Raw genomic sequence first — 266,964 nt, 5'->3', positions numbered from 1 at the left:
GGTGGCTCAGTCGGTTAAACGTCTGACTCTCGGTTTCAGCTCAGGTCACTATCTCACGGTCCATGAGATCGCGCCCCACGTGAGGCTCTGCGCTGGCAGCATGGAGCCTGCTTGGGATTCTTTCTCTCTCTCTCTGCCCCTACCCACTCACACTCACTTGCTCACTCTCAAAAAACAAACTGGCAAAATGCAGAAGCTTGCAGAGCAGTCACTGGAACCATAGGCGATCTCAACAGGATAATCAGTATTTGAAAAATTGCCACTCTTAACTCCTGGAAGTCTGTGGTGTTATTGAGATCGATGAATCCCATTCCTCCTCCATTTTTGTGGTCTGGATCCAAACTTTCTAAGGTTGCTTGTGTCTAGTATCCTGGTGTTCACAGGACATTGAGATAGTCCCTGCCTGCTGGATCAGTGGGTAGTCCAGAGTCACCTGGGTTTGAAGGGCCACAATGTCCTCAACTTTTTGGAGTGGTCCCCTATGAGTTCCCCTGCCCCAGGAGCTCTTACCCCTGCCCATGGGGCATGTTCATGGGACTAGAAATAACCTTCCTGTCTTCTTTTTCTTTCCTTCTTGAATCATGTATTCCAGAAGGCAACCTGAAAGGGTTTTTCTGTTCCCTTTGGCCCAGACCTCCAGTCTTTTCCCAAAACTGATAAGGGATGCTGCTGCAATGCTACCAAGTTTTCCTTTCCCACTCTTGAGGGTCGATGCTCCACTAGACAGGGTCCTGGCTAAAGTATTTGGCCTCTCTGATCCATTTTAACCTTGGGCACTGTAAACACAATGCCCCAGGCCTCCAAGCCCTGAAAACATGTACAACCTGAAAAAATATTACAGAGCTAAAAGATTTAAAAAATTGCAAAAATGAAAATAGTTTTAAAAATAATTATTAAAATTATCTCAAAGTTGCATAGCAAAATAAAATTACTCTTTAATGTGGAATTTGAGCTCTTTTTAATATATTTCATTTTTTTTGTTTTGGTTTTTGTGAAGATTTTACTTTTAAGTAATCTCTATACCCAACGCGGGGTTTGAACCCACAACCCCAAGATCAAGAGTCTCATCCTCCACCAACTGAGCCAGCCAGGTGCCAGGTGTACATATATATATCAATGTATTTGTTATAATGGAGACTAGGTCTTCCAAAGGTCGTAAAACCATTCTGGGTTTCTTCAATTCCACAATCTTTTTACTTACCACTTTTTTCTTCTCTGTTTCTTGATTGTTTCCTTGGGAAGAAACAGAACACTGTCTTACCCTCTGGAGCAAGGTCCCTCTCTGTATGTCTGGAGATCTAACCTAGTGCCTAAGGCCATGAGGACCCCCAGGGACAGCACAGGTTTTTTAGAAGCTCTAAACAGACCCCTTTTCCCCTGATCTCAGGCAGGGTCCCTTGCAGCCCTATGAGGTATTTTGCTTTCTCCATTTCTCTGGACTTTAGCAGCTTTTTTTTTTTTTTTTTTTTTCTGCAAGGCAGTCTTTTCTAGACAGTTGGTCCTTCATGGGCCAATGTGGCAACTCCATGCTGGGAGCAGGCTGTGGCAGGGCCTCTGTTCAGCAAGCTGGAGGGACCACCTTGACCTGAAATATGACCCAGCTATTCGCCACGATGGTTTTTTTCCATCCTCTGAGTGCTCCCAGTGACCACCCTTGCAGCTCAGAGAAATTGGATAAAGTTTCAAACCAGCACAGTAATGAAGCTAGAACCCCTGTCTTGTAGGGCCTCGAGCATTCATTCGAAAGCCCTGCCTCGTGGGGGCCACCTCACACTCAAAAGGTGCAGGCTGGAAGATCCTCTTCGCTGACACCTCCATTCTGTCAGGCTGGGCCACCACACCTACTCATTCCAGGCCTCCCCTGGGCAATTCCACCTCATCCTCATTAAACCCTGTGCTGAAAGGGGCAGGGCTGTTTTTCAGACTCTCGGCAATGAGTTATTGATCAACGCTGATAGTGCAAGGAGCTTGATCTCACCCTGGGCTGGCAGAGATTAATTAGCTTGATTCCCAAACATAATTCCTAATTAGGCACAGGAAGAAAAGAAAGAAAACACAAAGGAACTACTCTTTCCCCAGAACCGCTGACCTTCTCTCTGTCCAAGGGTGGAGGGGGAGAAGCAGGAAACAGAGCAAGAAGCAGGTAAACATGTCCTAGCACCTGAGAGCTTCCTGCCTCCCCCAGGTCCAAACCTGGGGCCGCCAGCCCATGAACGCAAACAGTGCGGAGGAAGGATTGCCTTCCTGCAAAGGTCTCCTATGAAAATGTGTGTTTAATTGCTTTGCTTTGCTCCCTGCCTAATGATGCATAGGAAGGCACAATTAAGCAGGAGGCTTTGAACTACCTGCTCTAGGCTTGCTTATCCAGGGGGACCGAGGATGCCAGCAGAGGAAAATTCGGCTGCATTGCGCTGGAGGAGAAAGGTTGGGTGTGGACTGGATAATCGCCCTGAGACCTGAGTAGAAATAGGGGAAGAACCATTTCCTGCAAGAACCATTTCCTGCAGCTGGGAAATAGGAGACCTCTTGCTCTATTACTGGCATTTTCTAGAACTTTCCAGCCAGGACTGACAGCCCAAAAGGCTCTTCCCTGGTAGTGGGGAAAGTGATGTGAGGTACGAGGGATCTACGACTTAGCAGCCATGAGATCTGACTAAACAATCATTCAGAGCTTTAGTTTCCTCTTCTGTAAAATAGGGATAAATAATAATCATACTAACTCACATGATTGTGGGAATTAACTGAGGAATTTCAGAGGTGCATGGCACATAATAGACACTTCCAAATACCCCTAAATGAAAGCAACCCAAGGGAGCAGCAAATAAAAAATGAGAACTTGCACATGTATTATTTCTTCACTGGCACACATTTAATAGGCTTGACAATGTGTCAGATTGCTGAAATCTAAGCCATACGAGCGATGTGCCATTGCTGAGATCACAGTGGGAAGACAAATGGGTGGTGGGCGGGGGGCCAGGGTCGGGGGTGGGGGGGCGGTGGTTGAAGACAGTGTGACCAGGGAAAGGGAAAGATAGTAGAGTCAGTACAGAAAGACAAGGACTCTGGCCAGTGTTGACTGCCAGGGAGGGGATACAAAGAAGCTGTGCCACACTTGAGTTTGACCAGGAAAGAACAAGAGAGTTCAATGGCAAGCTAGTGATGAGCTCAAGAGGGTAACAAATGGGAGTCCCTGCCGTCAGTGGTAGGCATTGCAGGAATGGAGAGGATCCCCTGCCCCTCCCCACCAACCACCCACATCCATACCAAAATGTGGGCTCTATCAACCCCTTCACATCTCTCTACTCAACCTTTGTTTGGATCCTGATCCAAACCAACTAACTACAGAAAGCTATCAGACACTTGGGGAAATTTGAACACAGGCTGGACACTTGATGCTATTAAAATAATGGTTTATGTTTTTAGATGTGATACTGTGGTGCTTTTTCTAACAGTCCTTGTCTTTTAGAGATACATAGTGAAGTGTTTATCGAGGGAATGATACAATGTCTGGAATTAGCTAGTGTAATCCCGTGGTGGGGAGCAGGGGTAGCATGGAGTAAGGAAGTTTAGATGAAACAAGGTTGGCTTGAGTTGACAGCTGTTATGTGGGGTTGCATTATGTGCTTTTGTGATGTTTGAAATTTTTCGTAATAAAAAGTGGAAAGAAAGGAGAAAGACTGGAAGGCAGGAAGGAAGGGAGGGAGGGAGTGAAGGAAAGAAGGAAAAAGATTTTGCTCAAGTGTCCCTTCTGAGAGATCTTCCCTGATCCCCACATTGGCAGGGGAAAGCAGGCTGTTTTCTGCTCAGCTGGAGCAGTGAGGCTCATGAGACAGGAGAGACACCCTAGGAACATCCCTAGCTCAGGGACCAGCCACAGCATGGAGAGAGACAGCAGGACGGGCTGACGATGGAGGAACATGGCTCTGGAGGTACACATGACATTGGGTGGTGAAGGATCATAGAACCAGGAGGGAGGTATTAGAAGGGAGAATATTAAAAGCTGTCAAGGAGGAAGCAATGTGAGCCAACTTCCCTACCTAAGGAAGGGGGGCAGGGTGGAGGGGAGAGTGCTCCAGGATTAGAGTGATTTTTTTTCTGAAGGAGAAGGGGTCCTATTTTACCTCCAGGTACAAGCCAGGAGGCATCTGGAAAGACCCAGGCCACTCAAGGAAGCATCTGTTCCTCCACCAGCCAGCATATGGCCCTGGCCTAGGTGCTGGCCCGGTCACCGCCAAGGGCAAAGCCTCTCCCACAAGCCTTCTTCAGGAATGATAGGCCAGCCCTGAGTCCTTGGGTGATGAGAGCGTTCCCATTTCCCTGGGGCTTCTCCAGAGGTTTCCAGCAGGCTGAGAACCCTCCTGCGCTGACCCTCTCCCAGAGGGAGGCTCTATCCTAGCACATCCTCATGGGGGAAAGAATGTGTGTGGGGCGGGAGTAGGGGGGTGACATGTCCAGATTTGCCTAGAGAGGCTGGTAATGGAGAGTAAAGCATCTGCCAACCAGTTTGGGGAAAAGTGGATTTTGCAACAACCTGGATGATGTTAAGTGCTTGAGGGGCCTGAGAAGACCAAATGTTTAATATTTGGGAAAGAGACTGTCTAAACAAAGTAATTAGGAAGCTCCTTTGTAGTGATATGAAAGAGATGAATTGTGTTTATCCGACATCAAAGGACAGGAGCTACAATAGGGAATGAGGCTCATGGCAGCGTGGGCAGGGCAGGAGTAGAGACCTAGTGGTCCCTGGCGTGGGGGGAGGAGAGTTCCCAATAGTGTGTGTTTTGAGGATCTCTTTGAAGAGATAAAGATAAAACTGTCTCCCACTCATTTAATGCTCTTCCTAAAACCTACCTCCCAGATTTAATGCTTTTCCTAAAACCTCGCTCCCAAAGCCACCTTTTCAACAGCACCGTTTACCAGAAACCGGGAGAAACACAAGAACCTGCCCTCCACTATGTGCCATTGCGAAGGGAGTGCTCACAACTGCTCCCCTCTTAAGGATTAACTGAGAGGACAGCAGCCCAGCCCGTGGTGCAGTCAGGCAAGCTGGGCTTTGCAGTTCAAAAGAAGTGGCTGAGAATCTTGTGTCTGCGTCCACTGCCTGGATGACCCTGGGCAAATCCCTCAGCCTCTCTAAGCATAAACTGCCTTGCTCGTAAATGGAAATGACAGTCCCTAAATCACAAGGATGTGGTGTAGGAGGAGAGGGCAGCTGGAGAAAAGGAAGCAGAGTGCTGATAGCAGGATCTGCTGTGTAGGCCCCATCCTCTAGGGTTAGGGCTGGCCCAGGGCTGGCCTGCGGGAACACAGGATGACACCTGAGGTTCATTTAACCCGCAAATTCAGTGACTCTACCTTCAATCTCACATTTTTGAAGTGTTTACAGGTGAAATGAAAGGATATCTGGGATTTATTTTTAAAATATTCCAAAAGGGGCGCCTGTATGGCTCAGTCAGTTAAGCCTCTGGCTCTTGATCTCAGTCGGTTCGAGCCCTGCACTGACAGTGTGGAATCTGGCCGGGGTTCTCTCTCTCCCTCTCTCTCTCTGCCCCTACCCTGTGTGTGTGTGTGTATGTGTGTGTGCGTGCATACGCTCTCTCAAAATAAATAAATGTTTTAAAACTTTAAAAATAAAATAAAATATTCTAGCAAAAAGTACAGAGTAGGTAAGACAAGAATGCCAGAATATTGATCATTGTTGAAACCAGATGAATAGACATGAAGATTTATTATTTTATTTTCCACTACTTTTATGTGTGGTTGACATTGTTCATAATAAACAGTTAAAGTCACAAAAACAAATTTCTGTCCCCTGTAGCTCTAGTTCCCTCCTGGGGGAGCTGATGGGGTTCCCTGCCCTTCCCTCCCTCCTTCAAACATTCAGCATCTCTGAAGTTGGTGCTTTGAGAAATGAAGACAGTCACAGCACAGACCAGCAGGAGAGGCAAAGAGATGAATGAGAAATTACAAGGCGGCAAGGCGTGCACCCCTGCATATTGGGGATGCAAGGTTCTGGGACCTGAAGAGGGAGCAGCTAACTCAGGAGAGAAGGTGTCAGGCAAGACCAGTCACAGTCACAGTCACACTGAGCGTCAGGCCAGAAACAGTGGCCTGGGGGACTGCGGGCCTCATGCGGTTGGGGGAGTTTAGATCAGAAGCCCATCCACTGCACCACACAGATTCTTTTATTCTTTTACTTGCTGAATGGAGCTGAATTCTCTGGGTTTTTTTAAGTTAATTTATTTTGAGAGAGAGAGAGAGAAAGTGCAAGTAGGGGAGGAGCAGAGCGGGAAAGAGCAAGAATATCAAGCAGGCTCCACACTGTCAGCACAGAGCCTGACACAGGGCTCGAACCCACAAACCGTGAGATTATGACCTAAGCCCAAGTTAGAGGCTTAACCAACCGAGTCACCCAGGCATCAATGGAGCTGAATTCTAATCAAACCCATCTGGATTCTCCTGAGACAGGAGTTAGACATCTGTTGAACGAGCAGGACATAGTAAGTTTGTTCCAGCCACTGACTTCAGTCTTTGTAGTAGAAATAAATCAGGTTTCCTAGACAAGCCTCAGTCCCGTGTCCATTCCCTCATTCATTCAATTAGTTACAGATCATTTTTCATCTCTCCCAATTCAATGGGTCAGGAATTGAGGCAGGGCTCTGTGGGCAGTTCTTCCGCTGCACGTGGCATTAGCTGGGGTCATCCTACCTTCCAGGGGCTCACTGCCTCTTTGGGGAGGCAGGTAGGTCAACACAAAGTTACTACACTCCATGAGTACTACACTTCAGATCTTCAGTTCTCATGGTAGGAGTCCTTTCTAGAAGACGAAAGGTTCTTTGCTAAATAATATTACTGTTGTAGCCAGCCAAGCACACACAGTCTAAGAAACATACAATTTATTCTTACCTCCCGATTCAAGTCATATCTTCTAACACAGGTTGCACAGGGCAGGGCGAGGTCTGTGTCGAGGCAAACTCTGTGCCCGATTCCACTCACCCTCCACCACCACCCCCCCCCCCGCCCCCAGATCTCTAATGCCTGGGGTGCTGTGAACTCAGCCTGCAGGCCTGATCAGTGCCTCCTCTACTAGGGTGTCCCCTTCTCCTCCATGGTTATCTTTTCTCTAACTTCTCTTCCTCCCCTGGGTCCTACTTCTTCTTGCCAGACCAGGGCTTTGCCCGTCATGCAGCATCATTCCAGATGGACAGAGGCGAAGGGGCCACCAGATCCTGCAGATGGACCATGTGTAAGAGAACCAGACCCCGGCCACAACCCAGTCAAGCCGCCTGTGAGCACATCTCCTGCATGTTGTTCTGCTCAAAGACTTGACATTGTGTAACTAGGTACCCCTTTTTCCTAGCTCTGGGGTGTACACAGACCTGGAAAAAGGGTGCATATTTGTATACAGGGGGAGGAGACATCTGGAAGTTGGGGCTAGGGTGTGAGCCCTCCCCTCTGCTGGTTGTAAAAAGTGGGAGGCAGCAGGATAGTTCCCGCTGAATGAGCGAGAGCTCCTGGGCCAACCTCCCCTCCTAACTGCTCAGTGAGGCCCAGGGGATGGCCAAGTCTTTTTAGGAAATAGGTGGCTCAGACAGCAAGAGACCCCAAACAATTTAAAAGTGAAATTGCATTCCTTTTTTTTTTTTTTTTTTTAATGTTTATGTTTGAGAGAGACAGAGCACGAGCAGGGCAGGGGCAGAGAAAGAGAAGGAGACACAGAATCCAAAGCAGGCTCCAGGCTCTGAGCTGTCAGCACAGAGCCCGATGTGGGGCTCGAACTCACAAATGGTGAGATCATGACCTGAGCTGAAGTCAGACGCTTTACTGACTGAGCCCCAGGCACCCCTGAAATTGCCTTTCTTAGGATTCTCTGCATCAGGAATTCTTATCCTGCCCTATTTCTCCACACCTGGGAGGGGAGGGACCCAGAGCCCAGCAGAGACTCACAGGACTTAAGTGCCCCAGAGCATGGCCAAGTCATGCTGGTCTGCAAGCCAGCTGCAGCTATCAACACGGTAGGAGTCGGAGAGTGACATGCAACCAGATGACCTTTCATGGGGGCACCGCCCACACCCTGCTTTCAGTCCCGTCTCTGTTGCCTAGCACCCCCATCCCATGTATCCTGAAAGGAGAAATCCACCTTCCCAGGCTCCATGTTCCTTTCTGGAGCAATGAGGATGAACTGCTCAGTCCCCCCGGAGTTTGGCCCTGCTGTTTCAGTCCTGACTGCCCCCTGCCCCTGCTGACTCTCATGTCTGGCCCCCCTGTCTCATGGCCTTCTGACCTGCCACTCAATCCTTCCCGTGCCCAGCCTAGATGAACCTAAACCTGAGTGCATGCTGCTCTACTTCTTCCTGCTAAACATGGAAATCACTCTTTTTTTTGAGAGAGAGAGAGAGAGAGATAGAGAGATAGACAGTGCTAGCTGGAGAGGGGCAGAGAGACAGGGAGAGAGGAAGAATCCCAAGCAGCCTCCACACCGTCAGTGCAGAGCCCAGTGTGGCTTGAACCCATGAACCTTGAGATCATGACCTGAGCTGAAATCAAGAGTCAGACGCTTAACCGACTGAGCCACCCAGGCACCCCAGAAATCACTCTTCTTAGCTGGCTTAGAAAAGATCAATTAAGATGTGGATATGGATCGAGTCCATTCAATTGTCTCAATCATTGAATAAAGAATTTAGTTATTTAGACTAACTAAATATATTAGACTACTTACACTAACTAAATAAATCAGATTCATTTTTAAAAATTTTAAATAAGTCTCAACTTCATCCAGAGACCTAAAAGCCTGTGGAAGGCGAGACGGAGGAATCTCTGAACTTCAAGCTCTTCCCACACCCCTACCCATGTGCATCATAGCCCCTCACGCAGAGGACACACTGGAGGCACTCAGCCAACACCGCTGGCTGGTCCATTCCCTGGGGAAGGCGATGTGATCACGGACAACCTGCCTTTTCTGCCCACACAGGGCTCTAGGGAAGGCAAGTGCTCCTCCTTGGAAGGCAAACAAAGTAAGATGAGAGGAGGGAACTCAAAGCAATGGAGAGGGGATGGCACAGGGAGGGGGTGTTTCATTTTCCTTTACTGGGGAAGTTACCCACAAACCTTCTCTCCCCATGCGGGTCTCCATTCCAAGTCTCCTCCTCAGAGACCAAATCCTGGCCTTAGGCTTGATGTGCCCTCCAGCCAGCAGGCGATCATTCCTCCTGATGCATCTGATAACAACAAACGCAAAACTTCCAACAACCCAGTGGATTTAAACAGGAAGTGGGTCACTGCTCCCAAAGAGGGGGTCCCAGCTGGGGACAGGAGGCAACATGAAGGGCTCCTGGGGAATCCTTCTCTTACAGGCTTCCTGGGCCCTGCCTTCGACAGGAAGAGCGCCCTGGGGATGCTGTTGGCTGGAGCCAGCTGGATCCAAAATGGGATCATGCTTCCAAGGAACCGAAATTTCTGGGGGTAAATACGTCCCTTTTTGCATCTTTGACTGGGACGGTTCCCCAGTGTATCTTTTGACTGGGAAGCAGAATGATCCCCTCGCCACTAGAGAACAGGAAAGGGAAGATCTAACCATCCTAAGCATACATCTGGGTAAATGTTTGGCTGTGAAAGAGAGAGACACAGAGTGTACATGTGAGAGAGTGTGTGTGACAGAGAGTGTTGTGTGTGTGCATGTGTGTGTATGCGAGAGGGGGAGAGAGAGCGAGAGAGCACCTGTAAACAAGCTAGCATTTGGATTGATGTGAAGACTTTTACTCCTACTTTTGAAAAGTCCCCATCCCTTGAAGAATGCACCAGCCACAAGAGGAAAAACACAGAGAAAGTGTCTGTAAAACAAGGAATGACTTGTTTGGAGGATAATTTATGTAAAAGTGCCAGGAACACAACACACAATAAACACCAGGTAACATTATTTCAAGAAACCAAAGGCAGTCGTTAAGGTCAAAGGCCTTAGGGACCCAGGGGTCTGGATTTGAATCCTGACTTGGCTTGTGACCTTAGGCTTCATCTTTTTCTGTTTAACTTTTTCTTTTCAGTAATTTTAGATTTACAGAAGAGTTGCTACTATGGTACAGAAAGTTCCCTTGTATCCTTTACCTTGCTTTGTCTAGTGTTAATCACTTACATAACAGCATAGCCATGGTACATTTATTAAAACTAAGAAATTAACAATAGAACATTACTAGTAACTAAACGACAGATCTTATTCAGATTCCACCATTTTTTCCACTGTTCCGTGACCTCCAAACCATTTGTTCCGTGACCTCCAAACCATGATATGGCCTTGCATTTTACTATGTGTCCAGTCTGTGACCATTTCCCGATCTTTCCTTCTTTTCTCACGATTCTGACACTTTGAAGAGTACTGGGCAGGCATTTTGTAGACTATACCTCAGTTTGGATTTTTCTGGCATTTTCTTATGATTAGACTGGGGTTATGGGGGTGCCTGGGCGACTCAGTCGGTTAAGCATCTGACTCTTGGTTTCGGCTTGGGTCATGATCTCACACTTCCATGAGTTCAAGCCCCGCATAGGGCCCCATGCTGATGGTTCGGAGCCAGCTAGGGATTCTCTGTCTCCCTCTCTCTCTGCCCCTCCCCCACTCGCACTCTGTCTCAAAATAAATAAATAAACTTAAAAAAAAAAAAAAGACTGGGGTTATGGATTTGGGGGAGAATACCACAAAGGCCAAGTGCCCTCATCGTATCATGTGAGGGGGTACCTGCTGTCAATATGGCATCACTAGTGATGTTACCTTGATCACCTGGTGAAAGTGGTGTTTGCCTGGTTTCTCCACTGCAGAGTTACCATTTTCCCTTTCCATGGTCTATTACTTAGAAGCCAGTCACTAAATCCAGCCCACCTTCAAGGGCAGAGGAGTTAAGCCACACCTCTCAGAGGGAAGAGCATTCACCTTTATATTTGGAATTCTTCTGTGAGGAGGATGTGTCCCTTGTGCCTCATTCTACTTAATCTTTTTAAACCCCAGCTTCTCATCTGTGAAATGGGACAATAGCTGGACTCAACCAAGAGCGTTGTTGGAAGGTTTACATGGTGTGTGTGGAAAGCACTTAACACCAGCAAAGGCTAAATACGATGATCGGGAATGACCGAAAAACACATCAAAACACTTGCAGGCATCACTTACCTCGAAGTCCACTGTGCCTCTGTTGGTATTGGTCTCCCCAGACTAGGGAGTAAAGGTCCTGAGAGGGGGCCATTTGGGGCCTGGCTGGTGTCAGCCTGGTCTCTGTCCTACTGTGACCCCTGCAGGCAGAATGCCAAAAGTCCACCGGGGGCATAGCCTGGCAGGCAGAAGGGAGGCAGTCAGGGAGAGAGAACCACAGAGGAGCTCGGCTAAGTTGTGGTATGTGGATTGGATTTGCGGGGGAGCAGAGACGATAGAAAGGTGGTGGGAAGCAAACACTCAGAAGCCACTCTGGACACCGAGATCAGGGGAGAGCCCAACACAAGGCGAACTCTGAATGATTATTCATTTGGTTGAATGGCTCGATAATTTAAACAAAAAACATTAGAGTGGGAGTCCATTATTTGGGTCTTACATTCTAGATTTTTCTGCCAACCTGCTGTGTGACCCTGAGCATCAAATTACTTAACTTGTCTGGGCTTCATATTCCATATATGTGAACTGTGAGAAAGTTGAAGAAAGATGAGCACTAGGCCCAGGCCTTAGAGAAAAGGCATCGACCCCCCCTTCTCCCCCTGGCACCCCAGTTTTCTCATGACCCAGCCCAATTCCCTACCATGCTTTCAAAGCAAGTGCCGCAATCTTAGAGCTTATGAAAGAGCCGGGCCAATGCCCGATGTTTTTCTGAGTTATAATACTGGCTCGGCCTGTCTTTGCCCTGTACTTCCCACACACGCCCCTCTTTGCTTCTTTTCCTGCCCCTGATTGTTCACTCCTGGTTCCTCGAGGGGGGGGTGGGGACGGCCTTATGCAGTCCTCAGAGGTGGCCCGCCAGCCTCTCTCTGAAAGGTGGATCCCATCTTTCTTTTCCCTCTGTGTTTACTTTTTGACAAAGACAAGTGATCGGAAAGGTTCTCCAGATTCATAGTCTTCAGAAGGGGGGTTGGCTTCGGCTTTTCCCCCAATCATTCATGACCCTGACGCATGTGTTCCTGGACTGGTGTAGAGCTGTTCTTGGTGCTTCAGGGAGGAAGCAAGGAGTCATCACAGGGTGGAAAAGGGCTTTACAGAGATGGAGGTGCTTTGAAGGGGATGAGTTATTCTTAACATTAAGCTACTGAGCCACCCAGGTGCCCCACCCCTGATTTATTTTTTAAACTGGACCTCTCCTGCCCAGGAGGGCTTTCTAGACCAAAGCTGCCATTGTCGGCACCTGCCTTAGCGTTATGGAATGCCCCAGCTTCTGAACCCTCTGACTTTCTTCTCTGCCCCTAGTTTTCCTGGAGCCTCTGCCCTCCTCTGGCCACCCAAGCCCAGGGCTCACACACCTGACCCAGTCACCTTTAACTTCCAGCACCCGGGCGCCCCCTGCTGCCTGGAACTGTTGTAACCATTGGACAGAGGGCTCTATTTGCGGGTGGTCGAGTTTACAGTCACACGGACACAAACTTGGTGGCAATCAATAAAAATAACTTCCCAGCCGTCCACAGGCCAGAACTGTGCTGGGTATCGTGGAGGAAACACAGTAAGTTTCTGCTGGGTTACAGCCAGGGGGATGTCACTAGGCCACATCCCCTGTGTCCCTGCCCACCTCCTGCCCCAAGCTCCATTCCCCCACCCCCCGCCCCCGACCCACCTTTCAAAGCCAGCCCAAGGCTCTGGGCCAGGCTTGCCCCTCTGATGGGAAGATTCAAAGCCCCCTAGGCCAGGAGGGCCAGTGAGGGAGCATGATGGTGCCTCCCTGAACTAAGGTCCACTCCCACTTCTCTCTTGCCTTGGGGACCACACAGCAGCTGATGGCAGCATCCTGGTCTCATCCTCCTGTGCCTTACTCTCTGCCCCAGGCTCTGCCAAGAACCAAGTCTGGTTTTCCATTCTCCCCAACCCTCCTGCCCAGCTCGTCACCTCTGAGCTCCAGGGGCCCTCACACGAGGACCAGAGCCCGTTCACCCATGAGGCTGAGTAGCCCACTCTACTGTATGAGCCCCTGAGAATGTTTTAATTTATCTTCAAGTCAGAAGGAAGAGATAAACGTTTAGGTTTAAGAAAATATTTTGATATACAATGCTAGCATATTCATCTTTCTACCAACACAGTTGTAAAATATAACTCTAAATATTATTTTGATATAGAAAAGGGTCCATGAAGGCCAAAGTGTCCAGGGCCCATCTGAGCCCTAATGCACCCCTAAAGCGCCCCTGGACACGGCCATCTATCTACCTGGGCAGCCATCCTAGGACCCGCAGGGTGAAGAGTGCTGGGGAAGGCCAGACTCCTTGAATGTGGCCGTGATAGGATTCTCTCTTGAGAGTCTCATGTGGGTTCGTTGCTTTTTCTTTTCTCTCTTAATACAGATGTATAATGTTTTCATTGCCAGAGAACAAACAGAACCCTGGCTTGTGTTTCACGTCTTAGGAAATGGTTCTTATGTACTCTTGGCTGTTCCTTCATGTTCTGGGTAGTTACAGGCTCGACCCCCTTTGGAGTGGAGGGACAGTATATCAGGTCGTTCATTGGTGGGTGGGGCAAGCAAGGAAGCCCCTCCAGTGCCCCCTTCCTCAGTTGATCTCTCTGGAATCCTGGCTTCGGCATCCAGCTGGTCTTTCTCCAGAATCCAGACCTGCCCCAGATGGTGTCCCAGTCCAACCTGAAGTCCAACCTGTTTATCTTCTTTCTACAGGCCACCCTCCTAAGTATCCTTGTCAGGGGTGGCCTTGTCAGGGGTTCCAGAAGCTTCTTCCATATCTACTTTGTTACCTTCCCCACTCTTTTAGTCTATTTGGGCTGCCATAACAAAGTACCCCAGACTGGGTGGCTAAACAACAGAAATTTATTCCCCCACAACTCTGGAGGACAAAAGTCCAAAATCAAGGTGCTGACGGGATCATTTCTTCTGAGGCATCTTTCACTGGCTTGTTGCCGGCCCTCCTTCCTCTCTAACATCACATGGCCACCCCACTGTATATGTGTGTCCTGATCTCCTCTTCTTGGAAGGACGCTAATCATTGAATTCAGGCCCACCCCAGTGACCTCATTTTAACATAATTACCTCTTTAAGGGCCCTGTCTTCATATACAGTCACATTCTGTGATACTGGGGGGTTAGGCCTTCAACATCTGAATTGGGGGGGATGACATAATTCAGCTCATAACACCCACCACCACCTTCACCTCCATGCTCAGAAATGGTTGCTGGAACTACGGAATCCGAGCTTGTGAAGGGTGACAATGTGACAAGTGACAGGCAGGACACATACCTTTGGGGGCCATAGGCCAGGATGATGAGAACCGTGGTTCTTAACAGGCAAAGTGCTGCTGTGGCCTGCCTAACATGGAGACCAGGAGAGTAGATGCTTGCCTGGGGGAAAAGGAGGTTCTCCTCAGATGGGTCCCCTTGGCCAGCCCTTGAGAAGACTCCCTCGTGATGCTCATGAAATGATTATTATCAATGGGAGGGATTTAGTGCCCCTTGATCTAAACTGATGGATACTCTTTTTACTCCAGAGTAAAAACTACATTAGAAAGCAGCAGCCTCCCCCCACCCCGCAGGCCTACTCAGCCCATGCTGTCTCAAACCAGACATCACCCACCTTTTCAACCAAAAAGTCAGATCCTTGTTCCAATAATTATTCAACCACTGAAGCTCCAAATTCATGAACTGAATTTATGAAGAATCTCCTAGAGGATTATTTTCATGGAGGAATCTTGTACAAACCCAGTCTGTGTTTATCCAGTCCTTGGGTAGACCATTCTTGGAAAGATGCTAATGTTCAAGGGGCCTCCCCCCCATGCCACTGCTATGTCCATACCCCAGTTTTATTTGTGCCACTCAGCTGGCTGGTTCATGCTCAGGGCCAAGTTCATTCAAAAAGCTAAAGAGGAATAAAGTAGGGAAGCGTAATCTTTTCCAAAAAGAATTATTCCCAGTACTCCAAAGTCACATGCACATTTTTAAAAATGTCTATTTTAAGATCAAATACTATTTAGCATTTCCCAACTTGGTGCTCCCTCCATTACTACAGTTCCAGATCTCTGTTCTGAGCGTATCAATTCTGCTGGTAGAACAAGAAAGAACTGGAGGATCACTTTTTAATCCTAACCATTCTGGCAGGAATCTTTTCTGGCCTTCCCTTAACCCTGCCCACATCCCCCCACCTCCTCCACCCCCAGGGTGGATGCTGAGGGAACTGAGGGAAGGGGACACTATTGCAGCTGTGTCTTCTCCTTCAAAGCAAACCTCTCTGCTCAGGTCTTCAGATGCTGACCGGGGTTCGGAGGAACACTAACTCCCATGCTGATTGCCACTCAGCCCGGAGTCACTTGTACAGGATAACAATAGCCCCCGAGCTACCCTGGATGCAGTGTAAGCCCAGAGTGAACCAGGCTCTTGACTGCCTTGCCTTTGCCGACAAAATGGACCACAGCCTCCTCTGCAGCCCTGTTCTTTTCCAGGAAGCTCCCGGAACAGGCCCGAAGCCTTTCTGCGAACTTCTGCAAGAGGGTCTCGAGAGATCCTACATTTGTGTGTCACCTCTCTAAGCACCCACTGTGCTCCTATACTCCTCACCAAACCCAGAACAATTCAGGCAAATTCATACCTGTAAAGTTGCATTAACATAAATGCTCACAGTTCGCAGGCTCATCCCACTTTGTTCTGCATACCTCAGGTCCTCAGAAGCTCCCTGTAAATGTCTCCCAGGTCCCTCTGGGAGCCTCCAGATGTTGTCCTGCCCAGGCTCACCAACAGGCCAGGTGCCGCGTGTTGATGAAGAGACACTGAAAGTGTTGCCCCCCCGCCCCACAACCGTAGCCTCTGTGAGGTGCTGCCTCCAGGGGGCCTGTACCTCCTCAGAGCCGAAACCCTAGAGTAGCCAAGACAGTGCTGCACCCCCTGCAGGGCCCCAGGCCAGGGACCCCACTGTGCTTCCATGTGGCTAGGAAGGCCCCCCTCCGAGTCCCTGTCTTGTCCTCTAGCCCTGACCCGGGAGCCTATCCTTGTGCTCTGTGCCCCATAAAAACCCTTGTGAAAATCTTCACAGGAAACAGACTTAGTTATTGGGGGAGACGGGGAACAGGCCCCCACACTGTTCTTCCACTCCCCATTATTCCTGTCTCTGTTCTCTGGCACCTCCACCCAAAACACACTTCTTATTGCTTCCTTCCTTCCTCACACAGAACACCCAATGGTATTAAGTCGCGAAGGCTGCCGGCCCGCAGACGCATCAGATGTAGCTATGCCTGGAACCCAGGGTTAGGCTCAGCCGGGGCTCCCCTTACATGCAGTTCTGTCTGGAGACCCTTCCCATCTCTGGTGGTCCTGATGCCCAGTGCTACCACCGTGGCACCTAGCGGTAAGTTGATATCAGCCTGGGATCTTCATGGTTTTTGTAGGAGAAGTAGGGCAGGAATCACTGCCCCCGGAAATGTCCTCCATTAAACCAGAATGCAAACCCTTGCAATTTCAGTGAGCCACAGAATCTTGAAGTAGGAGGACCTTTGACGTTGCCAGCTCAGTTGTGACCCAGCACCCTCCACCAACGCCCACCCTGCCTCTGCTGGCCTGTGGCCGACCAGGGAGGCTCTGCTTGCAATATGGCCCAGCCTTCCTTCTGATCACCAGAGAGTGAGTGATACTGACAGTAATGAGCCATTATGGAGGCCTATCATGGGCCTGGCACAGAGATAGGCACTCAGGGATATGACAGGGGTGTTGCTCCTGCCTCATGTAACAGAACCAGAGTCCACCTGGCTCATGGTGTGTGGATGTTTGGCACCAGGAAGCAAAGTTCCTGAAAAGGCCAGCCCACTGTCAATTTAACCTTTCTGTGCCTCAGTTTCTCCATTCATAAACTGGGATAATAAAAGCACTTATTGCATTTAAGAGTTAACTGAGGGGTGCCTGGGTGGCTCAGTTGGTTAAGCATCCAACTTTGGCTCAGGTCATGATCTCATAGTTCATGGGTTTGAGTCCCACATCAGGCTCTGTGCTGACAGCTCAGAGCCTAGAGCCTGCTTCAGATTCTGTGTCTTCCTTTCTCTTTCTCTGCCCCTCCCCCACTTGTGTGCATGCTTTCTCTCTCTCTCCTTTCTCTCTCTCTCTCTCTCAAAAATAAACATTTATTTATTTTTAATCTAATTTTTATTTTTGAGAGAGAGACAGAGTGTGAGCGGGGGAGGAACAGAGAGAGAGGGAGACACAGAATCCAAAGCAGGCTCCAGGCTCCGAGCTGTCAGCACAGAGCCCAACGTGGGACTTGAACTCACCAACCATGAGATCATGACCTGAACCAAAGTCTGGTGCTTAACCGACTGAGCCACCCAGGCTCCCCCCAAAAATAAACATTTAAAGAGTTAAATGAATATATATCTTAAACATTTTATATATTGCTTAAAACTGTATGTGGTGCATAGTCGATGCTATACAAATGTTACTATGTTAGTCTGTGAGTCTGAGTCCAGTCTAGAGAGAAAAGCCCCACAGTGATTTGAATAGGAAAGGTTAACATAGGGGCGCCTGGGTGGCTCGGTCGGCTAAGCGCCTGACTTCAGCTCAGGTCATGATCTCGCAGTCCGTGAGTTCGAGCCCCGCGTCGGGCTCTGTGCTCACAGCTCAGAGCCTGGAGCCTGTTTCAGATTCTGTGTCTCCCTCTCTCTCTGCCCCTCCCCTGTTCATGCTCTGTCTCTCTCTGTCTCAAAAATAAATAAACGTTAAAAAAAAAAAATTAAAAAAAAAAAAAAAGGAAAGGTTAACATAAAGGCTTACCACCCATAACAGGGTTGGAGTAACACCAAGGAATAGAGGGATAGCAGACGAAAGAGTAGTTGCCGAGCTACAGGCTAAGAGAACACACCCGAGGAAGAGCCCCCACACCAGACTTGGTGGTAGAGGGCACACCACTGCGGTGTCACAGCTGTGGAACTTGCTGGAAACGTGCCCTCTAGGATGCTGAAGAAGGCTGTCCAGGAAGGTTTCGGTCAAGAGGGGATGGGGTAGCTGATGTTTCTGGGTGCTGTTGGCCTCCCTGCACCGCAGGAAGCCTGCAGTGGCCGGACCGCCAAGGCTATGGAGGCAGAAGCCGGACCTGATGGGGCCACTGACACCGGCTGCAGGGAGCCTGCGCGGTAATGCTTTCCTCCTCAGTGTCTCTCCAGTGCCCTCTACTCACAGAGCTTCGGTGCCAGCTGCCAGCGGGAAAAATATTTGAAGGGCCCATATTTAATTTCATGGAGCAGGCAAAAGGGGTAAGTTTGAATCTGAGAGGCAATAAGTCAATGACTGGCACAGTTAGCGATTATTATGTTTACTATTTGCAGTGTTTTGTTTACATAAGCTCTTTAGGAAGTCTGGGGTCAGAAAGACAGAGAAAACCAGGGGCGCCTGGATGGCTCAGTTTGTGATTTCAGCTCAGGTTGTGATCTCGCGGTTTGTGGGTTCGAACCCCACGTCGGTCTCTGTGCTGACAGCTCAGAGCCTGGAGCCTGCTTCGGATTCTGTGTCTCCCTCTCTCTCTGCCCCTCCCCTGTTCATGTTCTCTCTCTCTCTCTCTCAAAAATAAACATTAAAAAAAGAAAGAGAATACCTGGAAGAACTCTGAGCTTCCAGGGGGTTATGGGGCACACACAGTAAACTGTGCCAATCAGGTTCTCTAGGGAAACCCAGCACCCCGGGGTGGGGAGTCAATGCCCCAAAGACGGAAGGCAGTGTTTGAGTAGGACAACAGGCAAGTCCCAGCCAAGCCCTCAACAATGGATGTTTCCGAAGGCCTAATTAACGAGTTTGGGGGCTGCAAAAGATTAAAGAAAGGAACCGCAGGAGTTTGCTGAGGCAGAGCTGGCATGGGACATCTTTGGGGGCAGGTCCTTGTTTTGCCAGAGGCAGCAAAGAACTGGGTTTAAGAAGTGTGGTGGGGACAGCATTAACCAAGCTAGCAAAGGGGCCCCTGGGGACTGGAAGACCTGGTGAGTTCCCTGCTCAGTGAAGGGGGTGGGGTAGGGGGAAGAGCCAGGGGTTTGGCTCACATTTCAGCATATCCTGTGGCCACCAAAAGGACCTTGGAAGTCATGCCCTCCTCAAAACCAGCTAAGTTCCTTAGGATCTGTGCCCGGAACCTTCCTGGGCTCTGAACCAGATCACATTGCTCCACTCTCCTGCAAAGTGTGGCCCACAAACCATGACGTCAGCAACACTTGGGAGCTTATTAGAAACGCAGACTCTCCGGCCCCACCCCAGACAGTGACTCAAAACTCATTTCTTCTAACCCCTGAGTGAATGGTGTCCATTAAGGTTCCAGAAGCCCTATTCAGTTCCGGCTCCATAACTTCCCAGGGCAAAAAAAAAAAAATGACGGAAGCTTTGTTAAAAAATTGACATTTTCAAAACAGCAGTGGCAGAATTTTTTGTTTTTGTTTTTGTTTTTGTTTTTGTTTTTGTTTTTGTTGTGGTACAATATATACAACATAAAATTTGCTCTTTTAACCCTTTTTGGTGTATAATTCAGTGGCATTAACTATGTTCATTCTGTGCAATCACCATCTTCCATCTCCAGAACTTTTCCATCTTTCCAAACTGAAACTCTGTACTCGTTACATGATTACTCCCCATTGCCCAGCCCCACAGCCCCTACAGCCACTATTCTATTTTCTGTCTCTATGAACTTGACCACTCATACTAGTGGTCACCTAGGTACCATTTGTCCTTTTGCATCTGACTTAGTCCACTGAGTGTAATGTCTTCGAGGCTCATCCAGAGTGACAGCAGAGTGTTGAACCAAGTGTGGGGCCCTTCCGGGCACAGGGCTCTATGGCTGCACAGGTCATATGCCCTGATTCTACTCTACAGCAGTGAAAAGAGGCTATTTTTTTTTTTTTTTGAAAAGGCATCAAGAAAACTACTCAATGTTTCCTCAAATCAGAGGCTTTCTGATTTTATTTATTTATTTTTTTTTAATTTTTTTTTTTCAACGTTTTTTATTTATTTTTGGGACAGAGAGAGACAGAGCATGAACGGGGGAGGGGCAGAGAGAGAGGGAGACACAGAATCGGAAACAGGCTCCAGGCTCCGAGCCATCAGCCCAGAGCCTGACGCGGGGCTCGAACTCACGGACCGCGAGATCGTGACCTGGCTGAAGTCGGACGCCCAACCGACTGCGCCACCCAGGCGCCCCTCTGATTTTATTTTTAAGCAATTTTCAAAGCCAAGGATGAGAAACTAGAGAACATTTCCCTAATTAGAGCTATAGAGCAACAGGGAAGGCATTTTCAAGGTGTGAAAATGTCAGCTCAGCCTGGAGTTTTCAGGAGGGACCCTGAAGAGAAGAGGAGAGTCCAGAAAACATGCCTGCGGCAGCCGGCAAAAAAACCCCAAAATACAGATAGTTCCCAGTCCCAGCCCATACCCCCATGAGAGTCAGGACCGAGCCCCCAGAGGGACAGTGTCAGGAAGGCAAAGAGTTTCTTTGGTCTCCACAAACCTCCTGGAAGACACTGTGATTCATCCTTGACAAGGAGCTGGACACAATATCCGTGTATGCACGGACCGACAAGGGCAGTATCACAAAGCATGAGCCTCCGAATATAAGGCCAAGGGCACGGAGTCCAGTGTTGGGATTGCATTTCGCTGACAATATTGACCTAACCCATCTGAAAGAATGTCATTTATATCATTCAGTATGATTTTCCGTCACCAACATATTACTATTTTCAATAGCTGCTGTGGCTACTCTCACTTAAGAGGAGGAAGCCTCACCAAATTAGTAAAATGAAATCTGAATACATCTTTTGAACTGTGCTTTCTTGCTCTGAGTGCATGTAGTGTTTAGGAGAGAGAAATTTCAGGCAGGAAAACTCCTTTGGGATTTTTAATGAAGACAGAAAAATGGCTTATCATTAGCTTATCAGTTACCATTTTGAAATGGGAGATTTTTATAGTTCTGGAAAAGCCTGTTTATTCTCCACCACAGTGACATCTTGTTTACGCCATCATTTGCTCAGCTGACTCTGCCCTCATAATTTCCAGCAAAGTAAATGTCAACCCTGATTCTGCAAACTATCAAATTTGCTGCATTTAAGTAAATTCTTGATATGTTATCCGGCTTTATCCTAGGCTCTTAAAATGCTTTTTAAAGAACCTGTTGGACCCATGACAATAGGTGAGTCTGATGTTTTCTTTTTGAAGATAAGTTGCAGAAATGTTGAGGTTGTGGTTTTATTACTTGCCTGAGTTCCCCGGACCCCCACCTCCCATCTCCACCTCGTTTACTGGGCAATAACCCCCTCTGATTACAGCCCCTGGCTTGAAAGCAAGGCCAAGGGTTGTGGGGGCGGCGGGGGGGATGCTGATCCGGAAACCTCCACAGCCCCGTGTAATTATAGCACAAACACGGCCTGTACGGTGACTGCTGCCCAGCACGTGACTGCGCCTGGCACAAGATGATGTTCACCGAGTGTGTCTGCCCTGCCTGAGTCACAGGCAAGCGGGAAAAACAGGGACTTGTTTTCCTCATACATCTCCAAGGCTGCGTTCCAACCTGACCATGGCCGCAGAAGCACAGAACCCCACGGCTTCTTGGCAATTACATGGTTTTCACACTTCTATTTTTAAAAGCTTTGGACACAAGTAACCTGGGGATCAGGGATGTTGGGTGAATGCCTTTCTAAAGTTCTCCCGGCCAGAGGCCCTGTCCTGGCAGGGGTCCCAGAGCAACTGTGAAATCAAAATGCCACCACAGGTCCCTCTCTGCAAACCTGCACCTCAGGTGATAAAAACAGACACACCGGAGGCACCCTGGACCCTCACAGTCTGTTCTACATGATGACGAAGAGAACCTTCTGGCCTCAGGTCCCCAAGGGGTCCAGATTATCATCCCCCTACTTTGTGCGGACACATAACATTTTCCTATCCAAGACTCCACTGTGGCGGGTCCCCAGCAAGCCCACTCAGCTGGGAGATGGAGGTCACTAGGCAGGGAGTGTGGTGGGGGGGACTCTCGGGTTCAGCACCCAGGAGGGGAAGGGAAGGGCAGAGGTGGGAAGGGGGCAGGCGTGGGCAGAGGAAGGAGTTGCGCCGGGGTGCAGTCTCAGCAGATCTGGGGTCTGAGGCTGGGTGACCCCAGAGCTGCCAAGGGGCATATGGGTTCAGGCCTTCTGTAACCCCTCTTCCCACCCATCCATCAGGCATTGGGCCTGGCCACCTGGGGGTTGCTGTGACTGCCCTGCAAGGGACTGACAAGTCAGGCCAGACTATGGGCAGCACCCCAGCTTCGGGAGGAATAAGTTCTTCCTTCCGATGAGGGACCCGACTGCATCACGGCATCCGTGACAACATTTCATCCTTCCTTGTCCATCTGCAAATTAAAAAAAAATTTTTTTTTGAGGTGAAATTCACATACCATAAAATCATAAAATTAACCATTTTAAAATGCCAATTCAGTGGCGTTTACTACATTCACAATGTTGTACAACTACCACCTACATCAAGTTTCAAAATGTTTTCATCACCCCAGATGCAAACCCCCATCCATTAAGCAGTCATTCCCATGTCCCTCCTCCCCACCCCCAGGCAAACACGCATCTGTTTTGGGGGCTCCTTGCATTTACCTATTCTGGGCATTTCATGGGAATGGAAACATATAATATGTAACCTTTTGTGTTTGGTGTATTTCACGCAGCATAAGATTGTCAAGGTCCATCCCTGTTGTAGGCTGTGTCAGTCCATTCCGTTCGGCGGCTGAGTGATACTCCATCGCATAGACAAACCGCATCTCGTTTGTGCATTCATCCGCTGATGCATGTTTCAACCGTATCCTGTCATCTTTGTAAAAAGGAGCTTAGGGTCAATGTGGAAGTTCCTGGTCATCGACGATGTGACTTCACATCATTTGGAAGCAGGAAAAGCCCTCCAGGTTCACGTGTGGATGGGACATATCATGAATTTACATGCCAGAAGACGCTCTTGCTCAACTGAAAATCTGATGTCCATCAACCTTCCTGGGCCTGATGGTGGCACTTCAAGCTTGTCCCTTACCCTCCTGCCACCACGTGCATGCCAGGATGGCCTTGGCCCAGCCATGCCCTGCAAAGGCCACACTAAGCCCCTTCTGGGGGTGCTGTCTGCTGTCTGCTCCCAGGGACCAGCCTGGGACGTCTGATACCTTGCCAGCCCCAGCCCTTGGCTCAGGTGCCCTTCACGCCTCCCTGTGTTGCTGACAGGGAGTCTTTCCCCTCTAAGCCTTAGAGCCACCCTCCTTGGCTTGAAGTCAAAGCCACCATTCTGGCAAACAAGATGCACTAGCTGAACCCACATCCACCCAGGCTGAGCCCATTGGCGAATCTCTGCACGGCCCTTCCGCCTGACTCAGTCCCCACCTGAGGGCAGAGGAGATGGTGCCCTCTGTGTCTGTCCCTGGATCCGGGAAAATGCTGACTGAGCGCCCACAGCCCTGGCTCCTTGTCTGGCCCCTCAGTGTTGTCTGCCCTGCTCATGACCACTCACTTCTGCTCACCTTCCCTGCCCTTCAGTCTTGGTTCCCTTGTTCTCAGGTACCCCCAGGTGCCAGGGCACCTAGCACAGAGGTGGTCAAAAAATGTTTGTTGGCAGAAGAACCTCTTTCCTGGAAATTTCAACTCCATCCCAAAATGATTCTCTAGAAAACTCTTTACGAGAGGGCCCCTTGCCACTTGTTGTTTTGGTTTTACATTCAGTCTGTGATCCTCCCAGTGATCCCACGAGAAGGACATTATGATCTCTGATCTACGGATAAGGAAGTTTGGGAGAGAAGTGGCAGGGCCCCTGGGGGCCTGTGGGACCAGTGCTGCCTCTTCTCTCTGAGGGGCCTCTGCCTATCAGGTCGGCTATACTGTGAACCCACTCTGTGCCAGGCACGGGGCTCACCGCTGTGGTTCCTTGGGCACTGTGGGGCCTGAGGCGGGGAGAGAGCCTTCAAATGGTTTTTTCAGTCTAGTGGGGAGGCAGGCAGTCTACCACCAGGGCAAGAGAGAGCTGTACTCAGCCTTAGGGAAGAGCCCCGGTTCTGCGGAATTTTGAATAACATGTATATAAACACTATTTATATCCCAACCTGGAGCAGACTTCGCCCAAAGCGCATTCACCAGGTGAAAAACCTTACTGTTAAAGCTCAGTCTGGAAGCGCATTCACCAGGTGAAAAACCTTACTGTTAAAGCTCAGTCTGGAAAATAAAGGCCACAGGCAGCAGGAGGGGGAAGGAGGTGGCAGACACAACTGCCCCATCTGGACACTGATGACAGCTCCCGCCATAGTTGCTAGGACCTGTGGACAGGATCCTGTCTTCCCTCCTTCCTCCCAGCCGCAAACACAGGCCATGGCACAGAGGGGGCGCCCAGGAATTGTGCCATGAAAAAGTGCTCAGGGGGTGATGCTGAGGAAGGTGTGGGGGGAGACAGGCAGTGATCTTAGGGCTTGAAACCGAGGCATAGGTGAATCCTTCGCACAGTTGCTTTTTTTTTTTTTCCTTAAAATATGGATGGAAAGTGAAAGTGTTTAGTTCTCCTTTTCCTTTAGGTTCATGAGCAGTGAACTGTGTATGCCCCAAGGAACAGACTCCCAACAACCAAGCACTTAGAACAGAGCCCACCTGCCCTCTACTGACAGGTGCCCAGCCCCACCTGCCTGTGTGGCCACCAGCTGAGACTGGCCAGGATCTGCAGTCCCCAAGCTCTGGGGTCCCAGCAGGAATAGCTGTTGCGTTTTATCCCTCCCCTGGGGATGCTGGTGCTTCCCTCCCTCCTGCTCCCTTTCCCACCCTTCCTGGTGGACGTGTGGCTTGTGTTCTGGGGAGAGAGGAAGCAGCTGGCACTCGCCAGCCTGGCAGGTGGTGGCCCCTTGTGCCGTGGGAGGGAAGCCTGGACAAGGGTGGGAGTCGGGGCTGGAAGGCCCATGTCCCAGACGGCCTGCATTCCTAATGTGAAGGCTTAGAGCAAAGGGGTTTGACTGCTCCAGGAGGAGGAGAGAAAAGGTTGTGCAGTCCTAGACAGTGGTGAGCAGGGCAGGCCCGAACAGGACACTGAAGTGCATGGTGTGAACATGACAGGTGTTCAACGAGAGGGAGAGACAGAGACAGAGACAGAGAGAACACCATCCTGGGGCCTGGGAGGCAGGAAAGAGACTCCGACCACAGACGAGCACCGCGATGTCCGGGTAGGGGAAGCTCCGCCCTTCCACACCCCATTTCTTTTGCCTCTCTGTGCCTTGGGGGCCCAGAGTAGGGCTGAGGTGTGGGGAGGTGCCAACAGTCCGCAAGTCACGAGGTAAACCCCAGCTTGGCCACTTGCCTGGCAGGGGCCCCACAGAAGTCCCTGCATATGTAAATAGGTGCTTGTCCAAATTCATTCCAGCAGAAGCGCCTATGGACGGGAGGACAAGAGGAGCAGCCATGGGGTGTGTGAGGAAGACAGAGCCCCGTCTCCAGAGAGCTGGAAACTTCTCACAGGCACCACCATGTGGGACCAGTTCACTGCTGGGATCACCAGACCCCTATGTTCCTGCTCTGCTGGAAGGAGGGCGCCCTGCCCAGTTTCCTCCCTGTGAAGTGAGTGGTAGAGGCCCAGACTGACCTGAGTGGTTTTTCTAATTCTTTTCCCATTCTGTCAAGGACGGAAGGGGATGCTTCCCGACTCAAGGGGAAAAAAGGAAGAGAAAAAGGAGGAATGAGAAGGGAAAGAGTTCTCACCAGAGCAGCTTGGGAAAAGGCCCTGGCTGCAAGCCAAGGCCCAACCACTGCCTGATGAGACCAGATGGCCTGGGCTCTCCTGCCTTCGAACCTCCCGAACTGTGCAGCCCTCCTCCTCTGTGCTTCCCACGCGGTTCTTCAGAAGGCGCGTGAATTTGGCTCCAACACTGATATCCCTGGTTATTGTTTCCTTTTAGATGTTCCCTTTAGCTTCTGCCTTCTATCTTCAGCTGAAATCTGAAGATTAGGCCAATTGCTTTGTCTCTCAGACTTATGTAAACGAGAGGCCTCAGATCTCAGGAAGATGCAGAGAGCTCTCACTGTACTTCCTTCTTAAGGCTCCAAAGACATAAAATGGTTGCTATGGGGATTCCTTCATTTGCAAAGTAATAGTTTTCAGAAAAAAGGATGATTCACAAGTTCTTTCAGGATGAAGAGTCCGTCCTTGGGGATGATGTGATGTAATGTAATAGTGTTTAAAAGAGGAAGGATAACTGGCTTTAGTTTCTGCATGTTTCCTCTTCTTCCTCAACCCCTGTGTGTGCTTGGGGCCCACCAGCAGCTTCCCCAGAGCCTTATTCTGCACACAGGCTTCTGGCTGTTGCCTGATACCTCCCTTTGCCTCTTCGCAATATCTGAGGACAGGTTAAAAATGTTAGAAACCCCCTGGTGAGCCATTTCTGGACCCAGCTGGCTGGATGAAGTTGTTAGCTCAAGGGTGCCACAGGGTTTTTGCACATTCATTTGCATTATGACTGACTGGGTGGAGAGCTTTTCCTACATTGATTCTCTCCAGAAAGCCTGGGGTTCATAGTGCAGACTGGAAACTGAGGTCCACAGAGGAGGTTGGACTGACCCAAGTCCCCAGTAGTATGTAAGGCCCAAGTTAGGCCCAGAAGCCAGCCTTCTAAGCGTCTGTGGCCAGCAGAGCAGAAGCCAGGAGGAATACTTTTATGAACAAACCTCTTCTCTAATAACAGGCAAAGAAAAGGAGGTTGGCTGCTGGGAGCAGGAAAAAGAAGTAATGAGGGGTTAAAATGAGATTGAAATCCGATCGAAATGATCCTTCTTTTCTTTTGGAAGGAGCACTGCACTGGGAGTCAGCTATGTGACCCTGGGGAAATCACCCTTCCTCTCTGGGCCGCAACTTTCTCACCGGCCAATTGAAGGGGCAGGGCTAGAATGAGCATGTATCCTTCCAGTGATGACAGGTTTATATACTGCACCTGTGCTGGAAATGTTAGTGAAGCCTTTTCCATGCTAAAATTAGTGTTCAAGGATTCCCTGTGGCCCACAGCATGGAGCCCAAGCTCTTTTGCCTGGAGCTCAAGGCTCTATGTGATCTGGTCACAGCCCATCTTTTCAGTCTTCTCTCCTCCCATTTGCTACTTCCTGTGGAGTACTTACTGTTCCATCCACCCAGCCTTCACGCCTGTGTTAATACTCTCTACCTGCAGAGCATATCTCCTCCTACCCCAGTGCCCTGGCTTGAAAAAATCCAGTTAGTCTTTCCGCTCTCAGTTAAAATGCCACCTCCCTCAGGAAGTCTTCCTGGAATGCTGAGTTTGGGGTTGTATTCTTTTCCCTCCTGTATCCACCATCATTGCCTTCACCTGAACACATGTTGTAAATTATCTAGTCGTTCAATTCAACAAATATTCCTGACCGATTAGGACATGCTAGGACAGTGACAAATTCTGACATACTTCTGTGCTCATGGAGGGGGCGAGGAGGGAGGCATTCATCAAGTAATTGTGTTCATGAATGTGTAATTCCAGAGATGTGTGGAGGAGGAAAATGGTTCTCTGAGAGCTCATCTGATATCTGGGAAGGAGAGGGTGGGCAGAAAAGGAGGTGTTCCCAGGAGGGGAAGAGCATGTGCAGGAGGCCAGAGAAGGCCAGGGTGAGGGGAGGCCTCCCAGAAAAGGGGGCCAGGGGGAAGTGAGCTGCTGGGCAGGTGGGTGGGAGCCTCTGCAGGGGTTTTGAGAGAGAGTAGTGGCAGATCAGATCTGTGTTTAGAACAATGATATTGGCTGCTGTACAGAGAAAAGCCTAGAGCAGTGGTTTGCTGTTCCCGAAGTGAGGGATGCCCGAAGTGTGAGAAGGACCCAGACCTCTCCATTCAGTTGGTCTAGCGGGAGGCCAAAGTAAAGAGTCCTGGTAGGAGACCCCACAGTGGTGCATCCCAGAGGTGACAGTATCTTGGACGGGAATGGAGGGACTTGGAGGAGCTTGAGGGATGTTTTGGAGATAAAAGTGACCAGGTTATTGGTTAATTCCTATGGGAGTGAAGGAGAAGGAAGTGTCGGGGTTGAGCCCCGAGTTTCTGGCTTGTGCAAGTAGGTGGAGGGGTGGACATGCATTGAAACAGGGAGCATTGGAATGATGCCGTGTTAGGGGCAGGAAGCAGTTCCCAGCAGACAGGACCTGGGAGAGTCTTCGGAATCTCTGCGCCTACCTGGAGCTCGAGAGACCTTGCTTTCCTGGAATCCACTCCAAAGCTCCTTACCACTCTCACCTGCAGAGGCCAAGGTGGTGGCAAGCAGGGCCTGGCGGGTGGCCAGTGGTCCTCGCTGCCGGCCTGGAATAGAGATGTGAGGAGGCCAAGAGGCAAGGAGAACACAGGCCAGCTGAGACCAGCTGCTCGCCCAGGGCAGCCCAGCCCATGGCAAAGGCAAAAATTAGCAAAGGCTAATTTGCGAAGAGCCTTGTGTGGAGCACAGAGTAAGGAGAATTGCCTGATCCCCAGACCACAGCCCCGGTGTCAGCAGGGCTCTCCCCTCCCTCCGGATCAGGGGGGACCTCAGAGCAGGAAATGAACACTCCATTCAGGCAGTGAGCTTTGCTGTGAGGCCCCCTTCCCCCCCCCCCCCCCCCCCCCAGCCCGCTCCGCATTCTCGGAGGCACCTTCGCTTGTAGGAGACTCATGAAGGGGCAATCAGCTCGCTCAGATTCCCCTCTGCAGGGATTTCAGAGCGGTCAGAAAACCTGTCCACACTGATTTCTTCCAGCCACTTGATGCACGAGAGAAAAGACTCCTCTTGGAGGTGGGGGAACTGGGTCCCAGGCTGACAGATTTTGTGACCTTGGATATGTGGCTTATCTCACCAGGTCCTGGAGGGAGAGGGGGTAGAAGAGCCAGACCTGCTCCCTCCAGAGGCTCAGGGCCCTCGGGTCCACAGGCCCTGCAAGAAGAGCAGGCTGAGTCCTGGAGGAAGAGGAGGGAGAGGAGGAGGGGAGGAGCAGAGGGAAGAGGAGAAAGAGGAGGGGGGGAGGGGAAGAAGGTGCAGAGGGAGAGGAGAGGGGAAAGGAGGAGGCAGGGAGGAGTCTGGTGTGGAAGGGCCAGACAAGGGAGAGGGGAAGGGACTGTCTTTAACTGCCCCTCCTACCCAGGCCCCTGACCCTGCTCCTTCAACCAGAGTGCCTACCCCATATCCACCCACCCGTGCCTTCGTCTTTGGGCAAGAGGGGTGGACCACAACGTTTGTTTGTACCACAATAACTTGAACTAAAACCCTAAGGTTCAACTTGGAAGTCTTCTTATTTTTCATTTTACCCCTATGTGAGAACCTGTAATGGCTACCAATATTTGGGTTTTTGTGCTTGTTGTAAATCATTTCTTTAAAACACGTTCTCTTACATCCCTCCAGGCCCTTTACCTATTCGTATAACCCAAGGTAAAGGCTCCTGAAGTCTTGTGCTTTTCTCCTTGTGCATTCAAACATACTGACATGTAAAGGGTGTCACTGTTTAAGTCACTGTTTGTTTTACGAAAATGGGATTATACCCAATACAATTCCTTGCCACTGCTCGCTGAACAGCAAATGCATCATGAAAAGCCCTCTGCATGAGCAGATATGAATCTTATTCTTTCCAATGGTGTGGAATACTGCACAGTATGGACTTATAGAGCACTCCTACACACCTAAGAGATTGTTCTCCAATGGCAAAATAGAAATCCATTTTTTTTTAATTTTTTATTTATTTTTGAGAGAAAGAGAGCACAAGTGGGGGAGGGGCACAGAACGAGGGCAACACGGAATCCGAAGCAGGCTCCCCACTGTCAGCACAGAGCCTGAGGACGGGCTTGAACTCGGGAGCCGTGAGATCATGACCTGAGCCAAGCAGGTCGCATAAACCATGCTTCACTGATTGAGCCACCCAGGCATCCCTAGAAATAGATTTTTTTTTTTTTTTTTTTAATGCTTGAGACTGTAGCAAATTCTTTTTATCTGGCAAGGAAGTGAACTACCTGTATGGTTCAAGAGCCAAGATCAGCAACCTTGTGTGAGGTTGTGGGTGAAGACAAAGAGCTCTGTCCCAAGGAGTTTGCTCTCCTGCCACTAGACAGTGGTGCCACAGCTGTATGAGGAGGGCTGAATTGTGCGCCAGCAGGATGGAGGCCTGAGTGACACCAGAGACGGCAGGCCTGCTGGGGAGCATGGACTTCAGAAATTATCTGATGTGCTGTGTGGCCAAGACAGGAAGCTAAGTAGGAAAAAGTGGGGTTGTTCTAGGGATCGGTGAACAGCCACTTCCTGCCCACTGACTTTGCTCCCGGAATTTCAACAGCCCCAGATTATTTCTGGCTTTTAGTTCCCCTCACTGAAGGTTGTGCAACTCGTCTCTCGATTTTCTAACTGCAGAAGGGATGAAAGTCTGAGATTTCAATCAAAGCTTAAGAAAATAATAATCCTTGGTTGCCCTAATTCTTTCCTGAAAATACCTCACACTGACAGAAATTGTCTTTAAGCCCCTTTTCTCTTCGTTCATGCTTTAAATTTCTGCCTTAATTAAAAAGAATTGTTTACTTGATGTGGGCTCCAAAGTGCTTATTTATTTTAACAGATCTTCTTGTTTCTTCTTTCCTTATCTTAACCAGTGCCTTGATAACTCTATAACTCTCCATTGTGCTGTCTTAAAATGCCATTGTCTCTGTCACCAAGGTAACATAATAATGAACTTTATAATCAGCCCATTTCTATTCCCACAGAATGGAAGCTGTGTCAATAACAGGCAGAAAGCACAGCGCCCCTAAATTCAACTGCCCTGAACTGGCTGCCTGTCCCTAGCAGAGATTTCAGAATGGTCTTCTCAGAATAATATTTCAATTTCACTCAACCCTATGACATTCGATGACAACATTAACAGAAAATTAATGATGAATTCATGTCTGCATTCCAAAGTACCTGGCTGAATTTACTGTGTGAAAAAGAAAGAAAAGAAAAGAAAAGAAAAGAAAAAAAAAAAAAAAAAGGAAAAAAAGCAGCTGAACGGATACATCATTGAAAACCAGCAACTGTTGATTGACAGAATTTTTTCCCATTCCTTAAGGCGATCAAGTGCAGCGCCCAGTCTAAAAATGCCTCAGAGACGTGCCATCCAATGACTTGGACCTTTGAGCTCAGGGGATTGTGATAGAATTAAGTCTGACTCAACAAATGAGGTCACTGGGAAGAAGCGCTGGCGTTAAATTTACCGTTAATGCCAAGGTCAATTTACTAAACAGTCATCTGCTTGTGGTTCCAGAAGTCCTCTGGGTAAATTCCAGAGACTGCCGGGGCTGGAGATAGCTTGCTCATGAAGTCACCGATTCTTGGTCAATGCGACGTTTGGTGACCATCTTTTAGTCCCCCAGAAAGTATTTCCAGAGACAGGATGCCATTTTGGTATGTAAAGCCTTTGAAATCTGTGGAAGGCGACGGTTGATGTTAAGACTAGAAATGGGATGGCAGGAGGGGAAGAAATGGTGTCTCTGGTGCCAGGAGACTCGAATTCTCGCTCTGCCACAGGCTGAGCAATTCAAGTCACTGGATGGCTCTTCTTAGAGGTGTTGCTAGATTAGATATTGCACTATATCAAAAGTGTAGAAAAGTAAGGAATTCTGTCAATCACCAGTAGCCAACCATAAAGGATGCCTTTTCTCTTACTCCCTGAGCCACAGCGTCCTTATCTGTCAGGTGGAAACACTACTTACTTACTTCCCCAGCCCACCCTCCCAGAACAGGTGACATGAGTCAGATGATAATATACGTATGAAATTGCCATCCAGAGTTCAAAGTTCTAACAAACAGAAAGCACTAGCAGAAGTCATTTCTAGATTCTTTCTAATGAAGTTTTTCAGTCATTTCCAACTGAAGTTTTAGGAATTCATTAAACATGTCCCTGCTATGGATCCTGGGCTGGTTCTAAGGTCACATCCCACGTGGTCAGTGGTCTTTTCTCTGGCCAGACCCCTGGGGCTCAGCCCGAGCTGCGTGCTCACACTCTCCACCCGTGACACCCGGAAAGCAGGAACCACAGAAACGTCCTCTGAAACTACTCTCCTCACAGTTTCTCAGCTCTGAATTCTGAAGTCTCCACAGAGTTATTGGCTGGGCAACCACCCTCCTTAACCCAAGTCAGGTCTCCTCAATTCTTAGAAGCAGCATAGCATAGGGGCAGCCTGTGGGGCTCTGGGCCAGACGGATCACTTATTATCTGTGGACCTTGCTGAGCCCTGATTTTCTCATCTGCCAATACATATACTTTACTGGGTATCTAAGAGGTTGAAATAAGAGAGCTTATGGGAGGAGCTGAATATAGGGGTTTTTTTTTTCCTTTTACCTTCTTTCCCTGCTCCCCATTCTGGTGCCCGTAAGGCACCGTCTCCTCTCTCCTGATTGGGTGCTCCATTTTCTGTCTTTTCTGTCTGCAAAGGGGATCTGGAACACAAACTTGGCCACATGTCTGTGCAACCTCCTGGAAATGCCCTCACGAGGCTATATCTTCCCCTTCCATACTGGCCTGTTCTGCATTGTTCCAGATTCTTCCCATTTGGAGTTGTATGGGGGGAACGTCTGGATGTGTCACTTAATTTGTCATGTTGCATCTGGTGTGTCACATCTGTAATGGCACACTGAAAATCATGTCATTTGTGCTGCTGGCAAGCCGAGAGAAGGCTTTGTGTGGGTCTGCGTGTAGGTGCTGGGGTGGCCCCAGAAGAAGAAAGAGGGACTCCGGGGGCCTGACGTGAGGAGTCAGGTAAGATCCCACTAAGTGGGTTTCACTGAAGGCTGCTGACTCTCCATGAGTCCCCACTTCCTGCTGTCTTCACGGGAGACACTGAGGGCTGGAAATTGAATTAAGCTGGGTTTTCCAAGTCACCGGAGCTCTTCCTTTTGACCCAGGCCACTGGGGGAACAGGGCCTGCCAGCCACACCCATGTCACACCCGCCCCCATCTCCATTCTGCAGGGGGGCAGGGAAGTGTCATGCGGAAAGGCTGGCATGATTGGCATTCGGCCCCCCACCCCACCTCCACCCTGCAGCTGGCCTCCCCACCTCTGCCCCTCCACTATCTCTTCATCTTTCTCTTCATTTTTGTCTGTTCCTGTGGCTGCCATTGTGCCCTGGGGTCACTTCTTTCATCGTAAACTCGTGCTCTGTGGAACACTTTGTCACTTGAGAATGTGTCTTAAAAAACAGACTGTGTGTGCCCTACTGCAGACAATGCTGCACACTCCGTTTCCCTCCAGTGGGGTTCTTGATTCATATTATCTGTTAAGAGCCCTGGAAAAAAAAAATCCCATAATAAATGGTTTCACTTTGGTTTTTCCAAACTCTTTTTCCACAACTCTTTTGGTCATGAACCCTTCCCTGGGAGCTCCCAAGGAACATCTATGAACAGGGTCTGGTGAGTCCCACTTTGGGAAAAGCTGCCGTGAACAACGTATTGTTTGTAGGAACACTGTGAGGCCAAATTCACTAATGAGAAATCTGGCATCAAAGGCCTATGGAAAAATGTGTGTGCTTTGCTCTAAAGAAAACATGACATTTGTGCAGATCAGAGGTTCCCACCCTTTTCACCACGAAAGATCCTTTTTAGTTCTTTCCTCAAGGGATTCCATGTTTTGAAAGCTTTTATCTACCCAACAAACTACATTTATTGAATAATAATTTGTTTCTTTGCGTTTTATCCATCAAAGACGTATAACTGCCAATTAGTGCTTCTGATCAGTCAAGATAATCACTGTTACGACACTGAGTTGATATGACTCTAGCCAAAAGCAAATAAACTTAATGTTTTATTTAGTCTGGGAACCTCACTGAGGTAAATGTGGGATTTCCTTTGGGCTTTTTGAAATCTGGAAAATAGCTTGCAGACCCCCCTGGCTGCCTTCACAGAGTGCAGGGTGGGTGGGAAGCAGGGCCGTGTGTGGAAACCCAAAGAAGACACACATGGCTGGAGGAAGTCAGGAAGGTGCTGGTCATTGAGGATCCCGCAGACAGCACGGACAGCGAGGGGCTAGGGGCCACAGCCCCTGGGAAGCCTGACGAGCCATGGATTAAGGGGACCAGATCCTGGTGAACAGATGAGGCCAGGATAGAGCTCCTCAAACATGGGTAAGAACCTGGACAATGACATGTCCCCTCTGGGTGTCTCCTGCACTCAGTTGCCCAGAAGAGAGCTGGGGAAATGGACAGGGGAAGGGAAGCTATGGGCTCTTCTCCCCAGACCTCCATGATAGACTTGTCATTATGAGCTACGAGGAGGTGAGTGAACCCCGTTCTATGGCTATCTTGGATATTGGAGCTTTTGAGGGCTTGAGGGCCCTGGAGATACGGGCCTTCCACGTTGTGGCTGGCTCACCCTGAAAGACAAATATCTGCCCAAGGTGCTCCCTGGACCTGCAGCCCCCATCCCTGTTCCTATGGGAAAGTGGTGGGGTGTTGTGGAGCTGGGCCTCCGACAGCAGGTGAGGCTCCTCAGTAGAGACTTTCCCGGGACACTTGAGACAGGATTTTGTGTACTGTCTTTGTGTAAGAGCTGTTGGGGCCACTGGAGGTGCAGCTGGTGGCCTGTTACCTGAAGGGAGAGAGGAGGCCCCTCCGTGGGAGAACAGTGCTCAGGCCGTGCCCTTTAAGCCCTAATCAGCCCTCCTGGACTGGGTCCCCAGCCCTTTCTGGACCTCACGAGCCCTACCCATGCTTAGCAATGGCCGTGGACTTCAACATCCAGCCCACCTTCATGTTTCTTTTCCCTCATTAGCCAGGACCCAGCATTTTCCCAGAAGATACAATCTGTGTCTGGCAGAAGCCTACTTGCAAAAATAAATCTTTCCCTGAACATTTTCCAGGCCCGTTTTAGAAACAAATCTGGGTGATGCATTTTACTCATTTCCAAAGACAAACAACCAATGCCTGAGGTCTCTCTCTGTGGCATCAATGGTCTGAAAATGGAGGAAAGGGATCTGCCCCTCAGAAGAACCCCATTTTGAGTGAGGAGGGGGAGCAGCTCTCGAGACTGTCCCCTGCCACAAGCCACTGCTGCTCGGCCACAGGTGGGAAGCCCAGTCCCCAGTGCAGAGCGGCCCTGCGGGGCAGGCCCTTCCCTCTCACTTGCCCAGGTTCTCCCACAGGTGGGAGCCTTCCTGTGGCTTCCGGAAGCACCGATAGTGCAGAAGCTACAATCTTCCTGATCCCCATTCAGTCATTCATTCGTTCAACTCAATAAATATTTATGTTGAGCACCTGTTATATGTCAGTAGTGGCACCAGGCGAAGAGCTGGGGGAAACAGTGGTGAACACACACCCACAGGGCCTGGCACATAACGGGCGCAGTGTCCACAAGGCAGTGACTAAGTGCATGAGCAATGCGGCGGTCAGGCAGGCATGGCAGCAGTTTTCAGTGTTCTGTCATGGCCTGATCTCATTTGCTTTTCACAATAGCCCTGTGAGCCAGGCAGAAAAGGAGGGAGAGAGGGAGAAGGAAGGAAAGGAGGGAGGGAGGGAGAAAGAAAGAAAGAGAAGGAAGAAGGGAAGGAAGGAAGGAGGAAGGGAGGGAGGGAGAAGGAAGGGAGGGAGGAAGGAAGGAAGAAAAGGGAGGGAGAGAGGGAGGGAGAAGGAAGACAGAGAAGGGGAAGGAAGGAAGGAAGGAAGGAAGGAAGGAAGGAAGAAGGAAGGGAGGGAGAAGGAAGGGAGGGGGAAGGAAGGGAGGGAAGAAGGGGGTAAGGATGGGAGGAAGGAATGATGGGAGGGAGGGAGGAGGGGAGTGGAAGGAAAGGAGGAAGGGGAGAAGGATGGGAGGAAGGAAGGAAGGGAGGGAGAAAGGGAGGGAGAGAGAGAGGGAGGGAGGAGAGGAGAGGAAGGAAAGGAAGCTTCTATTCATTGGGCTAGTGCCCTGTGCTTTCACATCCACTATCTATTTAGTCTTCCCAACTATATATACTATGTGGTAAAAAGGTACCTCCATCCTCACTGTCACAGAAAAGAAAGCCAAGGCCCAAAGGAAGTGGCAGAGGAGGGATCCACACCAGGTTTTGGTCTGAGTCCAGAGCCCCAAACTCTCTCCCATACAGGCACTCTCACACTCACACACGCGTGCACACACGCACTTCTGCAGGTGCACACACACATCTGAACTGTGGGCCCCTGCTCCAGGGCCACCAGGGAAGGACCCACATGCTGACATTTTACCTTCCTTCATCAGTAGATATGTTCTGAGGATGTGCTCTGCGTTCTGCAGCTCTTCTCTGGGCCTGGGAGCCCCGCATAAGGAGAGACCAAGCCCTCCAGGTGTGTGCTGGCCAGGAGGGTGGCTACTGAGCCCCGAAAATGTCGTTAAATCCCAACTGGGATGTGCTGGGAGTGTAAGATATACCCTGAATTCCCAAGACTTAGGAAGGAAAAAAGTGCAAAATATCCTGTACTTTATGTTGATCACATGCTGAGATTATATATCTTTTGGGTATATTGAGTTAAAGAAAAAATGTTATTAAAATTGTATTTCTTGTCTCTTCTTATTTTTTTAGACATGGCCGCTAAAACGTGTAAAATCACATATGTGGCTCAGGTTTGTGACTCGCATTATATTTCTAAGGGTCCGCATAGCTCTAGATGGAAAGAGACTCTAGGGGTGCCTGGGTGGCTCAGTCAGTTAAGCGTCTGGCTTGGGCTCAGGTCGTGATCTTGCGGTTCGTGAGCTCGAGCCCCACATCCGGCTCTGTGCTGACAGCTTGGAGCCTGCTTGGGATCCTCTGTCACCCTCTCTCTCTGCACCTCCCCCACTCACTCTTTCTCAAAAATAAATAAATGTGAAAAAAAAATGTTTAATGGAAAGACAGACTGTAAACAAGTAAACAAAGAGGGGTAATCTCAAATAGAGAAAAGTGGTAAGGAGGGAGTAATACAGGGCAGTGCACTGAGCAGGGCCAGCAGGTGATCTCAGGGGGCAGTGATGCATGGGAGGGACAGACCTGCCTGACCACAGGAACAGGGGAGAGGTGCCAGGGCCTGCGTCATGAAGGAAGGAAGGAGTCATCATACACAGATCTGGGGAGCAGTACAGGCTTCCCCTGACAGAGCAGGAGTCCAGGAGCTGCAAGGACCCTCAAGGTCACCCCCTCTGCTTCTGGTGTTTGCCACGGCCCTGATATAAAACTGGATGGCTGTGCTGTGCCCGGCACCTAGAAGGAGGTTACTCCACAAAAGCTTGTCAGAGTGCCTGTGACTGTCAAGCTAGCTCTAAGCTCTGGGAGAAGCAGTAGGGATGAAATAAACCCAAAGCTCATAAATAGGAGTGGGGCGGCCAGCAACAGACAATAGGCAAAGAAACAAATGTATATATCAGGTGTGACCGGCTAAAAGAAAAATCAAGAAGGGATACAAGTACATAGGAGCTGTGTTAGACAGAAGGTGACATGTCGGGAGGGAGTCCTGACATCACCAAGAGGAAGAACATTCCAGAGAGCTGGAACAACATGTGCCAAGGTCCTGAGTTAAGAGTATACGTCTGGAATTCAAGGACAGCATCAATCCGGCACACTGGGCAGAGTGACCAAAGGAGAGGTCAAGGAGCCTCAGTGTTGGGGTGAGTCACATAGACGTTCTTCATAAATGGCAGTCATGGTTATCATCATTACTAGCATTCTAGGAGAACACAGGCTTCCTAGAAATATGGCAATTGCCACCACTCACGGGATCTTCCAAGATGAAGAGACACCTCTGACCTCAAGGCTCGGTGCAAAAGAAATGGGATGGCTTGAGGCTGGGTGGGTGCACACTGTCCGTGCTCAGCAGTTTATCTGTAAGAGAAATTATGCTGAGGAGCGTTTGGAATGGGGTTGTCTCTGGGGGTGGAAGTTTGCAGGTATTCGAGAGGCAGGAGGCCCAGGTGGCCACAGGCCTCAGGAGTTTCCTACAATTAGGGAGCCAGGGCCCCAGAGGCTAGCTCATTTTCTGCTTTATTGTCCTCTCCTATCCACCCCCCCAGGCCTGGGCTTCTCACGCCCCTTCCTTACTCAAGAACCCACAGTGGCTCCCTACTGCCTGTTGTCTTGTTCTTCAGCTGACCCTTTGCCACATGATCGCTCAAGCCCCTCAGGTCTCCTTGTCCAGTGGTTATCTGCCAAAAAACCTTGGCCAAGACTGCTGGAGGAAATTACTTGGTTTTTGCCAAGAGGGAAAGGCCTGTTTAATGAAATTTTTTTCCCCCAGGAAAATGATCCTTCTGCCCTTCTCTGAACCACAAAGCCAGCACTACATTGGCTTTCTGTCATTTTGAGAGTCCCTCAGGCTGAGGCCGGCTCAGAGAGCATCTGAAGTTCCTTGGGACAAACACGCCCACTAGACTCAACCATGGGAGGCTGGCTGTCAGGTGTGCACGGGCTTTCCAACACAGCCGGGTGCCTTCAGAGACAACTGGCTCCCATCCGGACTCTTCTCAGCCAACATTTATCGGGGGCCTACTGTGTGCTCGACACTGTGGCTGAACCACTTGAAAGTGGACCCTGTACGGGGGCTTTATTCCAAATACGATTCTGTTACAGAAAGGCCATCACTATTTTTTAAATAATTACTTATAGAAACAAAACCAGTCTTTTGAACCTGATAACCACAGAACGCCACGCTTATAAAAGTCTTTCCATAATCGACCATATCTCAGAATGCCTACTCTCTGATCTCTGGAAGGGGTCCAGGGTGCAGATCCTTCTGTTTGCTCTTTATCAGGAAGATGGGCATCATTACATAGCAATTTGCAAATGACACTCAGAAAGGTTAAGTGACTTTACTATAACCACACAGCCCCATGATCTGGAGGCAGAGTGGAACCTCTATGCCTGAATCTAGAGACATTCTCCAATCCGGCTGTTTAGGGTATCACTGGGGGAACTTTTGCAACTACCAACCCTCCAGTTGCAACCCCCAGAGGATCTGATTTAATTGATAGGGCCTGGAGGGGAAGTTAAATCTCCCTAAGTGATGTTAATAGGCTTCAGGAGCTGAGAACCATTGCTCCAAAGCCTGTAGCAGAAGCACACCGCCTGGGGACAGAGGAACTGTCTACTGTGTGATTTGGGGCAAATTCCATAACCTCTCTGTTCTTCAGTTTCTTCATTTGCCAAAAGGGAGATCTCCTTTAGGGTCTCTTTCACACACAGGGTCTGTGAGTCATAAGGTCATGGGAAGATGCTTGGGAAGCCAACAAGACAGGACACTGTGAGAAAGGGGTTTGCCCATCCTGCCCCCCCACCATTGGATCAGAGGGAGGAAGAACAAGGTCCCATATAGGAAACCAGGTCACCTGGCCCTGCCCTCTCCACCTTGCAGTCCCAGCAGTGCTCTTCCTGGGGTGGAGGTCAAGTGTTCCTTGGCAAAGGGAAGGCCTCTCAGAGGAGGGACAGGTGCACAGGTCCACGCCTTCCTTGTGTGTGCCCGGTCCTATGGGCCAGCATGGTCCTAAGTGACTGAGGCCACTGGGTCTGCAGGGCTGGCTTTGGGCTTACGGTGACTCCAGAGAAAGAAGAGAGGACACGAGGTCCTGTGGGTTCAGCAGCACCCTCAGGAGGGGTGACTTACCTGGGGTGGGAGCCCACAGACAGAGAGAGGCCCAGTCAGACCAAGATGACTGGGGGGAGGGGGGTCCTCTCCATAATGTGATTCTCAGAGAGTTTCTTTGTTCTCAGTTCCTGAGTGTGAACATGGCTGTTTATGTTTCCCAAATTATGAAGGTGATTTTGTGTCCTTTGGTGGCTTTTCAGTGTTTCCGAGATGGAATCTATTTTTCTTCTGAAACATTTTGGGGCTCACTGGGACATTTGGGTGAGACAATAGGGGGCCATGGGAGACTATCGCCCCTCTCTGTGCTGGGTTTATTATTATAGTGGAGGGGCTCAGAGAGCTCCAGACTGGGGACGCAGGGGGTTGGGGACTCAGAATGAAAGAGCAGGCGGGCAGACCTGAGCCACCAAGAACTAACCAAAGTCCCCTCCTGCGTGGAGAGAAACTGTGGCTGGACAGGCCATCCCCGCAATTCCCTGAGCCTGGTAGGGGCAGGTGTCGCTGCACTTGTCTAACTGGAGGTGGATGGAAGCAGCTTCCCGGGGGGAGTGACAGGCATGAGCTCAGCCACCAAAGGCAGCCCCGCTTTCCCTGTGACCTGGTCCACAGCGAGCCCAGAGGATGCACATGACTAACCACGTTCCCACTAAAAATGTGGGCTCCGGAGCCAGAATTTCTTGGTGTGACAAAGCACAATCTGCAGGCAGTGCCTCAGGAAGTGGGTCGTAAAATTCCTTTTCTGAGCCCTTTTCTGCTTGTGTGAGGCCTCTATACCCAGAGCCTATAAATATGAGCCAGCGATGGTCAGGAAAGAGGCCAGCGGTCACTGAGCAGTGTGGCAGGGCCATGGAGTCCTCCCAAAATCTCCCTGAGGCTAGTGTGTCAGATGCTGGCTGTGGATTTGTTCTGTGACACTCAGGCCAGAAGTCTTGAGCTTCCGTTAGTTTCCAGGCTCCCTCTACCAGGCTTGGAAGGAAATCCCATCTGTTGTGTTTGGGGACCTTTTCTGCTCCCTGGGGTCCTAGGGACCTGAGAAGTGGTGTCTGGGCCTCAAGACACCATGGGCACTGCTGAGAGATTGGCTCTTCTTCATCTTGGTCCTTGGAGGCAGTGGCACCACTGAGTCCAGGCTGAGACCCCAGGCATCCATGCCCTGCGTCCATGAGCTATCTTCGCACGATCCCAGCCCTGACTCCTCCCCATTTTCTGAGACCACCACCCCTGCCCCCCATCTCTCCTGGCACTATTAACCCCTCTCCTCAATTCAGGATGCCAGTATCCTCCCACCTTCCCCTCAAAGACCACTCAGCTACCCCCTCTCCTCCCTCCCCGTGGGTAAAACCTAACAGCTCTTTACTTGTGGAGCTGAGATAGGTGGGTGTGGGTGGGAGAGCTCAGCCCTTCAGAAACTCTGAGTAGGAATGAATGGGGAGGCAGGAAGTTGCTTTGTTCTTCTTTTGGGAATCCAGAGCAAAAGCATTATTAGCCAAATGACACCTTCTATCCCCCACTCCCTCACCCCTCCCCCGCCCCGACAAAACAAAACAAACAAAACCCCAAAGATCAATTTTTAAAATTTCACTAAATAGCTCAACTCGCCACATTAGCTTCATTTTACAGATGAAGAAGCCAAGACTTAGAGGGGTGCTTGGGGTACCACTTGGCCCTTCTAGGTTCACAACCCTCTAGGGAGCTTTTCTGGTGTAATCTGAAACCATCTCCTTCCCCAACCCTCTGGGCTTCCTTCCCCCCACTCTGTGAAGGTCAAGGAGGAACCTAAGAAAGAAGCAGGCCAGCCACCCTGGGTGGCTCAGTTGGTGAAGTGTCCAACTTCGGCCCAGGTCATGATCTCATGGTTTGTGAGTTCAAGTCCCACATCAGGTTCTGCACTGACAGTACGGAGCCTGCCTGGGATTCTCTCTCTCCCTCTCTCTGCCCCTCCACCACTTGCATGTGCATGTGTGTGCACACCCTCTCTCTCTCTCTTTCTCAAAATAAATAAATAAACTTAAAAAAAAGAAGCAGGCCATTCCAGATTGGTAGGTTGGCAACTTTAAGAATACCAAAGGGAACTGGGGTGCCTGAGTATCTCAGTCAGTTAAGCATCCGACTTTGGCTCAGGTCATGATCTCACAGCTCATGGGTTCAAGCCCCGTGTCAGATTCTGTACTGATAGCTCAGAGCCTGGAGTCTGATTCAGATTCTGTGTGTATGTGTGTGTCTCTCTCTGTTCCTCCCCTACTCATGCTCTGTCTCTCTCTGTCTCTCAAAAATAAATAAACATTAAAAATTAAAAAAAAAAAGAATAGCAAAGGGAACTTATATTTGAGACTCGTCTGGATGGCAACAAGATGAACGGATCCCCACACCCGCCCTCCAACTCTTAAGGAGACTATAAAAAGGCCCTAATTGGGCTCAGTCACAAATACTGTGCAGGTGTTTTCAACACCATATCACCATCTCAAGGCAATGTCCTTGGAGTAGCCTCTGGGAGCAGGGAAAGCAAGCAGAGCCCACGTTTCAAGGACAGGGGAGATGGTGAAGAGCCTCTGAATGCCCAGGTCCAGGTCATGGGTCAATTGGTGGTCACGACTTTTTGATGACTTTTCCCAACAACCCTGGCTTGAAATTTACCAAGATGTTGGCCCCAGTGTTTACCCACTCAGTCTGACCAGCGTCAGGCATGGTGGTGGGCACTTTCTTGGCCCTGTGGCCACAGAGCTGTTACCCACCTGTTGAGACATGGCCTTTATCATAACCTTGGCCACTGCTGGTGAACAGGTGGAACGTGACCAAATGACTATTACATTCCACCAATGAAGGTAGAACTGGCTAAGCCCTCCTTCAGAGAATGCATCACCACGGCTTTCTATAATGTGCATGCTTGAATTAAACAACTGTCCTGGACCAGGCACTGTGCTCACAATTGTGCGTGTATTATCTCATGTCATCCTCACAAGAATCCTACACTTATTTCCATTCTCCAGACAAGGAAATGGGTGCTAAGGGTGCTGAGTAACTTTCTCACATCCTATAACTAGTAGGTTGCCAAACTAGGATTTGAACCTGAATCTCCAATTTTTAATGCTTGTGTTCTTTCCATCATTTATCAGTGAATATAACTGAGAAATTCCATTTTTTGAGACAGACAAAAGCAAGAGAGGCGAATGCCCATATTCTCTTCTTTCACTTGTGGTGACACATGGGCAGACAGAAGACAACAGGAAAACAGAAATTTCAGTCTCAGGAATTTTAGGGATGGGATAGGAGCTACTACAGTGGTTATTCTATAAATGACCAGCAGATGGCACCATTGCACAACACCTGCACACCCAATTGACTCAACGGAGAACAGGATGGAAAATACTTCCCAGGGGAGTGGCCTGCTTTCCAAAAGTCGCCAAAGATCTGGTAAGTCCAGCAAGGCTGTCGCCTAGTCTGTTCATAGCTCATGTTCCCCCGATGACAAGAGCTGCTGTCTGAATAAGAAAGTCAGCTCATGTCCATTTACTAATTCATCTATTTAGCAAAGATATCCTTTGTACCCAGCAGCTATTTAAAAATATTTTGAGCTTCTTAGATCTTTTAATAGAATCTGGTCTGTCTCTGAAAACATTGTGCTTCCTTCTCTGGAGGTTCAGGGAGCAGGATGAACTCTGTAATGAGGGTTAGAAGGGACAGGTGTTCCCTGTGAATTGAAAGTGAAGAGGTCAGAGGTCATGTAAGAGCAGTGGTGGAGTTTGACCAGGCATTTGGGGGCCAAGCAGGCAGCTTTGCACAATCCACCCTTTGCCTCTGTGTGGGGTTGGGAACTTGGGGAGCCTTGGAGTCGGAGAGAGGGAAGGGGAGAGAAGTGGGGAATAAACACTTCTCATACTGTTCATAGACAGAGTCCTTTCCACTGCTAACTTAGTTCTTGGATTTGGAAGCTCCTAGGAATGGCATGGTGGGGCAGGAACCAAGAGCCCAGGGAAGTCACTGGACTAGCTCCACCATAGTCTCAAGGGTGTCAGTCACATGCTCTGCAAATGTGGGGAATGTTCACCCAGGAGAAGTAGGGAGTCAAAACGGAAACCCCAGCATTAAAATGTGAAGAGATGCATCTTTCCTGATGGAGGGAAATAATGGGCAGCCAGATTCCTGAGTTGTTGATGCCCACACTGGGAACACACAACTCCAGGTATGACATGCCCAGGACTACCTTCAAAGAGCAGGTGAAGTAGCAAGTAGAATTACCAGTCTTAACAGCCTCCAAAACACCTGCTTCCCATAACCCAGAGACAATCAGAAAGAGGGCAAGGGGTCAGGAAAGGAGCTGGGGAAGGGTGCTTTTGGGGACACAGACATGAACTGTATGGCAGTGTGGACAGCTTGTTTCCCCAGAGAAGGAGATCCGGAGGCAAGATGGAGAGTGACTTCCTCCTGAGGGGCAAGGCAGGACCTTGGGCCGTACCTCAGAGTGCTGGCTGCTGAGCTCTGACCTGTCTGGAGGGAACCACCTCAGTGAAGGAGGGTCCGAAGCTCTTCATCAGTGCTTTTACCTTTCAGTTTCTCTGAAGCCTTATCCCAGCCTTCACACAATAAATAGCCAGTAGTGGAGAATTTGCTGGAAGGAATGTGGAGTGCTAGAGACAGATTCTAAGCTGCGTTGGGAAAAATTATGTAAAGTACTGTGACAAACTTTGTGAATTACAACTTAAGAGATACCTTTTTAAATACTAACCTATTATCTTGAGATGACAGGTATCCACTTATTTTTATAACTACTGCACAGAATCTGTAAAAAAAATGAACAATGAGTTTTTTAAATGTCATATAAAAATGTCTATGATTTATTTAAACACAGTTATACACGATGTTCATAAAAGATTTAGTAGTCAAGTATCATTGCTGTGTAACTCGGACAGATTTTCCTTCTGTACAGCTTCTCACGTAGAAGTATAAAATTCCGTAAGTTCTGTAAACAGATATAAAAGCAGGTTATCAACAAATAAGATTCATAAATGTGGCATAACCTCTATACTCTATAATTTTATTTTATAAAAGGTTATAATTTTATAACCTCTATAATTTTAATAATAAGGGACTTCGAATATTTTTAGGTGTTTTGCATATCACCAACAACTTGAACATCCTTCAACCTATTACATCTAAACTCTAGTCTGTGTAGAGATAATGCCAGTTCCCAAGTGTTATGGGCTGAATTGTGCCCCCCCAAAATCGATATGTTGAAGTCCTAACCCCCAGTACTTCAGAATGTGTATATTCCGAAAATAGGTTCTTGGAGCGCCTGGGTGGCTCAGTCGGTTAAGCGTCCAACTTCAGCTCAGGTCATAATCTTGCGGTTTGTGAGTTCGAGGCCCACATCCAGCTCTGTGCTGACAGCTTGGAGCCTGGAGCCTGCTTTGGATTCTCTGTCTTCCTCACTCTGTCCCTCTCCCCAACTTGTTCTCTCTCTCTCTCAAAAATAAATAAAACATTAAAAAAAATAGATTCCTTAAAGAGGTAATTAAATTGAAGTCACTAAGGTAGATCCTAATCTAATATGACTGGTGTCTTTATAAGAGGAGGGAAGCTGGACACAGATACATGCGTAAAGGGAAGGCCGGGTGAAGACGTGTAGAGAAGATAGCCATCTCCAGAGAGGGGCCTCAGAAGAAAGCAACCCACCAACACCTTGATCACAAACCTATAGCCTCCAGAACTGTGAGAAAATAAATTTCTGTGCTTAAGCCTGTGGTCCTTTGTTATGTACAGCTCTAGTGAACGAATACACTGAGCTATACAGACTAATGGGGAAGAGGCCATAAGGATAGAAGAAGCCAAGATAGCTTCTTGCAATAATAAATCCCTTTTTCCAGAATAATTTGTACCTGTCTTCTTAAAGGAGCTATTTGCAGTGAAAGAGAGTAATAAATTTTCAGATTTCAAACGTGTTCATTTGTTTCTTTGCAACTGTATATGGCCTGAAAGTGACAGGAATCTTTCAAAGAGTCCCCTGTCTTCTAAAGACCGATGGCCTGTGCTAACCAAAGCTGTGCCCAGGCACAGACTCTAGTTTGGGAAGATAAATGAGCAGATACACTTAGTCCCTGTGTCACAGCTGAGCTCCGAGTCAGGCATCAGGAGCTGGAGCAGGTAGTCCTGGGGACTTGGGTAGGGTCAGCCAGATGGCAAAGTGACTTCTAGGGCCCCAAGGCCAGTGTGGCAATTTTGGCAAGGCCACTGAGCAGGGGCTGGGTGGGGGACCCCCGTGAGCAGGCACAAATGCCAAAGCTGGTCAGAGAGGACGGACCATGCAGGGGTGCTTGGTCCCCGTTGGGGTCTCCCACCCAGGACTGGACCAGGGGCCCGATGAGGTGGCATACTGGGCCATGCTCTGTTTTGGAGACCGTAGCTAACTACTGTTTTAAAACTAAATTGTCGGTGGACTGAAAAGTGCTTTTTCAAAAGTTGGTTTTGTATGGATGGGCTAGATTCTCCTAACACACCACGGCAATTTTCTGGGGGGAAAGCTCTAGAAACTATAGCTCTAGGTTGCCAGGCCAAGGAGAAAAATTATTTTAGAGCTATATTACTTGGCTGTCAGCATTCTGCTGGCATCGCTCTATACACGTATCTGAACTTTTTCTACAATAAAACCTTATTAATTTGAAATCCAAAGAACAAAAAGAAAAACTCTCCAAGCCCCCAATGGATTTTGTATTTACCAGCTTTGGCTTATCTCAGCATTTTTTTTTTTTAATTTTTTATTAAATAGCAATAAAAAGTGACGCGTTGGTTGAGGACTAGCCGTGGCTTTGAAATGGTCACTATTTTTAATAAAACAAATGGAAATGATGGTATTTTACTGCAATTTAGTGTGATTTAATTAACTCTCACTTGTGTTGGGCCTTAAACCTCCCTGCCCCAATCCAGGAAGTTCTCAGCAAACTGCTCGGATTAGGCATTTCTCAGGACAGTGGGGCCTCTGCTCGATGCACTCCCTTTTCAAACGACCCTGCCATTCTTCTCAAAAGCCTTCTGAAGCTCCCAGGCCCCCATCAGAGGTTGCCCTTGAGCCTCAGAGTTCAGGGAATCAGAGAGGGGCCTTGGAGAGGTGGAGGGGGCACCAGTCCTGGGCAAGCCACTTCATTGGCACCTCTGCTTTGGTCAGAGCGGCCCTGCTTCCCTCTGAGTCATGCTTGAAGCCTCTTGGTATTATTTGATATGGAAACAAAAGGTTTCTGTGGCTAAAAATAACTTAGAAAACCACTGATCTGTACGATAGGATCCATGTTCTTCAGCTTAACAGTCATGACCCAGAACAATGCAGCAAGGTCCACCTCTCTGTTTTTCTCCACTTTTCTCTCAGTCCAAAGCCACTCACCCAGCGGGCCCTGAGAACATCTCTATGCCTGGACTAGAAGGCTTCTTTTCTCTGTCTTTCTGATTCCCTGGGGTTGAAGGCCCGGTGCAGTTCCCACCCCTCGGAGGTGGCTGTGTGCTCCCTGACTGTCAGCGCTGGAAGGCTCTCTCTCCTTCCACGGGCCCCTGCTCCTCTCCCTGGCCACAGCTGGCCTGACCAGGGGACCCTTCACAGGCCTTCTGTGGCCTGCTGTAGAAGCACGTGGCTGCCAGAAGGGGTGGCAGGAAGAAAGGAGACAGGGCCACGGGGGGACTGTGGCTGGTGCTGGGGCAGAAAGGCCGTGTGTCGTCAACAGCCACTTGTCAGTCAACATTGTGAGGTGGTCAGGATGCAGAGGCCGTGTGTGACCTGATGAAAGTGTTAACAGATGCAGGAGAGTCAGGGGGGTGGACAGTGGCAGAGAGAGAGGGAGAGAGATTGGCCCTGCTCCTGAGAGCATCCTGGTTCTTGTTTGGGTCCTCATTTGTGAGACCTGCTGGGAGGTCTTGCAGCAAATCTTCCCTCCACTGAAGCCCATTGCAGGAGGGGGGGTGGGGGTGGAATCTGTTCCTGCCAACAAAAGAGCTAGTTCACATCTCCTTGGCTGGACTTTGAGCGTCTGGATGTCTCATTCAGCTTTTATTCCAGGCACCACACGCTGCAGGATCATGGCAGGAGTGTTGTGGGGAAGGATCCAGAACTACCAGCCTGCCTGCCTTGAAAACAGAGCACGTTTGAGCTTGACTGTTGAGTGAGCACAGCCCAAGCCTGGGCAGGGACTGGTGGGCATTTCACACCCACTACTAAGAGGGCTATGATTACAGAGATGACAATAATAAGGGTCAGGCAAGGATGTGGAGAATTGGAGCGCTCATACTTTGGTGGGAATTTAAGATGGTGCAGCCTCCGTGGAAAACACTCTGGCAGTTCCTCAAAAGATGAAACCTAGAGTTGTTACATGAACCAGCAATTCCCGTTTTTTTTTTTCCTTCAGAATTTGTTTATTCACACAACCAATGTCAATGTTTGTCCAATACAGTTTCCCTCAATCTGAATTACATCGCGTGGTGTCACTTAACATATTTCTCTGCCTGTGTGTTTCCTGTAAGTTTGTGCTGGAGCTACAGGCTTGAACAGATTCCTGTTCACTTTTTTGGCAAAGATCCCTTGTAGGTGGCTGAGTGTCCTCCCAACAGGAAGCTCATTGTGTCTGGTTGTCTTTCATTTTGCCTTATTAGCCATTGTTGCTGTTGTGCCTAGATCCTTAATTCATCAGGACTGCCTGTATTTCTTTTAATTGAGATATAATTCCCATACTATAAAATCCACTATTTTTTAAAGTTTGTTTGTTTATGTTTATTTATTTTGGAGAAAGAGAGAGAGAGAGACAGAGCACGAGCAGGGGAGGGGCAGAGAGAGAGAGAGAGGGAGACACAGAACCCAAAGCAGGCTCCAGGCTCCGAGCTGTCAGCACAGAGCCAGAAGCGGGGCTTGAATTCACTAACTTCGAGATCATGACCTGAGCTGAAGTCAGATGCTTAATTGACTGGGGTACCCAGACACCCCAGTTTATTTATTTATTTTGAGAGATAGAGAGGGGGAGCACAACAGCATGAGCAGGGGTGGGGCAGAGAGAGAAAGAGAGTCCCAAGCAGGCTCTGCACTGTCAGCGCAGAGCTTGATGTAGGGCTTGATCTCAGGAACTACGAGCTCATGATCTGAGCCCAAATCAAGAGTCAGATGTTTAACTGATTGAGTCACCCAAGTGCCCCTATAATTCACTATTTTAAAGTCTACAATTCAGTGGGGCTTCTATTTAGTATGTTCATAAGTGTATGCAACCATCATCCTTATCTAATTCCAGAACATTTTCATCACCCCGAAAAGAAACCCTGTTCCCCTTAGCAGTCACTCCCCATTCTCTCCCATTGCCTCCAGGCCCAGGCAACCACTAACTTCTGTCTCTATGGATTTTCCTCTTCTGCACCTTTCATATAAACAGTCTCATTGGAGGTCTGTTAGGTTGGGTTTTCAAGGTTCATTCATGGTGTAACTTGTATCAGTCCTTCATTTCTTTTTCTTCTCAAGTAATAAACCACCGTATAAACAGACCACATTTTGTTTGTCTAGTCATCAGTTGTTGGACATTTGGGTTGTTTCCATCCTTTGGCTTCTCTGAATAACAGTGCTGTGCATACTCATGCACAAGTTTTTTTGTGTTAAGCGTGTTTCCATTTTTCTTGGGTGTATGCTTAGCAGAAACTTTTTAGTTTGATGTAGTTCCACTTACTGGGTTTTGCCTTTATTGCTTGTGATATCCAAAAAGTCATGCCAAGACCAATGTCAAGGTGCTTTTTCCCTAAGTTTTCTTCTAGGAGTGTTATGGTTTCAGATCTTATGTTTAAGGCTTTAATCCATTTTGAGTTAATTTTTGTGAGTGGTGTAAGATAGGCATTCAATTTCATTTTTTCGCATGTGGTTATCCAGTTTCTAACACTATTTATTGAGGAGACTATCCTTTCCCCATTGGGTATTCTTGGCTCCCTTGTCAAATATTAGTTAGCCATCTATATATGAGTTTATTTCTGGGCTTGTAATTCTGTTCCATTGATCTATTTGTCTGTTTTTGTGCCGGTACCATACTGTTCTGTTTCTTTACTATAGCTTTACAATATACTTTGAAATCAGGAAGTGCAATGCCTCCAGCTTTGTTCTTTCTCAGGATTGCTTTGGTTGTTTGGGATCTTTTGTGGTCCCATACAAAATTCCATCCACTGGAATTTTTTTTTTTTTAATGTTTATTTATTTTTGAGACAGAGAGAGAGACAGAGCATGAACGGGGGAGGGGCAGAGAGAGAGGGAGACACAGAATCGGAAGCAGGCTCCAGGCTCCGAGCCATCAGCCCAGAGCCCGACGCGGGGCTCGAACCCACAGACTGCGAGATCGTGACCTGAGCTGAAAGTCGGACGCTTAACCGACTGAGCCACCCAGGCGCCCCCATCCACTGGAATTTTGATGGGGATTTTATTGGATCTTTTCAGGTTTAATAATAGCAATTTTTTTGGTTGTGTTTGTGTGTGTGTGTTTTTTAAAGAGTCCTTATCTTTTAGAATTACCGAAATATTTACCAAAAAAATAAAACAAAAAAGATGTGATGCTTGGGATTTATTTCCAAATAATCAGGAGAGAGGGAAATGAGTGGCAGTGTGGATAAAATGAGATTGGCCAGAAATAGACAATTGTGGAAACTGCGTGACAGGCATGGGGGTGGGGGTGGGGTCATTATGTATTCCTACTTCTGTGGGTTTGAAAATTTCCATATTTCCCTGTTTGTTATTTCAAAGGAAATAAGAAAGGGGGAAATGAAAGAGAAAAATCACAGGCAAACCAATTGCTGAGGTGGGCTGTCAGGCACATCTCTCAGCTGTGGACTGGACCTGACAGTCTTGCTTTGGCTGATCTGCTGTCTGCACTGAGGCTGACGCATTTCCACTCTCCCATACTGCCTCCCTCCCCCTTGTCCTATGACTCGTCCCAGGAGGTAGTGCTCTCAGTGGCTGTGGCCATCTAGGCCTGGCCTCACCGCTATTTCCACAGGAAGAAAGCTGGCTTCTGTGGACTAAGGTAAGAGCAGGCGATCAGGTGTGGCCTCCGCTGTTGTGGAGCAAGGATTCTAACCCATGGCCCTATGGTCACCAGAGCGCTTCAGAAAACAAAGAGCCGAGGTGTATGAGGAGGATGAGGAAAAGGTAGCTGCGAGCTCACTGCAGTGTAGGAAAGGGAGAGGTGATTTCTGAATCAACAGTTGGGGAAAATTGTGATGAAAGGAGTGACCTGAACCAGAGAACAGATCAATCGTGCAGGCCATCTTGAATGTGGAGCTTAACCAGAATCAAAGGGCCCCACAGCAAGGTGTGCTTCTCCTCTGCTCGGAGGTGATCCACCTGGGAAATGGCTTGTGCCCCAAGAAAAGATCATTTGTAGCCTGGCTGTTTAAGAATGGGGAACACATCTCCCACGGACAACGGACAATGTTAGACGAAGTATGGGGTTCCCAAGTTCCCCCTCCAAAGTTTATTTATTCAGTTTAAATGTTGAGCATTTGCACCTGAAGTAGCTAAGCCAATGTTAAAGGTTTGGCAAGTTGGATCACACTCAAGTTATACTTGAGGCCAGATGTGTGCCTGCAGCCCTCTGGTGTGTTAGAGGGATTAAGGGGTGGGGGAGCCCTTCTGGATAGGAGACAGAAGTGGTGAGATTCCAGGTGGGTTTGGAGTGGTAGATACATTTCAGGGGCAGGAGCAACCCCTGGGTCGTTCTTCCTCATTTTTGTTATGGAAATTTCTGAAGTGTGCATTGAGGCAATTCCCAAATTAGCCTCAAATGAGTCCCAATAAGGAGGGAGTGTGAGGAGCAAGGTGAACCTGCCCATCTGAGACAGAAATGAATGTGCTCAGAATGTGATGTGCTGAACTGGCATCACACCTCCAGGTCTCCATGATGCCTCCAGTCGACCATCCCTGCCCCATGTCCCTTCAGTCTCCAGGCCCCTGGCTCCCTGACTGAATTCTCACTTCCACTTTCATCAAAACTGCAGAGGCAGTTTTGCTTAACTTTGCTTTTATTTTTGATGTTCCAAACACAGCTTTCCTCAAGTGATCTTTTCCACCAGGCCTGTCACTTCTTCCTGAAACCAGCATGCAGAATGCTAATACCAGATCCATTAGGCAGGTTAAAAAAAATAGGCCTCTGATGGCTTCCTTATTTCAGGAAACATTGAACTAATTATTTCCACTCAGGAAAATACTGTGTTGGAGCCCATTCCTGGTTCTAGTCCCCAAGTGAACACAAGGAAGAAGCAAATGAAAAGCCATCTTAGTGCGGATAGATCAAAGGAGGAAAGGAACTCATTTTCCTTAGAATGAAACTTTAATAATTAAAACAATAAAGAAGATGGGTTTCCTTGACCCTCTTCTATCCATTCCACCACAGCCACACACTCATTTCTCATTTGCTTCTCAGTCATGAGCTGTCCTGTACCAGTTATCTATTGCCACAGTAATGCTGTGTAACAAAACGTCCCCAATTTTAACAGCTTAAAACAACGAACATTTATTATTGCTCATATGTCTACAGGTTGGATGGGTGGTTCTGGTGATTTGGGCCAGGTTTGGTTGAACTCAGCTGGGCGTACTCTGTGGCCAGCTGTTTCCGGAGCTGAGGCTAGTGGATTTGGGTAGGATGAGTTGCCTCTACTCCACAGACTAGCCCGTTGTTCTCTTTTCCTCTAGCAGATTGGTCCAGACTTGTTTTCATAATTGAGGTAGGGGTCCTAAGAAAACATTCAGGGCCTCCTGAGGCCTGGACTCTAAATGGCACACAACATTCAAGGGCACCTGGGTGGCTCAGTCAGTTGAGCGTCCAATTTCTGCTCAAGTCATGACCTCATGGTTCATGGGTTCAAGCCCTGCATCGTGCTCTGTGCTGACAGCTCAGAGCCTGGAGCCTGCTTGGGATTCTGTGTCTCCCTCTCTCTGTCCCTCCCCCACTCAAATACGCGCTCTCTCTTTCTCTCTCTCTCTCAAATAAACATTAAAAACCATATTTAAAACAATTTTTTTAAATGGCACATAACCACTTCTGTTACATTCTGTTGGCCAAAGAAAGTCATAAGGCTAGATCTGATTCAAGAGGAGAAAAAACATACCCCACCTCTTAATGGGAGGAGTTACAAAATTGTGAAGTCAAGGGGTGGATGCAGGGGGGCCGTTAATTGTGCTCATGAATTCCATCAATCTATCAGAAATGCCAACGTGATTTTTCTTTTAACTGCAGACTTAGTCCAATTTCACACATTAGTGAAACTCATTCAGGCTCTACTTCCAGATTTCTAATTCCTGGGGAACTGGGAAAGCAGAGCATGCCAACCTTCTATAATCCTTCTTCGTGTTACAAACATTTCGGGAGCACCAGCTGGGCCAGGTCCCTTGCTCAGTAGGCCCTGGGGAAATATAGGAAAATGACAACCCCTTGACCTTCAAGTGTTCAGCCCAGCAGGAAAATGGCACCGTGAACAGTGAGAGCAAGTGAGAGGCAGCCACTCAGCTCCTGCAGGAATCCCTGAGGAAGTGATATTTGGTCTTGAGAGGTGAATTAGAGTTTTCCAGAAAGAGAAGGAAGGCAGTTTGTTCCAGAGGCCTTGAAGTTGAAAAGATGGTTGTGTTTTTAGGAAGACGAGCTGCTTGCAGGGAAGTGCAGGTCCCATGCGGTGAGGGGACTTGACCGCCCTCCGATTCAATACAGCGTAGGCCTCTATTGTGAAGGATACGGAAAGCTTTTGGAGGGCGGAGGGTGTAAGCTGGACTCATGTGCTCAAGTGTGCCCTTTGGAAGGATCTCTGGGGCAGCAGGGAGGTCGGGGGTTGGGGGCAGCTGAAGACAGGGAGACCAGCTGGAAGATTATTTTCATTTTAAATATATCCTTTCAGGTGAAGTTTCTATGACTGTCCACCTGCAATGGGGACATTCTCTCCAGTGGCTAAACCTTCTCATCGCTTGCTCAGAATTATGCAAGGCAGTTTGCAGTGGGGGCAGGGTCAGGAGCTTTGTCCTTCTCTGCTCTTGGCCAACTTCGTAACAGGTTAGCTTTTAAACTTCTGGTTCATTCCAGACACAACGCCTCTGGCCCTGAGAGAGAATTTGGCCTCCCCGACCCCACATAACATTTCCACTTTCTGGGAAACACCCTGTGCTTGATTAGGTGAGGGAGGCATACACAGATCCTTTATGCTCAGGCCTCCCTTCCAAGGCCCCTTGTTTATGCATGAAAGTTCCAGCCTGTGACAAGCACCAAGTGCAGTTTTCTTCCGACACCTCATTCAACCCTCCTGAACTTTCTGAGTCCTAGCCCTTCTCTTGCCAACCAGGTTGTCACACAGTCTCATGGGAAGTGGGTCAGGCAGAATAAATGGTCTCCCAAAGATGTCCATGCCCTGATCCCTGGAACCTGTGAATGTGTTGTTACATGGCAAAGGGGATTTAAGGTTCTGAATCAACTGACCTTAAGATAGGGAAATTATCTTGGATTATCAAGTTGGGCTTGGTGTAATTACTAGGGTCCTAAAAGTGGAAGAGGGGGACAGAAGAGGAGGGCAGAGGAGGGCAGTGTGAGAAGATCTCTGCCTGACGTCACTGGCTTTGTGAGATGGGGAAAGAGGGCCATGAGCCAGGAATGTGGGTCGCCTCTAGAAGCTGAAAAAAGCAAGGAAATGGGTTATTCCCTGGATCTTCCAGAAAGGACCACAGCCCTGCCAAATCTTTGATCTTAGGCCAGTGAGACCCACATGGAATTTGTGAACCACAGAACTATAAAATGACGAGTTTGTGTTGTTTTAAGCCACCAAGTTTGTGGTAATTTGTTACAGTACAATAGGAAACCAACACAGATGTGTGAGTTGACCGAGGTCTCCTTGGTGACAGGGTTTCTGCTGTACCCCCATCATCTATGTGATATCATATGCCCAGGACTCAAGAAGTACTTTGAGAATCGACAGGACTGACTGAGATGAAGGAGTGGGCATCTGGTCCTTCCAGGCCCCAGCTGGCTGTGTGAGCATGGATGAGTCCCCTCACCTTCCAGTGGCTCAATTTCCATGCCTCTTAAGTAAGGATGTCAGGCTTGATGCCTCTAAAGTTTGGGTAACTTTTAGGTTGATTCATGAACACGTCCCTTGACTTCCTTTTCTCTCCCAACAGCCACCACTGGGTGAGTCTCCCCCTTACAACTGGTCACACCTGTAAAGACTAATACCATTAATCTCAAATGCCAAGGTCATTAGCTAGTCAGCACCTGAGGCCTTCATCAACTCTGTTTCACCACCCTTTCTGGGGCTCCCTTGTTTTTCATGAGTCCCCTGCCCACAGGCTCAATTGGGAAGTCATGGTAGACATTGTTGCCTAGACCCACCGCATCCTCCTCACCTTGGGAGGGCACCATGCCCGTTCTCAGCCATGAGGTATGTGGCAGGCACTCCTGCTTCACAATTTTGCTCAGGATCAGAGCAATCAGAGCAGGATATTCCCCCTGGCCCATGGTGATGTTTCTAGTAGAACTTTTAATCTGTATCTCGCATTTCCTCTGAGCAGGGTGTGTCCTCTGGGTCCAGCTTCTCCATTCGGTGTTAGGGGCAACTACTGAATCAGTGGGAAGAAAATAAAACGCTGTGTTATTACCTACTGTAAGAACAGTGTCACAAGTATTGGAAGATATTCATGGCACCATCTATTTTCCTGATCCTCTCACCTTTGTTTTCAGAGAGTCATCCTATATCTAAGTACAGATTCAACTTAGAGGAAATTTTCCGCTAGTAGTGAAGGACTGAACCAAATTGTGGCATGCAACCTCCATGTGATGGTAATACTTGTCATACTCACATGGTTTACGTTTGTTTCTTTATTTCTTTATTTTTAGATTACAGATGTTTTATCTTAGAGCAGGAGTTCTCTACTCTAGCCACCCGTTAGAATAACTCAGAGAGGGGCGCCTGGGTGGCTCAGTTGGTTGAGCATCTGACTTCGGCTCAGGTTATGATGTCACCATTTGTGGGTTCAAGCCCTATGTTGGGCTCTGTGCGGACAGCTCAGAGCCTGAAGCCTGCTTCACATTCTGTGTCCCCATCTTTCTCTGCCCCTCTGATGCTCATGCTCATGCTCTGTCTCTCTCAAAAATAAACTTAAAAAAAAAGAAAAAAAAAAACACTCAGAGAATGTTTAAAACCCAAGGCTAGACCCCAGAGCCATTGAAACATTGGGTTAAAATCATTTGGTTTAAAAAGTGACTCTACTTTTCCATGTTCTTCCGACGTGCAGTCAGGGTTGAGAACCACTGCCTTAGATGACAGTCATCACTCTTGTTCTTTGCTTTGTTATTTATAAAATCTAGTTTACTTAATAGTGACTCTAAAGAGCCACAACATCCGTGGGTGCTTGATTGTTATACTAGAAGATGCTTTGTCCTAACTGATGCTGAATTCCATCTTAGTGCCAAACGACACTTTCAGAAAGTCCTGGGATCTCAGCCGTGGGCATTCGGGCCAGCTCTGCATCCCAAATCCTCCAGAAGCGCACAGGTAAGACACTCACGAATTCCCTCCTCTGTCTCTCTTCTAGGAGCCCAAACGGACAAACCCAGGCCCTGGTGCAGGAAAGCTGCTCTCCTCACACATTTGCTGCTCTGACCCATCTCCCCACTTTCTCACTGACTCCTCGTGTTCTCACAACTTGTCGGCCCTGGTGCCTGTGTGAGGTATAATCCTCACCTGCCTCCTCCCTGGGTCCCCTCTTGCCCTGTGGCCCAGACCTCTGGAGCACATCCCTGGCCCAGCCACTGATGCAGCCTTTAATCTCACTGGGTGCTCTTCGCACACTCAGCCAGGGAGGCTGCTACCTGCGCAAGTGGCCATGACACCCATTGTGCAGGAGACAGCACCCCAGGGCTGGGATTTAGAGAGGCCTGATGATCCCAGGAACACAAGTCCCGGCTGAACTGGCATTGACCACATGGGCTTAGGCTCTTGGGGACAAGGGCTTCTGAGTCACACCTAGAACACAGGAACGTGCCATGCCAGCATCAGGCCGGCCAACAAATGCAACTCATCTGAAGGGACTGTTAATGACCTCAAGAGCACCTGGAGACAGGTATCTGGACTGTAGCCCAAGATTTTAGGCAGAAGAGTCAGCAATCTGGTCTTTGGTACCAGACCCTAGGCAGGGAGGGGATGCCAGCAGGCACCGTGGTGCCCAGTGTGGCTCTTGCTGCCTACACCTCCCCCTGCCCTTGCAACATTCGTACACCCTGCAGGCTACACGTGGCTTCCCTGCATCAAAGCAGAGACATTAGCCTTAGCTGGTGCGTCCCCTCCATGAGCAAGTCTGACCCCCCCCCACCCCCTCTAGACTGCCACAGCTGGGAGCGAGTCCAGTCACACAGTATCTCTTTCCTGAGTGAAACCCCCTTGGCTAATTGCTCACAACCCAAAGGAAAAAAAAAATGCTCCACTTTCAAAGAGTGAAACATGCCTCCTTCCAAAGAGTTGCTAACAGCCAGCTGCTAACTAGGTGGCACTTGAAATTCACAGACACCAGTTCCCATAGCAACCTCAGGGAACTATCACAGCCAGCTCCTGATGCAAACTGCTTTAGCAAGGGGTTTTGAGAGAATCCCATATTTTTAAAGTAAGTCTTAAACATAGTTTTTATGTAGACATCAAGAGGTTCCTCAACTGAGGTGCTTTGATGGGAAAGTCCTGTAATATTCTTTTTTTTTTTTTAATGTTTATTTTTGAGAGAGAGAGACAGACAGACAGAACATGAGCAGGGGAGGGGCAGAGAGAGGGAGACACAGAGCTGAAGCAGGCTCCAGGCTCTGAGCTGTCAGCACAGAGCCTGACGCGGGGCTCAAACTCACAGACTGGAAGATCATGACCTGAGCTGAATGAAGTCGAAGGCTTAACCACTGAGCCACCCAGGCGCCTCTCCTGTAACTATTCTAATGTGACTACCAATGGCTGGGAGCACAAGGACAGTGGCATAAAGGCAGCCAGACTGCATGCCATGATGAAGGGGGACTTCCTAGACTTAGCATTGCGTTTGAAAACCTTTGACAGACTTCCATGCATAATGCTGTTTTGGAAATCTTGCCAAGAATCACAGGAGCCATAGATGCACAATGTCAACACGGGTATGAGCCCTCCAACGGCCTGATTTGCATAGACAGCCCGCATCTTGACTCAGCTCCTCTATCCTGCCACCTCAGGGCCTTCTGATGAGAAGAATCCTCCGCTTCCCTTTCTCAGGCACTGCAGCGGATGAGTCAGTTTTCCCCAGGTCCTCTTCTGGGAGGACAGGATGTCTGGCCCTCTAGAGTGGATTCTCCAGGTACAAGGGCTTCTTGAAAAAGTGGGCTGGGATTTCCCTTGAAAAAGGGAAAATACAAAATAAACGAGGATCAGCTCGTGGTGCCAGGAAGGAAGGAAGTCCTCAAAGCATGATGGGGACATGTCAAAAGATCACAGGAGCCAACTTGAAAGGGCTCTCAATAGCCAAGTCTGGGGAATTTGAGCAACAAAATAAATAACTATAACAGTGGATCGTGACCCATTGAGTAAAATGAATGTATTTTGCTAAGTGAAAGAAGCCAGATCCCCAAAGCTAGCTATCCCCAAGCTATTACATGAGTTCACTCGTATGACATTCTTGAAAAGGCAAAACTATAGAGACAGAAAACAGATCAGTGGTTGCCAGAAATAGGGGGTGTGGGGAGGGGTTAATTACAAAGGGGCAGCATGAGGGAATTTTAGGGTGGGGTATGCAACTGTTCATTTCATGACTGTGGTGATAGCTATGACCCTGTGCCTTTGTCAGATCTCATAGGACTGCAAAGCACATAGAGTGAATTTTACTATATGTAAATTAAAAAAAAATTAAGCAGAATGTGTGTTCCCCAAATAGAACACAGATTGTTACAAATGAACCCCATATAAGTGAATTATATAACCCCACTGAAAGGGGTGGGGAAGAAAAGAACTAACCTAAAAACCTTTGGAAAATAGAATTTTGACTAGATACTAAACGGCTAAAGACAAAGAAACCGTACATCAATTCTGTACTCCTACTAAATTTCTCTAGGTTAACAATTCTGAAACTACTTTATGTGGAGACTAAGGCTGAACAAATAAGTAAATATATTGTAGATGCTGATAGCCAGATTTGTCACTGTCAGAGAAAGAAGTTACAAATAAGAGAAGAGGGGAGGCTGGAATGAACCCTGTGGTGTTGGATTGGGATCTGAGAGATCAGTATGAATGTATAAAGATAAGGAAAGACTGAGGATCCATCATAGAGCAGAGGAGGCCAAGGAAACACAACTAAATGCAATGGGGAATCCTAAAGGATCCTGCGGAAGAAAAAGGACATTAGATAATTAGACAATTGGTGTACATTTAGTAAGGTCTGTAGATTAGATAGGAGTGTTGTATCCATGTTAATTTCCTGATTTAGAAAAAATGTTTATGTATTTAGAGAGAGGGAGAGAGAGAGAGAGAGCGAGAGAGCGAGTGCATGCAGGGGAGGGGCAGGGAGAGAGGGAGAAAGAGAATTCCAAGCAGGCTCCACACTCAGTGCAGAGCCTGACTTGGGACTCAGTCTTACAAACTGTGAGATGATGGCCTGAGCAGAAATCAAGAGTCAGATGCTTAACTGACTGAGTCACCCAGGCGCCCCTCTATGTCTTTTGTTTCCTTTTCTTCTCTGATTGCTCTGACTAGAACTTCTAGTACAATGTTGACTAAGGGTTGTGAGAAGAGACATCCTAGCCTTGTTCTTGATCTTAGGGAGAAAGCATCCAGTTTCTCACCATTAAATATGATGATGTGAGCTGTAGGTTTTTTGTATATGTTCTTTACCAAGTTCAGGAAATTTCTATTTCTAGTTTGCTGAGAGTTTTTAATTATGAATGGATATTGGATTTCATCAAATGCTTTTTCCTAAACAATTGACTTGATTATATAATTTTCTTCTTTAACTTGTTGATGTGATAGTTCGATTGATTTTTAAATGTTGAATTAGGCTTGCATACCTGAAATAATTCCCACTTAGTTGTGATGTATAATTTTTTTTTAATGTTTATTTTTTAGAGGGAGAGACAGAGCGTGAGTAGGGGAGGGGCAGAGAGAGAAGGAGACACAGAATTCGGAACAGGCTTCGGGCTCTGAGCTGTCAGCACAGAGCCTGATGTGGGGCTAGAACTTGGAAACAGTGAGATCATGACCTGAGCCGAAGTCAGACACTTCGTTGACTGAGCCACCCAGGCGTCCCTGTGATGTATAATTCTTTTAATCCAATGCTATATTGATTTGCTAATACTTCGTTGAGGACTTTTCTTTTTTAAAATATTTTTTAAATGTTTATTTATTTTAGAGAGAGACAGAGTGTGAACAGGAGAGGGGCACAGAGAGAGAGAGACACACAGAATCTGAAGCAGGCTCCAGGCTCTGAGCTGTCAACACAAAACCCAGTGTGGAGCTCAAACCCACAGTTGGTGAGATCACGACCTGAGCTGAAGTTGGCTCAGAACCTGGAGCCTGCTTCTGATTCTGTGTCTCCTTCTCTCTCTGCCCCTCCCCCAATAGCGCCTCTGCCTCTGTCTCTCTCAAAGGAAAATAAACATTTTTTAAAAAATTAAAAAAAAAATAAAGTAAAACCCAGACTCAAATTTCCCCTCTTTCTTAGTGACTTTTACTAGTCTACAACATCCTAAACATGCACTGATGCTCATATTTGACATTTTCATCAGCCAGAAAACTCTTTTTAAATAAATGTAAATCATCTTTTCTTTTCCTTTTGTCATATATAAGTACACACACACACACACACACACAATCAAAACCACAAACAAAATGGTTTTGTGTTTTTCCCCCTACAATCTGGACTTAGGGTCCTATTATTATTACTATTATTATTATTATTATTAAAATTGTGGTGAAATCTATAAACATAAAAATCCCCATATACACCATTTTCAATGGCATCGAGTACATCACGCTGCTGTGCAGCCATAACCATCCATTCTCCAGAAAATTTTCACCAAAACACAATGTTCTGAAAACTATCGAGTTTATTAAGTACCTCTCATTCAAGCAGAACAGCTAAAGAAAGAAATATAGACTGAGCAATATGGACACTCGCAGCTGCTACATTTCAGAAGCAGTAAAGTATCCCCCTTTGAAAAATCTTTTCCCATTTTGTCATTCCTTGCAAGTCCTTGCAAATTCCTTGCTTTATGAAAACAAAATTTAAAATAGACAACAAATACTTTGTCCCTGCTGGCACATAACAACCAAAGTTTATAACAAGGTAACCGTTTTATAGCCCTCCAAGCTCGTTAAAACTTCATTCTTCCTCTTGTGTTCTATCTTTTGGACAGGTATATAATTAAGATAGATGGTGTGTGTGATCTTAAGAGCCCCCTTATCAGAGAATGTTCTGGCCCAATTCAGTTTGTTATATTATACTGTTTTTTTTTTTTTTTTAAAGTCCCTTAGTATTATACTTCTTAGCTGTCTACATAGTATCAAATGTAAGTCATTTTCCTTCCTATAATGTTTTCAACCTTTGTTGTATCCATTAAGGAAGTTATAATTCTGAGAGGTCTGAATTTTACTGCTGACTGGTTAGATCTTTATCTGGTATATATATATATATATATATATATATATATATATATATATATATATGAGTTTTAAGGCAGTGAAGCAGGACTTGAACTATGTTTGTGATAGTTATATTTCACTTCTATATATTTTTTTGAAGATTTTATATTATTTTTTAAAAAATTTAATGTTTATTTATTTTTGAGAGAAAGAGAGAGAGACAGCAGAGGAGGGGCAGAGGGAGAGGGGACAGAGGATCCAAAGCAGGCTCCGGGATGACAGTAGAGAGTCCAATGTGGGGCTCAAACTCACAAACTGTGAGATCACAGCCTGAGTCAAAGGCAAACGCTTATCACACTGAGCCACCCAGGTGCCCCATCACTTCTTCTATATTTTCTAAAAACTTTGTAATCCTTTGAAAATATACCAGGTCATCTTATTAGAGAATGGTATCTAGAGCTATACCTCCTTGGGGCTTAAGAGTGTTCTAGAATATTCTAAGTTTGGAAAGAAGCATCCAGGATCAGGAGAAGGGGAGTATGTGAAATATCTGGCATGAGTAGCCATCCCCTTCTTGAGTGGTCACCAGGCAAAGGGCTGACTGTGGAGGAAGGGAAGCCTTGCCCAGGAAGGGAGAGCTGGCATAGTCTGTGGGCCAGCATGGCAGCTCCCACAGTGCTCTTCAAGTCCCTTGAAGTGGCCCTTACGTCTATTTTTTTTCATTCTTGTTTGAATGGTTTCTTCACATCTGCTCCCCCACCCCCCAGTTCGTCTCCTCTCCTCTAGTCTAGAATAATATTTTCTATTCCTCCAGAGCAAATCCCACAGTTAAGCCCCGTATTTCCCAAACTTTTAGTCTGAGCCTAAAGACCCCCAAGTCCAAAGGCATTTGAAAACTACCACTCTGAATTCCTTTCTTGTCTGCCTCCCACCCTGTCACATCTCACCCTCAAGGCAATAGCCAAACAACAGGGGCTTGAAAAGGGGAGGTACAGCTACAGAGAACAAAAAGGAAAGGGCTTATTTTCATTAATATTTCAAACACATTGTCCCACTGTGATGAAATTTTGTTGGGGTACCTGGCTGGCTCAGTTGGTAGAGCAGGTGACTCTTGATCTCTGGGTCATGAGTTCAAGCCCCATGTTGGGCCTAGAGCTTACTTTAAAAAAAAAGAAAAAGGAAAAGAAGTAGATTTTGTCTGATAGAAATATAGTCAGTTTCTCTACTGGGAAAATTGATCTACAGAATAGTGGTCCCTCTCCAGCCTCAAAGGACAGTCTCTTAAAAAATTTTTTTAGAAAAAAAAAAAAAGAAAAGAATTTGCTAGTGAGAAACTTAAGGTCCTTACAGGGAAAATATTATTAGAACATAAAAAAATGTTTTTAATGTTTATTTTTGAGAGAGAGAGAGAGACACACACACACAACATGAGCAGGGAAGGGGCAGAGAGAGAGGGAGACACTGAATCTGAAGCAGGCTCCAGGCTCTGAGCTGTCAGCACAGAGCCGGAAGCGGGGCTCGAACGTGTGAACCAGGAGATCATGACCCAAGCCGAAGTCAGATGTTTAACCGACTAAGCCACCCAGGTGACCCTATTAGAACTTTTAAAAATGCCAAAAACAGGGTGCCTCGGCCCACCTCTAGAGACTGATTTAATTGGGCTGGCATGAAGTTCCAAAAAAAGCTAATTTTTAAAGTTCTCCATGTAGTCAGTGTAGGGCAGGGACCCTCTACATATAAACAGGCAGACTCATTCATTAGACAAAGAATGAACCCTGCCCAGGCCCACAATGCTTTCAGAAATCCACAAAAATGTTTAATTTCTTTTAAAATTAGAAGGAAAAAAAAATGTTTAGATGAAAGAACATGTTTCACTATGTGATATTAACATACTTTCCTTTATATCAATGCATTTGTAAAACATAATTTTTAATATTTTTTTGGAAGAAGGAACCCACAATACCAGTCTCCAGGGAACACAGAAGACCACGTAGTACTATAGTAAAGGAACCAGTGTGTCAGGATACATCTTTGAATATCCCTAAATATAATTATTCTGTTCACATTAAAATACATCAGTAATGTTTAGACCTTGCACTGGCAGTAGTGATATCTAAATTTCCTTTCTCATGACCTGTCCTCTACGGATGGTTCATGGTGGTCTCTACCCCATTTCAGTGAACCAGATGTCAATGTTGCTGCATTGCCAATGATACCCTAAGAGGCATTTTTGAGTGTCTAGTCTTTTATTCAACATCCAATGCCATGTTCAATTTGGAGCCACTGACCAGGTCCCTATAGATTTAGAGACGGAGTGGATTGGAGGCCTTGGAGAAAAAGAAGCTTTGGCCCTGAGTGACAGGCCCGAGGTGACTCTTGTCCCCACCAGTGTGGGGGCTCTCTACCCTGGCTGTGCTGGCCCCTGATGCCCAGCTCAGCTCTTGCCTGGCCTCTCCTGTGGGCAGAGCTTCCTAAGGCTGAGTTATAGCAACCTCTGCTGCCCCTTTCCCTTCTTTCCAAGCCCACATGCAAAACTTAAAAGTCATTTTCATTGTGTTGGCACAAATTCTGGAAATCTCATGGTGAGGGAAGGGCCTATGGATATCAATATCCATGTCCTTATATTTCATGGAAGGGACTCGGGGCTGGGAAGGACCGAGGTAGCAGGCATGTAGGGATAACTTCATGCTGGGTTCCATTGGCACAGGCCGGGCTCAGAGGACGTGGTCTCCTGTGAGGCCTGGGTATGAGACTAAAGCACACAGTGGGGAAACTGCCCCAAATCACCCATCTGGAAACTCCCTGTGGTTGCCCAGGCACTGAGGTCCCTTAGGCTTCCTGCAGGGAGCTGGAGATGCAAAAGCCAACCCTGCTCTGAAATGAGGGAAGGAAGGGGTGGGATGCTTCCTAGATGCCTTCCAGTTTGACTATCCTGTGCTTCTCCAGCAAAGCTCTGGTTCTGACAGACCCGGAGTCGTGGACACGCTCCTCCACCTGTTTATTAAGGACTTGGTCTTGGGCAAGTTGTGTAGCTTTTCTGAGCCCCAACTGCCTCATCTGGAAAATGAGGATAAGAGCATCTACCTCACCAGGTTGTTCGGACAATTAAATGTTACACTTACAGTTCCTCAGGCTGCTGCAGAATTCCAAGTTCCTGCTGCGGCCACCGTCTCCTTGACCACAGGACTGTATGCAGAGGGCATCGCCGGTCTGTGGACCACTCACAAGCCCTATGGTAATTCCTTACACCTACGTTCTAGGAAAAGAAATTGTATCTACTTTTGCAAGATAACCTAAATTCTAGTTTTCATTATTTCAGGACTAGCCACCAGATAGTCCTTTGTTATTTTTTCTTTAGACATATCCGGACACATGCATTCTGGAAGGAGAACTCCCTTGATTGAGAGCTTTGGCAATCCTAAATGAACAAAAACACAACATTTAAAAACATCTGATCTGCTGTCTCAGGTCTCATCTTTGCCCAGTTGGTCTGAGAATGTGACCCTCAAGGTGGCTTAGATGATCTATGATCAAGTAATTCAACACCCTGCAAATGATTAATTAGTTTGCTACAGAGAAAATATGGCCCACAGAGTCAAAATTAAAAAAAAAAAAAATTGGGAGGGGCTGAGCCTGGGTAGCTCAGTCAGTTAAGTCAGTTAAGGTGACTCTTGATATTGGCTCAGGTCATGATCTCTCTCGGTCGTGAGATCAAACCCTGTGTTGGGCTCTGTGCTGACAACATGGAGCCTGCTTGGGATTATCTCTCTCCCTCTCTCTCTTTGCCCTCTCCCACTCATTCTCTCTCTCTCTCTCTTTCTCTCTCTCTCTTTCTCCCTCAAAATAAGTAAACATTAAAAAAGACTTTGGCTGGGGCGCCTGGGTGGCTCAGTCGGTTAAGTGTCCAACTTCGGCTCAGGTCACGATCTCACTGTCCATGGGTTCGAGCCCCACGTCGGGCTCTGTGCTGACTGCTCAGAGCCTGGAGCCTGTTTCAGATTCTGTGTCTCCCTCTCTCTCTGACCCTCCCCCGTTCATGCTCTGTCTCTCTCTGTCTCAAAAATAAATAAATGTTAAAAAAAAAAATTGAAAAAAAAAAAAGACTTTGGCTAAAGTGTGGTGGAAAGGCAAACTTTTATATCCTAGAGTTGTTTCGACATAGCCAGGGACACTTTGGGGATAATATTTAACAATGCATCTTCACCGAATTAGCATCAGTGGAGTTGGAATAACCGAGGAGACAGGGATTGTGAACCTTTCCTGCTCCTTAATAATCCCTCCCTCATCTGATCTGCTGAGCTCTGTCACTCCCACTCTTGTTCTTCAGCTTCTAAGCAGGAATGACAAGCTTCTAGAAATTCCAGCCTACTTGGGGCCAACAGATCTACAAAATGTACATAAAATACTTTGGACTATGCTGGATCCCTCTAATCTTGCTATTTATTCCTTCTGGATTTTTAAAAAAATTTTTTTATTGGGCACATTGAAGCACCTGTGGGAAAAATTTGTGGTCCTCTTAGAGCAAGTCCTGAAGGGCAGCATGGAATCAACTTAACCATGTTTCATTTTTTTTTCTCCTCCTCTTTTGACATTTTCACCTGATAGGGATGTCCTACCTTTAAAGCGAATAAAAAACCAAGTGACTTTAGGGGCGCCTGGGTGGCTCAATTGGTTAAGCGTCTGACTTCAGCTCAGGTTATGATCTCATGGTTCACCAGTTCGAGCCCCACATTGGGCTCTGTGCTGACAGCTCAGGGCGTGGAGCCTGCATTGGATTTTGGGTTGTGTCTCCCTCTCTGTCTGCCCCTCCCCTGCCCAATCTCTGTCTGTCTGTCTCTCTCTCAAATAAATAAAACATTAAAAAATTAAAAAAAAAATAAAGTAACTTTCTTAATCCTCCTGTCTCCCACAGAATAAGAACGTGTTAATGGCACACTAGCTTCATTACCTTCCTCCACACTATACACAGACACATTTGTTTTTCTGAAGGCTAATTAGGATCTTTAAATAGTAATTAGACTCCACCTCTTCCCCGTGGGGTGCATGAATATCAACTCCCTTTAGAGACCTTGGGATCCAGGCCACAGAGATATTAAGTTACTAGTCCAAGGCCACAGGGCAAGTTTTGTTAGAATTCAGATGGGCTTGGCTATTCCCTGGTCTGGCCACAAATTGATGTACTCAGAACCTGTTTTCAGTGGCATTTCCTGATGGTTATGGCTGGGTGTAGTGACAAGCATGTGTTTATTAATTCATTCGTCAATCAGTTACTGAACACCTGTTGTGTGCTAGTGGCTGGAGACTCAATGAGGGATCTGGCCCTCTCCGTAAAGTTAAGGAGCTCTCCATGTATGGGGGGGGGGGGGATGGAGTGAATTATAATTAAATAGGTGCTGTGATAAAACTCTGCAAGGCAAGGGGAGAACAGAAGAGGAAGGGCTTGAGCTAAACCTTTAAAGATAAAGAGCCAGGGGGAAGGTCACTTGAGGTCAAGGAACCTTGAGAGCAGGCCCACGGTGTCGGGGGGGGGGGGGGGGGGGGGGGGGGGAGGGTGGTGGGCAGGGGCAAGATCCTCTTGTTGAGTTCTCTGGCAATGTGGGCCAGTGCATGTGGGGCTTTCCACACCTTGCCAAGGGGTTACATTTTTTTTTTCCTGTGGGCTGAAGGAGGACCTAGCAAGTTTGCCTGCCCAAGGGACTCTAGAACTTCAAACAGAAACTTGTTTGGTGTATTAAGTACCTTCCTCTTGCACCTGTAAGAATGAATACTTTGAAAAGTGAATAGTTTGAGGCAGACATTCTTAACCTCATGTGGGAAGGGTGGATGGTCTAGCAATGAGATAGGGCACCCAAGGAACAGCCTCTCCTCTGCTCTGGCTCAGAGCCAGGCCTTGCTGGAGAGGGCACAGTAGGTCTCACTGGATGGCAGAGAAGTCACTGTGGTGTCAGGCCAGTGGAATTCGCTAGAAGTCTGACCTTTAGGGTTCAAGGGGGAGTCTCTCCACTATGAGACAGCTTGGGGGTGATGAAGTGGGGGATAGTACCAAGAGAAGCTGCCATAGTTGTAGGAGGCAGGTCCTGAGGAGCCATGCACACTGTGAGAACTGTAACTGCTGGGATAGTTCTACGCAGACTCAGTGTCACTAAGTGCTGATAGCTGCCCACCTTGACGGAACGCTTTTGCCCCAGGGAGCTGGGGTGGGGAGTGTAGCCCCCTAGGGACAGCCCTTGCCAGACCTCTGGGAAAATACTCCAGCTCCTCCCATCCCCTCTGACCTTCAGGTTGTCAGTTCTGGGGGTGGGGGTGGGGAGAGACATCGAGCTGCTTCCTAAGAGGTGCCATTGCACATGGTGCCAGGCTCAACAACACACCCCAATGGGGGCTTCCTCCTTCCCTGTCTCACTCTTCTTTCTCCCTCACTCTGCTTCTAGGGATCCCCTCTGGAATAACCACTTGACCTATGTCCAGTCTCAGGCTCCATTTCCAGGGCCACCCAAACTATGGCAACCTCTTCCAGAGGCTCCAGCGGGAAGTCTCTCTCCTCCTCTCCTTTCCAACCTCGCTTTCTTCCCGAGCAGGGTTTCTCCACCTCAACCAAATAAACCGCTTCACTCTTTTCTGCTTTATTCATTTCCTCCTGTTCCCTGTCTTGTGTCTCATGTCACCTTCTACCAATGCCCTTTTGTGCTCCCTTTATTACTCACACTCACTATATCCTTCAAGTGAGAGCCACAGGAAGCGTTCCACAGAGAGCTTCCCTCCCGTGGCCCCTCCTGTGTTGCACATCACTACTATTATGTTGTTCATACCACAGCATTTCTCTGAATATTTCTGCATCATGTTTTCCTTGTACACAAAATTTGGTGGAGAAAAGAGGTGATGTTTCTTTACTCTTCCTCCTGAAAATTTCTCTTCTGGCAAGTTGCTGCAATTGACAAAAACCACAACAACAACAAAAACAAAAAACCTAAACAAAACCCTAAAAAAACCCACCACCGCCACCAACCAAAAACATCCTTTCTATAGGCTCAATAGCAACAGTCAAGGGAGAGAGAGACTTACATTGAATAAAAATAAAGGAAGGATGCTTTTCAAAATTTCTGAAGCTTTGCCTGGAGAGAAATGTTTGCTTTTGGTTGAGGCTGAAGAAGCTTGAGCACGCACCCTGATAACAGCGCATCAAAAGCAAATTCTCTGATAAACTAATCTCTACCCTGCCTCTCTCCTTGCCCCCAAAGGCTCCCCTTATTTTCCTTATCAGGAAAATATTTGCCTTGAAGTGGGGGGGGGGGGGTTGCAATTGCTGATTAATGCTTTTTAGACTCTTAACAAATATTTACTAAACACATGCTTTCTATAGTTCCTTGTGTAAGGATCTAGGGAAGAAGTAAGATTAGTGAGGTTGCGCACCACCACCCTTTCATTCGTGAACCACTCACCCATTGGTAGCCATCCAAGACTTCCCTGGGTCTTCCTGACAGCTCTCACTGCCTTAGCTGGTACCCTCCACTGCCCTAAGTGAGGGCACTTCACTCTTCTCTCCCTGCACCTGGTCTGGCCCTTACTCGGCTTCACCCTCCACCTGGACGCTGCTCACCTCTGGCCCTCCCATCCCCACCCCCTGCTGCCTGCAGGGCTATTTCTGTTGAAAAGCGCCATCATTACCCCACAGCCAAGGAACCTTTAACAGCTCTCATAGAAAACCATTCTTATTTCTAGTGCTCCAAGCCACAGGCATGGAAATCTCCATTTGTTGGAGCTTTGTCTTTGCCTTTTCCAGTCCCTCACTGCACGTACCTGGTTCCCAAGTCCTTTGGGTTCTTCTTGGGGAGTGTCTTTCTTCCCAGTCCTGTCCTGCTGCAAACCCTCCTCATTGTTTTGCTGGTTCCTCCCAGGCTGCAGGTTTCTGCCATTCGGGGTCTCCAGGACCATTTAAATGCCTTCCCTCCATAGGGTGCAAGTTCTCTTCTAACCATTTTGCAGTGTCCAAACACTGTTTGCTTAACTTGAGCCCCCTTACTTTGGTATTTGATGCCTTTTCAAAGGCATCTGTCTGGCCCCGTTCCCCTTTCTAATATGCATACAACATGATGATTCGATATTTGTATTGTGAGATGATCACCACAATATGTCTAGTTAACATCCAGTTTCAAAGACTTTTGTGTGTGTGGTGAGAACTTTTAAGATTTAGTCTTTTGGCAACTCTCAAATATGCAGTTCAGTATTAACTATAGTCACCATGCTGTATCTTACATCCCCATGACTTGTATAATAACTAGATGCTTGCACCTTTTGACTCCTTTCAATCATTTTACTACCCCCCACCCCCCATCTCTGGCAACCATCAATCTGTTCTCTGTGTCCATGAGCTCCTTTTGTTTTTTTTTAGATTCCACACATAAGTGAGATCATATGGTAGTGTCTTTCTCGGACTTATTTCACTTAGCATAATGCCCTCAAGCACTGTGCATGTCATTGCAAATGGCAAGGTTTCCTCCTTTTTTTATGGCTGAAATAAAATTCATGTATATATATATAATTTATTCATATATACATTTGTATATGTTATATATATGTCACATTGTCTTGATCTATTCATCCATTGATGGACACTTAGGTTGCTTCCATATCTTGGCTATTATAAATAATGCTACAATAAACATAGGGATGCATATATCTTTCGAGTTAGTGTTTTTCATTTTCTTCAGATAAATACCCAAAAGTGGAATTGCTGGATCACATGGTAATTCTTTTCATAAATTTTTGTAGAACTGCCATATTGTTTTTTTGTAATGGTTGCACCACTTTACATTCCCAACTGCACAAGGGTTCTCTTTTCACTACATCTGCACCAACACTTTGTTTCTTGTCTTTTTGAGAGTAGCCGTTCCCGACAGGTGTGAGGTGATATCTCATCATGGTTTTGATTTGCATTTCTCTGATGTTCTTTGCATAGTGATGTTGAGCATCTTTTCATGTATCTGTTGGCCATCTGTAAGTCTTCTTTGAAAAAATCAGAGCAGATCCTCTGCTCATTTTTAAATCAGCTTTTTTGTTTTTTTTTGTTATTGCATTGTAGGAGTTCTTTATATAGTTTGGATATGAATCCCTTATCAGGTACATAGTTGGCAAATACATTTTTTTCCATTCAGTATTACTATTTAATGCCTTTTTATATTGTTACTTGAAATTATTGAGTTTTCGAGTGTCTATTTCATTCAGTATGTCAGCAACTGTTCACTTATTAAGTACCAGTTGTGCGACATTTCCATGTTTTCTCAGGCAACCTTCCCAGACTGGCGGGCTAGGTATATCCCGCTCTTCATTTCACACTTGGTCTCAAGCCCTCACAGCTGGTCAGGGGCATCCTGACGTTTCCCCTGGAATGGGCCAAAACTCGATGCTAGAAATCTAGTTTCCAATCCCAGTCTTACTACCATCAGCTGTGTGACCTGGGTACCTCACCCCCCTGCCTCGCTTGGCAGGGACAGACTTTTATTATTGTTAGTTTGTAAGCGGCACCTATCTGATCCCCCTCCACCAGTGTCTAGACATACTAGGTGCTCAATTAATATTTGTTGAGTTGATTGTGATGGAAAAAAGGTTACACTGTAACGTTTCTGCTCAGTTGGGGTCGAAGGGCTGCAGGGAAGGGTAAAGCGAAAACTGGGCTCCAGGCCCCGAGTTAGAGACAGGCCGGGGTGGGGGCTGCGAAACCCGGAATTTGGGAAGCTGGAGGCTCAGAGAGAAAGACACCCGGCAGTGGTGGAGGGGAGGTGGGAGGACATTCCGATCCTGGGCAGGGTGAGGACAAAGCGTCGCAGGAGAGGGGTGTGAGGCGTGAGGTGCGGCGGGACGAGGTGCCGGCGCGGGACGGCTCGTGCGGCCAGCTGGATGAGGGTGCAGAAGGGCGGTGGGCGGCGCGAGGGGCCGAGGCGGGGCGGGCAGCAAGGGGCGAGCCCGCCCGCGGCCGCCCGGGCGGGTCTCGCCCCCGCGCGGCCCCCTGCCCCTCCTCCCCGGAGGGCGGGGCGGGCTCGCCCGGCCTCCTGGCGGCGCCGCGGCTCCTGCACTTGGGCCGGGCTCTGCTGGCTGCGGCGGGAGCAGGACCCCGGCGGTGGTGAGTGAGGCGGGTGCGGGCGCGGGCCCGGGGCAGAGGCGTCTCCCAGGCGGCGGGGCCGGAGGGGCTGGGGCTCCGCCAGGTGCTCGGGGGCGCGTCCGCCCTGCGGGCAGGGGGCCGTGCAGCGCCCGCCGCCAGGCGCGCGGGGGCCGGGGCTGGAAGGTGCGCTCGCGGCTCCAGCCCGCCGCGCGGCCGGCCGCCGTGCGGAACATATGGTGGGGACTCCTGGGGGGAGCGGCGTCGGGGCTGGGGCAGGGCCTCGGGGCCTCCCCGCAGAGGAAGAGGGGTCGGCAGCCTTCGCACCCTGCCTCGACCCCCGGGTTCCTGTGACAGCTGCGAGTGAGCCAGGGTGCCACACGGAGCCCTTCAGCCCCAGTCCCACCCTGTTTGACTTAATTTCTCGGCGTGCTCGTTCAGACCGGCCCTTGCGAAGAAAGGGCTGCGGCCGTGGCTGGCCCTCCCCGTCCCGACAGGTCTTCCCTCAAAGCCCCCGCCTCTCTTAGAGCACAGAGCCTCGCTTTCCAAGGGACTTTTCCAAGTTGCATCACTGTTTGGCCCCTAGACAGGTGCTTGGCTATCAGGTTGGAGTTACACAGGATTTTTAAAAACTTTGTATACATATTATACCCACGGAAGCACTGCCCTTCCAGCGCTGTTCACAATACGCTGTTCGAAGCACGGTGGGAATTCTTTTGGGGCATGGGTTCCCAAACTTGGCTGCACGTCTAGAGAGTTTTTTTTTTTTTTTTTTAATACTGATGCCTGTGTCCCACCTCTAGAGATCCTGATTCAGTGGGTCGGGTCGGAGGGCAGCCTGGATGATGGAATTAAAAAGCCAGGTGATTGCAGTGTACGGCCACACTTGAGGCTTGCCTCTTGTTGAACTAACTACTAAAGAATGATCGGTACTAACAGAACTCCTCTCAGGAACGCTTGATTCTGCCTTCTGTAGGCCACCTCTCTACCTGGAGAGCCTGTTTTTTGGTGCTTTCCAACCTTGGACTTCAGAGGGTGACTTTTTCTGGAGTATGCTTTGTTTCTGCCTGTTTACAGTAAATATTGCCTGGGCACTTTCTGCCAAGGAGGTGGGAGTGTAGGAATTAAAGCCACAAAGTCCTTGCAGGATCAAGGTTATAATACAGTGTTGTCCTATTCAGCAAAAACAAAGTGATAGTGTGACTTGTCCTATTTGGAAAGGATTTCAGATTAAAAACAGGAAAAATACTTCAGGAATCCATTAACTTTCGGAGCCCCTCTGCTACAGGTGTGATGATTTTGCTTTAGTGTGAGGATTTGTCTTTCAGGAAAGCAAGCTAACAAGATCCTTAAGGTTTTGTGGTTGATTTTGTCAAGTTAATGTGTGTGCATTTGTGAGTTAAGCTTTTTCCTATTGTGTGATTAAGCCCAGCAGATATAACGCAGTGTGTATTTCTTGCTGATAGAATATCTGAGTTACGGGGTTGGTGCCTTAACCATAGCAATGCACATCTGGGGTGAGTCCTTAGCCACTTTTGGATGGTCTTAAAAATGATAGGGGAATATGACTAAGGAAAAATTGAACATGGGTGTGTGTGTGTGTATATATATATATATATATATATATATATATTGAATGTGATTATATATATTTTATTTAAAAAGTGTGTTTACAGTGTCCATGTTATTTTGACAGTCTCCTGTCATCATCCAAGTATGATGTCTGTATTAGATTCCTACCTGGATGTTGCTATCTGGCCACAAACCAGGGGATTTTATTTTTTCTAAGGTCCTGACTGGCCCCCTTGAGTTTTTCTTATCAGTGATGTGACTTTTAAGAGAATGCTCTCTAGAGATGGAGACACATTTGCATTCATTTCTAGCCCCTAACAAAAGTTGAAAAGAACATTGAATTTAAAAAATAGAAAGTTGTATAGTTTTGCAAGTTGGGTTTTCTTTTTCCCACCTTCCACTACCATACCCTGTTCCTATGCCGGTGTTCAATTGCTGGAAATGGGGCCGCTGTGGGAGCGGTCTTAATTGTCTTGGCTTGAGAATGGAGGTTATGTGGAGTGCATGGTCTCACAGGGTGGCCCCTGACCTGAATCCTCAACCTTTGGGGAACAAGACCATATGGAAAATGTTTTCCTACTGTTGATTTTTTTTTTTCTTGTTCTTGGACCAGGCCAACAAAATGAAGGCTAGCTTATTTTGGTATTGTATGGATTGTAACCTTTCTAATCTTGTCACCATTTGGGGGGAAAATGTTTATTTGAGGATGCTAGTTGAACTCTTGGTGTCTGAAAAGTTGCACTTGAATAGCAATACTTACACTGTGAATATAATAGTACATTCTGGCCAAATTAAAAAAAAAAAAAGGAAAAGTGCTTGTAACTGTGGATCTAAACAGATTTATTGAAACATTTCTTACTTTGGGATAACAGCTAAGGTCCGATTTTTTTTTTTTTTTTTTTTTTTTTTTTTAATTTTTGAGAGAGAGAGAGAGAGAGAGACAGAGTATGAGCAGGGGACAAAGAGAGAGCTGGAAACACAGAATCTGAAGCAGGCTCCAGGCTCTGAGCTGTCAGCGTGGAGCCCAACGCTGGGCTGGAACTCATGAACCATGAGACTTGAGCCGAGTCGGTCGCTTAACCAACTGAACTACTGAGGCGCCCCTCTAAGCTCCGATATTCTAAAGTGATAGGGAGTGAAAAAAAACAAGAAAGCTAATAATGAGGGGCTTCTTCGTTTAGGGAAAGGGTATAAGGCCCTCAGCAGTGTGATCCTTGATTTGTGTTAAGAGTAGACTGCCCTATTGGTTTCCCCTTTTTTTCTGTCTTTAGGGACAGATAACCTGCTTGTAGTGTTGGGGAGTGGGGTGGTTAAAGAAATGTAATGCTTTCTTCACTCCCTTTCTCCCTGAAACCTGTTTATGTAAGAGGTGCCGTCGACCTTTAAAAAAACCAGCTGATTTTGTGGGGCATCTGGGTGGCTCAGTCGGTTAAGTGTCCGACTTCAACTCAGGTCATGATCTCGCGGTTCGTGGGTTCACGCCCCACGTCAGGCTCTGTGCTGACCGCTAGGAGCCTGGAGCCTACTTCAGATTCGGTGTCTCCCTCTCTCTGACCCTCCCCCGTTCATGCTCTGTCTCTGTCTCAAAAATAAATAAAACGTTAAAAAAAAATTAAAAAAAAAAACCAGCTGATTTTGAGCTTCTCCTTTCTTTTCCCCTCTGATCCTGGCACTAAAGGGCAGTGCAGTGGCTAAGAGGTTGGCATCAGCAGAGAAAAACCAAAGTTCAAGGGAATTGAAAATTGGGTAATTTTCCCTGAATGACCAAGTGCTTATTTTATTCTGTCACATGACATTCCTGTTATCACGAAACAAGTTATGGCATGACGACTTTGGAAATGGGAAAAAAAGGATGTGATGGGAATGTCACCACGGTTGATGGCCTTTGGCATAGGGGAAGCTTATTGAAGTTTGTAATCAAACACTCCGGTTCCAACCTGCCTTTACCTTCCTCTGTCAGGCAGTGTTGCCTGTCAGCCCCCCAACCAGTATCCCTGGGGGAGACGATGCTTCATCTTAAATTCACACCAAGTTTTGAAATGACACAATGTCATTTCATTTCTTTGTTCACTCATTTAACAAATACTTATACAGCCCCTCTTACTGGCAAAGCTCTGCATTCCTCATGAGTTCTTAGTGAACAGGGTACGGCCCCTGACTTGATGGAGCTTACATCTGGTGGAGGTGAAAACTGGGGGCTGCTAAGTTGGGAGGTCTTAGGATCACAGGAAGCGCAAGGAACTGGGGCGGGGGGGGGGGGGGGTGCGGCGAGGTAGCCCCTGGCTAGCCTCACCTGGATAAATGCCTTCTGGGTTCTTTGTCACAGCTTTGCTTGGGTTTAAATTAGAATTTATTAGGTTCTATATCAAGTTTTAAATGACTGGCTTCAGATACTTTTGCGACAGGGAGGGAAGGTCATGCTGAGAAAGTAGTGGGGAGTGAGGAAAGAGGAGGCCGGATTCTGCCAGATGCATTTGCTTAAAGGGGGTGCTTAACCAAGCAGTGTGAGGGTAGTACCTGCGGCTGGGAAGCGGGTAGAGAATGTGGCTGGGTGGTAACTGTGAGTATAACAGGAGTGGCTGCCTCTCCCGTGGCACTGGGACGGGAGCCCCATGGTGCCAAGTTTAAGAGGCAGCTGTTGGACTTGTAGACCCAGAGGTTTGGTTCCTGTCTGCAGCTCTAGCCAGCAGGCAACATTCATTCTTCATCATTCTGTCACTTCAGCTCATGTTTCCTTGGACAGACTGAAAACTGGACTTCACACTGTGGTCCCTCAGGAAGGTGGTTTCCAAAGAGCTGACCCATTGGGCTAATAACGCCAGGGCTGTAAGAGGAGTGACTGTTTCTGGACCGCCTTCCAAGTGCCAGGTAGTGTGCTCAACACTTGTCTGCCGCAGCTCTGAGTCTGTTCCTGCCTGAGAGGCAGGTGGCAGTGGCCTCACTTTACAGAGAGAAAACAGAGGCTGCTCTGGGCACCTCTTAAGCAGAGCTGATTGAGAAATTGTGTTTTCAGTGCCCTATTTTTCTAACATCCAGTCTTCTCAGGTCTGGATTGATTTGTCATTTTCCTTTACTAGATGACGTGAAATGTTAGACTGAAGAGCCCTGTGGGCTTGTCATCCCAAGGGAAATTTTATGGCATTGTATGGGGTTTTTGTTTGTTTCGCTTTTTATTTTTTAATTTTTATTAATTTTTTTTAATGTTTATTTTTGCAGGAGAGAGCGAGACAGAGTGTGAGTACTGGAGGGGCAGAGGGAAAGGGAGACACAGAATCTGAAGTGGGCTCCAGGCTCTTAGCTGTTAGCACAGAGCCCGATGCAGAGCTTGAACTCACAAACTGGGAGATCATGATCTGTGCTGAAGTCAGATGCTTAACCTACTGAGCTACTCAGGAGTCCTTTGTTTTGTTTTTTAATAGAGAGCATAGATTAGGCTGTTCACAAATGCTCTGAAAGGATCCCAAATCCTAGGTGAGAGAGACAGCTCTCCTTTCTTAAAGCTCTGCAAACTTCTGAGTTTCTGTAGGTAATTGGTTGTTGGGTAAGAAACTAAAAACAAAATTTAGTGTTGAACATTCTGGAGCAAAATCTGTGCACGTTCAATTCTTATTTATGTGGTACTTTCGGCAAAAACTAAAACTTTGCTGGGTAGTAATTATCTCCAGCTCCTAAAATTACAGGTAGTAAGGGCTTCAAGGCCCTATGCGGCTATAATTAGTAAAGATGCATTTAAAACAGGGTTAGTGAGTGTGGGTTCGTTACTGCATTGGATTCTAGCTCAGCATTTCAACTGAGAAGGATCAGCTCCAGAGAACATTTGCAGGGGACTCAGTGGAGGGTCGTCATGGAGTTAGCGTGTTTGGGATTAGAGTGCACAGGGTGTTCGTCATGAGCATGGATAATTTCTGCCAGCCTGGCTGGCAGCCTGTTTATAGGGAGGAGCTTGTTCCCTGCCACCCAATCACAGGCATTTCTGCTTGCCTTAGGTAGAGTACACAGTGGTTCAGGTTGTTAATATGTAGTGGTTTTTTTTTTTTTTTTTTTTTTTTTTCCCTAAAGAACTACAAAGCCCCCGTATTAATAATCTTTCACTGTTGCTTATCTTGCCTTAATCTCAGGATTGAGACAAGGTGGCCAAGATTTTCTAGTTTTGGCTTTAATAATTCTCTTGGTTTTTACCTCTGACTTTCCCTGGCTGTCTGTCCTTGTATTTTATGGTGTTTGAAACAGGCCTTCTGTTTTTCCTTGCAAATCTGTGTAGTCCATACAAAGGAGAGGACCTGCCTTGACCAGGATGCCTCTCTGGGACCCTGTGACATCAGTGTTTTTAGTCCTGTTTTTCCAGGTGAGGGACCTGGTGAGGTCTGGAGTCGAGTACCCCGTGGGAGTTTGGGGATTCCAGCTCAGAGGTTCAGACTCTAAACAGCTGACCTCTTTGGACTTCATTTGAAAGGAAAAATAAATGGCCCAGCTCTCAAAGCCGTGAAGAGTTCTAGTATATTCTATGAGTCAATATATATCCTTGATCACTTTTTTTAAAAAAAGATTTTTGCCTCTGAGATTTTTACCCTCCTTATTAAAAACAGTGACTTACTCAGAATTACACAGCAACAGCTGAAAAGTCGATTAGCCTCTCTCCTTGCCCTAATCTAATATCAAAAACCTGGAAAGTTTACTAAGCATGTGATTACAGTGGAAGCTTTAGGAGCTGGAGAGGAACTGATAGAGAAAGAATGGAGCGAGAGATAAGAGAGTAATTTGCAAAGAGACTGCAGGGTGGATTTTACCAAATTGGAGATTTCTTTTACTTGTAATTTTCTGGTTTGGGGGTCTATCTCCTTTGTTCCCGATGTAGGCAGATCAATTTAGCCTTGTCTATATTGCCCTGGGCCACCTGTGAATTTTTTTTGGGGGGGGGGGCGTTAGGTGGGGGTGGTGAGGGTATAGGGTGAGGAGGAGGAAGAGGGCAAATGGGGAGTGGGGAGGGATTAAAGCCACTGGTTCCCTGGTGTCTGGCCTGCTCAGGACATGACTGCCTCTCATTACAGGACTGGGTACCTGCAGTGAGTCCAGCTTCTTGGGTGAGAGGCAGCTGGGTGGTAGACAGAAGAGAGAGGGCAGGGCAGGCTTCAGATTTCTCCAGAGACCTGCCCTAGATGAGTTCATTCTCATGATTGCAGCAAATCATCCTAGAGTACTTACTGCCAGCCTTGTCTGAGAGGCTCTTAATATAACAACTCTAGGAAACAAGTGCTACCATAAACCCATTTTACAGGTGAGGGAAACAAGGCCATGAGAAACTGGGTAAGTTGTCAAAGTTGTGCACCTACCAGATAGTAGGATCCAGGGTTCAAACTAGTGTGGCCCTTTGCTGTGCTATTAATGACTGAGATGGCCTCTTCAGACCCAGACATCTGGTTTCCACACTGGCTCTTCATTTCTTTGACCAAAAAAGGCTTGCTTGCAGAGGCCTTTATCTCACAGAACACCATTGGAGCTCTTTGCGTACCTGCTCAACTCCCACAAACCTGTGAACAACCCTATAAAGAGGAGGGGGGCTCTCCACTGGCTTTGTATCCGTGGATCTAGTAGCAGGTGGGTGCTCGGTGAAGTTTCACGGAAGGAAGGATGGAAGTCGGTTGGCCTTTATAACTTGATGTCCCTGTGTTTCTTCTATCTGTAGCAGCTGCAGCGGTTTCTAAACAGAAAAGAAACATGAGTGAGCGTGGGGCAGTGTTTCATAAAAGTAATCAGAATTTCTGAAAACACATTTAAAAAACGTATTTCAAGTTCCCATGGCCAGGATCTTATGTTTATGCTTCAAGCATTTATTATTTGCAGGGCTTGCCTCCTCCTAACCCTAACCCTTGCGGGTTATTTTGTGAGTAAAGAGGTCCTTGAGACTCTCAGACATTGTTGGGACTGCTCTTCTCAGCAGAGGCAGCAGAGACTATTTTCTTTGGGGTCGAGCACCAAATATCAGGAGGGTTCAGGCCTACCATCCGTTTTCCAAGGGCAAGACGCAGGCTCACATTTAGATACACATAGCAAGTAGCTCTGTGCCTTGTATCCTCGTTCTGTCTCCACACCACGGGGTGAGAGTATTGGGGTTTCTCCTACTTGGGTTGGGAGCCACGGCTGCCCTTCGCTAGGAGTGTGGAGTTCTGGCAGCTTCCTTTTGGATTTTGGATTTGTTTCCTTGCCTATAAAATGGGGTCGTTACAAGTGCCTGCCTCGTAGAGTTGTTAGGGTCACATCTCTTTGACACTAGAGTTTTTTTTAACGTTTATTTATTTTTGAGAGAGAGCACAGGCAAGCATGAGCGGGGGAGGGGCAGGGAGAGAGAGGGAGACACAGAATCTGATGCAGGCTCCAGGCTCTGAGCTGTCAGCACAGAGCCTGATGTGGGGCTGGAACCCACGAACTGTGAGATCATGACCTGACAGGGTGAAGTTAGACACTTAACCACTTAACCTACTGAGCCACCCTATAGAGTGTTCTCAAATAGGGCCCTGCAGGGGATGTTTGGCAATCTCTGGGGACTTTCTGGGTTGTCATGACTGGGGGGTGGCGGTGGCTACTGGCGTCTAGTGGACAGAGTCCAGGGATGCTACTAAACACCCCAAAGCACATGGGACAGCCCCCACGACAAAGAATTACCCGGCCCGAAATGTCAGTCATGCCAAGCTAAGAACCTGGCAAGTTGGGACCTCTAACAGCGGTGGCTGTTTTTAAAAACATTCTTATCAAAGGGCTAAAGGGACACAGGACCAGTGACAAAGAGCCCTCCTTTCTTAAGTAGGGAGGAAGGAATGGAAATTAACCTTTTACTGATGTTTCTCTCTGACCCCACAGGTGCCCCTGAAGTAGGAGAAATAGCTACTTTCCTCTCTGCTAAGGGATTCCCAACTTCATTTGTAATTGCTTGCATCTATTTACATATAAATAATACATAACATTTACATACAAATAACTAATATGCTAAAACCCTTAACCTCTCTGGGTAGTTAAACCCCGGGCCCTGAAGGCAGACAGCAGAGTGGGGCCCTGGCGTAGAAGCCGGGCTCCTGCTACCTGTGTGTGGCCTAAGGTCAGCTACAGACCTGGGGAGGCTTGCTTTTCTTTTCCGTAAAAGAGGGCAGGTGACCCTCTTATCTTATGTTGCTCCAGGACTAACGAAAATAACTGTGCACATGTAGAAACAGCCCCACGTGCGTGAAGGTGTGGTATAGCTCCTCAGGCAGACCTTTTGGTCGCGTTTTTCAGAGAACTCTGCTCCTAAGTGGCCACTCAGTATGTGGCACCACAAAGGATTAGGGCTCAGTAGCCAAAGAATCCTGTGCTGCTGGCCAGGTGGTAAACTAGGCCCAGAAAACATTCCTGCGGCATAGCGTGTGATTCGTGGTTGTGAGTGTGTGTGTGGGTTTGAACTACTTGGTCGCCCCACCTGTGGCTTCACCCTTTGGCTTTCCCTTCTTTGTTCTGTGGCCCTAGGTAAGCTCCTTGACCTGCTCGCGCCTGGTTTCCTCGCCTGTGAAATGAGGCTGCCGGTACCACCACCATCCACCTGAGGGTAGGCGTAGGGGAAGTGACTTGGCCTTGAGTGTGCCGTGTGCATGGGAAGCTTAGCCCAGTAGATGCGTTCTTAATAAAATAATACTATGTATCATTTTGGCCTGCCGCATCTGTCATTTTTCTCAGGTGAGGAAGGGATTGCCCCTGGGTTAGGAGCTGAAGAAGGTTTTCTCTGGAGTTCCTGGTATCTTGTAACTTTTCATTGTAGTGAAATACACACAACATTAGCTCGGCCATTTTTACCAGTGTAACTTGAAGCAATTTAAATTTTAAGTGGCATCAAGTACCTTTCTAGCGTTGAGCAACCATGTCCACTAACTCCAGAACTTTTTCATCCGCCCAGAGGGAAGCTGTGTCCCATAGAGCAGTCACTTCACATGGTCCCTGCGACCATGGTCCCTCCCTCCTTCCCTCCCAGGCCCTGCGACCCTGGTTTCCTCTCTGTCTCTGTGGAGTTGCCTGTCCTGGACATTTTGTTTAAATGGAATGCTACCGTTTGTGGCCTTCGTGACTGACTTCTTGGACTCAACATTGTGCTTTCCAGGCGTATCCATGTGTCGCAGCAGTGGCCACCGCTTCATGCCTCTTGACCTGGTCTTTTTGGAGAGCAGCCCCAGCCTCAGTTTCACTGGCCTGTTCTCTTTACAAGTCATGTCCTGTTGGCAAGCTTTGAGATGTTTGTCTTCATTTATTTTGGCCCATTTTGGCCAGCCTTATTTTGTCCACTTTTCCAGTGATTATAATGGCCCTTGAAATGAATATTGGAATGAAGGGCCCAGCCGGGTCCTCGGTGCTGCTGGGGAGTAAGGTCTTAACGGGTATTTTGTTTGTGTTGAACAATTAGCAGCAGGAGTGTGCACCGGGGCCTTGAGTTGAGCTTCATTTTCCCGGGACAGGGTGGCAGGTTTTAAAAACAAGTGTCTGGAAAACACCTACCAGGCCCTTTTTATTCCTCTGTTTAAAAGCTTTCCACAATGAGAAGTGGCCCTCAATTAAGTTGGTTAATAAAAACCTCCCTCTGTTTTAAAGCATTCTTGGGAAGTGTTTACATTGAACAGCACTGTGGGTTTCTAAATGAGAAGCTGTGGAGTGAGTGATCCTTAACCTGTGACTTTAATAATATCCTTTGCTTTAGATTTCCAGGTGGAGGCCTGGGCCAGATTTGTAGCTTGTCATTGATCCAGACAATCTTGACTCTATCCTGTCCCTCCCTCCCCCTTCAGCCAGACCGGTAGAAGATTGGACAGACCTGAAGCAGCTCGGAGATGTAAACCAGCTCACCAGAGAGGACTGGGCTGAAAGGAGGTGGTGTATTCCCTTGTTCTGACCTTAGTAATAGGGTGGGGGGCTTCAGCAAGAAGAGATTAAAGCGTTGAGGAGAGCAGCTCAGAGCTTCTGAGGTCCTGGGTCCTTCAGGAGAGGCCTGAGCTTTCCACCGGGATTTGGAGCTTGCTTGGGCTAAGGAGGCCACAGGTGCTCCGTATAAATAGATGTTGAATGAATAAGTGAAAATTGATAGAACTGAGGAGTTCATTAAAAAATAAGTCGAGTTTTTTCTCTCTTTTAAAAAATAACTTCTCATTTCTGTCTTTTAATTAAATAGTACATTTGTAGAAGAAAGTAGATTGCACCATCAGTAAATGTACAAATAGGATCACTTAGATGCATTAATGTTGGATTTCATCCCTCCTGTGATTTAATCCAGGACAATAAATGAATGAAATGAATAGAAGCTTTGTTAACAGAGACCCCTCGACCCCAATAGGATTAGGAACCTTGGGGTTTTGCTAGACTAAAAAGGTACTTGTAGGAATGAGTTGCCTTTGTACTTTCTGATCTCAGCTCCCTGTGGAGTAGGATGATGCCACGTGTATAGAGCTGCTTTGTGTGTGTTTGGTTAATGAAGTAAGATCTCTTTAAGCACAAATCATTGTTTTTGGTGTTAACAGTGGTTATGTGAGTTTTGGCTGCATAATAGTGCTGGGTGACAACCCTGGATCTCAAGGTGTCACAACCACAAACATGTGTTTCCCACTTGCTCCTCTTGATTAGGTGTGGTTAGGTCGACCTAGGCTGGCCTTGACTGGGTCAGGCTTTCATTTGGCTTCAGGTCTGTCCCACATGTGCTTACTCTGGGGCCAGGGCTGAAGGGGGAGCAGTTACCTAGTACAGGTTCATCGCATGGCAGCTCACTCCAGCAGACGATGTCGAGTGGAAACGTGTGATGGCTCTTAAGACTTTGGCTCCTAACTGCCAAATGTTCTACCAACATTCCATTAGCCGACACATGGCCAAACCCAACATCAGTCTGGTGGGGAGGCATGCTTGGTCTGTTCTAGGGGGAGGTACTGCAAAGTCACATGGCAAGGATGGTGGACATATCACCCCATTACAGGGGAGTGAGGCACTGGAGGATCTGGAAGAACAGCCTTTTGGGAACTTGTGGAACCTAGGCCAGCTGGGTGAAGAATCATAGACAATTTGTCCAGGTACCAGCCGATGCCTTGGTAATTATCATAAATTAGCCTGACATGCACTGACTCTTGGCTAGCCAAACATCACTTCATGTTCATTCACAGTGATGGTGGTCCTGGGGGTTCTGCTTATCTGTGGGAGGGGCAGAAGTGATGAGCTGGGTTTCTGTTTGGTCAGTAGTTGTGACCTGACAGGTGCCCACTGTGGTGGCAGGAGAGTGACAGGTAGAGCAAAGAGGACAAAGGACCAAAGTATCCAGGGAGACTGGGGGTTTGACTTACCCTTTGCAAGGTCCCTCCTCAGCATTGGTCTTTGGGAGTGAGCCTAAATCCCACCTTTAATAGTCACTGACACTCTTTGTCATCAGGGCCTTCATGCATGCTGCCCCATGTTTATTTTTTTTAATGTTTATTTGGAGAGAGTGAGAGAGCACATGCGTGCAAATGGGGGTGGGGCAGAGAGGTTTAGGGGAGAGAATCTTTTTTTTTTTTTTTCTTACAGGCTCCAGGCTCTGAGCTGTCAGCAGAGAGCCCGATGCGGGGCTCGAACTCATGAACCGTGAGATCATGACCTGAGCCGAAGTCGGACACTTACCTGACTGAGCCTCCTAGGCGCCCCGGGGGGAGAGAATCTTAACCAGGCTGCACACTCAGGGCGGAGCCCGATGTGAGGCTCGATCTCACAGCTACGAGGTCACAACCTGAGCTGATATCAAGAATCAGAAGCTTAACTGACTAAGCTACTCAGGCGCCCCATGGTCCCTATTCTTATAAGGACCCTGGGCCTTAGTTTCCAGAGTCCTCCTTTTGTATGTGAAGAAACAGGCCTCAGGAAGGTTGGGTGACTTCTCTTCAAGTGGATCCAAACTAGGTCATCCAGTTCCAAGTCTAGGGTTTGTCCTTCCACACACCTATGACTGTCTTGGCCCAGAAAGAGAATGGTGACTGGCTTTAAGGCATTACAGCATATCCTGTATACCGTATGTGACAGTGGCTACTTTCCTGAAGGAGTCCGGTGAGCCTTGTGCCAAAGCGCAGTGCCTTGGGAGGCACAGAATGAAATGTTGGTTAAGAGTAGTCAGCCCTTGTGTTACTTGTTTGCAGTGTGTCTTTTTTCGTGAAGAGCTGTCAGGCTCTCCGAGGGAAAAAAGACTCTGGCCATTAAGTGAAAATGCACTGAGAACAGGTGGGGACTAAAACCCTGTGAAGCCAAGGGTGTGAGGAGACAAAGCACTCATATGTGCCATGGGTGGGATTATAAATCCAGTGGACTTCTTTTTGGAGAGCACTTTGGCAATGGGGATTCTTTCACCAGCTGGTAAATAAAACCCAATTAAAAGTGGTTGAAATAATAAAGATATGTATTATCTCATGTAAGCCAGAAGTTCAAAGCTAGGACATTTTGGGCATGAATTAATAGAAGACCCAGATGCATTTTCTCTCTTCTCTGTGCCAGCTTCAGTATTTGGCATTTGTCCTCAAGCTTGTCTCCCCATGGCCCTCATGTGGCTGCTGCTGCTGCTCCAGCCTGTATCCTCATATACAGTGATGTCCAGAGGCAGGAAAAGAGCAAAGCGGAGAATGCCTCTGCCAGAAGCCCCCTGCAGAACTTCCATAGCCCCTTTGGCCAGACTGGGTCAGATGCCCACACCTGAACCAATGACTTGCATGGGAGAGGTGGCTCCCATGTTTTGCTTAGACCAGTCTCTGGGTTAGAGGCCCAGCCTTCCCTGAAGCACATGGGTACTGGGAGGAGAGGGGACAAAACTGGAGCTTTGCTGGCCAGGAGGAAAGGGGCAGTTGTAGGTGACCTCTAGTGTTGGCCACAGCATTCTCTTTCAAAATTAAGAATGTGTATATTCTAACTCAGTCCTTCCACGGTTAAGAATGTATCTTATACCTGCATAAGTGTTCTGGCAAGCATACAAAGATATTCATTGTAGCATTATAATAACAAAACACTGGAAATAACCTAAATATCTTCCAGTCATTGGGCAGATCTGTAAATACTGATAAGGAAAAATTCACAAAATATACCATGAAGTTTTTTTTTTTTTTTTTTCCCCAAGCAAGGTACAAATTAGTATGTATCCTCAGATCCCATGTTTGTTTTTAAAAAGTCTTAATTCTTGGTTGGCAAAGATAAATTTCTGTAAACAGTCCCAAGAAACATGGTTATTTATTGGTTATGGGATTGGTATGGCTGGGAAGGAATGTTTCTTTGCCATTTCAACAGTCTTTCTTGACTGTTTGAATTTTATAAAAAATCGCTGTATGTATTACCTTTAAAATAGAAAAGAAAATGATAGGTATTTTCTTAGTGTGTACAGGAGCTTAAAGAGAGGAAACCAGGGTTCTAATGTGGGTGTTATGAGGAATGGGAGGGCCACTTGACTGTGTGTAATTGGCCTGAAGGGAAGTTGAGAAGGAAAAAAGTCCAGGAGTGAAACAGTCATTTTTTAAAAATCTTCCTTGGTATACTGCACATTGTCTTACACATAGTAGATTCAAATACACATTTGAAGAATGAATGAATATTTAGATCAAGACCCAGAGCAACTTTATGAGGTGCCAGAACCCAACTTAGCTCAAGTCAGCAAGAAAGTCGATTCTGCTGGAAATTTATTTTGCAAATAAAATATGGCTGCTGTTTCCTCTATTTCCTTGAGCTTCCAGAATCTAATTCATTGCTAAAAATCAGAGTATGCAACTTTCTGTTCATCATCCATCTTAAACTGAAACCTGCTGTGCCAAGTTCTGAATAATAAAGCTGAATAAGATTTTTACAACTAAGGTAAGGGCAAAGAGGGGAACCACCAGCATGTGTTAGCTGTGTTGATAGTTGTGGCTTCAGTGGAGAGATACCTAGATGGCCTAGATTGAGCAATTATTTTTTTAAAGCAAATTAAGGCCCTTTGGTACCCCACACTAACAAATCAAAAAATTAATTATGTCATTCTGATAATAGGAAGAAACTAGATAACAGTAGTGAAATAGAGTTTTTTATTTGGCCAGTATTGGTAGAAAAGTGTGAATATGCTTATCAGTGAAATGAAACAATGATATGTAATAGTATTTTCGAGTAGGATTCTCTTCCATGTGGAAAAGCAAAGGCATATGATCATTAAAAAGTCTTTGTATTAGGGTGGGGGGAGGGGCAGTAAGGTGACACCATTACTTACTTTGTGCTGATATTCTTCATAATTCCTTTGCTAGAGGGCGCTTTCTGAATTTGATTCTTGTAAATCAAAGAAAGAATGTTGTAACTGACATTTCCATTAAGTTGCTTTTAACTTTTATACCCTTGGGTTTTAGCATTTAGCTCTCTGTAATGGCCACCGGATGCCCACTTTATTCAGACAATAAAGATACCCATTGAGCTGTGGTAAGATCATTTCCTTTGGAACAAAATGAAAAGCTTTCTGCACTCACAATTGGAGGAAAATGTAAAATTTTAGTAGGCCTCTTCTGCTGAGATTGAAAAGAGTCCATGTTTGAACACCATAAACTTTGTGGTTCAAATGTGCTGTGGAAATTTCCAGGCTGCCTTTGAAATAAAAGAAGCAAATATACCTTTTCAGAGTGTTTTTGTAATGGGTCCTTAGAAATACTTGGAAGAAGAGTAGTATTTCACATCTTTGTTGGGATCGTTTTGGGATCAAAAGATCCTAAGATCGCTGGTACATTATGTTCTAGAGTGGACCTGATTTAAATTACTTATGAGAGAGAGAGGAAGGAAGGGAGGAAGGAGAATGAGGAGGTAGAGGGGAGGGAAGGAGGGTATAGGAGGAAAGAAGGGAGGAACGAGGGAAGGAGGAAAAGTTTGTGTGCATGTATATATACCTGTAAACCTAAATGTTTATGCTCACCTCACATAATTTTTGTATACATCTTCCTCCGGTTTTCAGACAGTCTAATATCTGTGAATTCTGTGATTAAATTTGATTATTTTATTATTTTTGAGTAATCTCTACACCCAATGTGGCGCTTGAACTTGTGACCCTGAGATCGAGAATCACATGCGGTAACCTACTGAGCCAGGCAAGGCCACCCCTAAATTTGATAATTTTATTTTTGAAATTTATTTTTATTTTTTTATTTACTTACTTTGTAATTTTTTTTAAGTTTTATTTATTTATTTTGTGAGAGAGAGAATGAGCACAAGGATGAGCATTGGGAGGGACAGAGAGAGAATCCCAAGCAGACTCTGCCCTCTGAGCACAGGGCCTGATGCAGGGCTTGAAGTCGGGAACTGTGAGATCATGACCTGGCCTGAGCTGAAATGAAGACTCGGATGCTCAGCCGACTGAGCCACCCAGGTGCCCCTAAATTTGATAATTTCAGGTGAAATCTGCATCTACATCAGGAAATATAAAAAATAATGATAGTGATAGCGCTTGGCACTGTTTTAAGCACATAATGCCTATGAATTCATTTAGTCCTTAGAGTAACCCTATTATTATCCCATTTTTACAGTTGAGGAAACAGGCAGAGAGAGATGGAGTAACTCATGCAAGGTGATGCAGTTAGTAAATAGTGGGGCTATGTTCAAAACTGGATCATCTGTCTTCGTTGAAAGCAAATTAAAAATTGAAGCAAAAATCATGAGATTTGAGTCATTCCTAAATCTACCAGTTCATCTTGTAAATCAGAGGCTTTTCTATTAGTGTTTACAGTGTTTCATTTAACTGGAATAATTTAATCTGAGCCCCATGTTTCACAATCCACGTTTTAAGTTCCTTTCCACAGTAAGCATATACTTTATAAATTATTTCAGTTGTAAATCTGACATACATTGAAGGACAGTAAATTTAGCTAATCAACATGAGAAACTTTAGAGAGCTACTTGTCTCCTCTTTTCTTAGGGAAGAAAGATGAGCTCTTTCAGTTCCCAAAGGAGTCCTCAATTTAAAATGAATGATTCCCCTGGAATAAAATATTCTTTCTCCTCCTGCAGAAAGCAGCTACTGCTTTCAGAAGCTGAAGTCATTTTTCTCTTCAGTGGTCTGTATTTAGTCCTGATGTGTGTCTCCTGCCAGCTTTCTTTCTTTCTTTGAAACTTCAGCAGCAGCATGACTAGTGATTCACCCTTCTTGAAATAAATGCTGAGGTTGGTGTTCTACACACATGACTTCTGAATGCCCAGGTCACAGCCTGCGCTCTGGCCCTGAGTTAGCGATAGGTAAGGAGCCCCTCCTGGGGGAGATGTGATCGCAAAGTGATGAAGAACTTAAAGCCAAGAGCAGTGCCTGGCACCTGGGAAGACCTCAGGAGACGTCTGCCCCTGCTATGGTTGTTGTGTGTTGGGCCCTTGCCTTGTGCATTGCCTAGTTGAATTCTCTTTGCATTCCCATCAAGGAGGTGATGGTCTGTCCCCATTTACAGTAGACACTGCAGCTTAGAGAGGTGAAGAGTTTGTCCCAGGCCATATGGGTGGTAAGTGGTTACAACTATGGTGCAAACTGGGTTTTTTGTTGTTGTTGTTGTTTTTTTTTTTTTTTTTTTTTTTTAAGTAGAAAACTGTAGCAATCATTAAGTGTATAGTTTTTTTTGTTTGTTACTTGATAGAGACAGCAAGAGAACACAAGTGGGGGCGGGGCAGAGAGAGAGAGAGAGAAAATGAGAGACAGAGAGACTCTTAAGCAGGCTCCACACCCAGTGCAGAGCTTCACTTGGGGCTTAATCTCAGGACCCTGGGATCAAGGCCTGAGCTGAAATCAAAAGTTGGACGCTCAACTGACTGAGCCACCCAGGAGCCCCATAAGTGTATAGTTTTTCTAGGTGTACAAGATGGTTTAGTGTTGATCTGACTGCATTCCTGGGATGAGAGATGCAAAAAAACCTTCCATGCTATTCCGCCATCTTGGTCCCTCTCCCATAAGTGTATAGTTTTTAATAGAAGTTTGCTCTTCCCTCCCACTTAGCATTCCTCAACAGAGATAACCACCGTCCTCTATCACTGTAGGTAAAATTTGACTGTTCTTGAACTTCATAGAAATGGAATCATATTCATGTAGTGTGTACTCAGTTGTGTCTGGCTTTTTTCATTCAACATTATGTTGACATTCATCCATGGATTTGCAGGTGGCAGTAATTTCTTCCTATGGTTTAATATATGGCTATATTTCTCCCTGTATGACTGTACCTCAGTAATTGATTTATCTACCCTACTGTTGATGGACTTCTGAGTTGTTTGCATTTCTTGGCTATAATTAAAAGTCTTAATCAGTATATGTATGCATGTTCGTTCACTCTTTCTTTCTTTCTTTCTTTCTTTCTTTCTTTCTTTCTTTCTTTCTTTCTTTGTTTCTTTCTTTCTTTCTCTTTTTTAAGTTATCTCTACACCCAATGTGGTGCTTGAACTCACAACTCGGTGAACAAGAGTCACACGCTCTACTGACTTAGGCAGGTGCCCCTCTGCTTGTAGATTCTTTGGGTATAAAGGAGCAGAATTGCTGGATCTTCCTATGTCTGGAACTGCGGTTGATACTGTGAAACAGTTTTCCAGAGTGGTTTTACCAGTTGATGTTTGTACCTAGCACAGTGGCTGCAGTATCCATGCTTGGTATTGTGTGTCATCTTCCCTTTAGTTGTTCTTGTGAGTGTGTAGTGGAACCGTGTTGTATCAAATTTGGTTTTTAATCAATAGATGCATATTGTAAAACATTTGGAAAATCACAGCAAAGTATGAGATGAAAAATAAAAACTTGAGTTCTGCCATCAAGATATATAGGTGTTAATATTTGGGTGTATTTTTTTTCTCACTGGGTATATGTATGTATATGCACGCTAAATACAAAATTGGAGTTGTTTTGTGCAAGCAAGATACTGTTAACGGGGATACTTTGGGTGCCTATATAATGAAATAAGAAAGCACAAATGGAATGCCCAAGAATAGAGGGCTAATGATAGTATAAATGTACCTCATATTTCCATTTTCCTGTTTTATTTGGAGGAAGAAGGAAAAAGGAAAGGAAGCCAGCATTTGTTATGTATTTGCCGCGCCCTGGACTCTGTGCTGATGGAAGTGATGATGTGTCCAGAGTGGACTTGAGTGCTGTGAGAAAGTGTAACCCACACAGCAGCCGTCTGACATACAGCATGTTTGAAAAATAAGTGTTACTTCACACCTTGTAACTGAGCGTGCTGGAAAGCTAGGCTCATGTCCCAGTGTAAATGGACTCTAATTACACTGGCAGGTTGTTTGTCCAGTCGCGAAAGTGCACATACTCCTATTGTTTTAACCCACGTGAATATTAACACATAGGGAGCACCACTTTGCATGGAGATTACTTCATTATTTGGTGCATAGGCTTCATATTTTAACAACTGTCCTGTTTCCTTCAAATGCATTAAAGCCAATGCCGTTGTTTTTCAACATTAAATCTAATCTCAAAATCCTAATTAAAATCTATATTTGAGTAATTTGCATTATTGGCTGAAGTTTTCATTGGTTAGTTTTTTTTTGCCAAATGGAACCTTGTTATTTGAAGCCATGCGTAATCTCCTGAATACCCAGGACTAATTTTTGTTACCAATAAAAATGCTTTGGTGGGGGTGGGGGGAGGATAGAAAAAAAGATAGACCGGAAATCTACAGTCTTATAATCCTGAATGTACTTTATATTTTCATGACAATCAGTAGAGACCTCTTGGTTTTCTTTCAAGAGCAGAGGGTATGGGATCTTTCCATTGAGGATGGCTGGCCTAGGGTAAAGTTCTCTCATGTGGGCCTAAATTAATTTTGGGTGTGTTGGGGAATAACTTTGAAGAACGATAAATATTTTGTATATACTTGTCAGATCACTAAGTTGTACATCTGAAACTAATGTAACATTGTGTCAACTGTACTCAAGTTAAAAAAAAATTTTTTTTTTAAGAATAGTGAATATCTACTCTCATGGTCTTTACAAACAAAAGCCAGAATTCATTAAACTTTATTCAGACAGTACAACCTAAATAAAAATAATAGCTTAATTTTGGACATGTTGGACAATTAGGTATTTCACATTAGTTCATTTTCCTGATTTCTGAAGCTTATTTATTTAAAGGGTAAGACTAAATATTTAGCTTTGTAATTGAAATTTCAACAGGGACACATTTCCCAGAATTACTAAAACCTAGATACTAATTAAAATTACCATTTGCATTCTTTTTTTTTTTTTAATGTTTTTTTATTTTCTGGGGGGTGGAGGGGAGAGACAGACAGAACACACGCAGGGGAGGGGCAGAGAGAGAGGGAGACACAGAATCTAAAGCAGGCTCCAGGCTCCAAGCTGTCAGCATAGAGCCTGAAGCAGGGCTCGAACTCATGAACTGCGAATCATGACCTGAGCCAAAGTCGGACGTTTAACCGACTGCGCCATCCACGTGTCCCTACTGTTCTTATTAGTCTCATTTATCATGTGGAGATATGTTTTTTAGACTTTAATTTTTTACTGAAGTATAATTACCATACAATGTTATTATTAATTTCAAGTGTATAATACAACGTAGCGATTCAACAGTTTTGTGCACTACTTGGTGTTCACCATGATAGATGTGGTCCCTATCTGTCACCATATGTTATTTCTGTATTATTGACTATATTCCCTGTGCTGTACTTTTCATCTCCATGATGTATTTTATAACTGGAAGTTTGTACTTCTTTATCACCTTTATCTATTTCATCTACCCCCTTCCACCTCTTCTCTGACAACCACCAGTTTGTTGTATTTAAGAATCCGGTTTTTTGTTTGTTTTTTAGATTCCACATAGGAGTGAAATCATGTGGTGTTTGTCTTTCTCTGACTGACTTATTTCACTTAGCATAATACTCACTAGATCTATCCATGTTGTTGCTAATAGCAAGATCTCATTCTTGTGTTTTTTTTTTTAATGTTTGTTTATTTAGAGTGCGTGAGCAGGACAGGGGCAGAGAAAGAGGGAGAGTGAGAGAATGCCAAGCAGGGTCCGCACTGTCAGCGCAGAGCCTGATGCAGGGCTCAGTCTCACTTACTGTGAGATCAAGAGTCAGGCGCTTAATCGACTGAGCCACCCAGGTGCCCCAAGATCTCATTCTTTTTTATGGCTGAGTAATATTCCATTGTATGTATACCACTTCTTTATCCTTCCATCTGTCTGGACACGGACTACTTTCATGTGGAGCTCTCTTTAGAGGCTCTAGATGCATAAGTCTCCTTGTTCCTATGTTAGATGCTTGTGGAAATTACTGTGCTTCTAGTTCATATGACTGCTTTTTGTGGTTCTTCTGTTGTCTTCTCTAGCTGACACCTTGTTTGCTTCCAGAGCGGCTCACAGTTCTGTGTCATTGCTTCTATTTGGCTTTGTACTAGGGATTGTGATTTCCAACTGTGTAGGATTGTGTGTAAGAAGAAAAGAAGGAAGCTGACAATGAACTGTGTTATATATTGGGTGCTGGGTCCGAGACCACATGTTGCCTAAAAAGGAAACAGTCATTTCCCAGCACCACTGTTTTGCATGCTCAAAGGCTGTTTCTGTTTTTATTTATTTATCTTCATTTCTTGACAGTAATAATGACTTGTTTGTAATCAAAATGGAAGCACTACAGAAATGTGTGATTTAAATTCAAAGGGCCCCAGGGTGCCTGGGTGGCTCAATTGGTTGAGTGTCCGACTTCGGCTCAGGTCATAATCTTGAGGTCCCTGAGTTCCCTGCATTGGGCTTTGTGCTGACAGCTCAGGGCCTGGAGCCTGCTTCACATTCTGTGTCTCCCTCATTCTGTGCCCCTCCCACTCACACACTCTCTCTCTCTCTCTCTCTCTCTCTCTCAAACATAAATAAACATCAAAAATAAATTCAAAGGGACTCATTTTATCACCTCTAGGCGTAACAGCTCTTTAAGAATTTGGTAAGCTCTTTTTAGATTTTCGTGTAACTTTATAAATATGTTATTTTACAGAAATGAGGCTACTCTCTCTATATAACATATATACAGTTATATATATAACTATATACATTATCCTGATACTTTTTAAAAACAATGTATCATGATACTTTCCATGGCTGTATATAAAAAATTTTTTTAATAGCTTTCTGGTATTCTGCAATGTGGATATATAAAAATTTAGCCAGCTTCCTATTAATGGAAATTTGAGTTATTTGTATACAAGTATTTACACACTTAGGATTGTGTTTGTGTAATTCTTGTGTTTAGGGTTAATTACTAGAAGTAGAATTGCTGGATCAGATGGTGTATACATTTAAAATTTGGTGCTGTCTGCCATAAGTGTATACCAATTTACTCTTGTTTAGGTAACAATGGTACAAAACAATGTGCCAATTTACTCTTTTATCAAAGACTGTTTCTGTGTATTTCCTGGTGTTTTCAGAGTGCCAATTGTGAATCAGAAGTGTCAGATGAGGTATTTTTGCATTTCAGTTTTTAGTCCAAAGAGAGGCCTTTATTTATTGGATGAAAGAGGCAAGAAGTAGGAGAAATGCCTCTGTCAAGAAGAGAGGCAGGTAGAGCCTGGAAAAGGAGGAGGGAAGAATGGAAGAAAGAGAAGATGCCAGGGGAGATGCTCGTCTTCCATCAGAAGCAGATCCCTCCTGTGCCCTCTGGTTTCTGTGTGTGGCACTTTCTAGCCTGGCCTGAGGGTCTTCCTAGATCACCACCGTCCTTCTTACCATTTCAGGTTATCCATTTACCCTGAAGTGGATAACCTTTGGGGAATGGAGGCCTCCCTGTTTCCATGAGGACATCAAGCACAGATCTTAATTGTGAATCGAAGCTAGCCCTTTTAGAGCTCAGATATTGTGAGGCTCACGAAATTTCTGGGAAAGTGGGAACCAGACTATGGAAATGGTCCAGGGAAGATGGGTACGTAGGGCCACAGGCATGCTCTGAGTAGGACATGCCACCAGGGCCATGCTGCACTGGGGACACAGGCCCACCTTGTGGCAGTAGAGATGAGAATTTGGCCTTTTCACCTCTACCAGTTAGTTGTGGTCTCTGCCTCACTTCAGTTCTCCTGTGTACATGGGGAATTCCCCAACAGAGGAAAAGATTGTGTTCAGATGCTGACTGAAATATGGATCATTTCCAGCCTCTATCCTTGGGTAATCCCTCTTGCCTCCTTCTGCAGGGTCTTTGAGATCTCAGAGAAGGGGGATACAGGTGTAGATGTGTAGACACATCCATACACACATACTTAGATACATATAGCCTTTTTAAAATCACTCTGTATGCTCCCCCCGTTAGGTAGCATGGCAGCACATGTTGTTGTTATGTTTAATTTTTTTTTTTAACAATTATTTATTATTGAGAGACAGAGCATGAGCAGGGGAGGGGCTGAGAGACGGGGAGACACAGAATCCAAAACAGGCTCCAGGCTCTGAGCGGTCAGCACAGAGTCCGACGTGGGGCTCGAACTCATAAACCATGAGATCATGACCTGAGCTGAAGTTGGATGCTTAGCCGTCTGAGCCACCCAGGTGCCCCTTGCACATGTTCGGTCCAGCTGCGGGGGTAGGGATTCAGCAGATGGTTGGTTGTGCCACGTTTGCGGGTGGGTACGTAAGGATAATTTAGATGGAGATTGGATTTAGCTTGGAAACTAAGACCCTTCAGCCAGAGGATATAGATAGTCTGACTACATGGTCAGATTATTTGTGTTGAGGAGTCAGGCCCAAGTTCAAGTTCCTCAGAGCAATGACTTCCGGTAAGAAGATGATTATGAGTGAAGACACCTGGATTCTAGTGTTGGTTCTGACAACTAAGAGGGATGTGGGACAAACCCCATGACTTTTAAATTGTGTCCTTATGTTTTAAGTGAGGGTTTGGATGAAGTCATTGTTTTAGAATCAGACGACCCATCAGGAGAATTACCTGGGTTGCATGTGTGTGCACATGCGCATGTGCAGAATGTTAGGCCTCAACTCTAATCCATCCATCAGAATTTCCAAAAGGGGTCTGGGGGACTTGTATTGTTAAAAAAAACTCGCAAGTGATTCTGATGGTGCCACAGTTAGAGAATGCCTAAGAAGTTTCCTTATCAGTTTTCATGTTCCATGAAACATGTTCATTTCAAAGGTGGGTGGTCTGGAAAATTGATTTTATTAAGCATCTTCATCAACTCTTCTCTGAACTTAGTAGAGCTCCACATTGTCTCATCTTCAAATTCTCTTTTTCTGCATTCTGTGGCAAAGGCTGCTAATTTTACATCCAGTGTCTATTCTCTTCTTCTTTGGTAACCAAAATACCTGATAATTTTCTAGGGTGTAGTAATGTGCCAAGCTTAAAGGTTCTATTTCTCAGCCTCCCTTTCACATGGCCATGGGCCAGGGACTTCAGCTTTAGTAAGTGAAAGGTGAAATGTTATGTGTGGGGCTTATGGGAAGGTTCCAGAGACTGACTTGTGTAGACAGTGCATCCTTTTGCTTTTTCTGTGTCTTCCTACCTACTGCTTGGGACATGGACACAACGGCTGAAATCCAGTAGCCATCTTGGATCATGATGTAACGGTGGAGTTGGAAGCCATACTCTAAGTAGAGCACAAAGAAAGGAGGAGTCTGGATCCCCAAGGACCCTGGAGCCGTGATACCACCCCTGGAGTGCTTACCTCCACATTTTGTTCTTGCTGGTTAAGCCAAAGTTATTTTGTGGTTTTGATCATGAACAGCTAAACCTAACCTCACTGATACTCCTGCTGGGTGGAGGCTTCACAGTATGTCTTCCACACCTCTAGGTGGCTTGCGCATAGTAGGTGCTCCATGAGTATTTAACAAGTTAAACGCCCAGTGGTACTGAAGGCTCCAGCTGCTCTCACCTCTGCCTTTCTTATGTTAGATTAAATTACTCATAGGGACCTTTTGTTTGTTCTGTCCCAACCACCAGGAAGGTCGTTCACAGTCCTCTGTACAGGGCTTTAGGGCCACACGCTTAAATATTTTGACAAGGCAGCAGATAGTGGGCCTTTGAAATTGCAACTGCATGCATGCATTATTTCGAATGAAAATCTAAGGACTGGGCACTTTTCTGAATCTACAGAAGAAATTGAAGGTGGTTTTCAAGTGATGTCAGAAAAGGCCACCATGGAATCTTTTGCTATCATTTGGAGGCTGTTCTTTCCACAGTGCCGGCCAAGAACTTGATGTCAGGGGACTCTTTTGAAAGCGACTATTAAGGGGCCCTCATTGCCAGCTACTGACAAGGGGGTCTGCCTTCTCAGTGGCAACCTCAGAGGTGGTCTTGGCCAGACCAAGTTGCTCCTGACTCATGCTGAGCTTCGTTGGCCAGGCTGACACGCCCCTTCGAGGCCAGGACAACATGCTGGTTTCCTGGAAGCATGGGGGCCAAGTCTGTGCTGCTAAGAAAATGGTACTGTTTTTGCAAGTATGGCCTAATGGGAGTGTGTTTAAAATTCTTCCTCAACAGTAAAGCTCCTTTCCAAGAAATATGGGGTTAAAAAAACCCATACTTAAAAGCAAAAGCTGGGAGATGAATCAACTCTTCACCAATACCAAGGAGTTTATTTCAAAACGGGTTTCATTGACTGCGTTGATTTGGATGGCCCACCCATCTCGGTTTGCCCACTGAGAGCAGGGCGCAGAGGAAGACCCACACCCCTTTGTGGGAAAAAGTGAATTCTGTGGCAAACCCTAGTGGCTCAAGAGTGTTTGCTTCTCCTGGAAATAATTATAGAAATATGCAATCCTTGAAAGGCAACATCTGGCTGGCTGGAGGCGAGCTGGCAAATACTCAATCTAAATAGATGGAGGTGACGTTGCACAGAAGGAAAAGAAACAGCCAGAGAAAAGGGCCAGTGAGTTTTAGAGCCTATGTCTAGAGAGATACCCCTCTCTATCCTTGGGTTGACTTTTCCCCTGGAGAAGGGCACCCCTCCCAGCCTTTCTAGAAGACAGATGCACAGCCCAGAGCCCAGTGACCTACCCCCTGCACTTCTGAGGAGGCTTCCATGGAGGAAAGGGGGCCTCTTAATGGCTCTGGTTGGCTCCCAGAGCTGAGATGGGTTTGCTGCCCAGGGATTGCCCTGGGCCAGGGCTCTGCAGGCAGCCTTGACTTCTCATCTGCTTCCAGTGCAATCTGAGGTGTTCATTTAGACGGTTAGACATGTCTTTTCCCCCTCAATGCTTTTTCAAGGTGCCGTTTGCTTGTCCTTACCAGCCATGCCCAGCACCCAGGAGCTCTGCAGCATTTCTGCCTGCTCAGTTCGGAGGGGCCCAGCTTTGGACCTCTTAACTCCAGGGCACATCCCTTTGGTCCTTGTTAATTTTTACATCCGCCAGCTAGTGACGAAAGTAGAACAGCATCTTCATGGGTTTATGGATGTTGGCGATTTTTCTTTTTTAATAGCATGCGATATGTGTTCAAGGAAAGAATGCAGTTCTAATAAATCTGAGGAACTATTCTGGATTTTCAGACACCGGGTTTCTATGAGAGCTATGGTAGGGGTATTTTGAAGGACTTACTGGAAAATCTGGGCCCTCTGCAAGTTTTTGCAGATGGTGCATTTTCACAGAGAAATGCTTCCAGTAGCAGTTTTGTTCAGTTCTTCTATAGTTGTTACTCTTGGCTGTGGTTTTGTGGAGCCTGAGATAATGGTCTTAGAAGTCTGGGTTTGATTTCTCTGGTCTCTTAAGCTTTCAAGCACCTGAAGAAGGCTTAGACAGAGAAGACCAAATTTCTTTCAAGTCAAGAGGTCTTGGAATAAATCCCTGGAGGAATGCAGGAGGGACATCCTGCTTTTGAATAAATAGTTGTTAGTGTAATGTGGCTGAAGTCCTAGTAATCACGTTGAGAAGGGGACTCAAGAATGGAGTTTATCTGGGTTAAAGGGTTAAAGAGCTGAGAGTCCTCAGACCCCTAAGATACTGAAGTTCCACCTCTCCTTGCTTGCTGTGTGATCTTAGATGAGAAATCACTGGACTTTTCTGAGCCTCAGTTTCCTTACCTGTAAAACTGTGCAGCCCATCTCACTGTCTTTTTCTGTGACTCAATACAGTCATGTGGTGTTGATGCTTTCTGAACTGTAAAGTGCTGTGTCAATGTTGATGGCTCTCTTGTTTACTTCGCCCTTCTCCTGGCCTCCAGTGTCAGTGGTGACATCAACATCACTGCTTCCACCATCCCTGGGCTGGTCCATCTTTCTCATACTCACCTCATTTCTCACACTTACCTGTGTCACTGACTTTGGGTCGCCATTTGGCCCTGCTTCTGATTTGGGAGCTGTGATCTTTGCTTTTCCTGCTCCCAGGTAAGGCTTTGTCTTTCTAAATCTTTCTGTTTGGACTCTGTGATAGGTTCTCTGTTTTCTGCAGCATTCTTAGCTTTGTTCTGTACAATCTTCAACTGTTTTCTATTGTTTAAGAGTGTGTGGGGAGGGGAGAAAGGATGGGGACCTCTGAAAAGGTGCTTTATTAATCTTTTTCTGTGCTTCTTCCATGTTTGCCTTCCCCAACCCAGACTCTGCCCCCTTCCCCAGGGTTTAGAGAAGACACAAAAGCTCTTAAAACGTGTTGGCTTTATTTAACTGTGTGGGGCTGCAATTTACACTTAAGACAAATGCCTTTTATTCATTCAATACAGATGCTTACCAACTGCTATGTTTACAACTAAGTGCCAGACCCTACATTAACCCTAGAGGATAGGTGGTGGTATCTTTATCAAAGGATAGCAAAGCACAGATCCTACTCTTGGTACCTTGTGTTTCAGTGGGGGAGATCTACTGGAGGAGATGCCAGTAAACACACAAAGGCATATCAGTGGGTGATAAGAGCTCAGAAGAACAATTTGGTGAGGTAAGGTGGGTGGGGGATGGTGGAAAATCCTACTTTATGGGGATCGTCTTTTCTATGAGATGGCCAACAAGAAGTTGAGGCTGGAAGGAAAGTCTGGAGCATGGCTATCCTAGGGGAAGAGCATTGGGAAAAGGAGATGGGGGCCTTATGGCCCTAAAGTGTGTTCTGGGAACAGCAAGGGGAAATGCGGGATGGGAGACTGTTCTAAGAGGTGGTGGGGTTGGGGACGCAGAGCCTGCTGGATTTCACAGGTCATCTTAAGGCTTTTATTGTGATGGCCATGGGAAGCCAGTGCAGGGTTTTGAGAACGAAGGAAGTGGACAACCTAGAAAGCGCAGGACTTGCTTACAGAAAGCACAGGACTTGCTATGGACTTGTTCTGTAGCCACTGAGAGTGGCAGTGGCTTAGTGACACAGAAGAGGAGGGGGGAGTAACAAAGGGCACTGAAGGTGGGAACAACAAGCTGGAGCGAGTACCTCAGGAAACCACATGCCTGCTGGTTCAAAATGTGTTTGAAAATGTTGACCAAACACACGAGAGTGAGTAAGAAGGTCACAGGAGAGTGCTGTGTAAATCCAGAAAGGTATTAGTATGCATACTGAACTAATGGCCAGAGTTACCGATAGTGCCGTGCTCTGAATATATTCTGAAATAAATGCTTTTCCTTGCGTTCATTTGTTTATCAAAATGTTGACTACTTATGAAATGGTAACTTAGTGCTTACTGAATGATACTAGAATTTGTTGTCTTGTTTCTGGTCAGTTCACAGGCCACATGGAAGGTTGGGCCATCTGTTTCTTTGATGTGAGTTTTTTGTTATCTCATGGGGGTAGAATTGGTATCAGTTGTGGTTGAACCATCTGACTACTGATGACAAAGCCGTGTCATCTGCCTCTGCTCTTTGGAGGTGGGCTCCTAAAAAAGTTTTCTGGGGGTGCCTGAGTGGCTTGGATGGTTAAGCATCCAACTTCATCTCAGGATCTTGTTGTCTGTGAGTTTGATCCCTGCATCAGGCTCTGTGCCAACAGCTCAGAGCCTGGAGCCTGCTTTGGATTCTGTGTCTCCTTCTGTCTCTGCCCCTCCCCTGCTTGCTTGCTCGCTCATACGCTCTCTCTTTGTCTCTCAAAAATAAATAAACATGAAAACACTTTTAAAAAGCTTTCTGTATACACGAGGAGTTTTAATACATTTGTTATGGCAGCAAGAGCTAAGTTTTAGCATTTATGGGAGGTCTTGACTCGCTGAAACTTCCCTGATGCCTGGATCTGCTTTTTTCTTTGTTTTTAGCAAATATGAAGGGGGGGGGGTGGATTTCTCACCGGCTTTATTTTCTGAATTGCTTTTAGTCTTAACACGCAAAAACATCGTCAGGGAAATAATTGTGAAAAGTAGGTCTAGTGTGGATTGGATTTCTTATCAGAAAGTTCATTAGAATAACATGTAGCCTTTTTGCTACTGAAAACAGCAGTCCCCTTTTGATGATGTTTAAATTTTGAAGTTCAAAAAAGGAATTCAGACAGTTTGTTCCCATGTCTGAAAATATTACTACTCTGTTTAGTATCTTCAAGAGGCATGGAGCTGAGAGGGTGGGGTGGAAGTTAAGTGACCTGGTTAAATATCCATGTGCTGCCGAAATCTTATAGCAGGTGGGATGCTCAGAAAGAAAATAGTTCCAAGAAGTCGTTTCCCAAAAGCAGTGGAGGGTGGATCACACCCTATTATGTGTTTATTCTGCTAAAGGGAAAAGAGAGTTAGCTTTCCTTGGGGCCCCAGATGTCAGGGATGATGAACACATACATTCATAAGCTGGACTCCTTTTCTTTGATGGAGACCTTGGTCCCAAATGCCTCGCTCGGAGGTAAATCTGTTTCTTCATATGAGGAGTGCCCAGTTGTTCCCTTTGGACTCAAAGAATCGATTATTCAGAAATGTGACTTTCAAGCCCCAGAGCAAAGTTTGGGCAGTATTTCAAGGGCTAAACTTCCGAAGACTATGCCCTTTCCCAGGGGTCAGCACAGGACCTTTTGGCTCCTCTTTCATGAGGGGAATACTCTTGAGATTGCCATTTGGCTTCCTCCTCCCTGTGGTGTGTGCGCTCACTGAAGGCCATTCGGGATTGAATGCTGAAGAGATTACGGGGCAGCCCTGCCCTCCAGGAGCCCACAGTCTGTGATGGGAGGTAGAGAAGGGAGAGGGCAGTCCCAGTGAGTGGGCGTGGGCAGCACTGGCACGTGTGTGGGGAGGGGTTGAGGGGGTCAGAAGACAGGAAACGTGGTCCGGGGGAGTCAGGGTAGGTGAGGCCTGAGGAGAGGAGGGGTTGCCAGGCAAGCTCATGGAAAGCCATGGAGCCAGCACCGGATCGCTGACGAATGGCTGAGATGTCCTGGGAGGCAGGGTCAACAAGAAGCAGTCATTAACTGGTGTGGTACCTGAGGGAGAAGAAGAATCTAGGAAGCTTCCCAGCTTCCCGGTGGGGTTGGCATTAATGTTTTGTACTGTGCTTAGCAGTTTGAGGAAAGGATCAAATGGTCCTGGGACCTTTTGTTCTCTTGGACAATTGGAAGCTACTATAACAAGAGTAGGCATGATGGTAAGTTGGGTCTAGCCAGGGAGTTGTTTTTCTTATGAGAAAAACGTAGAGAAACAAGTCCCAATAAAATGTTGTTTGGTTTGAAAAAACTACTAGAAGAGAATTACGAATGGAAAGTTTCCCTACAGAGCATCTTAACTGTAGGCTGTCTTGCGTTGCCTTCTGCTATGTTGGCAGGTGGCAGTAATTCCTTCTATTTGTAAGATGGCACCAACCATCAGCCCGGAAGGTATTTAAGCTAAGAAGGTTTGGGGTTCTGGCCGGCAGGAGCTTGCCACTTAAAGAAACTGGGGTTGTGCCCTAGTTGGGGGGATCTGCTGTTTGCGGGGTAAGGGCTGCATACTTGGGAGTTAACATGGTCTAGTAAAGTGGACGAACAGGGACTTGGGGCTGGGATGGACCAGATGCCCTCAGAATCCTAGCTCTGTCATCTGTTAGCTTATAACCTTGTCCAAGTTACTAAATCTCCTTGTCCTTCAGTTTTCCCATTTTCTTTACGGGGGTGGGGAGTGTCAGGCAGTGTTTATTGAATGTTAAGTAATCCCAGCTCCATGGGGGAGAAAATTCCTAGGAGAAAGGAGAATAGAGATTAAATGCCCACCCGTGCATTCACACTCATGTGCACGCACCAGCAGACATAACACATGCGTATCCAAGCTCCAACAGTGACAAAGCAAACACCTGCCTCCCCATCCTGAGGGACAGCTGTTAGGAGCTGGTGCGGAGGTGCGGCTTCAGGATGGGTTCTAATAGCAGCAGCCTTGTCTCTCCCTGCCCTCCCCCTGCCATACCTCAGAGAGCTGGAGTGTCTGGGAGGTTAGGTGGCAACTCTTCCCTGCTCTGTTGTGGATGCTTCTTGGCCTGGGTCTCATTCAAGAGGCCTGGGCCTCTTTGATGGGACACATGTCCCTCTTGTTGGCCATGGGCACACAGCTGTAGGTCTTGTTGGCCTGTAGCATGTGGCCTGTGGCATCCTTGGCTGCCGCCTTGCCGATTAAGCGGCTGTACTTGTCCTTGTCGTCACTAGCAGGGCTCCCCACCACAGGTCCCTGCTGGGCTGCCTCCTCTTGCCACTGGGCCAGCTCCTTCAGTTGGGGTTTCTCCTCAGCCTCCTGGGGGTTCCACTCCTCCCCATAATGATAGGAGTCCAGCTCTTCATCTGAGCATGCAAACTCCTTTTTGAAGATCATGACATAGAGACACTCATCATCTCTGAAGGAGAAGGATGTCAGGCCAGCCACTTCCACCATATTGTGTAGGGTGCTCCTCTGCATCTCGTTCATTGGCTGAAACTTTTTCTTAATCTGCCCACTGTCTTGGATGAAATCTGACATCTCTTTCTCCATCCTTTATGAAACTCCACTTTCTGTTGTTTCTCCTGCTCCTGTAGTTTCTTCAGGCGAGCGACCTGCTCTTGGGCCTTGTGCTGAGACTCCTGGTCACCGGGACTGGGTGACTTCTCCATGGAGTTCAGGATGGAGCCTAGTAGGTCTGCCATCTTGGGAGTCAAGTTTTCCCATTTGAGCAGAATGTCAGGTTAGATGTGAACCTAAGTAGAGTGCCCTAAGTAGTGCCTGGCTCATGGTAGGCACTCAGTAAATTGTCAGTCTGTTTCCTTTGTTGATGTGGGACATGTCTGTATCACCACTAGGCAGGAACCCTGGCTTTCTGTTTATCACCTGAATGACACTTGATCCCTTGGGCAGATAGCCACCTTCTTTCTCTTGAACTCCCTGCATCTGCTTTGGCTAATAGAGGTGGGGGGGGGGGGCGCGTTGTGGAGGCCTTCTTATCACTTCCTCTCTCTTTCTCATGATGTCTGCATAGTGCTTGTGAGAGTGTGTATGCGTGTGTACATGTACATCCATGTGTGTGCTTTGGGGTTGGAGGGTTGGAATGAGGAGGCTCAATAATAATGATTGAAAGAGAGGAAAAAATAAATACACTCTAAATATATCTGTTGCTATATTATTTGTTAAAGACCTGCAAAAAATCTTGTTAACTACTAGAGAAACTGTAAATAGAACCTACCAAAACTGCTTTTTCAAAATATTAAGCCTCTGCTTCCTAATTTTGTCATGGCTTATGAGGGTGCCTTTTAATTCTTGTATTAAACACAATACTCTTGTGTGACTTTAGTGTCTTCTCTCCTTTGCTAAAAAGATAAAATGCGGTCCTTTTCTTACAAAGAGTGAAGTTTATCATGTTTGTGTCTTTTCAGATTCAGTGGAGAAAATCAGATTTACTTGAAAACGTTAAGATATCTGTAGTTTTTGTATTTTGATACAGGAGTCTGAAAATAAGCTGTGACAGTTGAGAGAACAAAAATGAGCACTGTACCACAGGCCAACGTTTGAAGGAGTTTACTAACATGTATCAAATTTCTACCATACTGGATGGTGCTCTTGTCAGTGTTTTTCTCCATGTCAGAATATGACACAAGTATGTCCTGACGTCGAGGACGTGCCTGAAGTAATTCTCATTCACTTCTTGTATAGGCTGGAGTCCCTGAGTGGATGTGTTGGGTGAGCCGGAACACCCACCCCCAGCTGCAGGCAGGAGTGGCTTCCCTCCAGTCAAGGGACTTAGTGGGGGATAAGATCTGGAGAAAACGCTGCTCTTTGGTTGTTCTCTTATCTTCTTCCCTTCTCAGCACTGTTTGGGCCATTCTTACCTCTGTACTTGTTATCTCTGGTGCCGATCACCTTGATATTTTCTCAGTATATGTAAGTGGATGATTGTTACAAGTAAATAGATGAAATCATTGGCTCCCAGATTTGGAAGAACCTGCAGGTACTGAAGGGCTGACCCCGGAGTCCCTTCTCAAACCTGCCTGTTGGCCTTCCTCCAGTGACGGGAGACTCACTGTCTATCAAAACAGCCTGGTTTAGCTTTAGGTGTCTCTAACTGTTAGAAAACCTTCCTTCCCTTAGATCGAATTGGAATTTGTGTCCCTGGCACATTTACTCATGATTCCTTGTTCTAACCTTTGGAGCCATGCAGGGCAAGTTTAATCCCTTTTCAAATGGCAGCCCTTCTGGTATTTCTATTTCATGACAATATATCCTGTTCTCAGCCCTGTTCCCCTCCTCTGTACCCAGTGCCTTCTCTTAGCTTCTGGGTCCTGAAATCATCCTGGCCACTCAAACCAGACTCTTGCTGATAGCCCCAAGCAGAGGGGGCTCCCTAACTCACCAGCGACAGCACTGATCAGCAGGGTCCATTTGGCTATTGTGGCTGCTGGACTGGTGGCTCTTTTGTCCCCAAGACTCCCTGCGTGTTCCCTGGAGGCTGTGTGCTTGGGCTGAAGATACACTTCTGAGATAGTTGGGGGTACTTGTTGTTGATTTCCAGGGAGTCTGCCCTGCCCTGCTGAATCTGGATGTTTAATTTCCAGAGATCATTGTGGTCATTGACCATCATCTGTCTCACAGCAAATTTGTTCTCAGCTACGACCCAAGTCTTTTTTCTTTTTTTTAAAAAAAAATTTTTTTTAAAATGTTTTTATTTATTTTTGAGACAGAGAGAGACAGAGCACGAGCAGGGGAGGGGCAGAGAGAGAGGGAGGCACAGAATCCAAAGCGGGCTCCAGGCTCTGAGCTATTAGCACAGAGCCCAATGCAGGGCTCGAACTCACGGAGTGTGAGATCATGACCTGAGCTGAAGTCGGAAGCTCAACCGACTGAGCCACCCAGGTGCCTCCCAAGTCTTTTTTTCTTAAAAAAACAAGATTTGCTCCTCCTGTGCCTTATCATCTTGGAGTCAAACAGTTAGTTTCTTCAGGGCCTTGGATTCTCCTTGTTAAACTTCATTTTCTTGGGCCTCACCCATTGTCCAGTCTGCTGATCTGTTTGCCCCCTTAACTCTGAACTCACTGCCTGTGTTTCCTGGGTTTCTGTGGTTTTCATGGTTGAGGGCATGGGCTTTAGGGTGTAAATCTCCTGTCTACCACCTACTGGGTGTATGGTTTGGGGCAAGGGCATAGTGAAGAATCTTCTAGGGCAGTTGACAGAACAGATGAGTGGTATCTTAAGGAACCCAAGGGCAGGAGGCAGCAGCCTCGGGAAATCAGAAGTGGGGAAGCGGAAACAAGATATCATCCCTGCTTCTTTCTGAATGTTTACTTTTTTTTTTTTCCTTCTCCCCTGGAGACTGACTTATGTGGCAGGCAGAATAATGTCCTCCTCCCAAGATATCTACCTCTTAATTCTGAAACCCATGAATATGTCACCTTACATGGCAAAAGGGATGTGATTAAAATAAGGATCTTGAGATGGGGCAACCCATCTCTTTGGGCCCATGGTCATCACATGTTCTCATAGGGAAGGCACTCCCCACTCGGAAATCAGAGCAGGCTCCTGATGGAGGAAGCAGAGTCAGAAAATGCTACCCTACTGGCTTTGAAGATGGAGGAAGGGACCAAAGAACTAAGCAGTGCAGTCAGCTTCTAGAAGCTGGAAAAGGTGAAGGAATAGATTTTCCCCTAAAACCTCCAGGAAGAATGCGACACTAATGACACCTAGACCTTAGCCTAGTGAGACTTCTGACCTCCGTTACAGTAAAAATCAATGTGTGTTGTTCTAAGCCACTCACCTGCAAGTGCCTTCTTTAAAGTCTTTTCCATGCTGACTGTCCTCTTGCAGTCATGAGCTCCCCACCTGCTCCTTGTGCCCACGTTGGAGGCAGTGTGGACCATTCCTGCCTTGACACTTTGTTCATTGCTGTTGTCTGACTCAGGGCCCAGCATGGACCCTCCATGGGGTGGGTTCTTGGTAAATGTCTCCATGGACTTACCAAAGACTCCAAGAGAAACCTTAAGGTGCCTTTCAGAAATCTGGCTGCAGGATCATTTCTTGGCCTCCCAGCATACAGCCCTGCCAGAAAAGGAATAAGACCAGTCCCTCATGATTCTCTCCCAGCGAGCCCTGTGTGGGCTTCCAGATGGCCACTTCTTCCCTAAGTGTTGGTGTCTGCTCGAGAGCCTCTGTGTGGTGAGTCCACCTACTTTCTGAGACTGAACAGTTGCCATGTTTTCATAGTCTTTAAATACCAGAGGTTAAAAAAAAAAAAAACGACAGAGAGTGGGTTTTGGTGCCTTCTTTTTCTTTAATGTACTACAGTTGAAAAAGTGCTTCTACACTGAGGATTTCATTTAATCCCTATGGTGGCCCCATGAAGTGGCCAACCCTTTTTCAGTTTGTTAATTATGGGAGTGACAGCATCCAAACTCTTCATATTTTGGGGTGGAAACCCATCATCACTTTCCATGGGCCAGAGTTCATGGCAGGGCCTGCCCAGTCTCTCTCTCGTGGGTGGGGAGATGTTTCTGTTCCCAGGGCTGCTCTATTGTACCTTAAAGAGGTGGTGAGAATATTCTCATTTTCCCCTTAGAATTCCAGACAGCACTTAGCATTCTGCTTTCCTTTTCCACTAAGTCAGCATCCTCTTGTACCCTAGCCCTCTTCTCTGCTCTTAACATGGCCTCCTTGCCGTCTGGGCCTGTAGCAGTCGGCCAGCCATCTTCTCTCTGGCTTGAATTGGAGATATTTGGGAAGGCCTTCTGGGTGAGTGCTTGCTCTTGGAGACGCCTGCTGTCAGTGTGACCTGGGACTTCGTCTCGTCTCTACTGCTGGGGCGCACACAGAGGTGTTCCTTGCTGTTCTCTAGGCACGGTCCCAGCAACCGCAGCCTCAGCCTCCTTTCTCCTCATGATCTTCTGCAGATGGTCCTCAACCTATCACCCAGATGAGTTCTAGATATTTATTTTGCAATTCGTTGATTGTCTGGAGTTAGAATGCTTTGTCCTGGGGATTTAGTGTCATAAATGGTGCTTAGAGGTTCTAGGCCCCCAACCAACATCTATTGTACTTGTTAGGTGGTCAAAATCCGGAGTCATGAAGACAGTGAGCTTTGGAGTCGGATAGCTCTAGGTGACTTCTGGCTGTGACACAGCTATCTGGGTAACCTTGGGTAAGTGATTCATCCTCTCTGAGCCTCAGTTGCCTCACCTGTAAATGGTAATAAGTAATAACCTCCCTGGCAGGGTTGCTGAATAATGTATTAAAAGTGCTTAGTGTAGTACTTGATGCTTGGTAAATGTTCAAGGAATGATTGGTATTATTTATTACTGTACTATTAATTATGTATCTAGTTTGATTGATAGCACCAGACATCGAATCACTATTTATACTGCCATTTCTATGGGTAAACGGATTCCAGGATTAAACTCTGTGCTAGCCATTCAGAATTGAAATGTACTTTTTTTTCCTTTTGGAGGTCTCAGATTGCTGTGGGTGAAGGAGTCTCCATTAATTAATTAATTAATTCATTCATTCATTCCGGAAACAATCGCACTGTCACATATGCTGTAGGGAACTGGGGGTAAAATGGTGAGCAAAACCCGGTATAGTTCCTGTTCTCATGGATTTTATAGTCTGATAGGGGAGACAGACATTAATTTAAAATAAAAAATCATGGAAATGTGAAAATACAGTTGCTGTGGAGGAAGCTGGGAGAGGGTCTGGGGAGATGCTGCCTGGGTGTTTGGTGGGTCTTGGGGTTGAATCTGTGTCACTGCCTGGCAGACATCGCCTGCAGCCGAATGGCTTAGGGCTTTGGCAGCAATGGGTCCAGATCGAAGCAGGGTAGTGACAGCCTGGGCTCTAGCAGGTGACAGTCTAAGGTGTCTGAGACCTCAGGGCCTGTCAGAGGGACAAGTGTTTATAAGAACGGAACAGCTGTGAAGAGTATGGTTGGGGAGGAAAGGAGACTCTGGCTTTCAGGTCAGCGCACCAGAGTCCTCAGGTGGTGCTTATTAAGGAATGTTTTAAATGGGGCTTTAACTTGGCCCCTCCTTCTCTTCAGCCCAAATGATACCCTGGTCCAAGCTTCCTGTCACTGTGGCTTCTAATAGCCAAGCGAGTGTAATTAATATCCTGTTCCATATAATAGCTTCCATCTCATCACTCATTTTGCACGACTACTTTCTTGCTCTCAATCCTTTTCTATTTCTCTGTTTTCTCCTATTTGATTTCTCCTGCTCTGTGACTAACTCAGCTCTTCTGTTTTTCATCCAATTAATGTTTCTCTCTTGGAGAATAATGTTCTTTGGGTCTGAGATGGAGGAGGAAGGGGTAGAATTCTGTTAGTCCATAAGCAACATTGGTGAATAGGTTTTGTTTAATACCCCATTTAAACTCTGCCCCCCATGCTGCCTTCTCTGCGGACGGTATAGATAGCTTCAGTGTTGGCCCAGCTGTCTACTTGCTCATTCTTCCTTCCATGAACGAGATGTAGTTTGCAAGTTTCTTAGTCATTTACCTGTCCTCTTTGTCTTATGGGAAACTGTCTTCAGGTTGTATAATATACATGCCACCGTGTGTAGCCTTTGAACTCAGGAACTTGCTGGATTTCTCTTCAGGTCCCTGTGATGGGATGCTCTGTATTCATTGCGTCCTGGAAGATGATGTACCCTGTTGTTTTTCTGGCAGAGGTATTATCCAGGAGCAGTGTTTTGAGCTCTAACCAGGGTGGTATGCCTAGTGACCTGTTGAAGGACATGAGTATTTCTGTTCTGGCCATCCACCAGGCCAGAGGTGGGCGATGGGTCAGGAATTGCAGGTGTTGGCTCTGGAGTGACCACGATGACCACCACAGTGAGTTTGACTGCCTGGTGGCCTATTTTTTTAATGTTACTTAAAAACAACAACAACAACAACAAACAACCTTTTACCCTACGACCCAGCAATTGCACTACCAGGCATTTATCCATAGGGTATAGGTGTGCTGTTTTGAAGGGAAACATGCACCCCCATGTTTATAGCAGCACTATCGACAATAGCCAAAGTATGGAAAGAGCCCAAATGTCCATTCATGGATGAGGGGATAAAGAAGATGTGGTATATATATATATATACAATGGAGTATTACTTGGCAATCAAAAAGAGTGAAATCTTGCCATTTGCAACTATGTGGATGGAACTAGAGGGTATTATGCTAAGCGAAATTAGTCAGAGAAAGACAAATATCATATGGCTTCAATCATATGAGGATTTTAAGACACAGAACAGTTGAACATAAGGGTAAGGAAGCAAAAATAATGTAAAAAACAGGGAGGGGGGCAAAACACAAGAGACTCATAAATATGGACAACAAACTAAGGGTTACTGGAGGGGGTGTGGGCGGGGGGATGGGCTGAATGGGTAAGGGGCACTAAGGAATCTACTCCTGAAATCATTGTTGCACTATATGCTAACTAATTTGGATGTAAATTTTAAAAAATAGAAAATAAATAAAATAAAACACCCTTTTTATTTTAGAATAGTTTTAGATTTACAACAAAATTGTGATGATAGTACAGAGAGTTTTCATATACCACCCACCCAGTTTCCTCTATTAACATCATATGTTTGGTTTGTCACAATTAAGAAACAAATATTGATAAATTATTGTTAGTTACAGTCCATACTTTATTTAAATTTGCTTAGTTTTTATTTAATGCCTTTTTCCTATTCCAGGATTCCATCTGGGATACCACAGTATGTGTAGTTGTCCTGTCTTCTTAGGCTCCTGTGGGCTGTGATAATTTCTTGAGACTTTTTTTGTTTCTGGTGATGCTGACAGTTTTGAGGAGTACTGGTCAGGTACTTTATAGGATGCCCCTCTATTGCTGTTTGTCTTAGACTTTTCTCATGATTACACTAGGGCTAGGGGTTTGACAGAGGAAGATGACAGAGTAAAGTGCCATTTTCATCACAGTATATTCTATCATTATGACTTCTCACTGTTGATGTTGACTTTGGTGAAGTATGGACCTGGCTGAAGCCATGTTGCCAGGTTTATTCACTGCAAAGTTATTATTTATTCTTGTTTCCATATGGTTCCCTCTCAGGAAGTCAGTGTGTGCAGCCTCAGGGAGTGAGGAATTATATTCTCCTTCCTTTAAGGCTGAGTGTCTAGGGGCACCGGGGTGGCTCAGTTGCTTAAGCCTCAGACTTCGGCTCAAGTCATGGTCTCATGGCTCTTGAGTTCGAGCCCTGCCTTGGGCTCTGTGCTCACAGCTCAGAGCTGGAGCCTGCTTCTAATTCTGTGTCCTTTTCTCACTCTGCCCCTCCCCCGATTATGCTTGCACGTCTGTGTGCTCACTGTCTCTCAAGATCAAATAAACATTAAAAAAAAATGTTTTTAAAATGTCTATATCAATTATTTGCACTTCTTATGCATGGGGGATTTGTCCCTTTTTCTTCATTTATGTATGTAATCATTTGTTTATATCAGCATGTATGTACTCATAGGTATTTATTTTTATACTTTGGGTTTTAACACTTCATTGTCTGTTGCTCAGTGTGTTCCAGCTTTGGCCTTTGGAAGCTCCACGTCTCTCACACATATCTCCATTATTGTGGGCATTGTGGGTTGTTTGTTTTGTTTATTTTTTAAAGCACTTCCTTACTTTTTGACACTACAAGATGCTCCAGGCTCTTTTGTATACTTCCTGCCCCCCTCCTGGAATCAGCCATTTCCTCAAGCATCCCTGGTTCCTTTTACTGGAGAATTTATTGGCATTATAAAGCAAGATCTGGGTGCCGGGTGTGCCCATGGCTACTGTAATATTGTTGCTTCTAAGCCCTCTTGGCTGACAGAGCAAGGAAAAACATGTATATACTCTATTTATAAATATGTAATTATCTGTATCTGTATTGTGCTGAACATGAGTTCACGCTGATGTCTCCAACTTGAATCCACTATCATTAGATCATTCTAGCCCTTCTGCCCTTGCATATCTGTAGCTTCCCACTCCCTCCAGTGAGAAATAAGGCCCCACCCATCCGCCATCTGTTTACTTGTTTGACCAGTCGCAGTATACGTGTGCTTTCAGCATTGTTAACCCTCCTTCCTCGGGAACAACTTTATCAACTACAGTAAAATATCTGTGTCTGGTTCCTTTTGGTCTTAGGACCTCCACTCATTTCTAGAATTACTTAGATCATTTCCTTTTCCCTCACCCCCTTCTGTGAAGTTTTTTCATACATTTGTAATACAAATAGGTTCTTCTGGTCTGATGACTCTTTAGGAGAGAGAAATGGGGAGGTGAAGACTCAGCTGTCAGGGAACTGAGTTAGAAAAACTTGGGGACATTTAATTATATCTACCAAATATTTGGTGGTTCTTTGCCACTGGATGACAGGATCCTTACAATCTTTTCTCTCCCTGCTTCCTTTTGTCCCTACCCATTTGCTATGGACTAAAGGTTTATGTTCCCCCCAAATGCAAATGTTGAAGTCCTAACCCTTGAGGTGATCATATTTGGAGATGGAGCCTTCAGGAAGTAATTAGGATTAGATTAGGTTGGGTCATAAGGGTGGGGCCCTCATGATGGGAGTAGTGGTTTTGGAAGAAGGGGGAGAGAGAGATTTCTTTGCACACACAGGCACTGAGGGAAGGCCATGTGATGACAGCGAGAAGTCTACCGCCTATAAGCCAGGAAGAGAGATTTCATCAGGAACCGAATTGGTTAGTACTTTGATCTTGGACTTCCCAGCCTCCAGAACTGTGAGAAATAAAGTTCTGTTGTTGAAGCCACTCGGTCAGTGGTACTTGTTGTGAGCAGACTAATGCAGCCCTGTATATGGAAGGATGGGCACCACTGTTGTGGAGCCGTACTGTTGTGCAGCCGTTTCATAAACCATATCCTCCATTCCCTTTCTACCTTTAAACAACAAAGGGACCTCTCTTCCCTCTGGTGATCTGGGGTAGGAGGTAGGTTTAGGTAGTGGTCTTAGTGGTACATTTATAAATGAGAGCTCCTGGGTAGAGCCTCTGTTGGAATTGTCTGATGCTATCTAATGGGATGCTTTTGGCCAAAGTAAGCCTTAGGATCAAGGGAATACTGCTCACTGGAAAGATTATAATCACCTAGTTGGAGAAAAACATAACCCCATTCCCCAAACATACTGAGCCTACCTGGGAGCAGGAGGGCCTGGTTTTAGAAGCAGGAAGAGCACTGAGAAGGGTCTGGGAGCATGCTCTCCGGTGGCTCGGAGCTGGACTCGTCTCCCTGCTCTTCACTGTGGTCAGCCAGACAGCATCATGTGCTCCCGTCCTGCCCGAGATCGTGAGCTTGGAAGTGCTTTGTAAGCCAGAACATGGCAAGGTGGATGTGAGTGGTGGTTAAAAATTCCATATTAAAGGCTGAGGCTTCCTTGAGGCAGATTTTTCTCTGGGATGCTGATTTTGAGTTCTTTGTGTTTCTAGTTTCTTTAGACAGATCATCATGTCTTTGCCTTACAGCTGTCTGCTCACTCCGTGTAAGTAGAGAAGTCACAGGAGCTGTCCCTGGCATGGGAAACAGAAACAAGCCTGACGCTCCAGAGAAATGTGTGACCCTCTACGCTTACAGATGGGCGATTTTAAAACCTCTTAACTGCCAGGGAGGGACTTCCTTTCATTGTTTTCCTTTTGTGTTTCTTCCTTTTCCTCTTCATGTTTTCTCTTTCCTTTGTAGTGATCTTTTTCATGTCTAGGATTAAAAAAAAAAGTTATTTACTTTTATTGGCTGTTTCATTTCACAACTTGGCACCTGTTTTGATAGGAATGTCTGCTTCCTGCCACCGTCAGGACAGTCAAAGAGTACAGGGTAAATTTGCCAGGGCTTCACAGCATGATTTCTAGTGCTGTAACTCCTAGAAGGCTCCCCCTGGGGAGAGTGAGCCAGGAAAACAAATTACACTTTGGGTTTTAATACAAAACCTTTCTAAATTCAGCCCTTAGGAGAAAAATAAGACCTTTGTACATTCTTCTTTTGCAGTGTTTTTCTATATGGTCATCACTTACTCACCCATGTTGAAGTGTATGTGTTAATGTTCAACATTAGGCTGATGTCCAGAAGTTAGTTTTAGACATTACAGCTCGGAGTAGGTTAATGTTTAGTATATAAGCATTTAGAAGAGTACTTGGTGCATAGTGTGAATGTTTAAGGGTTAATTACATTATTACTATTTATTATTATTACTATTATTAACTAATGAACAGCTCCCATGTGGTATGTTGTGGGACAGTAAGACAGAGATGAGGGACCTAACGTCAATACTGGGTGTAGGCAGAGGAGAGTAAGCTGAAATTGCTGTTCTGGCGAGTGAGAAGTGATAATGGGGATAGGAACGGATCCCAGGGCAGTGGTTTGCATCTAAAAACTTGGAACTAAGGAGCTTGAAAGTGGTTCCTCTAACAGAAGTCAAGGGTATGTTGCGTGGTCTCTGAAAACCCTTCCACCTTTAGATTGTGATTCTATGTAGACTCCCCTCTGCTTGGAGTATGACTGGGTGGGCATGGGCATTAATAGGTCAAGGGGAGACCAACAGAGGAGAGGGGAAAAGAGTGACTTTTTTCCCCTTTGGATTCTTTTGGGTTGGAATTGTTTATGTCTTTTCTGGCATTCCCAGGGTGAAAAGGTATTTCCATGTGCTTTGCCGTTGGTCTAAATTAAATGCAGACTGTACTTGAGCTGCTCTTGGCACACCCTTGGAGGTTCAGCTGCAACTGGGGACAATAGGCAACTGCCAGGGGGAAGGAGAAAAGTAATATTCCATTCAAGTAGGTAAGGTCTGGCTCAGAATTCCGTGAGTGTGAATACCAGGTTTTGCGTTTCGTTGGCACTAACCCCCCCCCCCCCCCCAATCCGGGCTGCAAACACATCCCTGGGGATTGGAAACAAATTCTGCAGATAGCTCATTTTGGGGTGGAAGGATAGTGGGGTGGGCAAAGGAGGCACCGAAGTTTTCCCTGACTGCCTGTATTTTTGTGTTTTAGTTTCTATGATAATTGACATTCCTTGGAAGAGTTGTCTTTACTCTGTTCTTTTGCTGGTCTGCTCTGATCATGTTTCCCTGCCTTCCTGCTCAGTGACAGAGCTCTTGTCAAGGTTACCTTTGATCTCCATCCTGTTTAATACTGGGATAGTTCTCTAGTCTTCACCGACTTACTAGCAGCATTTGCCTTATTGGACCTTCCTTCCTTTTTGAACCCCAGCTTCTGTGGGCTTGGAGGCCACCCCACTCTCCTGGTTTTCTCCGGCCCCCTGGCAGTCCCTACTCTATGTCTTTGTTCCTTCTCTTCTCACTCCTCAGTGTTGTTGGGGTGGGGCTTAGGCCCTCCTGGTGGATCTTGTTAAATGCAGATAATGATTCACTAGGTGTGGGTGGGACTTAAGAGTGCATTTCTCACAAGCTCCCACGGGATGCTGTTACTCTGTCCAGGAGCACACTGTGCAGCGAGGCACTGGGGCTCTGTCCTCCGCCCCTGCATCTGCATGACTTCCTAGTGGAGCACATCCAGCCACTGGCTTTCAACATCATTTGACTCCCATTGGTGACTAACTACCTGACTTGGGATGAGACCAGAGCCCTTTGGGATTCCCGCATACCCCCATCATTTGGCTCCTGCCCACTGCTCTGTGCTCCCCTGCTCCTCCCCTGCTCCTCCCCTGCTCCTCCCCTGCTCACCTCTTAATTAGTTCTGGCCAGGTTGGCTTTCTTGCTGATTTTCTAACTCGAATCGTAAATCCCTTTCTTGGGAACTCTAAACTTGGTGTTGTGTCTACCTGGCCCTCGCACGACTTTGCAAAGATCTCCTGATAGCCTTCAAATCAGGTGTCTCCCTCTCGGAGAGAGCTTCCTTGATCATTGTAGCTCAGAAGGACCTTCACCACCACCTTGCACTCTTCTTGCCCTGCTTCCTTTTCCTCATAGCATTGTCGCTGTATGAGTTCCTTGTTTGTTCTCCCCACTAGAGCGTAAGTTCTATGGGCAACTGCCTTGGAAGGGGGCCTAGCACAGAGGGGCTCTCCATGAGAAGTTGTTAGTGACTAAGGGAAACACTAGCATCAGTCAGCATATCCTGAGTGATGAGGTGACAACTGGATACCAACACTCAGTTCCAATGGCTGTGTTTATAAGGGTTGGGTTTAGGTAATAACATCATATTTCAATGATCATGATGTGTTGGGAAAACACGGAGATACAGTGGGTATGTAAATGAGGCCATCACACCATGTGAATACCCAGTAGTTTTATGACCAGACTGCACAAAGGGAGGTTTCATAGTCGTTTGAATTAAAAACTGGACACAAAAAACTGCACAGTGAAACCATGAAAATCTGCACTGCATGGGTCAGTGTCTTTTTGTTCACACCCGGTATCATGATTTAGTTTCAGCAAAATTAACATTATCCTAGATACAAATTTATGTTGTGAATTTGAATTGTATTGGCTTCTTTAAAAAAAAAAAGTTGTGTTCTTTTTTTTTTTTTTTTTTTTTTAACATTTATTCATTATTGAGAGAGAGAGACAGAACGTGAACATGGGAGGGGCAGAGAGAAGGGGAGATACCGAACCCAAAGTAGGCTCCAGGCTCCGAGATGTCAGCACAGAGCCTGATGCGGGGCTCGAACTCACAAACCACAAGATCATGACCTGAGCCGAAGTCGGACACTCAACCGCCTGAGCCACCCAGGTGCCCTGAATTGTATTGGCTTCTTAAATGTATTTTTAAAAATTGCATTGGCTTCTTAAATGTATTTTTTTTAAATATGGTTGTATGGTATCATAGGAACTATAATGGTTTTATATTTGTACAGTAAGTTAACACTAAGGGTCTTTGAGAACATTTTCTTTAAGGCATCTGTACATTATACAAGCTTGTGAAAGACGAAAATAGGGACACCTAGGAATACGTTTTAATGTTTCAAACTGCTTGTGAAAAGCTATTTTTAACAAAATAAGATTAGTGGGCTGAGTGGGCTATTTTAGCATGCTTTCAAGAGAGTGAAATTTTGAAACATCCATATTCCTATGAATACCAAAGAATATACTGACAAATCCCAAAAGGATAAAATATGTAATATTTTTGTTTTTTTACATAGTTGAAACTTCTGTTTCTGGTTACTGCTTCAATTTCTAATCATTGAAAAACATCATGAATTGTACAACTTCCGTACCGGAGACATCTGCATAAAACATTGTTATTTCTGTATAAAACAAAGATAATGGAATTGATGGCCTTTGCCCATCACTGCCGGGGCTGGGGTTACAAAGGTGTGCAGGGAGAAGCTCCCAGTTCTGACTTGACCTTGGTGCTTCTGGCCCCATGAGACCAGAGAGGAGGGGTTCTGCACTTGGGAAATGAAACCCAAGAGCAGACAGATTCTTGCTTTGAAATGACCTGTGAATGGTACTTGCACACACATTTCGTTTGAATACATGGCGTTTGTTTATATCGTGTTCATTTCTGTCTTTGTACCTTAGGGCTGCTCTAACAAAATACCAGAGACTGGGTAGGTTATAAACAATAGAAATGGACTTATCACAGGTTTGGACGACGTTGAAGATAAAGGCTCCAGCCTGTGATGTTCTGGTGAGGGCCCTCTTTCGGGTTTCATAGCTCATGCCTTCTTGCTGTTATCTTCACAGGGTGGAAGGGACTAGGGGACTCTCTGGCATCTTTTTTAAAAGAACACTAATCCTATTCATGAGGGCTCCACCCTCAATGACCTACCGCCTCCTAGAGGCCCTACCTCCTAGTAGCATCATCTTTGGGGGTTAGAAATTCAACATGAATTTGGTGGTGGTGGTGGGGCACAAACAATGGCAACTTCCATTTATAATTCAAGGCTGTCGTACTAATGAGCTCAGCCGTGTGGAGCTGTGCAGCCCGGGAGGCTGGGGCAGAAGATGAAGAGTGGAGTGTGAAGGTAGGGATGGGGTGGGTGGGGGTGTTTCAGGAAAGAAGAAGGCAGGTGAGGGCCTCAGAAACGCTCACATTATCTAAAAGAACTACCCGTTCTCTAATTACCCGAGTAACCGGTGAGAGCAAGATGCAGCATGTTTGGTGTGACTTTGGCCTCTGGGATAGTCCCCCTTCCCCTGCCACGCGCCCAAGAGTTTATCAGGCTTCTGGCGTCACCAAACATTAGGGGTAATAACTGATGAACAGAAAACCTGCATTTGCACATGTGGGAATCTGCTAGGTTTCTATTTCAGATTTATTTTAATTTGCTATTTTACGATTTTTGGGTGGCTACACACTGTTACCTTTTGTTTTTAATAGTCCTGCTGTATGATACTGAGTAAGCTTCTGGGGACAAACCCAGGTGCCTGTCATTTGTAGCAGTCTTGCTGGGTCCTGTGCAGATAGCTGAGAGGTACATTTAAGGCACCTGGTTGGCTTATGAATCGATGCCTGAAGGGAAGTGGGAAGACTGCATGCCATGGACCCTTCCTGGATGGCTCTGGATTTTGCTCTCATTTGGCCAGGTTTGCTCATGATACTGACTCCTGCCATCTTTTCTTTGATGTGGGCAAAGGTGGACAGATTTCCCTGGTCATCTTATTTTGAGTGACCAAGAAGAGATACTTTGCAGAAGACATAACGTATATTCCAGGGGAGAATGTTTAGCTTTGGAATTCACTTGGCAGAAATTGCATTTGAGGAGGTTCTAGGAACAGGGCTTATTCTAGCTGGCCTTGTTGGAATTCCACAGTGTCCTCTTTACTTCCCTTAGGAGACGCTTCATAACCCAGGGCCTGCTTTCTGCTTTTGGAGCACACACATCATATGAACGTGGCTGTCCAGGGTGGGAAGAAAAGCCACAATAATCCTGATGTTCAGGTTCTAGTGTTTTATTTTTTTAATTAAAAAAATTTCTTTAATGTTTATTTTTGAGAGAGACAGAGAGAGCATGAATGAGGGAGGGGCAGAGAGAGAGGGAGACACAGAATCGGAAGCAGGCTCCAGGCTCTGAGCTGTCAGCATAGAGCCTGATGCAGGGCTCGAACTCATGAGCTATGATATCATGACCTGAGTTGAAGTCAGACACTCAACTGACTGAGTCACCCAGGAGCCCCAGGTTCTAGTGTTTTAAACAGCGACACATATAACAGCTGAAGGTAGGAGTATGTGTGAAAGGTGGGCATAGGAGATTTGTTTTGGAAAACCTTGACTTTTTAAAAATTGTTCCCATTTTAAAAGGAGCTGTGTGCATCATGCATACGTTACTAATTAGTTCATTCATTTGTTCATTTGGTGCCCGCCATGTGTAAGACGCTGCCAGGAATATGGCAAGCAGGAAGGCCTCCTTGAAGAGTAACTCTTCTTTTTTTTAATTAAAAAAATTTTTTTTATGTTTATTTATTTTTGAGACAGAGATGGAGCACGAGCGGGGGAGGGACAGAGAGAGAGGGAGACACAGAATCCTAAGCAGGCTCCAGACTCCTAGCTGTCAGCACAGAGCCTGACTCGGGGCTCGAACTCACAAACCGTGAGATCATGACCTGAGCCGAAGTCGGACGCCCAACCGACTGAGCCACCCAGGCGCCCCTGGTTCTTCGTTTTTATAGTGGCAGGACAACTTGCCTTAAAATATCAAGAACAATTTTATTTAGTTATTAATTTTTTTAATGTTTATTTTTGAGAGAGAGAGAGACAGAGTATGTGAGTAGGGGAGGGGCAGAGAGAAGGGAGACACAGAATCCGAAGCAGGCTCCAGGCTCTGAGCTGTTAGCACAGAGCCTGACACGGAGCTCAGACTCACAAATGGCAGGATCATGACCTGAGCCAAGGTCAAACGCTCAACTGACTGAGCCACCCAGGCACCCCGGCAAGTAGGTTTTATTTTATGTCTACACTAATTGTCAGTGACTACAGGGGTGTAGTGTTGAGGAGGATTTTGAGGCTAGATTTCGGCTTGTAGAAAAAAGGCAGTGATCGATAACCTTGTGTTTATGTATTTTGGGCTTAGGCTCCCTATAGGAAACTGTAGCACAAATGTCCTGGATCTGTCTCTGGATAAGATCTTTTCTGTGTGCTTGGCAACATACAGACATCCGTTTATACTTGCAACAGTTGTTTATTAAATTTCCACTGTAGACATAGCACTGTACTTTAGATTCTCAGCTGTCTGGGTTCTTAATTAGTTAATAACTTATTTCAGGATGTTGGTGGTTAAGAGCTGTTTGGTTAACCAGTGTGGTTTTTAGTCTCTGACTCGTAAGTATTGAAAAACATTTTATGATCAAAATTACTTTCTTGTAGCCATAAATGCCACATTCCTTATTTTTCACTTATTATTTCCTGTTATTTTGTTTAGCATACAATATATGATTTAATTTTCTCAATTACCAAATACACTCATCATCAATAATCTGGCTTTAGTGATAGGGAAACATTCAGAGATGATAAAGAACTTGTCCAGAGCCAGGATTTGACTTGAGTCAAATGTCAGACACATTCCCCACCCTTGCACCTTGGTGCTGTGTTCCCAGAATTGCACACTTCTTTTTTTTTTTTTTTAATGTTTTTATTTATTTTTCAGACAGAGAAAGAGAGAGCATGAGCAGGGGAGGGGCAGAGAGAGAGGGAGACACAGAATCTGAAGCAGGCTCCAGGCTCTGAGCTGTCAGCACGGAGCCTGACGCAGGGCTTGAACTCATGGACTGTAAGATCATGACCTGAGCCGAAGTCGGACACTTAACCAACTGAGCCACCCAGGCACCCCCAGAATTGCAAACTTCTATCTCTTGGCCCTGCACTGGGAGGAGAATTGTTTAGAAATGATTTCAGGGTTAAGAGGTAAAAAGGGATGAATAACATATCATCAACATTGTTTGGACACAAATTCTGTATTTTTTTCAGAATGTATTTATATTCCATGTGGAATATAAAATGTCAGGCAATGAATTTTAGAACTGAAGTTGGGAATGTAAGAACACTATAAATTTATTGATAATACACATGCCAAGCAGGTAAGGAAAGAGGAGTGGGATCAAAATGACAAAAGTGGAACAGAGACTGGGGCGCCTGGGTGGCACAGTCGGTTAAGCCTCCGACTTCAGCCAGGTCACGATCTCGTGGTCCGTGAGTTCGAGCCCCGCGTCGGGCTCTGGGCTGATGGCTCAGAGTCTGGAGCCTGTTTCCGATTCTGTGTCTCCCTCTCTCTCTGCCCCTCCCCCTTTCATGCTCTGTCTCTCTCTGTCCCAAAAATAAATAAAAAACATTGAAAAAAAAAATTAAAAAAAAAAAAAAAGTGGAACAGAGACTGATGTGATGGAGACCATCCATGGGGACAGGAGGAGCAGACTTCCAGAGGCGAGGTGGGGGTCTCTGGAAACCCAGCTTGGTGTCCGTGCTCCAGTTTGAGTGTGGTTAGACTGGTTAGTCCTAGTGACCCCCGATCCTTAGACTCCTGGATGGCCAAAGTGTCCATCCCTAGTATAAAAGGAACCTTTCTACAGACTCCCCCCACCCCCTCCTCTAGCCACTTTCCTTTTTGTATGAGGGGAGGGTATGTAGGAGGAAGCGGCAGCCTTCAATATTAAAAGCTGAATTTATTCCCCCTAAATAGAAAACTTTCGGTTGTCATTCTTACCTTCTTCAAACCACACTGAACTACGTAGGTTAGACAGCAACTCTGCTGTCATTTTCAAACCTCAAAGCTTATTTTTGAAACTGTTTTCCCAGGGAGTTCTGAAGGCTTGACAATGTGAAGACATTTCCTTTGAAATCTTAAAAGTTTGATCAGTTTCCTATGTTTGCACCACAGAACAGATAGGAAGGAAGGAAGGAAGGAAGGAAGGAAGGAAGGAAGGAAGGAAGGAAGGAAGAAAAGAAAAAAAGAAAAGAAAGAACATAAAGCTTAGTTGAGGTAAGACTGCCTCTTTCTGTCATGTTTGGGAATGAGCACATTTAAAAACCCGTCTGCATTTTGCTAATATTAGGCTTTCCGCATTCTGATTTTTCACTTTTATCTAGTTGACATTCTACTGTGGATACTTCCCCTAAAATTCATGTCTTCCCACCTGTCCTACAAGTGGTCTTTTAAGAGTGAATGTTTTGTCCACTCTTTACACATGTTAACTTGTGTGTATCATCAGACTGGCGGCAGCTTCCCTCGGAGCGAGACAGTTACAGGATCCCACTCAGGGGACGTTACTTTTTGGTTTGTCGCTCACTTCCTGTTTCTTGGAATTAAGTTCAAGACTGCTCTGAGTAAGCTCATTAGCTCCCTGCCTCTGCTTTAGATGCTCTTTTAAACGACTTGTATGATAAAATAAGAATTACTCATTCCATGCAGACATACACAGAATTCTTTTCCTGTGCCAGGTGCTGTGCTGGGGGCTTGAGCCAGCCTGGCCTCGCTCGTGGGGACTGTCATCCTCAGGACGGAGGGCAAGCCATGGCGGAGACATTTCCAAATGCCTAGTGGTGTTTCCCCCGTAGCTAGGAGAGCCTCCGGAGTGGCTAGTGACTATGTTTCCAGGTCTCGGGGGTTCCCCTGGGAATTAGAGCAGTGAGGTAGGGATGTGTGGCCCAGCACTGTCACTAATCTCTGTGCTCAGCTGATAACATGTGATGGCCCAGAGAGAGGAAATGTTTCTGTCTGGCATATGTTCCTACTTCCAAGTGCTAAGCTCTTTGTTCTTACTCAGAAACACACTCATTGATCTCGCTAACTAAAGCAATTATCATCATTTAGTGGTCTTTTCCAAAAGCATTATTTCCACTCCAAAACACCACTTTTATTTGCCAAGTGTCACAATGTTACATCCTGGCAATTGGTCCACATTTATTGCCAAATTATGTAAGTCCTTGGTTGGGCTTAGTCCCCAACTGAGCAAATGTGTCTGTGGAGAGCATTAGGATTGTGGCATGGCCTGGTATCTGAAAATGAACAGCTGTCCTTAAACTCATTCATTAATTCAGTGTTTACACTGTGATTGGGAAGGAAATCCACATTTGTTTAAAACACCCGTGCCCAGCTGAGAAATGTCATTCTGTGAAAATATTGGATTGAGGTTTGTTGTCAAGGAAATGTAAATAGTGGACATTTCATGAAATTCAAATATGTGGATTAATTTACTAACAGGGAGCTAAGATTATAATAAACCAAGGTGGCCTTATTCAAAGATTGAAATGTAATTAGTGTTGACTGTAGTAGCAGCAGCTAATGAAAAGGGCTGTAAAACCCTCGAAAAGAATTTTCTTAATAAATATTAGAAGAAATATTTTCATAGAAAACTCAGAGTCAGCATAGAAGAGATTATTGGTGAGGAAGTTGTGACCCATTTAGCAAATATCATAAACAAAGCATTGCAGGGAGTAAAGTTGTTTGTTCAGAAGCTCTTGTGTTAAAAAAGTACTTGTTACGAACTTGAATGAATACGAACACTTGTAGAGATCCAGGATAAAACGTGCCAGTCCTGCTCGGAATCAGGATTGAGACACACCCGGTCATCTTGGTCCTGGCCTTTGTGCGTTGCTTCTTCAGCGTAAGGCACGTTGGCTGTTCTTATTCTAGTGTTGAGGTGTTCTATAAATATTACTAGCCTCGTCAAGCTAGATCAGTTTAAAAGCAGGCGACTTACCTTTTTCAAAATCCCACTCAAAAGATCATAAAGGCGAAAAAATGTTAAAAGCTACGAAGACGAAGAATGGCAGTGTAGACCCTGTGGAGATGAGCTCGATCACACACAGAAGAGTGACCGTTGTATTGGTGGGGTGATTGGGCTTCACCCTGTGGTGGCAGTGGTGGAGAAAGGAGGTGACTTTACTAGAGAGCCGCTGGGAGGCTCAGGGATGGAAGGCATGAAGCCTGGGTTGCCATAGGAGGCAGGGATGAGGGGCCAAATTCTAGGGAACTGTCTAAGTGTCTTGAGAACCGGAGCAGCTAGCTGTCCAGGGCCTCGTCTACACCCTGGATATCTGGATACCCACGTGCTTCTGTTCTGTTGCCCACCCTGAGGAAGGGAAGGGAGTATGGGTGGCTGAAAATAAAGGGATTGAATGAAAGCTGGGACCTCCACACTCTTCCCCTGCCCTGTCTCACAGTGCCCGCAGCCAGGCCTGGGCAGCCCCAGCGATGGATTGGGAGATTCCTTCCTTGAGAAATCAAACTGCGCCAGAAAAAAATGCTCCAGATCCTGAAATGTGCGTGTCCCTCACTGGAAATCTTGGCACCTTTCCACGCCCATTACTTGACGCTCGCTAGCTAATAACTCCACTGTACACACACAGAGCCTCCAATCTGCTTTTAGGAATTCACTGCTAAATAGGATTGGGCAGCCAAGGATCCCAGTCTTATTAGGAAAGGTTTCAACATGAAAGAAAGGACCAAAACAAACCAGAAAGGAGAAACCTTATAGCAGATGCAGATACAGCAGAAAGCAGAAAAAACTTATTTTTTTGAAAAAAGTTATAGTTAGTATCTTCCAAGGGAGAGAAGCTATCTTATGTCTAAAATGAGAATAGCGTTTATGACACAGGAACACTTGGAGAACAAAAAGGAGATAAGGGGGATGATAAATACTTGAATTTTTTAAAAAGTTGAGGATGTAGCTCTCAAGTAGAATTAAAAGGACAGAATTGAGAAGTGGATAAGAAAAGAAAATTGAAACAGCCTAACAGATACAACATTACTAATATATTACATGCAAAGACCAAAACAGTTCTCTGAACATTATCAGAGAAATAATAAGAACGTTTCATAGAACTGATTACATGAATTTCCAGATTGAAGAACTACATTAAACGCCCATGTTTTATAAAAGTGCCCAGTCTTACAAAACCCTCATTCATATAAGTCATGGTGAAATTTCAGAATAGCAGAGACAAAGAAAAGGTCCTAAAAACTGTGGGAGAAAAAGAAACAGGGCACACTTGGAAGAAAGGATGTCTTAATAGTAGAATTCTTAACAGCATCCCTGGAAGCTACAGGATAATGGAAGTAATACTTTAAAAAATTGGAGAGAAATTTATTTCTTAGAAAAATTGTTTTTAATAATTTATTTTTTTGAGAGAGAAGCAGAGCGCGAGCAGGAGAGGGGCAGAGAGAGAGAGGGAGACACAGAATCCGAGGCAGGCTCCAGGCTCTGGGCTGTCAGCACAGGGCTTGCAGGGCTTGAACTCACGAACCATGAGGTCATGACCTGAGCTGAAGTCAGATGCTTAACCAACTGAACCACCCAGGCGCCCTGAGGGAAAATTATTTCTAACCTGGATTCTAAATCCAGCTGGCCTATCAATCAAAAGTAAGCATAGAGTAAAGACATTTTTCAAAATACAAGGACTGGAAAAGTTTACTCTCTTGGGTCTTAAGAAGCTACTCAGTTGTGCTCTGTCAGACCAATTGGGTAAACCAAGAACAAGGAAGGTCCAAAACTTAGGAAACAATATGGTGCAGAAGGAAAAGAGTAACCAGACCTTAATAGAGAGCAGGAGGATTGGTGGCTGCACCAGGGGAAAAGGGCACCAGATCATCTAATATGTTGGTTATTTGAAAATGAATACAGGCAAGCATCTAACATGTCATGTAGCAGATGAAAGAATTTAAGGTTAGGTATATTGAAATGAAGGCAAGTGCAAATAGCAATCACATATTAACTCTAGAAAAGTTAAATATTTTAAGGAGAGATGGCCATAGTTTTCAGGTTGGCTCTTTAATGAATAAACATTTATATAATCATAACTGTATATATTAATATAAAAATATATTACCATAATAATACAAATATAAATAATATTGAGAAGCTAGCAGAGTGAGAAATTGGTATGTATGGTGTGTCCCATGTGTAAAAGGGACACAAAGTTGCTGCGAGGCACAGTAGTGAGCAACATAGAGGTGTATACCAGAGAAACAGCTAAAATTTGCAGTTGGTTTCCTCTGGGGACTGTGATCGGGATGGGGAACGGAGGCTGAAGAGTCCAGGTTTTCATTATGTCTTGTTTTATTTTGATTAAAATGAAATCACTTAATTCTGTTAGTATAACTCTGAAAGTAAAAGTAGGCATAATGACATAATTGGGATTGGTGACTTAATAATGAATTTGCAGATGAATATACCACTCTAAATTGTTCTTCTTTGTAAAATTGGAGGTGATGACATCTAACATATTTAGCATTTAAAAGAACAGTCACCAGCAGAAGTGACAGCACCATGCTAGTAGGAGACAGCTACATCCAGGAAGACTTAAGGCAAATTGAAAAGATGAAATAAGTAAGGATGTATGATAGCTGAATAAATAATTGCTAAAGTTGTATGGATGTATTTTGAATTCCATGCTTTAAAAAAGAGACTATGTCCATTACCCATTAAATGTTGGCAAAAATTGTCCCTACAGAGGAAACCTCAGTACATTTAAAAAGGAAGGAATAATATAAGTTTAATTTTCTGGCTACAGTGCATGTAGAAATTAACAACATAGAGAAATAAAGATCCTCTAAGCCAAAACAACACAACAGCAAACATATTGGATGTGAAAAAACTTTCTGAGAAACAACTCATGGGTCAAAGAAGAAATCAAAACCACAAATTGAAACTATTTAGGAAATAATGATAGAAACATTACTGTGGTGGAAGTTATTGGCTGCTCTCCGAGTGTCTGTTTGCTTCTGCCTTTTTACTAACACCACATTGATTTTTTTCAGTGTCAGTGACCAGCTGTTCCCCAGTCCATCCTTGTACATGGGGGTGGACATATGATCAAGTTCTCACCAATGAGGTAGATACAAAGTAATATTGATGGATGGGACTTTCAGGAAATCTCCTTAGAAAGGTTGACTCAGCTGGCCTGATAAACCTTTGGCATATGTGATGCTGGTTAGCCAATCATAAAGTGTCTAATACATGCTACAAGTAGATGACTGGAAAGATAAAAGAGGTGTTGCTCAGAAATATCCTGCCATCCATTCCAGCCTTGGACTTCCTACCTCTGGGGGAAAAAAAAAATCCTAACTCTTAAGTTGCTATTTTGGGTCTCTTTGTTAGTAGAAACCAGCCCAGTTCCTAACTGACATAGATATCACAACTCATGGGGTATAATTAAAGAATCAAAGTAAATGAAGCACGCAGGTCATGAAATTGGAAACAGAAAAACAAAAGCGAAGGAGAGCAGAAGGAAATAATAAAGGACTAGAACTCAATAAGAAAATTAAAAAAGGAGGGGCACCTTGGTGGCTCAGTCAGTTAAGCATCCGACTCTTGATTTTGGCTCAGGTCATGATCTCATGGTTCAAGAGTTCAAGCCCTGCATCAGGCTCCATGCTGACAGTGTGGAGGCTGCTTGTGATTCTCTCTCTGCCCCTCCCCCACTTGTACTTTCTCTCTCAAAAATAAAGAAACTTAAAAAAAAATTAGAAAGAAAAATGATTGCTGTGTCTTAAGAGCTAGTTGTTTAGGAGAACAATTATTAAAAAATATACATAGATACACATTTTATTTACACAAGAGACTGGTGAAGAAAGCACAAATAAAGACACTGGATAACTCAAGGTATAAAAGAGATGAAATGATCTATGCTTTGTAAAAAGAAAAACTCTGTGCAAATAAATTTGAAAATGTGGATCTGATAGATGATTTTCTCAGAAAATGTGCTGCCAGACTGAGTCCAGAATAGAAAGACAACTGAAAAAGGCCCCTAGCAGTGAAAGAAATGACACAGCTGTTCTCTGTGACCAGTTGCTACTGTTCTTCCTGGGGCTTCTTTGCTCTCAGAGTTCTTCAGGGGGTGGAAGTGATTTCTGGTGGGAGGTCTCTGAGGGTGGGGCGGGCTGGGTGTCCTTCCCGGTCATCTGTGTTCGGTCTTTCTGACATGGTGGCCACACCCCACCAAAGGTGATGGCACCCGATTCTTAGCATTAGGATACATCACAAAGTAAAGGGCCCTGAGTCCTCAGTGTTTTATAACATTTTTCAGATCACTGTGTTACTGGAGCCCTTTTGGTAAGAAAAGATGATGAAGAGTTATTTTTAATCATTTTCTCTGATTGTCAGCCTCGCAAAGTCAAAAATGTTTTAAATGTTATATCCAAATAAATAGTGATAGAGATTTCAAAGCAAGGCTGTACATAAAAAAGGTTGAAAGTGTTATTCCAACAAGAAGATCAATAATAGTATGGGAGAAAGGAAAAATGGTGAGCATCAGAATTCCTTAGCTCTTAATTGTTCCGTGGAAAAGTACCTTGTTCTCAAATGCTGGTAACTGGAACATCCTATTGGTTAAAAATAAATAGCATAAAGTGGGAAGAAACCAACTAAGGAAAAAAACCCAAAGCAACCAGAACGGGCTGTCAACTAGAAACCGAGTAAGGAAGTTATGCCAAAGGCATCAGGTTAGTATGCCAGCCTTCCGCCCAGAGGCCAGGGTTCAAGCCCAGTGTTGACAACACTGTGGTCACAGAGGGCATCCGGAAAGGCCTGTTTGGGTGACTGTTTGGTTCTGAAGTGTCCTTGCTCCTTGTGTCTTCTTGAACTTTCCCCTCATAATCTTCATTTAAACAGATACGATTTGTACCTAATGCCCTCTTTTTACCTGTTTTTCCCTGGTAGCGAGAACCAGTGAACCATGGAGCTGTATTTCGGTGAATATCAACATGTGCAGCAAGAATATGGTGTCCATCTGAGACTCGCAAGTGATGATGGCAAAAAATCAAGGAATGCCCAGAACTCTAAGGCAGGCTCCTATGGTGTCAGTATTCGGGTACAGGGAATTGATGGCCACCCCTATATAGTCCTGAATAACACAGAGCGGTGTCTAGCAGGCTCGTCTTTTTCTGAAAACGGGCCACCATTTCCATCTCCAGTGATAAATAACCTGCCTCTGCATTCCAGCAACGGGTCTGTGCTAGAGGAGGACAGTGCAGAATTGCAGCTCCCAGAAAATCCTTATGCCCAACCTGGTCCTGTAAGAAACCTGAAACAATCCTCTCTCTTTGAGGGCAAGAATGGGGTTCTAGAAGGCAAAGAGGGGCCAGTGAAGCCATCTCACATGCTCAACTTTCAGCGGCATCCAGAGCTTTTGCAGCCCTACGACCCTGAAAAGAATGAATTGAACTTGCAAAATCACCAGCCTCCTGAGAGTAATTGGTTAAACACTTTAACAGAAGGTACCAACAATAAGAAGGCTTGGACATGCTTCCCCAAACCTAGTAGTTCGCAGCCTAGCAGCTCTCCTTTGGAAGATGTGGGCAAATCCAGCGTGACGGCCATTCGTTTGTGCAGCTCTGTGGTCATAGATGACCCCAAGAAGCAGACCTCAGTGTGCGTAAATGTTCAGAGCTGCACCAAGGAGGGGCTGGTAGAGGAGGCCCTTTCCCCCAGTGGGAGGTCCCTAACTGCCCACAGCCCACACACCCATCCCGAAACCAAGAAAGCCAGGCCGGACGTGCTTCCCTTCCGGCGACAGGATTCAGCGGGACCCGTCCTGGATGGAGCTCGGTCCCGGAGGTCCTCTTCCTCATCGGCAACTCCCACTTCGGCCAACTCTCTGTACAGATTTTTACTTGATGATCAGGAATGTGCCATCCATGCTGACAATGTGAATCGTCATGAAAACAGACGGTACATCCCCTTCTTGCCAGGAACTGGGCGGGATATTGATACAGGATCCATTCCTGGTGTGGATCAATTGATCGAAAAGTTTGACCAAAAATCTGGCCTCCAGAGGAGAGGAAGGTCTGGGAAGCGAAACAGAATCAACCCTGAAGACAGGAAGAGGTCCAGAAGCGTGGATAGTGCCTTTCCCTTTGGTCTCCAGGGGAACTCCGAGTACCTGAGTGAATTTAGCCGGAACCTGGGCAAGTCCAGCGAACACCTCCTCCGCCCGTCACAGGTCTGCCCGCAGAGGTCACCTGCTCAGGATCACCGTGGGAAACAGAGCGTGGGCCGTGCCTTCGCGAAGCTACAGGGGGCCCCCCTCAGGCCTCCCCAGCAGAGCAAAGATGGGAAAGTTCCAGAAACCAGAAGTGGTCGGGAGAGTACAAGCACGCATGCATCTTCCCTCCCAGCACAAAGTAAAAAGGAGGAGGAAATCAAAACAGCCACCGCTACGCTGATGTTACAGAATCGGGCGCTAGCAACTTCGCCTGACTCTGGTGCCAAGAAGATTTCTGTGAAGACGTTTACTTCCACCTCAGATACTCAGGTGATGCTAGTGGGTCCTTCTTTCTTTCCTTCTTTTTGCATTCCTTCTGCAGCCTCATGCTGCAGGAGGCTCTGGGAACACAGACCCTCTATCTTGAATCAGTAATTGCATATCCGACATTGTTTTAGTTTCCCCCTGCAGAGTTTTCAACCCACTGCCAATTGTATGGTTTTCCAAGTCAGTTCAGTACACCGAGAATCCCACTGTGGTCTTGCCTGTAAACGGACTTGTCAGAGTACAGAGAGGCTTGATTATTTTTGTCAGCCTATGTGTGAGATCTCAAAGTGTGCAGAATTTGTTTCCATCCAGAGGTTCAGTGTTGAGGTGTGTGTAGATATACTGATTTTTCTCATGAAATTGAGCGACCGGGTTAATACCTGGCCTGAGGAATTAGGTTAATCCTAAAGTGATGGAATTTATTTAAGTGATATATTTAGTGTTTTGGTAGTACCCATAAAAAATAATGATAGTGATAAAAGTGCTAATAAGGGTGTTAAGTGCCAGCCACTATTTGCTACATATTACAGGACTGCACCAACTCTGTGAAGGTAGGTACATTAATCTCCATTTACAGGTGAGAAAATTGAGGTGAGGTAAAGTTAAGTAACTTGCTCAAGGTTACAGGGCTCCTAACTGGTGGAGCCAGTTATAATGAGGATCCTTACCTGAGGAATTGTTTTTGGAAAGTAGGAAGGTGTTTGGAAGCTTCTGCTTCAGGGTTTCTGCCTGCTTCCTGGAAACTCCATCCTGTGATCTAATAACAGCCTTTATATTCCAGGCCACACCAGATCTGTTGAAAGGCCCGCAAGAGCTCACTCAACAAAGCAATGAGGAGACGGCCAAGCAGATACTTTACAATTACCTCAAAGAAGGGTTAGTGATATTCCTTAAAGGAGCAAAGTATTGTCCTTTCTGGTGGGGTCTTCATTTTTTTCTCCTGAGACCTTGTGTTTTGCCTTCCCTTTCTGATCTGTGTGAACTATTGAGGCTTAGGACTCAATGGCTGGAGTTTTCGTAACAGTATTTGAGTCTTGGGTACTGAGTGTGAAGAGCAAGGGGATAATGAATATATGTGATATATATTTTAATTATTTAAAAAAAATTTTTTTTTTAACGTTTATTTATTCTTGAGACAGAGAGACAGAGCATGAACGGGGGAGGGGCAGAGAGAGAGGGAGACACAGAACTGGAAGCAGGCTCCAGGCTCTGAGCCATCAGCCCAGAGCCTGACGCGGGGCTCGAACTCACGGTCCGTGAGATCGTGACCTGAGCTGAAGTCGGACGCTCAACCGACTGAGCCACCCAGGCGCCCCTATTTTAATTATTTTAAACCTGTACATCCAACGTGAGACTCGAACTCACGACACCAAGAGCAACAGCCACATGCTTTTCTGACAGGGCCAGCCAGGCACCCCTGTTTTTCAAATGACTTTTTCTTCTTTAAAAAGAAGTTCAAAGATGGGAAGAATATCTACTCTTCGGTTTTCAACTAAGTCAGCCACCTTGAGTTCTTCATGCACAGAGTAGTAATCAATTATTCGCAGTTACAAAGAAAACCACCTCCCCCACCCCCTGAGTTGACATTGGCCAGGAGCCCCTACTTCTATGATTTTTAAAGCACGTATGACTCATTTAAAAGAAGTGCTTTTCACAGACTTATCTTGGAGGTTGAGTTTGAGTAATCTGGTTTTCAGTCCTTGCTTAGATACTAAGTCAGGAATTTGCAGTTTCTGTTTCCATTGTCTCATCCGATAGGATTAAAAAGGAAAAAAAAAGCTTTACAGCCTGATGTGACTGTGAGTCACTTACTTGAACAAGTACCCATTGGTATCAAAACCCTTCGTATTTTTGCATCGTACCTTACAAATATAGATCGGTAATACAAAGCTGACAAAATAGGTTCAGAGTATAAGAGATGGGCTCTTTTTTTTGAGGTGGGGGAGAGGTAGTAACTGAAGAGATCCTTTTAGCTAAGAACTAGTTATTGGTGTCTCTCTGTGAAGGTTTTTACCATGTTAAGATTTAGAGAGAAGAACTTTTGATTTTTAGAATTCTTTCTCTAATTTTTTTTTTTTTTTTTTTTTTTTGCTCATGATTTATTGAGAGACTGGGGAGACAGACTTTAATAGGAGGTGGCTATTTAAGGAAACTTATTTAAAATTTTCCTAATTGCCAGGTATGTGTGATAGAAGGTGTGGTAGAAGTTAATAAAACTGATCATTACCTGTGAAAATGTAGACAGCTGCGGTGTTGACAGTCTTGGCCTGGGGGATATATTTTTTTTAAACACAGCATAAAAACCAGTTAAAATCACTGTAGATCATTCTTAGCATTAAGATTTAAAAGTAAAGTGTGTGACTGTGGGTTGTGTGTGAGAGAGAGACACACACAGAAGAAATTCCTTGCTGGAATGAAATCAGTCATTTGAGTCAAACAACATATTGGTAAATTTTCACTGTGTGTTTTCTCCAGGCTTAGAATGTGGGTATATCTCTTTCACATGTTTGGAAATAGGAACTCTTCTCCCAAATTGAGTGGTAACGTGTAACAAGGTGTTGGAAGAGAAATACGCCATCCATCCTGTTCTTCCCTCAGTGGTTTTGTCTGCAGCCTTAATTAATTCATACCTCTTGCAATTTATCTTCTTAAACGGCTTGTTTGTGTGTCCTGGCATCTGAAGTATCCTGAGAACCGTGGTTGTGCCCCTTACTGGTTTTTTTTTTTTTTTTTCTTCCTGCTGCCTGTTTTCCAGAAGCACCGATAATGATGATGCAACTAAACGGAAGGTCAACCTGGTTTTTGAGAAAATCCAGACTTTAAAGTCTCGAGCAGCAGGGAGCACACAAGGAAATAATCAAGTAAATTGGAGTTTTGTATTCTGTAGAGGGCATTTAACTTGGAATGTGGCAAACAAATTGTTGTTTCTTCAGCCTGTACATTTGGTTATGGCAGTAAGTGGGAAGTTACCCGAGTCGTGAGCAGGACCTAAGATGGAAGACCATGCTTTAAATATTATTATTATGCACGAACTTTTTTTTCAGAAAGGTTTTAAGATATTTTATTTTTAAAAATAATAGCATATTGGGGCTCCTGGGTGACTCATTTGGTTAAGTGGCCGACTTTGGCTCAGGTCATGATCTCATGGCTTGAGGGCTCCTGAGTTCAACCCCCGGGTCGGCCTCTGTGCTGACAGAGCCTATGTCTGTCTCCCTCTGTCTCTGCCTCTCCCCTGCTTGCGCTCAGTCTCTCTCTCTCTCAGAAAAAATAAAAATTAAATTAAAAAAAAAAAAAACCTATAACAAGACAAACAGGTGGTGATACAAATAGGTAGTGAAATTTAGAAAGAGAAAATAAAAATAGGAAGAATGGGGCATCTGGGTGGCTCAGTCAGTTAAGTGTCCAACTTTAGCTCAGGTCATGATCTGATGGTCCATGAGTTCGAGCCCTGCATCAGGCTCTGTGCTGACAGCTCGGAGCCTGTGACCTGCTTTGGATTCAGTGTCTCCCTCTCTCTCTCTGCCCCTCCCCCGCTCATGCTCTGTCTCTGTCTCAAAAATAAACAAACATTTAAAAAAAAAAAAAAAAGAAGAGGAAGAATGACTTGAAATCATAGATGGAGAACCCTAACATATTCCAAGGTATTGAAGGAAGGTAAGTGTGAACTGGACCCAAGCTCTAGAACTTCAGAGAGTAAGAAATAAGAGGATAAGAACAAGAGAATAAGAATAGAGACTGGTGAAGTCAACCAGCATGGGTGGGAGAGAAAGGAAGGAATGGATTGGGGCCAAATTAAAAAAAAAAAAAATCCTATTTATTATACTGAATTCCAGTTGGACTTGGAGATTTTTTGTTGTTGTTAGAAGAGTCCTCTCATATTTGATGAACATCTGCTACATGTCAGACACACCTTGTGCCCTGAGAGGAAGCAACATTTAAGAGGGATGACTAAAAGCTTGTTCCTCAACCCTGCACCACCTGAATTGACATCCACTTCTTGCTTGTGTGTCTTCTCTTTGCCTTCTGGGGAATTCTGCATGGAAAGGAAAGAAAATGCCAGAGACAAGTCACAGGAAGTTTGTCTATAGCTTCTTTGTAACTTTGGAAACATATGTATACACAATGTTTTTAGGCATCAGCTACCCTCTTCTCTCTACTGTTCAGCACTCAGCTAACCCATGACTGCTGTTATGATATCCAGTAGAACAGTTACATACATACATTATTCCCACAGAGGAATCTTTGAATTATATACCATGCTTATAGGCAAGCTTCAGGGGTTCTCCATAGTTCTTACAATTGAAGTGTTTTGCTAAAACTCTTAAATCCAAATTATCGCTGTGAGTCTTGCTTTTCACTCACTGGCATATTTTTTGGGTGAAAGCATACATCTTTGGTCTTGATGTTGAGACTGTGTTTGTGGGCACAGACTAAGGGGATCTGGATCAAACTAGGGAAGTTAGGTTAAGCACTGTAGAATCCAGGACACTAATGGTGTCTCAAAAGAGTAAAGAACGCTCTGGGAGAAGAAGGGAAGGCAGGGTGTTCTAGGTAGAGGGACCAGCATGAACAAATATAAAGAGGTGTGTGTTTGCTATGTTTAGGGGACTGGAGGTAGTTTAACGTAGCTGGAGCAGAGAGCCAGGATATGGGGAGGAAGTGCCAGGTAGAAAGGACCTTGGATATCACATAAGTTTCCATTTTAGGCTGAAGGTGATGGGCCATCATTGATGGACTTTGAACAGGAATGAATAGTGTCATATTTGTAGAAATTTATTCCTTTTGCAGCTTTTGGAGAGAGGTAGGGTAAGAGGAAGGGAGATCAGTTAGGCTGCTGGCGCATGAAGCCAGAGATGATGAGATGAACCATAGCTCTTCGACTTCTGGCTGAGATCACAGCACCATGACTGCTGAATTGCCCATACTTTTCTACTCTCCATCTCTCCCTGTTATTTCTGAATCTGATTATCTGCAGGCAAAGGCTTGGGAGTTTTATCTTTTAGGTGTCAGCTAAGTGATTTCCTATGAGAGAAGGAAAGACCATGTTGGAAACAGCAGAGCAGGTAGAGTTTTCATTTGGGCAAGAACAGTGTACAATTTCTCATGAGTTGGATTTAGATTTCCATATTGGATTGTTCTCATTTTGCTTAAGGAAATAGGAAGTCCTGTGTTTTTGTTGACTCTTGGGTTCAGTTAACTTCACAGGAGTAAGTCAGGAAGTGTCTCGTTCCAAGTTCATTATACACAATTCACACCTGGATTCAGGTGCAGGAGAGCCAGGACATGGCATTTTCTAGCTTCATTTCGCGCCTCCCCTTTGTAGTTTTCTAGCCACTTTGCTATAGGATTTTAGCCAAATCCTTTTGAGAGCATCCCTGTTATTGTATCCATGGAAGACACAAAAAGAGATCATTAATATTCATACTCAGATCAGAGATGATATTTTCTAATAGGCTCTCTTTAATCAGATCCCTCTTTGTTATATCTGTCTTCATTATGGAAATGTAGCATCCAAAAGAAGAAAGCCATTGTAGCTAGCATCCGTTTATTTATTACTCGTATACAGGCATATGCAGAGAGTGAGAAAATTTCTGGTTATGGAGCAGTAAGTCCCAATGTCATGGAAGTTCTGTAATAGATGGATTGTGTGAAGGGCCTCGGAGACACGGAGACATGGGCTTTGGGTATAACTTTATGCAGTGGATGAATCTTCAACAAATATTTATTTTTATCTTTTTATATTCTATTGGCATCTGACTTATATACAGTAAATTGCACAAATCTTAACTGTGTAGTTCATCGAGTTTTTTTTATTTTTATTTTTATTTATTTTTTTTAACATTCATTTATCTTTGAGACAGAGAGAGACAGAGCATGAACGGGGGAGGGTTAGAGAGAGGGAGACACAGAATCCGAAACAGGCTCCAGGCTCTGAGCTGTCAGCACAGAGCCCAACGTGGGGCTCGAACTCACGGACCGCGAGATCATGACCTGAGCCGAAGTCGGCCGCTCAACCGACCGAGCCACCCAGGCGCCCCTATTGAGTTTTTAACAGAGGTGTGTGTCCATGCACACACCACCCAGATGAAGATACAGAACGTTCTTATCATCCCCAGAAAGTCTCCTTGCGTCCCTTTCTCTATAGGGATTTACATTTGAACTGGATCTTAAGATTTTGGTGTTACTGCTCAGATTGTATTTTGGGAGACGGAGAGAATAAAGCATCTTGAACATTTACATTAGAGAATCTTTGCAATAATTATAGGCTTCTAATTCTTCGTCTGAAGTCAGAGATCTGTTGGAACAGAAAAACAAGTTGACCACAGAAGTGGCCGAACTTCAGAGACAGCTTCAACTAGAAGTCAAGGTACCTGTTTTTTCCTTTGTTATTATTAACGTTTCTGTCTTGCTTGATAATATTTTAAGCACATTGGGATGCCCAAGTGAAGTGAAAGTCAGTTTTTTTTTTGTCCCCAAAAGAAACATTCCTCTCACCGCTGAGTAAAAATTCCTGTATATTTGGCTCCTGCTGTCCAGAGAAATTTTTATGTTTCTATTTTTTAAGTAACCAAAGCGTATAGACACCATTTGCTCTGACAGAGTGAAACACTGTTGGATTCAGGCAGGCCAGTAGGAAACTTAAATGCGTATAAAATACCCAAACTGAGTGATAGAAATAGCAGACCGAGGTTTAGCTGTCTTCATAGTTCTTTTAGACATATTACAGCTCATTCAATATTTAATATTCTTTCCAGTTGCAAAGTCCCATGCCAAGTGATGTAGTTTGATTAAGTTGTCTAATAAGTAAGTGCAAAGCCATGGAGTCCATCAGAGTTTCGAGGTAATCTGTGGGATTGTGTTAGTGTTGAGTGGAGGTACTTTCAGATCACATGTATTTATATTAGAATCAGCAGAACATCAAGGAAGAGAGAGAGAGGATGAAAGCAAACTTGGAAGAGCTCCAGGGCCAGCACGACAGTAAGGTGGAAGAGAACTCCATGCTGCAACAGCGACTAGAAGAAAGTGAAGGGGAGCTCCGGAAGAACCTGGAGGAGTGAGTCCCGGGCCAAGAGCCTCTGCCCTTCCTGGGTTCTTGCATCCGATGTAGCCAGAATCTTTTTGTCCATTTAATACCAACCAGCCTTCCAGATGTTAATAGGGGCTGCTGACCCCTCCTTTTCTCCCTCTTAACCTTTTAAAATGGGGAAACCGGTGACACATGCAGAAAGGTTAATAATTTAAAAAATCTTTATATACCTTAAAAAATGCCTTGTCAAGTTTCAGCCCCTTACAGTGACTCTTCATAGCAGATAAGTGAGAAGCAGGGAATACAGAGTGTTGATATCTAAAGGCAGAGTTCTCGAGGAGTCTGGACCCAGCCTCTAAAAAGCACATCATATCACTTCTGTAATCTCCTAGTTGGTGAATTTTCTCCTGAGTGTTGCTGACCAGTGCTTATGCATCTGTTGAGTCTGCCGAGAGGGAAAGTCAAAGCCAAGATGGCCCTGTCATTATGTCATATTAAAATCTGCAACAAAAGGATCTGAAACCAATGTCCGAAAATGTACAATGCTATGAAGCTCTGTGGACATGGTGGAAACCTTAAGTGAAGGTTTAAGTGGGGGTGAAATCTAGAAGGGAATTCAAGAAAAATAAGATATTATATAATAAAATCATTTAATTGCCCTTGCTATTTTGATGATGTAGTTTCTGCTTTTAAAGCATTAGAGGTTAATTCCGGAAGAATTGGTGAGAAAAAAGCAAAATTTAGGGTGTAGTAAAGACTTTACAAAATAAAAAGGTAAAACAGTTGTCAGTTTGATTTAGAGCAGAGGTTGGCAAACTTTTTCTGTCAGATAGTAAATACTTTAGGGTTTATAGGCCATATGGCCTTGTTGAACCCACTCAGTTTTGCCATTATATTGTGCAAATGACCATATGCAATATATAAATGAATGAGCGTGGTTATATTCTGATAAAACTTTATTTACAAAAATTGGCTATGGGCCAGATTGGCCAATAGGTCATGATTTGCCAGTTCTCCTGGGGCTGGGGGTGGGGTAGGGTTGGGTGGGAGGTAGGGAATAGGGTGGCTTTGGTGAAGGCATTATCAAAGAGGTTGTGCTTTTGGGGGGTCAATTTCTCATCTTATTGTCTAAATTCCAGGACCCTGTGGTCTCTTTCTGGGGAGAAATGGTCACTATATAACATTTCCCATTACATTGGTTTGAGTTCTCATTTGTCTTCTTGTTAGGCAAGTTAGACTGAAGTCATGAGTTCTTACCAGTGCCTTTTCTGGTTTGTGATGCCTTGTTCAGTATAGAATGGACAACAGGAGGCTCTTTGGGGCTTTAGATGACTCTGCTTGACCATCCTAAGGTCTGCAATCGGACTGGATGAAAAAAAGCTGGGCCCAGGAGAGTCTCTCTAATGGGCTTCCTTCCCTGCCAGACTGTTCCAGGTGAAGATGGAACGGGAACAGCACCAGACTGAGATCAGAGATCTTCAGGACCAGCTTTCAGAAATGCATGATGAGTTGGACAGTGCTAAACGATCTGAGGACAGGGAGAAGGGAGCTCTGATTGAGGTAAGGGGGACTGTGGGATCAGCTGATATGAAAGCATCTGCCTGGAGAGGATGGGATGGGTGGAGGTGGGGCGGACTGGATACTATGAGCCATAGTCTGTTACGTGTATTTGCTGCACTGTGCCTATGACTAGATTCCATAAAAGCATCACAGTATTATTTCCTTCTGGATTAATAGGTTTTAAACCTTGTCTTACGAAAAATTTCAACCATACAGTAAAGTAGAAAGAGCAATATATGAACTCCCATGGAGCTCCAACCCAGATCCAACAGTCATCAACATTTTGCCATACTTTTACCATTTCTTCATCTGTCCCTTCATTTATCCCATTATTTTTTTATCTGTCCATCTGTTTGTCTTTGCTGAATCATTTCACAGTTAATTACAGATAATACCACACTTCACTCCTAAATTCTTTGGCATGCATCTTAAAAAAATTAGGGAATTTTGTTATAACCACAATACTATTATACCTAAAACAATTAATAATTCCTACAATATAACAATAATGCTAATACCTGGTCCTTACTGAGAATTTGTCCCTCAAGTATATTTTATAGTTGTTCCTCCATACCCCAAGCCAGGATCCAACCTAGAATCCCATATTGCTTTAATTGTTTTCTCTCTTTGAGTTTGTCTTTGTATAGATTTTGGTGCATATTTCCAGCTTTCTTCCATTCCATTGGTTTTTGGAAGAGACCAGACCAATGGCCCATATTTTGGATTTGTCCGATTGTTCTTTATGGGGTCCATTAACTTGTTCCACTATCTTGAGCGTTGCCAGTAAATTTGAGGTTAGATCTAAACACTAACAGATTCAGGTTAAACTTTGGGTAAAAACACTTTGTAGGTAATACTAATTATGAGAAAGCATTTTAAAGATGTTAGTGCCCATACAGCACTTATCACAGTTAAGTTTTTGTTTAAGGCTCCTACAAGACTGTAAGCTGTAGGAGGCAGGGTTGGTGATGACTGGCTTAGTGTTTTATCTGCAGTAGCTGTACCTGTGACTGGGACATATGGCACTCAGCACATATTTGGTGGATGGTTGGATGGATGCATTATGAATGAATAAGTGAATGAATGAATATATTTGCTGTGTACATAGGTTGCCTATCTGGCTTTTGCCCGTATGAGTATATTCCCGACTGAATATTTAGCTCTTCTCAATCCATGAGTCAGTGGATGAGGTTGACTCTTTCCACTGCTTAGCATTTGTTGATGATTGTGTGGTTTTCCAAAGACCATCATTATCTCTCCCCTGAATTAGATTGCCATTCTGTTGAGGTGGTAGACACACATAGGTTATGATCATTGACATTGTTTTGTTGGTAACTGGGTATAATCGAGGCTCAGAAACAGAACTTGTATCTCTGCGCTCATTTAGATGTTTTGATGTTGGCTATCATACTATCATAACCTGTATTTTTGGCATAGTTTTGACATTTATTTCCTTATAAGCGTTGGTTTATAGGAACAGCCACAAATAAATGATACATAATTTAGAATGATGCAAAAAAAAAAAAACCCCATAAAAAAATAAAGGTATCCTGTCAACCTTTAATTTTCATTTTCTACCACTTTCCCCCTAAGGGCCTGGGTCTTTTCTTCATCCCCTGTCTTGGAGTTAAAGTTTCCGGCTGCCTGTAAGTGTCAGCTGTCAGGTGTTTACTCACCCCCTTCCTTGTTTGGTTTTGGAGTAATTGCCCAGGAGGGATTTTAGTTCTTGCTCTTTAGAACTTCGAGTCTCTTCCCCATGACTTGGCAGCGATGGAGAGCAGAGAGCTTGTGGCCACCCGGGATAGGCAAACTCATGGATTCATTTTTCACATGGGCAGAGGGAAATCTCTTCTCTTCTCCCCACACAACCATCTCTCTGTCTCTGTTTGGACCTTTTCTCCCAAATAGGCCTCGGGTCTGTTCCTTAGCACCTATTTCCCTTTTTATCCAATGACCTCTATCTTTTTTTTTTTTTTTTTTTAATTTTTTTTAACGTTTATTTATTTTTGAGACAGAGACAGAGCATGAATGGGGGAGGGGCAGAGAGAGAGAGGGAGACACAGAATCAGAAGCAGGCTCCAGGCTCTGAGCCATCAGCCCAGAGCCCGACGCGGGGCTCGAACTCGCAGACCGTGAGATCGTGACCTGAGCTGAAGTTGGACGCTTAACTAACTGAGCCACCCAGGCGCCTCTCCAATGACCTCTATCTTAAAAAACCACTACATTTGTGGGATTAGACTGCTTCTCGTGGTGCTGCCTTCTTCAGAGGGCTGAGTTACAAAGACAAGGTGCATTAGAATGAGGCTTTGAAAATGGGTGTATTTGTCACTGAAGTATTAAAATATCATAAAATGAAATCTTGAAATGGACAGGTGGTGGAAACATTTTCCGCACACCTTAATGACTATTTTTCTGCATTTTCTCTTTGCCTTCCTATCCATTGAGAACTTTCATCTGCCCTTCTGTAATTTAGGGACAGTTATAGTGCCCCTGCAGCTTTGATACCTGCTTTTATTTTATTTTTTAAATTTTCTTATTGTTTTTTTATTTTTGAGAGAGAGACAGAGAGCAAGCAGGGAAGGGCAGAGGGAGAGGGAGTCACAGAATATGAAGCAGGCTCTGAGCTGTCAGGACAGAGCCCGATGTGGGGCTTGAACTCTCAGACCGCGAGATCATGACTGAGCTGTAGTTGGCCGCCCAACCAACTGAGCCACCCAGGTGCCCCAATACCTGCTTTTAGAAGTTCATTTTTCAGAAACACTTTTCCTTATTATACTCTATAGTCTTCATAGTTCATCTTTTAAGGAGATAAACCGTAATACGTTTCATCATCCTTCTATATTTATGGTTTCTCTTTTTATTTTCAATTACATAAAAATGTATTGAACATTTTTCACATGTATCCTTTTACTACTTTAGAAAAATTTCCTAAGGGTAAGCTTCCAGAAATGATGTCGTTGAACAGTTTATGGCTTTCAATAAAAATGTAGCTTCACAAACAAATTTAAATAGAAGACTGCCATGAATGCTATGATTCTTGTATGGACACTTTATTGATTCTAAAAGAGGAAGGTGTTAGCTGTTGGGAAGTCTTTTAAGTTGCTCAATTTGTTCACTAATTGAAACCTATAATTAATTGTTAGTTGTTCTTTTTATCTGGTATGCTGTATCCTTTTAGGTTCATGTTAGCACATTTGACTTTGCTTTATTCTGTATCTGTCCCTTTCTTCTACTAAAAATTTTTTTTTTTTTTTTTTTTTTTATAATTTATTTTATTTTATTTTTTGGGACAGAGAGAGACAGAGCATGAACTGGGGAGGGGCAGAGAGAGAGGGAGACACAGAATCGGAAACAGGCTCCAGGCTCCGGGCCATCAGCCCAGAGCCCGACGCGGGGCTCGAACTCACGGACCGCGAGATCGTGACCTGGCTGAAGTCGGACGCTTAACCGACTGCGCCACCCAGGCGCCCCTAAAAATTTTTTTAATGTTTTTTATTTTTGAGAGAGAGGAGTGATGTGTGTGCATTAGTGGGGGAGGGGGTGCAGAGAGAGAGGGAGACACAGCATCCTAAGCAGGCTCCAGGCTTCAAGCTCAAGCTGTCAGCACAGAGCCTGATGTGGGTTTCGAACTCACTAGCTGTGAGATCATGACCTGAGCGAAACTTGCATGTTCAACCAACTGAACCACCCAGATGCCTCTGTCCCTTTCTTCTAGCCGGCTAATTCAAAGACATGTTGGCTTTGCTTCCTCCCCCATTTCTTGCCTAGCACAGCACTAAGCAACAGAGCAAAGGAATAAATTTCAGTTTTTAAATCTTTTTAGAATTGTCACCTTTTTAAGAAAAGGGGATAATTCTGAAATGAGCCACGTGCTTCTTTGCCTCTTTAAGCACAGTGTACTTAGAGTGTATATTAATGAATATGATTTAATTAATCAAATAGTTTAGTGACTTATTTACAGTGGTAACTAGGATAAGCATATGGACCTCAGTTTTGGTGATGTGTTTTCAGGTTGGTAATGAGAGACACAGAAAGGAAACAGAGCACATCTGCTCTTACAGATGTTCCCAGTGTTGCTGGCTTTCTCATTATTTGCCTCTTCCTGTAACGGGAGGACTGTTATCTGCTGTCTTTCTGCAGGATTAGTTGGGGTACAGTTAGCTTCTCTGTGCCAAAGTGGGTTTCTCCTCTGGAAATTCATCCTCACTGTTTTAATCAAGTTCCGATTACTTGTCAGCAATATTTAAAACCTGATCTATGGTTTCTATACCACTAATAAAATAGACCCTGTCTCTTTGTCACATTCAATTTATTCTTCATATCTTAATAAAAAGTGGCTTGGGGGAATCCAATAACAGATTATAGTTATGGCCAAGTTCTCCATGGCATTTAGCTTAGAACAGGCTCTTAAACACAATGCACCTTAAACACTTCTGCTTTTAAATGTTTTAAAAAGTTTGAAGGCTTTTTATTTTGTGAGGCTTGCCACAATCCATAAGATTTTTAATGAAATCTCTTCTGATACTTCACATTTTGTTAAATAATACTGGGCACCAATACAAAATCAGTAAAGCAACATTAGGAGAGAATAAAATGGCTAAAAAGAAGATAGAAAGAAATAGTAAAAAATAAAATTTGCTTAAGATAAGCCATGTAACTGACCAAAAATAAGATGACTTTGTTATTTTTAAACAATTGATGGTTCTGAACTTTGTAAAAAAAAATTCAGGTTACAAAAATGATTATGGGACAAGTTTTCAGCCACTTCTTTGTCTGTGAATGCATTTCCCTCCATTCTGGGGGAAAGGGGTGAACGTGAGACCTCTAAGTGCATGACAGTGGAGTTTTCTAATTACCAACCATCATCTTTGATGGGAGCCTACAGTGCTGACAGATGGGCCTCACTCCAACAGAATCTGGTAATGTTTTATCCTTGGCATTTGCCAAGAGCAAGTACTTGAAATACTCTGGTATTGAAATTATATTGATCCGAGGATAGACTGTGCTCAGAAATGAGGTCTCTAAATAGTTCTAAACTTGCAGGATATTACTGAATTATTACACACATTTTAATCAAAAAGTACTAAAAAATAATCATGGTTTTCATCAGCTGTGATGTGCTTTCTAGTCTGTTCTTCTGAGAACAAAATTTACATAATTCCTATCAGCTACAGTTTTGATACAAAACCCTTACGTATCCTTTCAGTGAGTGTGGGCCAGCGATGGGGACCCCTGCTGAACTTCTGGGAAACATTTATATAGAAGAGATCAGCATTTTTCTCAGGTTGACCTGGAATACCTGTCAATAGGTGGTGTGTGGAGTGAGGCTTTCTATGGAAAGTAAGTTGCTGCTGTGGATATTCTGGAATGTCTGCTTTCCAGATAGCCACTTGTTGCTGCTGCCAACAGCTAGGTCCCAGAGTGGGTTTCTCTTTTTCTTTCAGCTTTTTTTCTTTTCTGGTTCTGGGCATGTCTGTTTTCTTTTTTAATTTTTGTTAATGTTTGTTTATTTTTGAGAGAAATAGAGACAGAGCGTGAGTTGGTGTTGGGGGCAGAGAGAAAGGGAGACACAGAATCCAAAGCAGTCTCCAGGCTCTGAGCTTGTCAGCACACAGCCCGACACTGGGCTTCGACTCATGAACCGTGAGATCATGACCAGAGCTGAAGTCGGACACCTAACCGACTGAGCCACCCGGGTGCCCCGGGGAATGTGTCTTTTCTTTAAAGAGGTGGACTTCCTTACAGGCACTTCCAGCCATACCCAGTGTTCTATTCTATTTGCAGCTGAGAGACTGAGCACAGGGTAATTGCTCCTCAGCCCCTCTTGAGTGTGTAGATTTGTGGTCAGGCTTGCAGAGGCTGTGTGATTAAGAGAAGAGGTATTGGTATCCAGTCTGTGTTCTAATCTTCCACCTCTAAGCTGTGTGAATGTAAGCATGTTAGTGTCTCAAAGCTTCAGGGTTTGGTTTTTTTTTTTTTTTTTCCATCTATGAATAAGAATAATATTAATCGCCTTGAATATTCTCTCTTAGGATTTTTGGAAATCTTACCACAGTTCCTGTTATATACTATGTACCAAGCACAATCACATCTGTCGCCTCTCCCTGCTCACATACATCCATACTCACTAGGCTTTTATCTCCTGGATACTTTGTTATCTGCACCTAGCCTGAATGCATATGAAGTTTGAAAGTGCTGATTCTGATTGGGCAAAGCTTTCCTTTGTTTTCTGATTGGTATCTCTAGAGAGGCATGGTCACCTCTGATGGGTATTTACTTACGTTTTGAAATTTATATACTTTTTCTGCTCTCTTTGGCTTGATATAACTGGAAATGAGGATACTGAGGCGATGGGGTAAAGTTTCTGAAATCTCTCGTGGTTTTTTGGCCTCTACCCTGGAAAACCTCAAGTGCTGCTAAGTGATAGGGTGAGGTGTAATCTGATTGGATTTGTACAACACAGGCCACTTAAGCAAAGCCACGACTGCAGATAATGGCGCGTCGGTGTAAAATGGACCATAAAAACCTAGGTTCTTGACATGCATTGGTGGCAGGGCACACCAGGCAACGCAAAGCCCAGATACATCCTGGGAAAGATAAGTGTGGGAAGAGGAACTGCCTTATCATCAAAACAATTGAGAAATGTGTGAGAGTAAGAGGAGGAAGCGGAGTTAGAACCACAATGTCTGTTAGAGGCTGGCAGAAAGCCCAGGAAGACCTGATGGGGTGGCCAGTCACAGCCGTGATGGTGGGGGGGGTTTCTGATACCCCTTAAGAAGGGGCTGGCAGCATCGGCACCAGGTGTCCCCTTTGGTGCGTGTCAGGATGGGGTATATTTTCATAAGATTTGCATATGTGTTCTGTGCTTGGTGCTTTGGAAGAACCAGAATTGCCTTATTTACCTGGATGAATCTCTTGACCTTTCTTCTGAGCTTCTCAGTGCCTGCTAGCGAGATTTTTGAAGGGCTAAGTCTTAGTCTGTGCCATGTGGCTCTACCCTGGGACTGGTTCAATGCATGTGCATGTCCCAGAGAAAAAGCTAAGAGATTCCATCGTCAGTCATATTTTCATCCCCTCATCAACGACATACTTCTTGAATGGAAAGTAGTTTATCATCGCCAAGGCCTCAGCTCCACAGGTGGCAGCCATTCCTCTGATTCCCCAGGAATTCCAAGAGAACAGGATGTGTATTTACTCAGAAGCCACCAGTGAAAAAATAGACCAGTTTAGAATTCTTACATCTCCAGACTTCTGCCGTGCTGCATGTGTGAATTTATTTCTACTCAGAACAGACACATTGCCAATATCATTGATCTGTGCACCAAAAATACAGTCAGATCTATATCCTTCTTTCAAGGGGCTGACAGTCTAACAGGGGAGGAAAGAAAATAATCTCTGTGGACTGCAAGGTAAAAGCATTAAGTGCTCTGAGACACACCGCTAGAGTGAGATGGGTATCAGGAAGGGATTCAAGGAAGACTTCTTGCAGGAGATCCTGCTCTGAGTCTTCAGGGATTTTCTGAAAGGCAGAGGCAGGTGGGATTGAGAGGGAAGAAGGGCGCTTGAGACAGAGGATCACGTCATAGGGGCCACAGGTGAGCAACTGGATGCAGTGAGTAGTTGGGTGGCAGGAGAGCCTAAACCAGGGAGGCGACGGAAAGGATCTCTAGGATGTTACAGAGCTAACGTTTTGGTTGTGAAGGACAAGGACAAGAGAGGTCAAGGATGCTTCTAAGCTCCCAAGCAGGTGGTGCCATTTAGAAGAATAATGAACAAAGGAGGAGGAAAGGAAGGAACATGATGAATTCGCTGAAAAATATAAACCTACTGAATCTTAGGTGCCCGTGGGACATCCAGATGGATGTGTCTGGCAGGTCACTGGAAGTGCAGGTCTGAACTCAGATAAGAGTTGGGAGGTAAAGGTTTGAGAGTTACTTACTTAGAATGAATAGTTGGGAAAAAAAAAAAAAAAACCCAACTGATGAGCTTGCCAAAAAAGAATAAAGAATGCGAAGTTGCATTCTTGGGGATCATCTTAGCTTTTGGGAAGAGGGAGAGAAAAGCCAGGGAAGATTGTCATAGAAAAAGCAGCCTGAGGGAAGAAAACAGGCAAGTACTGTCTTTGAACTGCAGGGCAAAAGAGAATTTTAAAGAGAGGTTGGGAGGATCAAAGAAGGGTTGGTGGAGAAAAGTGAGGACCGGGGAGAAGCCTGGACTTGTTGACTAAGAGGTCACTATGACCTTGGAGGGGACAGTCTTAGTACAGTAGGATCCAAGGCCATGTAGCAAGAGATTAAAGAGTGACTAAGTGGTCAAGAAGCACAGTGGACAGAAATTACACTTTATAAAAATTTAGTGGCAAAGCTTGTTGTTGTTGTTGTTGTTGTTGTTGTTGTTGTTGTTGTTGCTTTTTGACCCAGTGGATTCTTGTGCTGTGAGGGAAAGAATACAGACTCAAGGAAAGAGAAAAGAACAATGTGACAGAGAAACAGATCACCGATGGAGGAAAGGCCTGGAGCAGGCTGGCGAGGGGCAGCTCGTGGTGTGGGAAGTGGCTGCGGGTGGGAGGGGGCTGGGTGTGCGGAGAAGAGCCGGGGTGGGGGTGCTGCCGAGGCACCCGCGTCCGGGTCCCGCCAGTGTGACATGAGGGCGTCTGCAGGAGAGGAGTGTCCTGAACTTGAGGATCGCCGAGTAGGTCTGAGACAAAGATGGTGAAGTAGAAGGAATGCGAACTTTTGGCAGGACATGCTTGGGTTTAGGTAATGAGATTTGTAGTGGAACGTGTTGCCCCAGTTTTGTGACTTTTCTCAGGAACTCTTGGCAGTGAATGAGGAGAAAATGGGAGTGTGTGCCTTGCCCAAGTGCGACAGGAGACTGGCAGAGCCCTCCCAGTACCAGGGCTGTGAACGAAGGGTTTGACCACACGCAGGGCCCCAGGGGGGGCGTGAAGTTAAGTGAGCCCACACAGTGGACACATCCCCCAGTGAAACAACAGCACACGTGAGCCCTTTGTGAGGGCAACAGACCATTCATTGCACAGAAAGGAGGTGAGATGGAAGAGACACACCTGCCCCCTCAAAGCAATGAAAATGAAATCAGTTTCCCTTTTTCTCCTTCAAATCGAATCTCAAAACGAAGGCAAACAAATCTAGGGGAATGATGGCGTCAGAGGAGTGAAAGGGATGAGGAGGAGATGGTCTAAACTGGTGTGTACTATGGTGAGGAGAGAGTCAGAGGACAGGTTGAGAGGATGGCCATTCGTCTGGGCCACCCAACTGGAGGGGACACGTAGGGCCATTCAGCAAAGATGTTTAATCCTCACCTCCCTGTTCACGCTTCCGTCTCTAGGAACTCTTACAGGCAAAACAGGATCTTCAGGATCTGCTCATCGCCAAAGAGGAGCAGGAAGACCTCTTGAGAAAGCGGGAGCGTGAACTCACCGCCCTGAAGGGCGCCCTGAAGGAAGAGGTTTCCAGCCACGACCTGGAGATGGACAAACTGAAGGAGCAGTACGATGCCGAGCTGCAGGCCCTGAGGGAGAGTGTAGAAGAGGCCACCAAGGTGAGTCTGCTGAGCCAGGTCTGGTCAGACTCCAGGGCATGTTGGCCCGGGGCAAGAGAGTGAGGGTCTGGCGTGGGGACAGACAAGGGGCGAGACCGCCTTGCTCACGCCTGTGCTAGTTGTTTTTCTTTTCACTACAGAGTGAAACTCAGTTTCATCAGATTGTGGAAATAGAGCTTGATCACGAATCATGAGCTCAGCCCTGTTGCTGTTGACCATTTTGAGTCTATAAATTTAAAAATTGTTAAGGACATGGATAATGCTTTTATTTGAGGTGAGATTTGGAGGCCCGTGAGGGAACCGAGCCCCTTGCAGAGCACACAGCGGGGCCCCTCCAGGTGTGCCTAAGGGTTGGAGGCCGAGGGCATTGGGTGGCTTTGCGACAGGATTGCAGACCAGACCCAGATTTCTGGAATCCTGACCCCTGCCCCTGCCTTAGCCTGTTCCTTTTGACTTGTGAAGCCTTTTGTTAAATGGTTTGGGTTCTTTTCTTAGCAGAGTTCCACCAGGGCTAATTGGCTGAATTGCCCAGACCCTTGTGAGATAATTTTTCTCTTAATTGAATTCTTGGCTCCTACAACATAGGTTGTAAATTATGTTGAGATCTTCTGGTGCAGGCTTCATCTTGGCTGTTGAAGAAGAGAAAAAGCAACGTTTTGAAGGGGAAAATGCTTTGAAATATCATGCCATCTTTAGGGAATGAGGGGAATTACAGAGTATAAAGTGTTTTAGAGTCTCTGCGATGCACAGGTTAAAGATGATGAGGAAAGAACTCTTGATACTGTTGGTTTATTCTGTGATGATTATGGCGACAGCTTTGAGCTTGTAGGCCCCCCCCTCCCCTAAGCTCCATAGTGATTCACTGATTTTCAATTATGGCATGGTAATTGCAAATGACAAGAAGTGAAAGATGGTTTTGTTTGTTATAACAATAAAAGGTCTGGGAAATAGTGTGTTTGGGGTTGTTATAACTGAGATAGTTTTTAAAGAGCTTCTCATTGATTTGCCTTAGGTTTTTTTTTTTTTGGAGATTAGGTTTAGTTTGAAGGAGAAAATGGAAACTGATTTAATTTTCGTTGCTTTGAGGGGATGTGTCTGTTCCATCTGATTTTCTTTCTGCGCAGCAGCCTGGTGTCCTTTTTCTTAGCTTTTCTGTGCTGTTGTTTCGTGGGGGATGTGCTAGTAGGCTACTGAGTAAGAGGATTCTCCTTTGAACCCACATGTCTTTATCACGTTCAGACCTTTCATCAAAGCTCGAGTTAATAGGTTTATTCATTGAAGGGTAGTTGAGGATGGTGTTTCGGGCATATGTATAGTGATCTGAATATAAGGAAAGTTAAATTTGTGCCACGCATCAGATGCAGGATATGGTATTAGAAGCTTGTAGGTCCTCTCACAGATAGTGCAAGTGGGGAAGGGAAACATGGTAGGTGAAAGAGGACATTTTTGTTGTATGACATCAAGATCATCTGTAGAGACAAAGTCTGTTGCATTTTGACTCTTTCAAAGGTCAGTATTGTATGTTAATGTACAGCATTTTTAAAAATGTTTTATTTTTCAGTGAGGACAAGTGGGGGAGGGGCATAGAGACAGGGGAACAGATGATCTGAAGCAGGCTGTATGATGATAGCAGAGAGCCCGATGTGGGGCTTGAATTTATGAACTGCGAGATCATGAACTGAGCTGAAGTTGGATGCTCAACTGACTGAGCCACCCAGGTGCCCCAAGTACAGCATTTTAATTATGCCAATTTAAGAAAGATAACTTGGTTGACCCATATGGGTTTGTGAAAGAAATAACAAGTGAGTTAACCAAGACATGTATCATTGGCAGAGAATGTAGGGTTTCTAAGCAGCAGGAAACTAACCAAAAAGGGATGCACCTCAGCATCCAAAGGGGTGTGTCCCAGCAAGGTTCTTTGTCCCAAGGTCATATTCTACAGTGCTCTCAGAATCTTCCCCTGAAAGGACAAATCTGATCATGTCAGCCTGTGCTTAAAGGCTCTCTTGGCTCCCCATTGCTACATTTAAGTTCCAAGTTGTTATCATGGTAGGTGATAGAAGCCCTTTTTCTACCTAACCCTGTTTCCAGAAAACTCCATGTTCTCTTAGTCCTTTCACCTTTCTGTACATGTGAGCTGACCTCCGTCCACTTTTCTGCCAGACTACCCCCTTGAGAATCCTTCAAGACCCTCCCCAAATTTCCTCTCCCCTGTGATGGTGACTGGATTCTTCCACTCCCCTTCGTGGGGTTAATTGCACCTTTCTTAGGGTTTCTTTTGCTCCCTAGTTATTCATCTTCTGTAGTTTCTATGATACCATGTTGTAACTCATCATGTCTGCGACTTCGTTAGACTCAAAGCTTCTTAAAGAAGCACAGGGGACATTTTTATCCCTCCTTTTTCTTCCTGGAGTAGGAGTGGAAAACTTAAGTACCTCAGGGCCCAGGCAAGGACATGAATGAGTGGACTTCTGGGTGTGTTGTTGGGGGGACAGTAGGACACGGTGGAGACTGTGGCAAACTAGTAAGTGTGCCCTTTGCCTTAGAGTTCGTTGCTTCTTTACTGCTGTTGAAAATTATTAGTAAAGGAATCCTGCCCCATGTTGTCATCTCTCAATTTTTTTTTTTTTAAAGAATTCGGATATCTGGATGTTGATGTGAGATCTTCCGACTTTTAAATTAGCAAGAGAAGAATGATATCGATCAAACTCAGCTCATCTGCAGGCTGCCATCGTGTGACCTTTGTCTCTTGAGTTTAGCACAGTGTCTGGCACACAGTTATATCTGCATAATCTGATGAGTGAAAGGAAGTAGACGACAAATTCCCCTCATAACTGGGTTTTCAGTCCCTGTTGTGTAGTTACTCTTGGCTTTTCTGCGATGGTGATGGGGGACGTCTTTTAGGAAACTCTGTTACTCTGAATTTCTGTACATTGCCTTTATGTTTCCCTGCAGTTTCCTAAAGGGCATCATGATTGCATTTTTGTCTCTTGTTTAGCTTGTGCTTCTGAACGTGGTTGCTGAACAAATGTGACTGAATCATATCTAATGGAAAAAATAAAGTCAGTTTAGCAGACAGATGCTGCCTTTTTGTTACATTATTTACATGTGAGTATTCTATAATAGAATTTTAAGGTTATTCTATTAACTACTTGGAGGAGAGTGAATTAAATATAATTTTCTAAAGTTTATTTTATTTATTTTGTAAGAGAGGGAGGGAGGGGCAGATAGAGAGAGAATCTCAAGTGGGCCGTGTGCTGTCAGCTCAGAGCCTGACACAGGCCTCGATCGCAAGAACTGTGAGATCATGACCTGAACTGAAATAGAGTCAGACACTTAAGTGACTTAAATACAACATTTTAATTTGGTATCTTGTTTCTTAAATGTGTGCATTAGCATTTAGCCTTTTGCTGTCCCAGAGGAAGGACTTATCCACCACTGTGACTAAAAACTGACATTTCTTTGAGGAACTGCATTGCATTAAAAAGTTTATTTCCTTGGTAAGTCTTAGGAGGCAGCCCAACTTCCTGCCATTAGTTTTCCTAATTTTTGTCACTGCCCCAGGGCCCAAAACCCCTAAAGCGCTATTTTATTGTTGTCAAATAACAAATATTTCATCCTGGCCTGAGCTGGAGTGCAAAAAGTTTTAAATTACTAGAACATTTGGTGAAACACCAAGTTGTATTAAGAACATTTTACAGGCATTCCAGATAGACACTCTGCAAGAGTGGTCTTGGTAGACCCAAGCAGCTACACCTTTAAGAAGAGAATGATTGCTTACCAGATGAGAATTCATGAGTGCTTGTTTTTTGTTTTTTTGTTTTTAATTCTTTAAAATTAATTAATTTTGAGAGCAAGAGAGAGAGCATCAGCAGGGGAGAGGCAGAGAGAGAGAATCCCAAGCAGGCCCTGCACATTAGCCTGGAGCCTGATGCGGGGTTTGAACCCACAAACTGTGAGATGATGACCTGAGCCCTGAGTGCTGTGGTTTTGTGGTGTTTCCTTGTGCAGCAAAATGAAATGTACCTTCCCCTCCAAGCAGTGGTGGTTTGGGTCATTAGGGGAGCTACTTGAGTTCCCTTCCCATTGAGAAATGGAACTTGACGTCTGTTAGAAAAGGGGGTTATTTCTATCAAACATTCTTCCAAAGGACCCTTAAGGACTTTGACACTGTATTTCATAGCTACTTCTTTGTGCTATGTCCTTTTATACTCTTTCTGGTTTTGAAAGGGAAATGTTCGGTCTCTTCTTGGGTTTGTGACAGTTGCTAGAATCTAAGTGAGGAAATGGACAGTCAGTGGGGATGTGAATGACCGCTGTCTGGTGGAAAAATGAAGCCGATAGCTCCTCTTTTTCATCCGTACCCCTTTCCATATTCAACTCCTCGTGCAAAAGACAGGTGCAAACAGTTTAGTGTTTTCAGATTTCTAGCTCCTCCAAGGAGTTCCCTGGTTGCTTCTTGGACCTTACAGTTTCTAGGGACTGGTGAATGCTGGAAATCTTGTTCTAGGTTTTTTCTTCTCTTTCATACTCAAGACTGTCATCATTTTCCACTAGGCATCCCCAGTGTGTGGCATTTAATAGTGTTCAATACATGGTTTTGGAGGACAGGAATAGACAAAAGAGAGATGGCCTTTGAGTCCTGACAGTCCTAAGGCATATTAGATTATTTTAGGGTCTAATTTATGAATTTAAATTGTTTCTTGTGAAAATGACCAGATCTTGTCTGTTGAGAGCAGTTTCATAATGTTAATGTTGATCTTCGAAGGACTGATTTGTGTCTAAAAGATATAGGTATTTTGAGGGTGTTCAAAGAGCCACTTTTACTTTTGTATTGTGTAACATGACTTCTGGGCCATTAGGCCACCTCAAGGCCTCAACACACAGCAGTTAAGCAACAAATATGTCTTAGATGAGTGGATGAGGGGAAGTGGAAGGAGAATGGAGATACGTGAGAGACTCTTGCCATCTTTCACGTCTCCATTTGTATTATATGTAAATACAACATTTATAAGTTTACTTACTGAACCATTGTCAAGTGCAAGGTATGGTGAAAGTTACGAAGATAAATCAGAGAAGTGTACCTTCCAGAAGATTGGAGGGGAGAGAAGTAATACTGAAGCTGACTACAGAGTGGGAAAGAGTAAATGTCCCAAGGGAAGTGTGGCTAAGTGCTGTGGGAGGTGGCTCGCGCTGGGGGCAGGGGTGATGTGAAGGGGAAGCGAGCGGTGTTTGAGGCCGAGGACATGGGTGGTGCTGGGTCCAGCATATTCAGCATCTTGTAGGTAGGGAAGTGAGATGTGGCTCTGGGCTGGAGCCTTGTAGAGCAATAGAAGATAGGATGGTTACAGATTAACAGAGACTTTTGAGAGGCAGAGACCCAGGTCCAACACATGGACCGTGTTTGGATCCCAGTTCAAACAAATGAACTGCAAAAAAACAAAATATATTTGAAATGATTGGGGACACTTAAACATCATCTGTATATTTAGTGATATTAAGAAATAGAGTATGCAAAAGTGTTAGGAGTGATGATAGTGTTATTTTTAAAAGTTTATCATCTATTTATTTTGAGAGAGAGAGGGAGAGAGAACACCAGTAGGGGAAGGGCAGAGAGAGAGAGAGAGAGAGAGAGAGAGAGAGAGAGAGAGAATGAAAACCCCAAGCAGGCTCTCCACTCAGTGTAGAGCCTGATGTGGGGCTCAGTCCCACAGACCATGAGATAAAACTTGAGCCAAAATCAAGAGTCAGACATCCATCCGACTGAACCACCCAGCTGCCCCAATAGCTGACCCATTTTTAAGAGTCTTTTATTTAAAAAAAAAAAAATTAAGTTTATTTATTTTGAGAGAGAGAGCATGAGCAGGGTAGGGGCAGGTAGAGAGTGGAGAGAGAGAATCCCAAGCAGGCTCTGCACTGTCAGTGCAGAGAGCCTAATGCCGGGCTTGAACTCATGAACCATAATATCACGACCTGAGCTGAAACCAAGAGTTGGACACTTAACCAACTGAGCCACCCAGGCACCTCAAGAGTCTTTTACCTTTTAAAGAAACTTACTGAAGTATTTATAGGTGAAATGGTAGGCTATCTAGAATTTGCTTTAAAATAATCCAGTTGGGGGAGAAAGTGATTGGGGGTGTGGATAAAACCAGATTAACCATGTGTTGGTAAGTATTAAAGCTGCATGATGGATAAGTGAGCGTTCATTATGCTACACACTCTACATTTGCTAATGTTTAAAATTTTTCATGATAATTTTTTTTAAGAACAGAAAAAGACAAGATAGATAAGGTGAGGTGAAGAGGGATATGAGGACTCATTAAATTCGTAATGCTGTGATACATGAGTGGTTTTTCATTGGTGAGGGAGCACTTGATGTTTGTCACAGAGACCTAATAGGGACATGCTTGCATAGCAGGGACATGCTTTCATAGCGGTGACCTGCAGGTAGGGGAGTTAGCAGTTGGAAGAAAGGTTAGAAATAGGAGGATGGAGCTGCGGGGTCAAGGAGGCAGTGGCCAGGAGAGGCAGGACTGGCAGGAGAGTCCCCACATGAGTGCCATGATTGGGGTGAGGGACAAAGAAGAGATAGGGCTAAGCCCAAGGTATTGCCTCAGGTGCTGAGGCCTTGCCGGGGATGGGGAAGTTCCAGGTGGGGCTTCTGAGGGAAGGCGGTTGGTGAGAGGCAGGGCGGCCCTGTTGGGTGGGGTGGTGAGCCAGTCCACGAGGGTGGAGGCCACTCCTGGAGGGTCGTGATGGCTCCAAGACAAGAAAACAGGAGCATAGGGTAGAAGAGCGGGAGGACGCAGGCTCAGAGACAGGATGAGAAGCGGCCAAGTCTAGTAACAGGAAAGCAAGTTGGAAGAGTGTTGCATTTGGCTTAATGGATGATGTATTTGAGAAACTTCTAGAAGCAGCTTGTTTTTGCATTACACACACATATATATACACACACGCACACACATATATATATGCATATATACATACAAGTCTCTGTGCTTTCGTCTTGTTTTGCTCTGTATGGTGTAAATTCTTTCTAACACATTTTATATCCTATAACGCTTCTATAAATTGTATTCAAATTCAGAATGGTGAAGCTTTCTTTCCCCCTCAAAAGTGTCCTCAAATTATGGCTCTATGTTTATGTTTCACCGAACAATTTGGAAATGTCACTCATCTTATAAAAATGGAGATGTGCTTCAGTGCCCCTTTCTTGTGTCACTTCTAGATTTTCCCTCTCTCTTTCCTACTGATCTGTGACTGGTTCCTTTAAAAGCAAAAGGTCACCAGAGGGTCAGATGGTAAAATCAGTGCTAATCTCAAGATCAATGGAATTGCCTCCCCTAAAGATAGGGCTAATTCAGTGAAAAATCTCATTTCTGTTTTCTCCACGGGAGCGAGGGTAGTGAGGGAACCTGGAAAAAATCCTTATTTCCCCAGCTTTCTAATTTCACATAATCGGCTTACCCTGGATGACGGCTGTTGAGAACGGGGGACATGGCAGGGTGGCAGGCAGGTGCTCAGGTAAAGGGAAGTATCTCTTTTCCACCGACTCAAGTGCGCCCAGAGTGGCACAGAAGTTTCCATCGGCCAAAGTAAAATGCAAAGATTCAAGGTTAAACAAGGTCTCCTACATTTTTTTCTTGCTAGTTTTTTTTTCCCCCCTCCAGAAATGACTCTTTTAATAATCTCATTGCTCTTTTGCATTCTGTATTGATTAAAAAGTAGCTAAATAGGAGGCATGGTGTGGTGTCCTAGGATGTTTGTTTTGGACCCACCATTTAAGCCCTAGACATGCCCCCTCCCTGCTGGGACTCTGATCCCAGTTACATGGGTCCTGATAACGCCTCTTAGGGAGCCGTGGTGAACATAAACAGGACATCTCTGTACTTGCCTCCTGGTGCTTTCACTCAGCTGCCAAATTGACTTGCTGTGGTTTGTAGAAGAAAGAGTAAGAGTCTCACACACAGCCATTCCTTTTTCATCAAATGTTTGAGTGTGTTTGACCAGTGCTGGACACTGAGGATACAAAGGTGGGCACGCCATGGAGTTTCTAGCTTTAAAGATCTTTTATTAGTCCTGGAAAGACATGCAAATAAGAGGATGATAAAGTTATGGTGCTGTGGTTGAGGCACACGCAGGGTGGGAGATCAGGAAAGGCTGACCGCTTTTCCTTAGATGGCAAAATACAGGAGAGAAAGAGCATGTCCCTTCTGTGCCTTGACACCCTAAGTGTCTTTTACATACCAAATACTTAAGATTTAGAAACGAAAAAGATACTTGTTTTCCTAGGACCGCTCTAGGAGTTTCTGGACTTTAGCACCCCTTGAACCTACTGTCATTGTACTAGACTCCTTTTAGTAAACTCAGAGTTAACAGTTGGAAATCCTGGACAGTTTAAATACCCTAAGTGCAAGGCAAAGAAAGAATGTTGACCTGGGAGATGAGTTAAAATAGATTTCATTTATTTGAAGAGCCAATTAGGTTCCACTTACAGTTAAGATTTCCAGAGGGTAGGACCCCATAAAATAAAATATTTACAGGGAGGACCTCTGCTTTTCCCAGTTCAGACCGCAGCATTAACAGAGCTCTCATTTGGGTCTGCTGTCCTGAGTGGCTTTGGCTGCTGCTGTTCTGCGGAGAGCATCATGGTGTAGGAGGGTGAACTGATGCCGAATCACATTAAGAAGATTATTCACATGGGATAGGTAGGACATTGGCCAGGTTTTAATGATTGGACCGTGTAGCTTCATGAGTGTGGTTGAACAGGAGGGCCTTTTCCTGCAGCTCCAAAGGGAGGAGTGGGGAAAGGAAAGCTTTCAGGACACCCAGAGCATTCCGATGACCCAGAAAATCATAGCGAATTCACATTCAGTGTGAAGAGAAATGGGGAGGGAAGGAAAAACTCTTGTCCTGGCCTCAGGAAGAGCAACAGAACAGCCTGGTCTACAAACCATGCTGTCCCTGCCTTGCCTGACACAGGCTTTGAGTCTGTTGGGAGGAGAGAGGAGAGCTTCCATCTGTTTCCCATCTGTACTGAGGAATGACCAGAGGGTGAGGCTTAAATGATTCAGGAGATTTGACATTAGCATCAATTCCTAACCACTGGGAATGGGTTGCTGATACAGTTTGTGGAATCTCCGTCAATAACTACTTCGCTCATAGTCATTAGTTAATTAAGCAACTATCTACAGAGCATTCCATTTATGCCAGGCACTGTCTATGCTGGGTTGTGGAAAGAAAATGGACAAAATGGGGGAGACAGACCTTATTCAGTTAATCACATGTATAAATGTGTAATTCAGTTGTGATAAGCGCTTTGAAATAGAGAAGGGGGGATGCTTCCTTGAGGAAAATGATGGACATCTGAAGGATGAATAAGAATTAGCTATATTAAAGAAAAAACTCAAAGAATATTCCAGGAGGAGGATAGAGCATGTGCAAAGGGCTTGGTGGCAGGAGGGAGCGTGGTCTATGCAAGATGTGGAGTGAAGGCCAGTGATGTTGGGCTGTGCAGGGTAAGGGGAAGTCTGGTGTGAGAGGAAGTAAAGAGGAAAGCGGGGACTGGCTCTTGCAGGCTTGTGCGCCTGGGGGGTTTTGTTCTTTTTCCTAAGAGCCATGGAAATCATGAAAGACTTTTAAAAAATATATTTATTTATTTTTGAGGGCGGGGGGGGGCGGGCAGAGAGAGAGGGAGAGAATCCCAAGCAGGCTCCACACTGTCCGCACAGAACCATCACGGGACTTGAACTCATGAACTGTGAGATCACATCCTGAGCTGAAACCAAGAGTCAGATGTTTAACCGACTGGGCCACTGAGGCTCCCCATGAGAGACTTTAAGTGTGCGTATGTGTATGAGAGAGAGGGCCGGGGGGGGGGGGTGGTGCGGAGGGAGCCAGAGGCAGAGAAAGACACACGCACAGAGACACAAGCAAATTATCTCTATAGAAAAGTCTGCTCTGGTCTTTACAAGTGAGATGGAATGCCCTGGATAGTTTGTTCATGCTGCCACTTAAGATGGAAGCACAGACTGTCTGAGGTCTTGTTAGCAATCCAATTCCATTTTTAATGGTATTATTACCTGCCCCTCTCTCTGCTGAAGGGCAGAAAGGGAAGGGAGTAGGGTCATGGAGGGCCCCATTTTGTTGGTGAGGTTTTTGCTCTTTGCCAAGTGCTGGTTGCCTAAATTTGTAAACTGTGCTGAGGAACAAGTGGATGAGGGTAAATAGGGACCAAGGATGAAGGGGAAAGTTTACTATGTTGGTGGTAAGGTTTATAGGAGGAATGTTTCATTTGTTTCTTGTCTAATATGGTTGTTCTAATGTCTCAATGCTGGAAATGTATGCATTTACAGAAGTAGTGAGAATAACCAAGTGGAGTGCTTGTGTGTCTCCCTGAATGGAATGAGTGTTCTGAGATCTCTGAACCATCCATGGACACCACCCAGAGGTCAGGTGTGTGAGCAGGGCAGGGGTAGTAGTCACTCACTGAGGGCCAGTAACCAGACACATGTCCAGGTGTGGCTACAGTCAGCCCACAGAACTGGGCAGTGTAATGAGAGAGGCCTATTTTAAATAGCCAGGCACCATCACAGCCAGTGGAACATTGCAAATAGTTAAATCGTTGACATCTGAAAGGGAAAACCACTTTAATTTTATTACCAGAAATCCTGCTTAATCTGTGTTATACTCTCTCAGGTCCTCTATACTCTCTCTGACCCTCTAAACTCTGCCTGATGAATATTTTTCTAAAGACTTGCCAAGATCATTAAGTAGATTTCTACTTGGTGGAAAAATTTGGCACTATTATTTGATCACGTGAAGCAGAAAATGGAACATGTCATAAGCTCTAAGTCCATTAGATAAGAAGCAGTGTGGAAACAGAAACATGTACAACGTTGGGGTGCCTGGATGGCTTAGTTGGTTAAGCGTCTGACTTTGGCTCAGGTCATGATCTCGTGGTTCTTGAGTTCGAGCCCCGCCTCAGGCTCTGTGCTTACAGCTTGGAGCCTGGAGCCTGCTTCAGATTCTATGTCTCCCCCCTCTCTGTCCCTCCCCTGCTCACACTCCATATCTCTGTGTCAAAAATAAATAAATGTAAAAAAAAAAAATTAAAGAAAAAGAAATATGTACAATGTCAAGGCAAATGAGGATAGGTAAGGCAATTGTAGTAGTCAGCCTCTGAAATGGCCCCCAGTGATCTATGCTTCCTGATATTCTTGATGCTTTATAGTCCTTTCTCATGTTGAACAGGGCTAATGTGGGTGACCCGGAGGAAATGGTAGAGTATGACTTCCAAGGCTGGGTCACTGTAGCTTCTTCCTTGCTTCCTCTTGAATCACTTGCTCTGGGGGAAGCCAGCTGTTGTGAGGGCCTACGGGCAGCCTGTGGAAAGTCTCTTGTGGCGAGGGACCTAGGCCTCCTGTCAACAGTTATGTGACCACCCCATCTTGTAACTGGATCCTCTGGCCCCACTCAAGTCTTCAGATGACCGCAGTCATGGCTGGCATGTTAACTACAGTTTCATCAGAGACCCTGAGCCAGAACTACCCAACTAAGTCACTCTTACTTTCAGAAACTCTGAGATAATTAATGGTTAGTGTTATTTGAGGCTGCTAAGTTTGGGGACAAGTTGGAATGCAGTAATAAATAACTAATATTGCAGTTTGACTAAGCCATGTCTTCTATGTCGCATTTCTTGATAGCTGCTGACTCCAGCAGAACTACAGCATCCTCCCACACGCTGGTCTAGTTTTTGTTTTGCTGGGCTGGTCGTGTTAGGTGATACGTCATTCTCTTCATCTTGAAGGATGGACCATCTTATTCTTTATATCTCTGATAGCTTGCAGAGTGCTCAATAAGTAGGCTCCGTGTAAACGAATCAGAATGTACAAAGGTGAAACAGAGTAACAGCTTAAGGAGAAGTCAGCGTTCTAAATCTGGCTCTGCTATGGACTTTATAGAAGTTTCCTGGTCCTTGTTTTTTATTGCCTTTATTGTAAATGGATACCATTTGTATTAATAAAAACAAACGATAAATGAATACATATGCATATATGCTTGTGTACATGTAGACAATCTCAGGAAGGATGCAAAGCCATAAATGGTGATTGCCTTTGGGGACAAGTAGGGAGATGGGGTGAGAGAAAAGCTCTTTAAAAATAGCATATAAAACCTTTCAGACCATTTGAGTTTATCCCACGTACAATGAAGTGGGATACCGATCTGTGCCTCTCCTATGTGGGCCAAGAGGAACCCTTGAGTTCAGTGATGAATGTTCACTTTTTTCACTGGGGTCTCTGTCTCTGCCTTGTCCCTTCCCTTCCATCTGCTGCCTGGTCTGTGGCTTCTGTGCCCTTGCTATCAGTTCTGTTGGCTCATCTCCTTTCCCGTGGACACTGCCCTACTTCAGGCCTTGTTATCTTTAGCCTGGGTGATTTCAGCAGTACTCTTCCTGTTTCCGGGATTTGGCCCTTCCACACCACACCCCCCTGCTGCAGGTGGGCCAATTGACAACTGCCCCTCTCCCATCCCCCATGGCTTTCCTCCATTACAGAGTCCTGCACATGCTGCCTCTCTCCTGCCTTTCAACCCTGGTCCTCACTGTTGTCCATGATGAACCCAGCACCAGAGACACTAAACAGAAATGTGTTTCCATCCGCACTCCATGCTTTCTGCCTCTGGGTCTTTGCTATGCAGTCTCCTTTAATCTGGAAGCCGGTGTGGCACAGTAGACATAGGAGATGGTGCTTCCTGGCAGGGAGATCCTTTTTTGGAGTCTTGTATTTTATTTTGTAGAGTGATATTGCACATGATTTTTTCAGAAAAAATTCAATTTCTATGCACCAACCACCAAAATACCCTCAATTTTTCTCCTTTTCCAAATCCTTGTAACTCCTTACCCCTTTGGGAGGTAATCTGTGTTGGTGGTTCTTAACTAGGAGTGATTCTGCCCACTTGCCCTGGGGGACATTTGACAATGTCTGGAAATGTTTTTAGTTGTCACAACTGGGGCAGGGCTACTGGCATCCAGTGGGTAGAGGCCAAGGATGCTGTTAAATATGCTGTAATGCACAGGACAGCCCTCCTACCCCTAACATATGTTGCTGTTGAGAAATTGGAATCTATGTATATAAGTATATGTGTGTGTATATACATACGTGTGTGTGTGCATGCGTGCATGTGTGTATATTTTCTTTTCCTTTTACACAGATGACTGCTGTGTGACTTAAGCGTAGTTGGTGAGCAGTGACTGAATACTTTGGCAAACCACAACTGTAATCCCCAGAATCCTCTTCTCTCAGTTGGGAAAATAATACTACCAGAGCCTGTCTCCCAGAATTGTACATATTCTGGCCTCAGTCTGTCTTTTCTGACTTGCTTTCCTGTGTCCTCCTCCTGGACTTTTCCTGTGTCCCCCTGCCATCTTTCCTCTGTCTCTGTTCATGTTAGCTGTCTGTCTCCAATGTCCTTCCCACCACTGCACCCCTGTCTCTGCCAGTAAGAACCCTGCCTCAGGACTGAGCTCACATGCCCTCTTCATATGTTCCAGCGGCTGCTGGCCCTTGTCTTTGAGATCCCCAGAGCCTTTGCCCCTCCTAGAGCATTTACTGTTTTGCTTTGACAATAGCTGTTTATTCACTCAGCTCGTGGAGCATCGTGTGAAGTGATGGCATCCAGCATTTAAAGCAGAAACACAGAAAGGATCACTTTGCTTGGAGTAGGCGGGCCAGGAAATGGAATTCCTTAAGAGGGAATGAGGTGTGGTTGAGTCTTGGGAGCAGTGAGAGTTAGTGAGGTGACTTAAGGGTGGGAAAGGGCATTCCAGATGGAGGGAACTTCATAAGCTGCAGCATGGGACATTTTTGGGTTCTCTCCTGAGACTTCAGTGTAGCCATTTTCCTTGTATCCTCCAAAGTCTTACCCTAGGCAGTTACTAGATTGGTGTGTGTGTTCATGTATTTATCCAACAAATATTTTTGAGTGCTTTCAATATTTGAGGTGCTAAACAGACATAAATGGATTTAGGCATATTGTTGGTGGCAGATGGATGGCAATAGACAACCGTTAGAATAGTAGATGGCCTTTACAGTGATTAGATGTGGTTTAGCGAGTTTTGAACTACAGATTAAGTCATGTGACGTGTGGTGGCCACATGTTAAGATTCTGGAAATGTGTGTGAGCACAAGTCAGAGGCAGATATAATGGAAAACTCTGCCTGCCCCAGTGGTCACCAGGGAACAGAACTTGTTTGAGCCAGCATTGTTAGGTTGGTTTCATGAGAGACAAAATCAAGGGCAAGGTGTTCGTTCCACAGGGTGATTGCAGTAGATTTTGCAGTAATGAATAAGGTAATGTTGTTTTGTCAGTGGTGAGTAGGAGTTGGGTGGGAGAAGGAACAGGGGAGAGATCAGTTCCTTTCCTAGGAAATTCCAAAGTCGCGATGGGCCTTATCCTTGGGGACTTGAAGACGAAGGGGAAAATATGGCCAAGTGCACATATTTCTCCTTTTAACACTTCTCTTCATTTTCTTTCTTTTTGTTTTATTTGTTAAATTTCTGCACATGTTTCTCAAGTGTGTGGTCCAGAGAGAAGAAATACTGGCTGTCTCTGGATTTAGGAAAACTCTGAGTCCACTTATAGTTAGAAAAAAGGGCTGGATGTGCTTCAGAGACTTTTTGGAACAAGACTGGGGATAAAGTCAAGCAAATAAATGACAGAGCCCAGAAGAGGTGGCATTGAGATGGATCTGAAAGTATTCGGGCAGACGTGGCATGGAAGGATGTGAAAACTTTCTGTCTTTTCCATCCTTGAATTGCCCAAGAGCCTAAAGATGTCTGTTCTGCACCAGGGAAAGTGTTGGCTAGACAACTGTGCAGGGAAGGCTCCGATGCCTGCACAGTTACTTGGAAGGCACTGAATTCTTCATGGTTTTGGAGCAAGAGCCTGGGCATTAAGAAGCTCTGGAAAATAGGCACTGGGGTCATCCTACAGAGTCTGTATGGGGAAGTCTTTTAAGCCAGTTTGGTTTATAAATATGATTGTGAACTTGAGTCCAGCACATGCCAAGCCCAAAGGAACAGCATGCTGTTTGAACCCCACACACTTTCTGACCTGTAGGGAGGGTCCCTTCTGCCTGGTCGGGCATTTTTCTTCCATGTCTATCAGCCTGTCACCTTGTGTGAGAAGAAGATTCCCACTGCCTCTTTGGTACTTGGTTTCTGAGACTCCAGGATGCCAGGCACCTCCCCTACCCGCTTGGCTTCCTTCTACCCATCCTGTTATGACCAGTTTCCCTTACAGCCCCAACCCGCTGCCCTTTCCCGTATCTGTCTTAGTGACCCTTCAAGGCAATAGCAGACACGTGTGCTATGTACCGTGAACTTCCCGCTGCTGAACTGGGGAGAAAACGTGGCTGGCAGGTGGTGAGCTCTGTGGCTGGTTCGGGCCCTGTGGAGAACCAGGGTTAATAATTTACTCTACCTCTGTGCAGCCACTGTTGTTGACCTTGACAAAACTCTGGTGGAAATTAGAGCCTGGCCTGGCATTTAAGTAACAGGATAATAAGACACAGGAAAACTTTTTGTTGAGAGGGGAATCCTGTCTCCGCGTTTACAGTTGACATTCATATGCCTCAGTCCTGTTTGCATTCAGTAGTGGACGACTGTTTGCTCACCATATTCATAGTGTACATGAGATAAAGATGTCATTCCAGGTCAGGGGGCATGGCTTTATGTGAGCCACTCATCCTGGTAGAGAACAAAAGCCATATTGAGGGAGAAGCCCTGTTAGGAGAGACAGTCCAACATGTGGGCTTGGTGGGTAAGACAGGTGAAGACGCTCCACCCCACCCCACCCTACACGCACGCTTTATTTGAAATTCATAGCCCCTTTTCTCGAGCAGGTCTGAATCTTCTACCGCTGGTGCTTGGAGAAGGTTAAACTGAGTAAACTTGCTAGTGTAAAGTCAACAGCACTGCCAGCTTCTAGAGGCCCTTTATTCAGGGATGGGGGAGCTCTCATTGTAGAATTTACTCTCTCTCTTCCCTGCCATAAAACCAACGTCGGGGCAAAAAAGAGAGCTGGATTAAAAGTTCTAGTTAACTCTTGGGTAAGCCTAGGTTGCCAGCAAATAAGCAGTGATCCGAAGGTAGACTCGCTTGTCAGGGAGTTGTCTGAATGACTGTGTGTTAGGTGCACGGTAGGGCCGTGCTGTTCTTGTTCTGCTCTCTAGAAGTATGAATGCACTTATTTACCTTTCAAGAGCTGCAAAGCACTGTAGAAGGCCAGCTGCCCTTCCCCCTCTCCCAGACCTCTAGGAAGGTGCCATGACTTGTTTAGAGATGGCTCCAGCATATAGTTTTTGGTTCCCTGGACAATGCTTTTTCTAGCACGCTGGCCAGCACTTTCATGCAGCCAACAAATACATACTCTGTAAATACACATGTACTTGTGGGGAAGGCAGCTGGGCCAAGATGAGACTGTGTGGAGGATGGGGACCGAATAACACAGCAAGCCAGAAAAAAGGAGAGGCGGAGGAGGAAGGATGGGAGGGAGCTAAAAGGGAGAGGGCTGGGGACTGGGCCCAGCTCCCGGCTACAGAGAAAATCCGCATTAGAAACAGGCAAGAGGGACAATCCTAGTTGGAAGTGTGATGGGCATGGTGAGGTGTAGCAGAGGCAGAAGAGAGAAGGGATGGCAGGGGCAGGATGATCAGGTGGGAGGTGGTGTGGATAGGAAGTGGAGAAGCTGGGAGCAACAGGAGATGAAAGACAGGAGTCAGGACTTTGAGCCCAAGATCAGATGGTAAAGGGAGGAAGGATGACTCTGAGAGAACCAAGAGGAGGGTGGAGGATGGAGCATAAAGCCATGAACTCTGTTTCAGTGGGTGGGATTTCTGCCCTGGAAGTATCACCACACATTTATCCTAGATAAAGTGTCACCCAAGATGGGTAATCTCTGCCTTCTAATTCTAAGGACTCTCTGTCCATAGCCTTGAGCATAGGTATGAAAATATGCACTGGATTTGATGTTTAAAAGAGGGTTTTTATTTGAGGAAAATAGGACTGAAGTCCAATAAGTTGTAGCTTTAGTCTCTTTTGGTGTCTGGGCAGGAGTTTGAAGAGACACCCTTGGAAAGACGTCTAAAGAACTTAAGTGACTCAGGTCCCATCCTTGAGAATGATATGAGAAATATTTCCTTTTTAAAAATTTATACTTCAGCTGAGAATTTATACAGCCTTTCAAAGAGGAGGCGGACACATTCTTGGTTCCCAGTGATCTGCCTGTGAGCTTGCAACATTTACTTGGTGGGTCTTGTGTTCCTACCAGTTGGCTTGGGGCCATCTCCCTTCTTGGTAAAACCAACTTTGATATGTCATTGGAGATTTTCTCTTTACTCCAAATCATTCCTTGATGACCAGTACTAGAATAGCCTCCCCTTTGTATATAGACATTATCAGATCAGCCAATAGTATCTTACTAGTTTTAAATTTTTTTGGAGGGGTGGATTCCTTGGGATTTTCTACATCAACAACCACGTAATCTGCCAATAAGGATAGTTTTATTTCTTCCTTTTCAATTTGTGTGCTTTTTCCTGCCTTACTGTGCTGGCTAGAAGTTCCAGTCCTCTGCTGAGTAAAAGTGGTGAGGGTGGATATCTTGCCTTATTCTTGATCTTAGGGGGAAAGCATTCAGTCTTTCACCATTAAATATAATGTTAGTTATAGGTCTTTTGTAGATGATCTTCATCAACGTTAGGATGTTCCCTTCTAGTTGGAGTTTTCTGGGAGTTTTTCTTTTTGTTTGTGTTTTTATGAATGGGTGTTGAATTTTGTCAAATGTATTTTCTGCATCACTGATAGGATCATGTGCTTTTTGTGCCAATTTTCAAACATAAAACCAGTCTTGCATCCCTAAAATAAATTCCACGTGGTCTTCGTGTTTAATTCTTTTTATATAATGCTGAATTCTGCTTGCTAATATTTTGTTTAGGATTTTTGTGTCTATATTTATGAAGGATATTGGTCTATAGTTTTGGGGGTTTTTTTTTTGGTGTGTCTTGTTTTGGTACTATCTTTGGTTTTGGTTTTGGGGTAATATTGACCTCACCAAGTAAATTGAGAGTATTTCTTCCTCTTCTATTTTCTGGAAGAGATTGTATAGAGTTCATGTTTATTCTTCTTTAAACATTTGGTAGAATTCTCCAGTGAAACCATCTAGCCCTGGAGATTTCATTTTGACAGTTTTTAAATTATGAATTCAGTTTCCTTAGTAGGTATGGGACTGTTAAATGAACTGTTTCATATTGGGTAATCTGTGGTAGTTTATGCTTTTTGAAGAAATGGTTCATTTCATCTAAGTTGTCAAGTTCATTTGTGTAGAGTTGTTTGTGGTATTCCTGTATTATCATTTGATGCTTGCAGGGTCTGTAGCAGTACTCTGTTTTGTTCTTGATATTGGTGACTTGTGTGTGTGGGTGTGTGTGCGCGCGTGTGTGTGTGTGTGTGTGTGTGTCTGTGATTTTTACCAGAGGTTTGTCAATCCTATTGCTCCTTTAAAAGGATCAGCTTTTTGTTTCATTTATTTTTTTTCTGTTCTTATGTTTTATGTTTCATTGATTTCTGCTTTATCTTTGTTATTTCCTTCCTTCTGTTTACTTTGAGTTTGTTAATGCTCTTCCTTTTCTAGGTTCTTGAGGTGGCTGCTTACATTATTGAATTCAGACCTTTCCTCTTTTTAAATGTGAATATTTAGTGTTATTCCCCTTCACCGATTTAGTGAATATTTAGTGAAATATTTAGTGAATTTCCCCTTCACCGATTTAGCTGTGTGCCATAAATTTTGACATGTTGTATTTTAATTTTCATTCAGGTCAGTGTATTGTTTTTTATTTTCCTCCAGGCTTCTTCTTCAACTCATGCATTATTGAGGAGTGGGTTGTTCAACTTCTAAGTGTTTGGGTATTTTCCCATTATCTTTCTTGGATTGATTCTACTTGGATTCCATTGTGGTCACAGAACACACTCATACGATTTCAGTTCTTCTCAATTTGTTAAGATTTGTTTTAGGGCCCAGGTTATGGTTTATCTAAGGTATTTATTCCATGAGTTCTTGAAAAGAATGTATATTTTACTAGAAAAAGACTTTAAAATAGTAACTACAGATCGGTCTCAGGGATAAAAATAAATTTCTTGTGCAGGAGAAAGATTGTTTCTAGTTGGATGAGCTACTTAGCTCATAGCCTTAGTTATAGTATCAACAGAATGAGAATGCATCCTTTTTAGTGGTTCACAAACACTATATTTGCATGGTAAAAATTAAGTGGTAGAGGATATGTGAAGTATTCTATTTTCCACTTTTTCCATTCAGATCATAATTTTAAGGAATTTTTTCTGTTTTATAGTTTTTTAGTAGAAGAAATGATAGAAAAAAACTTACTTTAAAATAATTTGAATCATGCATAGAGTGTAATATAGGAAAAACTAAATCTTTTTCAGATCATACTTTTGACAACACATATTTTCCTCTCTCCCAGGATATTTGGAGTGTCATTGGATGAGCAAGCATAGGGCATCCATATTTTCTTTATTGACAGCAGTACAGCCTGCTGGACAATGATTCAATAGGGGGTTGGCCACCTGCTACCTCTTCTGGTGCCCCAGCCATACCGAACTCTCCTAATAGCCTCGCACTTTCCTTCTAGAGAATTCAAAGGGCCTGCCAAGGTAAGTCAGCAAACCAGGCCAGAGTCAGGAGAGCCAGAATTCAAGTTTATGAGCAGCTGAGTCAGGGGACTGGAATCAGAAGTGAGGGTGAGTCAGGAGCAGGGCCCAGGCTACTTAGACAAACTGAGGTGGTGACCTTGTTGGATAAGCTGCCTTCCTGTTACTCCAGGACAGGGTTGAGCTCAATTGTGCTGAAGTCTGAACTTTATCTCCCACAGTGCTTGGCTACCAGAAGTGGCCAAAAAGAAAATTTGGCCCAGGTCAAGCTTCCCTGCCTCTCTTGTATTAAGTTACCTGTCTGAAAAATGTAAACCGAATTTTAGGGTCCTATGCTTCGCTTTTCCTCTGTGGAAATGTGAATGATATCATTGCAAAGGGTCAGGAAGAAGGTGGTGGGAGCAAAGAAAGAAGGAGGTGAATAACTAAGAGTGAGAAAGAGAGAAACGGGGTTGGAAAGTAAGACAGACACTGGATGCTTATGGAAGAAGTGAACTGTTGTTATTGTGAAGTCTGCTTCCTTCTACCTCTCTGGTAAGTCTGCCCACTCCTCCTCTGCCTCACTTGTACCATCTGCGTCCTTAAACTGGAGTCCCTGTTCACAGCCATGGTTTGATTGAAGGGATGAGAACAGGTTGTCGAGAGTGACTTTCAGACATTTATATCAAGTGATTAGATGAGAATTGGAGGCACTGAGAATCCAGAGGAGGTCCAGGTCTTGGCACAGTAGTGAGTGAGGTGAGGATTTCCATTTTATTCATATTGAGTCTGTGTTGAGTTTGAAGGGCCTTTGGGACATCCAAGGAGAGGCCTTTGGCACAAGAGAGAGACTGGGCTGGAGCTACCAATTTTGGTTGGCCCCAGTGGGCACTTGAAATCGTTAAATGATCCTAATGAAGAGGCTGTTTGAATTCTGCCCTAGTTTTATATTCCCATTGAGAGGACATGTTCTAGAACTTCTTACTGATGTCACAGCAATTGTAGGCTTGGCCTTGCCTGCCATTGAAATACTGTGGAGATATTTCACTCCTTTGGCACTATGTTTCCTAGCCCAGTTCAACTGTTTCCTGATGCAAGCCAAGATTTTAGCAGAAGAAAGTTTCTTAGTGGACAGACTTAAAAGCCTTTGTACCTGCACAATCACACTAAACTCTAATTGCACAGCATGTAGAAAAGAATAAGATCAAATTCTCTATATTGTGTGTGTGTATTTGGGGAAGAGGGTTTGAGTTTTCCAATTCATATTTATTACGAAGTTCAGATCCACCTCTCCTTGGGGGATGAGTTTTTCCAAGATGGTAAGTGAGTTCCAAAGAATAACTTTTCCTTTCTCTTCTTAAGTTTATTTAATCTTCTTAGTTTACTTTGCCTGAGTCAACATTATTTATTTTCAGGTATTGCAGAGCCAAAAAAAAAAGTTATTAAAGAGGAGGGTGGTTTAGTTTTATTTTTATGGGCTAGAATGATGCTTAGTGGGAATATTTGGCATACTGGCTTAGAATACATTTTTTTTTATATATACTGGTGTTTTTAGGAATTGTAAGGGGTTGGTGTTCTCTGATAATTGGTAACAATATAAGTGTCATTGTGTGTTACCAAATCTATATACTTGGATATTCTTTCTCTTCACATTATTTTATATTTTTAGGAAGGCCCAAGGTTAAGGCAGATACCTGTGGGGCTGGGTGATTAGAACTGTGTTTAGTTGCTAGCTTTGTAGGTAGGGTGCTTTTGAGAATCTTGCCCATACTGGCTTCTTTACTTCTCATAATGTGTAGGTCCAGAATTAGAGGTCATGTCTTCTGTCCAGATGAACTAGAGTTGGGAACAAGTTCAGGAGGTGCCAGGTATGCTAGGTAGGACAATAAAAACCTTAAGATAGCCTTTCTTGAAAAGAGTCTCCAGTATTCTTCAGTCTCTGCATATACTTATGGAGTATATGAAGTGTACAGGTTTTTGTAGGGATGGATGTTTCATTTGTTTAGGATATATACCTAAGAGTAGAATCTTTGGGTCATATGGTAACTCTCTGTTTAATGGTTTGAAGAATTGCCAAACTGATTTTCAAAGTGGTTGCGCCATCTTACATTCCCACCGGCAATGTCTGAGTGTTCCCATGTCCTCACGTTCTCCTAAGCACTTATTATTATTTGTCTTTCAGATTATAGCCATCACAGTGGTGTGAAATGGTGTTGCATTGTGGTTTGATTTGCATTTCCCTGATGACTGATGGTATTACTGATGATGTAAGCATCTTTTCATGTGCTTAATGGCCATTTGTATATCTTCTTTGGAGAATTGTCTGTTCAGATCATTTGCCCATTTTTTAAAAATTGGATTGTTTATTATTGAGTTGTAATCTTCATATATTCCAGATACCAGTCTCTTATCACATCATAATTTGCAAAATTTCTTTCCCATTCTTTGGACTGTCTTTTCACTTTCTTGACATTGTCCATTGAAGCACAAACATTTTTAATTTTCATGATGTCCAATTCATGTATTTGTTGGTGTTGTTACTTATGTTCTAAGAGACCATTACCTAAATCAAGATTATGATGATTTACTCTGCTAAGAGATTTACTGTTTTAGTTTTATAGTTTTTGTAGTTTTAGCTCTTACATTTAAGTCTGTGATCCATTTGGAGTTAAATTTTGACTGTGGTGGGAGGTATGATTCCAACATCATTCTTTGGCATGTAGATGTCAGTTGTGCCAGCACCCTTTGTTGAAGAGTCTATTCTTGTCCTGATAAGTGATCTTAGCACTGTTCTGTCCCCATGAAGGTGTGCTTCCCAGGCCCCTTATCACCCCAGTTGTTTCTCAGATTCAGGTTGGTGGTGGGGACTGGACATGAGGGAATTTGAGCATTTCCCCAAAAGAGACTGTTCAAACCAGATGGGGCTGACATAGCCCTAACTGCTAAGTTCAAGTTGTGGTTACTGCTATCCGAAATGAGTGAGAGATTGCCAGGAAAATTCGACTGGTTATAGAAAATAAAGAGTGCCATGTTCCCTGAACACAGGTAGCTTAAACACATTTTTGACCCTGCTCTGCTTGCAACCTTACTGAGGTCCCTTGGTTACCTGGAGAGATTCAGTGATGGACACAGTTTCTCTTTTATTGACTGGGCTTTCACACATGGGCAATAATAAGTAGTTGGAATAATGGCGGGACGTGGGGGGCGGGAAGGAAATGAGGTTAAGTAATAGAAAGCAGGGATTTCTCAGAATGGCTCTGTGACCTAAGGCACTGAGGTAACCTCAGGAGGGCACTGGATTAATAACCTCTGAGGTCTTCTTCTCTTATATTAAAGTTCTGTGCTGCTGGTGTACTTGAAGATGTTGACAACATGGTGAGACTCTGTTTCTCAATGTGTTGAGAAACCACGTTATAAAAACCTATGTGGTACTGCCACAAGGTAAAGAAACACAAGTACACACACACACACACACACACACATTGATGCAGGTATGACAAAAGGACTAAGGAGCCAACTGAAAGACTCCAGTGGCCAAAGCTGGAACAATTTTAATAAGGTAAAGTAGTAATGGATATATGAAATAAATACCGTGGGACCATACAAATATCTATTCGTGCGTAAACACGTGACTGAATAAATGCCTAAATGGGGAAGAGGAGGCAAATCTCCCTTACGGAATTCCAGATAATTTGTACAGGCACTTTGCCTTCAACCGGGTAGTTTAGCTTTCCACCCCTTAAGTGTGGGCTGCACATAGTGACTTGCTTCCACAAAGGACAGTGTGGAAAGAGGGAAAAAAAGAGTAACTTTTCTTTTTGGTCAGTGGAGAAATGTGACAAACACTGACTCAGCCAGGTGATCAAGGTCAACATCAGCAGTGATTGGTCACATTGATACCCTTGGTACAATGTGATGAGAATGGCACTTACCTCTGTGGTCTTCTTCCCCCAAACACTTAACCCTGGTCTAATTATGCACAAAGCATCAGACAAATCCCAGATGAGGGACATGCTGCAAAATATCTGACCAGTACTCTTCAAATCTGGACAGTCTTTAAAAACCACGGAAAGTCTTAGAAACGGTCACTACCAAGAGAACCCCAAGGAGATGGGATGACCAAATGTTATATGGTGTCCTAGGCAGGATTCTGGAACAGAAAAAGGGCATTAGGTAAAAACTAAGGAAAACTAAATGAAGTATGGGCTTTTGTTAATAATAATGTATCCATATTAGTTCATTAATTATGACAAATGCACCATACTAATGTAAGATGCAATCATAAAGGAAATTGAGTGTGGGTATGTGGGAACTGTATATTAGCTCAGCAATCTTTCTATGGTCTAAAACTGTTCTGAAAAGTAGTTATTATTTGAAAAAGTGAACCTACCTGGTGAAATTTTCTAAGACACAGTTCAGTACCTGTTCTTTGAGGTCATCTTGAACAACTTCCTTTCAAGGGAACCATTTCTCCATTGTATGCGCCATGCACCTCTGTTAGATCACTGCACATTGCACCGTAGTTCATGCACTCTTTTCTATCCTACTAGGCTATGCGCTCCTCGTTCATCTTTATGGCCAGCCTCTGGCACACAGGAGGCACTCACGTACTTCTTAGCCGATGTAATGAAGGATCGAGCGTAAAGAACAAATATTTCAGGAATCTACTGTGTGCATGACCTTTTGCTACAATTATGGTCCTTGTACTCAAAGGTGCTCAAGTTGTGGCTAAGAGGTAGAATAGTAATGGATACTGATGCCTTGATGCGGCAAGAGAATGAAATGCCTGCTCTGTCTACTGTAAAGACCAGCATAAGGTTCATAATGAGATTCTGGCAGTAAAAGTGCTCTCAAAAAAAGGTATTTATCCCAAGTGGGATTCACATGGTGCTGGTGGGACCCACTCCCCAGTTCATCAGCTTCCTGCCCAGGGATTTCTCATTAAGAAGCTTTATTTCTTCATTTGAGGCTTTTACTCTTGGAAATCCACAAGTAGGATGACCCATCTCGAGGAGCCCACTTTATTTATCAACTGAAGACTTAGATTTCTCAGGCTGATGAGTGCAGAATCTAGGAGACCTGGTGGGTAGTAAGTTAGGCACCTCTTAATGAAGATGTTAGAAGGTCTGACCCTCTTAGTGGCCCCAGAATATGAGGCAGGTCTGATCTGATTGACTTCTTCAGAGGCATCACACACATTTCAGAATAACACTCATAATTTTACCAACTAGCACAGTGCAAAGATTAAGGGCCGCCAGGCTCTCATTTGGAGGGGAAATTTCCATGAGCAATAGGTTTGCAACTTTGTTTCCATTCTGATACTTTTTTTTATAGGATGAGTCTGACACTACTCACAAAAGCATGTACAATAAAATAAAAATATGTGTATTTATAAAAAATCAAGGGAAATATGAATTCAAATAGAGTTGGTACTAGGGGTAGAGGGGACAGAATAGAGCCCAACCACATAGTCTGAAGATCCTGAAGGTGAATTCGAAATGTGGCCCTGAGACTCCTGGTGGTCAGAGTGAAAAAGGAAACATGATTGACCTCATGATTTTTGCTGTCTTCCTCCTCAAGGGGAAGTAAAGCTGCTCTTGACACACAATTTTGAACATTATACCCGTTTCTTTCCTAGCCTGAGAGTATGGAGACTCCATGAGCAGAGAGAGACGGTAGATGCTAAGATCCAGACATGCCTGCTGTCATTTATACTTGCCTTCAGCTCACATATCACTGAGAGAGAAACAAGGCATTGCCCTGGAGTCTTGAATAGCTGTTTGGGTGTGGGCATTTTATTTCCAAATTTTACTTCCATATTTAGAATTATGGTAGCACATCTTTCCTTCTGCATTGGTGGAAAAAGGGACTGACTAGTCAAACAGGCATATGTGGGTATGAATATTTATGATTCCGAGGTCTGGTTCAACACCAGGAATAAACAATGCAGGAAAAGTAAGTATATTAGACCAAAGCTAAATGCTTTGAATAATGAATACATGATTTCAAATTTGAAATTTGAAGTTAGTGGCAATACAGTTCAATCACATTGATCCTCTTGTCCTTCTTTAGAAAATATTAAACATTTGAGTGACAGCTGAAGAAAGAGGTAATCCCTGGAAGTTGTCAAAAACTCACTGAAGTCATGTGCTTTTTCTTTTAACAGGGTTAATTGGCAAGAGATTGGGGTTACAGAGAGATTTGGAAGGAGTTTTCTAGGTGACAGGATTCTTGGCCCTGTGCTATTACCTTGTTTTCCGTGACCTGAAGACACAGAAAGCATTCTTATCAAGTCTATAGGTTACCCACATTAGGCAATTTACTAGATGACAGACTCAAGAATCAAAATGATCTCAATAGGTGGAAACAAAGAATTAAAAATCAGCTTCATTAAACTGAAAAGAGAGATAAATGACATCTCTTATTTCTTTTTCCTTCATTTTTAGGGATTAAGTATAGAATGGAGGATTGAAAGCTTAGTAGGCCTTTTGGATGGCCATAAGCTCCATTGCGTCAACCCTGACAGGAACATAGATACCCTTATGTGCATAAGTCAGCATTCTGTCAAACGTCAGAATCCTCCAAAGTACCACTTACTGGACTCCATGAGATTGCAAATTCTTAAGTTCTGTTCTTTCCATCTGCTGTGGTTATTATAGGCACTTAGTAATTTTCTCTGCTCAGGGGTATTCAGCAAATAACAAATATCTATTGAGCGCCAGGTGCTTATAGGACACTGGTCCAGGAACTGTGGCCGAGGAGATAAGGGACACATGGTCTCGATCCCCAAGAAATCCTCTCCTAAATATGTGCGGGCGAGGCATGAAGTCATCTGCCGCTGTTGTACCCCACACTGATCAGAAGGGTAAGATAAACAGTAATCACTTGGAGATGTAAGAGACACTGATTGGGAACATCAACCTGAAAATCATCTAAATCTTGCAAGTCCAGGAAGGCTCCATAGACCATCATTTTTATATGCCTGTGTTCTTGCCGTTTAAAAATTTTACATTTATAGGCTCATCTGGTGACTTATTGTTTTAAAATTGTAGCCATCATATGGGTATTTGTAACTGGATAGTGTGTGAGAGGGATCTATGTTCCAAACTGGAGGCCAAAAGCTGTATTTACGATGGAAATACAAAGAATTCTCTTTCTTCTCTCCTCATCTCTATTCCTGCTGTGGTTCTGTTGAAATCCAGGGTGTGAAAGAGCTCACCTCGGCCACTGTCCTATTTCTTGGTTCCTTTTCCCCTCTGCACCCAGATTCAGCATTTAACACCCTTCACTTGTGAGCAGCTTACAATAAACTACTCCTATACGTAAAAATAGAAATACAAAATTAAAAAGCATTAGGAAGGATGGATTTTATTTTGGGAAAGGCCCTAATTCCATGAACTTTCTGTTCTTTCTGTTTGGGGCTAAATGGTCTTGATTCTTTCTTTTAGACTAATTGCAAACTGGTGTGTATTACATTTTCCATCCCAGAACAACAAGATTGTGTGTTTTTCTGTTCATTCCTGAACCCCAGCCACTTGTGATGGTGCACAGCATTCAGCTGGTTTCCCATCCAACAGATTGTGGCCAAGGGTGTTCCTGGGAAACTTGAGTGTCTAGGCATGAGCTCAGATATTGGCACATTTGCCACCCCTGTAAATATCTCTGTGTGCTTCTTGTATAACACTGATTGGAAAGCCAGAAGGTAACTCCTCTCCTCTGTATGCAATAGCTTTCTCTTTGCTCTTTTCTTAGGGATTTATCATCCATTTGTTGTGTGACAGGAGCTGTGAAGATGGCTTTCATCACCTCCAAGCTCCGAGGACAGGGTCTTGTTTTTCTTTACATCCTTCCAAGGGCTTCATAGGTTACAGAATCAGTTCATGTAGCGTGGTGATACCCTGTGGTCATGAAACCATGGACCTTTCCTTAGTTTCTTTTCTTTTTTCTTTTTTAATTTTTTAATGTTTATTTTTGAGAGAGAGAGAGACAGAGCGATGGAGGGGCAGAGAGAGAGAGAGAGGGAGACACAGAATCCAAAGCCAGCTCTGAGCTGTCAGCACAGAGCCCCATGTGAGGCTCAAACTCACAAACCGCGAGATCATGACCTGAGCCAGAGTCAGACACTTAACTGAGCCACCCAGGCACCCCTCCTGTAGTTTCTGTAGGAAGTTTTTCCTGGGAAGTCCTTGAACTGGCTTGCATGTGTAACCCAGAAACCAGTTGTCAGCAGATCATTTGCATTATATTATTAATATTCTTTTTGCTCTGTCAGTCAGCTCATTAACCACTAGGCTTGCCTTGGGTTGGCCTTATTGCCAGCTTCCTCATGGGTTATAAAATGAAGTAACTCTGAAACCTCTTCCAGTTCTCATACCTTCAGGATGTTTTGATCTGTCTTGATAGAAGGCCTCCTTTGTCAAGAATTCTTCCTGCTTTCTTTAAAATCAGACTTACCGTGAAGCCTGAGCTTCTGGTTTCATACCTTGATGACTGTCATAAACAGCTTAACTTTGCCCTTTTGACCTAGGAACACCACCAAGGAGAGAAAGAAAGGATTACGGTGCACATCAGCCTTAGGAACTGTCAGTCCGTCTGGGAAGATATGAAAGGGTGGCCACCCTACCATTCTCAGGTTCTGTACGTGACTGCGTTGATGAACAATTTGAGGGGAGGTGCTTATAAACACCAAGAAAGAGGGTTAAGCCAGTGCATGGTGTCTTGGGAAGCATTTACTGTGACTTGGTTGATGACCAGCATTATTTTTCCTGGTGTAGACTGACTTTCATATAAAGTCTTAATGTCTCCGTTCCATTGTAGCTTTGGTTAATGCCACATGACGGGTGAGGGAGTTAGGAAGGCATCTATTTTCATATGAAAGCATAACGTTGGAAGCATACATAGTAACTAATTGAGAAGAAAAATGAAAGCGTATTTCTAGAAGGCCAAGAATGTCTTAGCAATCCAGAGAAATGTTCTTGTAAAAGCAAAACTGATAACCGGGAGTGACCGTGGAACGGAGCCTCATGGGCTCTGGGGAGTGGAGATAAGATAAATGAGTGAAAGACAAGAGGAGGAAATGTGTGTTTTTAAGGAAAATATTCACAGGGTTGATCTAAAGTGCAATTGGATGTGCTCACAAAGGCTGCAGATACATTAAAAAAGAGATACAAAACCCAAACCACTTACCTTCTTTGTAGGGTCTTAAAATCAAAATGTGGCTATTTCCAAGAAAATTGTTCTAATTATCAACAGAATCATTTACTGAACTGACCGAGAGTCATGCTCAACCCAATGTTTGGGTCCCTTTTGTAAAGGAACTAACTACCAAGGCATTCAAGAAAGAGGTTGGTGGCCTGTGCCCTGTAGTCAGGTCGACCTGGTTTGAACCCTGGCTGTCTGATTTGGGGCATGTCAGTTAATTGGTCTGTGCTAATTTTTCCCATCAGTAGGATGGGGGGGACACTAACAGAGCCACAGAACCGCAGTGAGGGTGACATGAGGTCCCTGGCATGCTGCAGATGTGACAGATGGACGTTTGCTCTTAGGCCAGGGAGGGGAGGAGAGCGGAGGCCCGGGCCAGAGGACTGGCCTGCAGGGGAGCCGGCTGCACTTTCCTGGTGACCAGCACTCAGCAAGCAGAACAGAGCAGCAGATACCTGGCCCCACATCCTCCCAGGTTGGGTGGGGTGAGGGTGGCCGTGGAAGGTCAGAGGGTGATATTCCCAGTGCTGCAGGTCCCTGTGGGTGCCTGGCACATCTGGTGACTTGAAACAAAGGGCACCAGTGGCCACATCAGTTCAACAGGAAGGAAAGTCTTGGGCATGAGGGCCTCTTTGTTTGCTTCTGTATGTGTGCACCTCGTCTGCCCTGGCAGGCGGAACTAGCTGTTTGTTTTTGTAGAGCAAAGAACAGGCCTGGTTAAATTGGGGGGCTGGGGAGTCGAGGGGTGGGAGCAGTTCCTTTCAGGATTCCTGTTGGTTAAAACAAACTCTGGGAGAAGTATCTGGCATGTGTCTCCCTGTTGCAGATAGAATAAAGACACATAGCGCACGTGCCTAAACTTGGATCCAGCAAAGTCAAAGCCCACAGAAAAGGGTCATGGGTGACCTGACCTCTCTTAGTCTGGGCTTCTTATTCTGCATCAGTAGGAATATTACTGAGGACAATGGCTAGCCATGGAGTGGGATTAAAGAGAGGCCTGCAGTTTCCAGAAGTGGGGCAGAGGGGTTAGGATGGGCTAGGCATAAGGGCAGGCCCTGCGGAATCCGCAGATCGTGGCTTTAACCTCAGGGCCACAGGGAGCTGGGTGTGTGTGCTGCATGGCAGACATGTGAGCCAGCACACGTGTGCACATGGGGAGGGCGGCCTTAAGGCTCCCCGTACGGAATTTAGCACCACTGATCTTTGGGGAGATGATCCTCTCACGTTACCAGGCACATCTGCGCCCCCAGCGCACTAGGCTCCGTGCTCAAGAGGGAGCTGAGAAGACAGTGTCCTTACCCGTGAGGATTGCAGATAGAAGGTAGAATCCAGCAGAAAGCAACCAGCCTTTGCAAACTTCCACACCTTCCTTGTTTTTCCCATCTGTGCGGCCTTTCCCTTTCCTTCTCCGCTTGGCACCGAAAACTTTGCAGCTTCACCCACCTCACCCAGGTAGAATTAGGGCTCCCTTCCTTGCTCTCCCATAGTGTTTGGTTTATGTCTCCATTATGGAATATACTGCATTGTACTTTCTTTTTCACATCTGTTGTTCATACTTCAGATCGATTGGTTTAACAGTTTAGTGTGTGTGTGATTTTGGGTATTTACTTTGAGCCACACACCGTATTAAACCTAGTGAGCAAATGTGGACATGTGCTCCCTGCCCTCAGAAAGCTTACAATCTAGTGGAAGAGAATATAGAAGGGGAAAAAATATCAAATAAGTAAACGAAAATTGCAACTATGACAAGTGAAAAGGCTCATGGATGGAGGGGCTAGGATTTGACCTAGTCTGGGGGGGTCAGGGACAGTTTCTTTGAGGAGGTGATGATTGGGCTGAGCAGGAGCTAATGATGTAGGGAGGCAGAGTCATCCAGGCAGAGGTGCAAAGGCCCCTGGGTAGGAGAAAAAACACAGTAGAAGAAAAGGCCAATGGAAGGGATGGGGTGAGTGAGAAGCAGTGTGAGAAGTGAGGGGGCTGGGAAGGTAGGTGAACCATGGAAGCCCAGTGGACCAAGTTAAGAAGGTTTGCTGTTTGTTTTTGCCCTTCTCCTTAAGAGCACAGGACAACCATTGAAACATTTAAGCAGGGGGCAACAGATCTGGTTTGGGATTGAAAATACTCTCTCCTGCCCCGGTGTGTGGGGAGTAGATTGGAGAGGGCAAAAGAGGGGATGCGGGTAGTAGACCAGCTCGGGGGGCTTCTGCTTTTGTCCAGGAAGGAAATGGTGGCATTCTGGAATAGCATCATGACATAGAGAACAGACGGTAGATCTGAGACAAATTTGGGAACTCCTGGGATAAAGTTTTAAATGGCTTTTCTTATTACGGGACTTTCAGAGCCTTTGATATGTGGGCTAAATATGGGTTATGATTATCCAAGAAAGGACTCGGCCGTAAGACTTTCTCAGATTATATGACCACACAACTCTTTTTTTTTTCCCAAAGAATTCTCCACAGTAGTTTGGTTTATAGAATATGTTGGGGCAAATGCTGCATTACATACATCTCTTTTTGGAGGGTACTTTGTGGCAGAGGGCCCTGCATACTGTTCAAAGAGCTGTCATCGGGGACGAACCTGACGCATGGTATAGAGAATGGAGTCTGGCACGGGGTTTGAAGACTCGGGCAAAGTCAAATTGAATGAATAGGTAGGCTGAGGTCCGCTGAGAAAGTCTTGGGGGCCAGACTGGGAGGAGTTTGAATTCAGTTTGTTCTATGTTGGGAGTCACTCTGGATGCAGAGCTGAGCTGTGTCGTGGAGGAAGTGTCCTCCTGGCAAGCCCACCTGGAAGACATGTTTTAAAGGAGTGGAGTGGGGAGGCGTGTATTAGGTGTGTTAGTTTTCCAGACGTGCGGAGGTAAGAGCCTAGGCTTGGGTGGGTGAGGGGAGGGATGGGAAAACGCATCTTTCAGGTTGAGAAGGAGCGGGAAGAGGTGTTTCTTCACACCCTTTCTCCTCGGTGGTGGCCACTGTGGCAGCATGAGGCCGGAATAGCGTCTCTTCTGTTTTCTTGAGGCCAGATAGGCACAAGGACTTTCCTGGAGCCCTTGGGTTCCCAGGCAGTGCTGGAAGAGAAGGTGTGTGTTCACCTTGTCCTTGTGAAAGAGCAGGAAAGGTACTACTGAGGTGAAGAGATAATGCTGAGTCCACCAAGTTCCTGCCACGGTGGAAATTCCACTGTGTAACTTTGAATATGTAACTTCGGCAAGTCCTGGTTTGCTCATTTGGAAAATGGCTAGAAGATACCTGGCACTTTCTACGCTAAAACTCTCAGCCATCTCAAGGAACTGAAAATTCATTGTTTTTCCTTAAAAATTTTCTTAAAAATTCCAGGATAATTAACATACAGTGTTATATTAGTTTCAGGTGTGCAATTTCGTGGTTCAGCAGTTCTGTACATCGTGAGCAGTTCCGTGCTCATGATACGTGTATCTCTATTTTTTTTTTTAATTCTTTTTTTTTCAACGTTTTTTTTTTTTTTTTATATTTATTTTTGGGACAGAGAGAGAGCATGAACGGGGGAGGGGCAGAGAGAGAGGGAGACACAGAATCGGAAACAAGCTCCAGGCTCCGAGCCATCAGTCCAGAGCCTGACGCGGGGCTCGAACTCACGGACCGCGAGATCGTGACCTGGCTGAAATCGGACGCTTAACCGACTGCGCCACCCAGGCGCCCCTTTTTTAATTCTTTTTAACGTTTATTTATTTTTGAGACAGAGAGAGACAGAGCATGAACAGGAGAGGGGCAGAGAGAGGGGGAGACACAGAATCGGAAACAGGCTCCAGGCTCTGAGCTGTCAGCACAGAGCCCGACGCGGGGCTCGAACTCACGGACCGTGAGATCATGACCTGGGCTGAAGTCGGATGCATAACCGACCAAGCCACCCAGGCGCCCCGATACGTGTATCTTTAATCCCCTCTGCCTATTCCACCCATCCCCCACCCACCTCCATTCAGGTAACCATCAGATTGTTCTCTATAGTTAAGAGTCTGTTGGGTTTTTTTGTCTCTTTTTTTTCTTTGTTTCTTAAATTCCACACATGAGTAAAATCATGTGGTATTTGTCTTTCTCTGACTGACTTATTTCACTTAGCATTATACCTGCTAAATCCATTGAAAATTCATTTATCAGGTTAAGCAAGACCCTGTGCCTCTCCGAATTGATAATTTTGTGAGAAAATTTGGATTGAAAATGGGGCCTTTGAGGAGTATCCAGTTCACCCATGTCTTTGAAACTCAGGCATCTTTTCTGAGGTAGAGGTGCAGTGAAGTGAAGCCGACTTCAGTCAGGACAGATCTCTTAGTAATACGAAGGTAAACAGCACGCTGATGAAGGAATCTGCTAATTGGGGACTCAATTTAGGAAAGGAGGGTGCTATAAATTTATTTTTATACAGGGTGTTTGAAAGTTGAAAGAATTTTCTCATGGCGACATTGTTATAAATTGGGGTTTGGTTCTCTGGTCAGATAATGAGAGTTGGTCTGGCTCATGACAGCGGAGATAGTGTATGTTAACAATAAAAATATAGTATAAAATAAATGTGCAGTGGGACAGTGTGTGTGTTTGGTGATATCACTGGATGCAAATATACCTAGGTGCTGAAAAACATGTAGAACCAAGTAATTCACTGAACTTGAATTTGAGTGCAGTGTGCCAGGCACGGGACTGGGCCCAGAGTGAGATCAGGCCCTGCCTGCGAAGGGCTCCGTGTCAAGTTTTCAGTCTGTTGGGCTCTCAAGTCCGGTTGCCTGGGACTGCTTACTAGCCTTGAGACCGAAAGCAGGTTACTTGGTCCCTTAGTGTCTCCATTTTCTTACTTATAAGCAAAGGCTTTGACAGTCTCTCTCAGGAGGGATGGGGTAACGTGAGAATTAAGTGAGATGCCCCTGGAATGGCACAGTGCCTGTCTGCATAGAGCAAGCACTCAGGAGATGCTGTTATCCCTGTCTGGTCCGGAGCCTTGGCCTGTGGGATGCAACCAGCAGCTCACTTGGGGCCAGTCGGGAATTGGGTCCCGGGTCCGGTCCCCCAGGCATAGCCCTGGTAATGGATAGGATGCGGTGGAGGGTGTTGGCCATTACGGGAGAGAAGAGCGGGAGGGAAAGGAGGCTAAGGGAAAGAGTCTTTTCTGCCCAGAAGAGTTAAGGTACAGTTGATGAGCACAGAAAATGCTTTGGGGCGACAGGGTGAGCTCTGGGGCTATGTGAGAAATAGAGGGGATCAGAGAGGGGGTAGAAGTACCTTGGTGGCAGGGGAGGTGGAGAGGGCCAACAGCCAAAGAAGGGATGGAAGTAGGAGGGGGACCGCAGCAGTGACACCCCGACTGTCACCCTTGGTCCCTGCAGTGTCGCTCACAGGGGGATCCTGGGAAGGGTCTAATGGGCATCTGTATGTCTCTGGGTGGCTGAAGTTTTCTTTGGCTTGTGAACTCGAGCTAGCACCGGTTTCATCTTTGGCCTCTATGCAGACACACATCTGTGAGGGGTCTCAGTGTTTTATTTACTGGGAGATTCCAGAGCCAGGGTGGTTGGTAATCAGGGGTGACGGCAGGCCAGACTCTTCAGGAAACACTGTTTTGGTTTGGGGCCTCACACTTGGAAAGAGTACTTGATGTCACTCCCCAGGGGGTAAGGAGGGACCTTTGAAAGTTTAGCTTGAAGAAAGGGCAGGACAGGTGGTGTGAGGGAGGTATGGGGGTTTCAAGTGTTTGAATGGCTGTCATTTGGAGGAGGGACTGTAACCTTCTTGCTCTCTGGGCAAGAAGGAATCTGCTTCCTCCTTGGTTGATCCCAGTGGTGTTGTAGGAATGCAGATATCAGCTCAGCATGAAAATGTTTCCATGGCTGAGAGCTGTCACAAAACGGAAGGGCACATTTTGATAGGCAGTGTGTTTCCAACCTCTGGAAGCAGAGACTGGATGGCTGCTTATCAGCCAGAGATATGGCAGGGTGGAGAGAGATGGGGGGGATATCAGAAATTCACATTGGGGTTTGAACCAGAGAAATTTGGTGTCCCACATAGTGCTGACATTCTACCACTTTATGAGTAAGATATGGAAGAACGAGTGAATATCCAGGTCTGTTTTAACTTATCTGGAGAAATGGAAACTTCGGGAGGCCAGAGAGAGGAAGTCACCTTTATCTGCCATGTAGGCGCCATATTCTTAATCACAGAGATAGACACATTCTTAGAGGCCATTAGACCTCTGTGCTCACAACCCTCTGTTTAGGCTGTGATGACTTATTATTTCATTTGTGAACATGTTTAACTCAATCGTGGGGCTTTAGACTCTACGAATGGCACTGTGCTTCCTACAACTTGTGTAGTGTAGACAATCAAGTGTGAGCTTAGATCCTTAATTGGATTCCCTTTTCTCCTGACATTTGATGGCTGTGGAAACGAGGCTCAGAGAGGTTGTGCCTTGCCTCAGGTCAAACAGCAGGTGAAGGGCTGAGCTGGGACCAGGCTGCCTGCTCCATTCTGTTTCTAGCATTTCTTCCACACAGGCCGCTCTCAGAGGTTTGTGAGTATTTGGGATGTTTCAGGACCAGTGACTGCATTTCATGAAGTTACCATCTATGGACACACATTTCAGGACACTCTTTGCGTTTGGCCAGGGGTTTGGTGGCAAATGGCAGATTTTCCTGGATGTGAGGTTAGATGTCTTCAGAGCCTCGCTGGAGTGCTGAGTGTTAAAGTTGGGCTAGGAGGGGCCACCAGGCTTGCTCTCTGAATCTGCAATAGTAGATCAGCAGGAGCCCTGGTGAGGGACCCCACCCTCCACCTCCTGCAGAGGTGGCCCCGGGAATGGGCCAGATCTCTGTGGATAGTATTCAAGGGGGCTTCTCAGATTCATGGGTCGGCTGGGCTGGTGTGGGGATCTCACGGGTCAGGTTGGTGCATGGGGCCCCCAAAGTCAGAGTTCCTGAACAGAAGCAGTGCTTGTGGTCTAGTAAATGGCAGCCGGTGACTTGGCTGGGGGTAGGGGAGTAGGCTTCTGATTGGGTGGGGCCCAGAGAGTAATGCAGAGTCCAGGGCAGAAGGCCAGTCAAGGACTGGGCTCTCTGTGTGTATGAAGGTGCAGCTTCACTGGCCCTTGGTGTGCTGGGGCTCACTCAGGACAGGCTGGATAAAGTGTGGCATGTGGAGGAAAGTGGGGTACTTTCACTTTCTGAACTGTGTGCTGCCACAGAAACACCCTGAGCTCTTACAGCCGCCCTGAGAGTGGACACAGCACTATGTCCCCATTTTGCAGAGCAGAAAGCTGAGGCTCCAGTTGCACAGCTGGTAAGTGATCAAAGTAGGGTTAAGATAATGGTGTGAGGGTCACTACAGTCACGCTGTTTCTTTAGTGCACGCTGTGTGCCTGGCCACGTGCTGTGTACTTTCCATTCATTACCTGTAATTTGCACCACAACCCTATGTGGTGGGTAATAGAATTGCCATTTCAAGATTGAGATAATTGCAACTCAGTTAAGAGTCATCGAGTGTCTCAGAGTCCCATGGCTAGTACGTGGCAGAGTCAAGATTTGAACCTAAGTCTCCCTGACTATGGAAGCCCATGCCCTTTCCTTGTTATAGCCTCACTGGTTCCCTGAAATGAGGTTTGAGATATGCTCAAAGTTTTGTTCTCAGTGGACTGGAGGTAGGTGGGCTCAACCTGTGTTGGTAGGTCTTTCCATGATAGGCTAGGTTATGTTGCAGTAACAACATCTCAGTAGCTTAACTAAGAAAAGACTATTTCTTGCTCACAGTACGTTCCTCGTGTGGGTCATGGCAGTGTGTGGGTGGAGGTTGCTTTACTCATCACAGTTACTGGGGGCCCAAGTGTCTGTGATTGTTGCAACAGTGGGAGGGGCATATTTGAATCACTAAGTGGCTCTTAGAGCTGGGACCTGGATATGACCTGTGCTGCTTGCACTCATATTTCATTGGCCAGAACTAGTCATATGATCACAACAGTCCTCAAGGGGAAGGCAAGCATGATTCTCCGTGTGCCTGGAGGTGAGAAGGACTGATATATTTGGTGAATAGCATTAATGACCACCATCGTGATTTATAGGGACCTCTGTGGTAGGTGCCCAAATGGCCTTTCTTTTAAAAAAATGATGGGGTTGGGTTGTCTGGTTAGCTCAGTCATTTAGGTGTCCAACTTTACGTTTCAGCTCAGGTCATGATCTCGTGGTTCGTGGGTTTGATCCCCACACTGGGCGCTGTGCTGATGGTGCGGAGCCTGCTTGGGATTCTCTTTCTCTCCCTCTCTCTCTACCCCTCCCCCTCTCATGCTTTCTCTCTCAAAATTAATTAATTAATTAAAAAAAAATGATGGGGTCCTGGCCCTTGAGCAGTCCTGGGGTAGGTCTTTGTTTTGATTTGGTTACTCCATCCCTCCCCCGCTGTTTCTCTCAGCTCTTCTAACCGGAAAGGTGACATTTTGTTCTGTCTTTAGTCAGAAATGGGACTGAGTGAGAGTCGTGTACAGCCAAGGCTTAGAAATAAGTGGTCCAAGGGGAAGGAGGCCAGAAGCTCACCACACCTCCTTCAAGCCTCTGTCTGGAAGGAAATCTGTAATTTATATTCTATAACTTCTGGGTGGTATACACCAGTTCGTTCCAATACACTGCTCTTCATGTAGTGATGAGTGTTTTGACATTTGGCACCATTATTTGTCATTTTCCTTGATCCATGCAGTGAATGGATCCATAACACCACCCTTGCTTTTAAGAAAACCAAACTGTGATTCAGAGAAATTGTTACTTGAGCAACACCTCAGGAAGGGCAGGTGACCCTGCCTGGATTAGGACATTTCCTCTTTTTGGCCCTGCTCCCTTTGCTTGTCAGAGCTGGCTGCTGACCCCATCTGGCTGGCCTGCAAGGAGGGGTCCGGAGACCCTGGGTGGGCTTTGCAGGAGCTCAGTCTGCTCAACTCTGTTGCAGGGAACAGCCAACGTCTTTGAAGGAGGAAATAAATAAAGGTCATCCTTGGGAGGAAATAAATAAAGGTCATCCTTGTTGTATGTCTTAATCCCAGTGATTGTGGGAACCAGTCTCAAATTTGGTGAGAGGTTTGGTCTAGCTTCTTGCCTCCTGACCTTGACTTCAGTCCTCAGTCCTCCTTTTCTTTCTCCATTCCCTGCTACCTTCACTCCTACAGCCATGGAAGTGGGGGACAAAGGCAAAAGGTAGCAATTTTCTGCATGGAAATTTGGTCTAGTTTGGGGGTTTAAGGAGGCACTAATGGAATGGTCATTGGATTGAGAGTTACTGCTCTAAAAATTGTTATTTAAAAATTTTAAATGGCATGATTTCTATAACTTAGTGTTAATCCTTTCAGTATTTATGGAAATATGGTAGCAGCAATGTGAAAGTTGAAAGATGAGCTTTCATAGTAACATGATTTCTGAGAAGGGAACAGTCTAGATCTGTGAACTCGATTAGGACCTGTTGGCTTCCATATTGAGCCTTTGGTTTATCTTGGAGGGGTCCCCATAACTCCCCAGTAGGCAATGCTCTGGAGAACCTGCTTGTTTATGTCTCTCTTCAAAAATCCTGTTCAACCTGTTGGGCCTGTGTGTGCTGACAGCGAGCTGATTTTAACCATTTGTAAAGCTGTCTGACCTATTGGTGACAAAGTGAATCTAACCTGGTCTAACCTCTGCTTTTTTCATGCCCCACCCCACCCCCCACCACACCATATTTTCCTGGTGACGCAGAGCTCTAGGTGCATGGCATTGTCTGCCGGCCGGAGCTCCTTGGAGGGCCATCTACACCATGGGAAGGTGTAGGGGTCCATAAACAGGAACTTCTGCATGCTGGTTACAAGATTATATCTTAGATTGTAGCACTCAGGGTGAGGGAAGTGGCATCTTATAAATATGATGGGAGCCTCTTTTTATCTCCTGGGCATTGAGAGGACCCAGGGACACTGGGGAAAATATTCTAAGAATTTTTTAAGGAGTGGTGTAAAACAAGAATAAAGGCAAAAGCGTGTTTAAAAGTCTGTAACCCGGCACTGTTTCAGAGAAGCCCCTGAAACAGTTTTGGTGATATAATTGCATATTCCTTTTTCCCCCCTTTAAATCAGGGTGAGTGAATGGACATAGCGAAAGCCCCCAGCTGATAGGTGTGGCTCTTTTCCATTCTCTGGCTGACTGTGGGGAATTTTTCCTGAAGCTGCTGCCCTACTCTGAAGAAACTAGAAGAAAGTAGCAGAGATCATGGGCAGGGATTGAAAGCTGGATACTATTTCTGGTTGTGTGACTTTTGGCTACCGAACCTTAATATGTAGCTGTCATGGGTTGATTTCTTACCCTGTGCCCGGAGCAGTGCTCCATGGTTAGTACAATGTCTATCTTAATGACTAGAACAACAGGAAGACCAAGGCTTAGAGATGAACAAGCAGGGCTGAGTCAGATCGGCTTACTCCAAGGCTTTTTTTGTTTGTTTTTATTAAGTTAACATTCACCTAACATAAAATTCACTATTTTTAGTATTTTAAAGTATACAATTCTTAGTGTTTATGTATTCATAAGGTTGGGTAGCCGTTACCACTTTTTAAGTCCAAAACATGTCCATCGCCCCCAAATGAAGCCACTTACATCCAAATTCCTTCCTTCCCTGGTCCCTGGGCAACCCCTAGCCTACTCTTTGTCTCTGGATTTGCCTGTTGTGAACATTTCATATAGAAATGTTCTATATTCATTCTAGTTTCAGTAGGATCATACCATATATCAAAGCCTGAGCAGGTAGCTTCTTGGGAAAATCACCTGACCTATTTAGGTGCAGAGTATTTTTATCATAGGTGTTTTTATCCCTATCTTGGGTATCTCTTTTAACGTTATTTTGTGGCTTAAATGAGAACCTGTATAAAATGCATTCTCTAAGCAAGTGTGAGGTGTTTTATTAGTATAACTTTTGTTTTGGACCTGTGTCTAAATTACAGGCCATTCGGAGAGCAAATCTTGCTGGTTTCTTAACTACTTAAAGGGAATTATATTGATTTATTTCACAAGGACATGGTGAAGAAAACCAATGATGTTTTTAACCTATGTAACCATGGAGTTACTTAGGGAAAACTGGCTAATTGAATATGTTGAAAAGGGGGTATGTTTCAGGCGGTTTGAGCAGAAAAACTACCACCAGAGCAGCGAACAAACCAGGATGTAAATAGAATCTTCGGTAAGCATATACATTTAAACTGACTTTTAAGGCAAGTTAGTGACACTTTGTTTTGCTCACTGGCCAGAAGTTTCCCGTTTTTGGATATGGTCCTCACTTCTAGATGCCAGGTAAGGGACACTGATAAAAAGGATCTGAGATTAGGTGACAGCATTTGAAAATGAAAATTTAAGCATGATGTTAAAGAGTAAAACTTCTGGAATTCTTTAATCCCATGATTGCTGAATATTGCCCAGTTTCTTCAAGTTCATTATAGAATCCCAGACTGTGAGAGCTGGCAGGGACGCTGAAATTGGCTAGACCATTTCATGAACAGAGGAGCAAACTGAAGGCAGACAAAGTTAAATGACTTGCCCGAAGTCCTCATGCGGTGTATTATTAGCAGAGTCTGGTCCAGAATCCACATCTCCTACCCACTGTTCTCGGCATTGGAATCAACTCTTCCTTGGAAATATTTGGGGTTTTGGTAACGAGTACCCTCCAGTTCTTTGCTTTTTCCTTTGCCACATTGATTCCGTCTCACTCGTGCCCTGCTCCCTTGCCAAAACACAGACCAACACAGCTTACTGAGCAGTCCAGCTGCGTAACCGATTCAGTTCTGAACTGCAAATATGCTGGGGAAGAACGGTGTTGGCATTTGGAAAATAGAGTGAGAGAAGTTTTGGAAGTTCTGATGTCGCTTTTAGAGAAGGGGTTTAAAAAATGATGTTTTTCCATGGCTCAACCCCACCGTGACCAAAAATGGTAAGTAGGCAGAGTCAGAGGAGGAAGGGAAACCCCATCACTTTACATTAGTGCAAGGGTGTCAGCTTTTTCAAGCTCTACTATCTCTTAGCTTTTCTTTTTTTTTTTTTTTCTTTTTTTAAATTTTCTGACCTACTTAGAGCTATTACACTTTCTTTAATGATGTGAATGGAGCTCAGAGAGGTCAGATGTTTGCATAGGTCACAGTGTGGGCTGGCTGCAAAGCATGTGCTAGTGTCCAAGTCCCATGACACCCAATCCCAGGCACTGGGAGTCATATCAAGAAGCACCGAGGACTTGAAGAGTTGGGGCTTGAGCTGTGAGCCTCTGCAGGAAGGCCCTGAGATCGGGCAGCCTCTCCTCAAAGTGAGACCCACAGCCCAGCATCACTGGCATCAACTGGAAGTTTGTTAGAAATGGAGAGTCGGGGCCCTGCTCCAGGCTTCCTGAGCCACGGTGAGCATTGAACAAGATCCCCAGGTGGGTCCTGTGCTCAACATAGTGTGAGAAGTCCTGGCTTGGAGGCTTTAGGCCAGTGAAATTCCCAGCCAGCTAGGGAAAGAGATGAAGTGAGTGGCTTACAACTACATTGTATGGTGTTTCTTTTCCTAAACTGTTTCCTGTTGTTCAGGTGAGGGGGACGCTGAGGACCCCATACAGGGGACCTGGTTCTCTACACATTCAAAGTGAGAAAGGGACTCTTTATTTGTGACCCAGGTCCTCACTGTGGAAATGAAAGTGGACGTCTACAGCTGTGATGGTTGAAAAGGCGGTAACCTCCCAGCCGATGACCTGACCTAGGGGACACTTTGGGTACCGGTCAGCTGAGCTCGTGCAGCCTCAACACAAGGGTGGGGGGTGGCCAGTGACGTGGAACCGACAAAGCAACATTCCATTCCCTGGACTCCTGGCCTCCACGCCTCAGCTGTTTTCACTCATTCAGCAAAAAAGGGAGACAGAAAAGAAACAAAAGCTGGCTCTGGCCGAGGCCTTGTTAATTAGTAAAGCCTGATATGTCCATGTGTTGGGTCCATACTAGGGCAAGCCAGGAGGGCCTTGTCCTAGGCTACTTGTTACCCAACAGGAGCAAACCTGTCCGTCCGAGGTGTCTGTGCTCCTGCAAGGAAAGTGCATCAGCAGCTTTGGGTCAAAAAAAATACTCACGCGTAGCTTTTTCTGCTACCGTTTGGGAATTTTGTGCTTGTTGTGGATAAAAGTTTCCTGTGGCCCCAGGAGACAGTGTGAGCATTTCTAAATGTGAACATTAAATCATGAAAATGTGCCAGCTGATAAGCAAGTCAGTATTTGCAGTGAATGGTGGTACCTGGCAAAGACTGGGATTTTGCGCTTTTTTTTCCCCTTGTGATACAGTTGTGTATTCTCTCTTCTTCTTTTAAATAGTAATTGGAGCATATGGTTAAAAGTCAACTATTTTAGAAGTGGTGGAAATATAGCAATTTAACACACTGAAACATGCTGTTTGTCTGTTTTGGAAATTTTTTTTTTAGTTGCCATCAATTTAGCAGACCATCCTCAGTTGGGAAATGAGGCTAAATTTTTAATGAATTAGCCAACCAAGAAACCTGATTTGCCCTTGGACTAATAAGAAGGAGGTCATCTAATTTGTGCAGTGCAGTTGTCCTGGAAAGACCGTTAGAGGATCTTGACTCTCTCTTTGGAGCAATGTAGGGTTGATATTTAGCTGGCAAAAATGTGCAGGCTGCAGTTTGAAACCACGTGTGGGGATTTAGAACCACAGCAGATGAACTGTGCCGAGCCCTACCCTTTGGAAAACACGTGTGGGTTTTGTTGGCTTGGTAGTCAGGTCAGTAGTGAGGACTCTTGTCCAGATATTTACAACAGTGTAGTAAGTAGGTAACTTCATCCACCTTTTACAAGTGAGGAAAAGAAGGCCCTACGAGGCCAGGCCCAGCGAAAGATGCTGCAAACAGCCATAGCCTGGGTTTGAGTCTGATGTGGTTGACTGACCATAGAGCCCTCTGCTCCCTCCTCTACACTGTTAGATACACATTTTTAGAGTTAAAACTGAGGATTCCATTCTTGAGATGATTTATGTCTGTGTTGCTCGGGTTGAGATCTGTGTGCATGTGCCAGGTGGGTGAGGGGGAGAGCGCTTGGAACGGCTGCAGGGGAGAAGTGGTACCTCGTCCAGAACACCAAGGGCGCAGTGTCTTATAAAATGAGAACATGGAGTAGGATGAAAAATATTGTGGAGTCGAATGCAGAATGTACTTGTAATTTTGTATTGGTAATTTTGATGGAAAAACCCAAACCTTGAAAGGGAGTTCTTTGCAGCCCCTTGGCTACCTCCCATCAGCCCACATTGGACTTCTCTTCCTACAGGTTGCTGGGTGGAAATTTTGGAGACATGCTCATATAAGTGCAAGTCCTGGGCCATCTGGGCCTTTTCCACTCTCCCACCTATATGTGGTGAAAAGGAATTTCTTAACTATGTGAACCCGCGTGGGAGATTTCATTGGCGCTGTGCTCTGTTTGTACAGCTGCTCCCCAGGCTCCAGGCTCTGCTGTCTTCCATGGCCCAGAAGTATCTGTGAATGTGCTGTGGAAGGGTTTCTAGAGGCTGGAGGAGGTGAGAACTGGTCTGGGGAGGTGGTTGTCCTCCAAGTGCCTGTGGCCGTTGATCGTCTTTTCAAAGAAAAGGTGTATTTATTTAAAAACATGTAATCTCTCCTAAATTTCCACTGTTCAGAAATCAAGACTTACAAGAAGGTTTGCAAGGGAATATGTTCCTCTCCTCCTTTCCATAACTCTGCCTCCCTTCCTCACAGCCAGCCAGTGTTACCAGTTTCTTGTGTAGCCAGGTAATTACATACTTAACTCCCATTACCTTCCTTTTACACAAACTTTGCTCTTGTGTGTACTGTTCTGTCCCTTCCATTTTCCTTGCTTTCTCAGGTTATCACTGAACTGATAGAACTTATTTAAACAAGTGCCCCATCAGTTGGTACTTAGTTCATTTCAATCTTTTGCTCATATAATGCTGCAATTAATAATCCTGTTTGTATTGTCATTTTGCACACATGTAGGATAAAGTGCTAGAAGAGAAGTTGCAGGGTCACAGGGGAATGTACTTTATAATTTTGATTGATACTACCAAATTGCCCCCCTAGGAGCTCATACCAGTTTCTAGCTGCCCCCCAGCAGTGTGTGTGTTGGGTTCCCCTTATACCACCCACCCACCTTCTGACCTTGGCGGCCTGAAAGGTGAAGAAATGATCTCAGTGCAATTTTAAGGGGTGGATCTGTCTTGAAAAACATCAGAATATAGCACATCTGCTACTTTTGCCCTTGTGGCGATGGCCTAGTATGGTGTTTCCGGCCTTTTGCAGTGGCAGTGGAATTTTTGTTTCTGTTGACTATTTATGCCTGCTTGCATGAATAAAATAGTAGTTAAAATATTAAAAAGCAAGTTTATGCAATTCTTTTAAAATAGATATCACATAGGTGATAATGATATGGCTAAAGGAATCGTTAGAAACTGTGTGGTCTTTACTTTTATATATGATGCAGTAGTCTCTCTAATCTTGTTATGACATACAGGACTTAAGATCAAAGAATCACCTAAACATCAAAACACAACACAAGGTCCTTTATCTAGTATGGTTCCAGTAACTTCAGTGAGGTCAGCAGTACTTTGTCTCCATTGATCTCTGCATAGGTCCTTACCAGCTCTGGGCTCAGTAGAGTTCTGCCTTTGCCAACATTCCTGAGATACAAACTTAAGCATTTGGAAAAGACACATAGATCAAAGTTCAGAGTTGGAAGGGGGGCTTTTGGAGGTCCTCTAGACCAATTTCATTTTCTTCACTGGGAAGTCGTGTAGAAGAACTTGCATGTAAGACCTGCCTTGAACAAAGGGATATGCAGGGAATTAGGTATGGTTTCAGGAAAAGGAAGTTTGAATCCTATGGGCTTGATATAACATAGGGGACTGTGTGTGGGGGCAGGGACAGGGATGGGTTCCGGAAAGGTTTACCAACAGAGGCTTAAGGTAAATTTATTTGTAAACATACTATGGTCTACCACACTATGAAGACAGGAGAAAAACATACTTTACAGATAGTCAAAACAAGACTAAGTGTCTCCACCCATTCAGGCTCCCTGGAGTCCCACTCAGCTTGTGTTACTGAAAGCTAGGACTGGAGCAGACCCCTGCCAGCCAGCCATAAACCGAGTGATTAACTTGCCTGGCCTCCCTGCAAGTAAGTTCTCAGAACTCAGGATGTGCCTCCACCGCTTGCAGACAGAATACCAAGTCCTAAACATCACACCACAACAAAGGGTCCTTTATCTAGCAGGTCAGGACGCCAGTTAGTTCTGAATTCAGGTTCAGCGAGATCTGGTCATCAGTGGTCTTGTTCTTGATGAGATTTCTGGGTGAACAAAGGAGCATTGACTGCATGAGTGCGTTCTTTGCTTTACCAGATTTAGGCAAGTATCTCCAGCCTGCTCTTTCCTCTCACTTGTGCCTCGGCGGACCTCAGACCACTGAGGTAAACCCCTCATCTCTCCCCTCCATCCCAACTCCGCATCCAAGTTTCCTTTGTCTTTTGTTCCTCTTTGAATTGGCTGTGTTGAGATATAATTTGTATGACATATGATTCACCTGTTTAAAGTGCACGATCCACTAGTTTTTAGTGTGTGCCTAGAGTTGTACATCCAACACGACTGTCATTTTCAGGGAACATTTTCATCACCCTCAGCCCCAATCAACCACTGATCTACTTTCTGTCTCTATAGATTTGCCTAGTGTGGGCATGTTGTATAAATGTCAGCATGTGGGCTTTTGTGACTGGCTGCTTTCACTTAGCATAATGTTGTTCAATATTCATCCATGTTGTAGCATGGCTCAGTACGTCATTCGTTTTGGAGCCAGTGCATGGTATGGATACACCCCATTTTGTTTGCCCATTCATCAGTTGATGGACAGCTAGGTTGTTTCCACTCTGAGGCTATCAAGAATAATGTTGCTCTGAGGTTTTGTGCAAGTTTTTGTGTGGCCGTAGGTTTTCATTTCCCTTAGGTGTAAACTTAAGGGTGGAATCTCTGGGTCGTATAACTCTGTTCAACATTTTAAGGAACTCCGAAACTGTTTTCCAGAGTGGCTGCACCATTTCACATTCCCACTAGCAATGTATAAGGGTTCCAGTTTCTCTCCAGCCTCCCCAACAGTGGCTATCATCTGTCTTTCTGATGACAGCCATCCTAGTGAGTGTGAAGTGGCACCTCGTTGTGGTTTTGATTTGCGTTTCCCTGATAACTAATGATGTCGAGCATCTTTTTATGTGCTTATAGGACTTTTGTAGACCTTCTTTGGAAGGAGGTCCAGATCCTTTGCCTATTTTTAAATTGGGTTATCTATCTTTTTATTACTGAGCTGAAGAATTTTTTATATATTTTAGATATGGGTCCATTATCAGATACATGCTTTATAACTATGTTCTTTCATTCTGTGGGTTGTCTTTTCACCTTCTTGATGGTATCATTGGCAACACCAAAGTGTTTAGTTTTGATGAAGTCCAGTTTACCTATTTTTGTTGTTGTTGTTACTCGTGCTTTTCATGTTGCATCTAAAACTCTGCCTAACCAAGGTGACAAATATTTGTTACTCCTGTTTTCTTTTAAGAATTTTGTTTTTGAAATGTTACATTTAGGTCTGTGATCCGTTTTGAGTTCATTGTGTGTACTATGTAAGGAATGGGTGTCAATTATGTAAGGAACAGGTGTGAAATCATCTCTTTGCATGTGAGTACCCATTTGTCCCAGCACCCTTTGTTGAAGACTGTTCTTTGTCCATTGAATTTTCTTGGTGCCCTCATTGAAAATCAGTTGACTGTAAATGTTGGGTTTATTTTGGGGCTCTCAATTCTATTGCATTGTATATGTATCCTTATGCCAGTGCCACACTGTCCTGATAACTGTCTCTTTGTAGTCTCATGTTTATTGGGAAAGTTAGGGCAGGAATGAGCAGTCTAGACTTTTCTTTCTCCTTCCCCATCTGGCCAGTTATTGGATTCTTTGGTTCCTTCCTCAGGCTTTCAACCACACTTTATTTCTCCTTGTTCATCTTGCTGGTTTCAGTAGGAGAGGATACCCACGTAATCCTGAGAAGTCCCAGCTGTTGGGCACTTTACTTTTCTCCTTAGCAATGCAAGCTAACCATGTTCTGACTCAGTAGCTTGGCTGTGATGGTCTTTCCAAGATGTATGGAATTAAACTTTTGGGTTGTGAAAAGATGCTTTGGTTTCTGAAATGCTCTAATTGGTTCAGTGCAGGCTAATACAGCTTATTGTACTGTTACAAGATTTAAAGATATTTCTGTAAGGCTACGCAAGTAAGCAAGCAATTCCGGCACATAGTTCTCCCAAGTGGGCCATGACATAGCCTTCGAAGCCACAGCTTGCCCTCCCTGGGCCTTCCATTCCTTGCAGGCATCTGCAGCGCTGTGTTGTGAGCACTAGATTTGCTGACATTGGCGTCTTTGTAGTAGTGGAGAGATGGAAGGCAAGAGATCTTCTGGGAGAAGTGGAATTCTGGACAAGGCCACTTATCATCACTTTGTGTTGCTGAGCCAAAAAAGAAAAAGCCCATGCAACATCTGGAACTAACAATAACCACACTGTAATTGTCACCATGCCTTTCTGTTATGAATTTTGTGCAGCACGAACTCATTTTCAGAAGATCGTGCCTAGAGCTTGCACCAGGAGCTGTATCATAATTTAAATGAATTTTAATTTCCATTTTGTATTGGACATTAAAAAAAAAAATCTATAAACAGAAAGCATCCTTCATCCAGAACTCTTGTTAAGGGGTCCTGCACGTGGTGAGAGGTCAGGGACATGAACTCAGGAGGAAGGCAGTGGTTACAAGAACAGGTTCTGGATTCAGTCTGCCCGAATGCACTTCCTCCTAAGTGAACTTGGACAAGTTCCTTATCTACCCAAGTCTCAGTTTCTTTGTCTGTAAAATAGTGATAAGAATAGTACCCACCTCCTAGAGCTGTTAAAAGCTTGAAATCCCATGTCAAAGACTTAATACAGGCAAGGGTTGACAACATTTTTCTGTGAAGAGCTAGGTGGTAAATATTGTAGGTTTGCAGCATCAGAGGCCTTTCCTTCAGGCATCTGCCACTCACTCTGCTGTTGTAACGTGAAAGCTGCCGTAGACTGTGTGCTCACCAGTGGGCGTGGCGATGCTCCAATAACACTTTATGTTTAATAACAGGTGGCATGCTGGATTTGGCCTCCAGGCTATAGCGTGTCGTTCCCCGGCTTAGCACGGTGCCTGGCGCATAGAGGGTTTTTAATAAATGTCCTCCCTGCTCCAAGCTGAGGACTGCCCCTTGACAGTGGGTCCCATGTTCACTTGCTACATGTTTTTAACAGAATGTTGAGGTCCTAGCCAGTCGGAGCAACACTTCAGAGCAGAGCCAGCTGGGGGCTGAAATGCACGTGAAGGCACTGCAGGAGGAGAATGAGAAGCTGCGGAGAAGCATCGAAGAGCTGGAGCAGACTGTCGCTCGGCTTCAGAGGCAGATTGCTGACATGAAATGCGACGAGGCCAAAGCGAAGGAAATGCTCAAGAAGTGCGAGGTAAGGCTCGCTGGGCCCCAAGCCCGGGCTTGGCAGCTGCGGAAACTTCTTTTCTCCTGTGTCAGTGGTTTCGGAAGTGCAAGGGGATTTATTAGCATAATTCAGTAGGAAAGGTGGAGGCAGTCGTGAATAAGTCCTCTCTGCAAGCTACTTTTCTTGTTCCCTGTGGGTGGTAAACATGGGAGACGGACTTCACCGAAGGTCAGGGCTGATGAAGTCAGGGTCCCCACTCACCCAGACATCAGGCACACTCAACCTTTTGACACTGAACAGAGGATTTTAAATGTCTGAAAGGCCATCCTAATACCACCATTGGACCCGGTCACTCATGACTATGTTTTCTTTTTGAACACTTAGTTGATGGATTTTGAAGTTGCACAGGTTTTAACAAACCAATGGTCTGGTTTGCCAGATATCTAGAAGCAGGCGGCTCTTGGCAAGAGACATGCTACCAATGGCAGTGAGAGCTGGCACTGAAAAGAGAGGACAGGGGCACCTGGGTGGCTCAGTCAGTTAAGCATCTGACTCTTGGTTTCGGCTCAGGTCATGATCTCGCGGTTGGTGAGTTTGAGCTCTAAATAAATGAACTTAAAAAAAAGTAAAAGAGAGGACAAAAGAAATGTAAAGGGAGATGTATTCCAACAGGGGCTTCCAAAATGGTCATTTGTCAGAATCAGCTGGAAGCCTTTTCCAAAACTCTGTGTGCCTGCGTCCATTCAATACCTGCTGTTTCTGAAGCTCCAAGGGTGAGGCCCGATATTTGTATTTTCAGTCAAATGATTCGGATATTCACATCTGGCTAAGTAGGTAACCGCAGATGGTCACACACATCTAAGAACATAACTGTTGTGGGGCAGCTGGGTGGCTCAGTTGGTTAAGCAACCAACTTCAGCTCGGGTCACGATCTCACTGTTTGTGGGTTCAAGCCCCGCGTCAGGCCCTGTGCTGACAGTTCAGAGCTTGGATCCTCCTTCAGATTCTGTGTCTCCTCTCTCTGCTCCCCCCCCTGTTCAGGATGTGCCTCTTTCTCTCTCTCAAAAATAAATAAATATTAAAAACAAAACAAAACAAACATAACTGTTATGAGCTACTGCGGGCCTGTGGCTGGCACATTGTGACCACAGCCACTGCTGGCTGTGTCCTCAGATGTCTCTTGTGTTCCTTCCATGCCACTGAGTCAACTTTATAGGCATAGCACACATGTAAATGCACACTCACCCTGTTTCATCGTAGAGAGAAGCCCAACAATTAGAGGAGGCCCTTGTGCATGCAAGAAAGGAAGAAAGAGAATCCACATCAGCCAGAAGGACCCTGGAGAATGAGCTGGAAGATGCTCAGGTAAACACAGAGCTGTTGTCTTTATTCCTCATACAGGAAGCCTGAGAAGCAAAATTGGAGAGTCATGTACAGACTGCCATTGGTCCCCTTCACTCTCCGACAGCCTCGAGTGGGTAGAGGCCAGGGATGCTACCTAACATCCTTGCAAAGCAGAGGATGACCCCCGCAACAATGAATTATCTGGCTGAGGTTGAGAAACCTCGGTATAGGACATTAAAGAACTTGACAGTTTTCCAAAGATAAAATATGAATTGTGTGAGAAGGCCGGCAGGATTGGTCCCCAAGGCAGTGTGGAGTCAGCTCTCTGGCAGAAGTCAATTTCCTTTCTCCTTTGGGCAAATAGACTCCATAGAGTACAGTCCTTCAGGACGACTATTAAAAGGAGCAGGAGGAAGTCCGTTTTTTTGAAACGAGATAGCTATCTGTATTCAAAATCAGTAGATTCTTAGAAAATTAGGTTTTCCCATTTGAAGGTTAGAAAGATAGTTGGAAGTACATTCTAAAAAAAAACAAACAAAGAACCAAAGCCTGCACTAAAGTTCTAAAATGACTTTGCACAGCGACCTCAGTGTGAACCAGATACGTCCTTTACCTGCTCTCGGGTTTTAACGAACCGGCACCAAGGGTTCCTCAGGCAGTTTCTGAGGATTCAAAAGCCAGTGATTTTGAGCAGTTTGTCAAAAAGGAGGTTGTTAACGTTTTCCATTAGGACCCACTTGTCAACGAGGGTAGGTGGGGAAGGGGCATATGAAAAGTGACAAAGCAGTCAGGGTTCAGATTTATAAATCTGCCTGATGCCTCATTGCAGCTTTCCTTTCCATATACAGCTCCCCCTCTCAGGGGGCAGAGAGGAACCTGCTGTAACTAGGATTCACTGAGGTCAGCCGTCATCCCCAGATCAGTGGTCTGTGCCTTCTCTCCAGCCTTGCACAGAGACTGTGTTTTTGCAAACAGTAAAGCCCTCTTTTCTTCTGAGTCTGGTGTCTGACTGTCCTCACCGTGGCCTTCTTTCTTTCAGTTGAGATCTTTGTAACAAACCCTTGTTAGGTTAATTTTGCATGGAATACGGATTCACCGTGCTGCTGTTAAAGGCCTGTGCTGACTACACACCTGACCCCGAAGCACAGGGTGCGAATCTGTGAGCTGGTTGGGGACGGGAAGAGAGAAAAAGCATACTTGCTCTACAGGGTCAAAAATCTGCACCTTCGTGTCCTGTCATATCCACCCTGAATGCTGGGTGCAGCTGTTACAGGCTCCTGTCTTTATCATCTTTTGGTCAAACCATTAAGTTTCACAGCTGTGAATCTGCCGCTCAGGGTTAATTCGCAGAGAGAGCAGATGATAGCCTCGGGGCCTAAAGATCTCCTTGTAATCCCCACCCACCCCAACCTCCAGATCTCTGGCCTTGCCTTGGAAATTCTCCCTGACGTGTTGCTTTTGTTCAGGCCTGTTTCCCCAGCGGCGTTGGGATGGTGGGAACTGGAAATGGCAGGCGCCACCTGGCAAAAATGCTCAGAAAGGCCCAACAGTCTCACCTTCCTTATCTCAGCTGGTCTCAGAAGCAAAGTGCGCCATCACTTTGTTTTCTCTAAAACCAGGAACCAGACACCCAGCTCCTGTGGTTCTGTAACTTTCTGCACGCCTCTCTTTCCTAAGCTGGCAACGGAAAGGGAACTTACCCTTCAAGGAAGAGGAAAGAGTAACTGGGTTCCCCCCCCGCCCCAACACACACACATAGTATTTTGTATTTCGAAGGCTTTGTGCTTTTAGCAATCCGTAGCATCTTCATGATTGAGAAATGTATCTCTTCACATAGTAGCTGAAGACTGTGTGAACTTAGGTCTGATTTTATTAAGAGTCAGAAGGTGGCAGTGGGTCGTAAGATGCCGCAGTTTGTCGGCTCGGCCCCTCCCGCTTGGGGTAGGATGTGCTGTTGTGCAAATCTACGTGAGCTGCATTCGGCAGCGATGTCTAGGTTTCCCCTGAGAAATGGCTTCTGCAGGTGGAGAAGTAAAGAGACCTTTTCTGGAGAAGCCACAGTTCTCTCCTTCGGGGGGGGGATCATGGTATGGATTCCGTATGCCTTCACCTCCCACTCTGTTGGACTTGTGTGCATCAAGATGACAGAGGGGAAAAGCCCCAGTGCTTCTGCCATTCCAGTCCCCAGTTACTGTGTGGCAAGATACCGCTTAGGGCCTACTCAGTCTTGTGTCCCCACGGAGGCTGTGTGAGGACAATAGTTTATATCTGTACAGTGCTTACAGTTTATAAGCTGCTCTCACATGCAGTAACTTGGGCATCCTGAAGACACTCCCGAGAAGTGTTTTCAAGAGTTCAGATTTGCAAACGCTTAACTGCAGCTTTTCTTTCCGAATACGGCTTCCCCCTCCTCAGGGGCAGAGAGGAACGTGCTTGTACTAGGATTCACTCAGGTCAGCCGTAACTCAGGGGCTGTCACCCCAGCTTCCGTCTGATTAAGCCTGTCATTCCTGTAAGCCCATAAGCTCACTTGCACTTGCTTATTGTTAATATGGACGAATAGGGGTCTTAGTCATATTAGGAAAAGGCTCTGTGTCCATTGACAGAGAGTGGTTTTCAAGCTCAAGGGTGTTACTATACATTCACTAACTTGGTGCTTTGGATTCCCCTCACTGATCATTTTGTTCCCAATTTTGGTCCCTGTATTAGTTAATGGGCTCTCATTGCTGGTCTTGGAAATTCAGTCACTGTAGCAACAGCATTTCACTCCTCTGACTGCATATTGGGAAGTTAGCTTCTTTTCATGTGGATTCTGAACAGGTTTTCTCAGCAATGATGTATTGGAATACATTTCTTGAAGAAATGAGGAGGCAGAACATTGTTTTAAACTTTAAAGTATGTTAGAATTATCTGGGTAACTTCTAAATCTAAATTTGGGGGTCCCAGTTTAAGAAAAACTGTGATTCCATCCCAAGGGGCTAGAATCCGCATTTAAGGCAAAGAATACTCTGTCCTTACTTGTGATTCTGATATAAGACGTCTTTAGACAACTTTTGGGGATAGGTATTAATTTTCAACCACTGTGCTTTTATCTTATGCCTAATTGTGAATCTGGACTATGAGACCTACCCAGACAGAAGACCTATTGATTGCCTTGACAGATCTCACTACCTTGCAATGGAGCAATCTATAAGAAATATTTTTTAAATAATTGGGCAAAACTGTTCTTCCAAGCAGATGTGTGTGTGTTGGGGTGGGGAGTGCAGGATTTTGGCCAGGCCCCAGGCCCAGAGTGGGTGAGTCTGGTGTCTCCAGTGGCACAGGAGATCAGGGCCAGGCAGGGAGCCCTGCCCGAGCCAAGGGTGAAGCAGAAATGCATACACCATATGGAGGTTGAATGGAGCCAGGGCTGGCTTGTCTGCTGGCCTGGAGCCTCCAGGATTGGGATCCAGGAGTTGGAAAAGAGAGGCTGGGGGGTCTGTAGAGGCGTGCATTGAGTTGGATCCCACAGAAAGCCATTGATGTCACTCTGTATTGCTTGTTTTTCAGGAATTTACATTATTGACAGTTTTCTCCCACACATGGAACCCTACCTCGCTTGCCTTACCCTGTGTGCTCCCCTTTGCCCCTAATACCACTAAATCAACCACAGACACAAATCCCAGGAGGTGACCCTCTTTCTGGTATGTGCCCAGCTGGACTGTGGTGGGACATACTCCTGCTAATTGCCCCCACACTGAACTTCTGTTTACCTTCCTTTTACCACCTTCTTTTCTCCCAACAGCTTTTGTTGACCTTGGTTTACCGCGGCAATTAACTTTAGCGGCCCAGCTGTGTTGGCTGGTTCTCGGAGTGCAGTTAACCTGACTGAGTGGAGGGGCCAGAAGGCCTCCATGGGTGGCTTTTTGGCCCCAGGTCACAGGGTTGGCCAGCTGCATGGTTGGCTATACTTTGCAAACCAGGAGTGCCCAAAACGATTTGGGAGTGTTTTCAAGATGCCTGAATTGGTGCATGTGACAGAAGCTTGTAAACTGTTAAGCATTGTATGAATATAAACCATTGTCCTTACACAGCGTCTACATGGACCCAAGATACAGCTCCTAAGCAGTACCTATATTAACCCACATTCAGCCCTCAGGACCCGATAACATTTTCCAGATGATCCAGCCCACATCTGGGCCATGCTGTTCCCTTCTGAGCTGTGCGCCTTCTTGCTATCGTTGCACTAATGGCCTTAACATTCAGCCATCTTTCTAAGATATTTTAGGATTTTGTTTTAGAATTGCATGTTCTTACAAAAAGAATGTCAGGCTATGCGACTGGGTGAGGTGAGAGCTTCAGGGGGGATCCCAGGGCAAACAGCGCCCTCAGGATAGTTTCATTTTATGGTACATACCAGGATTTGGTGCTGAATCACTGAATAACACTGCACTTTTCTAAGTACTGCCTTTTCCATTGAACACCTTCTGCTCATCAAGTTTATCCACCTGTGGATTGCCACATTCCCTTTTCTTCTGTGTATGAGTCCAACCCACGATTCTGTTGACTACAACTTCCTCTACCCACATGAACTCTTGACCTATGGGGCAATGTTCTCTTTCCTCATAGATTGATTTTTAGCTATTTTAACTGTAAGAGTCATTAGCAGAGCAGATTCTAGAACATGAAGTATAATGCTGTATAGCACAGGATGTAAATTGCCACATTGTTTTAGGTTTGTTTGATGTATATCTTTACCTCAGTTTTCAAGCATGAACTTGAAAATGCCGTGTTTTCAGACACTGTCCTTAATTGCTACCCCCAGCAGCCTTGACCATTTTCTATATTTCTATAATAAATCCTTTGTCTGCCCCTTCATTCTCAAGTGTGTTTTTGGCTAAGTCAACTTCACATTTGGGTTCCCAAATTTCAGAACCAACAATGTCCTTGTGTCTTCTGATGGCTTTATTCCTTTTCCTTATCACTGATGTAGCAGGTCTGATTACTTTGTAGTGTGGCTGCAGAATTCCCTCTGCCACCTGTCCCTTTGGCTGACATGATAGGTAGGTGACAGCCCTATACTTTGCTTGCTGTCTGCAGAGAAATCTGAATCGGGCCACCCAGGAGCAGAAGCAGTTGTCTGAGAAGCTTAAAGATGAGACAGAGCAGAAGGAGCAGTTAAGGAGACTAAAGAATGAGATGGAGAATGAGCGATGGCACCTGGATAAGACCATTGAGAAACTGCAGAAGGAGGTGAGGGGCAGGGGAGGGAGAGGTGTGGGCAGAACACCATTGGGACCCAGCGCCCTTGGAGGGCCCGGTGGGAGCTAAGGAAACCTGTACTTAGTCTAAGCACAAATGTGTCAGATTCCCAGATTCACTGAAACAGCTCTTCGGCCTTGTTGAGAATCCCAGTTAAAGGGAAACTGGTCTAGAAAATACCCTCTGGAATCTGGGCCCAGCTCCTCTCAACAATTACCCAAAGGAGCCTGGCATGTAAGTGCAGACTTCACAGGTGTTACCTGAATCACAATCTCTGTGTCTGCGTCCATCTTTTTTGTCCAGGAGCGTGAAAGACAGTTCCAAACGCCAGTAGTTGCTACTTGTCTTCTCAGCTCATCTCTGCCCCAGAGTACCCAGAAGGAGAAGGGCACAAAGCTGACTGGCTTCCCCACATTCTAGGAGCCAACAGGAGTGCCTGTCGTTTTCTGATAACCTGCTATGGACCAGTCACTTTACTAGCTATTTTGTAACTAGAATTCTATACGTATTGTTTTAATTCTGACAGCAACCCTGTAGGATAGATAACTGTGATTCTGGTATTTCCAACGAGGACAAGGACACCACCGAGGCCCAGAGAGGTTTAAGTACATGTCCCAGTTATGTAGCTGGTACGTGGCAAAGCAAGGACATGACCAAGGTCTATATATCGAGCTGCAAAGGGTGTGCTTGTTCACTCCTCCATGCTGCCTCCAAGTTAGAGGTGACTGAGCCTGGACAGCCCATGACAAGGTTCTCTGCACAGTCTTTGGGGGAGGTTGTCAAAGAAAGAAGAGGAGATGTGTGTTCTGTGTTTAGATGGGACCCAGACTTCGCTCCCTGGCCCCACGTGGGGCATCACAGGGTAGGCTCACATCCATGTCACCCCTTCCAGATGGCTGACATTGTCGAGGTGTCCCGCATATCAACCCTGGAGCTCCAGAACCAGCTGGATGAGTATAAGGAGAAAAATCGCAGGGAGCTTGCAGAAATGCAAAGGCAGTTGAAGGAGAAAACCCTAGAGGCTGAAAAGTCACGTCTGACTGCCATGAAACTGCAGGATGAGGTAATGACTGGCTGGATCAGTTCCTGGTTTACCCCTTAGTCAAACTATCCTCAGAGACGGCTTTTAAACCTTTCTAGGAGAGACTTGGGGTAGATCTTAAGACGGCATTTGTGCTTGATTCTTCAGTGTTAACCCTTAGGATACATGGGGCAAATGGCATTCTAAGACACAAAGTCCTAGGGCCTCTGACATAACTTGAATGTGGCCATCTTCTTGATTAATTCAAGATTTTCTGCCTCAACTGTTTAGCTGCTATTTGTGGAGCACGAGTGGTGTACCCAGCTGTGCCCAAATGATTCCTGTGTATTAATATTTTAATTTAATCATCGAGCAAGTATTATAGTAAACAATCACTTTTTGCCATTCATTTAGAAAATACAGACTTTTATTAGGGTGGTTGGGGTAGACAAGAGCTTCAGAACAACAATGGGTGGAGACAAAAAGAAATCCTCAGGAATTTATGAGTACTGAAATTATTAAAACATTTTTAGCTTTATATTTAGGAATAATAGAGCAAAGTAACTCAAATGTTAGCTCCCTTCAGTCTTGACTCGTAAAGAACTAAGAAAAAGGGAATGTTTTTGATTATTTTAATGGAAAGCTGAAGGCTCTAAAATACAAGTACAGCGTCTGCTGATTTCTCGCTGTGCCTCTTGCCAGCTGGATGACCTTGAGCAAGTTACCCCAATTTTCTGAGCATCTCCTCTTTCCTCTTTAAAAGTATACAAAATAATGATCATTTTGTAATGAAATGAGATAACACATGAAGCTATAGAGTAGAGGCTTTGCATGTCCTGGACACTAATGTTAAGGTTTTTTTTTAATTCCAAGACTTGCTTTTTTTTCACAAGCAGTGCCAAGATTCCACAGGAAAACAAGATTTTATTTAAAAAACAAACTTTTAATGTCTTTGATGATCAAAGAAATGTTACCCATGAGTCAGTGCTATAACCGTGTGAGAGAACAATGGATATTTATTACAGACCTCTAGAACACTTCTGGAAGGACCCTGATAACAGGTCCCCTCAGCTTCAGCATCATATGATACAGGACTCCACAGATCATTGAAATTAGCATAGTGACATCACAGTTCTCTTCGGCGTTAAAAAAAAAAAAAGTCATTTGCATTTCTATGGCAAATGGGAGGGGAGATTCAGATTATTTGGTGTCTTAACACCAACAACCACATGGTGTGCTGTTTTGATTTTGGAAAAATCAGTGTCACATTGACCCCTGCAAAGTACTTCCTGTTAACTCTCTGTGTAACGGTTATTGTTCTGCTAGAATCTTTGGATTGGAAGGAACTTTAGAGATCCTCTAGTTAGATGAGGCAACTGAGATCCAGAAAGATTCGTTAAGGCCAGCAGGAGACCTATATTGTTTATAAAAGAGCAGTAATTCAAAAGAGGATTTCTTTTTTTTTTTTTTTTTTTTTTAAAGAGCTCTTGCCCTTGTCCTGGGCTCCAACTTCTTATTTTTTTTAACATTTTATTTATTTTTGAGGGAGACAGAATGTGAGCAGGGGAGGGGCAGAGGGAGAGGGAGACACAGAATCCGAAGCAGGTTCCAGGCTCTGAGCTGTCAGCACAGAGCCCGATGCGGGGCTCGAACTCATGAGTCGTGAGATCAGGACCTGAGCTGAAGTCGGACACTTAACCGACTGAGCCACCCAGGTGCCCCCAAAAGAGGATTTCTTAGGGTGAAAGCAAAGATGGCCCTTCTTAGATTTTTCTCTGTGGTGTAACCCTATGAGACACTGTTTCCATGTAAATGGCAGAAACACACACCTCATCATTCGGGAAGGAAACTGCAGTCAGATACCGCCCTGCATTAAGCTATGGAAATCAGTGGAGTTGTTTAAAACAAAAGTGAATAAACAGGCTAGGGTCACCCTGGATCCTTGAAAAGCTTAAGCTGCACTCTTCACTGTCCCTGAATCTGTGTTTCGGTTGAGCTGAGTTAAAACTGTCCATTAACAAAAAAGTGGTTTATCCTCAGGGCCACAGCACTGCCTTCTTCGCTTTAAGAGAAATAGATGTTTTACATATTTTGCCTTTGGTGTGGATCTAGGAAGTTCTGATGAAGGTAATCGTTAGAGAATTAAGACTCAGAATTCACTATTCAGTTTATTTTCTAAATCCCACTTAGTGAAGGGCAGTTCTGACTACTTAAAGGTAACACTAGTGGGTTCAAAAGTTACTTGCTTACTTGTGATTCTTACTTGTGATGTATTTTCTGGTGCATATTTGTATTGAGTACTCTTAGTTTGACATAGCCCTTGCGAGACGTCAGGAGGGACATACTGGGCATTAGAAGACAGGAATGTGCTGGGCAGTGGGAAGGGTATCAAGAAGGGAGTGTGGGCTGTGCATTGGTTTGTCAGTCTTTCTGACCCTCAAACTTCTTTTCGGGTATTAATCTCATTTGATTCTCATCTTAGCTCTTTAAGGTAGGTTTTATGATAATCCCATATTACAAATAAGGAAACTGAGTCACAGAGGTTTTTTTGTAATTTAAAACTTTATTTTGGAGAGATTTAAAACCAATTTTTTTTCACTGTTTATTTTTGAGAGAGAGAGAATGCAAGCAGGGGAGAGGCAGAGAGAGAGGGAGACACAGAATCTGAAGTAGGCTCCAGACTCTGAGCTGTCAGCACAGAACCTGACACGGAGCTCAAACCCACAGACCGTGAGATCATGATCTGAACCAAAGTTGGACATTTAACTGACTGAGCTATCCAGGTGCCCCTGGAGAGGTTTTTTTTTTTAATGCTCTATAGTATAGTATCTAAAGAATATTCCATCATTGTTTTTCCTTGGGATGATTCTCCCCTTGTGCTCTGGTTCAGTTACCACCAAGCCAGATGAAAGTCTGTAACTGGAGAGATCTTCCTCAAGGCTATGCTGTTGTCATAGAAAGGTCCGGTGTTCCGATTAGCCTCCACGACAGGAACCCATTCCCTTAGGTCTTTCCACTGGACTTCTGAAACTAGGCCAACCTGCTGGGCCGCCCCAAAGACCATCTTTGAGGCTTCCCCAACTCTCTATGAAAATACCCTCAAAGGATGCTGGTTTTTTTTTTTTTTTTTTAATTAAACTTTTTTCTTAACGTTTATTTTTGAGAGGGGGAGAGAGAGTGCCCGCGTGCCCGCGTGCAATTGGGAGAGGGGCAGAGAGAGAGGGAGACACAGAATCTAAAGCAGGCTCCAGGCTCTGAGCTGTCAGCACAGAGTCCAATGTGGGGCTCGAACTCACAAGCTATGAGATCATGACCTGAGGCTGAAGTCAGAAGCTTAACTGACTGAGCCACCCGGGCACCCCCAAAGGATGCTCTTCTTTTTTTTTTTTTTTTTTTTTTTTTTAATTTTTGTAACGTTTATTTATTTTTGAGACAGAGAGAGACAGAGCATGAACGGGGGAGGGTCAGAGAGAGGGAGACACAGAATCTGAAACAGGCTCCAGGCTCTGAGCTGTCAGCACAGAGCCCGACGCGGGGCTCGAACTCACAGACCGCGAGATCATGACTTGAGCTGAAGTCGGCCGCTTAACCGATTGAGCCACCCAGACGCCCCTGGATGCTCTTCTTTAATGGAGTTTGCCACTCACTGTCATATACTCTCTGAAGGAAATAAACCCCTGGTGTAGTTATTCCTAAAACTGCTTTCACCCCAGCTCCAAGAGGGAAGGAAGTTGGAAACAAAACAGATAGCCTTTGTCTTCACTGAATCAATCCACACAGATGTGTAAGGAACATCTATTGTGTGCTGAGGTGGCTTGTTCCCTCAGGGAGCTTCCAGAGAAGTAGAAAACATGGACAGCCCCTTGTGTATGAATCTCTTTGTGGCACGTTTTTCAAAGCCTTTAGTTCAGTGCCACCTTGTGGATGAAAAAAACACTGTAAATTATGACAGCTGATACAGGATTTTCTTCTAGAGGCAGAGGTTTTCACCTAATACTGCACATTTATATTATTAGATTTTGTGTCTGTAGGTTGTTTTGGGGTCATTAGTTCAGTTGTTATTTTCCCCTGATTTTGACCCTCCACTGAGATGATGCCGGTACAGGTGGGTAATAAATTGCACTCTAGGAAGCACTTACCTAGTTCAGTGACTTTCAGGTGTTTTTGGCTATGACCTATGTGGTAAGAAATACATCTCGCATCGCAACCCAGTAATAGGTACGTCCATACAAATATATGAATATCTGGCACAAAGGTTTCACAAAGCATTATCTGCTTGTACTGCTCTACTCTGATATTTTCTGTTACACTTAATTTCAAGATGCTAACCAACATCTACTACATTGAATTTAGAACCCAAGGGATTACTACTTGTAGCTAGAGGAAGAGGAAACTGAGACCCAGAGGGAGTTGGAGCTTGCTCAGGGTCTTCTGATCTCCAGTACGTGGGCATCCCCTGATCACCGCTGGGGTCAGCCTCTGCAGTGTCCAAATGCTGTCCAGGTGCTCCTGATGCAGCCCAGATAACCGCCCACTCCTTCTAGATGCGTCTGATGGAGGAAGAGTTACGGGACCACCAGAGAGCTCAGGATGAAGCACTTACAAAAAGGCAACTTCTGGAGCAGACCCTGAAGGACCTGGAGTATGAGCTGGAGGCCAAGAGTCACCTCAAAGATGACCGAAGCAGACTCGTCAAGCAGATGGAGGTCTGTAGGCCGCGTGAGTGTGAGCTGGGGCCTATGGAGGGCGAGCATGGGACACAAGAGAAGCCGTGCACACCTAAGCCTTTGGTTTTTACTTTCTGGAACAGCCAGACCTTTGTAGTCCTTTCTCGATTTGAGGAAGAAGCTGGTAGTTGGTAGACGCATAGGACATCAGAGCTGAAAGGAATGATGGAAACAGTGCCCTTGTTGTCTTCAGGAGGAAACAAAACAGAGCCCCAAAGAGGCCAGGTGACTTTACATAAGGGCACACAGATGGAGCATTTCCTGTTGATTGCTTTGGAGATGCTTCCCACTGTAGAAGAGGTAGGACGGCTGCACATCTAAAGAGGGGCTGAGCTGTGCCTTGCACCCACACTGGCTGACTGCTGGCTCTCACTTGCCTCACCACATGGCTCCATTCCTGTTCCTGACTCTGGCCCGTTTTTTCTGACAGATGATCCACCTTGCCCAAGCTAGTGGCAAACTTTGTGGCTCAATTCTTGTTTGGATACACCGTATGTACATAACCCAAGACAGTAGGTCAGGATGTGCTCACTGGAATCGCCAGCTGGAGGTGATCAGTTCACAGGGTGAAAACACAACATGGCAGATAAGTGTGAGTCAAGGACTAGAATATGAACATGAGCAGGCTACCGAACATGACAGGAGGGACCTTAACGTCAGTCTCCCTGAGCCTGTAAAACAGAGTAATGCTCAAGAACAAAACCAGCCCCAAACCACAACAACCCCCCAACACACACACACCCACATTTCAATGGAGTTTAGAGAGAGAAAGAGAATCAGCCCCACGCCAAGGGGAGAAGTTAAAATTGTCAAGGTTTTGATAAAAGTGCTTAAGGACAGAGAGAGATAGTTTGAACTTAAAACCCATGGAATTTTTTATTTGATTTTGCAAATAAAGAGAAATAACTTTTAAAACCTCTAAGAGACTTAGTAGCAATTTTTATCTAGGGAGTGATGTTTCAACAATTAAAGATTTTATTAGATGGGCCCTTGTTAGAGGCTGGAATAACCTGGTTACAGTTCTGTTGTTCTTTTGTAGGATTGCTGTGTATTTTGCTGTTGTCCTCGTTCTGATCTCATTAGAGGGGCTCATTTTAAGGAAAGCTAAGGTCAGCCTGGTTAACTAGGAAGTGATTTTTCAAGGACCTAAACAATCTGGTTAAAAGCAGGCTAAAGCCTCATCAGGCAGTGGTGTAAGAACCTTTGGTGTAGTGGCCCCCTGAATGCTCCTGGTGGGTTTTGAATTGTACAGATTTTAGGCAGGAAGAGAACCGTGTGAGGAGGTGCTTTTACCTAAACATTGGGGTGTCATCTTCTAGAATGTTCTGACTAAAACCTTTTGCCAACTCCAGGTCTAGAGGCAGTGACATAGCTGGGCCTCACTCTCCCCTGTGCAGTGGTTTAGTTATTTCTCCATTAGTTACAGGACTAGTAGCTCTCAAGGGCCTACCTCTGTGACGCACATGGGAGGCATGTCTCCTCCCCTGATAGGCGGCTGGCAGGACTGTCTTGCTGGGACTAATATCTTTCCTGTTCCTTTGCTGCATTTAGCAAGTTAATTCTTGGGATTCCAGGGCTTTCTCAACAATTGGGCGTTTTCTTTAGACTCAGAAACTCAGAGGCTGTTTTATGTAAACACAGCACTTGTGGACCCTTGGTGATTTCTGACAAAGGCAAAACTGTCCCTGGAGGAGTCAGGAACCACTGAACAAACACGGGGCTTGGTGCGGAACCCAGCTCTCCCTTCCAGATTGGACTTTGGGACTCTCAGCCTCCGGGGAGGGAGCTTTCTAGGTTCCCGAAAGACTTTGTTCACCAACAGGGAAGGCATTCACAGACATTTACTCATTCGCATGAGTTCTGTGAGTCTTATTTTTGGCATTTACAGAGGCGTCCATAGCTTGTCAGCCAACTTTGACAATTGCAGAGACAGTGTTTACGTACAGATGCTACAGACTCATGTTTAAAAACTCACCATGCTAATTGCTTTTTAGCGTGCGTGGCTCTGAGTTAACCCAGACATATGACAAATTGGCTAGTGACAGGAGAAACATGTGCGCAAACCCCACAAGCAGAGTGGTTTGTGTTAGAAGCCTCTTTTTTTGTACACACAGCTACTTCGAAATGCTTTTCTCTTAGCTCTCCGTGGTGTTAAATGAAGGCCCAGCAAGGAAGAAAGAGATGACAGTTCTTCTGTAATGACTGGTTTAACAGAATGGACCACCACTGTCTCTGTGTTACTCTGGTGCAGATTTGGGACTCCACAGTGCAAAGTGCATGAGGTTCCCTAGAAGAAACAAGCAGGTGCAAAAGTATGTCATAGACTTTACTCCTGCAAGGTTTAGGAAACCCTGAGCAGCAGAGAGAGAAAAGCATTGTCCAGAGCTTGGAATATTTAGAGAAGTATGTCTTGGATGATAGCTGAGCACACACATTCCCTTTTAACAGGTAACTTGGAGACCTTAGCCTTAGGTAGATCTTAGGTAGATCTTTGATTCATGAGGGGGGGAAAAAGACATGAAGGAAACATGTTAAAATATCCCTAGTGCTTATGTTAGGGTTTGGGATAATATGTATTTTAGAAATGCACAATTACATTTTACCTTATGAAAGCAATAAAACACAGTTTTTTGGGCATTGTGGGAAATAGACACGTCCTTTCCCCAAACGCTGAGGATCCCCTGCTTTGATCTTCCCTTGAGGTTTTCTTTCCACAGGGCAGTACTTGCCCTTAACCCGGGTCATCGCAAGTTCCATTGGGTGTGTTTGTGTCTTCCTTCTTTCTTAGGACAAGGTGTCTCAGCTGGAGATGGAACTGGAAGAAGAAAGAAATAATTCGGATTTGCTGTCTGAGAGGATCACTCGGAGCAGGGAACAGGTACTGTGTGTAGTTGAATGATGAATGGATTGTCCTTCGTGAAAAAGGAAATGTGAGAAGTTAAACCCACGGATTTGGCCAGAGGAGGGAAGAAAATTCTTGCCCTTTGGAAACGATGGAGGACTGAGTAGTCTTCCCCATAGTAAGCCACCAAGACAGAGATATAACGTATAACTGAAAGCACGCAAGGTGGAAGTTTCCAGAGTGGTTATGGGGAACAATCTACTGGCCATGATGGGCAAAGTGCTTTTAGAGCAGAGGCTCTAAGAATCATTAGTTCAACAAACAATTGCGTGAAATTTTGTGGCTGACACTGTTAGTGCCATGGAAAGTGAGTGATGTGGTGCAGACTTTTCCTTTGAGAAGCAATAGAGACACCTAGGAAGCAGTCACCATACAATAACAGTCCCTTCCAAGTGAATGCTTTTTGCAGTTTTCAAAGGGAAGGAATTCCCCTTATCTTTTATCTATCCCTACAGCAGCACCTGGAGATAGCAGGGGCAGTTCTCTCTGTCCTCACACCGTAGATAATAGAACTCATTTCCCAAACTACACTCCATGTAATCCCAAGGGTTCTGAATTTTTTTTTTCCCATTTTTTAATTAAAAAAAAGTTTAGAGTGATCACACATGGAACCATTATGGGACAGGATTCAAAATACGCAGTGGCAGTTTTGAAGAGAACCTGTATTCTCTAATCTCAGCCTTTCATTTACAAATGATACATGTGGCTGCCTGTAGAAACCTGAAGGGATGTACTCTCAGTGACAACTCAGTTGTATGCTGGGCTGAGCATGGTCCTGGAGCAGCTGTACGTAGACATTTGGAAAGCTCTTTGCCACTCGACTTGGTTTGGGCACCTTCTTAATTAAACAATGCAAACAAAACCTAAAAGCCTTGGATGATGCTGCGTATAATTGAGAAAAATATCTGTATAAAGGATTAAAATGAAAAATCTGAGAAAGGCAAGTTAATTTGGGCAAAATCTTTATCCAAAGCAGCACTTTCCTCAGGTCACTCACTCTTCTACTTATCCACATGCGCCACCTTTGCCCCGCCTCAGGATGCCCAAAAACTGGAGGTGCCAATGACTGGGGACAGTGCCATTCCAAGCTGGTAGCTCCTCTTCAGAGTCAGAGGGGAATCACTGGCTTCTTCTCCATTTGCCACTGTTTCCCTACTGACAGGCTCTTTGCAAACAAGCACGACAGTCCTGCTGTTTTGCTTCTGAGAGTGAAGAATTTGCAATCCGAGGCTCCGTCCTCCCTTCCCACTGAGCTCAGATTCAGTTCTGCCTGCGTGTTCTGTGCTGTGCTGGTAGCATCCTGCTTAGGGTGCTGGCAGCCCAACCAGCCGGAGCTGCAGAAGCTCAGAGAAGACTCTCGTGAAAATCTGAAGTCCAGATGGGGAGCCCAGCCTTGACACTTGAGCCCTCATGGGTTCTTGCTAAAGTCTGCATTTTGTTAAGTTCCTACACTGGTATAAAAGCTGCTTGGTGACATGTTCCTGCCAGCTTGGCTGAGCGGCCACATTGCCACAGGGCATTTCAGGATCTGCTGAGCATTCGTGATAACAGAAGTGGCCATGAATTTGTTTTGCTAATGCTTCTCATGATGTATTCAGGGAATGGGGGGAACGTCTGTCATCCAGTCCCTAACCAGGCAGGGAAAACAGACTCCCAGACCCCATGTTTTACACCAAAACCAAAACACAGACCCAGTGACACAGAAAGTGGTTGCCTCCCTCTGCTCAGCTGATGGCCTAAAACTAAGAACACCGATCACTTAAATCAGTTTCTTTTGGCCCCTTCTTCCTTCTCTCACCTGAGCACGGGAGGCATAGAACTGCTGGAAAGAGCACCAGACTTTCAGTCCAGGGCCTGACTGCTGCAACAGCCCCAGGGAGCTCCAGGAAAGTCCTAGCCTCTCTGAGCGCAGTCTCTAAAGTCTATGAAAGTGAGGCTGTTTGTTCAGGAGATTCCTGGAGGCTTCGCCAAATTCTAACATTGAGGTGCCATGACTGGCTGCATATAACCAAGTCTCTGAGACACTCTTTAATTCCCCATCCTTCCCTGTGTCTGAGCTGCAAGTCTGAAGAGAGGGTTCTGCTGTCTCCAGCGTCTTTGTCCTGTTCGTTCTGTTTTCCTCTTCTGTTTCCTTTCTGCGCCCTGCCCTCTCTGAGGTAGGGAGGGAAGGTGAAGCCTGGTATCTGTTTTAAGCGGAAGAGTGGAGCATCATGTTCAAATTGATGTAGGAATTGCTAAAAAACAACAGCAAAACAAAACAAAACTCCTGACTTGAAGTGTTGTCTCCTGATCCAGTGCCCAGGGCCCCTCTTCTGGCCTTTGCTGCCTCTGGATTCGTGAGGAAGCATAGTGCAGAGAAATGGGTTGACCAAATACCTGCCTCACTGGAAAACATTTAATTCTCAGTCAATGTCAAGGTTAATCTGAGCCTTTTTTTTTTTTTTTTTTCCTCTCCTAAAGGCTCCAAGGAAGGGTATAGATGGTTGGATCCTGATTTCAATCTACTTACTTTAACGTCTAGGGCCATGTGCCTGTTGCCTTCTTGCCAGAATCAGAGAAAGGGGAAACTTCCAAAACTAAGATGCCTTCTTCTCTGCCCCCTCAAACCTATGACACCTCCTTAACAGGGACATCTCCTAAAGAACAGGAAATGGTGCCTGTCTCATATCTCCAAGCTGATTTATAACGTCAGCTCTGGATGCTCAGCAAACTGCTATCAGGCTCTGAAAAGAGAAGACATGGGGAATTTATACTTTTTGGGTCTTGTTCTCTCTAAATTGAAAAGGAAAAGGTTACAGCTCTTACTTAAATCCTGCATTCTTACAAGCTCCCTTTCTGAATTTCGCTTCCCCCCAAACATCTCTCATTTTTCCCCTAGTCTTAGTGGGAAGGCTTTTGTGGAAAACCTCGGGGGAAAAAAGTTGTCCGGAAGTATCAGTAAATGGCCAGCCCATTTCAGAGAATCTTAGATCTGGCAAGGACTTCCAAGTTCCTCTCCCCAGACTTCTCGTGCAGTGCACAAGAGATCTGAGGCCTAGGGCCACCCACGATCTTGCCAATTCACACAGCCAGTTAGTTGTTAGTTGCCTTAGATCTCCTGACTCCCCAGTGTTCTATCTACCAGTGCCTGTAACGTATGACGGATACCTACTGTGTGCATAAGTAGCATGTGGTGGTAAGGCTGCAAAATGATCAAAAGTGGTCCCTGTCCTTGAGTGCTGTGTTTAAAGAGATGGACCATGCCCCCAGAAATGGTAACTAACAAGAAAAAGTGCAGATACTCAATGCCAAGTGTGAGATGTAGGCAGGTAATGAGGGAAAGACCATCATAGCAGGGGTGACCATGGGAGTTCTTAGAGGAAGGCCATCATAGCAGGGAAGACCATGGGGCTAGTTTTGAAGAAAGGGTAAGATTTAGACAAACCAAGGAGTGGGAAGGGAATCCTAGATAGAATGGATGGTGTGAACAAAGATTGGGAAGTAGGATATTTGCAGTGTTTTCAAGGAGCAATGAATGGACTGCTATGGCTTGATTAGGTTTCTGGTTTCCATAAGGAAATAATAGGAGATAAATTTGGAGAGGCAGGTTGAGGGTATTGAATGGACCCTATCCTGAAGGCAGTGGGGAGCCATCGAAGGTTGTGGAGCAGACAGAGAAGCTTACATAGTATTCTAGAAGGTTAATGTGATTGGGTTGGGACAGGTGAACGGGAGACCAGGAGGAAGCTCAACTGGGCTTTTTCCAGGGACAGAAAATAGGAAAGGCAGTTTTGAGATCAAACATTCTATCCTTTCCGTGTTTTTTTCCCCCTCCTCTTATGCATACATTTGACACTCAACAAGTGCTGGACACGTTATTTATGAACTCTAATAAGGCCTTTTCCATACATGCTCAGGATGTTATTTTTCAGACTGATGGATTCAGGGAATCCTAATAGAAAAGTTTTTTCAAACTTTTGGATGCTTGTGTTTTGTTTTCCTATGTGGCTAACAGGAAGGAGAGGGATGAATTTAGAGCTGATAAAGTGACAGCTTATTCTATAAAACAGAGGTTTCTGTTTTTGAAACCAAATATGGGTTCACCATATGCAGGAAGGTTTCTAACTTGTAAATTGAAGGAAAATTCATTTAAATGGTGGATATTTTACTGGGTTTGGTCTGTTTAAATCCAGAGAAATCCTTTTTGCTCTCTTTCCTCCAAAACCATTTACAATAGCTGTCTTTACTGAGGATTCCCTAAGTGCTGGGCGCTGTGCCCTGTGCTGTGCATGCTTTCTGTCGCTGTTTCCAGGCCTTGTGAGTAAGTGGCCACCCAGGGTCATGAAGCTTGTAAGAGGAGAACCTAGGATTTGGCTCCAAAGCCATTGCTTCCCACCTGTTCCCATCATCCCAGCATTAGACTAAGACTGGTAAAGACCTGCCCCCTCCCCCAAATACATTTAGGGGCTCTATTCCCAAGTGAAAGATGAAGCCATGGTGTCTCTTAATACGGATGAGGGTTTATGTTCACCTGATCTTCTCTTGATTGTCCTGTGAGTCCAGAATTTACATAGTGAAAGAGGCCCAGCATTGGTTTTAAATGTGTCAGGCTGATGTTCTAGCTCACTGGGCATTGCTGTGTCATTGCTGGTGGTTGAGTACCAACAGTTAACAGTAGGGCTGGGCCTAAATGGAGAGGCATTTTCTTGTCCACAGAGGCCAAGGTAACCCAGCCTAGTGGAAAGGTGATTGATCTGACATGGGCAGCTGCCAGACAAGAGGAAAAATAACAACTGGAGAGCTTTGGGTGGCTTTATGGTCTTTCTAGGGGCTGAGTGAGGCTTTGCTGTTGCCTTGGCAACTATAGGATAAGTCCCAGTGGATAAGGTTGCAGGCCTGTGCAGTCATTCCCAGGTGGTGGGCGCCAGTCTGCTCCTCAGTCTGCACCAGGATGATGCATCCTCTAGGATATGGTACTCCTTTGTAGTCAGTGACAGAAGGATCAAAATGGGTTTTTTTTTTCCTTGTAATTAAAACAATCCTACTCTCGGAACTGCTTGCTGCTGTATGGGCTGCTCCAAACCCAATGTGTATAGTTGGTTAATAATGATTTTCCTCTCTTATGATTGAGGATCTTCCTGGTATTTTTAACACCAGCCAGGAGTGTAGGTCACAAGGCCCTTTACAGCCCAGTGGTAAACATAGGTGATGGGATGAAATATTGTTATTAGCAGTCATAAATATGTTTGGCTTCTTGTTAACCCGGAGCAGCTGCTTTTAATCCTGAGCGCTGGCTCAGGTCATGGGTGCCTCTGACATAAACCCCACTGGAGTCTGATACTGTTATTTCCGATTGGAATGTTCTAGGTTTAGCATTCCTTCAGTCCAGCTGTGATAAACTGTTGCTTTCAGCTCCTGTTCTGTTTCTAATTTGATTGGAAGTTTTTATTTGGTCTATTTAGTATAGTTGAAGGGTAAACAGCATATGAAGCACTAAACTTCTATAAAGAAGTATTTTCCCAGACTCAGATTTACTTCTCTAGTCCAAAGGAGGAAGCTGGCCAAGCCAGAGACTTTTCTCTTTTCTTTTCTTTTTTCTTTTCTTTTCTTTTCTTTTCTTTTCTTTTCTTTTCTTTTCTTTTCTTTTCTTCTCTCTTTTCTTTTTTCTTTTTTCTTTTCTTTTCTCCCCTTCCCCTTTTCTTTCCTTTCCTTTCCTGCCAGTGCGGGTGAGAGGAAGAAGGATCTGATATAGAATCTTCTCAAGTCATTGGGCCCATCCTAGAGATCACTGTATTGAGCAGAGCTAAAACCCAGCCTTGGGAGTGGCATCCGTCACTTCACATGGTATTCCTTGTATAATGCTCCACGCAGTGGACTTATTTTGGAATTTTCTGTCAGGTTGTTCTTTCTGAAGAACCGAAGAAAACTTGTCCTGCCTGCTAAAAGCCTTGGATTGCAAAAGACTCGAGAAAAATTGATGGCCCGGTCACATTAACTGTTAGGTTTTATGGTTGCACATTTGTTCCTTCCTGTTCTTTGCTCTGATTTATTTTGCATTTAATAGTGCATTTTATTAAGTGCAAATATTTTGCATTTTAATAGTCATCGTTTGAGGGGATGTGGTGAAGTATAAATAATTACTGTTTTGTTTTTGTTTTTCGGTTTTTTTGTGTGTTTGTTTGTTTTGGAGTATCACCCTTTGCCCTGGGCTCTCCAGGGAGGTCTTGAACCTGTGGAGGCCTCTGGGATGCTGACCCTCTGAGTGTTCGTTTGCACTGGGAGGCCCGTGTCCTGGTAGGACCCAGATTTTCCAGTAAGGGGCACTGAGGGAACAAGGCTTTGGGCACCGGCTGCGTCTTTAAGTTGCAGGTTTGTCTTGAACTCCCGGTCTGGGTTCAGCACTGCATGGCCCCTTGGTGGTCCTCGAGTCCCTCCCTGGCACTGTCTGCCTCACTCCTCTGTGGAAGTTCCCGCCAGAATGCTCTCTCCTTGTGGGATTTGCCCTTCATTGAGAGACGGGGGTTTTCCCACATGTGCTAAGAGGGAGAAAAGGAGTGAATGATTTTTAGCCAGAAAGCCTGGGTTAGAATCCCAAAACTGCTTCCGAAGTTCCTGAACCTCCCACCTGGAAAATGGGGTGATAACATCTGCCTCACAGAGTGCTAGGAGGATTGAAGGGCCCACACGTGCCCAGGACACTTGGAGTTGCCCCACCGCACCTGTCACCGGGGGCTTTTTGCTTCTTGGTATGTCCCTGCTCCGTCCTCAGGCCTGGAGCATAGCTGTAGCAGTCACCACCCACCCCCTAAAAGCAGATGCTGTAAACAGCTGCAGTGAGACCTCTGCCTCTGCTCTGCTGGCCTATTACTGTCTTTTGGTACTTTTTGGCCTTACATCTCACAGCAACTGTTAACCTGCAGTTCTTCCTTAATCCACACTTGGGGAAAATAATTTTCCGTTCCTCCCCTCCCTCACTCTCTTCCTCCCTTCCATGCCTCTGAGCTACAGGCACCTGCCTCCCCTAAGTCCTGCATTATGCTCTCTCAGAGACTCAGAGAACGGTCTCTCCTACTCCATGCTTCCCCCGGCACCGGGCCTGCATCCTGTCCCTCCCCATACACGGTCAGTCTCCCTGTCTGGCTCCCTTCTCGTTACTGTCCAGCATCTAGAATTTTCCTCTCCTCCGTGATTCTCACCCTTGCCTGCTGATAGGTTTGGGGCCCCTCTGTGGCAGTCTTCTTTGGGGAACCTCACGTCCCCAGCCCTCCAGTTGTAGGTGACTCTTGTTACCGCTGGAGTTCAAGGAGAGGTATTGACCCACCTCTTCATGCCCCGCACCTTCCCAGTTTTTGTGGTTGGGCTCCCCCCTCTGCTGAGCCTTCCAGAGTGGACTTCTTGTCCTGCTCAGGTGCTCTTTCCTGGGCTTCCTTATGCCTGACCTTCCTCAATCCTCACCCTTCTTGGCTTTGGGGACAGGGCCGTGCCCTGGCTTCCTCCCGGCCTCCCCTAATGGAGTTGGGGGAGTATGCTCCCCAGGGCACATTTCTGGGTCCTCGTCATACAGTTCACCTTGGGGGTCTCATCAGTCCCACGGCTTCAGCTGGTGTCACCCAGTCTCCGTACTTGTGTCCACAGCCTCTCCTGGGCTCCAGGGACTGATGGGGCTATTAACAGGACCTACCTCCTCCAGGGCGGTGAGGACAAAATGAGACAGCACTGTAAAGATGCTCAAGATTTCCTTTAGTGAGTGCAGTCTCCATGCTTGCTCCTGTCACCTGTTCTGACAGGCCCTATGTGACTGCTCCCTGTCCCCCATCTCTTAACCTGCTTGTCCCCTGTCCCTGTGTGTGCAATTCCTCCAGCAGCCCATCCTGTTTCCCACCTGCCACTCGACTCACCAGTGGCCCTGATTTGGCAAGCTCTATTCCCTCTCCTGCTCCCCTCAGACCTCTCAGGTAGGTTGCAACTGAGGGTCTCTTTCCCCGGTCCTGTGAGCTTGGGCTGTGACTTCTGTCATGTGCTGCATATACAGGACTGGTTCCTTTGTCCCCCACACGGCTATACTGAGGGCAGGTCCTGCGTTGGTCTTAAGCGTCCTGGGGCTGATTGTGTAGTGTATCCTGACCTATCCTATCATCCTAAGACCCGCTGTTCCCCAGCAGGCAAGTTGGTGTGTTCACAGACACACGCTCACTGGCACCTGACAGGGCAAGCCTTTTCCGGGGACACTCCTCAGAGTCCAGAGAGATGGGGTGGCTCCTCTGTGGCAGGGATGGGGGCAGGGGCCTCTGGCTTCCTCAGGAGAGCCACAGAGGGTGGCAGAGCCACCAAAATGTGCTTTCACTGTACATTGCTTTTGGCCACCTCGAAGAGCCTTCACAGGCTGTTTTGTTCGAGTGCCTTGTTGTAGAGACGAGTCTGCCTCCCAAAGGTGAGGCGACTCAGGTCACACACAAGTGAACTTGGAGCCAGAAGAAGAGCCAGGCGGCCACTGCTCGTCTGTGTAATTACTTCCCATCACAGTGACAGTTTAACCGCGTTCTCAGTGGAGTCCTGGCCTCTGCCCAGGGGCGTGAACGCGACGCTTCCGCCCGGGAGGCACGTTGCCGTCCCGTGGCCCGGCCGTGCTGACACCCTCCGTGCATGGTGTGGTGTGTGCAAAGGCCCCGCTCCGAGTGGGCTGTGAGCCCGCATTCATTAGCTGTGCACTTTGTGCTCTTGTGGCAGTTACAGGAATATTCCAGCACCTTTATAGCATGTGATTCTCAAGGGCTCTGGGGCCATGCAGGGAGGGAGCCAGGTCACGAGGCAGAATTCTCCACGCTCTGCCTGCTGACCCTTTGCATTGCTGGCATTTTTCCCTACTGCATGCAAGGATGCCCTAAGGAGACTGCCTTCTCCCCTTGGGTTTTACAAGACAGCTGCATGCGAACCCTAGATCCATTTGAAGCCTTTTCTGCAGGTTGGTCCAGAGAGCCAGGGCAGGTGGAGTCGTGGGCTGTGAGTAGGTTTGATCTGGGTTCTAGTCCTGCTGTCTCCAGTCACATGTATAACTGCCCTGGGCATCAGTGTCCCCTGTTGTAAAATTCTGAACCCTGCCAGTCAGAAATGCAAAAATGTGAAAGTTTTTTGTTTTGACTGCACAGATACCCCCTCATCTGTGGGCAGAGTCCCAGCCTCCTCCATGTCCAGGCCCTGCCTATCGCCTGCCTTATTCCTCGGCACTCCCTGTCACCCACTCCAAGCCAGACATACCATACGCACAGTGCAGGGACCGTGGGAGAAGGGAGGAGATGCAAGTGTGGCCCAGCAGGGTCGTGTCTCCTGTTATTCCTGGGACCCCCGGGTCTTGCTTTCCAGGCAGATGGGGGGGAGGGGTGAGCTTTTCTTTTCCTCAGGTGCTTGTGCAGGTGATGAAAATCCCAGTGGAGGCCAGGCTGGTGAGATTGTTAGAGATGCTCCCCAGGTATCCAGGCACTCCCGTGCGTACACCTCTTACCCAGGCTGAACCCCCACCTTATAGGGGAGGGGGTGGGTTTTATTTCCCCTGTCAGTTCTCCTGGCCTCTTCAGGCTGCCCTCTGCTGGACAGTCCTGGGAACAGGGTCTGGGGCCTCTGCCTCTGGTGCTTGTTTCACTGCTGCCTAAAGCCCGCTGGGAATGGGAAACAGAGGCAGGCAATAGGACTTCTTTCTGGGTGCTGCTCAGCTAGTCTCATTTTCTCTTAATACAGAAGAAATCCTCGGTAGCATTTAGGCTTTGCCAGGTCACCGGGAGCTGCCCAGTATTCTTGCTGACTTTTGTTGGTGGCACATGAAGGGAGAAATCTAGCAGCATTCTGAGGTATGCTAACTGTAGTAGAAGCCTTTTCTGAACTTTGAACTTGTAATGCAGCAGTCAGGAACTCAGATGAATACTACAGCCCCCCGTTACTAGTTCTGTAGATCTTGGTCAGGTTGGATCACTGACTCATCCCGGTTTGGACTCAGTTTTAGCATCATAAGTCCTGTGTCCTGAGAACATCCTCGGTCCTGGGCGAGCTAGCTGGAGTGGTTGGTCTCCAGACAAATTCATGAGCTTCTCTAAGCCCCGGTGCCCCGAGCAGAGATAGTACTGCCTACTTCCTGGGGGTGTTGTGGGGACGTAACAGGCTAGTGCTTGTGGAGTGCTAAGCAGGTGTACCAGTTTTCTAGTGCTGCTGTAACAAAATGCCCCCAATGGGGTGGCCTAGAACAACACAGATGTGTTATTTCACAGTCCTGGAGCCCAAAAGTCTGAAATCAAAGTGTCAGCAGAACCATACTCCCCTTGGGCCTGTGGAGACGCTCCATTGCTTCTTCCTAGCTTCTGGCAGTTTTCTGGCCCTTAGGCATTCCTTGACGATAGATGTCTCCCTCCAATCCTCTCTCTCCATGTGTCTCTCTTCACATGGCCATCTTTTCCGGCTGCATATCTGTCCCTTTGTCCAGAGTTCCCCTTTTTATAAGGCCACTAGTCATGTGGACTAGGGCCCACCCTAATGACCTCATTTGAGCTTGGTTACCTCTGTAGAAACCCTATTTCCAAATAAGGTCATATCTTAGATACAAGGAGTCTGTATCTTTTGGGGGGAGCAGGGGGGACATAATTCAGTCCATAGCAGCAGGGTTTGCTATGACCATTACTGCTTTTTGTGTCATTATCTTTGCAATCATCACGAAACCAAGAGTATCTGCGAAACAGCTCCTGCCCCCAAGAGGAGATGGCCTGATGAAGAGGAGCTGGCTTGGCAGTTAGGATTTGGTACCCGGGAACCATTTGAGCCTGAAGGATCTAGAGACAGCCTGTCTCACTGCTGGCTTTGTTCTGCTTGGTGCAGATGGAGCAGATGAGGGGCGAGCTACTCCAGGAGAGAGCTGTCAAGCAGGATTTAGAGTGTGACAAGATTTCCCTGGAGAGACAGGTGAGGCTGGCTTTGGACTAGACCACCCCCCCCCACCCCCAACAGGGTCGTCTTTGCATGGCATCCAAAGAACTCTGGGACATAACCCACCCGAGAGGTGGAGGTGTTCCCAAGGTCTTTTCCAGACAGGTTTTCCCAATGATATTAAATCTGCTTGGAGGTTGAGCAGCTTGGGGAGGGGAAATTGCAGGTGGTGTCTTCTGGATCCTAAGAGGGCTAAATTTTAACGCAAAAGAAATGAAAAAGCCGTGAGTTGCTCAAAGCTTATTTGAATCATTTCTCTTACATGCCGTTGACGTAAATTCTTCACTGAATACTATGTATGTTATTGGCGGAGGAGCCTATTTTTCCTGCCTCCTCCACCCCCGATAGGTTTGACAGAAGAACAAGGCCATGCCTCTTGCCTGACATCTAGGAGTCCTAGGACAGCCAAAGATTTCACTTGGGCTCCTAAGGGCACGTGGTAGAACCTCTTCTCTTGGCCTGCCAGGAGCTGAGTGCTCTTGTTTCCTTGGAGACGTTGCTGGCTTCCCTAGGTCCCCTGGGGCCATGCACCCTGTCACGGAAGGCAGCCTTATCACAGATGCCCACCAAATGCTGGCTCCACCCTATAAACCTGCACAGAGAGTGCGGCAGACACACACCCCTCACAGCACCCCCGTCTGATTCTAGAACAAGGACTTAAAGAGCCGGATTATCCACCTGGAAGGTTCCTACAGGTCCAGCAAAGAGGGGCTGGTGGTGCAGATGGAGGCCAGGATCGCTGAGCTGGAGGACCGTCTGGAGAGCGAGGAGAGGTGAGCCCCACCAGGACCAGCTGCGGTGCAGAGGCCTGGCACGTAGTGGTGGTCACACTGCAGAGTGCTTTCCCATTTGTGTCTCTTGTCCTCATGGGCCTTCACGTGAGGAGGGTAGAGCAGGTACAATGGATGAGAAAACCGAGACCCGTCCCAGTGAGTGCTTGAGGAAGGTAACCAGGCTGAATATACATCAGCAGGACGACAGCACAGGCAGCCTACTCCTGAGTCCCCGGCTTCCCCACCATGCGGCTGCCCCTCTCCCCACCCCTTACCAGACCACGCTGCCTCATAAGCTACTGAGGTTGAGCTGGTTTAGAGGCAGGAGGTTGACTCTGCCCCGGGGGCCAGAGGTATTGGAGCAGAGGGCAAGTGCCATCTCAGAGATTGGTGGGACCCCCACAGTGGGTGGGAGGCATTGGGATCAGAGGGCCACACTCATTTCCAGCAGATTCTCTGCAGCTAGCTCTAAGGTCACAGCCTGGGGGTCAGCACCAGGGTTGAGCTTTACTGGCCTCCGTTCTCACTCTTGGCCCCTCAACTTCCTGGAAGGGGTGAGGTGCGTGTGCATACGGCACTGTGCACTATCGGTTTTTCAGTAGGACTTTGGGGCCGGGCTGGGGCAGCCTGAGACCCGTGATGCTCACACCCTGGCAGTCAGGGACCCTCTGCTGTAAAAGTAGAGTCTGGGACTGGAAGAACTCAGGGCAGCTCCAGTCCCAGCTCTGCCTGTTGCTGACTCTGTGGTTTTAGGCGGGTCACTCCCCTTCATAGGGCACCCTTTCCCTCACCTGTCCAGGAACAGCCCCTTCGTCCCATACTGTCGTGTTCTCCCACCCTAACCATCACGTTGACCAGGCTGCCTGGCTGGAGCTTCCCCTCCTCCGCAGACTGCCCTGGGCCTCCTGAGGGGCTGAGATGAGAGGGTTTCATTCTCCGCCCCCCCCCCTCCCCCCACCTTTCCAGGGAGCGGGCCAGCCTCCAGCTCAGCAACCGACGGCTGGAGCGGAAGGTGAAGGAGCTGGTGATGCAGGTGGACGATGAGCACCTGTCCCTGACTGATCAGAAGGACCAGGTGAGGGACCCTCATTCCCAGATGGGATTTTACACCCCAGATAGGAGGGTGATGGAGTTGTGGAGGCTGAGTCCCTTCTTCCCCTCGCCGCAGGTGCATCGTAGAGCATTGTGGCCTTTGTAGCCTACTTCAGTAGGGGGTTCAGTAAGCCCTAGCCCCTGAGCTGAGACTGGTTGCTCCCTTTGCCATCTCTCGGTCTCTTGGGGAGATGGTGGCTGGATTGCTGGCCTGTCTGTGCTGGACTCTTCTCTTTCCCGGCTGGACTGGGCGACCAGCTAGCACCCAACCTGCCCTCTCTCCCAATGCAGCTGAGTTTGCGCTTGAAAGCAATGAAGCGACAGGTGGAGGAGGCTGAGGAGGAAATTGACAGACTAGAAAGTTCCAAAAAGAAGTTGCAGAGGGAGCTGGAGGAACAGATGGATGTCAACGAGCAGCTGCAGGGACAGCTCAATTCCATGAAGAAGGACCTAAGGTGGGTGAGCGTGGTGGCCCCGTGGGGACCGTGATTCCTCTGACATTTGAGGAGAACTTGGCGCTTTCAGGGCGTTCTCACTCCTGGTGTCTGAAGCCAGTTCCTTGTTGTCGCCTTGAGGGGTCATCCCATCCTAGAGAGTGGCTGCATCCACTTGGGTCACCCCATCTGTTCATTCGGGTCTCATATGTGTCATCCCCAAACCAGTCTCCTGATGTTAGCTGGGCACTTCATCCCTCTTAGCCATAAGGGGTAACCAAGGCTCAAAGCAGGAGGCCCAGCTCATACCACCATGGAGAAGGCAGCTCTTAGGCCAGCACTTAGGACTCCTGCTTGTAGGGAGAAATAAGATAAGGTTTGGGCTCATATCCTCATGAAGACTAGACTATCTCAGGAGAGAGCTATTTCTAAAGCTCCCCTGCTGTGATAAGGGGACTGGGGGTGGGGGTCACTTTACCTGCCCCAAGGTCACTGGGGTGCAGGGTGAGATTAGATTCATGTTCATCCATATAGCTAAGCCTTTCTCAGAGGCTGACTATGCTGGCGGCATAGGTGGTTTTCTTGTAAATGGACAGAAGACCCCAGCCCGTTAAGAATCCTGTAAACAGGGCCTTTCTATCAAGAACCTGGCCCCAGGGCTGACATTAGGGTGCACCATTTAAGGGGGCACCAAAAATTTCAGTAATCAAGATAGATAATTAATGCAATATTATAAAAAATAAATGCCAACAGCCCATGGTAAACAAGATACCAAAATTTAAGATGGGATCAACAACGGGGGCATCTGAGCTGCTCAGTCGGTTAAGCTTCCAACTTCGACTCATGTCATGATCTCATGGTCCGTGGGTTCGAGCCCCGTGTCGGGTTCTGTGCTGACAGCTCAGAGCCTGGAGCCTGGTTCGGATTCTGTGTCTCCCTCTCTCTCTATCCCTCCCCCACTTGTGCTCTGTCTCTCTCTCTCTAAATAAATAAATAAATAAACAAACAAACGTTAAAAAAAAATTTTAAAAAAAGGGGGAGCGTGGATCAACAACAGCACCCTGACGAGACATATCGTAGTTTGAGGCAAAAGGAAAAATCAGTACTACCCAACTTGTCCCAGCCCTGCCCAGCCCTTCCTATCAACACCAGCCTGCCACGGGCAGTTTGCTCCCTGCTGCTGAAGGAACTGTCAGGTGCACACCAGCCCGTGGGCTTCTCTGCCAGCCAGTGGGGTGGATAGACAGGAACCCAAGACCCTTCCTTCATCCCCTGAACAGAGATGAATCGCAGCCCAGGGCCTGGAAACATGCCCCCTCTTCTTTCAGCAGACTTAAGAAGCTGCCGAGCAAGGTGCTGGACGACACGGACGATGATGACCTCAGCACGGACGGGGGGAGCCTCCACGAGGCGCCGCTGAGCTACACTTTCCCCAAGGACAGCACTGCCATCAGCCAGATCTGAGTCCCCTTCCAGGGCTGTGGAGGTGGCCCGTCATGCCTCGCGGAGACCCTCAGCCAGCCTCCTGCAGCGGGGACCTGCAGCTAGCTGCACACATGCAGCTGGGAGCGGGAGCGGCAGCGCCCACGCGGAACAGAGACCCAGCGTCCCCTGGTCACAGGACAGGCTGATTCCTCCACGTCGCGGTCTTCCCAGAGTCTCTAAGGGGTAGCACGCCTCTCCCAGCTCAGGCAGGTGGCTACTGCAGGTTAAATGTTGACTCCCGAGGCAGAGGAGCCACCACTCATTGCAGGGTTTGGAGAATATGATTTGGCAGGCGGAAGCCCGGGTTCTGCACCGCCATCTGCTGGCACCGTTTGCAGTGCTGCTCCTGCCCCTCCTTCCTCCCCCACCAAAGAAAAGGGTCCAAAGTGCTAGTTATTATCTAACAGCAATTGTGCAGGGGAGAGAGAGGATGTATAAACTGTACATATTTTAGTCCAGATTCTCATGGACTGCTTCTGTTGCCCTGTGGAATATTACAGAGGCTATGTAGGGTGGCTTGTTTGTAAACTCCACACTTCTAGCTTACTATTTTTTAAAACATGGAGCTATTAGATTTTTATTAAGACCTAGATGAGAGAGAGGGTAGAATACAGACTACTTTGGACATGAGAGTTGGAAAAAAGGAATTGTCGTGGTGTTAAGGGACAATTAATTCTGAGAAGAGAAATTCAAGTGGTCCTAGTAAATAACTAATGGAGGGAGAGAAAGTCTGAGCATCACTTGTATCTGTGGCCCTGCTCACTTATTTTATCTAGAATTTTGTTGTCATTTCTGAACCCTGCTGAGACCAATTCCTGGTCACCAACTGCAATGTCTTTACCACAGTTGGGGTAGGGAGACTTTTAAGTAAGGCTTTTGGCAAGTGATGTAGTTTCTGGAGGGATGGGGTCTTACTGTCATTTCTCATTGGTTCTTTCCTCCCTCTGCCCATGTCAGGCCTCCAAGTAGCCTCCTCTGCCTAGGGTTGCTTAATGGGGAGTAGGATGGTGTGGGGACAAGGCTCCTGGACAACCATGTGAGGAAGAAAAGGTGGTGTCCAGTAAGGTCACAGGGAAGGGGAGGAGAGGAGGTAAGCAGGCATGTGTGGGTATGCAGAGAAAGGAATAGAAGGAAGTTCGTGAAAGCTGGGGGATGTGTAGACAAGGGGCAGATTGAGTAGGATTTCGAGTTTATGTCAGAAAAGCAAGGGAAAACATGAAAGCCAGACAGGAGGTGTTTCTGTACAAACTAGAAGGCTCCTCCCAGCTTCCTGGGACAGAGGGACATTGGCCAGCACCAGGCATACTGTAATTGGGATTCACTGAGGTCTGTGGCGAGACCATGTTGCTGGGACAGCATTATAGGGAACGTGGAATCAGGAACATGCAGTATCCCAGTACTTCTTCCTGGCTTTTCTAGTGTCACCTCCCACTTTGATTGTTCCCAGGTATGGCCAGAGGCCAAATCCAGTCACAGTTGGGCCCCTATAGGTGAGGGCCAGAGTGTAGAACCAACAGCTCAGGAGGGCCACGCCAGGGAGAGAACACTGTAAGATGTGTGTGTATGCGCGCGCGCGCGCGCGCGCACACACACACACACACACACACACACACACACACACACACACACACACAATGGGGCAGAGAGAACAGTGTTCAGTTGCTTTGACAGTGTCCCCAGGCATTCTAATAGATGGGAAGCCTGTGGACCAGAGAACTCTATGACAGTTACCAAGAGGAGCAGGGTGTTTCAATGTGCTACCTACCTGAGGTCACAGAGCCCACTGAGTGGGATTCAGAGTAATCAGTTGGGTTTAAGGGCAGGTGTCACCATCCCCTACCCCAGGATCCCCCCCAACCCCCAGTTGAGTCAAACCCTTTTCCACCTCTGCTGGCTTAGAGTGGTTCTTGCCTCTAATTACTTATTTGAGGTGTGGAGAGATTCTTCCCTTTAGCTATTCATTCATTTAGCAAATATTTATTGGGCATCCATCATGTGTCAGGCACAGTCCTTGGCCCTGGGAATACAGCAGCGAATAAAGCAGACCAAAATCCCCTCCTGGAGTGCAGTTAGGGGAAAGAGGGTGATGACAGCAGTCATACAAATGAACACAGAGGCTGAGCCCCTCCCTACCTAGCCCTGGAGCTCCTCTGTGCTCTTGGGGACACAACAAGCCTGGTTCACTGGAATTCCCTTCGACCCTCAGTATATTCTTGGTTTCCCTGCTTCTTCCACCATCCTTAGAATTTGCCAAGAAGTCTGCCTAAAAATGCCTCAGCTCACTCATAACTGCAGGTGGAAGATGAGAAAGGCCGGAGATGCAAGAACTTTGGGGGTGAGTGTCCATCTTGCTTTGTGAGAAAGTCACTGTCTCTCTTTCTTGCCAGTTCCTTGTGGTAGCCATGAGTCTGGCTGCAAGAAGCAAAGGTGCCCATGAAAAGAGAACAGAGATCACCATTCAAAAGGGTTGAATCCTTACTGGAAAAGATGGGCCACTGTAGATGTTAACAAACACATCACCCTACATAAGAATGGCTCTAGCAGTGAAGCATGTGGTGTAGCGGGCTGGGAACAACATTGGACTGGGACTTGAGAAGCGTTTTCAAGTCCTCGCTCTTCTTGCCCTGGTGACCTTGACAGGGGTGACCTTGATGGAGCCTGTGCTCCAGAGGTTGCCTGGAATAAATGAGGACCATGGTGCAAGGTCCTTTCCAGCTCTGACATGCTATCATTTGATTTTATTATATACTCATTTTTTTCTGTTTGTTGCTTTAAGAACTAACCCTATTCAAGAATATTTTCTTTAGCTAGCTTAAAAAGAAAAAAGTATTTAATAAACAAATACGTGGCCAAATGCAATGCCGAGGAGACAATCATCGTATATCTTTATAATTTTTTTCCTGCTTCAGAGTGTCATTTGACAAAGGCAAGAGGCTTATTCTGTTGGGCTACAGCTTTTGGGTATGTCTGATTGCTTTGGTTTGTCATGGGGAAGAGACGTTCAGGCACATCTACCTCCATGTGCGTGAACTGGATAAAGCAAGGTTGCCTTTCAATAAATGGTGTCACCCAGCAGGAATCTTGACTCTCCCATTATTTTGACTCCCTTGTTTGCTCCAGAGCTTGGCTCTTTGTCCACCAAGAAACAGCAAGGTGAATGGCTGGAAACTGCTCGAGGAGGTAGAACTTGTCATGCCTGGGACCCGTTTCTGAAATAGAAGGGTGGGTGTGGGTCAGTGATAAACACTGAGAGAATTAATATGCCTGCTGCTGGTGATGTGCTGAGAAATCCAAACTGCCCACTTGCAGAACAAGGCAAAATGGGAAGTGTGTTAGTAACTGAGAATAAACAGATACTCCCTGTTTATTCCTTGTACCTAAACTAAAATGGGTTCTCCAACAATCAGCATTTACACATGATCTCTCTTGATCGACAACAGGCTGACTGCAGGTACTAGGCTCCCCATTTTACAGGAAGGAATTACTTCTCCATGGAAGGGTCCTATGTTGCTCATTCTTTGTCCTCACATACATCCTCTGCCCTCTTGCCTGAAGACTGCCTCCTCCATGACCTATGGCCACCCTGTTCGGGGTCAGCCCATAGGAGCAGGTGGGGGTTGGGTATTTCCCTGTTGTCACTCCATGCTTCATGTAACATTTTGGGCTGTGGCTCCTATGGAGACTCGTGACTCCAGCACCCACAGGACTTGGGTGACCATACCTCCCCTTTGTGCCTCTGGTCCTAAAGCTGGTCCTGGTTTCCTATTGCTATTCCTCTGGGTCCCTTGGCAGCCCTGGTGGGTTCCTGCAACATTGCCTACCCCCCTCCCCCACCTCAGTGCAGCTCTCCAGTGCAGCTCTTTACTGAATTCTTTGGTTCACTGCAGGTGGGTGCTGTCGCCTGTACAGAGCTGTGCCCACTGCCCTGTCGATTCCCCCAACAGTGTAAATAATCCTGCCCATCCAGCTATTCTGCAGCCCCTGACTCCTCTTATTCTGACTGAATGGAGCATCTCAGATATTAAATGAGATTCTCTAATTTTAATTAGTCCTCAAAGGCTTTGCATAAATTCTGTTTGCCTTTTTTTTTTTTTTTTAAAGTAGGCTTCATGCTGAGCACAGAGCCCAACGCATGGCTTGAACTCATGCCCCCGTGAGAACAAGACCTGAGCTGAGATCAAGAGTCAGATGCTTAACCCACTGAGCCACCCAGGTGCCCCTGTGTTTTTCTTTAAGGTCAGGTTTGTTGAGGTATCTGTTTATCATTTGTAGTAAAAGGTGCTCTTGTTAGTGTTACCTGCTTTTGAAACTGGATTTAGGCTCTTTCCTTGGACCCCCTGCCAGGGTCTCTTGGTGGGGGCAGGAGACCCAAGGTGAGCCCAGAGCCAAAGGGAAAAGTCCTTCCAGGCCTGAGGCACCCTCCTCCACATTCTTGGCATTTCTTCTTTGAACTTGATAGCAGCAGTGATCCCATCTTTATTAGTAGACAGTCATTAGCCAGAAAGGTTTTTTTAAAATTTTTTAAATTTTTGTTTATTTTCAAGAAAGCATGAGTGGGGGAAGGGCAGAGAGAGAGAGGGAGACACAGGATCTGAAGCAGGCTGTCAGCACAGAACCCAGTGTGGGGCTTGAACTCACAAACTGTGAGATCATGACCTGAGCCGAAGTCGGATGCTTAACGGACTGAGCCACCCAGGCACCCCAAGCCAAGAAGTTTTCTATTCGAAATTTTCACATGATGGGGGAAGTGACTTGACAGCAAGTTCCTGTCAGGGGCTAGATAGCCCCGAGGCAGAAGTCCCAGGCTTTGCAGAGGGATCAGCAATGCCTTGACCCTATTCTCACGCCTGTCGAATACCCGGCCCTGAAAATCATCGTGGGCATTCATGCGTATCTTCCTCCACAGGGCGAGGTTGAGTGTGTACCCCATGCCAGGCTTATCAGGGCTGGAAAAAATGTGCCAGTGCACTTCCCAAAGGCATTCAACAACAATATCTACCCTGCGGGGGGAAGTTTGCAAGTTTCCTACTGTGCAGAATCCGGCTTGCCTTTACAACAGATTGTCAACAACTCCTTGGGGATGGGGAGCATGATTCCAGAGGTTTCCTGGGTAAGCAAGATTAAACAATTTTAAGAGCAAGGCAGAAACCTCGCGAGGTAAGGAATCTGAGGCTCAGAGAAGCCTCAGATGTTTGGCTATAGCTCACATGTGGAGCCAGTAGCCAGCCTGTAAGCAGAAGCTGCCACCCTGGGCCAGGTGCTGCAGCAAATACAAGGTTTAAGCCATAGTCAGGCACCTTCAGGAGCTTACAGAATAATAATAAAATGGTGATGATTAAGCTAAATGAAAATTATAATTATTCAGTCCTTCATACGTTTATGACATACCAAATTTGTGTATTTTTCCCATGTCTAGTTGCTGGCCTTCCCAAGGGCATGTGGGTGGAGGTGGAGTGCCACGAGTGGAGTCTGGGTCTCGTTCTGGGGCTCCCACTCTACCCCCAGGAATCTCTGCTGCCCCTCACCCACACTCCCCACCCCAGGGGACAGAGGTCTTTCATGTGATCCTGTGTTAGGGACCCCTCAGGCCCCTGGATCTTTCCTTTTTCGGATACTCCCTCAGTTGTTGGTTTCTAGGCAGCTCAACCATTGGTGGCCTGCCCCCACTCTCAGCACGGCAGTCCTTTGGAGCCACAGACCTCATGGATGAGGTGAGTCACAGATTTTTAGCTGCTCATCTGACTTCCTGTCTCTGGTGCCACTTGCTGTTGGGCTGCCGATCTCTTATTTTACCCTCAGTGGCCTCTTGGTGCTTTGCTAACCTGACCTCTCCGGGCCCAGTCTGGGGTGGGATGGCTGCTCTAGGTGGTCACTGGGCCTCCCCACATTCTCACTGCATGAAAGGTGGTCTTTCAGGAATGTCAGCAAGTCCTGGAATTTGGTTGGTTCTCAGCGAACACTTATCTTCCCAGCCCCCAGATTGCTCTCTGGGGAGATCCTTCTAGAGCACTATTTAACAATAACCTCCATTGTGTAGTATCCTTTCCTATTAGTCTTACATTCAAAACTGCACTTGCAGCCTGAAATCAGCAGATTGTTCTCAACAGAACACTATCCACTGAGGTCACTAATAAAACCCCTCACCTCAGAGTAGCTCATTGAAGAACATCAGGTGGGTGGGCTGGAATCTGAAAACCCTGGGCTGCATAGCAGTGGGCTGCCTTCCTGGAGGTGATGGCATAGTCTCTGCTAGGCTGGGAGGGGTGGTCCCAGGGGGAAAGCGCTCTGGATCCTGGATCCCTGCAAGTGAGCAGAGGCCAAAGCATGTCTAGGGAAGGGGGAAGTCTGAGCAGAGCCAACTTCAGGACTTGGAGCCGTGTGCAGAAGCTAATCACTAAGGAAAGAGGTCCCTCCGCCCCAGCTGTCTCCAGGACTGGGAGGGCTCTGGCTGTGGAAGCCAGACGCCTGGTCACCTTAATCGGGTGTATGAGCTGGGCATGGGGGTTGTGTGTGCTGGTCAAGGAAGCCAATAGACCTGCCTCCCCAGCCACACAACAGACAGAGGGCGCCCCTTCAGGATGCCACACAGGGAGTCTACAAATCTAGTCAGTTTTGCCCTGTGGGTGATTCTTTCTTGGTTTTTTATTTTGTTTAAACTCCATTATAGTTAAGAGAGCCTGGCTGGCTCAGTCGGAAGAGCAGGTGACTCTTGATCTCAGGGTCATGAATTTGAGCCCCACTTTAGGTATAGAGATTACTTAAATAAATCCATGAACTTAAAAAGATAATAATTCTCATGGAGAAAAATAATAGCATAGATTCCAGTATAGTTAACATACAGTGTTATGTTAGTATCAGTGTATAGATTCAGCGATTCTATACGTGGCTCACTGTTCATCGTAAGTGTACTCTTACTTCCCATCATTTATTTCACCCATTATTCCATCCCCTTCCCCTCTGGTAACCATCACTTTGTTCTCTACAGTTAAGAGCCTGGTTTTTTGTCTCTTTTTCTCTTTGTTCATTTCTTTTGTTTCTTAAATTCTACATGTTAGTTAAATCATAGTATTTGTCTTACTTTGACTTATTTTGTTTAGTATTACGATCTCTAGATTCATTCTTGTTCTTGCAAATGGCAAGAATTCATTCCTTTTTATGGCTAATATTCTATATATGTATATCTCACATCTTTATCCATTCATCTACTGATAGACACTTGAGCTGCTTCCATAATCTGGCTATTGTAAACAATGCTGCAATAAATGTAGGGGTGCATGTATCTTTTTAAATTGGCATTATCGTATCTTTCGAGTAAATCTCCAGTAGTGGAATTCCTGGATCATAGGGTAGTTCTGTTTTTAATTTTTCGACGAACCTCCATACTGTCTTCTGCAATGCCTGCACCAATTTGCGTTCCCACCAATAGTTCATGAGGGTTCCTTTTTCTTCACATCCTTGTCAACACTTGTTTCTTGTGTTTCTTGTTTTAGCCATTCTCACAGGTGTGAGATGAGCTCTCATTGTGGTTTTGATTTGCATTTCCCTGATGATGAGTGATGTTGAGCATCTTTTCATGGATCTGTTGGCCATCTGTATGTCTTCTCTGGAGAAATGTCTGTTCATGTCTTGTGCCCATTTTTAAGTTAGATTATCTGGGGGTATTTTGGTATTGAATTGTGTAAGTTCTTTATATATTTTGAATACTAACCCTTTATTGGATATGTCATTTACACATATCTTCTCCCATTCAGTAGATTGTCTTCTAATTTTGTTGATTGTTTCCTTAGCTGTGCAGGAGCTTTTAATTTTGATCTAGTCTCAATAGTTTATTTTTTCTTTTGTTTCTCTTGTCTTAGGAAACATATCTAGAAAAATGTTGCTATGGCCAATGTCAGAGAAGTTATTGCCTGTTCTCTCTTCTAGGATTTGTATGGCTTCAGACCTCATATTTAGGCCTTAATCCATTTTAAGTTTATTTCATGTATGGTGAAAGAAAGGGGTCCAGTTTCATTCTTTTGCATGTTGCTGTCCAGTTTTCCCAACACCATGTGTTGAAGAGACTTTCCCATTGCATATTGTTGCCTCCTTTGTCAAAGTTTAATTGACCATATATAACCATGGATTTATTTCTGGGCTCTTTATTCTTTTCTATTAATTTATGTGTCTTTTTTTTTTTTTTTTTTTTTTTTTGTGCCAGAACCATGCTGTTTTGATTACTAAAGCTTTGGAATATAACTTGAAATCTGTAATTGTTATACCGCAAGTTTTGTTTTTCAAGATTGCTTTGGCTATTCTGGCTCTTTTGTGTTTCCATGCAAATTTTAGGACTGTTTGTTCTAGTTCTGTGAAAAATGCTCTTGATATTTTGATAGGAATTGAGTTAAATCAGTAGATTGCTTTGGGGAGTATGGACATTTTAATATTTGTTTCTTTCAATCCTTGAGTATAGAATATCTTTACATTCATTTCTCTTCAGTTTTTTTCATCTGTGTTTTATGGTTTCTAGAGTACAAGTCTTTCACCTTGGTTAAGTTTATTTCTAGATATTGTTTTTGTTTCAGTTTTAATGGGACTGTTTTCTTAATTTCTTTTTCTGCTACTTCATTATTAGCGCATAGAAATGCAACAGATTTCTGTATGTTGATTTTGTATTCTGCAACCTTACTGAATTAATTTATCAGTTCTAGTAGGTTTTTGCTGGAGTCTTCTGGGTTTTCTGTATACGGTATCATGTCATCTGCAAGTAGTGAAAGTTTTATTTCTTCCTTACCAACTTGGGTGCCTGTCATTTCTTTTTCTTGTCTGATTGTTGTGGCTAGGACTTCCAGTACTATGTTGAGTAAAAGTGATGAGTGTACATCCTTGTCTTATTCCTGACCACAGAGGAAAAGCACTTAGTTTTTCCCCATTTAGGTTGATATTGGCTGTGGGTTTTTCATAGATGGCCTTTATTATGTTGAAGTATGTTCCCTCTAAACATACTTTATTAAGGGTTTTTTTTTTTTTTTATCATGAATGGATGTTATACTTTGTCACATGCTTTTCTGCATCTATGGAAATGATCATATGTTTTTTATCATTTCTTTTGTTGATATGATGTATCCTATTGATTTGAGAGTATTGGACCAGTCTTGCATCCCCACAATAAACCCCACTTGACTGTGGTGAATGATACTTTTTAATGTATAGGAAAGATTCTTTGTTAACATCTAAAATCCCTTGACAGAGTGGGATCTGCAGTTGGGCAAACACCCATGGGCCAGGAATCTTTGCACCTTATCTTATTTAATGTGTGCCCTGTGAAGTGGGTAGTGTTACCCCTTTCACATGTTAGGGAACATGTACAGAAAGAGATAACTTGTCCAAAGTCACCAGCTAGTAAATGGAGCTGGGCTGAAGTCTCTGGTCTGCTGCTCTTACCAACCTAGAGCTTCCCTGTAACTTGACCATTCTCCCTTGCTACCTCTCCAAAATAGTCACCCTTGACCCCTAGCTGAGGCCATTAGCCACGAAGTCTGGATGGTTTGTCTGAGGTCACAGTGCCCCAACCTCTGGACTGTAAGTCTGCACTTGGAGCATGAGGCCTGCCTCCTCCTTTACGTATGCCCCCATCCTGCCAGCTGCAGGCTGCCAGCCTGGCTAACCTCTGGGTCCTCTGTTCCTTCCAGGACAGACTTTGTTTTCCAGGAAAGGGCTTGGAAGTTAAGATAAACCAGGTGTCTCCGGTTAAATGCCCTCCAGCCTTTGAAAGGGCAGGACTGATAAGCCTGCTGTGCAGCTCCTAGGTTTGCTCAGTTCCATGGCTGGGGCTGGGGCTGGAGCTGCGTTGCCTTTCATCAGGTGCCAGTGGTTCCCAGCAGTTCCCAGCCTATCATTGGGCACGAGTTCGGGGCTCTTTGGAGATAGGCACCTGCAAAGCTAGACAAGGGAAACTGGATCTGTCACAGGTAACAAGAACCCTTGTGCTCCTGGCTCCTCTAGGAGTCAGTCCATGTCACTGTCCAGGATGTCCAGCTTCTCTTGGCATTTAGATAATAAAGGATCAGAAAACAGAACTGGCTTCCACTCAACCTGCCTGCAGCCTCCTCCTTTGAGCAGCTACAGTCCAGAGCTCTGACTCTCCCAAGCAACGTTCGTGCCTGATCCATACATGGCGTCCTCAACCAGCTTCATTTTCTGAAATGAATGACTGACCCCACAGCCTCCTCCCCTTCATGACAATTTTTCTTTTGTTTGTGTGTTTCATTGCTGCTGGATTCTAAAATAAAGGTACAGAGTGCTTGTGGGCTCACTAAAATTGGGTGGCCTTCCCAGGCCCCATGGAAAGGTTAGGTGTGACCAAGAAAACCAGGGCTCGTTAACTCCCTGGAAAGTCAGAGGCATGCAGGCAGGTGTGGGCTTTCTGAGGGGTGCCAGCCTGCACTCAGAGCTTGCTTCCCAGAAGTTAGGAGGCCGACTGTAAAGTTCGCCCCTGTGACTTGGCTACCAACATCAGCAACAAAAACATTTAGGAAGCACCAAATAGGAGGAAGACAGAAATGTGCAGGGTTAACATGACATCAAATCGCTGAGAATTTTCACTTGAGGAGTTTCCACTATGTTTTTTGAAGGAATTTGTGTTCTCATCATCAAGAATGAATGGTAGTAAACATTTGGTCGTATCTGCTTCATGTTTATTTTATTTTTATTTTTTTAATGTTTATTTATTTATTGGAGACAGAGAACGAACAAGCAGAGGAGGGGCGGAGAGAGAGAGAGAGAGAGAGAGAGAGAATGAATGAATGAATATCCCAAGCAGGCTCCATGCTGTCAGTGCAGAGCCCAACATGGAGCTGAATCTCACTACAGTGAGATCATGACCTGAGCCAAAGTCAAGAGTCAGACACTTAACCGAGTGAGCCACCCAGGTGCCCTTGCTTCACATTTGTAAATAAAATGTTATGGATAAAGTTGAAGATATCTCCTTTGTCCCCCACTCCCTGCTCTTTCCTTTTCTCCCTCCAAAAAAAAAAAAAAGACCCAAAAACAAAACAAAAACAAACACACACACACTATGGAGAGAATCAGCCAGGTGTATCAGCATCTAGATTAAATGGAGTTAGGGATGATTGGAGGTGAGTCCCATAGAGGGAGAGACAACACCCGCACTGGGGAGTCATGAGACTGCCAAGGGGCATACTTGACTAATGGCATGGTGACTAAGCTGCCTTTTAACGGTGAGCCCAGACAGGCAGGGCCCTGGTTTGGCTGAATTGGAATGTCCCAAGTGTGAAATGTTGCCCCAGAGATATTACTTCTCCTTCCCTAACCCTTGTCCCTCAAATGTGGTGAACAAATACTAAAGAATATTGAAGGAACACCCAGTGATTTGCCTGTTTGGGAAGTGGCATTTTTGGCTTGTCTGTGGTGCCCCTGTGTCCAGTTCCAGGCTCACAAAGATCCGGGTCTCACTGTGTATCTCCCCAGGAGAACCATGGGTGGTGGCATCCTCTGTCATTCCTGGAAACACCCAGCCTAGGCCTGGAATTACTATTGTTCTTTGGCTGCTGTCTTGATGGTGAGGAGGGCACTGTGCACATCATTCAGGGCCAGCTGGGAGCTGGCCGCCATGTTTCTTTTGCTGTGTTCTGTCTGGAACCTTGATGGTCCCAATGTGAGCTTCATTTGGTAAATTTCCCTTTTAACTGTGACATCATAGCTGGAATCCTTCCATCCCAGGAATAGCTCTTCAAACAGTATGGCAGTAGAAGCATGCATTGTAGTGTGTGTTCTTCCTTCAGCAGGCATTTTCTGGCCTGAAGTTTCTGCAAATAGGATCACCCCTCAACTTACCAGGAGGCCTCCTGTGTGCTCCTGGTTGTCAGGGAGAGGGACTGAAAGACCTCATTTCTTTCTTTATGTATTTGTTTTTCCATATAAAATAGGACAACTGTATTACCAAAAATTGGAAAATAACTCCACCAGCCTGATGCAGCCATCATGAGCATTTTTAGCACATTTCTTTCCGGCCTTTTTTCCTTATGCAGTTTCTTTAAACATAACTCCAACCATGGTGTTTATGAGATTTTATATATGCTTTGTTGTCACCTAACATTAGAAAAAGCATGTTTCCCAATATTAGATAATCTTTATCATTTTTTTTTAACATTCATTTTTGAGAGTGAGAGAGACAGAGCATGAGCAGGGGAGGGGCAGAAAGAGAGGGAGACACAGAATCCGAAGCAGGCTCCAGGCTCTGAGCTGTCAGCACAGAGCCCGATGCGGGGCTTGAACTCACAGGCTGCGAGATCATGACCCAAGCTGAAGTTGTACGCTTAACCAACTGAGCCACCCAGGAACCCCTCTTTATCACTTTTAAAAATGCTGCATAACAAGCCATTGAGCGAATACCACCTGTTAATTACCATCCCCATATTATTGGGTATCTAGGATCTGCAGTTTTGCCTTCCTACAGTAAACAGTTTTGTATCTGTAGGGTTTTTTTCCCGTATTTCAAATTATTTGCTTTGGTAGATTGTCAGAAGTGGAATTCCTGGGGTGTCAAGTGAAAAACAAATCTTTGAGTCTCTCTAAGTGTTGCCAAATTGCTTTTCGGAAGGGTTTACCAACTTGAATAGATACCAGTGATGTACAAATGTGCTGGTTACTCCACATCCTCTATCCCTCAGCTTTGCTAACTTACCTCTCTTCTGAGTAATAGGACAACCTCTTTGATCAGGTTCATCTCCTTTCATATTGTCAGTGGGGCTTATTTCACAAGGTGTTCTTTAAATTTTTATCTATTAAGGTTGGTGTGTTTTTTAAGTAGCATAGAACATAAAATGCAAATAGTGTAACAAACAGTAAAAAAAAAAAAAAACAAAACATTCCTCCATCCCTGACTCTAGTTTCTGCAATCTTCACCCAGAAGCAACCACTCTTTCTGGTTTCTTCGATTTCTTCCAAGCCAACTTCCTGATTTTCATCCAGGCCCCAGAATTTATAAGTGTCCTGCTGGACACATTCATAAAAAAGTAAATAAAAGCAATTTTAAGGGATTTGAAAGATGGTGAGGAGAGTGTGGACCTTGGAACTGCCCCCTCCCCCAGGGTGCCTCCTCCCCACCTTCCCCACGACAAAGGACACCTGACTTTGAACTGCTTTCTAGCAGGGTTACCTTCAGAACTGGAGCTCATGACCCAGTGAGGTGATACTGAAGGAAAGCTGGTCATAACAGTTTTTTTTTCTTTTTTCCAGTAACTTTTGTGCCAAACACATGAGAGGCTTCACCACAAGAGGCCAAGGTCTGTCTGAAGAGGGCTAGGCCTTCCGAAGGGATCCAGGCCCAGATAACTTCGTGGACTGTCCTTTCCCACCTACCCATTCAGGTGTCACATCTCTTGGTCCCTCTTTTGGTGACTATTTTCTGCTTCTCACACATTTTCTTGGGGAGGTCCTAGATTCCTTACTCTCGGACTTCCCACTGGCTTTCTTTCAGGTTCTTTTTCAAGGACACCCTTTGCCCAGTTCTAGTGTCAGACCCAGTGGGTCTCTCTCCTCTAGCAGATCCACATGGTCAAAATCTTAAACATAGGGACACCTACTAGGAAAGGCAGTGAGAATGGGGATCATTGAGGCAAGTAGCCTGGAAGGAGAGAAAATACAGGGTCAACCCCATTTTCCTGAGATGGCAACAGGAGATTGGGACCAAAGGCTCAGGGTCTGTGGGAAGTGGCATTCCCAACCAGATATTAATGGTGGCTGCAGGTGTGAAGTTTTCTAAAGGCCTCTCTGTTCTAGTTTGGGCTCTTTAAGGGGCTAAGAGTGATGGCATGGAAGGCTTCACAGGGCGAGTCCTGGCTCAACAGCTGCAGTAGCCAGCAGGGGGAGCTGTGCTCCCTTCTGGCCGTGATAGCAGATTAGTGAGCCCTGGCTATCTGGAGCCCAACCCATCAGTGGTGGAGTCCCAAACAGGACTTTGGATAATACCAAGGTTTGTCTTGCCAGCCTACCCCAGATCATCTGGGGCTCCTAAGTCACTGCTATGTTGCAATATTTGCATTGCACTGATTTTAATTCTAACATTTGTTGTGAGCTGCTATTTCATGAGACCAAAGTTACTCATTTGTACCTTTCAAAGGGCATTTGCCGTGCATCTACTCTGCCCTGGCCTACATCGAAATAAGTAGGACTCAGTCCCTGGAATCAAAGGAATAAGAAATGATCAGTAAGAAATTAAAAACAACAACAACAACAACAACAACAACAAAACAAGGGGCAGAGTTCAAAGCACTAATACATAGGTGAAATGTGTTGCGGTTTATGGGGGAAAGACCACTGTTGGCTGGGGCAATTAGGGAAGGCTTTGTGGAGGAAATTTTAGTCTTTCACATGAGTGCCGCTTTGGTAGAAAGTACAGGGTGAACGCATGACTGCCTTGGATTCAGAGAATCAGCCAGTTGTGTTAGAGTCTAGGATAAATGAAGTGGAGGAATGATTGGAGGTGAGGCTGGAAAACAGGTTTGGGAACATATTTTTGGAAGATTTTTAACACCACTCCCAGAAACAGGGAAGCAGCGGGTGTTTATACACAAGAGACTCTGGATAAACAAACAAACAACAACAAAAACCATACTGTTGAGTTTTATGCCTTCTTGTCCTTTTTGAGAAGGAGATGAATTTTTTTTTTAAGTGGCTGGTAACACTTAGCTCTTATAAAAGGTATGATCCTTGATTATCAATAAGGAGAATCAGCTTCTTCCGACTGAGAATTCTCTGATTATCCATTTTAAACATCCTAGGGTGCAAATCACTACTTATTTCAAATCAGTGCTTTTTGAACTTGAGTGTGCATCACAGTAGCCTGGAGGGCTTGTTAAAACTTAGACTACTGGCCTCACTCCCAGAGTTTCCAGAACAGCCAAGAATTTGATGCACGTGGAGAACCTCTGGATTACATTTCCTACCTGCCTTTCTCAGCATATCCACTGGGTGGCAGCAGAGAGCACGAGTCACCACAGTGGCCAAACCCAGGAGTCCTCAGATTGAGGCTGTGGGGGCTGTTTCTGTAAGCCTTCATTGCAGGTATTTGCTACCGAATGACATGCAAACCAACCTCAACATCAAGCTGTCCAATATGCAAGGGCACGTTGTAGAAGGGAGTGCTTAGTGTCTTAGATCTTGTTCTTTCCCTGGATGTCCCCACTCCCAACTCAACCCCACACACCATCTGCTTGGCTCTCAGAATTCTCCTCAAATAGTCCCTCCTTGAGGAGGAGTATATTTCATAAGTTTCAAAGTTGCTTGCAACAAGGTTTTTGTCTGAGTGTGAGGTAAACTAGAACTTGGAATGGGAAATGTGGGGTCAAGAATGGGCAGGTTAGGCTGTGGCCATGGGGTCCTCCTTCAAGCAGAACTCATGGCACACTGCCCACCATATCTCAGCAGAGACCAGTCCTGATCCAGAAACAGGCTGCAATTAGGTGCCCTCCTGAGTGAGATGGCATCCTGCCACATCCCCCCCTGGATCTCTGCAATGTCTGCTCCTTCATGCAAGTGTTGTCCCCGTCAGCATCTCCAAGTCATTTGGTTGACATTGACCCGTTCATGAACCAACACAGAACTCTAGGAGTGATCAGTTACACAGTGCCTGTTAGTTGTTCAATGAGGGACATCATCCCTGCTTGCGATCTGACTATTCAACCAGTTGCCAAAACTGTACCCACGCTTAGTGCAAAAGTCTCCTCCTATATGAAGCCTTCCCTGACCCTTTAGATCCAAATCATTCCCTTCTCTGGGCTCCCTTGACCCTCTGTTCTAATGGAGTACTTCTCAGACTGTGGTTAGTTGGTTATAGTTGTTTCTTCCCTTCACCATTATGTGGTGAGCTCCTCCAGGGCAAAGACTGTGTCTCAGTATTCATCTTTCTTTGTAGGAGGGTCTCATAAATGTTGGAATTGAAATGACTTTTGTCACATATTTTGATAAGTGGTCAGTGGTTTGTTAAACTAAACTTTATGATTTTATAAATTGAAAGCATATTTCCTCTGGGCCTTTCTCCTCCTAGAACAAGTAGATGTGATGATTTGGGTTCTACATCATAGAATACTGTCCACCTATGGAAGGATAGACATTCTAATAAGTCTAGAAGTTTCTAAGTTAATTTGTGAATCATTGAGAAAGAATCCACTCTGTTGTGGTCAAAGGTGAAAAATGGAGTTAACTTTAATCAACAAAGGACAGAAAGTCAAATATGCCTTCTGCTAATGACCATTTTCCCTGATAATATTGTTTTCTAATTCTTTTTAGTTTATTTTGCTGGTGATATTTGTTCTCTTTTGTTATATGCTTGAGATCAGTGTTTTTATCCTAGTTTACTTAATATCAAGAATATTTTCTATTCTAGGGGTGCCTGTGTGGCTCAGTTGGTTGAGTGTCTAACTCTTGATTTTGGCTCAGGTCATGATCCCAGGGATGTGGGATAGAGCCCCCTTGCTGAGCATGGAGCCTGCTTAAAACTCTTTCTTTGTTTCACTCTCTCTGTCTCCCTCTGCCCCTCCCCTGCTTACACTCTGTCTCTCTAAAAAAAAAACAACATTATTCTAATGTTTTTGGACATTTTTGAACATTTTGAATGTTTTGATCATCTTGAACATCTTTAAAAACCACTATATTATTCTATAATGTATAAAAAATATACTTTACCTAATTTTTATAGGCAATATTTTCTTTGGTATTTGGAATTATTTCTTAAAATAGTATCTCAAAATTGGAATTATTGTGTCAAATGCTTTTTTGTATTCAAGTGGAATATTTATTTTTTCACTTATTCAAATAATTTATATTCATTGTTAATAAATACAGATTAATAATTATATGAGTATGGATGTGAATGAGGAGAAGGAGAGGAGAGAGGAGGTTTCACTCTCTAGAAATAACTATTAATATTATCATGTATATTTGTCTAGAATTTTTTCTCTCTATGCATATGTATTTTATAAAATTTGGAATCATACTATTTGCATTATCACATAACCTACTTTTCAAATTACCATGAATTTTCCCATGTTTAAAATGTATTTCTTCAACACAGTTTTAAGAGCTGCACAGTATTCCATGGAACAATACTAGTTAACACTTATTTTGTTCTTACTGTATGCTAGGAAGTTACGTACATGAGCTCATTTAAATCCAAATGATTAGCATATGAGATAGGCACCATTCTCTCCATTTTAGTGAAAAGAAAAATTCAGGGGCACCTGGGTGCCTCAGTTGGTTAAGCATCCAAATCTTGATTTCGGCTCAGGCCATGATCTCATGGTTCCTGAGTTCGGGCTCCGCATTGAGCTCTTTGCTGACAGTACAGAGCCTGCTTGGATTCTCTCTCTCCCTGTCTCTGCCCTTCTCACGGTCTCTCTCTGTTTCTCTCTCTCTCTCTCTCTCAAAATAAATAAATAAATTTTTTTAAAAAAGAAAAATTGAGGCATAGAAAGATTAAATAACTTGCCTCATTAAAATGTATATGAAGCAGTAGTCTTTTGTAGGACATTGAAGTTGTTTCTTTTTTGTTTGCTATCATAAGTGATGTTGCTGTTAATTCATGAAACACATATTCATTGGGTTCCCACATGTGCTGGGTGTTTTGCTAGAAGCTGTGTATGTGGAAGTCAAATTGTCAGCCGAAGGTAAGATCAGTTGAGGAAGAGACCCATCTTTTTTTTTTTTTTAATATAATTTATTGTCAGATTGGCTAACATACAGTTTGTATAAAGTGTGCTCTTGGTTTTTGGGGTAGATTCCCATGGTTCATTGCTTACACACAACACCCAGTACTTATCCCAACAAGTGCCCTCCTCAGTGCCCATCACTCATTTTCCCCTTTGAGAGTCTCTTATATTTTGCCTCCCTCCCTTTCTGTAACTACTTTTTCCCCTTCCCTTCCCCGCCCCCCCCCCATGGTCTTCTGTTAAGTTTCTCAAGATACACATATGAATGAATTCATATGTTATCTGTCTTTCTCTTTCTGACTTATTTCACTCAGCATACTTCCAGTTCCATCCACGTTGCTGCAAATGGCATGATTTCATTCTTTCTCATTGCTAAGTAGTATTTCATTGTATATATAAACCACATCTTCTTTATCCATTCATCAGTTGATGGACATTTAGGCTGAGGAAAAGACCCATCTGAAAGGCTCCTGGCATCAGACTGAATTTTCTACCTTCTGTTTCCTCCTGTGACTGAGGGGCATTCTGTGCTGTGAGAGCAGTGTCTGGGCAGGTATACTTCCGCCTGTCTCTTCCATCAGCATCAATATTTCCTAGCTCATCTTCTGGCTCCACACACCTGCCAGGGTAGGAGCTGGCCTTCTTCCTTCCTGAAACAGGCAACCAAAGCCGGAGGTGTAACCTGGGGGGCCAGTCCCACCCCTCTGATTATGTTGTTTTGTCAATGCAGTGTTTTCAGTGATAATGAAAATGCCTAGACACAGCCCCTGTCAGTGAGGAAAGAAAAATGCACTGGCTGCTCCACAGTGGAATAGCTTCGCACCCGGGTTACTCCCCTCTGCTCGATCCCCCCCTCTTTCTTGTAGGCTGTTTGTTGATGTATATTTGGTGTATTTGGATGGGGGCTAAGATTTTTCTGGACATCAGAAAGGAAAAAGTAAGCAGTTTGGGGATTTTCATGCATTTTATTTTAATAACAATTTTATTGAGATATAACTTATATACCATACAATTCACACATTTAAAGTGTACAATTCCTTGGAGCCCCTGGGTGGCTCAGTTGACTTTGGCTCAGGTCATGATCTCACAGTTCATGGGTTCCAGCCCCGTGTCAGGTTCTGTGCTGACCACTCAGAGCCTGGAGCCTGCTTCAGATTCTGTGTCTCCCTCTCTCTCTGCCCCTCCACCACTCACGCTCTGTCTCTCTGTCTCTCTCTAAAAAAAATTTTTTTTTAATTTAAAGTGTACAATTCCTTGATTTTTTAGTACATTCACAGAGTTGTACAGCTATCAATACTATCTAATTTCAGAACATTTTTCTCACCCCCAGAAGAAACCCCATATCCATTACCAGTCACTCCTCTTTCCCCCCCTCATCCTGCCCCCCATCCTCCTGGCCCTGGCAACCACTAATGAGCTTTTTGTCTTTATGGATTTGCCTGTTCTAGACATTTTTACATAAATGGGATCATACAGTATGTAAGCTTTTGTGTCTGACTTCAGCTTAGCATGGTGTTTTCAAGGGTTCATCCATATAGCAAGTATTGGTATTTCATTCTTTTTTTTTATGGCTGATAGTGTTCCATTGTGTGAATATACCACATTTTGTTTGTATAATCATCAGTTGATGGACATTAGAGCTGTTTCCACTGTTTGGCTATTGTCAATAATGCTGCTATGAACATAAGTGTACAAGGTTTTTTTTGAACATATGCTGTCAATTTTCTTGGGTATACAGTATACCTAGGAAAGGAATTGCTGGGTCATAAGGGAACTCTGTGCTTAACCTTTTGAGGAACAGCCAAGCTGTTTTCCAAAGTGCCTGCATAATTTTATGATCACACCAGCGTTGAAGGAGGGTTTCATGCATTTTTCACTGCAGTTATCATGACAGTCTCTAAAAGCTAGGCACTCACAAGCCAAATGGCCCAATGGCTCCCCAGCTCACAATTCCATAGTGCCAAGGACAATCTCAATCAGCTGTGATCCTCTTATCTTTCTGCAAGACACGGTGACAGGTATACAGGGTCTCCATGTCTCATGTTTGCATAGGTTGTTTAGATAGTCGTCCCTAGAGACTCATAGTTTTCCCACTGATACCTGACTTTTGTTGGCATTGGTGGCCTATGAGTCTAATGACCTCGGTGCAGCAGCTCGATCACACTTTTACCTAGAATCGCATGCTTAGGACCCGTAATAACACTCTTGCATAGTTCTTTGCTGTTCACAAAGTGCTGTATTACTTCCCTTTCCTTCAGACCTTCTGCTCTGCTTTTAAAGCTGTTGGCCTTATTAAAGCAAAGTAATTTCTGCTGAGATATGTTAATGGTCAATGAGATGTTGGCCTTTCATCAGGGAACTTTGAATATTTGCCTGGTGAGAAGGCATCTGTATTGGTGAGAGTATAGACCCATAACAGAGTAGACTAGGTTTTGAGGCCCTCTCTAATCCGGCCCTAGGGGACTGCTCTCTGTGCACAGGCCATAAGCTTGGCATTGTTGTAGGAACATAATACCATGTTCAAACCAGAAGAATTTTCTAAACCTTTCCTCTTATACAAAGATCACTTATGAAAAAGCTAAGATTGGTAGGATTTCAAGGAATTTTTCTTTTTACTTATTTTATTTTCCTTTTCCTAAACGTTGAGTATGTAATAACTAAAAGTGTTTAAAGAAGCAAAAAGTCTAAAGCCAAAGATCTAGAAGCCTTGGGGGTTTCCAGTTCTCCTGCAAGGGCAATTCTTGTTCATGAGTGTTCCTTCCTTCTTGCCCATAAGTCAGTTCTCTATGCCTAAGAGAACATTCCTCACAACCATGGTTTCTTTAAAAAGACAGCCTTTGCAGAAGACTCTTGTCAAATGTTTTTTCATCGTCTATAAATTACATACAACTCTTTTCCCCCAACATTAGCATCAATGTGTATGTTGATTTTATCTGAAAATGTTCAGGCATGATCACTCCTCAGAGGAGCTATGTTCCCCTCCCTCTCTCTGTCTCTCTCTGACCAAAATTTATATATTCCCAAGTATTCTTTGTGTGAACTTTTTATTATGTCGACTCACCCTGGGTAAAAAGCTACCAGATGCTGTAGAAAAACCCCCTTTAAAACCCACCTCCTAAGGGAGATGGGCGTTTCTCAAGCCTGAGCAGTCCAGAATCCTAGTTAGAAGGCCTCATGGTCAATCTAAGGGCTGGATGTCCCTTGTTTAAATTCATATTTATTTTCTAGTTCTAATGCAAATACAATTTGCAGTCCTACCCTGTACCGCTTACTGGAATAACCCACCTGCATGTTTCTGGTCCTGGCATTATATCACTCAGAGATAGTTCTAATATTCCAGTAAGTTACCACCTGGAAATGAAACATTTAAAATTCCCAGGACCAATGGGCTGTTGTATTACCAAAGTCTTGTTTCCCTATGTTATTTACTCGTCAGAAATGCATTGATTCCTTGTTATTTCAGAGGCCATCTCACCCCGTTCCTGCTTCCATAAAGGACTGTATCTAAAATAACCATCATGTCCTGTCTGTCCATCATATTCTAAAGATTTTATGGGTGTGGAAAGATGACATCTTTGGCAAATGATTACTTCTAGTGTCTAATTTTTATGAATTTAGGAAGTTCAACTTGATCATAAGCTGAGCATTTTTTGCTACATTGCATGCCATTTTCTCAGAATGGATCTGATAACTGAGAATAGTAACCATTATGTACTGAGTATATATCATATGCCTTAGAGTCACTATTATAGTGCTTTATAAACGTTACCTCATTAAAATTTTTTTTAAGTTTATTTATTTATTTTGAGAAAGATAATGAGCAGAGGAGGGACAGAGAGAGTGCATCTCAAGCAGGGTCCACACTGTCAGCATGGAGGCCGATGTGGGGCTTGAACTCACGAACCGTGAGACCATGACTTGAGCCGAAACCAAGAGTGGGATGCTTAACCAACTGAGCCACCTAGGCACCCCTAAATGTTACCTTATTTTATTCCTAAAATAGCCCTGTGAGGTATGTATTATTGGCAGCCTTTTTGGGAGAAGGAAGAAGAGGCTCAGAGACACAAAGTAACTCCCCAAGATGACATAGTTAGAATTTTGGTCAAGCGGCAGGTGGAACTTACTTGCTTATCACTGCTCTTTCCTTACATTGGGGATGGTCCATGCACTGACCAGTGAGACCACTGGCCACTCCCCTACCCAGCTCCAGGATCACTGGCAGCCAGGTTAGTATCCTCCACATGGGAGCCTGGAAGATTCCTTCCTGGGGAAGATAACTGGCACAGGGCATAGAACTGAATGCCGAGGATTGGGGGTTCCTCAGTGAAAGTGACCCAAAATTTACTCTGGTGAATCCCACAGTGGAGGGATCCTGACCCCACACAAAGGGTTACCATCTGCTAGTCAGTACCCCATTCTCAAAAATGAGTGGATGGCTGGGGTGCCTGGGTGGCTCAATCAGTTGAGCATCTGACTTTGGCTGAGGTCATGATCTCACAGTTTATGAGTTCAAGCCCCACATCGGTCTCTGTGCTGACAGCTTGGAGCCTGGAGTCTGCTTTGGATTCTCTGTCTCCCTCTCTCTCTGCCCCTCCGCTGCTCATACTCTCTCTCTCAAAAATGAATAAACATTTTTAAAAAATTTTAAAATGAGTGGATGGCCAGGGGTTATCAGGCATTTGAGAGAGATCACTAATATAAAGAGACAAAAGCAAAGAAAGATTTAAGATGAACTTGGGAATTAACAGGCGATCTAGGTGGCAGAAGGGAACCACCACCAGAGCAACAGCAAGGTCTTGTGATTGGCCCTCAGAGAATATATACTCAAGCACAGGAAGTTGTCATGGGGAACAGAGAGCAGAAATAATCTTTGGAACTTCAAAGTTTGAGAGCGGGCGGAAAAATTAAAGAGTTAGAAAATGAAGTTAAGGAAATGAGAAAGTAGAACAATAACATAAATGAAATGGAAAATAGGAGAGAAAACATAATAAGATTATAGGATCTATCCAGGTGGTCTAACATCCAAATAATAGGAGTTCCATAGAGGGAGGATAAGAGAACATGGAAGAAAATTATCAAAGACACAATTCAAGAAATTTCCCCATATCCAAAGGACATGAATGTATAGATGGAGAAGGTCCACAAAGTGCCAAGCACCACACGTGAAAATAGACCACAACAAAGAAGGTAATCCTGACTTTTCAGACCACTGGGGGTGAAGAGGAGACCCTAAAAGCTTCTTCTGTGGAGAGCAAGGGGTTATCAGGAGTCAGAATGGCATCAAACTTAAAAAAAAGAAGAAAAAAAAAAAGCAACACTAGATGGTCAAAAACCATGGAGCAAAACTTCAAAATTCTGAGAGAGAATGATTTCTCTATACCAGAATTTTGTACGCACCCAAATCATCAATCGAGATTGATTGCAAAGTCTTTAAAACTTAGACTCCTGTTTATCCTTAGTTGTGTTCCTCCGAAATTACCCAAGACAGAGGAAGACAGGATAAAGAAAGTAGGTGATCCATCCCAGGAGATGCATTCTGAGAATCCCCAAGATGATGGAAAGGGAAGCCACAGGGTGGCTCTGAGGAGCCGGCATGGAGAGCAGCCAGTCCAGGCTGGAGCAGGAGTTTGGAGAGCTCTGCCAGGATGTGGGGTGGGGACTGTCCAGAAAGAAGATGCCACTGATACAGGATAGAATGAGTTTTGTTGTACTGAGAGATTGCTACTTTTGCAGGGAAGTTAGTGATGAGTTAGTAATAAGTAAATAAAAAGTGATAACTGTTAACTCCAAGAAAAATGAACAGTTGTATAAGAAAGAAAATATACAGTGCACTTCATGGCCTAATAATCACATGGCAATAGGGTGTAAGCCCTGAATATCGATTCAACCAAAATGAGGACATAGTTCTATCTGCCGAATGGAGGAGGGGAGGTGGGCAAGGAGATTTAAGAGAGCAAAACCTCAGCTTCCATGTGGAAGGTTGATACGATCTAAAATCTAAATAAAATCTAGGTCTAGCAACATAAATGTGTTGCTTGAATATATAGAGCTAAATACCAAGAAATCACTAAAAGAGTTCAAAGTGGTTGTGTCTAGAGAGTGGGATTCAGGGAGTAGAGGATGGAGCAGGAGAGTGCTCATTTGTAGGCAAAGCTCTTAGAACCTTTCGGACCGTTAAAATCAGAAATTTGTGAAACTCTGATTTCTTTTAAATAAAGTCAACAGCTAGTAGGTACAGAATCAGTATTTGAATCCAATTCTGTCTGAAGCCAAACCTCTTATTGTCTCAGTTTTGCCTCTTAAATGCTTAATACATATTTGCCTTAAGACTCTGATTTTCTTTTGAGTCTGGTTTGTGCAATTCACACAACAATCTTTAGACTCCACGAGCTAATGGTCTCTGTTTATTTTGTTGACCACTGTTGCCCCAGGGCCCAGCGGACCACCTGGAATAACTAGGCCCTCACAAAACATTAGTGTGGTGTTAGATCCATTTTCTAAATCTCTAAAGGTGTTGATTTCGATTGTCCCCATGCCTCTTTAAGACTGTTTCCGTCCTTGGGGCGCCTGGGTGGCTCAGTCGGTTGAGCGTCCGACTTCGGCTCAGGTCATGATCTCGCGGTCCGTGGGTTCGAGCCCCGCGTCGGGCTCTGTGCTGACAGCTCAGAGCCTGGAGCCTGCTTCCGATTCTGTGTCTCCCTCTCTCTCTGACCCTCCCCCATTCATGCTCTCTCTCTGTCTCAAAAATAAATAAAATGTTAAAAAAAAAAAAAAAAAAGACTGTTTCCGTCCTGCTCACAGACATGAGATTTGCAGCAGACGTGTGAGCAGGAACAAACTGAAATTGCACGATCCCCTAGGAAATCCAGGGTCTGAAGGATGGGCCTCACTGCTCAAATAAATACCAGTGGCTTCCTAGGAAAAGACGCCGTTCCTGGGCTGCCTCTGCCTGCACCATGGCAGCCATAGTTCCAATGACAGGAGCAACAGCTGCCTGGGTCCCCTTGGCTGGGCAGGTCCTGCTAGAGCCAAGGCTGGTCCAGAATTCAATGTGATGAGATGTTATCTGGTACTTGAAATGACTGTCTTACAGATGCTTCTTCTCCACTGTCCTTCCCTTTCTCAGTCCTGACCTTCCTTCCCTTGGTGAACATGTATTGAGCACCTACTAACTGGGCACAGGGAGGGAGGTGGGTGGGGAGAAAGCTGAGAAAATAAAAGGCAACTAATGCTGTCCTTATCATCAAGGAGCTCACAACCAAGTAAGGATGCTGGGCGTGCAGTCAGCTTCCCAACTCGAACAAGGTGGAAGGAAGCCAAGAGCTAAGCTCTGCCCCGTGTGCAGAGCAAGGGACATAGGACACCAGCCAGGGACCGGGGGAGACTTGGAGGGCAGTGTGGGGCTTAGAGGAGACACAAGGCTCCAGGTGTGAGGTGGACAGGGCACAGGCCCATCGAGGCCTCAAGTCCTCATTGGCAGCGCAGAAGAGATAGATAGCAGGGCACAGAGTCCGGCGCTTCCCACAGATCAGCCAGAGGGGGCTCAGGCTCCTTCTTTGCCCTTCTCCTGCAGTGGGCTTGGAATTTGAGCTGAAAAAATGCCCAGAGATGCTGAGGGGCTGTGGGGAGAACCTGCAGTGACCTCACTGCCATCTAGAAGAGGAGCCAGAACGTGGGCTGAGTCCCTGGAGGCTGTGGCTCTCGCCATAAAGGAACATGTTCTGGGGCCTCTGCGTGAAGGTAGGCTGTTAGGCTCCTTGGTGCAAGCACCTGAAGGCCACGGGATTACCCTAAGTGACCAGGAAAATGTGTTCTAAGGGGCCTCTGGGGGCTGGTATGTCCCTGCAGATGCCTGGCTGCATCAGTAGGCCGCCACGCCCTGGGCAAGTAGATGTCCTGGGCAGTTGTTAAGGGTATCTTCAGAGAAGGCATTTCCTTGGGTCAGAATAAATATGGCTTGAGCAGCAGCAGGGGTGGCACTGCTAGGGCCTGAGGAAGGCGTCCCAATTCCACACCCCCTCTTATTAGCTGGGTAGCCGCAGGCCCCATGGGACTACCGAGCACTCAAAGTGTAGCTAAGCTAAGTTGAAATGTACTGTGATTGTACAACATATACTGGATTTGGAACACTTCGTGTCTGTAAAATATCAAATCTCTCATTACTATTTTACTATTATAAACAGTAACATTAATAGTAATGTTGAAATGACATTTTAGATATATTGACTTAAAACAAAATACAGTAGTAACATGAATTTTATGTTTCCTTTCCCTTTTTTGAAATATGGCTCTTAGAAAAATTAAAACTCACAAAATTGGGTCACCTGGGTGGTTCAGTCTGTTAAGTGTCTGACTTCAGCTCAGGTCATGGTCTCATGGTTTGTGGGTTCGATTCCTGCGTTGGGCTCTGTGCTGACAGCTCGGAGCCTGGAGCCTGGTTCAGATTCTGTGTCTCCCTCTCTCTCTGCCCCTCCCCCACTCATGCTCTGTCTCTCAAAAATGAATAAACGTTTTAAAAAAATCACAGAATTGGCTTGTTTTATATTTTGACTGGACATCGCCATTTTAGACTCTAGACCTAAGGTATTTCCATCATTGAAAAGCACAAAATCACACAGACTTGTCAATCTCAATTTATGTAATCTCAATGCTTTAGCCTTCAATTTGGTATTAATTAAGCAGTACCTTGTTCTCCAGCGTCCCAAACCGTGGCCCAGTGCACAGCTGCCCCAACCCTCCATGCGGCCTGTAATGAGCCAGCCCTAACCATAGGGACGAGGTGAGGACAGCATTCCTGACATAGGCCTGTGCACCCTTAGGAGCCTGAAGATGTTCTCAGGGTAACTGTGGGCCATTCCACTCTCCTGGATAGCATGACAGAAAAAAAATTCTACAGTTTCACATGTATTGCCACTTTGGCTGATGACATCTGTGGTTCCTGGCCTGCAGCTTCCAGCAACCCAGCCAGCAGGGATGGTGGTCTCAGCTGGTCAGAAGCTCTAACTGGCAGCTGTAAATCTCTCTGGTTAATGAAAATGTTGAAAACAAATTACTCATTAAGATGTGATCGGATAGTCAACATCTTGCCAAATGTGCCATTCTGAGAGGATATCACTGAAAGATGCCGTTGGTGATGGCAAGTCTGGGAACCACTGGCAGAAGTAACAGTATCCTTCAGGGTCCTGGTTCTTGCGTGTTTAGTCTCCACAACTGGTTGGTAAGTGACAGAGTTCCCTTCAGTTTTCCCCTAGGGGTTATGTCCTTGGTATGTACTTCCCTCGAAAAACCATAGAGTTTCAAGATTTGGAAAACTTCAATCATTTCGCTATCTGGGATGATGAGCAACCTGTCATCACTGTCCAAGCCCCACGACCGACCCCCATGCAGTCTGTTCAGCCTCACTGACTCCACACATTGGAATGTAGCAAGCTTTAAACTATCCCCTCTCCAAGAACTAAGAGTTGTAGCCACAAGCTCCTTAGTTTACGCTGCAGCCCCACATGACACTGCGACACTCACAGAACCATTTCTTCACCCTCGTTGAGACCACTGGCACCTGGACCTTCCTAGGGTGCTGCCAACCCACTCTCCTTGACCTTCATCTGTGCCTCCAGCCCCCACCCTTCGGGAAAGCAGCATCCATCAGAATTAAGGGCAGATGCTCAGGGGCAGGCTGCCTGGGCAGTGTCCCCACACCTTCCCTGTGAGACTGCAGGCTGGTTACTTCATCTTTCTGGAACTCAATTTCCTTATCTGTAAACTGAGGTTTATGAGAACACCTACCTCGTAGGGAAGGACATGATGAATAATTATATATATATGTATATGTGTGTGTGTGTGTGTATGTACATATAATAAGATACTGTGGGTAAAGCTTTCTATAGTGCCTGGATCATAGATGCTCTCAGCAAATATTAGTTATCCGTAGTTGTTATTGACTGTCTTTCCACCTGCTTTCTTCCCTCAGCCATTGTGGCTGCTCAGAGAAAGCTAGAGAATCAAACTACTTGCTTTGGCTATGGCGTCACCATACTCCCACATTGGACCTCCCCATGGCCTGATCATCAGTGGGTATGTCTGTATGTAAACATTCTATCCACAAATATGTGTGTCATTGTGTTGGGTTTTGTTTTGTTTTTTTTGTCACAGTTATATCGAAATGTATTTCACATACCATACAATTCACTCAGTTAAAATATACGACTCAGGGCGCCTAAGGGGCTCAGTTGGTTAAGCATCCAACTCTTGATTTCAGCTCAGGTCATGATCTCACAGTTCATGAGTCTGAGCCCCGCGTTGGGCTCTACACTGACAGTGGGGAGCCTGCTTGGGATTTTCTCTCTCCCTCTGCCTTGCTCGCTCTCAAAAAAAAAAAAAAAAAAGGATAAACTTTAAAACAAAAAGTGTACAACTCAGTGGGTTTAGTATATTCTGAGTCGTACAACCAATAAACACAATCAATTTTGGAACATTTTCATGACTCTCAAAACAAAGCCCATACCTTTTGCAGTCAATCTCCATTCCCCCCCAAGCACCTGCAGCCCAAGACCACCACTAATCTACTGTTTTCCTCTTTAGATCCACCTGCTCTGGACATTTCACGTAAATGGGACCATGAAATATGTGGTCTTTTGTGACTGTTTTATTCATTTAGGAAAATATTTTCATGGTTCACCCATGTCGTAGCATGTATTAACACTTCATTCCTTTTTATGGCCAAATAATACTTCATTGTATGTTTCTTGGGTTCTGGACTCAGTTCTGACATAGGGCGAGAGTTTCCTCCACACCAACAAGCAATGCTCCGACACTAGCTGGGTGTCCTACAACTGAAATCCCTTCTGATTTCTTCACTATTTATCTGGAGATAACATCAGATTCCACAGGTTCAGTCTGAAAGAGGACTTCAACTACTGCATTTTAACCTCAGTCTTTCCAGCTTATCTCTTAACTCAGGCAAAAGACCCAGCGGGCAAAGCATCCTGGAGGGAAAACAAAAGTACCCCCTCCAGCAATAATGACTGCCTTGAGGTAGCCTGTGATTTCGAGACAGTGATCCGCCTGACCTGTACTGCCTACCTTCCTGTACCCACTGACCTCTGTCCCACATTCTCCTCACATAAACCTGGAAGTGTTTTCAGCACTTTAGAAACTGTCTTTGAGAAGATAGTCTGCTATCTTCCGGTGTTGGCCTCTCTGAAATAAATTCTTGTTCCCACCCCACGCTTGTCTCTCTGCCTTTGGATCTTGTCAGCAGCCAGTAGTACAATCTGGTCTGTTTGGGGGACCCCGGAGGAGATGCTCTTGCACCCCTGCGCCCTAGTTGTTAGTCCTATAAGACTGTCTGCACCTCCTCTAGACGTCATTTGCAAGTGACCCGTGTTTCTGACCGACTGGCAACAGATTGGAGGTTCCAACAACCCCCTCCTAGGGTTTGATTAATTTGCTAAAGTGACTCACATAACTCAGAGAAACATTTTCCTTAATAACCAGTTTATTTTATGTGTATATACACATTTATTTAAATTTTTTTAAATCTTTATTTATTTTTGAGAAAGAGAGTGTGAGCAGGGGAGGAGCAGAGAGATAGGGAGACACAGAATCCGAAGCAGGCTCCAGGCCCTGAGCTGTCAGCACAGAGCCCGACGCAGGGCTAGAACTCACCAACTGTGAGATCATGACCTGAGCCGAAGTTGGACGCTCGACCGACTGAGCCAGCCAGGCGCCCCTAAAATATATATATTTAATGTTTATTTATTTTTGAGAGAGAGAGAGAAGAGCAAGCATAAGCGAGGGAGGGGCAGGTAGAGAGAAGGGGACAGAGGATCCTAAGCAGGTTCCAAGCTGCCGGCAGAGAGCCTGATATGAGGCTCGAATTCACGAAGCAGGTGATCATGACCAGAGCTGAAGTCCGACTCTCAGCCGACTGAGCCACCAAAGCACCTCTCGATTACTAGTTTACTATAAAAGGACAGGACGAGGAATAGGGAAAAGGGACAGAGCTTCCAAATCCTTTCCAGGCATGGTGCCCTCCCCAAATCTCCATGTGTTCACCAGCCCGGAAGCTCTCCAAACCCTTTTGGGTTTTTATGGGAGGCTTCATTACACAGCCATGATTGATTAAATCATTGGTCTCTGGCAATTGTTTCAACCTCCAGCTCCTCTCCCCTTACTGGAGGTCAGGGGGTGGGACCGAAAGTTCCAGCCCTTGAATCCTCAGGTTGGTTCCCCTGGCAATCAGGCCTCAGCCTTAGGTAAGGTCCCCAAGTCACCTTATTAGCATCACAAAAGATACCATTTTGACTTTCATCACTTAGGAAATTCCAAGGGTTTTAGGGGCTTCTTGCCAGAAATAAGGTTGATGACCAAATATATACTTCTTATTGTAAGTCACAATGTCACAGTATGAATATAACACATTTTGCTTATTCGTTTATCAGTTCATGGGCATTTGGGTGGTTTCTACTTCTTAGCTATTATGAATGGTGCTGCTGTGAGCATTCGTATGTAGATCTGTGAGTGGCCAGAGGTTTTCATTTCTATTGGGTATATATCATAAGTGGAAATGCTGGCTCCTATGTTAAAGTCTATGTTTAACCTTTTTGAGAAACTGCCGAGCCGTTTTCCAAAGCCGTTGAGCCATTTTACATTCCCACCAGCACACTAGGAGGTTCCCAGTTTCTCCGTATCTTTGCCAACACTTGTTATTATTCATCTTTTTGATTATAGCCATTCCAGTGTATTTGAAGTGGTACCCCGTTATGGTTTGGATGTGCATTTCCCTGATGACTAATGCTGTTGAGCTGCCTGGCAATCATTTTATCCATCATTTGCTTATTAACTCCTGGATTCCCATTATGGGTATTCCAAACATTTCCTAAACTTCCTCAGGCCCCACTTCCTGTCATCTCCAGAGGTCCCATCTCTTCTGCTATTCTGAAACACCTCCATGCACTCATTCATTCTTCAACAAACATGTATTGAGCCTCTATTGTGTGGATGTGCTGAGAGCTAGGGATACATGACTCTATAAGCCACACTCTTTTGCCTTCAATCTCATTTGTTTGTAGTCTCAGCGTGCCACTTAGAGTCTGGTGGCAGTATGGCACCATGGGACTCCTCTGCTTAAAATGTTTCAAAGGTTCCACAGTGCCTTTGGGACAAAGCGTAGTGGCAAAATTCAGGGCAACACAGGTGCCATGTACAGCCACTCTTCCCGCCATTCTCCCTGCCTTATGGATCTTGCCACCATCCTAGGCTCAAATGAATAATTCTTTCATGCATCCCAGCCCCTGTTCTAAACAGCCCACTTCTCTACCGTAAGCTTCTCCAGGACAAGGGATGATTCCTACACACCCTTGCATTTCCTACAGCCCTAAGACAATTAAAGGACTTAATACATACAATATCATACAATGTATGTGATACATTTACCATCCAATTAGTAAATGACTAGATGGCTAAATAAGCAAATGAAAATATGTCATTCTGCCAAGCAATGCAATTTATTTTGGTTTTTATTTATTTGTTTGGTTTTATTTATTTATTTTGGTTTTTAGTTGACTGAAGGTTGTCTCTACCCTGATCCTCATTTCAAACTGTCCATCTAGAATGAAATGGCAGGCCAGCTGAACTTTGGAGGATTTCTTTTATTCAAGTATTTATAACAGACAGTGATACTTTAAGGAGTTTTAGCTCATGGCAAGGTCAGATTTGTTTGTACCCTGTAGGGTTTTCGGCAGAATGAAATAAAGTGACGGTAACATAAAATACCCAGAATCTGAATATAAACACGTTGAACAGAGCCATGTTCGGGCAGGCTGTGTTGAAATATACAATACAAGGAAAAATGGAGAGTTGAAAGTGTCCACTCATGGTGTACTTTCCCCTTTCACCCTCATATAGAGGACAAAGTTCTCTCTCCACCCAAGACAGGAAAACGTTTTCCTCCTGGATGGTTTTGTTGAGGGAGGGGATAGAGAAGGCGGAAGTGGGCTTCTACTGGAGTATCCGGCTGGGTCTGGCTCCGTGGGAGACAGGATGCAGGCGAGCCAGGTCCCCCAGCCCCCTCTAATCAGGCTGTTTCCTATATGTGGTGGCCACATGATGCAACAGTAATAAACGCATTGTCCTGAAATCTAAACTGGGGCGGGAGGAAACGGCTGGCATTTATGATATGTCTGTCTTCTTATTCGCTGAGAGTGTGGTTTGGCGGAGATAATAAACACTGTCGGGGTAGTGTTTTCAGAGATCTTTGTGGAAATAACGTCCGCAAAGATGATGAAGGGCTAAGACACTAATGACATCTGAAGCAGGACACTGCTCTCCCAGCCAGGCTCCGCTTGCCCCCAGGCCTTCCCCTCTGCTTCCCTCCTTCCCTTTCAGGGTCCTCCCAGGCGTCCACAGCTCACCGAAATTGCCCTTGTCTCCTCCCTAGGGGACTGGTCTATAGATGGGTACAAAGGCCCAGCCCCCTTGCCTCAGTTGAGCACAGCTCTGAAGGGCCGTCCTAGCTCCAGAGCGCCCCATGGGATCTGCCAAGGCCTGTGGTATGACTATATCACAGGGCAGGCTCTCCCTCTACCAGTCCTGCTTCCCCTACTCCAGGACAGACATGTCTCCTCGGGACACCCCTGAACCTGTCCTACACACGTGCCTACCTCAGAGTGTGTGTCCCAGGGGACCCAAGACTTGTGGAGGCATGGAGGTAAAGGTATATAGTGTGTTCCAGAGAATCGAAATAGTCCAAGCGTGCCAGACTGCAGGATGTGGGGCGGTGTAGAAAATACTGTTCAGGCAGCTCCTCCTGCATTTTAAACTGAAAATGCAGTGAAGGACCTGTATCTAGTTTTCTCCAGAACCTAGCTTGCAATACTGCCCAGTGCCACAGAGGCCTGACCCATTGTTATTTTTTTAAGTTTATTTATTTATGTTGAGAGAGAGAGAGAATGAATCCCAAGCAGGCTCTGCACTGTCAGCGCAGAGCACAAATCAAGAGATTGTGAAGTGGGCTGAAATCCAGAGTCGAATGCTTAACCGACTGAGCCACCCAGGTTCCCCTGGGGCTGACCTATTATAAGAGTAGATTGTTTGTGGTTTAGAGAAAATGGCAGTTTCTAACTTGAGTAGATAACAACAAGGAAGTGTTTGGGGATGATTTGGTTTATCAAGGCTTTTGGATGTCATAGCTACAAAGCAGCCCAGAGCACATCCAGCCTGAGGGCCCTCAGTTACTGCGTGTAGATGTGAAGCCCCACAGAGGGGACATGGCTTCAGGTCAAGACAGGTAGTGTCAGAGCAATTACCGGAAGCCATCGTCGTTAGTCTTTCCACCAGTCCTTAGGAAAGTCTATATGTCATACCTAATAAGAACCGGGGGGTTGCCTGGGTGGCTCAGTGGGTTAAGTGTCTGACTTGGGCTCAGGTCATGATCTCACGGTTAGTGAGTCCGAGCCCCGTGGCAGGCTCTGTGCTGACAGCTCAGAACCTGGAGCCTGCTTCCGATTCTGTGTCTCCTCTCTCTGCCTCTCCCCCACTCCCATTCTCTCTCTCTCTCTCAAAAATAAATAAACATTAAAAAAAATTTTTTAAAAAGGAACCTGGACATAAGCCCTTGTACTCATCTTTGTACTGTGACAGTGACTTGTTGATAGGAGAGCAAAATGCCTTTGAAGAACACTGACACCCAGCTTCCCTCAAGGGCTCTAGCAGTTGCCCATAAAGTGAGCCTGATTTTTTGGTGCCAGGCACTCAAGCGTTGTTCCAGAACCCTCTGCACTTCTCCTCCCTATCAGATCAAACCCAGCTTTTTGTCCTCCAGTCATGGTAAAGATAAATGTGGAAGCCATAGAAATCACAACTGGGGGGCCTCTACCTTGTTGCACACCTGTTCAGTGTTTAATGTCAGATCTGGCTATGGGATGAGTGGCTTCTCTTCACCGCACTCCTGGGTTAGTGGGAACCCTCTCTTCTCTGGGGAAAGGGTCATCCGGAAGCCGGCCTCCAGCTGGGGCACTTGTTATGACCAATAATTGTACTCAGCTGCAGCACATTAACCTCTGATAAATGGATGAGTCTAGACTCACCACCGTGGGAAACAGCAGAGCTCAATTTTGGCTATGCCATCTAGAACTGAGGCTTGGTCTTTCGATCTCTCTGAGCTTGACAATTATTAACCTACATAATCAGATTCCGTGTGAACTTCTCTTCCCAGATTAGGCATATTTCTGGAAAGCTGCCTTAGAACAGTGTCTCCCCAGCTGCTTGTGTCTTGCTAGCTTCCTATGAGCTCAACCTATGAGTTATTAAGGGTGAGGAGGGGAAACACTGCATAGTTACATATCTTTGGAAGATGTTCCATCTAATTTAAGGCAATAAGTTGTATTTAAAAAATTTTTTTTAACATTTATTTATTTTTGAGACAGAGAGAGACAGAGCATGAACGGGGGAGGGGCAGAGAGAGGGAGACACAGAATCTGAAACAGGCTCCAGGCTCCGAGCTGTCAGCCCAGAGCCCGACCCCGGGCTCGAACTCACGGACCGCGAGATCATGACTCGAGCCGAAGTCGGTCGTCCAACCGACAGAGCCACCCAGGCGCCCCAATAAGTTGTATTTTAAATATGCCTACTTTTAACTTCGATTCTTTAAATTTTTTGGACTATGGAAAATTTTTTTCTTTTTAATGGAATACCTTTTAACCTCCTTGATGGCACTTTACCTCACATCTTTCTGAGCCAAATTTCTGTCATCTGTCCTGGTTCCTACACCTGGGCTTTCTGCCTGGGTCATTCTGTTGGAGTCACTGTTCTGTGTCTTCCCTGTGTCCCTCCCACACACCAGGGTTTGGCCTTGCTCTTGGGGTTTGCTCCCTGCTTCTGGTCCTGGTTTGCCTGGGACTGATGGGGTTTCCTGGAACCAGAGACTTCTAGTGCCTGAGATGAGAAGATCCCAGGCAAACCAGGACATATTGGTCATCTATCCTGAGCCTGGTTCCATGCCTGCAGCCCTGAAGCTCCCTAGTGGCCTCCCTCCCTGACCTCTCCGGGGATTCCTCATTGCTGGTCTCAGCCTACCTGGTGGAACGTACAGCTGTTTAACCTTCAACTTCCTGCTCCTGATGGATGGTCTGGGGCTATGATTGCAAGTTGTTCCTTGTCTTTCAGCTAAACTCAATCTCATCTGCCCCCTGCAGATGGACGCAGACTTGAAGTTCCCTTGCTGCCCCTGTGAGCAGACCCTGTCCTGTCCCCAACCCATCCACCTCAAGTGGGCTCAAGTGACCCTGACCCCCCTGCCCCCCACCTCCCGCAGCCCTAGCTCTGAAAGGCGCATGGGGAGCTGAGTGGCTGTCAAGGAGGGTCATGGGACACGACCCTGGCTGAGAGGGAGCTGACATGTTTGTGTGGGAGGCAGAGAGAGAGGCAATGTGTCCAGGAAACAGAAGAAGCAGCAGCCCCCCCAGGCCCTCCCCCTCCCTCTTCCCTGTCACCACAGTGAAGCGGGGCTTGGAGGATGGGCACCTGGACTGATCACTGTTTGCATCTGGGAGACACACAGGTGTCTGCTGATGAATGAGTCTCTGACATCAAAGGCTCACTTGCAACTGAGGGGATGAGGGAGGGACGGGGATGAGCACCATCATGTGTTAAAGCGGGTCCCAGCACAACTGATGGAGTGACTAATTTGTCCCTTGCTTTTCCTGCTGTAGATACCTTTCCTTATTCCCCTGTCTTTCCCCAGCCTTTCTATTCCCCTGCTGTAGGGAATTTTGTGTAGGTTAAAATCAGGAGTTCCTTCTGTTCGTTAAAGCTCTGCGTTATTGAGAGATGGGTGACATTTGTTCCTGAAGGGGAGGGCATGAGCTGACCTGTTGTAGGGCAGGAGGCTGAAATAGCCATATCAGAGGGAGGTGTGGACCAGAGGTAGATGTTTCTGCAGATCCTGTGAGCAATGGAGACCAACACCACTCCCATCCAGAGGTGCAGGGACCTTGCACGGATTGCGTATGTGTCGCCCTGGGGACCATGGTGAAGACCACTCACTTATTCTTTTTTTTTTTTTTTTTTAATTTTTTTTTAACGTTTATTTATTTTTGAGACAGAGAGAGACAGAGCATGAACGGGGGAGGGTCAGAGAGAGGGAGACACAGAATCTGCAACAGGCCCCAGGCTCTGAGCTGTCAGCACAGAGCCCGACGCGGGGCTCGAACTCACGGACAGCGAGATCATGACCTGAGCCGAAGTCGGATGCTTAACCGACTGAGCCACCCAGGTGCCCCGACCACTCACTTATTCAAGAATGCTCTACTGGATGCCTGCTCAGTGCTAGGCACACTGGTGCCGACTCTGGGTTAGCGGAACAAACAAAACAGACTAAAGCCCGTGCCTTCGTAGACCTTGGATCTTAGGAGAGACAGACACAAACCAAATGCACGAGACTTGGGCTTTTGTAGGAGGAGCTGTGAAGCCACTGGAAGGGCCTGCCCACAGGATTGTGGGTCTACAAGGATCACAGTGGCCTTTGTGTTGTGCACGGACTATGGGAGGGCAGGGGCAGAAGCAGAAAGGCCGGCTAGGAGGCTATATTTCAAGAATCCATGGGAGAGGTGATGGTGATGTGAAAGAGTTTAGATATTGGACATATTTTGAAGGTAAAGGTAAACAGATAAAAGGTAAGGTATGAGATTAAAGGGAGAAATCAAGGAGGACTCCATGGATTCTGGCTTGAGCTACTGGAAGAATGCATCTCCATCAGCTGAACTGCAGAAGACTGTGGCAGGAATGGTTTCTTGGTAGGGAGGGGATCTTTCACAAAAATAACTGACGCCCCATTTCTCCCATTCCAGGCAGGACCACCTAGCCCATATGGCTGTGTGTGGATTAGAAATGGCATCCTTTTAGGTACCTGGGTGGCTCAGCAGGTGGAGTGTTCAACTCTTGATTTCAGCTTAGGTCATGATCCGCCGTCTTTTGGATCAAGCCCCGCATCTGGCTCGTGCCGAGCATGGACCCTGCTCAAGATTCTCTGTCTCTGTCTCTCCCTCTGCCACTCCCCCACCCCACCGCCCACTTCTCTAAAATAAAATTAAAAAAAAATTAAGAAATGGCATCCTTTCCTCCAGTGGACACAACCCTATGCCGGGGGGAACAGCTTACCAAGGGGAACATTAGCTCACACAGCCTGAAGCCCTGCTGCTGTGAACAACCCTCACAACCACATCCAAAGGCCCTGCCTCAGGCCCTGACTACTGGCATATCAGAAAGAGCCCTGCAGACAGGATGGCAGCAGGTGAGTGCTTGGAGCAGGGTAAACTGTATTTAGAGACTTGTTCATATCCCCATGTCAAGTCTTTTTCTTTTTATTTTTTTTTAATGTTTTATTTATTCTTGAGACAGCGAAAGACAGAGCATAAGCAGGGGAGGGGCAGAGAGAGAGGGAGACACAGAATCCGAAGCAGGCTCCAGGCTCTGAGCTGTCAGCAGAGAGCCCGACCCGGGGCTCGAACTCGCAAACTGCGAGATCATGACCTGAGCCGAAGTCAGATGCTTAAATGACTGAGCCACCCAGGCGCCCCCCCCCCCCATCCCATGTCAAGTCTTATAGTAAATGTTATACTTGCCTCAGCACCTATAGTGGAAGCCTGCTCGCATGAATTCACTGGAAGTATAGAGGCAGAAAACATGTTAACGAGTATTGTTGGTCTTCATTAAAAGCTAATGAATGCTGTTTTGTTTTGAAGTTATATGATCCTCTTTCATACATGCTAAGGGTAGGTAAGTTCTCTATATTAATCTTTCTTTTTTTTCAAATGTTTTTCTTTATTTTGGGGAGAGAGAGAGAAAGAGAGAGAGAGAGAGAGAGAGAGAGAGAGAGAGAGGAAGAGGCAGAGAGAGAGAGGGAGACACAGAATCCAAAGCAGGTTCCAGGCCCTGAGCTGTCAGCACAGAGCCCTACCTACGTGGGGCTCAAACTCACTGACTGCGAGATCATGACCTGAGCTGAAGTCACCGTTCAACTGACTGAGCCACCCAGGTGCCCCTCTATATTAATCTTTCTTAATTGAGCAAACCACATATAGGGAAAGAATGCCTTTTATTCTTTTCTGAATGTCTTACATCAGCATTGGTACGGAGCATCCAATATATTTGCTTTGAAGAATTTGTCCCAAAGCTGAGGAGTGTTCCATTCTCTTTCATGACCAGGCGATTCATGCTTTTCTTTAGAAGGGACCTCACGTGCTATAGACTCTTCGTTTATATTCTATACTCTCATTCAAGCCCCACAACAACTCTCTGAGGTGGTAGGGTGACCTCCCATTTCACAGGGGAGAAGAGTGAGGTTTGGAAAGTAGGAATGACTTGCCCAGGACCCCTCAGCTGATACATAGCAGAGCCTGAGTGTAAATTCAGGTTTGTTTGGCTCCAAGTCCCCGCTCTCTATTGAACAGTGTTCTTCACACTGACTTCACACTGCTGTGAAACCCAGAATCCCATAGTCCCAGGCCCACAGATGTCCAGGATTTGAAGGGAATACATTCACCTTCTCTATGCCTCCTTCCCCAGCTGATATCTGGGCTCCCTCTAGTCATCCTTGATGAGATGTCTTCACCCGTGGTTCCAGAGACTGGTCCGAGCACAAATGTTGGGTGATAGCATGAGGGAAAGTTTAGGAAGCTTATTAGAATATGCATTTCTGGTTGTCATCCCAGAAATGTATTACTAGAAAGTTCCCAAGTGGCTTCAGTGCACAGCAGGCTTGGGGACTGATGATGGAGTGATAGGGAATGCCCTGCCTACTTCTGGAGTGGGACCTGCTCGTCACTTCCCCCCACCCCAAGTTCTGCCCTCTATCCCCTCTCCTCCACTCGCTCTGGCTCTTGAACCCCATCTCCCTGTAACTTTTACCTACTGGGCCTCCTTCTATACTTTGAGTCACACAGAACACGTATAACTGTTCTTGTCACAAGGACAGACTTAGAGTCACCTAACATGTCTCCATGTCTTTCCTTCTCTAGAGACAATATTCCCAGTTGTGTCACCTGCATCCCCCATTATTTGGTGCCAAGTTCACAGACCATCTGTGTTAGGTTATTCTGGAATCATGTGGGCGGTCCATGTTCTTTTAGTTGTGGCACCAGAATCAAAGGCCACACTGTAGGCGTGGCGGGGCCAGTGCCACAGAGAAGCGTCCCTTGCCTCTCTGGTCCAGACCTTGCCTTCCTTTGAATGCAACGTGAGATTAGATGGGGTGTTCTGGGTCATGGGAGGATTGGCTTCTGTGGAGTTACTGGCCAAGCTGAGTTACACAGGTATCTTTAGCACCTGATGCTGCTGAGCTGGGTTTCCTGTGTCTGCTACTGGGGCCATTGTTGACTTTGAACCGTAGATTTATTCCTATCGCATTCCTTCTTGTCAGATTCTACAGCCTCTTGATCTTTTGGATCCTGCCTCTTCCCTCAGTAGATTGAGCATTCCTCTGAATCTTTCAGACCATCTGTTTTCACACTGGGATTTTTTTTTCTTTTAAACTGGACTCTCCAGGCCACACAGTGGTTTATGGTTGTTGTTGCACCAGAGATCTTTACTCTGAGCAGTGACATATTATATACCCTTGGTATCTGTATGTATATCCAGGTTTTATATAGATATAATACATGGTGTAGTGGACACAGTTGGTGCCCACCTAAATCTTCTTGGCCCTCTTACCAGCTCTGTGTCTCTTTCCCAGCTTTTTAAAGTATGTGTTCTGATGCTAATAGTTTGTACCTGTGACCTTCAGAGGATTTCCTATAGACATGGAGGTTCCTGCCCTTCCAGACTACCACAGAACTTGGAGTGATACACCTCTCCTACCCTCTACCCCCGTACCACGGAATGACTGGCTAGTGTAGAAGTACAAACACCTTTTTATCTTAAGGCAGGACTAACTCTGAGGTGCAGTTTATACCCCAGAGCTGTCCATGGGATCAGGCTGGATCTGGAGCTTTCCCTAAAATGGTTCCCTTCCTTCCTTCTTCCTCTTCCTGTGTCTCCACTCCCTTCCTGGTTTCCTCTGGGGGCAGCTCCTCAGTAAGCACATGGATCTTTGGCTCAGAGTTTGTTTCTGGGAGAAGGTAGTTATACCATAAGTAGATGTATCAGATGTTCTACATGAGTATACCTACATAAACATCTCAGGGCGCTTTTATTTTTTAAAATGCACACAAATATTTTCCACTGTAAGTTAGCTATTTCATTTTTGGTGTAGATTCAAATACAGGTATTACACATATTTTAATCGGTCCAAATGGGATTCACTGACAAGTTACCAATTCAGAAGCTTTGGGGCAAATCTTTTCTTTTTCTTTTTTTTTTTTTTTTCTTTTTCCTTTTGGTTCTCTGACTGGGAATTGAGTGGGTAAATCTAAATTACTCATGGAAGGAAGCACATGGTTACAAAAGGGGATGTTCTTTGTACCTTTCTGCTCAGGAAGGTCCCTAATTCCTTTAACATTTCTCATCTAACTTATTCCTTCTGTTATGATTTTTTTTTTTGACATTGGGTGGAGCTCACTTCCTCTTAAAGACAGTCAGTAGGCTGTCTTCCTGAAAGAATAAATATGTAAGATTTCCGCCTTTGCACCTGCAACTTTTCTACCACAAGCCCATTTAACTACTTGGAAAAGCCAGAACAACGCCTTCTGTTTAATGTACAGCGAAGCCCCACTGACTCCCTCTCCCTCAGCATCCGTACAGGTATTGATTGGTTGACTACTCACTAGGGTGACCTACAGTTCACAAAAATGCTCCAGCTTCTGGTTTGTCACTAAGTTCTGTTAAATTTCTGTCATTTGAATTTGTTACCTCCTTTCCTTTCCACCACTGCTGACTACCCTAGCACAGTTCCTCTTTATCTCGTGTCAATACCCTATCAGTAGGCACCAAAATACTTGCTCTGGAGTCTCTGCCTTCTATCCAGACTGTTCTCTCTGCTGCCTGAGTACATCACTGCCCTGCTCTCAAACCTTCAATGGCTCCCCATCACCCACAGATTGATTCTCAGCTGTATTCAAGGCCCTTTGCAATCTAACCTCTACTAGCCAATCCCTTCTGCTCTGAAATTCAAGCTAAACTGGCTAACATGTATCTCCCAGACTCTCTGACCCCATGGTTTCATCTGGCCCCTCCGCCCCAATGTCCTGACTTTTCCTTCTCATTCTTCAGGGCCAGTCCCTGTGCTGCCTACCCTGGGAAGCCTTTCTCCTCTTTGCTGCAGCAGCCTGGACCCCCTTCTCCTCTGCCCACAGTGCTTCACGTCTGCTTCTACCTCTGTAGAGGAGGTAAACTGTCAAACGCAAGGACTCTGGAGTCATGTTGCCTGGGCTGAAGCTTAGCTCTACCACTTACTAGCGTTGGT

The 266,964-nt window shown here is 45.5% G+C and overlaps 1 protein-coding gene and 1 pseudogene across 4 annotated transcripts; one reads left to right on the top strand and one right to left on the bottom strand.

Annotated features, from left to right (window-relative positions):
- The first annotated feature begins 98,137 nt into the window (after positions 1 to 98,137).
- On the top strand, positions 98,138 to 228,939 carry CGNL1 (cingulin like 1). Of its 4 annotated transcripts, XM_042988776.1 has the most exons (20): positions 98,138 to 98,220; positions 107,231 to 107,325; positions 127,728 to 129,321; positions 130,100 to 130,194; positions 132,074 to 132,179; positions 135,584 to 135,685; positions 136,224 to 136,372; positions 137,770 to 137,905; positions 147,254 to 147,466; positions 195,722 to 195,928; positions 197,162 to 197,266; positions 202,325 to 202,477; positions 203,379 to 203,549; positions 208,052 to 208,213; positions 211,023 to 211,112; positions 221,973 to 222,056; positions 222,729 to 222,853; positions 223,820 to 223,928; positions 224,237 to 224,400; positions 225,708 to 228,939. In XM_042988776.1, the coding sequence occupies exons 3-20, from the start codon at positions 127,744 to 127,746 to the stop codon at positions 225,841 to 225,843; spliced, it is 3,885 nt and encodes a 1,294-aa protein (XP_042844710.1). In that variant the 5' UTR covers positions 98,138 to 98,220; positions 107,231 to 107,325; positions 127,728 to 127,743; the 3' UTR covers positions 225,844 to 228,939. The 4 variants fall into 4 exon arrangements, with proteins under 4 accessions (XP_042844710.1, XP_042844711.1, XP_042844709.1 ...); XM_042988777.1 differs by lacking the exon at positions 107,231 to 107,325 and having other exon boundaries at positions 225,711 to 228,939; XM_042988775.1 differs by lacking the exon at positions 107,231 to 107,325.
- On the bottom strand, positions 101,868 to 102,853 carry LOC102954834 (annotated as a pseudogene).
- Positions 228,940 to 266,964: the final 38,025 nt, after the last annotated feature.

The sequence above is a fragment of the Panthera tigris genome, chromosome B3 (genome assembly GCF_018350195.1).
Source record: "Panthera tigris isolate Pti1 chromosome B3, P.tigris_Pti1_mat1.1, whole genome shotgun sequence".
Taxonomy (NCBI): Eukaryota; Metazoa; Chordata; class Mammalia; order Carnivora; family Felidae; genus Panthera; species Panthera tigris.
Note: the sequence above shows the minus strand (reverse complement) of the source record. Positions and strands in the feature narration are given on the sequence as shown.

Coding starts and splice junctions, on each gene's coding strand:
- CGNL1 (XM_042988775.1), top strand. CDS start 127,744: ATGGAGCTGTATTTCGGTGAATATCAACATGTGCAGCAAGAATATGGT. Junction 197,267..202,324: donor ATGAGCTGGAAGATGCTCAG/GTAAACACAGAG, acceptor TGCTGTCTGCAG/AGAAATCTGAATCGGGCCAC. Junction 223,929..224,236: donor TGACTGATCAGAAGGACCAG/GTGAGGGACCCT, acceptor CTCCCAATGCAG/CTGAGTTTGCGCTTGAAAGC.